Source organism: Schistocerca gregaria, chromosome 4 (assembly GCF_023897955.1).
Source record: "Schistocerca gregaria isolate iqSchGreg1 chromosome 4, iqSchGreg1.2, whole genome shotgun sequence".
In the NCBI taxonomy this organism is placed as follows: domain Eukaryota; kingdom Metazoa; phylum Arthropoda; class Insecta; order Orthoptera; family Acrididae; genus Schistocerca; species Schistocerca gregaria.
In genome coordinates this window covers 586,420,789-586,709,146 of record NC_064923.1, presented here as the reverse complement: position 1 = coordinate 586,709,146, position 288,358 = coordinate 586,420,789, and the positions used below count along the sequence as shown (strand labels likewise).

The 288,358-nt window shown below is 40.3% G+C and overlaps 1 protein-coding gene across 1 annotated transcript; it reads left to right on the top strand.

The window, feature by feature from the left end:
• The first annotated feature begins 67,964 nt into the window (after positions 1–67,964).
• Positions 67,965–259,046, top strand: LOC126267477 (kininogen-1-like). Its single transcript, XM_049972759.1, has 17 exons — positions 67,965–68,265; positions 76,961–77,104; positions 85,459–85,563; positions 97,123–97,227; positions 125,775–125,918; positions 128,850–128,954; positions 148,114–148,218; positions 152,720–152,863; positions 172,077–172,181; positions 184,697–184,801; positions 186,480–186,635; positions 187,740–187,844; positions 223,136–223,240; positions 223,425–223,577; positions 225,698–225,802; positions 237,202–237,312; positions 258,712–259,046. Exons 1-16 carry the CDS (start codon positions 68,176–68,178, stop codon positions 237,286–237,288), a joined length of 1,863 nt encoding a protein of 620 aa, XP_049828716.1. The 5' UTR covers positions 67,965–68,175; the 3' UTR covers positions 237,289–237,312; positions 258,712–259,046.
• The last annotated feature ends 29,312 nt before the right edge of the window (positions 259,047–288,358 follow it).

Below are 288,358 nucleotides of genomic sequence, written 5' to 3'. Positions count from 1 at the left end.
ATTTTTGCTTCTGCGGAATTTAAAAATGTTAAAAAAATATTTACGATTTTGATCCAGTTTAGCAACTACATCCCTCCAAGCTTGAGCCTTCTGCAGAATGTTCTTGTAATCAGGATCGCGTTTATACAGCGTGTTACAAAAACGTACGGCCAAACTTTCAGGAAACATTCCTCACACGCAAAGAAAGAAAATATGTTATGTGAACATGTGCCCAGAAACGCTTACTTTCCATGTTAGAGCTCATTTTATTACTTCTCTTCAAATCACATTAATCATGGAATGGAAACACACAGCAACAGGACGTACCAGCGTGACTTCAAACACTTTGTTACAGGAAATGTTCAAAATGTCCTCCGTTAGCGAGGATACATGCATCCAGCCTCCGTCGCATGGAACCCCTGATGCACTGATGCAGCCCTGGAGAATGGCTTATTGTATCACAGCCATCCACTACGAGCACGAAGAGTCTCTACATTTGGTACAGGGGTTGCGTAGACAAGAGCTTTCAAATGCCCCCATAAATGAAAGTCAAGAGGGTTGAGCTCAGGAGAGCGTGGAGGCCATGGAATTGGTCCGCCTCTACCAATCCTTCGGTCACCGAATCTGTTGTTGAGAAGCTTACGAACAGTTCGACTGAAATGTGCAGGAGCTCCATCGTGCATGAACCACATTTTGTGTCGTAGTTTTAAAGGCACATGTTCTAGCACCATACGTAGAGTATCCCGTATGAAATCATGATAATATGCTCCATTGAGCGTAGCTGGAAGAAAATTGGGGCTCAATCAAGACATCACCAACAATGCCTGGCCAAACGTTCACAGAAAATCTATGTTGATGACGTGATTGCACAATTGCGAGCGGATTCTCGTCAGCCTGCACATGTTGACTGTGAAAATTTACAATTTGATCACGTTGGAATGAAGCCTCACCCGTAAAGAGAACATTTGTACTGAAATGAGGATTGACACATTGTTGGATGAACCATTCGCAAAAGTGTACCCGTGGAGGCCAATCAGCTGCTGATAGTGCCTGCACGCGCTGTACATGGTACGGAAACAACTGGTTCTCCCGTAGCACTCTACATGCAGTGACGTGTTCAACGTTACCTTGTACAGAAACAACTTCTCTGACGCTGACATGAGGGTTAGAGTCTACTGCACGAAGAATTGCCTCGTCCATTGAAGGTGTTCTCGTCGTTCTAGGTCTTCCCCACTCGCTAGTCATAGGCTGGAATGTTCCGTGTTCCCTAAGACGCCGATCAATTGCTTCGAACGTCTTCCTGTCGGGACACTTTCGTTCTGGAAATCTGTCTCGATACAAACGTACCGCGCCACGGCTATTGCCCCGTGCTAATCCATACATGAAATGAGCATCTGCCAACTCCGCATTTGAAAACATTGCACTGACTGCAAAACAACGTTCGTGATGAACACTAACCTGTTGATGCTACGTACTGATGTGCTTGATGCTAGTACTGTAGAGCAATGAGTCGCATGTCAACAGAAGCACCGAAGTCAACATTACCTTCCTTCAATTGGGCCAACTGGCGATGAATCGAGGAAGTACAGTACATACTGACGAAACTAAAATGAGCTCTAACGCGGAAATTAAGCATTTCCGGACACATGTCCGCATAACATCTTTTCTTTATTTGTGTGTGAGGAATGTTTCCTGAAAGTTTGGCCGTACCTTTTTGTAACACCCTGTATACAGAAAGTTGTTTTTTCTCACCTCCTCTATAAGTCTTTCTGTGTCCATGATGCGTGCACTAGGAGCTGCAAGACAAAAACTGCCTCACGTCGCTGCTTCCAGTGTGACAAGAGAACAGTCGAATGCGCCAACAGAGGCAAGCAGCGGCTCCGGCTTGCGGCGATTCTGTAATGTGTGACAACCCGGCGGCGGCCGGTGTGGCAGGCTGGTTGCCGGTGCGTCAGAGCCGCGCTCTGTGTGGCCGCCGCCATACAATAATGTATGATGCACGCGATCCTGATTTGGAGGTAGAATACTTTTGCCCTCGATATACTCTTGATAGAAAGATGAATTCTCAAAAATAGTGTTGTCACTGTGAAGTCCATAACTTCAGTATCAAATACTGTAAACTCAGTAATATGGATCAACGATCGCCAGGAGAACTATCGAAAAGAACTGTTTGTAATAGAAGAACTGGGGTCCTTCGGGCATTTTAACCTGATATGCTTTCCGTCTATGCTTCCAAGGCAGTTCGGAAACCCCCATAGTTCTAGAAATCCTTCTTCATATTTCTTCCACATCTCTGTTGTAGCAGTAGGTAAATACTTGGGCTATAGAACAGTCCATATTGCCTGCCACACTTCTTTCACAATTTCTGAGACTATTGAATGTCCTAACCGAAAACAAAAAGCTATGGTCTGGTGACTGTCACCCGCAGTCAAGTATCCGGAAAAGATTAAAATCAATTATGCCGATGGAACGAATAGATAAGTTAACGACCAAAGATATTTTTGTTTAAAATTCAATGACAATGTTATGAATACAATGAAACAAAATAATCTATTAAGTAGAAAGTTCTCTCTAGAGGGACTTACGGAACTAGATGTTACTATCGTTTGCTGTATTCGTAAACAGTGCAGATAAAATTTATCACTCCACTCGTAACTACGTTGTGGGATAGCACTTTCTTCCGCCGAACCTTTCATATGCTACAGCAAAACTGAAATGGAATAATTTATATGACTTCTATTTGAAGCACAAAGAGGCCACAAATGTTATAACTTACCTCCAACAAAGGGCTAGTCTGTGCCTTGTATCAATTGGCTTTCTCCAGTTCGTTGTGCACTTCTCGGTGCTACCTTTTTATGAGGCGATGTATTTCCTCGAAACACTCTCGCGACATACGAAAACATTTGAAGAACCTATCTTCGTCAGACTCGAAATCAATACACAGACGATGGTGTTCTCCTAAGCTTTCTCTCTTGCTATTAATGTCGTGCACCCAACATCTCTTCTTGGTGCCATTTCGTAATTTCGTATCGCTAGTGCGAGCTACTCATTTCTGCAATTTAAAAAAGAAAAAAAAAAGGATTGAACTGGCACAAAGATAACGTGTTCCTCGTGAAGATTCCTAATCGTCTAACGCCAAGACAATCGCGCTACACATGCAAGCTTAATAATGGGGTTCGGCCCCTTCCACAGAGTAAGAGCTGACGCATCAAGAGTCGCTGCGACCGGCCGGCCGGTCGTTGCCTTTGTGGCGTCCCTGGCCGCTGAGGGGTCCGGCCTCCCGCTGTGCCATCCGTCGCTGCGGTAGGTCGGATTCTGTCTGGCCAGGCCTTTAGCAGTGAGGCCTGCCGGCTGCGGTTCAAGGCCACAGGACGGACGGCCAGGCCTTTAAGGCGCCCATCTCCAAGCAAGTCACGTGTCGGCGGCACTGACAATCGCGGGCGCTCTCTGTTTGCCTCGGGTGGCTGGTCACCGAACTCCAGGCCCCCAGCGTGTCAGCCACTGTTGACGTGCCACGCGCGTGTTGTGTCTGTGTCTGCATGGCCTTCGGAATTGTCCCACGCCCAAGTTCCTTGATTCTTTATCATCTCATTGATCTTCGTCCGAGGCAAATATTTGGCTTTTTGGTAACGTACGTCTTTTACAAAGTGACAGGGAAAGGGCCTGACGGCCCAACTACCAAATTGGAGGCTTACGCGATTTTGGTTCAAGGTTATCTTCCCATACATTTACTGCCTTTCAGGAACAGAGGAAAGTTGTTCGCTGTTGCGAATATGAACCAGCTGTATATTACAATGACAACAGTGAAAATTTCATACATACTTGTCTGAAGGAACATTCCGCCGTACATCTTAATAACACAGGCACTGCAGTTTCGTACTTGTTCTTTACCAGGCCCCCGACGCTCAATAAATACTCCGAGGTGGCAGAAGTCACGGGAGACCTCGTAAAATCGTGTCGAACCTCCTTTTCCCTGGCGTAGTGCGACAACTCGACGTAGCATGGACTCAACAAGTCGTTGGAAGTCCCCTGCAGAAATACTTAGCTATTCTGTTTCTATAGCTGTCCATAACTGCGAACGTGTTGCCAGTGTAGGATGTCATTCACGACTGAGCTCTTGATTATGTCCCATAAATGTTCGATGAGATTCATATCGGGCGATCTGGGTGGCCAAATCATTCTCTCGAAGTGTCCAGAATGGTCTTCAAACGAATCGCGAACAATTGTGCCCAGTGAAACGGCGCGTTGCCATCCATAAAAATTCCATCGTTGGTTGGAAACATGAGGTCCATGAATGGCTGCAAACGATCTCCAAGTAGCACAACATAGCCATTTCGAGTCAATGATGGACTCAGCTGGACCAGAGGACTTAATGACCTACAGTACATTCCATGTAAACACATCTCACACAATTATGGAGCCACCACCAGCTTCCATGGTGCCTTGTTGACAACTTGAGTCAATGGCTTCGTGGAGACTGCACCACACTCGAACCCTACCTTCAGCTCTTATCAAATGAAATCGGAACTCATCTGACCAGGCCATGAATTTCCAGTCGTGTAGCGTCCAACCGATATGGTAACTAGCCCAGAAGATACGTTGCAGGCGATGTTGTACTGTCTGCTGCCAATGCTCATTAACACCAAATTTCGCCGCACTGTTCTAACGGATACGTATTTCGCCTCATTGCTGTAACGGATGCGGTCGTCGTACATCCTACATTGATTTCTGACAAGGGAACCTCCCCATCACACCCCCCTCAGATTTAGTTATAAGTTGGCACAATATATATGCCTTGAAAAACTGAACACAGATAAATCGAGAAAACAGGAAGAAGTTGTATGGAACCATGAAAAAAATAAGCAAGATATAAAAACTGAGTAGTCCATCAGCAACATATGCAACATCAAGGATAATGTGATCTCAGGAGCGCCGTGTTCCCGTGGTCAGCGTTAACAGCCAAGGAATGAGACGTCCTGGGCTCAAACCTTCCCTCGAGTACAAAGTTTAATTTTTTATTTTCAGACAATTTATTATCTGTCCGTCCGTCCGTCCGATGCGAGGTAACTGCGCTGAAGTATGGGGACGCTACACCTAAACAAACATCGAAACAATACATATGTTTTGACAGAGCACAGGGAAAACTGTGCGACTGTGAAACTGTTCCATTCATTTGTTGCAGTTTATGTGACAAACTCTTAAGTTTTCATCACTTTTGGGAGTGATTATCACAGCCATAAGAAAACCTAAATCAGGCAAGGTAGAAGAATCTTTTTACCCATTCGCCAAGTGTACAAGTTAGGTGGGTCGACAACATATTCCTGTCATGTGACGCACCTGCCGTTACCAGTGTCGTATAGAATATATCAGACGTGTTTTCCTGTGGAAGAATCGTTTCACCTATGACCTTGCGATCAAATGTTTTCGGTTCCCATTGGAGAGGCACGTCCTTTCATCAACTAATCGCACGGTTTTGCGGTACGGTAACAAAACACAGACACGAAACTTATTATAGTAAACAGAGATGTCAATAAACGAACATAATGAAAGTAAATTTTTTACTCTAGGGAAAACTTGAACCAAGGATATCTCGTTCCGCAGTTTCTCACGCTAATAATACTTAACTGGTGATCCCTCGATGCCTCAGGACATGTCCTACCAACCGATCCCTTCTTCTAGTCAAGTTGTGCCACAAACTTCTCTTCTACCCAACTCTATTCAATACCTCCTCATTAGTTACATGATCTACCCACCTTATCTTCAACATTCTTCTGTAGCACCACATTTCGAAAGCTTCTATTCTCTTCTTGTCCAAACTATTTATTGTCCATATTTCACTTCCATACATGGCTACAGTCCATACAAATACTTTCAGAAATGACTTCCTGACACTTAAATCTATACTCGATGTTAACAAATTTCTCTTCTTCAGAAACGCTTTCCTTGCCATTGCCAGTCTACATTCTATATCCTTTCTACTTCGACCATCATCAGTTATTTTGCTCCACAAATAGCAAAACTCCTTTACTACTTGAAGTGTCTCATTTCCTAATCTAATTCCCTCAGCATCACCCGACTTAATTCGACTACATTCCATTATCCTTGTTTTGCTTTTGTTGATGTTCATCTTATATCGTCCTTTCAAGACACTGTCCATTCCATTCAACTGCTCTTCCAAGTCCTTTGCTGTCTCTGACAGAATTACAATGTCATCAGCGAACCTCAAAGTTTTTATTTCTTCTCCCTGGGTTTTAATACCTACTCCAAATTTTTCTTTTGTTTCCTTTACTGCTTGCTCAATATACAGATTGAATAACACCGGGGAGAGGCTACAACGCTGTCTCTCTCCCTTCCCAACCACTGCTTCCCTTTCATGCCCCTCGACTCTTATAACTGCCATCTGGTTTCTGTACAAATTGTAAAAAGCCTTTCGCTTCGTGTATTTACCTCTGCCACTTTCAGAATTTGAAAGAGAGTATTCCAGTCAACATTGTCAAAAGCTTTCTCTAAGTCTACAAAAGAAAACATGCTGTCCTTCCTTGAACTTTCTTGATATACTCTGTCAATCTTATCTGGTAAGATACCCCACATTCCGCAGCAATATCGAGGGCGGACAAGCATAGTGTAGGCAGTCTCTTTAGTAGATCTATTACATTTTCTGAGTGTCCTGCTAATGAAACGCAGTCTTTGCTTAGCCTTCCCCAAACATTTTCTACGTGTTCCTTCCAATATAAGTTTTTTGTAATTGTAATTCCTGGGTATTTAGTTGAATTTATGAATTTACAGCCCTCATATTTGACTGATTTATCGTGTGACCTAAGTTTAACGGATTTCTTTTAGCACTCATGTGAATGACGTCATTGCACCATACAGATGTATTTTCTAAATCGGTTTGCAGTTCGTTTTGATCTTCTGGTGACTTTACTAATCGATAAACGACAGCGCATCTACAAACAACCTAAGCCGGCTACTCAGATTGTCTCCTAAATCGTATATATAGATGAAGAACATCAAAGGGCCTATAACACTTGGGGAACACCAGAAGTCACTTTTGTTTTACTCGATGGCTTTCCGTCAATTACTACGAACTGTGACCTCTCTGACAGGAAACCACGAATCCAGTCACTTAACTGAGACGATATTCCATAAGCACGCAATGTCACTACAAACTGCTTCTGGAAATCTAGAAATGCGGAATGAATTTGAAATCCCTTGTCAACAGCACTCAACACTTCTTTGAATAAAGAACTAGTTGTCTTTCACAATAACGGTGTTTTCTAAATCCGAGTTGACTGACGTACTTCAAAATGTTCAAACACGACATATGTTCCAAACTCCTGCTGCAAATCGACGTTAATGTATGGGCCTGTAATTTAATAGGTTACTCCTTACCTTTCTTGAATATTGGTGTGACCTGTGCAACTTCTCAATCTTTGGGAACGGGTCTTTCGTCGAGAGAACTGTTGTGCATGATCGTTAAGTATGGAGTACTGCATCAGCATACTCTGAAAGGAATCTAACTGGTATACAGTCTGGACCGGAAGACTTGCTTTTGTTAAGTGATTTAAATTGCTTCTCTATTGCGAGGATATCTACTTATGCGTTACTCATGTGGGCAGCTGTTCTTGATTCGAATTTTGGAATATTTACTTCGTGTTCTTTGGTGTAGGGATTTCTGAAGACTGTGTTTAGTAACTCTGCTTTGGCAGCACTGTCCTCGATAGTATTTCCATTGCTACCGCGCAGAGGAGGCATCGTTGTGTCTTGTCGCCAGCGTACTTCACTTACGACCAGAATCTCTTTGGAATTTCTGCCGGGTTTCGAGACTGAGTTTCGTTGTAGAAAGTATTGTAAGGATCTCGCATTGAAGCCCGCGCTTAATTTCGAGCTTACAGTAAAATATCACCAGTCTTGGAGATTTTGCGTCCATTTAAAGCAGCATGTTTTTTTCATTGTTTCTGCAGCAGTGTTCTGACCCGTTTTGTTTACCATGGAGGATCTGCTCCGTTGTTTGTTAATTTATTTGGTATACATCTCTCAACTGCTGCCGATACTATTTGTTTGAATTCAAGCCACATCTGGTCTACACTTATATTGTTAATTTGGAAGGAGTGGAGATTGTCTATCAGGAAGGCGCCAAGTGAATTTCTATCTGCTTTTTGAATATGTATATTTTTCGTTTACTTTTGGAGGATTTGGGGGTTACAATATTCTGTCTCGCTACGACAACCCTGTGTTCACTAATCCCTGTAACCGTTTGGTGCTCGTTATTAACTCAGGATTATTTGTTGCTAAGAGGTCAAGCGTGTTTTGATAACCGTTTACTATTCGCTTGGGTTCATGAACTAACTGCTCAAAATAATTTTCAGAGCATGCTTTTAGCTCAATTTCGGATGTTGTTTTATGCGTACCTCTGTAATTAAACAAGTATTTGCACCAACATATCGAGGGCAAATTAAAGTCACCACCAACTGTAGTTGTATGAGTCGGATACGTGTTTGAAATCAAACTAAAGTTTTCTTTGAATCCTTCGGCAGTTGTGTCATCTGAGTTGGGAGGTCGGCAGAAGGTTCCAAATATTATTTTATTCTGGTTGCAAAGAATGAGCTCAGCCCATATTAACTCACAGGAGCTTATTAATTCAATTTTGCGACAAGCTAAACTACTTCTAACAGCAACAAACACTCTACCGCCAACTATGTTTCACCGGTTTTAGCCAGCTTTAGTACCTATAACGATTCGAGCATTTCAGTGCTTTCTTTTAGCTCTTGGAGCTCTGGTACTTTACCAATACACCTACGACAAAATTACAACTGTTATACCGATGGTTCCTGTATCTACGTTCCTAACAGCTTCACTTCTGCTAGTACCTCTATTCTATCTTAAGAACTCGACACACAGTTTTAATCTGCCAGGAAGTTTCAAAACAGAGTGCGTACACTCCACTGTAGAGTGAACGATTCATTCTGGGAAGAATTCCCTAGACCAGCGTTTCTGAACCGCCGTGTCGCGACACACTGGTGTGTCGAAAATACATTTTTGATGTCTTCTAATCTTCCGCAGGTAAAACATCGAGAACATAAAAATTTTGTCGCCAAATCGTTCCTTAGAGTGATAAATTTGTATCTCATAATCGTTCCATAATAAAATAACATAAAATATTTTGTATGTACTTTATTTGTTTGCTGTCTTGCTTCTAGGAAAACAAACTACATGTAGGAGCGTCGGGAAAGTTTGAATCGCTCTTTGATGTGTCCCGAGGAACAAAAGTTAAAAAAACGCGACCCTAGGCTTTGGCCAAGACATTTCTTCACATTATCCTTTCTTCTGGGCATAGTCACTCGCGTTTGCACGTCGTTTCCGGGATTGTGCGGCATGCGCCGGTCCCGGATCAGATCCGCTAGGCGGATTAATGACGAGGTCGGGCCAGGATGTGGTTTCCAGGCGGTTTCCCACATGCAGCCAGGTGAATACTGAACTGATACCCACGTCCTGTCTCAATTACACAATTCGGAAACGTTCGCACACTTTCGCGTTGGATAGCACTAGATGTAGACAGATGGGGTACACAAATCCCGTCGCGGGCTGGAAGGGGAGGCGACAAGAACGGTATCTGCAACATTGTCAAATCCAGATGACATGCTGACCACACGGTATAACGCAGGGAAAAACAGAGAAGGTCCTTTCTTTCGGGTGTACTAGTCACGCAACGTACTGTACACTGAAGAACTTTTGTTAAGGTTCAAATGGCTCTGAGCGCTATGTGACTTAACATCTATGGTCATCAGTCCCCTAGAACTTAGAACTACTTAAACCTAACTAATCTACGGACATCACACAACACCCAGTCATCACGAGGCAGAGAAAATCCCTGACCCCGCCGGAAATCGAACCCGGGAACCCGGGCGCGGACAACTTTTGTTAAGTTTGGAAGGTATGTGAGAGGCATCGGCGGAAGTATTTTCAGTCGGTAAGAGCGTTCCACGAGAACGGCAAAGTTCCAAGTTCGAGCCCCGCTACGGAATTCGTTCGAGGTATGTTTAGTTTTCATCGATATTTACAAATTCTATTACAATGGTAGCAGTGCGAATGCCTTATAAAATGAAAGAAAATTTATAAAAGGTTAATAAATATTTAAAATGTTTAAATGCCATTCCTCTCTTACTCATTGAATATTTGTGTCAGAACGGGATTAATTCAATTCCATATTATATGCTACATATAAGTACCACATGGGGAACATAAACGACTAAGTAAAAACGTGCTTCTCCGAAACCTTAATACTTGTGTGTGTTACATTCCTACCACAAATATTAGTTGACCGGCACCACGCAAAAACCGTACGTGTCTTGTCAGCTCTGAGCAACCTCACCCCTGTGGCAGACGTAGAACAACCTTCCGAATTCCCCTCCCCAATCTCAGGATTCGTTACAAAGTGACCAAGATATAGTGGTACCCTCAAATTTAAAAAAAAATATTTCAGTGTGGTCCTAGTGACAAAATGTCTCTGAACCCCTGCCATAAAGGATTCTGCCATTTACAGTCTCTCCCATCAGTCACCGCACCGAGTGATTGCGCGAACAGTAATTATAAATTTACTTTTTGTGTTCCTTAACTCTGGTGGCGATGTACGATTCATATTTAAGGAATTCATATTTGTTTGTCCACTTCAGCATAACTTAGACAGCAAACCAACTGAATGCTCTACGTACACGTGCTGCCTTTCGAACTGAAGCGAAATGAAACCGTTTCACCGCTCAGATTACGTGACTTGGCACTGCAGCGCTGTCAGCGTAAGATAGAGGAAGCAAGGCTGATAGAGAATCATTTAAAGCCAAGGAAAAAGGTAGATATGGCCTCATCATATGATATATTCTTCGCCCTTGGTGGACAACACCTCTGTCATGCGTCGGCAACAGTCTGCTCCTTCAGCAATATTGTTCGACCACACCGCTCTACGGCCGTACACTGCAGCGACATTGCAGCATTGTTGTCAGGAGCGCTGTTGTAGTCACACATTGCATGGATTTTCTGGAAAACTACTGCAGATACACCAAAATAAGTGGAAATCGTGCTTTACTTTAACTTCGTACAGTAGTGCGATGGCTTCATGTTAGCGAAATTGCTAAATTTCAGGCAAAATCTTTTATTAGCCGTAACTCCGTAACTAAACATTTGCAGACCTATGTTTGTATGAACTGTTTTCTTTAGTTTTACTTGTAGAATAACATATTACAATATTTGCATATCTTCGTGAATCACCCTGCATATTCTGTTCGAATGGCTCCATTTTCAGGGTAGCTGCCAGTACATGCAGCCGTTAGCACAAGTACAGTTTCCGCCTAGTGCAGAAATGATTTGTGAAGCATTCATACATTAGTTCCAGCAGAGTTCTACCACAGTAACAGCAAATGGCGGGGACTTATACCCTGCAGTTTAACTGCCTGTAATCAACGTAAAATTTCTTCTCTGCAATTCTGGAAAGAAACTGATGCAGGGTATCCTGTACAACGTGGCTCGTATTTGTCTGGGGAAAATGACTTCCTCCATTCCTTCCTTAATACTGTTTCATAAGGCAGGGAACACAGCAACAGCTCCATGTTCAAACTTCACAAAGACACAGTCGGTCATCTATTCAGCTCGTATTTCGCAGATCGCTAGTGTGCAACGTAGAACGAAAGACTGTAAGATATTTTGGCTCAACGCCCCCCCCCCCCCCTCCCCCACCTTACCATTTACAAAAACTTCATGACGCGCAATCGATTGAAAATTGACAGGATCGATAGATAACTGAAAACAGCATTTTTTTCCCACCATTATACAGGGTGATTTTTTCCACCGCGCACAAACTCTAGGGATTGATCGATGAGAGGATACGAAAAAAAAAAGCTCTAATGAAATTATGTCAGGAAATGCATGGTTTCCATGTAAAGACTATTTATTCAAAAATATATTGTTACCCCCCCATGAACCATGGACCTTGCCGTTTGTGGGGAGTCTTGCGTGCCTCAGCGATACAGATAGCAACCACAATGGGGAGTATCTGTTGAGAGGCCAGACAAATGCTTGGTTCCTGAAAAGGGACAGCAGCCTTTTCAGTAGGTGCATGGGCAACAGTCTGGATGATTGACTGATCTGGCCTTGTAACACTAACCAAAACGTCCTGGCTGTGCTGGTACTGCAAACGGGTGAAAGCAAGGGAAAACTACAGCCGTAATTTTTCCCGAGGCCATGCAGCTTTCCTGTATGGTTAAATGATGATGGCGTCCTTTTGGGTAAAATATTCCGGAGGTAAAATTGTGCCCCATTCGTATATTCGTGTGAGGACTACTCAAGAGGATGTCGTTATCAGGAGAAAGACAACTGGCGTTCTGCGAATCGGAGCGTGCAATGTCAGATCCCTCCAGCAGGCAGGTGGGTTAGAAAATTTAAAAAGAGAATTGGGTAGGTTAAAGTTAGATATAGTGGGAATTAGTGAAGTTCGGTGGCAGGAGGAACAAGACTTTTGGTCAGGTGAATACAGGCTTATAAATACAAAACCAAATAGGGGTAATGCAGAAGTAGGTCTAATAAAGAATAAAAAAAATAGGAATGCGAGTAAGCTAGTACAAACAGCATAGTGAAAGCATTATTGTGGTCAAGATAGACACGAAGCCCACGTCTAATACAGTAGTACAAGTTTATATGCCAAATAGTATCTGCAGATTATGAAGAAATTGATGAAATGTATGTTGCGATAAAAGATATTATTCTGATAGTGAAGGGAGATGAAAATTAATAGTCATGGGGGACTTGAATTCAACAGTACGAAAAGGGCGAGAAGGTAAAGCAGCAGGTGAATATGGACTGGGGGTAAGAAGTGAAAGAGGAAGCCGCCTGGTAGAATTTTGCACAGAGCATAACTTAATCGTAGCTAACACTTGGTTCAAGAATCATGAAAGAAGGTTGTATACATGGAAGAAGCCTGGAGATACTAGAAGGTGTCAGATAGATTATATAATGGAAGTGCAAAATGGCTAAGCAGGGATGGCTAGAGGACAAATGTAAGCATGTGGAGATTTATCTCACTAGGTTAAGATAGATACTGCCAACAGGAAAATTAAAGAGACCTTTGGAGAAGAGAGAACCACTTGTATGAATTTCAAGAGCTCAGATGGAAACCTAGTTCTAAGCAAAGAAGGGAAAGCGGAAAGGTGGAAGGAGTATATAGAGGGTCCATACAAGGGCGATGTACTTGAGGACAATATTCTGGAAATGGAAGAGGATGTAGATGAAGATGAAATGGGAGATACGATACTGTGTGAACAGTTTAATAAATCACTGAAAGACCTAAGTCGAAACAAGGCCCCGGGAGTAGACAACATTCCATTAGAACTACTGATAGCCTTGAGAGAGCTGGTCCTGACAAAACTCTACTATCTGGTGAGCAAGATGTATGAGACAGGCGAAATACCCTCAGACTTCAAGAAGAATATAATAATTGCAATCCCAAAGAAAGCAGGTGTTGATAGATGTGAAAATTACCGAACTATCAGTTTAATAAGTCACAGCTGCAAAATACTAACGCGAATTCTTTACAGATGAATGGAAAAACTGGTAGAAGCCGACCTCAGGGAAGATCAATTTGAATTCTGTAGAAATATTGGAACACATGAGGCAATACTGACCCTAAGATTTATCTTAGAAGATAGATTAAGGAAACGCAAACCTACATTTCTAGCATTTGTAGACTTAGAGAAAGCTTTTGACAAGGTTGTCTGGAGTACTCTTTTTCAAATTCTGAAGGTGGCAGGGGTAAAATACAGGGAGCGAAAGGCTATTTACAATTTGTACAGAAACCGGATGGCAGTTATAAGAGTCGAGGGAATGAAAGGGAAGCATTGGTTGGGAAGCGAGTGAGACAGGGTTGTTGCCTATCCACGATGTAATTCAATCTGTATATTGAGCAAGCAGTAAAGGAAACAAAAGAAAAATTCGGAGTAGGTATTGAAATCCATGGAGAAGAAATAAAAACTTTGAGGTTCGCCAATGACATTGTAATTCTGTCAGAGACAGCAAAGGACTTGGAAGAGCAGTTGAATGGAATGGACAGTGTCTTGGATGGAGGATATAAGATGAACATCAAAAAAAGCAGAACGAAGCTATTGGAATTTAGTCAAATTAAATCTGGTGATATTGTGGTTGGCAGGAGAGCCAACACCGTATTACTAAAGGAGGCTGAAATGCACGCGCTTTAGCTCATGCAGGCTGAGGTGAGGACTGGAACAGGACAAGGAAATTAGACTTCAGAAAAACGGACATAGCTGGTGGAATACTTAACTTTAATCCATTAATGGAGAACGTCGCTCTTTATGGTACATGATTCACAATATTAATAGTGCGGATACTGGCGCCTTGCTAGATCGTAGCAAATAACGTAGCTGAAGACTATGCTAACTATCGTCTTGGCAAATGAGAGCGTAGAAGTCAGTGAACCATCTCTAGCAAAGTCGGCTGTACCACTGGGGCGTGTGCAAGGAAATCTCTCTAGACCTGCGTGTGGCGGCGCTCGGTCTGTAATCATTGATAGTGGCGACACGTGGGTCCGACGTATACTACCGGACCGCGACCGATTTAAGGGCTACCACCTAGCAAGTGTGGTGTCTGGCGGTGACACCACATTCCTCCCCGCAAATCGGCATACGGTTGTGGCATAAGGCTTCCGCTCGCCGCGGGGAGGACCCCATGTTGACGTATGCGACGAGGTGGGGAGCCTAACAACAGGCGAGGCTGTGCCACGCGCACCCTGCCATTCGGACCGCGGGGAGCTAGGAAACGCCTGAAAACCTGCTCCAGGGTGCACGCCAACATGCGGTGTATGCGCCCGTAGAGAGACAGGGGGGACCGAAGGGTCGACCTCCATCGGGCCGGGGCACCTGACGGGCGAAGACGTCATATGGTCAGGAGCGGGCAAGAGTTCCATCTCGGCGGACAACTGGTCACGGGAAACGATCGGCGGCACGTGACCCAGGGAGGCGCCCGGCGGTTGCAGCGACGCGTCCACTGTGGGCGTCGCCGGCGGGAGAATAGGCGGCGGCGGTGGCGGCGGCGAGTCGCCATGGGGGAAAATGGAAGGCAGCGTCGGTAACACCTGGGGCTGCGGCGAGCCAGTAGATGGGTCCCCGGGGCGCTGACCGGACGGCACCGTCGCTGAAAGCAGACGGCGAGCGGCAGATCCAGTGCGACGACAGACGCGCAGCTGGTTGAGATGCCGGCGCACCTCACCAAAGGCCCCCAAAACCATATACATAGCGCGTCTGAGGCAGTGAAGAATGCGCCCTTCGAGCCAACGCCGTGAATCTCCATAGTGGCGATAGTAGACAAAGTCGCCTGGAGCAAAAGCAGATGTCTGCCGCTGCACAGGAACCTGATGCGGCGGATATAGCAAAGACATCAAGGTTCTATGAGGGCGACCATGGAGCAACTCAGCCGGCGAGCGACCTTCTCGGGGCTGAGAGCGATACGAGTACAAAAAGAGCAATAACGCGTCCTCCTGAGAATGCGACTCTTAACTTCAACATCTGTGACTTGAAAGTCCTGACCAATCGTTCAGCAGCACTGTTTGACAGTGGCGAAAACGGCACTGACGTCAGATGTTGAATACCATTGGCCTTGCAGAATGACTGAAATTCTGCGGACATGAATTGTGGGCCATTGTCGGAAACAATAGTCTGTGGAAGACCCTCAATGCAAAAGATAGCGGGTAACGCTTGGATGGTGGCAGATGACGTCGTGGAAGACATCCGGACAACAAAAGAAAATTACTGAATGAATCTACCACAACCAACCATCGAGCATTCCAGAATGGACCAGCAAAATCGATGTGTAAGCGTTGCCAAGGGGAAGTGGCTTTTGGCCATGCAAAGAATTTCCGCGGTGGTGCTGATTGTTGTTCGGCACACACCATGCAAGAAGATCACATATTCGTAATCGCGGCATCAATTCCGAGCCAAGTAGAGTGCTGACGAGCAAGCTGTTTCGTTCTCACTATACCCCAGTGTCATTGGTGGAGAAGCTGTAAGATAGAGGACTGTAACGAACGTGGTACCACGACCCTGGACTGATCATCAGAACGCAACAGCAAAACACCACATCGTATAAAATGTCTCTTCTTGTGAGCAAAAATTCGGCGAACCAACGGGTCCCCGATCTGTGACTTTGACAAGGGCCATTGCGTAGCAACAAAACGCAGAACGGAAGCAAGGACAGGGTCGGCAGCTCTGGCTGTAGCTACACGACGAAAATCAATCTGATACGATTCGACCACGTCATCGGTTTCCGCATCAATGAACATGCAAGCAAGTTACGAGGAATCGAATGCCAAATCCTCAGCAACAGGCAAGCGGGACAACGCATCGGCGTCTCCGTGCTTAGCAGTGGACCGATACAAGATATCGTAGCGGTACTGCGAGAGGAAAATAGACCAGCGAATGAATTTCTGCGCTGTACGCGGAGGTACAGGATTGGTCGGATGAAATGGCGATGTCAAACGTTTGTGGTCTATGATTATGATAAAGTGACGACCATACAAGAAATCATGAAACTTTGTAACACAAAATACGAGAGCCAATGCTGCTTTTCGATCTGTGAATAATTTCTTTGAGCAGACGAGAGCAATTTGGACGCAAAGGCAATACGGCGATCGTGCGATCCATCTTTGTGCGCAAGCACAGCACCGATCCCGAAATCCAATGCATCCACCATCATCAAGAGGGACTTCTGGGGATCGAATGGCGTCAGGCAAGTATTGGAAAACAACGCCGATTTTAACTGGCGAAAGGCGCGTTCGCATTCCGTGTCCAGACGAACGGAACACCTTTACGGCGTAAGCGATGAAGCGGAGCTGAAATGGAAGAGGCACGCTGCACATATTTATGATAATAGTTGATTTTTCCCAGCACACTCTGTAGCTGCTTCAAATTCTGCGGCGACGGCAAATTCTTGGATGGCACGAAGGTGAGTGGGTCTGGGATGTATGCCTTGGACATTGAGTACATGTCCCAAGTATGGCAAGTCCCGAGCAAAAAACACACATTAGTCGTTCCGGAAGCGAAGACCATTTTGTCGCAAGACCTGAAATAATGTTCTGAGATTGGCCAAATGTTCTTCCGTCTTTCCGGAGATCACAATATCGTCCAGATAATTTGCTGCAGTAGGGACCGACGCACAAACAGTTTGTAGATATTGCTGAAACAATGCAGGGGCGGATGCACACCCGAATGGCAGTCGTTTGAATTGATACAACCCAAGATGCGTGTTAACCACCAAAACCCGCTGGGATTCTTCGGCCACCGGTATTTGAAAGTACGCACCTGCCAGGTCCAACTTCGAAAAATATTTACCCGGACACAGTTTGTCAAAAAGATCTTCCAGGCGGGGTAAAGGAAAAGTTGCAATCATTAGTTGTGGATTCACTGTTGCCTTGAAGTCCACACAAAGTCTCAACTTTCCGGAAGGTTTTGGCAAAATTACTACGGGTGATGCCCAGAGAGAAGCCTGCACACGTTCAATTACACCTTGTGATTCCAAATCGTGTAATGTTTTAGCGACCTCATCACGCAATGCGTGGGGAACATGGCGCGCTCTCAAAAATTTCGGTTGCGCGTTTACTTTCAGTTCCAAATTTGCGTTACAGTTCTTAGCGCAACCGAGGCCCGGTGCAAAATGTCTGCAAATTCGTCACATAGACGAGAAACACTATCTGAAGGCACCGTCTGGTTCACTGATAGGACCTGCTTTACTATAGACAAGTTAAACAACTCAAATAAATCGAAACCAAACAAGTTCACTGCAGAAGAAGAACGAAGGACGTAAAATGACACAAGTTTTGTTTGTTCTTTGTATGTTGCAAGAAGGCTGCACTCTCCTGTGTCTTGATTGATCAGTGAAACTGCAGCTGCTGTATCGAGCTGGAATGGTATCACTTTGCCGTTAATGTCCAAGTCTACAAAAAGTTTATTGTCCTGCTGACGACAAGAGCGACTGTCTCGTGCAACGTGAACTGACACTGGTACATAATCACTTGCGACCTGACGGGAGTTCCGGCGATGTCGACGCACACTATTTTTTGGACGAACACAGTCACTGTTTAGAGTGAGTGGCACTGGGCGGGATGGAATGAACTACATGAATTTCCATGGGCGAAGTTTCGCGAGCCTGAGTATCCTTGGTTCGATTCCGATTCCGGCGCGAAGCAAAGGGCCTAGAACGGTTTTGAGCTTCCGATCTGAGCTTTTTCCTGCAAACTCTCTGAGCATGTCCTTTTTTATTACAATAAAAGCAAATAGTTTGGCGGCACGGGCAATTCTCGCGCGAATGTTTAGTAGCACACCGCGGGCATGATTTGATCACTGCATTCGCTTGCCGGCGCGGCACACGTGGCTGAGAGCCTGGCGGCAGCGGCGCGGCCGGGCGCGAGGGCTGTTTACTGCTCCGTGCAGCTCGCCCGGCGGGCCGGTTAACCTGACACACTGCTGGCCAAGTTTCAAATGATTCTTGAGCGAAGTCACGTGTGTCCTGTCGATCCAATATGTCCATCACTTCTTGAAGGGAGGGATTTACTAGTTTCAAAGTCTGTTCCCTTATACGAACATCAGAAACGTTCTGTGTTATTGCATCACGTACCATAGTATCGGAATAAGGGAGTCCACATTGACACTCAAAAGCACAATCCGCAGTAAGGCCTTGCAAGTTTGCAACCCACTCCCGATTAGTCTGACCTGCCGTACGCTGTGTACGAAAGAAGGTATACCGTTTCGCAACTACATTGACGTATTCTTTGAAATATGCATCTAATGCAGACAAAATTTCTTCGTAGGACAGAGTTGCTACGTCGCGTCGGGGAAATAATTTGACTATCACACGGTACGTGGTCACGCCTAAGGATGACAGGAGAAAAGGCTACCGCTCGTTACCTTGAATTCTGTAGGCGGCGAGATGGAATCCAAATTGGCGTGACCACTCCATCCAGCTTTCCAGTGCAGCATCAAAAGGTCGAAAAGTTGGTGCAACAGCGTGTTGTGGCTGCGTTAGCGGTGGAGCGGCGGCTGCCACATCGTTTTGCATTGCACCTTGACCGTGGGCGAGCTGTCCAAGGGCATCCAGTCTGCTGATTCTGTAAGCGATAAAATTCGGACAGTACATCTGGAGATTTTGGCGAAGCCATTACACAAGTAAATCAGGGCAATTAGGTAAGAACACTTTTACTCTCGTCGCCAGTGTTGTGGTTGGCAGGAGAGCCAACACCGTATTACTAAAGGAGGCTGAAATGCACGCGCTTTAGCTCACGCAGGCTGAGGTGAGGTCTGGAACAGGACAAGGAAATTAGACTTCAGAAAAACGGACATAGCTGGTGGAATACTTAACTTTAATCCATTAATGGAGAACGTCGCTCTTTATGGTACATGATTCACAATATCAATAGTACGGATACTGGCGCCTTGCTAGGTCGTAGCAAATAACGTAGCTGAAGGCTATGCTAACATCGTCTCGGCAAATGAGAGCATAGAAGTCAGTGAACCGTCTCTAGCAAAGTCGGCTGTACCAATGGGGCGAGTGCTAGGAAGTCTCTCTAGACCTGCCGTGTGGCGGCGCTCGGTCTGCAATCACTGATAGTGGCGACACGCGGCTCCGACGTATACTACCGGACCGCGGCCGATTTAAAGGCTACCACCTAGCAAGTGTGGTGTCTGGCGGTGACACCACAGGTGATGCTGAGGGAATTAGATTAGGAAATGAGACACTTAAAGTAGTAAAGGAGTTTTGCTATTTGGGAGCAAAATAACGATGATGGTCGAGGTAGAGAGGATACATAAAATGTAGACTGGCAATGGCAAGGAAAGCGTTTCTGAAGAAGAGAAATTTGTTAACATTGAGTATAGATTTACGTGTAAGGAAGTCGCTTCTGAAAGTATTTGTATGTAGTGTAGCCATGTATGGAAGTGAAACACGGACGATAAATATTTTGGACAAGAAGAGAATATAAGCTTTCGAAATGTGGTGCTGCATAAGAATGCTGAAGATTAGATAGGTAGATCACATAACTAATGATGAGGTATTGAATAGAATTGGGGAGAAGAGGAGTTTGCGGCACTACTTGACTAGAAGAAGGGATCGGTTGGTAGGACATGTCCTGAGGCATCAAGGGATCACCAATTCAGTACTGGAGGGCAGCGTGGAGGGTAAAAATCGTACAGGGAGGCCAAGAGATGAATACACTACACTGATTCAGAAGAATGTAGGTTGCAGTAGGTACTGGGAGATGAAGAAGCTTGCACAGCATAGAGTAGCATGGGGATCTGCATCAAATCAGTCTCAGAACTGAAGACCACAACAACAACATATTGTTAGAGAGACTGCAGTCTAATACTCGCTGTACCTTGAAGCCACAGTTACAGTATGTGCTGAAAATGGTTACCATGTGCCTCAACATATTCGTATACACGCCATAGCATGTTCTGTCTCACATTTTCACATCGCCGAGGCTGCAACCGAACAGTATCCAAGGCAGCATGAATACACTGCTCCAGTGTCTCCACATCTGGATTGGGCTCTGCATACATGATACTTTTGAGATGGCGTCATAACCAGAAATCGTACAGGTTATGATCCAGTGAATGAGTGGGTCATGCAATTGAACCCTTCATCCGATTCATCGATCAGGGAAAACACGATAGAGATGCATTAACGGCGAAGTGGGCTTGAGTGCCATCTCATAGCAGCCACATAACACTTCGAATCATCAATGGCACCTCTTCCAGCAGGGGAAGCAAAGTCACACACAAGAAACGAGTTCTAGCCTTTTAGACGACGTGGAAGAGAGACTGGTACCAAAATACGGTCGCCCATCATCCCTGCCCACACATTCCAGCCGCACCGATGCTGATGATTCGCTGTCTTCATACCATGGGGGTTTAGCATACTATCCCACAGATGACTGTTATGAAAACGTGGCCTTATCTGTGAATCGGATGGATGGCACAAATCCCGGAATCGTGGTTGCCTGGTGAATACACCAGGGACAAAGCTGCTCCCAGTGTGGAAAGTCTATTGGTAGTAAGCACAGCACATGCTGTAAGTGATAGGGTAGGAACAGCTGTCATGGAGAATGTTCCACATGGTTGTCTGGCTTACCCTGTAATACCCGGCCTGGTACTGCACAATGGTCGCCTTCCACAGCGTTAATCGCATTTTTCTATAAGTCTGGTGTCCGAACATGATTTTGAGCTTCGTTAAACACTTTTCAATGAAGACGCCGCTGGCATAGCGATCAAGGTATTTAAGGCCTGGCCAGACAGAATGCGGCCTTGCTGTCCGGCCTGTGACCTTAAACCGCAGCCGGCACACGCTGTTGAATCGCTGGTTATTGTAATGGCGGCGGTCACTCAGAGTGCGGCTCTGACACACCGGCAAATAGCCTGCCGCACCGGCCGCCGCTGGGTTGTCGCAGGAATACAGATTCGCGGCTAGCCGAAGCGGCTGCTTGCCTCTGTTGACGCATTCAACTACTCTATTGTCACACTGGAAGCAGGGGGTGAGGCAGTTTTTTTTCTTGCAGCTCATAGTGCACGCACCATGGACACAGAAAGACTTATTAGAGGAGGTGAGAGAATACAACTTTTTGTATGACACATACAAGATTACAAGACCATTCTGAAGAAAGCTGAAGCTTGGAGGGATATAGCTGCTAAACTGGATCAAAATGGTAAATATTTTTGCAAAATTTTAAATTCCACAGAAGCAAAAATGTAGTAAAGTGTATTATTAAGTACTGGAATTCATCTAGTGTATATTACAACTTAAACCATCTGGAAGTATGTAAGCAACAATGCCTTCAAAATGGATAACTACACATAGAAAATGGAAAGACAAAAGAGCTGGCACCTTCGTTAAAGTCGGTCTTGTATGCTAATTGTGTTCCATTTAAACGAAAACTCATTGTCTCTCCCCAGGTTGTATATTTTGAGGTCATGTGTTACTCCCATGCTTGTTTTTAACGCTAACAACAGAAGATGCTATTCCACGTAACTCTTTCATGATACAAATTAAATTAATATTTTCGATATTATGAGAAATATATTTCACATAAATCTGCCAATGATCCAAAACATTGTTGTTTGTTTAACATTTGCAGTCACTAAAGAATTTAGCGACTGAGTTTTGTATAGATAACACAGAAATCGGGTAATGTATGTAACTCCACGGAGGTGTCACTTTGTTATATTTCGGTTAAAGGTATTCTGTTACTCGAATGTGATATTGTAGAAACAACGAAACTGCCCTTTATTGAAAATGCGACATGTCTTGCTCTGCAGTTAATTGTGTTGTGAGATACTACAGTGTATGGCTATGACAGGCTCAGCTTGTTAAGGGTTCACATGGAACATACAATTGCTTATATAGTCCGATATTTTAATACCTATTTATTTTACTGCCATGAAATGGTAGAATGTTCTTCTTGAGTTGTAAATTCTACCGTTCTGGTTTTGTCAACTTGCCAAGTATGTGAAAAAAGGTCTTTGAGGACAAAGAAGATAATTACTGGCTGGAATAATTGAAAACTGTTACAGGACAAATACCCAATACTAGAGGATCATATGCAGAAAGCGAATTTCATATTTGAAAGGGAGTAGTAGCATATAATACCCACCAGGGTAGCTGAGAGCGCTAACGTGCTGCTTCCTCGACTCGGTTACGCACGCCGGCCCCAGATCGAATCTGCCTGGCGGATTAACGAGGGGGGCCGATGTGCCGGCCAGCGTGGATGTGGTTTTTAGGGGGTTTGCCACATCCAGCTAGGTGAATACCGGGCTGGTCCCCATGTTCCGCCTCAGTTAGACGGCTCGCATACATCTGTACACTTTCGCACTATTCCGTGGACGCAGACAGTTGGGGAACACTAATTCCGTCCTCAGGGGTACAGGTTGGCGGCAGGAAGGGCATGTGGCCATCCCTTAAACATTAACATGCCAAAATCCGATTAACGATGGCTGACCCTGCGTAACTGCGGGAAAAGGCTCAAGTGATAGAATAGAATAGAGTACTAGTCATAAGAGGCATTTTCATATGATATTAACATTAGAGATCTCTTTGAATGTGATTCCTTCCACTTCAAACACCTGCCACAATAATTATTTTCTTTGTACGTTCTACACAAATACATTACCGGTACATTTTTTCATTTGCAGCGAGACCTTGATAACGAACTGGAGGAACTTGACGCCTACGTCAAACGCAAGAAAGGTACCACTGGCCAGATCTTGAAATGGTACAGATTATGGCTACTGAGTCAACACATGAGATTCATGGACTGTGCTCTGGAAGCACGACCAACAACATCAAATATTCCCTGATCAAGAGAGGAAGACACTGACAATCAGCTGAACACTCATCAGGCTCCATAATTTTTTCTCAGCCAGGTTTTGAAACCATCTTCAGCACGAAAGAAACCAACCACAAAAAAAGATGAGAAAGCAGGGACCAAGTGCTGACGTTGAGTGTATAATTAGTTACTTGTAAAAGAAACATCAGTACAAGGATAAGCATGACGAAGTTGATCATTTATTTTTAAGCTATGCAAAAACAAAGAAACATCTTACAATTAGATCACAAGCTAAGCTTAACTGCAACTGGCACCGTTGTTTGCAGAGGCTGAGCTCACGGAGTTATATGAGCAACAGCCAACACATATCTCTCAAAGTCTTTCAGTAGACTCGGCCCACGTTGATTTCCGTGAACCCACTGCATTAGGTGGTGCAAATACTGGCCCATCAACTAACGATGTAGGTCAGGATATGAATCCTGATGAAATCACCCTTACATAACTTTGAGCATTTCAGATTTTTCACATGTAAACGCTCTGTACTTGTGTAATTTATACTTGTATAGAAATAATAATAATATTTTGTAAACCAATTGCTGTAGTTAATGGAATACACAAAACATTTAACTTTTCTAAGGAATCTGCTAGTCTTTCTGTTCTCATATACTGGCCCTTTCACAGTTTATCATAACATCATTGCTTCTGACACAAATGCTGTCAAACTAGTCGAAACACTTGATAGGTATTCAAACGAAATCGCACAATAAGATGTTTATAACATAATATCTAATTAACATTTGAGGTAATCAAATTTATGTCCATGTCGTGTAGCTTCTGCTAAAAGAATCTCTGCACTTAAAAAAAAAAAAAAAAAAATCTCACACAAAGATAACGTGTCGCGCTTGAAGCTTCTAAATCGTCTAACGTCAAGACAATCGCGCTAAGCATGCAAGCTCAATAATGGGGTTCGGCCCCTTCCACAGTGTAACAGCTGACACAGCAACAGCCGCTGCTGCCGGCCGGCTGACAGGCCTTTGCCTGTGTGGCGTCCCTGGCCGCTGACGTGCCCGGCCACCCGCTGCGCCATATTTTGTCTGACCAGACCTTTAGTGGGACGGCAGAGTACCTACGTTCGATTTTCAAATACATTCAGCTCTTTTTTTATTTCCTTTATTTTTCTGTCGAAATTTTTAGAAATATGAGGATTATTAAGGTAATCAATCAGGAGTAATACTAAGGTAGGCAATTATATGTCTCAAACGACTGGGATTAGTAAAGAATTAAAATTTTGAGCTTCATTGTACGAAAACAATTCCGAGTAAGACTGTTGCACATTTGTCATGAGGAACCATGGTCAGCCGACTGCACGACACTTGTTTACAGCGAGGAGCGGTAAAGAACTTCATTTGGAGGTTTGAGAATTGTAATGCGCTTCTGGAAACCAAGAGGAAATTGTACAACCGCATTGATGCAACAACGATTCTTATTATAATTCATGAACAACTTTAACCGCCGATTTTACAGACGACGTTATCTTATGCATGGTTTCAAATAAAATTATTCCCCAAAGAAGGAAAAAAGTCTGTTTTTCACCAAGGTTCGGAAGGAACGGGGTAGTTGCTCAAAGACTGTATTTATTAGCAGATCTCCACGCCACCAGTTTATTTGCTTCGAGTGTTGATATGACAAGTCCCATCCAAGCAACTCTTCAAAGGACATTGAGTACACATAACAGAGTGAAAGAAATATTGTTAAGGCGACGAGGATAAGAATTTTAATTCCTTACTAATCCAGGTCGTTTGAGAAATTTGTTTGCTTACTTTATTATTATTGACTACCTTATTAAGCATTCTGCAGAACACATTTGGGAAAAAAAGCAGAGAATTTCTGCTCTCCAGCACAGAAGTTTGGAGATTTTTAAAATTTTTAAGTTTTTTTATAAAAACTTTTAAAAGTTCAAAACATTTAAACAGAATCTTTTGTAACATTCTCTGATTCAGATTACTCCTTGTTAATGTAAAGAACAAATTACATAATTGCATTGTACAATTTTAGAAATTTGTGGTAAGTTCCAATGCGACCAGACTGCTACGGTCGTCGGCCCCTAGGCTTACACACTACTTAATCTAACTTAAGCTAAGTTAGGCTAAGGACAACACACACACCCATGCCCGAGGGAGGATTCGAACCTACGACAGGGGTAGCCGTGTGAACCGTGGCAAGGCGCATAGACGCACAGCTAGCCCGTGTGGCATTGCACAATGCATGGGGGCTTAATTATAAAAAAAATGCAATAATTTTAGTAGCTGTGTGTCCGGTTACGAAGTCTCGTAACAAGTTGGCCCTGACTAGGTTTAGTACGCAATCTGACTGCATAAAATAAAAATAAAGAATGAAAGGAAATTTCTGTTAACACAATTGATTAATTAAGTCCCCAGCAACTATAAAAGCTACGAAACAACAAAGCACAAGTGTAACTGTTCTGTGTGTGGAAGTGTGATTCAACATACACGTATCTGGCATGGTTCTTCCTCAATATGACGCGATATTTTAAACACCATTTACAATGAACTAATTGAAAAATCAGAAATACTATAATTGCACATAGAAACCAGAATTACACTCTAATACAAGAACACAAGCCAGATGCTTTGTTGACTGAACCAGTGACCAAGAGGCATTATTATTTAGGAAATTTGAAATAAATTTTTTTTTGTTACCTTCATATGTATTGACGAAAAATACACTGTGATCATTGCAACATCTTCCATCTATACATTACACCAACCAAACAGCATCTACTCTCTCCCCCAGCAGAACAATAACTACAGACGACATGCTCTCAACTAGTACTGCTCTCGTCATCCACTCAACAAGCACTGCCCACGGCAACCTCTGAACTACAACAACCCTCGACATTCTCTGAACAACTGCGCCAGTGGAGGCGGCGGAATAATACTCTTTGGCGCAATCTCTGGCGCTGTGACTTAGTGTAGCCACCTTTCATATGCCCCTCCTCCACAGGCTAGAATTTGATGGTATTTTTGCCAGCATTGGTGGTGAAAATCCACCAAATTCGTCCAAAAAAATAGACAAAAATAAAAGATGATATTAATAAGTAAATATCACATCACTAAATAAATTTTGGCTTTGCACTGACCCTTCAATAACCTAATGTATAAAATACAGTGAGGAATACAAATGCTTGCATACATGTGATTTTACATAGGAGTTCACACAAGTATCATTCAATCAATGGCACCAGCAATGACGAATAGGTGCAGGTAAGAGTCTCATAACATTTCATAAGCAGTAAATACACAAAAAAATCAGTTTATACAGATATTCACATAAAATCTTTTCAATAGTTCAATAAATAAGTAGCACTCCTCAGAGTAGTTGACAATTCCAACAGTAGCACCCAGCAATGGTCAACAAGTGCAAATAGCAGTCTCATAACATTTCATCAGCTGTATTTAAACAGCTCCAACAGCGGCACCCAACAATGGCGAGCAGGCACAGACACTAACAAGTGACATTATCTCAGTAGAAGCAGTTCCATCAGTGGCACCCAGTAATGTTGAACAGGTGCAGACAGCAACAAGTGACATTATCTCAGTAGAAGCAGTTCCATCAGTGGCACCCAGTAATGTTGAACAGGTGCAGAGAGCAACAAGTGACATAATTTCAGTAGAAGCAGTTCCAACAGTGGCACCCAGTAATGTTGAAAAGGTGCAGGTAACAGTCCATAATATTCACTATCACTAATTAGACAGTTCATCAGAGTTCATCAGCAGAAATTAAACGTTTCCATGTGGCACCCATCAATGTTGAACAAGTGCGGGTAACAGTCCATAACATTCACTATTACTAATTACACAGTTCATCAGAGTTCATCAGCTGAAATTAAACATTTCCAAGTGGCACCCATCAATTTTGAACAAGTGCAAGTAACAGTCCATAATATTCACTATCACTACTTAAACAGTTCATTAGAGTCCATCAGCAGTAATTAAACATTTCTAAGTGGCACCCATCAATGTAGAACAAGTGCAAATAACAGTCCATAATAGTCACTATCAATAATTAAACAGTTCATCAGAGTTCATTAGCAGAAATTAAAAATTTCCAAGTGGCACCCACCAATGTTAATACGTGAACAACAGTTTGAATGCACACACAATTGCTTTTATAAAATTATTATTCAAGGTCTTCCACTAAACATACAAATTATAATAAACACACAAATGATATCAGATAATTGTCATATTACAAATACACAAATATCAGCAAACCTATAATATTTATGGGAGTCAGTGCAAGCCACAACAAACAAGTAAAATAATATTTAGGAGGTAGGTCGGTACCAGTTATTTGGGATTAGGAAAGGAAAACACACAAAACACACTCACTCATCTTTCATCCACATTTAAGTACTACTGTGTAACTGAATAGTGTTAACTGTGTAAATGCAATTCTGTCAAAATTTGATGTTCAGCGTGTGTATCAAGTAGTAGTGGTAACAGTGTATAACAGTCAATAATAGTTAGTCAACATCATAGTAATCATGTCAAGACCAATGTTTGCCAAGCAAAATGAAAATCTATGGTTGCTGAACAACTGTCAGTGTGCCAAGACACGCAAATACTTCCTCTCTCCAAAAAACGTTTATACTGCATCCACATTTAAGTACTGCTGTGTTACTGAATAGTGTTAATTGTGTAAATGCAATTCTGTCAAAATTTGATGTTCAGTGTGTGTATCAAGTAGTAGTGGTAACAGTGTATAACAGTCAATAATAGTTAGTCAACATCATAGTCATCATGTCAAGACCAATGTTTGCCAAGTCAAATGAAAATCTACGGCTGCTGAACAACTGTCAGTGTGCCAAGATGTGCAAATACTTCCTCTCCAAGAAATGTATATACTGCTTATTGATTTAACAAAGTGTGTGTATAGACAATCTTTCTTCCACTTGAGTGTTCTAGTCTGCCATCTTCATCCTCCTTGTTCCATATAAACCAACAAAAAAATATGCTCCTCACTTACTTTACCTCTTATCCACATAAACTCCAATAGTCATCAGCATCACATAATCTTAATACTTGAATAATACCTCTTACGTCGATACATATAAACCTTATCACCAATATCATTACCTTACCTCTTGTCCACCAATACTCCAATAATCATCAACTTCACACAATCTCAATACCTCAATAATACCTCTTCAATACGTCAATACAAATAAACCTTATCACAAATATCATTTCACTTCCATAACATCTCTTTGCTCTAGTCAGTCTCCTCAAACAAGTACAGATAAAATCGTAGTGCGAACTTCAATTCATCATCCCATACAATCCGAAGACACAATGTCCAGACACAACCTCTGTGTAATCCACCTGACCCAAATCTTCTGCTCATTATGAATTATAAAATACATTTTGGTTACCTGGTCCATCATTAAAAAAAAAGAAATGCATACATGACCTCTAACAGTCTTTAGTTTGAATAACTTTCAGTAAGTAAATACGAGTCCGGAGTGTGAATGATCGTAATATTTCACAATGTGTACACCACTTCCAGAAACATGGCAAAACAGAAGCAAACATCCAGAGTATTTCTTGTGTCAAGTGTTACTTGCTATTTCAATTGCTCACGAAGAATGCAGTGTAATGACTGTCAATGGTCTAAACCTAGTGTTGGTATGTCATGTCGTTAGCTTCCTTTCTATTAGCATAAATTTATACAGCGTCCATAAAACCTCCAGCTCATGTGACTTCAATGAAGTTTCTTGTACCAATGTCGTTCGTAAAATTATAGCAGTTCATTGTCTTATCTTAAAATATAAAGCACTGATCGTAAGCAAAACATGCAATAGCGAGTAAATACATCAGTAGAGAACATAATGTCAACAAATAGATGTAGCACAAGCCCTACAACGAGCCTCTGCCAAGCGAACGATCTATAATTAATACCATAGTGTGACCTAAACTCCATGTTCGTACACCATATATCAGCATTTCTATATACCAAATTAAAGAGTAGTTATGACAACAAAACAAAAATGTGTAAATATGCAATCTGTACACAAAGCAGCAAATATATATCTTACATAATAAACAGGTCATTAGCATCATATCAGCATAAGCAAATAAATGTTCATATGTAATCTTAAGAAGTAAACATGAAGGCGCAAGCAAATAAATCACAAAGTATAACTTACATACATAACCAAATCAGCACAACTAATCAGGTGACAATTATAATTTATATAAATAAGCAGGCACATAATAAAAAAATATGACATCAGTGAAAAAGCGCAGCAGCCAAGCGATGCATAATATACATAAGTAACAACCCTGTTCATTAATCAATCATTGTCAAAATCAGTTAACACAAAGTATAAATCATGTAATGGCGAGCAGCAAATTTGTCTATAGTACATACCTAAGGGGAAATATGTTACCTGAAAAATAAACTCAATTAATAGTTACCATTTTAGTTTATTACTTTCTTCTTCGAAATTACATTCTTCCTGAAATTTTCTCGATTGCAAGTTCTCTTAACGTCGGACAGACACAGAATTTACCTGAAGTTCTTAAATATTTTATACAACTGTATCCTGAAAAAAACTGAACGTTAATAACATAATTCATCAAGTCGCTATAGCTTTATACTGAATTTGTTTGGAGAAATTAGCCTGTGTATTTGTTTACGGCTGTCAGTGCATTCGCACTGAGCGCTCGATCAGCTGTACAAGCCTTTTCCTTTGTGAGACAAAGGATGAGACTTAATTAACACCTTTTGACCAACTGACAAGGTTTTTAAACGACCAGGACGTTTAGCTGATTTCTCTCTTCTAGCAGCCGCAGATGCAATATTTTGTAGAGTCAGGTTGACAACTTCAGAATGCAGCAGTTTCCATGTAGGCGGAAAAGGAACTATTTCAGAAATGCGATTTGTCGCTGATTTATTCTTTAATATCAATATAGGCGGTGAAGAAGTTGAATCATTAGGGAGTTCATTCAGAATGTTTTGAAAAATATGAAGATACTGATCCCACGTTCTGTGATTTTGATGACAATAAAGACGACACAATTTATTGATTTCCTTCGTCCATCTCTCTGAAGCGCTGGATTGAGGGTGAAAAAGTGAAATGAAAATTGGTTTAATCTTACGACGCCGTAGAGTACGAAGCCAAATTTTAGAGCGAAACTGTGATCCATTTTCTGATATAACCTTATCAACATGACCCACTCCTTTAAGAAAATGTTTGCTGAAAGGATTAGATACTGAACGAGCTGTTGCTTTGCGTAAAGGTGTAAAACACACATATTTTGATGTCTATTCCACTGATAGCAAAATGTACGCAAAACCATTAGTAGAACGAACCACTGGACCGAACAAATCGACTGCAGCTATCTCCTTTAATTTCGCTGGAATGATAGGAAACAACGGTGCTCTGTGCGAAGTAGTTGGCGGCTTAGCCTTTTGACATAATTTGCATTTGGCAAGAACAGATCGAATACGTTTTTCCATATTACTGAAGTAGCAATTTTCTCGTAATTTATGAAAGTATTTTCTGGGACCAAAGTGTGCATAACTGGAATGTATATACCAAATCAATTTATTAACCCACTCATCAGGAATGCAAACTAACCAAACAGAGTTGTCGACCGATTTTCGTTTAAAAAGAATATCATTGCGAACTAAATAATACTGTCTAATCGCTACGCTTTCCTTTCTCCTCCACTTCTCCTTAATGTCCTTCCAGATGGGATCCTTATTTTGCTCCTTAGCGATGACCTGGAGCGAAGACGAAATAAAATTTTCAAACGCAACACCTTGAATATACATCAAACAATAATTGTTTTCTTTGCAGTCCTCTTCAGCACTTTGTTTCAAACCCATAGGTGCACGCGATAAAGCATCAGCAATAATATTTGAAGAACCCTGTGTGTAAACAATACCAAAATCAAATTCCTGTAGATACAGCGTCCATCGTGACAATGTGTTAATTTTGTTGACATGAGAAATTCCAGAGCTCGATGATCGGTGTAAACCTTAGTATGTCTGCCATACAAAAATATGCGAAATTTTGTGAAAGCCCACACAACAGCCAAGGCTTCGAGAACACGACTTCCAAATGCAATATTTTTCTGTACCACAACGCCATTTTCTTCTATCTCTTGAAATAAGTGTTCACCTAGGCCTTTGTATGATGAGTCCGTTGCCAAACAAAAGTCTTCAGATAAATCCGGATGTGAAAGAAGTGGAGCAGCAACTAAAGCATCACGAGATTGTTCAAATTCCAATTGAGCTTCCTTATCCCAACACCAATTAGAATTCTTTCCAGATAGTTCACATAAACGAGGTGTGGCCAAATTGTCCAATCTAACAAAGCGTCTAAGAAAATTACAGACACCAAGGAAACTACGAACATCACGTTTTATAGTAGGAACAGCATAATTACGAATAGCGTCTAGTTTCTCTGGATCAGGAAGAATACCTTCTGTAGAAATAATATGACCAAGAAATTTCACCTGAGAACGACCAAATTCAGATTTTTCCAAGTTCACTGTAATGCCAACTCTTGCAAAAATACGTAATAATGAATCCAAAATTTTATTATGCTCACTCCAAGAACGTTTCGCAATAAGAATATCGTCAACATATGAAGTAATATTCTCACGAAGATAAACAGGTAAAATTTCGTTTAAACTACGAATGAATGCTGGTGAAGACACAGTCCAAACAGTAATTTCCGAAATCACTTTTGGGTAAAATAGTCATATTCGGTTACTCTTTACCGACTCTCTAGATAGATTGATAGTTGAAGGGTTGTTTTCATAGATACAAAGAATAGTAAAAGAGTAGGCAGCAGGGCAGAAAACTAAAAGGGAAATAGCACCACTGCAGCTCGGGGCCCTGTGCACGCTACGGCACATATTCACTTAGTGTAGTGAATGCCCTAGGACTTAAATAGCCACACATAAATTCCAGTTTGTAACTTAGTGGCCAATTTGGTGGAAATGCGTACATAAATTGATCTAACCATGAACATGTATGTATGTCATTATTAGAATTGCGAAAGATCTTAAATTTCCGTAGAGTTAAAAAGTGTTTATAGTCAAAGGTTTCGCCTCGTGGCGACAAAGACCTACCGCGTCTATCCCAGTCCGAATGTCGATTATTGTCAAGTTCGCGCGCCTGGCGCTCTCTTGTTGCATCTCGTAAATGAAATATATAATTTTCTTCAAAACCCGCTGCTATCGGTGATTCCAAATTTCTTCTACTGTGTTTTCCTACGATTTCGCTTTCAATTTGTTTGACTTCCTTTCATAACGCCTCAAATTCCCTTTTCATTAAATTTTCCCTGATTTTCACATGTTTATTTATATTCTGGTACTCTTCTGTTTCTGCAAATGGCAATGGAGCTGTATCATCTGAATCTCTGTCCCCATTTGAACTAAGATTTGCCAATTTATCTGAAATCTCCTCAACTGTTTCCGATAAGTCACCTATTTGTTCTTTCTGTTTATTTACGTCTTCATTAAGTGTCGCGACTCGGCTTCAGTATTGACACATTTAGTAGTTAACTGTTCATATTGTTGTGTTAAATTATTTATTCTGTCATTTGGTACTTATTCCTCGATTCTTTCAAATATTTCTTCCTTATCGTGTGCACGTTGAAGATTTAACTCTGAAAATTTTTGTACTATCACGCGATCTCTTTCTTCCTGTTCTCTATCCTGTTCCTTCGGTCTAATTTCTGTTGAAATTAATCTATTATTGTGAGCATTCAAAATCGGTTATACTTCTCTAATTTCTTTTTTTAATTCATCTTTCATGTTTTTGAAACATGTCCCTATTCGTGAATCTAACAGTGTTTCCATTGTTCCCATATCAGCATTACTTGTTCCTATTTGTGAGTCTAACCGTGTAGCCAAAGTTCCCATCTCTGTTTTTAATTCAGATCCTAACTATGATCCCAAATTTGATATTGCACTCATCAACTGCTCCATATTAACTGCTTCGAAATTCTTTTCGCCCCTAATATTTACCGTAAAACTACCTTCCTTCGGCATAGCCATAAAGCTACCTGTGTTCGATACTGTTTCAGAATCTTCTATCCTTAATCTCATATTCTGAAAATTTTTTGATTGTGAAAAATTTTGAACTGGTTACGTACTCTTTTCCTGGCTTATTAAATTATTGTCTACTTCATTATTCATCATACTGTTCTCCTGTGTTGACGAGTTCGCCATGTTAACAATTTCGTCATTCTGACTATCCATAATTTTTGCCTTTTTCATCGATCGCGTAATCATTTACAAAACATAGAAAAGTCGTCACTATACGAAAATTACAAACAATATAACACTTTATCACCAACAGTACTATTCACACGAAATGCTTCCCGACAAACACGATTAACGAACAATTGAAATCTTCATAATTGCACAAAATTGTCAAACCCATATACGAGACATCAAAAATTAAATTCTGCAAAAATACAATTAGAAGAATGACAAGACAACTACGAATGTTCAATTACCAAATCTACACATGCAATATAGACTACAATTACTAAATTAAAACTTACTACAACAATACTACTGTCTGCTATTTTTACTATCAAAAGAGTTCCAAGGGACGATCCGAAGCAGCGGTCGCCACGTGCATGGGGGCTTAATTATAAAAAAAAGCAATAATTTTAGTAGCTGTGGGCCCGGTTACGAAGTCTCGTAACCGGTTGGCCCTGACTAGTATTAGTACGCAATCTGACTGCATAAAATAACAATAAAGAATGAAAGGAAATTACCGTTAACACAATTGATTAATTAAGTCCCCAGCAACTATAAAAGCTACGAAACAACAAAGCACAAGTGTAACTGTACTGTGTGTGGAAGTGTGATTAAACATACACCTATCTAGCATGGTTCTTCCTCAATACGACGATATATTTTAAACACCATTTACAATGAACTAACTGAAAAACCAGAAATACTATAATTGCACATAGAAACCAGAATTACAGTCTAATACATGAACACGATCCAGATGCTTTGTTGACTGAACCTGTGACCAAGAGGCATTATTATTTAGGAAAGTTGAAATAATTTTTTTTTTGTTACTTTCATATATATTGCCGAAAAATACACTGTGATCATTGCAACATTTTCCATCTATACACTACACCAACCGAACAGCATCTACTCTCTCGACCAACAGAACAGTAACTGCACACGACATGGTCTCAACTAGTACTGCTCTCGACATCCTCTCAACAAGTACTGCCCACGGCAACCTATGAACTAAAACAACCCTCGACATTCTCTGAACAACAACTGCACCAGCGGAGGCGGCGGAATAATACTCTTTGGCGCAATCTCTGGCGTTGTGACTCAGTGTTGCCTCCTTCCCACAGTTCTTGGACGTTATTTGCCTTATGCTTTATATGATACAGTGCATGCAGAATAATGTGGTTGGCACATGGTCAATCGGCAGGGTATGTGTGGCGAGAGCGGTAGTGCTGTGGGCTCCAGGCAGGCGCTATAGGAAAAATGTCGAGCGCTAGAGGTAAGTGCCGTTCTAAGCTGAAGCCTAACCTCACTTTTTTGTTGTTGTAAATGTTAAGCGGGGCCCTCCACGCCCACACTTCCACGGTGACCATTCAGAAAGATCTGTCACCTCTGCTTTGGATAGCATCTAAGAAGAATTCCGCCGAAAAATACACTGATATATTTTCGCCTGGTTTGTTGACCATTTCTGCCTTTCAGAGAAGTGTCACGATTGGCAAATTTTGAGTAAAACCTACCAATTTCTCTTGTTGTAGTGTTAAAATTGCTTCTTTTGCACAATACAACGGAGTTTACACAGCCTCACCTCACGAACACGTTCTGCAGATACCAATGTGAGAGGGTTTTTAAACAGTGATTTATTTAGTTTATTAAGTGAGGAACAGAAGAAAACTATGGTCGGTGTCATGAAAAAGACCATCCTCGGTACGAAATAAACGTGTAATGTCTTCACTTACGTTGTTCCAAAACCCACAGCATTTTTCGTTTCCCGAGCTACAAATTACATTCTTTCATCGAAAAAGCCTGTAATTAGTGGAATAACACGGTAGATAATTAACTTTTGCATGATAACCATATAGCAAAATACTCTCCTCTATCATATGCCAGAATCTCATTTTGATATCTCAGACTGCATATGCAAAATGAGGAATGTTGTGGATATTTCATTCTGGGTTTTTCGCTGGCGCGCGCGATCGCAAGTTAGTGTGCTACACTACATCAGTTTCCTCGAGACTGATGGCAGAGCCTTCCACTCAAGTATAAGGAAAATTTCAATGTGTCAGACAAATTTCGTTCGCAGCAACATATTATGTAACATGCACCAGACGTAAAATTATAGCGTTGGATATTTTTCATTGCAAACTTTTTCGAAATTAGCGCAGTGTTACTTAAGTGGACTCGCATTCGGGAGGACGGCGGTTCAATCCCGCGTCCGGCCATCCTGATTTAGGTTTTCCGTGATTTCCCTAAATCACTGCAGGCAAATGCCGGGATGGTTCCTCTGAAAGGACACGGCCGACTTCCTTCCCCATCCTTCCGTACACCGATGAGACCGATGACCACGCTGTCTGGTCTCCTTCCCCAAACAACCAACCAGCCAACTTAAGTGCAAATGTCACAATGACTATGACCGTTAACGAAATAATAGACGTGTCATCATGAAACTGACATAAAAAGCTATAAGTAACCCATTTTTTTTTTTTTTTTTTTTTTTACCGGATGATTTCTGTAAAATCGTTTGAGAAAGATTGCAGGGCGTACTCCTCGATTCTGCCGGCGCAGTGTATCACTGACCAGCCGAAAGCAGGCAAGCGATGTTGGCCTCCCCTTCAGAACAAACGAATGAACTCATCCAGCGTTTTGGACGAAAATCGGTCACTGCCAGTGATCTCTATGCTAACTGGATGGCGAACTACGGCTGTTAGCGGGGCCATATTGCATTTAGGCAAGACACTGTATGTGATATTTTAGTTAGAAAGGCGGCACTCGTTTTCATTCGGAAGTATCTACATTCTTGACGATAATAAAACTAAATAGAAGAACATTAAAGCAACGAACTACCAATTTCATTTTACGCTCATGAACACTAAAGTCTACTGTAATATCGTAAATATAAAGTACCTAAAAGCGAAACGATAATTTTCCCAGGCGTAAGGAACAGTTTAATTCACATATGTAATGCACTTATCAGTGACGACATCATCTTTGGCGTCGGCAAAAAAACATAATGGGGTTTATTGAAACGTGAATTTGATATCTACAACAATATGCTAATTATTGTCAGGCACCATATGAAACAACCAAAATTACGTGTGACACCGACACGAAAATTTTTCTTTTTTTTACTGAACTAATTCACACGTACCAACGTGGAAATTGCGATGAAGTCAGTTAGTTTAAAGTGCATATTTAACTGAGAAAAACGTATATAAACAATTCAGTCAATCTGGGTAACTTCGCACCACTTTTCTCTGTCTTTTTGAAATTACTGCACACACAATCTACATCACAACAGACACCAAAATTGCACCCATATTGATAAGGTGTGCTTGGCAATGAGGAAATATATACTAGAGACGCTCTCGCGGAGTAAAATTTCAATTTTAATACTGGTACATAATTACTCAGTCATTCTGGGTAACTTTAGTCTTAAAAAACATAGTATTTTTCCCATATCTAATGTTCTTAATAAACTTACGTCCCAACAAAAGGAAATCAGGTGTTAATAAGAAGTAAAAACAGTGTTGATTCTGTTTCCAGATTTAATTTTAAATATCAAGATATTTGTATCAGCCTGACTTTGTTCAACTTACATCACTGTCAGAAGCTCACTTCACAATCAAAGCAATTAAAGAAAAATTACAAGCCTTACATTTGGTACAAAATAATACAAACAGGTGGAATACCAGCCATTTGAAACAAGAATAGCAACTGGTACAAAGATACTATGATTAGTTAAAAGTTACCCTGATTGTAATGTTCCAAGGAACACCTTCAAATGTCTATGTACTTTTTTATCATTTGTAAAATGATGAATACTGTAAACATTTAGCATGAACAAGGGTATTGAAATGAGAACACAAAAACACAGTGAAACACGAAATTTATTTTTGTCATTGATATACGTTTATAACCATTGCTGCAATGTTACAGGCACAACACTACACATTACTGAATAAAATAATCTTACTCACTTTTTGTCTTACACTAGTTGTATTGTGACCTATTTTCTCAAGTGAAAACCTTTTCCCATATGTTTTCAGCCGCACCTGAATGTACCTGGATGCAATCTTACGTGCAAGCTGTGTGTCATGCGAATCTTCAATTTCGCATTCATTATGGAGGTCATGGTCAAGTTTAGGGAATGAATAGTTCACAAATTTTTAAAGAACACACATGACAATCTTACTAATTAAATGCTTTTGCCTCATATCACCATTGACAACAAACATTTGAAACAATTTTTCTGAGTGCTCCACCACAGAGTATACAGCATTACTAGTTTCAATAAGCTTGCCTCAGCTTACAAATTTTGAGAATGAGCTCTTTTCTGCAGTACTAAGAAGTGCATATGTTGCGTCATTTCAAACAATGGGTGGCCTAAGAATGTAGAGGCAGACTTTACATGTAACTTGTTTTGAAATTGTGAGAGCAACATACACTGCAATGTAGTGCAAAATGTTCTACTCGTATGTGGAAAACAGAGTACCCTCTTCAATAAATGAGCACCAATTTTCTACTTAGTCTACAAACATACAAGACTCATCTACAAGAGGAAATCATACAGTCCTACAGGTACCATTGAACACATGCCAAAATTTGTACAGTTTCCCCCAACAGTGCTAACATTCGTGCCTAAAAGTAACTTGCACATAGCACACTTTAACTGATATGAATTTAGGTTGTTATTCTAACCCCCTCTAGATCTTACACATGAGAAGAAGAATTCAATATGATCTTGGGAAAACTTATATGTCAATAAATGTTGCAGAGGAGAGTTTTCCCTAGTCATTATTTCCAGTGCAATGGCTTTAATCGAATGCATGTTCAAAATTATGCCAAAAGCAGAAGTATTGCTGCAGGAGAGAAACACCATTTACTTTTAAACTTCTTATATAAGATTCTGTCTCATGAAAATCATCAAGCCAATATGCCTGATTACTGAGTTTCAGGTTGGCTTTATATCCTGAAGCTAGGGGATTTCTGGAGTTAAAGACATTAAAAATTCTGACTATAAATCTCAAGAACTCCACTGTTGCCTCACTACCACAGAATCTGGGATTGCCAGCTCTTCTCAAAAAATCTATAGTATCTGCAAAACTAGAACTGAGTGTTTGAACTGCTGAGCTCACATTCATCTTTATATTAACATAATTAATATGTTGTCTTGACAACTTGTATGAAAAGTCATGCCTTCATCAATTTGCAACTCATTTAGTTCTTTTAAGTACTGCCACTTAATATGGTCATTTGTAGACTCTATAACACCTACTTCTGCTAACGCATTTCGAGCAAGTTTCACTAAATGACACATATCCAAAACAGAGTAAACATTGTGGTTTGAAACTGGGTGAAGGAACGGAGAAGAAAAAACGTTTTGATGAATATTAATATTGCATCCCAATGAACGAAGAATACTTATATTTGTCCTTGTGCCATCACAAGTGACTGTCCAAATTCTGATGCCTGAATTGCTTAGCCTCTCCAAAGCAGAGTTTATTAACTTCGCCTGCACACTACGATCAAAGCCATTCACTAAAACATACGCTACAGGACACTTAAATTTACCTTTTGTGGAGACAGGCATAAAAACTAATGCCTCTGAAGCTTCTTTCACTTCTTTTGATTGTTCAACTTCTCCTTCAAAATCTACAAAACCTGTATACCTCTTAGTTTCCTGGTCCCACACTACTTGCTTTTTAATTGCCATACTGTCTATTATGAGGCTAGAATCTTTAAATTCAGATCTCACTTGATGGTTAAATTCAAAGTACCTGAACACATCACTTAAAAAGCCAGGACCACAATTCACAGTCCCTGCCCAACGAGAAATCAATGATTTGTGAGGCAGAGGCATTAATGTCTTTCATTGCAAACATTTTAATGTCTGTTTTGTTCCTGTTTCCCTTGGATGACACACTATTATTGAACAAATTGCACACTAATTCCACTTGAGTCCCTGTTTGTTGATTCAGGAATTCATGCAGCTTCTCTGTTAGGTGGCCCTTCTTTTTCAGAGCACTTATGATGTCTTTCATTGAATAGTTTTTCTTCTCTCTTCTCCTAATTTTTTCCTGCAGGCTCTTGATTTTTCTTCTCAGTGTCTCCACAACATCTGGTAAAGAACTGCATGTGTCAGTAGCCTTGTCAATCATTTCTATTTGTGTTTGAGATCCACATTCCTTAGATGTTTCACAACTCTGAGAAAACTGAAACAAGAATAGAATACAAGTAGTACAGGCATGAAACAAAGTTTGGCAAGTACTTATGAGAAAACAGGTTTGTTTGAAAACAGAAACAATGTTTGTGTGAAGTGACTAACCTGTTCAATATAGTCATGAGTTTCTGTTCAGTTGTTATTCTAATCTGCCGCCTTGGTTGCTTTTCCTTGGGCATTAAATGCGTCGGAAACGCAAACTGTGATGGCACTGCACCAGGTTTGAGATGCCTTCTCGAAGTACCAGGCCTTACTAAATAATATTCTTCCAGGAAGTGATCTCCACACAAGAAACTAGCCCTTGTAGGCGTGAAACCTTTGCGTTTAGTGGCAATGACCCACTCTTTCAGCAAATCGCCTTTTTGCAGAGGAAACCTGTCCAAAACAGAAGACACATTGTGTCATGCAAGGCAACGACCAAGATATTTACGAGAGTGTTGTCATTTCTTATCATTTAATTGTTACCTGTGGAAAGTTAAATTACTTTCCTTGTTCCACCGGTTCGTACAGTTGTATGCAGAACACGAAATAACCATTTTATACTCACAACATACACTTCGTTAACAGCAAGAGAAACTTTTTGGCTAACTAAAAGATGGCGGACGATATAAACAAACACTCCTGAGACGGCACGGATAAGCGCTATGAGAAGATGTACATCCAGTTAGTCTGATCACTGGTCACTGCGCATCGAGCACCGTAGCCTGCACGGACTCTGCGTAGTATTAATGTGCAATACTAATACAGTGCCACCTGGCGGTTGATTGCAAAATCTGTTGTGTTTATTCCAGAAAATCAGTCTTCATTCAGCTACTGTATGAGCACAAATAGCCTGAGCAATAAGCATGTCATTTTATGTAATGATTGTTTTATACTTGACATGCCGATGTACTGTGGTTTCCATGTTCTTAAAATGAGCTTTTGATGTGACACGGTGTAATGTGCTCATGATCAAGTTCGTTGAAACGTTTTCTTAAACTATGTAGTATACAGTATATCCATACCCCCTCTCCTCCCTCCCTCCCTTCTCCCTTATGTCCATGCACCTGGCAGATGCTGTGTTTTGCTCATCGTCATCAGTGTGCCACGTCAGTGTTGTGTTTGGTGCTGTTCTCCTGTGCGTCGTGAGTTGTGGTTTTAATCGTGTGCTGGACTTACACATAGTGTTGCTGTCAGTGATCGTTATGTGCTACGTCCTCCCTCAACAGTTTTATGCTGCAGCCATACTGCACCTTGTGTTCTTTTAATTGTCCCATTGTGTGGTTTTTTTTGTGTGTTCACTACTTTTTAAAGTAAAATGTATCAGATACAACTATATTTGATCTCATTGTGCTTTCAGTTTCGATCTGATCCTCCATAGATTCGAAGGTGACAACGTAGCTTGCTGAAACTGGTAATCAAAATAAATGCTGTCTTATGGCCATCTTGGCTGTTGAAGTTTCACATTCAATTTCAATTTAGTTTAGATGAACAAAGCAGTTTTCATCCAAAGCAGTCGATCTGAAATAGATCGAGTGGTCACAACCGATCTCGCATTTATGTAAAGAGTGGCGAGTTCAATAGAATTTATATCACAATTTCTTACTACCGTAACTACAATCCAATTTGCCCTCTGCAGCCTACATCCCTTGTCTTGACGCTCCTAATACACATCTCACTTCCTTCTTCAAACCATTTACTTTCCATCTCCATCCACATCAAAAGTGTAACATAGAATCTGTTACCAGGAGCTCACAGCACCGTCATCTCTTCAGACACTGGTAACCTCTTCATGTGATGGACGTGACAGTCACATCAAATTAAGACAATTATTTTTTGTACTCATGTCAGTGTTTTTGGGATTCTTTAATGAAGAGCGCCAATATGATGGCTGCTTAAAAACATGTGTGATGGCATTTCATGCATCTAAGAGAAAGTGTCGTGTTTTACTCGCTTCTTTTGCAATTTCAACAATATTTTATTTTGTTCTGAAAGAGGAGACAGCATCAAACGGTAATTCAAAAACTGAGCAATACGAAAGGAATGAAAGAGAACAGGAAAACAAAAGGAAGAAAATATCAATGCAACCGCTGTTCCAGTAGTGAAACGATATAGGCGTGATTTGCTTAGGAGACGAATGGCTACAGCAGAAAAATAACAACCCATGTGCCGGCAACTGGTCCGTTCAACCCAGACCAACGTGATGTGTTCTGAATGGAAGGCGTTCTTTTGTCCTACTCGAGACAAAAATTATGACAAGAGGTTTTTTAAAAGACCACGCTGGTGCTTCATAAAAAAGTATCTCAAGATGTTTTCTTAAAAGAGCACATTGGGAGCTTTGCAGTGCTGTGATCCTCAAGAAGTCAACACATTAAAGAGGTATGTGTGTGTGCATGTGAAATTAAGAAACCTCATTGTGTGTAGTCCGAGTAGTATTGTATTAACAATATTAATTCTGCGTGACTCATCAGCACAGTAAAATGGGTTGACGCGGAGACCAGACAGAATGTTGGAAAGGAGCTGTCGCATTTGAATGTGCCATCACATTGTGAATGCAGTTTTCCATTTTGTTGATTTATCTACTCTGACTACTCTCCATGTCTGCAAGAAATGCTGCACTGCATCTACTGTGCAAACCACTGTGAAAAGCGTGGCAGAGCGTACCTGTCCCAAGTCATTGTTTCTTCGTGTGCCAATTGCGTATGTAGCACAGGAAGAACGACCGCTCAATGCATCTACGTGTATTCTAACTAATCTAATCTTGTCTCCGCCGTCCCTGTAGAAGAAGTATCTGAATGGGAGGAGTTCTTCTGTCTCAGTTCAGAAAAAATTGTCTCAGACAATTTGTGCTTCATAAACTATTACTATTTTGTGCTGCTTATATTGGTTACTATTATACTTGTAATCCTTAGACTTTAATTTACTAAGATCTTATCTTCTGAATAACAATATTGAGACAACATTAAACAATTTTGTGAGCTTTACAGCAGGGAAAGAAGTTTGTATTATCTTAGTACATTAAATAAAGCAACATTTATTATTACAACTGCGTCATGTTGTTTCATTAGTAACCTGGTGTATCATATAATTATCTTACATTGCCTTTAACAATGTTTAACTGTACAAAATACACTATTCAGCAAAATATCATCTGCAGTGGAGCTAAACCAAACATTAAAAATTGTTTACTTCAATTTACTACATACTTTTGCAATCAGGCTGAGACAGCCTCTTATCATCCCAATTACCAAGACCACGTTTAGAGGTGCTACTAGAAAAGGTATGATCTGTAAGGATTACGAGCTCAAACACAGTAGCCCCTAGCGATGGAGTCAGCAACTGCGATGACACACTCAGTCATCCAGCCGTGTCCAACTGTGGCCCCACATGGAGCTCAAGGCGTGAGGTGCGACACCAGAACAGAGCCACCAAGCCACTGTGGTCCATCATCTGCACCCTCTTATCGACTCTGAGCTGCCTTCTCTCTCACTCTAGTGCGTGACTAGACATGCAATATTTTGTTTTCCAAAACGATCGTACTGTAATCAGCGCCAAAACGCTCCTATTGGAGCATAAAAAATGCAAATAGGTTCCTGTTCGTTTAAAAACTTTGTGTGAAAAGAGAGGTGCCAGCTGCCTGATTCTACCTTCCTCAGCACCTTTAAAATTTTCCAAAAAATGTTGGCATGTGAACATATTCGCGCTTTTTTTAACATGCAGTTCACCTCAAATTTCCACAGGTACTCCTAACTGTAACTCACTCACACCCACAAGTGCAGCACTGTAAGTCGCTCAATACAACTTCTCATAAATTTGTGGATGGACTTCAGATGATGATATACAGTTCAGTAGCAAAGAAATTGGAATAGACATGTGTATTTAAATACAGAGATATGTAAAGAGGGAGAATACGGCACTGCTGTCGCCAACGCCTATATAAGACAGCAAGTGTCTGTTGCAGTTGTTAGATCTGTTACTGCTGCTACAATGATAGATTATCAAGATTTCATTGAGTTTGAACGTGATGTTATAGTCGGCGCACGAGCAATGGAACACAGCATCTCACAGGTAGCGATGAAGTGGGGATTTTCTCTTAGAGCATTTCACGAGTGTACCGTCAATATCAGGAAACTGGTAGAACATCAAATCTCCGACATAGCTGTGACCTGAAAAAGATCCTGCAAGAACCGGACCACCGAAGACTGAAGAGAATCATTCAACGTGACAGAATGGCTAACCTTCCGCTAATTGCTGCACATTTCAATCCTGGGCCATGTCAGCGTACGAACCATTCAACAAAACATCATCGATGGGCTTTCAGAGCCGAAGACCCACTCGTGTACCCTTGATGACCGCACAACACAAAGCTTTATGCCTCGACTGGGCCCATCAACACTAACAGTGGACTGTTGATGACCCCACAGATCCTACATGTCAGCAGAGGACTGTCCAAAGCTGGTGGAGGCTCTGTAGTGGTGTGGGACATGTGCAGTGGGAGTGTTATCGGACTCCTGATAGGTCTAGATACGACTCCGACTGGTGACACGTACATAAGCATCTTGTCTGATCACCTGCATCCATTCATGTCCATTGTGCATTCCAACGGACTTGGACTATTCCAGCAGCACAATCCGACTCCCTACTCGTCCAGAATTGCTACAGAGTAGCTCCAGGAACACTATTCTGAGTTTAAACACTTCCGCTGCCCACCAAACTCCCCAGGCATGAATATTATTGAGCATACCTGGGATGCCTTGCAACGTGCTGTTCAGAAGAGATTTCCAGTTCCTCGTACTCTTACGGATTTATGGACCGCCCTGTAGGATTCATGGTGTCAGTTTCCTCCAGCACTAATTCAGACACATTAGTCGTGTGCATACCACGTCGTGTTGAGGCACTTCTGCATGCTTGTGGGGGCCCTGCACGATATTAGACAGGTGTGCAAATTTATTTGGCTCTTCAGTGTAACGAGAAAAAGTACCCCACAGCTGCCTCTTGATAATGTCTTTATTGTCTCTCACGACTAGTTTCGGAACCACATTATTGCCATCTTCCGGCCCCACCACTGCCAAAAGGGTTTTAGAATTCCTTGGCGTATTTTTTGTAGTGTCCTTGTTAATAGAACACGTGGGCTAACTTTCCTCAGGAGTCTCTTCTCGACACTATATGGTCTCCAATCATTGGAGACAACACGGTGTCGAGTAGAAATACATGACGAAAGCTAGCCCACGTGTTCTAGTATCAAGGACTCCAGAATGAATGCGCCAAATAAATCTAGTACTCTTTTGGTAGTGGTGGGGCCTAATGTGCCTCCAAAACTAGTCGTGTGAGACAATAAAGACAGTCTCAAGCTATAGCTGCGGTAGTACTTTTTCTCATAAAGTCGTCCACTCTTAGTTGCTCTTTCTCACCCACGGATTCAGCTCAACTCATTTGTCATTATTTCTTTGTGTCTCTCTGTCATTGTCTCCTGTGTCACAGCCACAGCCGCCTTTGTTCTGCCCTACTATACAGTTTCCTGTCATTGTCACTGTCTCCCTCTTGCTATCTCTTAATGCTAACATCTCATTCCTTCCTTCCTACTGCTGCTGTCTCTTCTCAGTGTGACTATCTCTCTCTTCCTCGCTATCAGTATCATATACTCTGTTTTTCATTATCATGGCTGTCACCCACTCCCACTTACTCGTTATTCCCCACCCCCAACTATGTTCTACTGCCCCTGTGTCCCTCTCTTCCTTTGCTCCTTGTATAGTGAAACCACTGTCTACTATCTTCCAGTATTTATTACTTTTCTGTCTCTTTGCCACAGTCAGTGTCTTTTTCTCTCTCAGAATAAAAAAGCGTGAATATGCTCGCAAGCCAAAATTGTTGGGTAATTTTTAAAGGTTCGGAGGAAGGTAGAATGAGGCACTGGGGTACCCCACTTTTGTGTCAGAATCTTTTAATAAATAGGAACGTATTCGCATTTTTTGTGCATTTTTCCTCTGGTTCCCTTCTTTTGCGTTGTGCGGCATGGCATGTAACTCAAAAGAAATGTATTGATCAGTGAAATTTAGGTAGTATACTTATGTGATCTTGAAACAACGCAACATTAAATTTACAACTCACATCGGATTTTACGTGCAAAAATTTTTTTCATACGCTTCAGTGCTACAACATGGCATTCCCAGATGGTAACGGAGACATTTTACAGCATATTTGTCCGAGCTACATCACTTTATAAACTACGTTTTCGCCTCACACCAGATTTTACGTGTGTATTCTAGGTGTACAGTTGGGTTAACTTTGAACCTCTGTATCTCAAAAACGAATAAAGACATGAAGAAAATTTTCAAAGTTATTCGAGATTGGGACCTAGGAATATGTCGCAAAAAGTACACCAGTTTGGTGTGCATAGCCGTCTTTTGAGATCGGGATCTTAGGAATATATTGTAAAAGTTTCGGCCTTTTCTGTGAATATCTGTCTTGGAATCCTTGGCTGGGGTTTGGTGCGCTGATGACGGCGAAAATATAGTAAAACATCCCTTTTGTGGGGTTTTCCTAGGAACCGCCCATGAATTAATGGTTCCTCCATAAAGTCTCATCAAGCCCACCGAAGACCGCATCAAATCCAAAAACAACCAATCAATTGGCTCCATTTGCCTTAACATGGAGGATGTGCGTATTATTTATACTTTAACCCATGCTGTATGACAGTGGCACTAAGACGATGCTTTTATTGGGTGTGCTAACCCCTAGCTCAAGGAAAACCCAAAATACTTGATCCTTCCTTTTTATCAACGAAAGAACCTGAGGTATGAGCAGTGAAAAATCCCGTTTTAATGCGCGGCATTTTGGAACTTACAGGATACACATGCAGTCCCATGCATACCGACAAATCGAAAGAGATAGCGCTATGTTGGGACACGGATGACCTCGGTCTAACCACTGGGTGATATGACAGAGAAGCTAAGCAGTATTTTCTCTGCAGGTCATTTGCCTCCCTTTGAGAGGTCTAGAAGAGGCTTCAGGATGCTACACACGCCTTCACGTCGCCATATCTGTCATTTATTCACTCAGCCCACTCTGTCATTTTGGTCAGTGAAGGTCAATCAAACAATATACGAAAGTACAGTCTACATTTGACCCACTAGAATTGTTTTCTTCACTAAGACACCTCTTCCGTGTTACAACAGGTCTCATACTTTAGTAATATAATTAGAACTGAAAGTATTCACAGTCTGATTAAAAATTTGGATGTCAGGTTGCCGAATAAGATATTTGTTGAGTAATAAGTATGTTTGCTCCATGGTGCGAGGTCAGTTCGCCTCTTGAACACATCGTACAACAAGCCCTGACTTTTAGCACTGTTTGTTAGGTGTCTGCTGAACAGGGGAATTACCTGTTTTAATGTGCGTCACTGAGTTTTCCTAGAAGCCACTGCTCTTCGGCGAAGTGGCTGTCGCAGTACGTGCTACGCACTCATCATTCAGCGAAGCTGTCGTCGCTGTATGTGCTAAGCACTCACGGACTCGTGAAAGTTAAACGCCGAGTCACCCAGGCTAACAGTAGCACCTCAACACGTTCCGACTCGCTCCCTATGTTCCTTTTGCAAAGAGCTTGTCACGGGCTCCAAAGGAAGCGGAATTTCCCATTCACATAGACATGCTCAATAACGGTGGTTCACATTTACAATCAAAAAGGTTAAATTTTATTTTGTTTCCTTTCTCTCGCATTTGAAATTAATATTCACGATGTTATTATTGCCGGCCGGGATGGCCTAGCGGTTCTAGGCGCTACACTCTGGAGCCGAGCGACCGCTACGGTCGCAGGTTCGAAACCTGACTCGGGCATGGATGTGTGTGATGTCCTTAGGTTAGTTAGGTTTAAGTACTTGTAAGTTCTAGTGGACTGATGACCTCAGAAGTTGAGTCCCATAGTGCTCAGAGCCATTATTATGATATTATTACTATAATGGAAAAAGTCGTTATGTGTGTGGGTCACAGTAACAAATAAGAAGACCAAATACTCTTTTTTTCCTTACCTCTCATCAAAAATTGTCAGAATTCTGAAGACAGTAATAAACACAAAATGTATGAAACAACAAACTGAGTGCGGCGAGGAGTTTGGATGTTTTTTGGTTTTTAGTCAAAGGACTGTTTTGATCCAGATGCCCATGGAAGTCTACATTTCCTGGCAGGAAAAGTGAAGCACTCAGAAGGGGAAGAGAAATTCCGAATGAAACTTCACGGTTTGAAATGGCACGTGTTGTTAGTTCAGTGAATACAGTGTCGAATCAAATCTACAAAGAACTTCGAAGTACGAGCTGAAGTATCACTGTGACATTGTTCCACCAGGTTCTGTTGGGGAGGTTGCCATACTGCCGTTGGATACATGGACTGATTCGGTTGGGAAAGGTATCATATTGTAGAAACGTTGTACCCTCTCCTGAGGGAAGCTGATCCACAACTGTTGTGTTAATTGGTCCTTGATCTAGCAGTGAGACAGAGTTGACGTCCGAACTGGTCCGACACATGTTCTGTCTGGGACACATCTGTGAATTTTACTGATCATGAGAATATCTCAGTGTAATGTAGACAGTTCATTGAGACATGTGCCATGTGCTTAGGAGCATTGTCCTGTTCCAAAATGGCACCATGGCAGTGTCACACGAGAGATAACACGTAGGAACTTGTGACGTACCATTAGAGTTCCCCTCAATCACTACCAGAAGTCATATCCAATGGCTTCCCACACATGACGCCTGGAGACTCTGCTGTGTCTCTCCAAAACTTCGGAAGTATGGGTCATCTCCTCAGGTCGCCACATTCTCGCCAACGATGGTCATCCGGGGTAGTGCATAACAATGATTCATCGTTGAACTCAATGCAGCACCATTCGACAGCAGTCCATACTTCCTGGTCACGTCATCACTACAAAGCCAGCAGTTCATGTTGTACTGTTAATGGCGTGAGACAGTAATACTACTAGCCTGGCTGATGCCAGTCTCTGACCTAAGGTGCAGGATGACACAGAATGTTACGGAAAGTTCATTACTTGTTCTTGGGCTGCAGGTGCAGACGTGAAGGTCTTACGATGTGCTTGCGGCACAGGTGTGCAGCAAGCACATCTGTGCAGCAGATGTGGTCAACCAGGACCTTGACAACAAGCGTGGCTACCACCCTATTCCCACACAGTCCCATATTGGGTCACTGTCACAACCGAATGCACACAAATCTGAATAATGCGCGATTCGATAAGCCGAAAAAACGGAGGCCCACAGAGAGGCCCCTACCAAACTCTGTCTGCCTTGCACGAGTAGACGCCATCTCCGTGACCGTGCTCTTCACAGCGATCACTCCACATCTGACACTGTCCATGCCCCTTACGTACCCTATCAGGCCTGGTCATAACACTAAACACGAACAACATTAATGCACTCTTGTGGCCGTTCTGTCACAGAGATTTGAACTCTAAATCATTTACATATCCAGCGATGGTGTGTATGTGTATGAAGTTGCATTGGAATTCGCCCTTGTCGTCTGGGTGCTTCACTTTCTTTGCCAGGTAGAGTACCTGAACACAGCTACTAAAGTCTACAGCACGCTGAACGTGCTTAAAGTATTCAAGCCATGGTCTCTACTACTTTTACCGCCTCCCTCCTTCTCCTTTCTCTTAAAGTAGTAAAGGAGTTTTGCTATTTGGGGAGCAAAATAACTGATGATGATCGAAGTAGAGAGGATATAAAATAGACTGGCAATGGCAAGGAAAGCGTTTCTGAAGAAGAGAAATTTGTTAACATCGAGTATAGATTTAAGTGTCAGGAAGTTTTTTCTGAAAGTATTTGTATCGAGTGTAGCCATGTATGGAAGTGAAACATGGACGATAAGTAGTTTGGACAAGAAGAGAATAGAAGCTTTCGAAATGTGGTGCTACAGAAGAACGCTGAAGATTAGATGGGTAGATCACATAACTAATGAGGAAGTATTGAATAGGATTGGGGAGAAGAGAAGTTTGTGGCACAACTTGACCAGAAGAAGGGATCGGTTGGTAGGACATGTTCTGAGGCATCAAGGGATCACCAATTTAGTATTGGAGGGCAGCGTGGAGGGTAAAAATCGTAGAGGGAGACCAAGAGATGAATACACTAAGCAGATTCAGAAGGATGTAGGTTGCAGTAGGTACTGGGAGATGAAGAAGCTTGCACAGGATAGAGTAGCATGGAGAGCTGCATCAAACCAGTCTCAGGACTGAAGACCACAACAACAACAACTAAATTGATGATTCTGTGGTGTCCCATCCCATGACATAGCCAGTCAACTGATCCATTCTTTTAGTGAAGTTGTGCCATAAAACATTGGATTCAGCATTTTTTCATTGGAGAAGGAGCAAAAAATACTGAATGGCGATGACGCGACATTAATAGATGTAGAAGGAAATCTAGAAACTCTTGAGAAAAGTGTTTTCATTTCAGTAAGTAACTCTGTTCTATATAAATCTAGAAAGGTAATGTTCACAGTGTTCACTATTAAATAAAAGGACTCAACCAGGCTGAAAAATGACTTACAAGTTCCTGGCGCCCTCCATCGGTAATGCTGGAATTCAATATGGTGTTGGCCCACTCTTAGCCTTGATAACAACTTCCACAATCAGGAGCTGGAAGATTTCTTGGGGAATGACAGCCCATTCTTCACGGAGTGCTGCACTGAGGAGAGGTATCGATGTCGGTCGATGAGGCCTGGCATCCCAAACGTGTACTGTAGGATTCACGTAAGGACTCTGTACTGGCCAGTCCATTACAGGAATGTTATTGTCGTGTAACCTCTCCGCGACAGGCCGTGCAATATGAACAGGTGCTCGATGGTGTTGAAAGATTCCTGAATTGCTCTTCAACTGTGGGAAGCAAGTAGGTGCTTAAAACATCAGTGTAGGCCTGTGCTGTGATAGTGCCACACAAAACAACAAGGGGTGCTCGCCCCCTCCATGAAAAACATGACCACACCACAACACCACCGCCTCCGAATTTTACTGTTGGCGCTACGCACGCTGGCAGATGACGTTCACTAGGCATTCGCCATGCCCACACCCTGCCATCTGGTTGCCACATTGTGTACCGTGATTCCTCACTCCACACAACGTTTTACCAGCTTTCAATCGTCCAATGTTTACGCTCCTTACACCAAGCGAGTCGTCGTTTGGCATTTATCGGCGTGATGTGTGGCAGCCGCTCGACCGTGAATTCCAAGTTTTCTCACCTCTCGCCTAACTGTCATAATACTTGCAGTGGATCCTGATGGAGTCTGGGATTCCTGTATGATGGTCTGGATAGATGTCTGCCTATTACACATTAGAGCGTCTTCGACAGTCGACGGTTTGCGTCAGTCAACAGACGAGGTCGGCCTATACGTTTTTGTGCTCTATGTGTCCCTTCACGTTTCCACTTCATTATCACATCGGGAACAGTGGCCCTAGGGATGTTTAGGAGTGTGGAAATCTCGCACACCGACGTACGACACAAGTGACACCCAATCATCTGAACACATTCGAAGTCCGCGAGTTACGCGGAGCGCCCCATTCTGCTCTCTCACAATGTCTAATGATTACTGAGGTCGCTCATATGGAGTACCTGGCAGTAGGTGGCAGCACAACGCACCTAATATGAAAACGTATGTTATAGTGGGTGTGCGGATACTTTTGATCACTTAGTGTAGATGAAAAAAGACTGGAAGAAGTGATCACTGTACATTTTATGGGAATTATACAGTATGAAGCAGTAAACTGCAATGAAGTCGACATTAGGTCAGTATCCAATGGACAATAAAAACCGTATTATTTATTGTGAAAAAGCTGTACTATTTACTGCGGAACAGTTTTTTCGTCATTTCAATAAACAATTTCCGTGAGCATTTTATGATTTAATTAGATGTATACTCATGTTCCAAAACGTTTTCACCACCAACTTAGTAGCATGTTAGTGCACCTTTGAAACACAAAACAGCAGCGATTCTAAGTAGCTTTTATTTATTCGACTTGTCCTTAGTAGGTTTCCGAAAGTACGTGGCATCATATGTCTACGCACAAGTCATGTAATTCCCGTGAAAATCGGCCCCCGGTCATTTGTGGGCACGCAACTGGCGCCCTATAACGTCCCAGACGTGTTCCATCGGGTTCAGATCACGCGAATTTGGTGTACAAGACATCAACGTGAGTTCGCTATCGTGATGCTTATTCCAACGTAGCACGATTCTGATCTTGTGACACGGACAGTTATCCTACCGGATGATCCATCGTCGCCTGGGATGACGAAGCATAAAAGTGTGTTGGTGGTCCGCAGCAATGATCATGTTGCTCACAATGGTCGCGGTGCCTTCGATTACTGACACAGGGAACCCCATGTGAATGTCCCCCAAAGCCTAATACTAAACCCACCGCCTGTGTCCGTAGTGCAGTGCGTGTTTCGAGCACCTGGTCGCCGGGATGACGTATCCGGACATTATCATTGACCTAGTGTAACACGAAACTCGAGTCATCGAAGCAGGCGACATGTTTCCATTCATCTATGGTCTAATCTCGACGATCCTGTGGCCGTTGGAATTGTGATTATATTAAATAAATTCTTTACTTCATTTCTAAACCCTCATCCCAGAGTGTCCCGACGAGATCCCAACTAGATACGGCAGCCCTAGGTACGAGGCACGCGCAACCACAGGTTGTTGCGCAAGTGTCAGCATTTTCCCTCTCACATTCCCGCTCCAAGCAAACAAGATAAATTCCCACGCGTAACAGACTAATCGGCCAACTTTTCATAGGAACCTTGCCTAAAATATACGTATGCTATATTTCTTTCTTTACTGCTTGCTCAATATACAGATTGAATAACATCGGTGAGAGGCTATAAAGCAGTAAAGGGAACAAAAGAAAAATTCGGAGTAGGTATTAAAATTAATGGAGAAGAAGCAAAAACTTTGAGGTTCGCCGATGACATTTTAATTCTGTCAAAGACAGCAAAGGACCTGGAAGAGCAGTTGAACGGAGTGGACAGTGTCTTGAAAGGAGGATCTAAGATGATCATCAACAAAAGCAAAACGAGGATAATGGAATGTAGTCAAATTAAATCGGGTGATGCTGAGGGAATTAGATTAGGAAATGAGACACTTAAAGTAGTAAAGGAGTTCTTCTATTTAGGAAGTAAAATAACTGATGATGGTCGAAGTAGAGAGGAAATAAAATGTAGGCTGGCGATGGCAAGGAAAGCGTTTCTGAAGAAGAGAAATTTGTTAACATCGAGTATAGATTTATGTATCAGGAAGTCGTTTCTGAAAGTATTTGTATGGAGTGTAGCCATGTATGGAAGTGAAACATGGACGGTAACTAGTTTGGACAAGAAGAGAATAGAAGCTTTCGAAATGTGGTGTTACAGAAGAATGCTGAAGATAAGGTGGATAGATCACGTAACTAATGAGGAGGTATTGAATAGGATTGGGGAGAAGAGAAGTTTGTGGCACAACTTGACTAGAAGAAGGGATCGGTTGGTAGGACATGTTTTGAGGCATCAAGGGATCACAAATTTAGCATTGGAGGGCAGCGTGGAGGGTAAAAATCGTAGAGGGAGACCAAGAGATGAATACACCAAGCAGATTCAGAAGGATGTAGGTTGCAGTAGGTACTGGGAGATGAAGAAGCTTGCATAAGACAGAGTAGCATGGAGAGCTGCATCAAACCAGTCTCAGGACTGAAGACCACAACAACAACAACACCAAACATATTTCTTTCTCTTTCATTTCCACCTGATAGCGAATGCTATAGTACATAGTCGTCCGTCTCCATAACTGAGTGGTCAGCGCGGCAGAAAGCCATTTGAGGGGTCTGGGTTCGATTCCTGGTCGGGTTGAAGATTTTCTCCAGTCGGTGATTGATGTTGTGTTATCTTCATCATAATTTCATCCTCATCGACACGCAAGTCACTGAAGTGGCGTCAGCAAAGAAGACTTGCACCAGGCGACTGGTCTACCTGACGAGAACCCCAGCCCCCCCCCCCCCCCCCCACACACACACACACATTTGCACATAGTAACACAGAGATGCTGTACTGATAAGCTGACTGATGCTTCCTGTGACATATGAAAGTACGATGTGATTGGTGGAATGTGAAAATTAACGGAGTGCATCACGTATTAATTGTTTTGCGGGACTTTTTTTTGTTAGTTCTCCCAATGTGGAATTACAAGCACCACTGCGGGATTTCCTCGAAGAATCTCTAGTTATGGGAGAATATGGGCTTGGAAAGAGGAATGAGGAGGGGGAAAGACTAATTAAGTTCTGGAATAACTTTCAGATGGTAATAGTGAACATTCTGTTCAAGAATTACAAGAGTAGGAGGTACATTTGGAAAAGACTTGAAAATACAGTAAGATTCGAGTCGGATTACATCAGACAGAGATTCCAGAATCAGATATTTGATTGTAAGGTGTACCCAGGAAGAGATACATGCTCAGATCACAATTTAGTAATGATGCAAAGTAGGCCGACGTTTAAGAGGCTAGCCATGTCACATTGTGGAAAGAAGTGTGATACTGAGGGTATGATGAGACGCGTTTGAAGTTTGCTAAGGATGCGATAATGAACACCAAACTAGGCAGATCAGTGGAAGAAGAATGGGCATCTCTAAAAAGGGCAAACACAGATGTTGAACAGACAGATACAAATACAAGGAAGGTAACCGAAAACATAGTGTAAGCAACAACCAGCCCCGATTCATAGTTTATCAGAAGGGCCCATTGGCATAGTTCTAATTGACGTCAAGCTTGTCGGGATCAACAAATTGTCAGCGTCCAGCTACAGGGGCTTTGGGCGTAGCTTAGAGTGGTCGCTACTGACCTCTAATGTCTAGTACGCTTTACTACTAACTGGGTACATGGAAAAATGTTGACTATGTAGCTGCTCGACTGTGAACCCTTGTTTCTTAAGCAATGTGTATGTTGCTTTCACGTTTAATATTCGACGCCAGAAGTTTTATTTTACACACTTCTGATTGAATTTTAGGACATTACTCACCTGAATGTTTTGGTATGATTTTAAATGTCCTCAGCCAGTGGTTTTATTGCTTGAGGTGAGACCAAGTTGATTACTCAAGTGTCTGTGTAGAGCAAGAGTGCTTGCCTTTGCCTTTTGTAGTGTATCTACATGTAACCTTTTAATTTGTGTGAATCGCCTTTCTGTTCCTCAGGAAATCACAACCCAGGATACAAGCTACTGATAAACCTTTTACTACTAGGAAAGTGCATTTCCCTAAATTTCACGTCAATCTGCACCTGGAACTGGCTGTGCCCCAATTGCTCCAGACACCCGAAAGTTTTGTACTGAATAAGTCGGTATTTTATTTGTCTTACATAATACTTTACACAGCTCCAAACTCAGAACACTGCTAGTCGCGCCAGTATCAATGTAGGCGTCGACTGGAATATCTTCTTTCGGCGTTTTAATCACAGCCTGTATCTGTTATAGATCGCAGCTTTTGCACTTACTAGGTTCGTTTAATAATTCATCCTGCGTTGTGGTATCATCATTGAATTACTGTGCTGGCCAATGCTATTGATTTACGTTTCCTCCGCGATTTTCATTTCTTTGTTGACTGTTCGGTCCCGGTGGGAGACCTGTGTTTTGAATCCACTGCGGCGAGAAATTACTCTGCCATTGGTTTCGGTTGTTACGGCATTCGATTGCCTTCCATTATTGGTTGATTGATCATAACCTTTACCACTGTTATTATTATGGCCTTTTTTGTTATTTCTAATGCCGTTTTTCTGATGAGAAGATGCGTGATTTGTATCACTTTTTTCTGTCTTCGTCTCCTCTAGGGCCAAATCAGTCTTGTCTATACTGATAGCTATTTGTCTAAATCTTCCTCGGACTGCCCGGTTAGCCGATCGGTCTAACGCACGGCTTTCCGGAGTGGGAAGGAGCGCCTGGTCCCCGGCACGAATCTGCCCTGCGGACTTGTGCCGGCCAGTCTGTGGATGGTTTTTAGGCGGTTTTCCATCTGCCTCGGCGGATGCGGGCTGGTTCCCCTTATTCCTCCTAAGCTACACTATGACGCCATTTGCTGAGCAAACAAGTAACTCACGTACGCATACATAACCATTACTCTACCACGCAAACATAGGGGCTACACTCGTCTGGTGTGAGACGTTCCTTGGAGGGGGGGGATCCACCGGGGGCCGTACCGCACAATAACCCTTGGTTATTAGACTGCGGTAGTCGTCGTGAGGTTGTGGACCACTGCGGCTGCGGCGGGGACGGAGCCTCTCCGTCGTTTCTAGGTCCCAGTTAACATACAATACAATACATACAAATCTTCCTCGACAACATTAATTTATCTTTGATATGTCTGGGCAGCCGCAACTTTAGCAGCCGGATTACGTCTTTACTAGCCATTGGCTCATCCCAATAGTTATCAAAATATTTCCTTAGTCTACCGTGTCTGGGATTATACATTTCTGAACAATAGACTTCATTTCTTAATCTCTCCTGAATACTCGGTGACCAATACTTGCCTAAGAAAGCTTTTCAAATTGCTCAGTATTGCGACAACTATCCATTGCCTCATTTGCCCAGAGTCCAGCATCTCCCTGTATGCGAGACACAATAAACTGAACGTTTTGCTTTAATGTTCATTCCTAAAACTTTTAATGAAAATGACTGGGTCACCTGTTTTCTTTTCGTTATGAAAAATTTGGAATTGCCTATTTTTAAGTAGGCTTTCCTCTGCCACCATGTTCGGTGCCTGTACCGCCGCCCCCGGAATGTTAGGCTGTTCCGGCCACTATCATGCGGTTGATCATACTTAGTAACCATACTCTGTGCATTACCATACACTTAACGAGTAGGTATGATACTTTAATGTTCTGACAGCCGAGCGCCTCGCTCTGTAAGTTGGCAATACGCTCTGTCACTTCGCGCTGCCAGTGTGGCAGCTCTGCGCGTAACTTATCGCTCAGCTGTGCGACTTCTGTTTGTACCGTTTCCATTACTCGACTGTTAGCAAGGTCAACGCATCCAGTCACACGCTGTATCGCAATGTTTACTTTTTCGTCTACCTGTTGTACTATTGTTTGTTCTTTCGAATCTATCCATTCCTGGAATTCATGCTCGATTTTGTCAGCCTGATCTGCTAAATTATTTTCAATACACTCTCGCTGTGAAATTTCTAGTTGCTCCATGCGAGTCGTTATTGAATCTACGTCCTCCTTCAAAGTCGTGTGTGCATACTACCCTAGAACTGGGTAGTATGCATGGTAGTCCTTACCTTTATTACTGTATTCGGTATTGGTTTATTTGTCTTTACTTTCAGCTTGGCAGCTCTCTTTTTCCTATATCTCAGGATCGGTTTTCTTCACATCCATATAACATTCCTTAGATGCTCGTAATTTTCATGTAAAAGAAGTTTGGGTTCTGTTTAGTATACAAATTATGGATACGTATATACACATAAAACCACAAAAATACAAATATTACTAATAAATTATACTTGAAATTATGCCTATTTTCTATTATTCTAACCCCACGGGCAAAGGGCGCCAGCGCCAGTTGTCGTACATCTATCTATAACATATTGATGTGTGTGTTTTATTATTTTATTTAATTTAATCTGTAGTTTATTTTTAATTTGATTTTGGGTTCCACCGCAAAGATATGCGAAGGCACGGATCGTTCTTAGATTTTACTGACACGAAAATGTTGCGTGGGATTCTGTATAATTACTGAAATTACTGAGACAAGTATATGCTTAAAAACAGTTAATCATTATAGGCTAGATACACATACAAAAAAGTATTTCACTATTTTCAATACGCAAGGACCTACATGTGATTTAATTACATCTTAGTGCAGGTCAATTCTGTGTCCTTTTGCACGTAGCATAAATCGTCTTAATATATCGTTAAGTACTTCGAAAATGTCAGATCATGGATGAAGGAAATTATATCTCCGATCTGCAGAGACGCCTGTGGAAAGAACGGGATAATAATTACGGTAATTTGAAATTGCCGCTTAATGGCGGCCAATTGTCGCCGTCCAGCGATGTTCTGGTTGCTGCCGGCGCGGCGTCTGAAGTTCTTTTAAAAATGATGGAACAAGCAAACGGGATATGTGGTGCAGGTTACAGTTAAAATTAACAACAGCAATACTTAAGACATGTACTAGAGCTCACTGCTCAAATAATAACACATGTACACACCTTATTACGTAGATGGCGCACAATGGTGTCCTATCCAAACAAGCAAGAGAATGTCTGGCGTTTTTGTTTCACGCCGATACCAAAAAGAACAAAGATAATAATAATAATTATGTTACAGATAATAGTTCTTCATTGTAATAACGTGATACCTTGACTGTCAGTAGACTTTCTTTTACATATGAAAAATAGTACTGGTCATTAAAATTGCTACACCACGAAGATGTGCTACAGACGCGAAATTAAACTGACAGGAAGAAGATGTTGTGATATGCAAATGATTAGCTTTTCACAGCATTTACGCAAGGTTGGCGCCGGTGGCGACACGTACAACGTGGTGACATGAGGAAAGTTTCCAACCGATTTCTCGAATACAAACAGCAGTTGATCGGCGTTGCCTGTTGAAACGTTGTTGTGATGCCTCGTGTAAGGAGGAGAAATGCGTACCACCACGTTTCCGACTTTGATAAAGGTCGGATTGTAGCCTATCGCGATTGCGGTTTATCGTATCGCGACATTGCTGCTCGCGTTGGTCGAGATCCAATGACTGTTAGCAGAATATGGAATCGGTGGGTTCAGGAGGATAATACGGAACGCCGCGCTGGATCCCAACGGCCTCGTGTCACTAGCAGTCGAGATGACAGGCATCTTATCCGCATGGCTGTAACGGATCGTGCAGCCACGTCTCGATCCCTGAGTCAACAGATGGGGACGTTTGCAAGACAAGAACAATCTGCACGAACAGTTCGACGACTTTGCAGCAGCATGGACAATCAGCTCGGAGACCATGGCTGCAGATACCCTTGACGCTGCATCTCAGACAGGAGCGTCTGCGATAGTGTACTCAACGACGAACCTGGGTGCACGAATGGCAAAAAGTCATTTTTTCAGCATGAATCCAGGTTCTGTTTACAGCATCATGATGGTCGCATCCGTGTTTGGCGACATCGCGGTGAACGCACATTGGAAGCGTGTATTCGTCATCGTAGTAATGGCGTATCACCCAGCGTGATGCTATGAGGTGCCATTGGTTATACGTCTCGGTCACATCTTGTTCGCATTAACGGCACTTTGAACAGTGGACGTTACATTTCAGATATGTTACGCCCTGTGGCTCTACCCTTCATTCGGTCCCTGTGAAACCCTACATTTCAGCAGGATAATTCACGACCGCATGTTGCAGGTCCTGTACGGGCCTTTCTGGGTACAGAAAATGTTCGACTGCTGCGCTGGCGAGCACATTCACCAGATCTCTCACCAATTGAAAACGTCTGGTCAATGGTGGGCGAGCAACTGGCTCGTCACAATACGCCAGTCACTACTCTTGATGAACTGTGGTATCGTGTTGAAGCTGCATAGGCAGCTGTACCTGTACACGCCATCCAAGCTCTGTTTGACTCAATGTCCAGGCGTATCATAGCCGTTATTACGGGCAGAGGTGGTTGTTCTGGGTACTGATTTCTCAGGATCTATGCACCCAAATTGCGTGAAAATGGAATCACATGTCAGTTCTAGTATAATATATTTGTCCAATGAATACCCATCTATCATCTGCATTTCTGCTTGGTTTAGCAATTTCAATGGCCAGTAGTGTATAATTGCTAAACATCATGGAAAATTATTTCTGAATTTATAGTTTGCGTAATCTGGGTCATGGGACGTCATACATTGGCCTCACACTCCCAGCAGTTGAGGGGTGCGCGCCGTCAGTGCCTCATACCTGGCACCTGGCTCACTCCAAGGACACGGGCGTTCCCAGCTGGCGTCGCCCATCCGGGGACTTGCTTCTGAAATTTGATAAAAGCAAAAGAAAAAAAAAGAAAAAATTGAAAAAAAGAAGAAATTCATCCCAACCACCATCAGTCGCAAACACCCAGCGTTTCACTCGCCAATCGTCTTCCCTGCCGTTTCGGAAAACCTCCTCTCTAAGTACTTTGTAAACAGTATTGCGTGAAAACCACGTTCAAGAACTCTTTCCTAATTTGGAAACGGCAATACAAATATTTTTGTCAACCGTTGCAACCAGTTGTCCAGCCGATCGCTCTTTCAAACTCCTCAATAGACATAGGAATTATTTTCGGTCATCCATGTGGCAAGATAGAGCCAACAGTCTTGACGTCGTCTCCCTGAGTTCTCGTATAGCACAGCAACTAGACTGACTATGTAATCCAATATTTGCCACAAAGAAAGCACGTGCTAAACTAGCCTTTCCTGGCTTGAGTGTGGCGAGTTCAATACGCTCGTAATTATTATTTATTATTATTATTAACAGCAGTGCTTCTTTTCTAAAAAAAAAAATCAGGATACTCCGTCTTTGGATATAATGCAGCGAAAATTACTTATCACTGAAGCATGGGATGCCACCCATCTGCTTTTAGCCATGACGTCATCGTCGAACTAAAAAAACAGAACAAAAATGGTATCGGACTCTTCAGTTGACATTACTATAGCAGGACAACAAGTAAAATAGTTTGTTAGTTTTCTGCTCATCTCTCACCTCCAACTTAACTTACAAGTTGCAATGAAAGACAGGACTCACTGTAAAACTTCGCACAACTGACAAGAACGGAACAGCAAACACAAACGAATCAAGAACAACAAAACAAAGATGGCAATGACTCGCGTAGGATCATGGTAGGCGGGACCGTACAGACGTCTATCGGTAGCTCGGCGTTTGGGCATACGCATATCCGTTTAGCTCTACCATCGCCCACTATTAGGGCATTACATGCTTGTCGAACTGGCTGACAGCGATCCAGTTGTCGAGAACGGTTACCGCAGCTTCGAAATGCTTGAAACAGTCAATGACATCACTTTTACCACCAAAAACTGCACTGGTATCGTTCGTATTGCAATTACCAACACGAAAAAATGAAATAAAAAATTTTCGTCCATGAAATAAATCTTAGGCACTCTTTCAAGTTCTCAACATCGTAAAAAAACTACTTTGTTGATGGAAAAGTTTAGGGGTACGCATCCACCAGAAGAACAGCACTGATTAATAGTAGTAGTAGCAGTCGTAGTATTCAGTTACGTACAGATGTAAGTTGATTGGTGGTATATCTGTCGAAATGAGGGGCGGAAGTATTTTTCTGTGCATGCGGGTGGCAAATAGCTAAATTCACCCATGTACCAGCTACTATTTCCGAAAACTTACGAGGCCAATTCATATAACCATTTAAGAAGGACGACAGTTGTTATCGACGAGGCAAATTTACTGTCACTGCCTAACGCGCTAACACAGGGTAAGCAAAACCCATGTTGATGCCAGAGGCGTAAACGATCCGTATGTAGACAGTCATTCTTTATGCTCAGTATTACTGGCTGTCCAAAAATATTAAATGTGCAAGTGTTAGGTTGAGAGACTGAGCAGTTGCACAGAATATTTCGAAAATTTTGGAATGTATTGCGCTATGTGAGAAAAATTGTGCCGTTTGTGGGCAGTATTGACAATATCCTTGATACTTACAACATCCTCGCACATGTACTTCGTTTAAGTTCAGGGTTCATTGCATTCGCTGTTCTGTTTATCTCCTGAAATGAGTTCAAAACAAGAAGAAAGGTTATTCATATTAGAATGCATTGAATGTATAAATCACTGCAGGCATTGTGGGATGTTAGAGCAGATGAATATAAAACTGGAAAATGAAGCATTATTTTTCTGCGTTGTTGCTCACGAAATACAGAAAGGCTAGCCTACAGATACAATAAAAAATGTTCTAAAAGAACTCGTTAAGAACAAGTATAGCTACAGCCACCTCACTGTATCAGATGTTAGACCATCAAACAAAACGTTGTGATAGATATTTATCTCTTTCCGTCTCAAGTAGAACAATTGCCACAGCAGCAGCATCCTGGACGTTCACAATTTCAAACCCTATTAAAATATTGCACATTCTTATTGAACATTCTAGGAAGAAGTTCAATATTATTGCACATCATTATTTTATACCGTAGTAATACTGGCCGTGTATGGGCCGTTTGCCAACGCTATTGCCCACTGCTCTCACATACACATATAGATATACTGATGAGCTGTGAGAACAGCAACCATTTATGTATTAATGCCACGTAGATCGGCTGTCACCTCAGTTAAATATCGCGGAGTAAGATTGCGAAACGAAACGACCATACAGATTCAATTTTAGATATGGCGAATGGTTGACTACGACTTTTTTTGGGAGTTCTGAGCCAGTTAAACATCTATAAAGGACACTGGGTTTAAGAAGCTCGTGCGACCCAATTTTGGATACCGCACAGTGTGATCCGCATCAGGTCGGTGTAAACGAAGACGTCGAAGCAGTTCATAGGCGTGCTGCTAGGTTTGCTTCTTCGCAGTTGGGTAATGCAAGAGTGTTACGGAAATACTCGGTGAGCTTAGAATCCCTAGAAGACGATCGTTTCACGAAAAGCTATTGAGTAGTTTGTGAGAACCAGCATTTGATACAGGCTGCTGCACAGTTCTGATGTCGTCAACGCATAAGAACTGTTCTCGCGGCAAGAACAGTTCGAGGGGTTCGAAAAGTTTCTAGCCTAACAAATAAAGAATGACAGAAATTTCTTAATGCCAATTTCTTTTTCAATATACTACCCGTGTACACAGGCAGAATGACAGAAATTTCGTAATGCCAATTTCTTTTTCAATATAATACCCGTGTACACAGGCAAGCTCAGTTATCTTCTCCAAACCATTAAAATAAAAGGTCTTCGATTTCGACTCCAACCAAGCGTTCACAGCATCGATCACTGCATCATCATTGTCAAATAGTCATCCTTCGAAGTCTTTTTTTTTTGGGTTTGGAAAAAGAACAAAGTCTGATGGAGGCAAATCTGGAGAATATGGTGGATGACGTAACAATTCGAACCTGCTGTCACGCACAGTTTCCAGTGTTCATTTCATTTATTTTATTAGTCTGTTTGATTCATTAATACTTAAACAGTACATTGAATATAGGACAAGTCAAAATTGCGAAAGGAGCAGAAACACACACACACACACACACACACACACACACACACACACAGAGAGAGAGAGAGAGAGAGAGAGAGAGAGAGGAGAGAGAGAGCACGACAAAATTAATTGCAGATAACAGAGAGAGCACGACAAAATTAATTGCAGATAACAATCATAAATTACAAGTGGCATATAGCAATTTGAATTTAACCATTATTACATAATCATTGTTTACAAGGCTTATTTTGTAATTTAAAAATTCTGTTACAAGGTAAAAACACTTTTCCACTAGAAATGCCTTAAGATTATGTTTAAAAAAAAAATATGTTGCTGCGATTTTAAATCACTGCGTAGGCTGTTATATAGCTGAACTGTTATCTATAATACACTTTTTTGGTACAGTGCTGTTCTACACTGTGACATGTAGATATTATTTGTGTTTCTTGTGTTGTGACTGTGTATATGCTTATTTTGTTGAAGATGTTGCGAAGGCTTTGTGCATCGGCGCGTTGTCCTGGCGCAAAAAAGCTCTGCGCGCCGTTTTTCCGCGCCTTTTTCTCTTTTATCTCTTATCTCAAAAGGCGCAGGAGGGCGCACTAATATGATGCATTGACGGTTACGCCCTTTCGTAAGTAATCCTTTGTGCATCCCAGAAGACCGATGCCGTCACCTCACATCTTACCGGTTGATTTTTACACCCGGAATTTTTTTGGAGTGTTGTTTCGTGAACCCACGTTTCGTCCATTGCCAAATACCTTACAAGGAAGCCATCTTCATCCACTTCAAATTGGCGGACGATTTCTTCACAACATTGCGCACGCTCCCATCTCCGATCTGCATTCAAGTCTTTCTGGACCCACCAAGATGAAACTTTCCGCATTCCACAAATATTCACAACAATGTCATGAGCACGCCCATGGAAGATCCAAATATGGTTTCAATGTGCTGCAACGCTGTTCGACGATCCTACAAATTCGTATCGTGAATTGCAGTCACTGTTTCATCAATTTCAACTATTACTGGTCTTCCGCTCCTTAGCGCTTCTTCTGCAGTCGTTGTTCCATGTTTGTAATCGTACACCTAGTTTTACACTGTTGCATAAGACGAAGCTCTGTCCTTAAGTGTATTCCGAATGTCCCGCGCAATTTCCTTGGGCGTCATTCCCTTCAAATGAAGATATTCAATCACAGCACAGTTTTTGATTGTCTTTACATTCGCCATTTTGCTTACACTACTGTGTTCAATGCATCCTAGCGGCAAAACTAACGAAGCTGGAGTCGCTAAGTCTGACTTGCATACCCACAAAGGGTCGCCTTATAAGTGAGTGGTGTTGTTAGTGCGAGACATTACGATAACTATCTCGGGCTAGAAACTTTTCGACTGCTCCTCATATACGGTAAATGAGCCACACAGGCACTTTTCACTCCCCACCTTTCCAAGTGCGAGAAAAAAGGGAATGACAAGAGGCGTGGAGCATCGGCACAGAGAGGCGACGTAAATTTCTTATTGACGTGTCTGCTTCGCGCGCAAGTTGGATAACTGGTTAAATATCTTGGTTAGCAGACACTGCTAAAACAAGAGTAATATCTCGGGCGAAATTTAGTATAAAAAAACAAAAAAACCTATATTCAGAATGAAATCTATGAATATTATTCAGGCACCAATGTATCGCTCCTCTAAAAACAGAGAACACGAAATTGTTATTGAAAGAAATGATTCTTCACACGCTGCGTCCATCAGTGTTAAGCAAAAAACATTACAAATACAAATGTTTTATTCCACCGTTGAGCATATTTACATGCAGTTGTTGTCAGTTTTAACACAATAATAATAATAACAATAATAATAATAATAATAATAATATTAACTTCGATATGACAAATGTTATTAACTACAATGTAATAATCCAAGATGGATACAATACATATATGTGCAAATGTCAATAACAACAAGAAGTTTCCTAACAGTTCAATTACAAGATAGATGAACTACATAGTTCAGTGAATGACAAATAAATAATCAAACAGATAATTAACAATAAGTACATGAAACAGTAATAAAATAGTTCCACAGTGTGGCATGTGTATAGTTTGCAGTTTATTTATAGTTCATTCTCATAAGGAAAGTGGGTCATTTGTCACGTACTCAAGGAACTCTTGAGCAGAGTAAATTATTTTACTTTTGATCCACCTTGAAAGACTAGTTTTAAATTTATTTACTGGCACTTTGTTGGGATTTTCAGGTAATTTGTTGAAGTAGACAGGACCAAGATATTTGTAGCTGTTATGTGTCTTTGCAAGCCTAGCATATGGCATATTAATTGTATGTCCACTCCTTATGTTATGATCATGAGCTGTTCTCCTTAAGTCAAATTTACTCGAATTCTCTTTAACGAAGACAAGGCAGTTGTAAATATATACTATCAATATTTAGTTTCTTGAAATAATACTTATACATGATTCATATGGGCTAACCTCTGCTATGCACCTTATGGCTTTCTTTTGCCATTTGAACACTAATTTTGAGCCTACAGAATTGCCCCATAATAGTATTCCATAACTCAGGTGCGAACGAAAGAATGCAAAATATGCATATAACAGAAGTTCTTTACTGACACTGCTCCACAGCTTGTACAGCAGATATATTGCACATGCCAATCTGCCACATATCTTCCCCATATGGGTATCCCAGCAGAGCTAATGATCTCTATGAAAACCCAATAATTTTACTGTTTTGTTATTGTGACTGGGAGCATTCAGATTGAATTCAATAGCTTCAGTCTTACTATGATTCTTCTGCAGTATATTTGCCTTAAACCAAGTAGTGCACTTCTCCATTGCCAATACCATGCTGTGTTGCACATGTGATGAGTGTAGTGTCATCAGCATATAGTACTGCATCACATGATACAACTGCAGGTAAACCAGTTGTATAAATAATGAAAAGGATAGGTCCAAGAAGATATCCTTGAGGTACACCCGTTACAACTGGGAGACATTCTGACATTTGATTATCTACCTTAACTAACTGTTTTCTATTGTCCAAGTATGACTGCATTAGGCATAGAACATTTTCTCTCACTCTGTAGTGGTAGAGGTTTTGTGTGAGAGTATTGCAGGAAACCATATCAAAAGCTTTCCTGAGGTCCAACAGTGTTGCACAGGTAATATCTTTATTTCCAAAACAATTGTATATTTTTGCTACCATACTCTAAACTGCTTTGACTGTAGAAAGGCTGGATCTGAAACTATACTGTGAGGAGTTGAGTACATCATTATGCTCAATATATTGACTCATCTGTTTATGCATTAGGTAGTCTATTATTTTTGATATTATGGGTATAAGTGATATTGGTCAATAGTTATCTGGTGATGCTGTATCTCCTTTCTTATGTACTGATTTAACTACATATATTTTTAAACATTCTGGATAATTACCTTCATTTAAAATTTTATTGATTATCTTAGTCAGTGGCTTTACAATTTGATTTCTGATATATTTAATAACATAATTTGAGAGTCCATAGTAATCCTCTGCTCTAGAATTACTGAGTGTAGCTATTGATTCATTGACCATCTTCTCATTTGCACAAGTCCAGTGAAGGCTGCCTGTTTGCTTTCTGTTCATTTCTGGCTGCAGTGCCTCTGCCTTACACACATTCTCCATTATGCTGTTATCTGACTGAGGACTGGCAAAATGCACATTTAGAATATCAGGTGGAATTGGTGTCTGGTTTACTTTATCACCACAGTTAGTTTCTGTTTTAATAATTTCCCATGGAGCTTTGCATTCACTCACTGATTTCAGTATATATGTATGATTTGCTTTGCACTTAGCTGCCTTGATTTCAGACCTGTAAGTCTTTTTTACTTTCATATACATTTCCTTGTCAGCATTATTGTGCTTGGTTCTTTCATGATAGAGTAGCATTATGATTCTTATTTTACTTACATATGAGGTATACCAGCTTTTTAGATTTGTGGTTTGGTGCAACAATTTTGCTTTGATATTTTCTTGCAGTGTTTAGGACAACATGCTTCAAAATTTTCAGTCAACAGTTCTAGAAATTTGTTGGTAGATTGATTTGCACCTGCAGTGGTTATTATTTTATCCCATTTTATTAAATTCAATTTACTTATCAACTTGTTTAGCTTTGATTACTTGACCTTATAATTTTTCTACAGTCTGTGGAAGTTTCAGTTGCTTTACTGTCAACAGTTTGTCTGAACCATAGTCCCTCATGATCTGAAATGCCTAGCTTGATTGTGTTGTATACTGGTTTGTTTAGATGAAAATTAGAAATTTTGTTATCTAGACATGCTTCCTGTCTTGTGGGTTTGCCATTTACGCAACTGAAGTTAAGGGATCTTAATGTATTTAGCAAGTGATCAACATTTCTATTGTTAAACCTAATGTCTATATTGATATCACCAAATATTAGTATTCTGTAATTTTTGTATTTTTTTTTTTTTTTTTGGGGGGGGGGGGTGTAGTATACTGAAGCTATTATAATTTCCTAGTTTGGCAACATTATGGCTGCAGCTTCAAATTTTTCTTCTATATACAGTCCACTTACACCTATAACTTCATAGATTAGGTTCACACTATTTTTAACATATGCCACCATGTTTAATACTTGTTCTACAGTAGCTGGTCGCCAACTCATATCCAAATGTACACTTAAGTTCCTCACTGCTAAGCCAGTGTTCATTTATTGAAATCACAGAGCAGTTTAAGTTTTAATGAACAATATCCGTTGCCGAATGGTTTTATGCCTTGGTGTAGCTGGTTGGAGAGCGAAAACACTGATGGTTTTAACTTCCGTCTTATGAAAGTTTTCGCCAGCTTGTTTGTTTTCTTTTCTGCTGCTGTACAGTTGTTACGTGGTAGCAGGATAATTTGCTTCGGTATAATCTCGCGCTTCGTTTTACATACACACAATTACGAAGTACGCAATATACATCAGCGCTTCGAGGCATGAGGTAATAAGAAGTGGGTGTACAGCCAATAGCGGCTCAACTACTGTCAAGCCCCCCTCCATCGTAACGTCACCGCCAATGACTCATACTTTAATAGTCTCGGCGCCCTGTTCGTATCGTTAGTTGTCACGAGGGGAGCCGAGAGAGACTGTATAGCTACCCTGCTTCAGCTGTAAATCTTTCTATCATGAAATTGGTTTATATCGTGGTGTTATATTGTTTATGCATATCGTCAAATGCACAGCCTGTGTCCGAATCGGTCTCCAATGTGACAGAGGTAAGTTCAAAAATTTCAGACACCGGTATACAATTTTGTACTGACGTTACTAGTAAATATGTAGGAAACAACGTTGAATATGGATGGAAAAATAAAATAAAATGGGAGTTTAGAGATTGTTAGGTTTATATTTGTTTCACTAATTATTTGGTTTGGGATAATACCAAAACGAAAAAATAAAGTCTACGCGTTCGCTCTAGATTTAGCAAAAAACAAAGTAATTGTTTATACCTAGACATTAATCATTTTAACACACATTCTTCACCAGCTGTCTCAGTATTGTCGAAAAGTAGTTCAGGATTGACTTTAAAAAAAAAATGAGAGTTAGTCGATTGAGAATCCCCGAATCATATACTAGAGAACCTTACATTTCGACCCGTTTATAAATTTGTATGGTTTTATTGTTATTTACCTCTTATGCAGTATTTTACTGTTATCTAACGTGCATTATTTTCATTTTTCAATTTGTGCCAGAATCTGTAGTGTGTACAATGATTTAAGGTGCTTCAACAAATAGAAATTAAAACGTGTATGGATGTGTATTTAAGTTCGCACTGAAAAATTTTATGCAATTTATTTCATTAATTTTTATTAAGCTGCCTCAATTGAATGTGGCGTAATGTTGCTTTTCATTTTGATTTATTCTGCTTCGCTATTCATAGGTGAATGTGCTTACCAATGTGAAATTTGTTTGAGACATGCATTGTAGTAATTTGTAGGATGTAAATGTAAATATACTAGGCTTAGGGCAGTAAATTTGTCAGTAGGCCTACAGTTTTACTGTTAGACATCCTTCCATTTATTCATTGACTCATTCACCTATTGTGTCAATAAACAGCATTATGAAGGAAAGTGTCTAGGGATGTGGAATAGTAGTCACACCCATCAATTAGCAGAATCAGCTTTTGTATATGCTTGGCAGTCCAGAGCCATTACAAGATAGAGTAGTTCTTTTTTTTCTTAAAAAAAAAAGTAGAGAAGATCAAAAGAAAAATGGTGTATTTCATCAAGGATTTATGTAGTAAGTGTGAGAGATTTGCAGAAATGCTTACCAGACTGCAGTGGAAGGCATTACAGGAGATGTGTTGTGGATCATGGCTATGTTTATTGTTAAATTTCTTAGTTTGTTCCAGAGAGAGTCAAACCTTGTATTAATTCCTCCCACAAACCTCTTGTAAAATGACAGTGGCAAGATCAGACAACGCAGAGCTCGTGCAGAGGCTGACTGACACTTATTCTTGCCGTATAGGCTGTCACTTGCAAACACAACAGGAAAGGGGAAATGCAAGTGGTATCAGAAGTAGCGTCCGCCACACACTTTGGCTTGTGGAGTATGGGTATACGTACTGGTAACTATCTATGACAAGTGCTAAAATGCTCAGATTCATCTAAAACAGAGGTGGAATAAATATAGTTACACATGAATTGGCTACTAGCAAAACGAAATGCTTCATCTTGGACCCAGCCACAGAACTTATTTAGTCTGTTCCAAGAAAACATCAGGTCCAGTTCGTTGAATGCAGTGTCCCAATAGGTGTCAGAAATCACCAAGCTTGTATAGTACTTATAGTTTACAGCTCACCAGCAGGGGATATGTTAAGCTTCATAAAATGTGTAGAAAGAGAGGGCACCTGGAGCTGTTGGTGTCCAACTTTTGATTATTTGCCACCGTGAAGCCCCCACTCAGGATTCAGGGACTTACTGCTACAGCAACTGACGTTTTGATAATAGACCCAACCCCTTCAGTGATTTAAATGTAAAAGTGATAGTTACTGGTTTACGTGATGCTGATGGTAAAACATAAACAATAAAATACACTGAGCTGTTAATTTCACATCAAAGAAGAGAAATACTGTATTACAAAGTCATAAACAAGACTTAATAATAGCATTTGGAGAAAAATTATGGGAACATTTTCTTCTAAGTTGACAGTTTAGATGCAAAATTAAGCTTCCTTTTGAACATATTTGTAGAGATTTGCTTACCCCTAGAACAAACAAGGATGAATTTGAGCAGAAGCAAGAACAGGGCATGTATAACTCTTTGGATTAATGTGTCTTGTATTAGAAAGAGAGTGAGTTCTATGTAACTTGATGGACAAATTGTAATCAAAAGTTGAAGTTGCATTATCACCAGTGTTATAACATTCTTCAGTCTATCTTAAAAAAAAAATGAAGCACAGGCACTATAGACAAAAAATAAATCATAAAGCGATTTGAGGGTTGCTAAACAATAATTGAAAAGGTATTAATGTGAATAATACTGAGGTCCCAAAAGTACCTGGCAAAAAAGTTGACACATTGAAATTCATTCTTACATGGGTGGCAAATATAGTACATACAGATATATTAAATCGCTGCAGGCATGACTTACAGATATTAGTTTCAACCATACCATCCCAAATGATGTTACCTAATTCACAAAAAAGTGGTAATTGCAGGCTACGATGGTATTTCCAGTAGAATGTTAAAATTGTATAGTAACCTTCATATTATCTTTGTAGTCAGTCATCAATATAAAATTATAGATTTGCCACATATGAAGGTGGTTCGAAAAGTACTCAAAATGGAATAGAATAAAAGTACTTACATCACTGAAACTTTTTTATTTTTCAATATAGTCTCCTTGTAGAATAATGCACTTGGTCCAACGATGTTCCAGTGCATTGATCCCATCTTGCAAATGTGTTTCCTCCAGGCCTGCAAAATAGTTGTCAACTGTGGCTATCAATTCTTCATTTGAAGTGAATCTTTGTCCACCAAGAAAAATTTTCAGTTTTGGGAAGAGATGGAAGGCTGACGGAGCCATATCAGATGAATAAGGCAGGTGTGGCAACAATTCATACCTTCATTTGTGTAATTTTGCCATGGCGATGGCACATGTGTACGGGCACGCATTGTCTTGTCGTAGCGCAGATAATTTTTAGATTTCTAATTCTTCATTTAAAATGTGATAGACTATATGCTTTCAGGTGACATCTGGCAAGCATGAGGAATTTCACGCACTTGTCAGTGATCCTCCATGACCATTTTGTGCACTTTTGAAATGATTTCTGGAGTAGTGATACATCTTGCTGGCCAGTGCGCGGATCATCTAATCTCTCCTGACAAAATTTAAATTCATTTGTCCACTTGGCAACAGTTGAATATGAAGTCCTCCCCCATATTCTGGAAGTCGGCATGAATGTCCTTTGCTTTCATACCTTTATTTACAAAGTACTTAATCACTTCTCAAATCTCAATTTTTTTTCCCGTCTTTGCAAATCGCTACATGGGAACAACGACAGAGCCATGTCACTGCCACAAGAACACTGACATGGCATGTGTTTACAGGCAACAGTCCAACGAATATCACGTGATCAACCCCTCATGAAAGCAGTGTTGAGTGGCAGACAGGCACATTGAAAGAAGAGTGTTAGATATTATACTTGATATAATCTGTAGAACATGATGAATGCAATTAATGACTCACATTGATAATTATTATGGACATTACTTCTAGATTAATTTATAATTACATGAAACACAGCTACTCCGAGGAGAGAAAATTGTATAGTAACCTTCATGCTATCGTTGTAGTCAGTCATCAATATAAAGTACTTCACACTACTCAGCAACTGTTTTTATTTAATATTTGGTACTAAGAATACTGTCAGCTGCTTTAATACAGTAAAATTAAAACTTGTTTAATGTGACTGTTTGTGGTAACTGGAATGGAAACCCCCAAAATGTTGTAATAAATTGTAGAATTAGTGATTAATAAGGAACCCTGTTTTTGGCATCCAAGAATTTTCAATTCACAAATGTCCTGTAGAATAAATTTTCATTATGATATAAAACTCCATTCTAAACATTAGCTATGTTTATAGTTTATATAGCAATTACTTTTACTTTTTGTTAATTTTACATCTCATCATAAATCCACTCTTGTTAAGTTTTGATATATCAGTATACTTAAATGAAGCAGTACATCAGGTATAAATGACCAATTTTCGCATATCAAGCAAAAAAAAAAAAAATCTCTGTAAATTGTATTGTACTGGAGATATCATTGACTGTTGAAATGTTTTGTTTAAATTGTGTATTTTCTGGCACCGTCACATACAATTTCAAGTAGAAATTACTGGTTTTGTCTGACTATAGTTGTTTTCAGATCACAAGAAGGAAACAGTAGTTCACTCCAAAGCACTTTGAGAAAATCACTTCCTCAATGTGATTCTCATCGAGTGCTCCACATTACTATGGAGACAGTGTTTGTACTCTGTCTCTAACAACCGTTGGATATAAAACTCTAATGACTGAGTGAACAAATACGCTTGGAGCTTTTGCTTAGAAAAAGAAAGTAGATAAATAAAAATTTTAAAAGATCTGGGGAGGAAATTAAGGTCAGCACCTAGCTTCCCCCTTGTGATCTCAAAATGATCAGTGCCAGGAAACATCAGTAATTCCTTACTTAAAATATATCTGATTGTGCTGGAAAATAAACCATCTTCAAAAATCTCTCTAATAGAAATCAGCTAAGATGTTCTCTGAAAGTAGCCTCATATTTTCTCATGTGTGTAAATAATAGTCTTAGAAAGTATTAATTGGAACTAAACTCAATTACCAATTTGTACAGACTTTTGGTAATTATATGTAGGTAAGACTGTAAAGAAACATTGCACTCAAGGTCTGGATGACTAAATTCCAATTTCTGACCAAGTTGTTCATTTTAGTGTTTCTACAATTTCAACAAATCTCTGTGTAAGTAAAAGGACTTGGTGGAAAGTAAAACCTCTGAATTTTTTTATGTGAAAACTTCTAAAGGTTTCTAAATAAAACAGACTTTATTAATGTGCTACATATTAATTTCTCAACATAGTCTTCTGAAAGTGAACACATTTCTTCCAACAAAAGACCGCTTTGTTAATACCATCACTGTTGAATGTTTGACTTGATTGACTCGAGCCACATCGTCACCTTTCATGATATGCCACACTTATCTGACAGCTGCGTCTGTGTTATCCGATGATTTTCTCTGATGGGTTTGTCAACCCTATTCCACTGGGTCTTGTCAGCCCTTAGCTTCATAACAACTCAATGTTGTACATTACTGATGTTGATACAATCATTGGTGTACACAATTATCAGTCTCCTATGGATTTCAGTTGGAGGCATGTTTTCTGTGGTTAAAAACTCAATTACAGCATGCTGTTTTTCATGCAAGGACATACTGACATTGCACACTGCCTTGTTATATCCTACAGTTTGGAGGCCTGTAGCAGGAGGGGGTGGTAGCTTGTGTCAGCGAATCGGGAAAGTTGACTGAGTAATATCCATTACATGTAATGCCTCAGTCGATATTGATAACATTATAAAAATTCAGAGGCATTACTTTTCAGTATGCCCGCAGAGTTTATAGGACAAGCTTTTCATTATTAACACATTACTGTGGAGACTGTGTTTGTATTCTTTCTCTAATGACTGTTGCTAGTATTTAAAACTCTAATGATTGAGTGAAAAAAAAAAACAAAACACATGGAGGTTTTTATTGGGGAAACAGCACACAGAACTGGTCTCTGCATTTTAACTGAAAAAACTAAAATTCATGGCAAACATAAACAAAAAATATACAGAAAACTAACTGTTAAAATCGAAAGGGTTGGCAAGATTTTAATATCTTGGAAAACAATTCAAGAGAGTGGATCCAAAGCCCAGCAAATGATTTAATCTATGTTGCTGGATGGCTATCCCGGTACATGATTCATGAATCCAGTAGCAGGTTGCCTGTCTAACAGCTTCCAGGGCAACCAAACCTTGGTTTTCATATTTTGTGTGATTATTGATAGAACTTAAAAATTTAGAATGATTTCATTATGTACTTATTAAGAGATATGGTGTTATGTTAAAGGTTCAACACACTGAGACAATTGTTATAACTGGGGCAACATAAGTGCACACAAATAAACAGATTATATTCTTCCAGTACTTGAGAATGAGAGCACGTAAGAAGCGCAACACGTCATTTCGAATCTTTACAATACATTTTCACACTGACACCACCATAAAATGATGAAAGCAAAAATGTTTTTGCTTACTTCATTTTCAACAATAATCATATAATTTATGAAGTAAACAGTGTATATCATGATTATGAAGTAAATATGATCTTCACAGAGATGTAAAAAATCTCAGTGTGGCACAGAAAGGACCATGTTATTTAACCATAAAATGTACAATAAACTTCAGATACATGCCAAATCGCCGGCTGGTGTGGCCGTGCGGTTCTAGGTGCTTCAGTTTGGAACCACGTGACTGCTAAGATCGCAGGTTTGAATCCTGCCTCGGGCATGGATGTGTGTGATGCCCTTAGGTTAGTTAGTTTTAAGTAGTTCTAAGTCCTAGGGGACTGATGACCACAGATGTTAAGTCCCATAGTGCTCAGACCCATTTGCACCATTTTTTCATGCCAAATCAGTCACTAGGGGTCTGACTAAATCCAAAGAACAGCTGACTTGTGTCTTTTGGGTAGCTCTTTGTACTGTTTCCAGGAATTTTTTGACAATGTGTAATACGTTGTGAACTGCAATTACTTTTAAGCATTGCCAAGAAAACATACTGTGTAGCTCTGTCATATCACTTATTTACAAAATGCTTTATGTGTGAATTAGAATATAAGCATTATAATTTATATGTGTGACTATTATTACTGTTGTCGTATTGACACTTTCATCTCACTTTTCATGTATCTATTAACCTTTAATTTAGATTGTAAATCTATGACTATTTATAAATGTTTTTAAATATAATCTTACATGTTCTACATCCTAGCAAAGCACTAGGATAAAGGATCAACTGATCTCAAAAATAAATAAAATAAAAATTCTTACTAAGCTGTAAAACTGTCACATCAGTCATGACAGTTTATTATTTCTTTACTACTAACTCTATTCACACAATATTTTGCAGATATTATCCACATATACCACTAACTGTACCTGCAAAATTATGTAATAGTGCGTCACATACTTAATGTCATATGGAGTCATAAATGTCGAGATGCATGACAAACTAGCTTTTGCTTAAAACAGTGCAGATTACCCAGACTATACTCAGCTAGTATTTGATTGCTGGAGCACTTAGACTTTCAATAAACTTTACACATAATATCAAAACTTTTCTAAACTTTCTCTCACTTACACACTTAGTCATACAATTAATACTCTAAGTAGTAAAGTGATCAGAAGCATGAATCTGCTTTTTGCATGGGATTCAATTTTTTAAGGAATTGGGAGTTTACTGGTAGTTAATAAAAACCAAAGAGCTTACAGGCCATCTAAAAACATTCGCAACAAGTATTTCAACTCTAGAAATAACAAAACTAAAACACTATACTACAGTTGTAAGGTCAGGAGCTTTATATGCATTTGAAGGCATAAATCAGAACTGCAAGATTGGTGGACTAAAGGTGCTATAAAGACAAATTGTTTTTAACAAACAGAATAGTTGGAAAATGAGAAACATTGAAGCAACCTGCAGATATATGAATAAACCAACAGAAATATGTGTAAACTATCTGAGTTGAAGACAACCCTTTTTTGAACTTTTCCATCAAACCTCTTAGGTCAAGCTAAGAAAATAAATATTTCTGAATTTCTGGAAAAAGAAGTCGACTACCATTGATCACAAAACTGTGGCAAAGAAACTGAAAAACAAAACATATAATCAGCACAAACAGACAGCAACTCATTTAGAACTAAGTCTATAATTTAGGTCTTGAGGGTAGGAAAAATACCATGAATGAGAGAGACACAGAGGGCAAAGTATTGACAAAAAAAGAAACTATGAGGTAAGTAGAGGAATTGAAGTTGTGTGTTCCCAGCTAGCTAGTATAATTATGATAAAAATCTCAAGGGACCTGGTTGAAGATTTTACTCTGCCCGTTGTGTTTTGTTAAACACTTAAATAACTTGAAATGAGATTTTGTACAGCCATGTACATTAAAGTTCTTTGTGATTCATGACCATGTCATGTTTGTAATACATGGGCATTATCAATATCAGTTGAGGCATTACAAGTCATGCATATTACTCAGCTGAGATTCCCCCTTCACACACAAGCTACGACCCTCTGTTGCTAGAGGGCTCTGAATTGTCATGTTGTTGGCGGTAATGTAACTGTGTTAGTGTGTGAAAAAAAGTGTGCTGTAATCGAGAAAATTGAAAGCGTGAATTCGAAGAGTTCATCCACACATGGAGCACCCCTCCTTCAGCATGACCATGCTAGGTTACATACAAGTGCTGTGATATCTGCAACAATCAGATGCCTTCAGTTCACTGTCATTGATCATACAGCTCGACTTGGTCCCATCCTATTTTCATCTGTTTTCAAAACTTAAAGAACACCTCTGAGGACTTCACTTTGGTAGTGGTGAAGTGATGGAAGCAGATGTGAAGTAAAACATTCTACAGTGACTGTATCAACAACCTGGTCTCTCACTGGGAGGTATATGTTTGTCACCAGTGCTACTATGTTAAGAAATAACAATGTAGACATGAAGAATAAAGTTGTAGAATTATAATATTAATAAAGTTTTTTATTTTTTAAACCTTTTCAAGTTTCCACAAAAAATTCAGAGGCATTACTTTTCAGCATGGCATCATATATATCCTGTCCAAGATTTGATACCTTTATTGAAATCTTATTTTATTTTGCAGACACTTGATGGAGGTCTCTCAGATGCTGATGTCAATGATCCACACATCAAGGATGTAGCGGCCTTTGCATTGAGTGAAATTGATAGGAGACAGAATTCAGCTTTCAAGCAAGCGTTAGTTCAGATTGTCAGTGCAAAAACTCAGGTAAAGCAAAAAGTAAACTCCAGAATGTGATACTAACATTTGGAAGTGCTGCAGTTAATGTGCTGCAATTTTTCTGTCCTTTTTCTTTCTATTAATTATCAAGAACATATTATTAATTACAAGAACATATCTATATAAACTCATAACATGAAATACTCAAGTGTGTTACTGAATAGTACTACTGACCCATCAGGTTATTGTCATTATGACCAACAAAAATAAGAGCTTTCTAACTCTTTAGAGCTAACTGCATAAAAACTGTTACTGCAGAAATTCTGTTAAAGTTCCTTTACTTGATACCCTTGAGTCTGATTATGAAAATTTTGCTGCTACTGTATTAATGAGCTGCTGGAAATTATACTTCTTGCACATGTATGTCAGTGATATTCACTGAAGTGATGAGGTTCATTTGGAGGAGTTCTTTAGTGGTATCATTAGGCTATCTCTTTTTTTAGAACTGGGCATCCTGCAAGAATCTTTCCACTCCCTTAAATTTCTGAGAGACTGTGTATGTCTTCGATTATAGGTGCATAGATGAATTTATATTGATAAAAAGCCCCATTTTTAATCTTGCTCAAAATAGTACAACAGAATTGGTTTTTATATAACACCAGAGTTATTAGTACTCTTCTCCAACGCATGTGTTTCCCTTCGGTTTTGATAGGCTTCTGAAGCTTTCCACTTTCCATTGTTGTCATTCGTAATTTAATGCACACATCAAAAAATAGTTTTGCATCACCTCGGTACCAAGAGTTCTGGAACCTATACAGAAAATTGGAAAAGGGATCAGCATAAACGTAATTTCCATCCTTTTTATTGCTCATGAAAACCACTCATTGCATGTTGTACCACCAGAGATGGTGGTCCAGATTGCTGTACACACTGGTACCTCTCATACCCAGTAGCACATCCTCTTTTACTGACGCATGCTTCTATTCATTACTATCCACAAGTTAATCAAGGCACTGTTGGTCCGGATTGTCCCACTCCCCAATGGCGATTCAGCGTAGATCCCTCAGAGTGGTTGGTGAGTCACGTTGTCCATAAACAGCCCCTTTCAGTCTATCCTAGAGTACACGTCTGGAGAACATGGTGGACACTAGCCAAGTGATATTATCCTGAAGGAAGTCATTCACAAGATGTACATGATGGGAGCATGAATTGAGGTCCGTAAAGACTAATGCCTCGCCTATATGCAGCCGAAATTGTTACCCTATTGGTTGTAGGGTATCATTCATGTATCGTAAAGTTGTTACAGTGCCTTCCATGACCAACAGTGGCATACATTGGCCTCACATAATGCCACCCCCAAACAGCAGGGAACCTCCACCTTGCTGCATTTGCTGGACAGTGTGTCTAAGGTGTTCAGCCTGACTAGGTTGCATCCAAACAAGACTCTGACGATTGTCTGGTTGAAGGCATATGCGACACTCATTGGCCCAATCCATTCGGAATGTTGTTGGGCCCATGTGTACTATGCTGTATGGTATCGTGGTTGCAAAGACAGACCTTGCCATGGACGGCGGAAATGAAGTTGCACATCATGTAGCCCATTGCACACAGTTTGAGTCATAACACAACACCCTGAGGGTGCATGAAAAGCATTATTCAACATGGTGGTGTTGCTGTCAGGGTTCCTCCGAGGCATAATCCAAATGTAATGGTCATCCACTGCAACAGTAGCCCTTGAGCAGCCTGAGCGAGACGTGTCTCGACAGTTCCTGTCTCTCTGTATCTCCTCCATTTTTGAACAGTATTGCTTTGGTTCACTCAGAGATGCCTGGACACTTCCCTTGTTGAGAGCCTTTCCTGGCACAAATTAACTTTCTAGGCATAGTTGAACTACAGACAACTCGAGCCTTGCACCTCCTTCCTTGTAGAATGACTGGAACTAATCGGCTGTTGGACCCCCTCCGTCTAATAGGCACTGCTCGTGTATGGTTGTTTACATCTTCGGGCAGGTTGAGGGACATCTCTGAACAGTCAAAGGGACTGTGTATGTGATACAATATCCACAGTCAATGTCTATCTTCGGAGTTCTGGGAACTGGAGTGATGCAAAACTTTTTTTAATGTGTATATTTTAAATTCACTTAAACAAAAGCACATATGTTAGTATGATATTTTGTTGAAAAGTGCCAAAGTGGTACTAGGATTGTGTAAAATAAAAGTTAATTATTTTAAAAAGTAAAATTAATATTAAATTAATAATTATATTAATTAAAAACGTGTGGTATCACTTTGGTTTCAAGCTGACAGATGCATCCCCAGATGTCTGTTCATGTTTAAAATTAGTTATCTTGTGCTGTGCATGTGATGTTGGCTTCTGTCACAAAAAAGGATCAACTAAAAGCAATAATTTTAAACAGGAACAGTTGTAAAGATGAATGTATTGGTGAAAGATCAATAATGCCACTGTTTGTCATTAATAAATAGTGGTTGGTTAGTATCACGTTCCATGGATCATTTTCATGAAAAATTGTAATGTTGTCTTTGCATTCATGATGCAAATTAATTTTAAATGTGGCTATGTGCTGTACATATCTATGTTGTTGCTTAATGTGTGTGTGTGTGTTAGTAGTTCCTACCACATTTTACACGTTACAATAATAGAAATTCTTCTACAGAATAGGAGCAGTTGTTTGCTTTTGTTACTTATTTTTTTATTTTTTTAAAGAATTAAACTGTATAAGTCAATAGATTTGCCAACCCTTTTCTGAACTATGAGCCAAGACACATATTTTACAAATCTTTTGATTTATTTTTCTGCAACATAATCATAGTTTCTGAGTTACAAAAGCTGTGTAAATTTTCAGTTTTCAGAGTGATCACACTTCTCAAACTAAAGAAATATACAAGGCCCCAGGAGTAGACAACATTCCACTAGAACTACTGATAGCCTTGGGAGAGCCAGCCCTGACAAAACTCTACCATCTGGTGTGCATGATATATGAGACAGGGGAAATACCCTCAGGCTTCAAGAAGTCTTTAATAAATCCAATCTTAAAGAAATCGGGTGTTGACAGGTGTGAAAACTACCAAACTATCAGTTAATAAGTCACGGCTGCAAAACACTAATATGAATTCTTTACAGATGAATGGAAAAACTGGTAGCAGCCAACCTTGGGGAGGATCAGTTTGGATTCAATAAAAATGTTAGAACACATGAAGCAATACTGACCCTACGACTTATCTTAGAAGCTAGATTAAGGAAGGGCAAACCTACATTTCTAGCATTTGCAGACTTAGAGAAGGCTATTGACAATGCTGACTGGAATACTGTCTTTAAAATTATGAAGGGGTAAAATACAAGGAGTGAAAGGCTGTTTATAATTTGTACAGAAAACAGATGGCAGTTATAAAAGTCGAGGGCATGAAAGGGAAGCAGTGGTTGGGAAGGAAATGAGACAGGGTTGTAGCCTATCCCAGATGTTATTCAATCTGTATATTGAGCAAGCACTAAAGGAAACAAGAGAAAAATTTGGGGCAGGAAGATCCAAGGAGAAGAAATAAAAACTTTGCCGTTTGCTGATAATACTGTAATTCTGTCGGACAGCAAAGGATCTGGAAGAGCATTGAATGGAATGGACAGTGTCTTGAAAGGAGGATATGAGATGACCATCAACACAAGCAGATGAGGATAATGGAATGTAGTTGAATTAAATGAGGTGACACTGAGGGAATTAGATTAGGAAATGAGACACATAAAATAGTAGATGAGTTTTGCTGTTTGGGGAGCAGATTAACCAATGGTGGTCAAAGTAGAGAGGATATAAAATGTAGACTGACAATGGCAAGGAAAGCGTTTCTGAAGGAGAAAAATTTGTTAACATAGAGTATAGATTGAAGTGTCAGAAAGTCATTTCTGAAAGTATTTTTATGGAGTGTAGCCATGTATGGAAGTGAAACACAGACAATAACTAGTTTAGACAAGAATAGAATGGAAGCCTTAGAAATGTGGTACTACAGAAGAATGCTGAAGATTAGATGGGTAGTTCATGTAACTAATGAGGAGGTTACTGTATAGAATTGGGGAGAAGAGGAATTTGTGGCACGAGACTAGAAGAAGGGATCGGTTGGTAGGACACGTTCTGAAGCATCAAAAGATCACCAATTTAGTATTGGGGGGCAGCGTGGAGGGTAAAAAACATAGAGGGAGATCAAGAAATGAATTCACTAAGCGGATTCCGAAGGATGTAGGTTGCAGTAGTTACTTGGAGATGAAGAAGCTTGCACAGGATAGAGTAGCACGGAGGAAGTTGTAAGGTTTTCTGTACTATTAAATTGTGTCATTTTCTCTAATTCAATGCTCAAAAGGTCTCTTTACCCTGGTGAGTGTTGCACCAGTAGTGTGGTTGGGCATTAATTGTGCAGATTTATGTTCAATGGATGGCAGATAGGTGGTATGAATCACATTAGGCCCTCGAGGTTCTTGTATTTAGATTGTTTTATCTTTGGTTTTGGAAGCACAACTTGTATATGCCTGCCACATGACAGTGGCCTCACATCTGTTTCTTCAAAATCCAATGTTATGTTAACTGACTGCTTATAAAATGGTTTTATTGACTCTCCTCTCTTGAATAGCATATATTAGATATAGTGTATGCCATTTAGTGTATTCTAAATGTACAGTCTCAGGGTTTCATCTGTTTTAAAGTATGTTCTTGTGTCGGTGTGATAGGAAATGCTTAGGAAACTTTAGCAACCATCTATAGCCAGTGCTCTGGAACATAAATTTCTCTCCAACAGTGACATTTAGTTTTCTCAGTGATCCTGAAATGATGACACAGCTACACAGTGGAGCCTTATCGGTCCATGCATGGCAGTGCACAGTACATTATGTGTCAAATAGGTACACACAAAAATGCAGTTTTTCAGGGAGTCCTATGTCAGGTTCAAGTGACAACAGAGATACAAGGTGTTTCAAAAATGACCGATATATTTGAAACGGCAATAAAAACTAAATGAGTAGCGATAGAAATACACCGTTTGTTGCAATATGCTTGGGACAACAGTACATTTTCAGGCGGGCAAACTTTCGAAATTTCAGTAGTTACAGTTTTCAACAACAGATGGCGCTGCAAGTGATGTGAAAGATATAGAAGACAACACAGTCTGTGGGTGCGCCATTCTGTATGTCGTCTTTCTTCTGTAAGCGTGTGCTGTCCACAACGTGCAAGTGTGCTGTGGACGACATGATTTATTCCTTAGAACAGAGGATTTTTCTGGTGTTGGAATTCCACCGCCTAGAACACAGTGTTGTTGCAACAAGATGAAGTTTTCAACGGAGGTTTAATGTAACCAAAGGACCGAAAAGCGATACAATAAAGGATCTGTTTGAAAAATTTCAACAGACTGGGAACGTGACGGATGAACATGCTGGAAAGGTAGGGCAACCGCATACGGCAACCACAGAGGGCAACACGCAGCTAGTGCAGCAGGTGATCCAACAGCGGCCTCGGGTTTCCGTTCGCCGCGTTGCAGCTGCGGTCCAAATGACGGCAACGTCCACGTATCGTCTCATGCGCCAGAGTTTACATCCCTATCTATACAAAATTCAAACGCGGCAACCCCTCAGCGCCACTACCATTGCTGCACGAGAGACATTCGCTAACGATATAGTGCACAGGATTGATGATGGTGATACGCATGTGGGCAGCATTTGGTTTACTGACGAAGCTTATTTTTACCTGGACGGCTTTGTCAATAAACAGACCTGGCGCATATGGGGAATCGAAAAGCCCCATGTTGCAGTCCCATCGTCCCTGCATCCTCAAAAAGTACTGGTCTGGGCCGCCATTTCTTCCAAAGGAATCATTGGCCCATTTTTCAGATCCAAAACGATTACTGCATATCTGGACATTCTTCGTGAATTTGTGGCGGTACAAACTGCCTTAGACGACACTGCGAACACCTCGTGGTTTATGCAAGATGGTGCCTGGCCACATCTTTAATTTCCTGAATGAATATTTCAATGATCGTGTGATTGCTTTGGGCTATCCAAAACATACAGGAGGCGGTGTGGATTGGCCTCCCTATTCGCCAGACATGAACCCCTGTGACTTCTTTCTGTGGGGACACTTGAAAGACCAGGTGTACCGCCAGAATCCAGAAACAATTGAATAGCTGAAGCAGTACATCTCATCTGCATGTGAAGCCATTCCGCCAGACACGTTGTCAAAGGTTTCGGGTAATTTCATTCAGAGACTATGCCATATTATTGCTACGCATGGCGGAATGTGGAAAATATCGTACTATAGAGTTTCTCAGACCGCACGCCATCTGTTGTTGACAATTGTAACTACTGTAATTTCGAAAGTTTGTCTGCCTGAAAATGTACTGTTGTCCCAAGCATATTGCAACAAACGGTCTATTTCTATCGCTGCTCGTTTAGTTTGTATTGCCGTTTCAAATATACCGGTCATTTTTGAAACACCCTGTAAGAGGTCAATTGTAAAAGCCTTTGGCCTAGCGATCATGGAAGAAGAATGGGCATACTGTAGTTATATGTAGTACAGGGAGAAAATTTAAACATTACGCACTCCCTCAAGCACAGCCAGATTGAGCAAATTGGTTGGTTCTTTTGTATTATAATTATTTATAGTTCTGCACTCAGGCTGACTGGGTTGCAATGGTAAAAGATAAGCATCAGGCATTTCTGGTTGTATGTGAAACAAATATTTGCATGACCTTTTCACATTTATATTCTTTTGCATCAGATATGGTCTAGAATAGGCCTTAATGATTTATAAAATCACAATTTGTTCACACATGGTTGGTGAAAAGACCCCAAAAAAACCATGATCTTTGAGTATCAAAAGTACTAATTGTGGGGATGGCCACTTTCATAATTTCAATTCTTGGTAAACAGAAATTTCAACACACATTCTTATGATGGTGATCTTGGGAACTTTGAAAATTTTTTCGATGTCGTTATCTGTTACAGAGATCAAGAGGTTCAAAGTTACCGTACTTACACACATAAAATATGCATGTAATATCAGGGCTGAGGTGTAAATGTAGTTTTAACCAATGTTAGGAACAAATGGCAAGGGTTCTTGTCTCACTGCAGCGATTCTGAGATCAGAAACCTATGTTACTGGTTGCTGTTTTTTCACAAATAAAGTTTTAACACACTGTTTCTGCATAATGGGCACTTGATGCCTATACAGGCTGTCTTGACCTGGAAATTAGTCAGTGGTGCTGCTTGGCAGACTAAGCACCAAATTATTTTCTCATATAAAATCATTTGTACATGCAAACCAAACACTGCATTTTTTTTGGTAGGTGTAGTCTAAAAATTTGCACATTTTTATGTAAAGTAGTGTAAAGTGAACTTATGTTTGATGGGAAACAATTTTGTGCTAATCATGTATTATACTTCATTATTTGTTGTTTATGTGTGTCAAAGTTTGGTAATGTGTTGAAGTATATAAATAAACTGTCAAAACTTTACTGACCTACAGAATTCATTTTATGTAAGCAGCATTCCCTGCTGAAAAGAGGAAACCAGTTGTAAAATGCTACTGTTGGAACACAAAAAGGTGAATATGGTGCTCTTTAATGGATTCTGACAGAAACCAGCCGTCTCAACCCTGATTCCACCTTCTTCACCAAAAATTTTGGTGTGTGAACATATTCATGCTTTTTTGTGCTGAAAGAAGAGTAGCAGTGAGCACTGACAGTGGGGGGGGGGGGGGGGGGGGGGAGGGAGAGTGGGACAATAGCAGTGGGAGCCAAAGAGAGAGGAGATAGTGGAAATGATAAAGACAATAAAGACAAGTGGAGGCCATATCTAGCCTTGGGAGGGGGGGTGGTGGTGGTGCATACCTATGTGTTAAAGTTGCCCCCCCCCACCCTAATTCCATCCCCAAGGGCTTGTGCAGAGAGGAGACAATTGTTGTTGAAGAAAGAGACAACAGACTGTAAGTGAGAAAGAAAGAGACAATGGCAATGGGAGAGAAAAGAATAGGGTTGATGCGTTATGGGTCACCAGTTCAAACCATACCACAACAGTTATTTATTTATCTTTTCTAGAAGATTCTTGTTTGTGTGTTCTAGGATAGTTGGTATTTTAGTATTTGTCATTTTTGAAAGGTTCTCAAAATATCTTAAGTTTTTATTCTGTACATTCAGGAATATTTTCTGTTCGTGTAAAGATCAGCATTCAGCAATATTTTATGTTTGTATAAATAGCTGCACTATTTGTCTAGGAGGTCAGTTCTGTTCTGGCAGTGTGTTGGTGTCAGAAATAAATGTACTTTCTCTTTTAAGTGTTGTACTTCACTGATGAACCTTCCTTCAGATTTGGACTTGCTTGTGGTTTTGATTTATAAAAAGGCACATTTGTTTTAGGTTGTTGGAGGTACTCTTTATCACCTCCGGCTAGAAATTGGTGCTAGCAACTGCCGCAAGGGAAAAGATGATGCCACTTCTGAATGCACTTTAAAGGCAGGATCGGTAAGAGTTCTATCATTGAAACCTCAAATAAAAACGGTTCATATTTCATGTATGTGGATTTCCCTTTGTAATTCCTGTGCTCATTGACACCTGTATTTGAAAGTGTACCTTATTAATCTTTTTTCCCCACTGTGAGTAGTTCTTATGACATTTAAGTTTAATATATGTAAAGAGTATAACATTTGAGCCTTGCCTCTTATATCCTGTATTCTCCCATTTGTAATGTTCCCTGTATTCCAGTGTATTCAAATCTCATATCAAACCTTGCTTTGCTCGGCATCTTGTTACCATCATTTTACTGTGGGTTCATATATACGGCTGTAATGGGGTTGACTTTAACCTGACTTTTGTGTTTACTTTTCTCCTCTGCTTCCCTAATTTGCTATCCCACTCATCTCCACATTACTGAGCAAAATGACAGTTGGGATGATTGTCTTGATGTCTTCTAAGACAGAGACATTCCTGTAGGGCATCAAACCAGGATTGCACTGAGATTGAAAATTTCATGATAAACAGGACACAGCACATTATCCTGAATTGAGGGTAATCTGCAGAAACTAAAGGTGGTTTGGTTTGTCCTGAAGGACTGTAGTAGGACCATTGATGTTCAAGTTATACAAAATGCTTTGACGGATAGTATTAGCTGCAATCTCGGGCTTTTCACAAATGATGCTGTTATATATGAGCAAATCCAATCCAGTGAGTATTGTGGTAGTATTTGTTTAGATCTGGACAAAATATAAGTCTGCTGCAAAGATGGACAAGTAGTTCTTAATGAGGGATATGTTAAATTTTTCACTTTCTGAAAAATAAGTGTGATATCCTTCGACAGGATTAATTAATTACAATGAGTCCATGTCATTCAAATATTTAGGAGTAACGATGCACAGAGACGTGTAGTGGAATGACCATATAACCTCAGTAACAGGTGAAACAAATGACAGGCTACAGATAGGGTATCAGGTTTAGTTTGTCTACAAAAGACTGCATGCAAAACATATCTGTAGCCCATGATTGCAGACTGCTCAAGACTACGGGACGTGTATCATTGCAGAAACATTGAGTGTATACACAGGAGGATGGTGCAAAAAGCCATAGTCTTGTTGTACTGATGAAAGAGTATAACAGAGATATTGTCAAATCTTTGGTGGCAGAAACTGAAAGAAAGGTGTACTTGGAATAAACTACTGATGAACACACACACAAAAAAAATCCTAAATTTCTGTTTAAAAGATGATGAATGCAACACTAGTATGACAGTAAACTCCAACAAAATTTTGTCTTCTCTGGGAAAAAAATATTGTAGGTATATGGCCTCAAAATAACTTCTTACGGCATACACATATAAACAAAATAAATGGAACACAAAATGAAATATGTTACAATTTACACTTACTCTCTGTTAAAGGAAGTTTTAGCTCTGTCTGAATTGCCTACTTTGCACAATTCTGTAGCATCATGCTATACAGAAGTATATTGTGGGGTAATACACTACCCAGTTCACTCATTTTCCAAACACAGAAAAGTTCTGTAAGAGAAATAAAACATGCTCGACAAACAGTCTTGCAAACCCAAACCCCTCTTCCAAAAGTCATCAGTCCTCCCACTTCCCTGTATGTACATACTAGGAATCTGTTGTTGTGTTGGAAGAACTTAAAAGATATGCACATTTTAAAATCCATGAGAATGATACAAGACAAAAGGAAAAGCTTAATGTCCAGTCAGTAATGACATCAGCCTGCAAAGCTTCCACAATAAACAGTTGTATACAAATTTACAATAGTCTTGCACATAAGGGAATAATCATATCATTCACACTCTTTTGTAAAATCTTAAGGGCATTCTTATTAGATCATTGCTTCTATTAACTAGTAGAATTTTTATAACATTTGAGATACAAGAGACTTGCAACAAGACAGTTCAGCTGCTGCAGGTAGTGCAAGCTCTTTTGTGGATAAAGCTAAAATTTATGTATCTACTGTAATAATATTGTATTTTTACTGTGTTGTGTTACTGTTTTGCTTTGTGTTTGTTCTGTGTCCCACAATCTCGAAAGATTTTTTGGATGAATGAATAAATAAATAAAAAACACCCTCTGCCTCTATGTAATAACCATTCATATTGACAGTTTGTTCACTGTTTTGTGTTTTTGAGCAGAAATCAGGATGTGAATATGCTTAGATGCTGCACATTGTTAGGAATCTGTGCAATGCTCAGTCTGCTACTAAGCGGAAGGTCCTGACTATTGACATTCCCACTGTCACCAGACAATCTGCCTGCCCAACAACTAACTGTACTGTGGTCAACAGTGTCATCCCTATACACCTTTTTTGAGCTCTTATAAATGATTGTCACTGTCTTGTTCTCGTGTCACAGTGTGTTGCTTCAGACAAATATAAAGTACAGCAGCCATCTTGACAGAATGCTACAACAGTACAACTTGTGGAAACAGATTGAGTTAAATTTGAATACAAGTGAGAAGAATGTTTCTGTGACCTCCATGAATACCAAAGATCTACAACAAGAGTTGAGTTTTTGAAAAATGTTGCGCATTTTGTGTTGTAGTATGTATGTGCTTGGAGGCTCTCCCTTATGATAGGATTTATGGTTGAAGTGTGAAAGAATGAATGTGGATGGGTGTACTAGACAGGATACACTGTGCATATGTCTGGTCTTGCATGGGTGTGTTCCACATGGGTATGACCCATGTAACAAGGGGTTTTGGGAGTAGGTGTGGCATAAGTATGGCCTAGATAATTTGTGGATTGTGTGGGCAACTGAATACCAGTTCAGGAGAGAAGGGAAGGATGGTACTAATTCTAGGACATGAGGAAGGATAGTTGAAAACCTGGTAGGGATGTGTCCCAATTGTTTCAATCACTTATGGTATTGGTTAATAATGAGGGTGCTCTTTTGCCACTTATTTGTGGTGGTGGTTGGAGAATTAGGTGTGTCTGTGGCTGCAGGTTGGACTGAAAAAGCAAATAATTTTATTCACAGTAAGATCACATTAGGTATACATAGAATGCTGGATTCGCTCATTATATCCGTAATCTGGTGAGCCACAATGTGACATAATGGATGTATGTGTATAAACCACCATGTCAGAAGATAACAATAATCGATGACAACCTTTAATGTGTGTGTTATTGTGTCTGATCATCGCTGAATAAAATTGTTTGGAAGCCATATTTATCAGATTGCTGTTACCTGTTCCAGACATCATCAGTACATATTGAGAGGATGGTTTCCGGTCATTCCTCTGATAATACCCCAGATCAAAAATCAAAGATGCCCGTAGGGGCAAATATAGGTATTGATAAAATTCTACTTTTGCTGAATCTAACTTCATCAGATTTCCAGCTTCCCTAAAGTTAAATTTACAATAACAGGATTCTATTATCACACTGTTCCAGGTGTCCTCACTGAATGTACACAATTTTAAATGCAGTTCCACAAGGAGTAAGTGATAGTAGACTCTGAAGTGAGGCTATTCATTTTGTAATGTAACCTCTTAAATTTGGAAACTCAACTCAAAATACTCAGCTTTCATTGTTGATGTTTGTAGATGAGGTGAATCTCTTCGCTGCGGTATGCTCCACCTAAAAATTAGATTCTGGACTTCCCAAATGGACAGAAAATTTATTTCATAGTTAATCTTCTTTTGTAAAACGATGTAACTGAAACATATAAGTCTGTTTTAAAACATTATTATTGCATCACAAGATACAAAACTGACTATGACAAAATCTTAAACAACACTGACTGAATTTGGGTGTTGGTGCCGAGATTAAGTGAACATAATGAGAAATAGGTTTTACTGCAAGAATTTTTTAAATGAGTGTTTTGCTGTTTGTTCACATTCATTGAGTACATCTTTGAATAAAAACTATGTTTCTTAACAGTTTCATTATAATTTATCAGAACTGTGCTCAAAGTACCATAATCTCATCAATTTAGTGACTTTATAACATTATAATATGTCTTCATTAAGATTTGGTATATTGCAAAGTGATGACGGATGGTTCAGCTGGTCAGGAGGCATTGCAGTTTTCATTAAGAGTCATCCTGTTCTGTGTCACTTTGCACCCCCCCCCCCCCCCCACTCCTCCCTCCAAAGTATCGCACATAGGAAGTATGGGTGAGACTTTGTCATGGCATGCATGCATCAGAACAGATTGACAGAAACTAAAAATAAACTTCAAGTGCTGCCAAAAATTCACTACCATTGCAAAATTTGAAATAACTAAATGCTGTGGTACATTGAATATGGTAATAAATTAATAGCTAATTATGAAGTATACTTCCTCAATTAACCTGGGAGAATGTTCTAATTTCTTTCTCCTAATTCATGTATATGTCAAATTTTACTTTTAATTAATGTTTGCCATAATCAGTAACAGTAACCCTCCATTTCTCATATTACATCGTTGTACATTCCAATTCCTCCCCATCAGTGTGGGTTTCTACTTCACTTTTGGTGTTATGGTTTTTATATTGCAGTTACAACATTTTCATTTCGATCAATAGTTCAGTCAGTCATCTGTATTCAATATACAGTTAAATTCAGACATTGCATAATTAGCTGCTCACAACATTTACATTTTCTCTTGTTACAGATTATTTCACTAATTACTTGCACAAAATTACTGATACTTTTACCATTAATTCACTCTGTGTTACTGCATGCACATGACCCAAGTTCCATAATATGAAGTCCCTAACCATAGCTTAATCGTCCTATCTACTAAATTATCATCAGACTCATATCATCATCATAAACATCATCACAATAATCTATACACCAATCTTTATCCTTGACAAACCCAAACTCCATCATAAAATGCCCTATACAATCCCTGACAAATAACTATATTCATATCATCTCCCAATAAACATCTTACTTCTTACACAGCCATTCTTCTCTATGGTCTACAAAAGTCATAAAACTTGAATGGAAAGAGCAAAAAGAGCTGCTACAGATGACAAATATTTCCATTTAGCTCTGTTTCTGATGTAGAACTTAATTACTTCTATATTCTTCCATTAGTTATTAATTTTCTTTACAATACCATGACAGTAGAGACCATAAAAATCAACCCCCCTGCCTGTCCATAGTTTTGCAAAATTTTGCAAAATGTTTCATGATAATCACAATGTTCCAGGATACATTGTAATAACTATTGAAGTGCAACTAAAATGTGCGACAGAATGAACTCATAAATCCACATAAAATTAAATTACAGCACAAGATACTCCTCCCTTCCAATGATGAAATGTGAATTAAGAAAGCACAATTAAATGAATAACTTCAAACATTTATTTAACATCCACTAACAGTTAAAATGGCATGTTGTTACAGTTACCACAGTAAATCTGAACCTATGACTATTCTCATTAAGACACCTTCTGTTAAAGTTAGCAAGAAACATTTTAATAAAAGGCAGCTACATGTTAAATTTCTTTAATTACTGCAGTATTAATGTTAATCACTGATCTCCCTTCCCATTACCCGGTCAGTAGTATTCCTCTTCCAACGGAACAAGAAAGCAATCTTACAGCAAGAAATCTTGAAAATGTATGTATTTGTGATAAATGTCATTAAGTTCTGCTTTTTCTTAAAAGTGTAAATCATTCATTTCTTTTCTGTAAGCTATAATTAATAATTATGGTTAATTAGAATTACTTGTTAGTTAATTTTGTTAATTACACTAATTATTCTGGTTGATTGAAAGTATATGGATCCAGAGACCATTTCAAGTCTCAGAAATCTATGATGTATGTATAGCAGTCTGAAGCAACAACGAAAATTTGTATGAAGGCCAGAATTCAAACCTAGTCTCCTGTCTCCTGCTTATTAGGCAGGTGCGGTAACCACTACGTCACACTGGCATGATGGCTGTGCACAACTGCACTGACCACCCTAGCATGCCTAACTCCTCATTCCAAACTCCAATTCCCACCTCTGCCCACTTAGTATTCCCCCTAAACTCAAACAATATTGCATTTTGTTCTATGCTGCTGTGGTGTTCCTAGACAGCTGGAGAGTCTCTGTAAAGCTGTTTGAGTTGAGGGTGAGTGCTAATTGGAATGAGGGGTGAATGGGCGTTTGAATTGAGGAAGAAGATGTGCTAGGGTAGCACGTGCAGTTGTGCAAAGCTAGGTTGGTGTAATGGTTAGTACGTCTGCCCAGTGAGCAGGAGACCTGGGCTCAAATCCTGGCTTTGGTAAAAATTTTCTTTTGTTGCTTCAGCCTGCTTATATACATAAATTATTCTGTTAATGGCAGCTTAATTATCAGTCAACTTAATGGAACGTCATTCTTCAAGTCAGTTGCTACTCGTCACCTATAGCACATCAGTAGGCAGGGCAGATAAGAAATCTCAGTAAAATGGTGCATAATTAGTATAAGTGTTAATTAAATTACTTACACAGAAATTATTCATCATACAGAAACCAAAACATAGGTAGTTATCACAGACCCTAGTATCCTAGAAGTTTTGCATGAATATCATCATCATCATCATCGTAACATTTCAGAAGTCCTGCTTACATTAACACGCTGAACCTTTTCTACTGTGTAACTTTCACAAAATATGTCACAAACTGAACAGAATGCAATTGATTCTTTGATCAGTGAACTATTTAGCTAGTGATTTCAAATTTGCATAGAATGAACAGTAATGACGGCAACAGATTTACTGTCCACATAAAAATAGCTACTTTGGAGTTCATTATTTTTGTGAAATAATTGTGTCTGTAACTGATCAGGAAAAGTTAAATGCATCATCATTGCACCGTATAATCTTCTTACATTCATGTATCCATAAGAGTACTAATAATCTGCAACATTTGTTATTAATCACACATACTGTACTCTGCTCTCCCAAGTCTTCATGAATTTGTCAGGAAAATTTATTTCTTACTAATGACTGTGTGGTCATACAGCACCAACTTACACAAACATCTTATACAACAGTGCCAGTATAATGCAAATTAAATAACACTTGACTTCAAATTTGCATAGAATGAACAGTAATGACGGCAACAGATTTACTGTCCACATAAAAATAGCTACTTTGGAGTTCATTATTTTTGTGAAATAATTGTGTCTGTAACTGATCAGGAAAAGTTAAATGCATCATCATTGCACCGTATAATCTTCTTACATTCATGTATCCATAAGAGTACTAATAATCTGCAACATTTGTTATTAATCACACATACTGTACTCTGCTCTCCCAAGTCTTCATGAATTTGTCAGGAAAATTTATTTCTTACTAATGACTGTGTGGTCATACAGCACCAACTTACACAAACATCTTATACAACAGTGCCAGTATAATGCAAATTAAATAACACTTGACTTCATACCAATGAATAATGAGTAGTAATTTGAAAATTCCCAAAATATAATCTCAGCAAATTACACTAACACTCTGTAATCCTTCCATTACTAGTTGCCTACTTGCCTACAAAGAAAAGTTAAAATGTCTCTAAATATCTTACTAATATGTAAAGTTACATAACATTTAATCAAATGAACTGCAAAGTGAGTAGCCAATGCTTCTAAATCATCTAAAACTAGATAGTACTTAACACTAATAAAATTACACAGTCATACATAACATAATCTTAATGCAGGTGTTCTTACCAGCTAAAGTATGCTTTAACTAGAAGTATAGTGATTAAAAAACATCATGTGGAATCAATTTTAGATGCTAAAGGTTAGTATTTCATTCCTCAAACATAATAAATTATAGACAAAGATCAAATATTTCAGTTTCAAATCTGCCCTTGGTACGATATGCAGCACAATCATTGAATCATCACAATGCATCACCTTCCCTATCATTAATCATTAGCTTAGCATACTGGAACACATTTCACTGACTACTGATTAATATGAACAGGTTTAATTATTACTTCATCTACACATCATAATGCAACCTAATCTTTGATGTTGATCACTACAAAGTAAGGTTAACCATATAGCAGATTTACAAATGTCTGTTTGATAAGTACATGAACAAAATTATCCTCACTAGCAGCATAACACAAGGCATTCTTAGCGTAACACCTTTCTATATCAAAAATCCGTAATTAATTGCAGTAAAATTTCAGCAGAACTTCCTATACCAGATATTATATACAATAATAGTAATCTCCCAACATAGCAGCTGAGTGAACGGACTGCATTGCTGCATTTTATTTCCTAGCATTAGTTACTGTATACTGAAATCCAAAAATTAATATGTACAGCTAATCACATTTCTCAGCACGTGTCATGAAAATAGCAAGAAGCAAAACCATTTTATGGAAAAAGACATAAAGGAAAGTAAAAATATTAACTGTTCCAAACATAGCTTAATCCTATCACTTAATTACTGAAAGTGGAAAATGAGTAAACTCCAATTTAGTCCTCAGTATTCACATTTTAGTGTATCTCCTAACACAAAATAATCAAAAGCATCAAATAGTGATCAAATTATTTGAGTCCTACATAAATTCCAAACATTAACATTATCAGTGTCCAAAGTTAGTCCATACAGAAAACAGGGTAAAAAAAAAGCTAATACTGTTTCCTCTCTGAGACAAACTTCTGTACATCACTAATGATCTTGTATTATATTTATTCTATCAGGTGGTCTCCATGACTTCTCATTTAGTACAATTTGAGAATCTTTTCTGCAGCGATGAACCTGCTTCTGTCTCTATACTTTGCTATAGATTTTTCCTTCACATCTACTTTCATGGTTGAACTACTTGACTTTTTAGACAACCACAGTTCTGCATTTACAGAGTACTGTTACTTTTTCACTTGAAACACATAATGTATCAAAACCATTCAATACAATTCCATGTAGCTTTTGGGCAGCTCAAGAAGTAGGTGTCTCAAAGTTGTATATGTTGTTTCTCTCCAGTTTAAAGTGTCTTGCACAAATCTACATCATTCATCATTCACTATGTTACTACAAACTTGTCTTCCACCTTTTTGAACTGATTGCGAAATTTATTTATGTATTGCTTCTACCAGTCAAGTTGTAAATGTTCATGAAATTTTAATAAACATTCCCACACAGTAGCTTGTTTTTGAGTTTCACATATTTTGTTCCAAGTGTAACCCCCCCCCCCCCCAACACACACACACACACACACACACACACACACACACACAATAGGTTTCAAAAAGCTTTTTGTACAGTCTGCTGGAAAACTGACTAATTCAGACAGCTGAGCAACTCAAACACACTGTCATCTGTTTCACTTGAAATATCCTTTTCTACATAGTCACTACATGGAATAATCAGATTTTCATTAACTATATCTGATGCTTGGCTATTCCCCATGTAAGTCACAGTACTGTGATCAGTTTTCTAAAACTGAATATGCTTGTTCACATGACTGTTTCATCTCAGATTTTACAGTTAGCTTGTAAGTGTCAGGCTTAATTTGCACAAGCTGAACATCACTTGAAGATGTAAACTTGTCCACTTCCAAAATTTCAAATATGATGTCTTCCTGATCTTCAGTTAAATTTTGTCTTTTGATACCAGAAATCATTTAATCTTGTTATCATTGTCATCTATGTCACTTGAAACTATCATCACACAAGTTAATTACACTGTCATTATTAGGTACAATAACATTTTTGGCAGTAACTGCATCACTTAGTTCATTCTGAAAGTCAAGATTTGCCTGATCACTTTCTTGTTCTACTTCAGATTTGTTGATAGCCAACAATTCACGTGTTTCTAATTTAAGTTCAGCAAGTTGAATACTGCTTATATTGGCAGTTGTCAAATTGTTTTCTGGCTGCAAATTTTGATTCTGTGGTTCATTATTTAACTCAACTATTTCATTATTCATTATCACTAATTTATGATACAGTGAGTCACACTTTCAGTCTGTTTTGCTAGTCTGTCCTCATATATGCGCTTTAAGCCATTCTGTAAATTCTTCACATGATCAGCACCCTGATACTGAATAACTTTTAGTTTCTATTTATGTTTGCCCAAAATTGTCCCTTCTTATTGTCCTCTGTTCCAATGTACAGTCCAATTTCAACATTTTTGAGTTAACTAATAGTCCAAAATAACACAAAAAAGTTTCACCATATGCAGTGTTTCTGCATAGCACCTACAAAAGTAGGATAGAAACTTTGTACAGTACTCATCTGTTCTGGCATTCCACATTCGTTGTGCTAGTTGTCACACTTTTTCTGTTCCATATTTCTGTTTCAGTTTTTGATAACAGCAGGCAGCTCATCCATTACTCAATTTTGTGTCTTGTTACAAGACACACACACACAGTGTGTATTAATGCAACCACTCTGATTAATTTCAGTGGACCCAGCTCCTCTGTCATGTTGTAATGCAACATAATCTTTCATTCCTCTATAATAAATGTATTTCAATTCTTAACAGTAAAAAATGATATAAACTTGCTGTAATTTTCAGCTGAACACAATGTGAACTGTTTTTATGGGTAATGTATTTAGGTACTTATCTCGTTTTCTGCTTGTTGTCCTAGAATTCTACCCAGTACTTTTCATTACGTTTTTATTGTTAAAAGTGACACAAGTGGTCTGTCACAAACCTCTTATCAACCGCCCTCTGTAGTGAATCAATTCCCACTCATATATAGGCTTTTGAACAATTGCTCTGTTGTTAATAGTACAGTATTTAGATATTACAGTTAAAAAACATGACATTGTTTTTTGACGTATGTACAAAATTGTTTCAAATACTTGTATCAATTTCAGACAGACAATTCAGCCAGAAAAATGTTGGCACACAAGTTTACATCAAATATTCAGAACAAACAGTGAATTTTATAGTTTCTTTAATTGTGTGAAGACAAAACTAAGCATAACTCTCCTCCCATGTTTTCAATATATATTTGAATAGAGCTTTCTAATATTAACAATAGTGCTGTTTTTTTACAGATGGTATCTTTTGATGAGTTGTTGTTGGATTTTTGGTTGTATAGTACCAAATTGTCTTAATTGTTCTGAAAATTAGTTACCCTCATTATATACATTTGTTATACACATGGATTATAGCAGTTTACAGGTTCTTTCAAACTCTGTTTCAGGTATTTTGGCTAACAGATGAAAACTGAGTAATCATTATATAGTAATTAGAACAGAATATGATAATTTCAGATATTAATTGGAATCTGGGTGATCACTTGCCCTTGAAGAACTAAGAGTTACGGTATCAGTCAGTACAATATGCTTCCTAAACTTGTCTGTTACATATCAGTCTCTGATGAGATGTCTCCATGTTCTCTTCTGAGAAATAGCATTAATCTAAGTTACAGAATATAAAAATGTGCACATCAAAAACTGAAAAAGAAATAAAACCCAACAAAAATCTTCATAGTATTTCAAAATTGTTAATATCTGATGCCTTGCCATCTTTGCCAAGATCTGAAACCTGCGCCTCTTTATTGCCTGAGGAAGGAAGTAAACACTTCATACAACTTAATTATTTGTGTATATGTGTGTTAAATTAAATCCACGAATTTTCATTGTATGTTGTGGTGCTATTCCAGAATATCCAAGTGTGTGATGTAAAGGTGTGGGATAAACCATGGTTGCCTACACGTCAAGTTACAGAATTATCTTGTTCTGCAAAAACTTCAAGGAGGAAAAGAGAGGTGAGTGAAGTGCTCTTAAGAATGAATTAGTGCAATGTCATCTAGTAACACTATGAAACTTCCTGGCATATTGAAAGGTAGAAGGTAGGAGGCAGGGTACTGGTGAAGGTAAAACTGTGAGAATGGGTCATGAGTTGTGCTTCGGTAGCTCAGCCGTTGAGCACTTGCCGTTAAGAGGCAAAGGTCCTGAGTTAGTCTCATTCTGCACAAAGTTTTAATCTGCCAGGAAGTTTCACATCATGTATTCAATTCAGTTGCAATTATATATGTTTGACATTATGTCAACTGCTAGGGTGACACAAATTGTTATACTAGTCTGAAATATAAGGTCACTAAGATCACTTGCAAATCTTTTTATTGATCGCTGGTTTTAATACATCTGTAATGTCATTATCAGATCTTGTAATACATCAATAGAAGTTTGTGAGCTTCACAGTCTTGCATAACTGTGTGACTTGCAGAAGTTCATTACCTTTACACATTTGCATCACTATGTGACTTGCAAGTCTGTAAAGATCATGAACTTCTCTTAATGTGTACAAGATTTGATGATGATATCAAACATCTGTCAAACAGTTTACTAAAACAAGAAATACAAGCAATCTTGGTGTACCTAATATTTCAGAATTAGTTACAATTACTGCCCTTGTAACTCAAAAGGGTATATGCTGGGTGGTGGTACAAAAAAGTAAGTATTTGATAAAATTTAGTATGAAAGATTTTTTCTGTTGATTTGCTGAAGACATAGTTTTCCAGTTGATCTTTGGAAGAGAAAATGTGATTTAAAGAGTTGGGTAGATGTACTTCTAATGTGAATCTAATGGGGCTCACAGCTTTGGCTTACATAACACTGTAAATTTTGAAATATTTGAAAAATAAACTGTCCAGAACCAATACTCACAACCATAAAATCTAGATTATGATTTACCCACAACTATAAAAGAAATTGAGAGAGCTATTAAAACTTTATGAAGCTAGTGGAGAAGATTCTATTACAGCAGAACTTTTGAAATGGTCTCTACCAAAAATAAAAAATGAATTGCAATTTTGTTTTTGAGAAAACCTGGAAAACAAACTCCCAGGAGGGTAGAAGGTGGCCTTTGAGTTATCCATTATTAAAATACATAAGAAAGGCAATAAGCAAGATGTTAACAACTACAGATGAATTGCATGGCAACCAGTTACTTATAATATATTTTCCGAGATAATACTAAACAGACTAGAAACAGCACTGGAGAGTAATTTGTTTGAATATCCAGGTGGTTTTATGAAGGACAAATCAAATTTTGAACAAATATTTAATCTGAAGTCAATCATTTGCCACAGATTGCTGAAGTCAATAGAGGTTTGTTGATCTCCAAAAGGCCCTTGATTCCACTGACAGAAATTACAGATAAAATAAAAATATGTGAGTATGGATATTGATTTGATGCCCCTTTCGGGTTCTTAGAATATTTCGCTTGAGTGGGCCATATGAAATGGTAAAACATTCTCTAAAGGTCTGTGCAAAAAGTATAAGGGATTTTTGAGAAGCTATTGTCATAATGGCAAAGTGGTCACCAGCACGGCTTTTTCAAAGGACTGGCTGCCCTCTATAACTAAAAAGTGGTCAAATAAATAGAGTCTTGATGTGTGGACCTACGTTAAATTCCTGCTGGTACCAATGCTTTTTTTTCCTGCTCAGTGTGGAACAGTTCAGTTTATATAAATAAAATTGATATATTGAATTTAGTCATGATTATTATGAATTTATTCATTGATTTTTGTAACAAAAGACATTATCTGTGTAACCAGTCATTTACCAGTGGAATATTTCCTGAATGGTTGAAATGCCGAAGCTAAACTTTTTTTTAAGGAAGGTGGTAATGAAATACCATAATAATGCTTTACAGTTTCAGTTTTTCCAGCATTCTCCAAAATTTTTATAAAAAGGTAATGTAGAATCAGCTTCTGAATCATCTGACCACAAATAATATATTGTCAAATTCACAGTTTGGCTTTCTAAAAGGTTCTGATTCTGAGAAGGCTATCTGTGTACAGAGCAAGAATGTACTTAATTCATTAGACAATCAATTGCAGGCTATTGGTATATTTTGTGATCTGTCACAGGGATGTCCCACAAGGTTCCATATTAGGGCACTTACGTTTTTATGTGCCTATGATGACATTTCATCACTAACAATACCATATGCCATGTCTGTTTTGTTTGAAGATGATACAGACATTGCAACAAACAGCAAATCAAGTGTACTCTTAGACAGATTGGTTAATGAAATTTTCATGGAGATTAATATAAATGGTTTCTAGCTAATTCTTTGTTACTGGTATTTGGGGGGGGGGGGGGCAAAAAAAGCACACTACATACAGCTTAGAACTTGTAAGAGGTTTCCTGCTAGTATATGCATAAAATATGACAATGACAGATGGAAGAAGTTGACTGTGTTAAATTTGTGGGATTACAGAAAATGTTGAAATGTTGAAACAAATCTATATTTGCAGTGTGTGTGTTGTCAGACATATCTGATATAAAAATAAAGCGAACTTTCCCTGCAATACATTCTACGTTCCTGTAACCCTCCTGGCCTCAACCATCCAGCCTCTTTCCTGTTCCCATTACAGCACTACACAGCCGTCATTCCATCACCACACCCAGTCTTTTTTTCTTCTTTTTTATTTTATTTATTTTTTATTTATTTCTCTCCTTTTCCACTACTCCCCCCCCCCTTCCCCATCTCTACCCTGCTCACCGCCCAACCTGCAGCACTTTACTGTCCGCCATCCCCACCATACTATCCCTCCCCCTCCCTGCCCCAGCCTCCTCCTTTCTCCTAACCAGCTGCTGCTGCTACTGCTCTCATTGTGGTTTCAGCTGCCTGAGACTGCAGTTGTGTGTGTGTGTGTGTGTGTGTGTGTGTGTGTGTGTGTGTGTGTGTGTGTGTGTGTGTGCCATTGGCCGAAAGCTTTAAGCGTGAAAATCTTTTTGTTGTGCCTATCTGTGACCCAGTATCTCCACTATATGCTGAGTAGCAACTTTCCTTCTCATAATATTGTTACATTGCATCCTGAATTTCCATTGTTTGATTTTTGCCTGACAGCTTTTCTTCAATCCTAACCCGATGCTGCTCTCCTTCATTATTATTTTCTTTTCCATCACTATACTCAATGTTCGTCCTCTGTCTGTTCTTTCCTGTGTTTCTCTTTTTGTCATACAAACCGCACTGCACGCTCAACTTACGTGTCACACTGTATCAACCGTCTTGGCCCCGCACAACAGATGGCTACAAGACCAATCTGATTGTTGGTGCAGCACCTTATGTCCCACATTTCTCTCGCTGATATAATTATTCCTATACTTCTAAATTGAATACTCTCTCTGTGTCATTTCACATATTTTTGCATGTTTACTCCCGTACCTTTCCAGTGCCACATAATATTGTACCTCACCCTACGAACCCCTCCCCACCCCAGACACTTTCACTGTTCTGTCCCAGTTCACACCCACTAAATTCACCATCCAGTCACATCTGATATCCCCCTTCCTCACACTTATCCACATACAGGCCTGCTAACCACAGTAATATATATTTTATCAGTTATTCTTTACTTTGATCTTTGTGACTTCTCGCCAATTTTAGCGAGATTTCCCATTTCGCTATCGTCGACTCCCTCAGATTTCATCTTGTTTCCCCCCTTTTGCACCCAATTTCATCCTTACTGTATATTTTCACATGTGTTTGGGTGTAATTTTGCGAAATTTTTTGGGCGTTATTCTACATTATTTACGTATTTTTTTGCATTTTTGCACCACCATGGATCCTTGCTTGTTCCATCTGCTTCAATACAGAAAAGTCTCCTTACCCCTAGCCAATCCCTCATGCTGTTCCTCCATTGTTGCTTGGCTCGTGGGATCTCTGCTAATGGCCTTACCTTCAGATTATTTATCTCTGGCTGCCACCCCTCCTTCCACAATGACCTTCACATGTTCAAATTCCGCCAATACTTAGCCCTCACAAACATAGTTCCGCTAAACCATATCAACCAAGCCCAAACCTCTTTGCAGTACCTTTCCTCCATCTGCAAGATTCCCCTGCTATGCAATCCCAAATTCTGGAACCCATAACACACATTGAAGCTCTTGCCCTGCAGGCACTTGAGCAACATGCACAATGCCACCTCAGAAAACTCTCCATCCTGCGCACTTCCTACTCTCGCCTTGGAGTGCCGCTGTCTACCACATCTACCACAACCTCCAAACCTCCCCTCATGCCCCCTCATAGCAGACAAATCCTGTCTCGCAGACCTGCTGCACTTGCCCCACCCTCCAGAACTCCCTCCCACCACCATACAGAATTCAGAACCTAAACAGACTCACAACACAGTCATGAACCTTTCCTCCAGAAGCCTTAGCCCCACAGAAATATCAGTCTTTTCCAAAGGCCTCACCTTTTGCCCCACTTCCACATTAAATCATGCAGGACTTGTTAAAGACCTTCTCTCCTTCTCCCACTCCCTACAGTGGAAACACTTTCGCCACCAACCCTACCAATCAGACTCAACCATAGACCAATATTGAACCTTGACTAACTCAGTTCACTCCTCCATATAACTGTGATCCACCCCCATTGCCCCCAAACCTCCCCATTTTAACTTTCCAGAGTTTCTTAACCTGAAACCTTGCCTCACCATCATTCCCCAAATCCCTCAATGTGCAGACTAACCTTACATCTGCAGAAAGAACCACTGTCCACCATCTAAAAACTGATCCCAACATTATAATCCTACCTGCGGACAAAGGCTCTGCCACTGTTGTTCTGAACTGCAAGGATTATGTGCGGAAGGACTCTGCCAGCTGTCAGACACTTCCACCTACAAACCTTGCCACGGTGACCCCATTCCAGTAATCCAGCAGGATCTCCAGTCACTACTCAAATCCTTAGGCCCATCCCAGAACCTCTCCCCGGAGTCCAAATCTCTACTCACCCCTACCATCCTGCACTCCTACCTTCTACATGCTTCTTAAGTCCATAAACCTAACCTCCCAGGATGTCCCATTGTGGCCAGTTACTGTGCCCCCACTGTGAGAATCTCTGCTCTCATAGACCAACACCTTCAACCTATTACCTGGAACCTACCGTCACATATAAAAGATACCAACCATTTCCTCCACTGACTCTCCACAGTTCCTGTCCCTTTACCACATGGTGCCCTGATCATCACTATTGATGCCACCTCCCTGTACACTTAACATTCGTAATGCCCATGGCCTTACCGCTATTAAACACTACCTTTTCCAATGCCTGATGGCTACTAGGAAGGAAGTTGTTAGTTTGTAATCCATGACCAACTATACCCCACCCACAATTACTTCTCCTTTGAAGGCATTACCTACAAACAAATCCAGGGTATGGCTATGGGAACCGACAAGGCACCACCCTATGCCAACCTGTTCATGGGTCATCTAGAGAAATCCTTCCTAAACACTCAGAATCCTAAACCCTTCACCTGGTTCAGATTCATTGATGACATCTTTGCTACCTGGATCGGCGGTGAGGACACCATATCCACATTCCTCCAGAACCTCAACAACTTCTCCTCCATTTGCTTCACCTGCTCCTATTCAATCCAACAAGCCATCTACCTAGATGCTGACCTCCACCTTGAAGATGGCTACATCAGTACCTCCATCCATATCAAACCTGCTAGCCACCAGCAATACCTCCTCTTCGACAGCTGCCACCCGTTACATACCAAGAAGTTCCTTCCGTACAGCCTAGCGACCCGTGGTTGTCACATCTGCAGTGACGAGCAGTCCCTCTTGAAATATACCAAGGGTCTCACTGAAGCCCTCATTGACTGTAATTATCCTTCCAAACCTTGTACACAAAAAAAAAAAAAAAAAAAACTCCAAAGCCTTATCTTTCCAGTCTCCCACCACCTCCGAAAGCCACACCATCTGGCTGCAGAGGACCATTCCCCTCGTAACTCAGTACCTCCCAGGACTGGAGCAACTGAATTACATTCTCTGCTTCTCTGCCAGGGTTTAGATTACCTTTCGCCGTGACCTGAAATGAGAAATCTCCTGCCACTATCCTCCCCACCCTCCCACTGTGGTATTCTGCCATCCACCGAACCTACACAATATACTCGTCCATCCATACACAACTCCTCCTCCAAATCCCTTACATCATGGCTCATACCCCTGTAATTGGCCTAGATGAAAGACCTGTCCCATACATCATCCCACCACCACCTACTACAGTCCGGTCACCATCACCACCTATCCCATCAAAGGCAGAGCTACCTGTGAAACCAGTCATGTGATCTACAAGCTAAGCTGCAACCACTGTGCTGCATTCTATGTAGGCATGACAACCAACAAGCTGTCTGTCCGCATGAATGGCCACCGACAAACTGTGACCAAGGAACAAGTGGACCACCCTGTTGCTGAACATGCTGCCAAACATGATATCCTTCATTTCAGTGACTGCTTCACAGCCTGAGCCATATGGATCCTTCCCACCAACATCAGCTTTTCTGAATTGCGCAGGTGGAAACTTTCCCTGCAAGACATCCTACTTTCCCGTAACCCTCGTGGCCTCAACCTTTGTTAGTCACTGTCCTCACCCATCCAGTCCCATCCCTGCTCCCATTTCACCACTACACAGCCGTCATTCCACCACCACACCAAGTCTTTTATTCTTCTTTTCTCTTTTTATTTTTTAAATTTTTTATTTATTTTTTTTTTTATTTATTTCTCTCTATGTCTCTCCTTTTCTGCTACCTCCATCCCCGCCCACCTCTCCCCTTCCCACTGTCTAACCTGCAGCACTTCACTTTCTGCCATCCCCACCATACCATCCCTCCCCTCCCTGCCCCAGCCTCCTCCTTTCCCTCACCCAGTCACCACTCCCATCATGCACTGGTGCTGCTGCTCACAGTGTGGTTTCAGTTGCTTGAGACTGCAGTTGTGTGTGTGTTGCTGTCATTGACAAAGGCCATTGGCTGAAAGCTTTAAGTGTGAAAATCTTTTTGTTATGCCTATCTGTGACTCAGTATCTTCACTATTTGCTGAGTAGCAACTTACCTTCTCTCAATATTGTTACATTCCATCCTGAATTTCCATTGTTTGATTTTTGCCTGACAGCTTATCTTCGATCCTAACCCGGTGCTGTTTTCCTTTATTATTATTTTTTGGCATCACTGTACTCGATGTTCGTCCTCTTTCTGTTCTTTCCTGTGTTTTTATTGTTGCCTTGTAAACCACACTGCATGCTCTACTTAAAAGTCAGACTGTATCAACTGTCTCGGCCCCACACAACAGACGGCTACAAGACCAAGCTGGCTGATGGTGCAGCACCTTATGTCCCACATTTCTCCCGCCAATATAATTATTCCTATACTTTCAAATTGACCACTCTCTCTGTGTCATCTCACATATGTTTGCATGTGCTTGTGCATATTCATGTGCATGTAGTCTAATTCTAACAAAGGCCTATTTGGCCAAAAGCTTTGTTTGACTGTGTTTTTGTTGTGCCTATCTGTGACTCAGCATCTCCACTATATGGTGAGTAGCAAATTCCCTTCTCATAATATTGTTAAAATGGCTTATGCTTGCGTTTATTCCATAACGACATAGGGCTCATCTTTATGAGGGAAGGGGAGATGGTGGTGACTCATAAAGCCAAGCTAAACTTTCGGGGTCCAAAAAAGGTGTCATAAGAATTATTTGTCATGTGAACTCAGGAACATGTTGCAGACCCCTGTTTAGGGAACTAGGGATTCTACCTATTGCATCCGAATTGCATTCCTTTATGAAATTTGCTTTAAGAACTACCTTTCTCAAAGCAACAGTTCAATTCATGAAATAAATCTTCACAAAGATTTATAGTCAGTCATTTTACTCCAGAAAGTGTGTCATATACAGGAAAGCTCATTTTCAGTATCTTACCAACAGCCATAAAAAATTAACTGCTAAAGAGTTGAGTTTAAGAGCTGACCAAAATATATATTGGTCGCTAACTCCTACTTCATTGATGAATTTCTTAGTAGTACCAACAGATGTGTATATGTGACTACTAACATCAAATAATAAGTGAATCACGTACTATCTGACTTGGGTATAAATTCGATGCAGTGTTTTGGTCATTGTTCATAAGTGTTATAAAACTATTTTTCTATTTGAAGATGCATGGCTACAATAGCTAAGAATTGTCATATGTATTGAACATTTGCAAGTTTGTCTCAAGTTTCTTACTATCTAGTTAATGAAAATATTTTCAAAGCTTTTTTGGCTTATTTCACATCCATTTTCATTTGTAACTGTTTATTGTGTATTCTTCTTTTCTGGTGTGCTCTATGTCATTCAGGGTCCCTTCACTATGGATCTATTGGAATGAAAAGTTCATGTAATCTAATAAAGTGCAGTTTTATAATAAAAAAGGTCAGTATTGTAGAAAGAGCTGTTTCATGGAGAACTATTATGAGCTTTTCATCAGTTTAGAAGATGAAGTATAATTAATTGCATTACTGTATTTTTCCAAAGTTTGTTCGCTTCATTCTTGTGGAGCAAACACAGTGCAACCTAATCTCACTCAATCATTGTCAGTTAAACCACGTATGAGAAACATCATCTTTCATTAAAAATATTTAGTAACCTTGCACTTAGCAAATTTATAACATGTATTTTGCATACATGTCTTCCATAAAATAACCGTCATTGACATCTATATGATTACTCTGCAATTCACAATTAAGTGCTTGACAGAGGATTCATTGAACCACCTTTAAGCTACTTGTCTACTATTCCACTCTCGAACAGCATCCAAAATAAATGAATGCTCCAGTATTTCTGTAGGAGCTCTGATTTCTCTTATTTTATTATGATGATAATTTCTCCCTATCTAGGTGGGTGGCAATAAAATATTTTCACACTCTGAGGAGAGAGTTTGTGATTGAAATTTCCTGAGATGATCATGCCACAGTGCAAAACGTCTTTGTTTTAATGACTGCCACCCCAATTCACATATCGTATCTGTGACAGTCTCCCCTATTTCATGATAATCCAAAACAAGCTCTCCTTCTTTGGACTTTTTCGATGTCTTCGATCAATTTTATCTGATGTGAATCTCACACTGGACAGCAGTGCTCCAGAAGAGGGCGCTCAAGCATAGTGTAAACAGTCTCTTTAGTAGACCTATTCACATCTACATCTACATGGATACTCTGTAAATTACACTGAAGTGCATGGCAGAGGGTTCATTAAACCACCTTCACAATAATTCTGTTATTTCACTCTTGAACAGCGGGTGGAAAGAGCAAACACCTATATCTTTCCATGTGACCTCTGATTTCCCTTGCTTTATTATGATGATCATTTCTGCCTATGAGGTCAGTGTCAACAAATTATTTTCGAATTCTAAGGAGAAAGTTGGTGGTTGAAATTTCATGCCTCAGCAAAAAATGACTTTGTTCTAATGGTGTCCATCCCAAATTCTGTATCATGTCCATGACACTCACTCAGCTATTTCACGATAATACAAAACGTGCTGCTCTTCGTTGAACTTTCTCTATGTACACTGTTATCCTATCTGGTAAAGATCCCAGACCATGCAGCAGTCAACCACTTTTTTGCTAAACAAAACAGCCAAAATTTTTATAATCAATTTTTTGTTGAACAGAAGTCATTTTCCTAGATTTAAAAAAATTGTCTCGTGGACAAGTGTTGAAACTGCTGCAGAGTAGACACAAATGGCTGACAGTGCAAAGATTGTCTTCAGTTTTTTCATGTTTGATTCTGCAAAGCCACCACCCTGTGTGGTGACATTAATAGTCTGTGATTCTATTTCCCCTTGATTATGGAGTAAGAGCAGTGGATCTTGCAACTCAAAGCTAGTCTAGCAGTATAACTGGCAGAGTTAGAACAGTTGAGAGCAATAAAGTTAAGAACAGGGTAGATGGCTGGATTGTGCTCAAACTTGTGGAAACAGGCTAAGGGCTCAAGGGAATCTAATAGGTTTTTCTAGATCTCTCCAAAAGCTTCACTGACTATGGAAAAAAATCTGCATATGACCAAAGGAGTAAAAGTTCGCTCTGAGAAGACAAAAAAAAAAAAAAAATTGTATGTCAAGGCTATTAGTAGCCACAGCGGCAAAGAGACGAAGAAAGTTTTTCTGCTATGGAGTTGTAATGGAAGGGGAATGTCTGAAACATACATGACTAGATAACTATCATTTTTAAACCAAGAGCACGGGTCAGTGATGTCACCTGTGATTTAGGCTCTCTGGGGAAATATATTGATAAAGTGGGTCATGTAGTAGTTATTATGGGTGCTGTGAACAGTTTGGACTATAACCTCAACCACACAATGAAGGATGACATTGGGAATACCATTGGGAATGCTCCACTCCCAAATGTAAATGCAGGACTTCAGAAGCTGTTCAACACCAGTGGGGCAATCCTGTTGTGGGTGTGACTCATCCTTTGCCCCACACACTGCATGGTCTAAAATAGCACATTTCCCTGTGAGAGGTTACTTTTGCAACTAATGTACAGAGGCAATCGTTGTAACTGAGCCCTGTCTGCCTAGTCCTGCCCAGTCCTTGTGACTTTCTGAACGGAAGAGCTTGTAACATTACTGACCTTAAACCATGATAATTTCTCTTGATTTGTGGTGAATTGATAAACAAATAGGTGGTTAGAACAATTCTAAATAACTGATGTGGCACAGTAAGTGTTAGATTTCAATCAGTGAACTTACTTTCCTACAAAATACTTTCTTAATAATCATCTGTTGTTTCCAAGATCGATTAATTTTGGAAATTAAGGTCAGAAATGTACAGACTTCAGAGTTTATTTACACGAGAATCACTGTTAACATCTATTGTGAGAAATATAGTTGGTAGAACAATGACCCAAAGAACCTGACTCATTGCATGTTTAATGACATAAGTTTTGATTATGGCTGAACAGTCTCATCTGTACTAAATGCACTTCACAATTTTCTGATGACTGAGTCATGGTACAGTACATACTGATTGCTGAACAAACACTGAGTATGGCATTTAAAATACTCATGTAGGAAGGTTTTGTTTAAAATATCAAATTACAGAGCAATATTAATAATAATATATGAGGAAGGAATTATAGGGAATACTTTTTTAGGGAATACTTTTAAACACTCGGTAATGAGTGTATTTTAATTAACTATTAGCTGTATATTCTTAAAATTGCATTAAGATTGGTTCTGCTTTTAGCAGAAAATTTTGAGGTGCATATTTTTTCACTTGCTTCTAGTGAAGGATACTCTGAAATAGAAAATATTGCATGAGAGATATTTCTCAAACATGTTTTCCCAATTAAAGTATAAGGTTTTGGGCACAGAAAATTTAGAGCTACAAGACATTAATATTATATTGGATATAGATATTTCCTGAAATATTACGGAATGGCTCCTTGTTGTTAGAAACAGTCAGTGCCCTCCAGGCACAAAAATTGCTGCAAACTGCACTGCTCCACACCTTCCCTGTCCGGGTGGAAGCACACCGCATTTTAAATTCCTCACGTGGAGTCGTTTATACATGCTCCCTCGACGGATTGTCCAACAAGGAAATTCAACACTACCTGTCTGACCAGGGCGTAACGGCTGTTCATAGAGTCATGAAAAGGGTTGACACGAACATTGTTCCAACCCGTACTGTCTTCTTGACATTTGACAGGGTTAAACTCCCATCGAACATAAAGGCGGGCTGTGAGATAATTTCTGTTCGCCCCTATGTCCCAAACCCTACGTGTTGCTATCGGTGTCAGCAGTTCAATCATACCAGCCAGTCCTGTTCCAACCCGGCCAAATGTGTTACGTGTGGCAAGGATGCCCATGAGGGTGCTTGTCCACCTCCATCCCCTCATTGCATCAACAGTATGGGTGACCACGCTGCTTCCTCTCGAGATTGCCCCATTTTTAAAGACGAAAAGCTCATTCAGGAAATCAGAGTGAAGGAAAAAGTGTCGACCTTTGCTGGTCGAAAATTATTCACCAGCCGAAAGCCCACTGTGCCTCAGACAGGAAAATACAGCTCTGTCCTTGCCTCCCCTTGGCCAACAAAGGAGGTGGCCACGCAGACTTGTGATCTCACCTTTAGTGCCATGGTCATCAGATCAGCCAGCACAAAGATCACCCGTTCAACCTCCCCACTCTCGCCTGCTCACTGTATGGCTCACCCTTCATCGGGTTCTGCTAAATCTCAATCCCAAAAGTCGGACACCCAGACTTCCAAAAAATACCATACTCGTGAAGATTTTTTACGTACCCCAACTTCACAACCATCAGTTCCTCCTTCATCTAAACATCTTGTTTCCAAGAAGGCTAATAAGAAACCCAGTTCCTCTCCTTCTCCACCATGGCGTGTCTCATCTACAGCACCACCTTGTGGTAACCGCCCTCGGCCGTCTTCTGTGTCGTTGAGGCGCACTGCTGGCGGCTGATCAACTGGCCGATCGCTGGTGGCAGGAGCTGCTCCTGAACAACCTATGGATCAGGATCTTTTGCCTTCGGCTGAGTGCCGTTCCACGCTGTCAGTCACAAGCTCTGAGCAGTCGTTGTGTTGACGGCAACCTTGGTCACATTCTTCCATTTTCTGTCCACCCTATGTCCATTATCCATTGGAATATCCTTAGCATTCGAGCCAATCGGGATGAATTGACGATCCTCTTACGATCCTACTCGCCAGTCATCTTCTGCCATCAGGAAACAAAGCTGCATCCCCATGACCACTTTGTTTTCCCCCATTTTCAGTTTGTCCGATTTGATCTCCCCTCTGTTGAAGGCACTCCAGCACATGGAGGACTCATGATTATTCTCCATAATACTCTCCATTATTACCCAATCCCCTTAAACACTTCCTTCCAAGCAGTCGCTGTCCGTCTTTCCCTTTCTGGATACACCTTCTCTCTTTGTACTGTATACATTCCATCGTCCACACCAATGGCACAAGCTGATCTCCTTCATCCTCTTGGTCAGCTTCCACTCCCCCTATTTGCTGGTGGGGGACTTCAATGTCCACAACCCGCTTTGGGTATCTCCACATCCTTGTCCGCGTGGCTCAATATTGCTAGACGTCTTCCACCAAGCGGATCTTGTTTGCCTCAACACTGGGGACCCTACTTTTTTGTCTACCTCCATGACAAATTTCTCTCATTTGGACCTTTCGGTCGGTACTGTTCCGCTAGCTTGGCACTTCGAATGGTTCGCCCTTGCTGATACACTGATACACACTCAAGTGACCACTTTCCATATGTCCTTCGACTGCAGCCACAACTGCCATATATGTGCCCGAGACGCTAGAAGTTTGCCCATGCTGATGGGTCACTTTTTTCGTCTCTAGTGACATTCGATGACCGTCACTTTTCTAGCGTTGACAATGAGGTCACTCATATTACCAACATTATTCTTACAGCTGTGGAACGTTCAATACCTCGCACCTCTGAATTGCTCTGGTGCCCCCAGTTCCCTGGTGGATCGAGGTATGCCGTGACGCAATACGTGAGCGGCGACATGCTCTTCGTGTGTTCAGACACCATCCTACTTTGGCCAACTGTATCCACTATAAGCAGTTCCATGCGCAATGCTGTCACGTCATCAGCGATAGCGAGAAGGCAAGCTGGGACTTCTTTACCAGCTCATTTAATACCTTCACTCCCTCCTTGGAAGTTTGGAGTCGGATTCGACGGTTATCAGGCGAGCCTAGTTTCTGCCCGGTCTCTGGGCTCACTATCGCGCATGATACATATAGTGCACGCTGTCACAATTTCTAACTCGTTGGGTCATGTATGTAAGGTTTTGGAGCGTATGGTGAATTGCCGTTTAGCTTAGTGGCTGGAGTCCCGCAGTCTTTTAACACCTGCCCAATGTGGTTTCCGAAAGCATCTTGTTGCTCTCTCCACTTGTATCATGAACAGTTTTCTCTGGAAACGCCAAACAGTAACAATATTTTTTGATCTGGAGAGAGCATACGATACCTGTAGGAGGACAGGCATCCTCCGCACACTGTTCTCTTGGGGCTTTTGTAGTCGGTTGCCCCTTTTTCTTTGCAAATTTATGGCAGAGCGGGTGAACACTGCACTCTCCCGTACTTTCTCCCAAGAAAACGGGGTACCCCAGGGCTCCGTATTAAGTATTGTACTGTTTGCCATTGCCATTGCCATAAATCCAATTATGGATTGTCTCCTTCCTGATGTCCCAGGCTCCCTCTTTGTGGTCGATTTTGCGATCTACTGCAGCTCTCAACAGACCAGCCTTCTTGAACGACGTCTTCAAGGCTGTCTCGATCGCCTCCACTCTTGGAGCATCGAAACGGGCTTCCACTTTTCTCCCAGTAAGACCGTTTGTGTTAATTTTTGGTGTCGTACAGAGTTTCTTCCACCTTCCTTACATCTAGGACCTGTCAATTTTCCATTTTCGGACGTTGCTAAATTCTTGGGTCTTATGTTTGACAGAAAACTGTGCTGGTCCTCCCACGTTTCCTATCTTTCGGCTCGCTGTCTGCGATACCTCAACACCCTCCGTGTCCGGAATGGTATCTCCTGAGGAGTGGACTGAGTGGTCCTTCTCCGCCTCTATCGCGCCTTAGGGCGCTCGAAATTGGACTATGAAAGCATAGTTTACTCCTCTGCTCGGCCGTCTATTCTTCGGCGTCTCGACTCTATCCACGACCATGGATTACGTTTAGTGTCTGGAGCTTTTTACACCAGCCCTGTGGAAAGCCTTTATGCCGAGACTGCTGAACCTCCGCTGTCCAATCGGTGAGCTGTCCTTCTAAGTCGTTATGCTAGCCATTTGTCTTACATGCCTGTTAATCTGGCCTGTGACATTTTTTCTTACGCCTCCTTGGATTTAGGGTATGCAGGCCGCTGTTCTTCCCTACTACCATCAGGAGTCCGCTTCCGTCAACTGCTCCATTCTCTTTCCTTCCGCTTTCCTAAAACTTTCTTAACAACTTGGGGTACAGCACCGCCTTGGCTCCATCCCCGGACCTGCCTGCTCCGTGACCTTCGTCAGTTTTCCCAAGGATGGTACCCCTTCACTTGAGTGTGCTCCCTGCCGCCGTTGGATAAGCAGCTGCCAGCAGCAAGTCGTATACCCCTAGCTTACTTATTTGTTAGATAGTCTCATTAATTTCCTTGCGTGTTTTTGGGTACTTGCATTGTTTAATTCATATTTTGGGCATATTATAGTATTTGACAGTTGTAGCATCGCGCTTTAGTGATTACTTGGTAGATTCTTACTTAAATTGCGTGTGAGTTTCGTATAGGAGGTGCAATTTCGAGTTTTAGTTACTGTAATCATAAATTCAGCAGATTGTAGCGCAGTCGTTAGGCATCTGTACAGGTTAGTTGATACATTCTTTGCGTGTTTCGCTTGCGTTATCTAGGCACGGACTCGTGTTTCAGTAACTGTTGTTCAACATCGATTGGAATGGACAGGGACTGCGATTGCTGTGTTCGGATGAGGGCTCACTTGGCATCCCTTCACTCACAGCTGCAATCGGCGCTGACTTCTGTCGCGCATCTTGAGGCTGTTGCCAATGGGCACCACTGTGGGGAGCCGGACTTGGGTATCACGGGGATGTCAACATCGTCCCGTCTGTCCCCAGATCAGTCTGCCGCTGTGGTTGCCCCGGTTGCTGCCCGCAGTGGGGCTGAGCCCTCGCCTGTGGTTGATTGGGAGGTCGTTCCAAGGCGTGGCAGGCAGCGAAAGGCGTCCCCGGAGGCTGATCAGAAAGCCTCCCAGGTGCGTCTGACAAACCAGTTTCAGGCACTGTCTCTGGCTGAGCCAGATGCAGCTGCCTGCCCTGTTTCAGAGGATCATTCTCAGCCTTCAAGGTCTGGGCAATTGCAGAGGGTGGGCTTACTGGTAGTTGGGAGCTCCAATGTTAGGCGCGTAATGGAGCCCCTTAGGGATACGGCGGCTAAGGAGGGGAAGAAAATCAGTGTGTACTCCGTGTGCATTCCGGGAGGAGTCATTCCTGATGTGGAAAGGGTCCTTCCGGATGCCATGAAGAGCACAGGGTGCAGCCAGCTGCAGGTGGTGGCACATGTCGGCACTAATGACGTGTGTCGCTTTGGATCTGAGGAAATTGTCTCTGGATTCCAGCGGCTATCTGATTTGGTGAAGGCTGCCGGTCTTGCTTACGAGATGAAGGCAGAGATCACCATCTGCAGCATTGTCGACAGAACCGACTGCGGACCATTGGTGCAGAGCCGGGTGGAGGGTCTGAATCAGAGGCTCAGACGGTTTTGCGACCATGTTGGCCTCAGATTCCTTGACTTGCGCCATAGGGTGGTGGGGTTTCAGGTTCCGCTGAATAGGTCAGGAGTTCACTACACTCAGCTGGCGGCTACACGGGTAGCGGAGGCTGTGTGGGGTGGACTGGGCGGTTTTTTAGGTAGGAAGGCCTCGGGAAAGTACAGGGTGGGCTGCAATGTCAAAGGGTGCATGGCAAATACAGGACGTGCTTGGATCAAGGAACAGTCGGAATTATAGTTGTAAATTGTTGTAGTTGCGCTGGAAAAGTCCCTGAGCTTCAAGCGCTAATAGAAAGCACAGAAGCTGATATCGTTATAGGTACAGAAAGCTGGCTAAAGCCTGAAATAAGTTCTTCAGAAATTTTTACGAAGTCTCAGACGGTGTTCAGGAAAGACAGATTAGGCAGAATTGGTGGTGGAGTGTTTATGTCTGTCTGTAGTGGTTTATCTTGTAGTGAAGTCGAAGTAGATACTCCGCAAATTGGTATGGGTGGAGGTTATACTTAACAGCCGAATTATGTTACCGAGCGAGGTGGCACAGTGGTTAGCACACTGGACTCGCATTCGGGAGGACGACGGTTCAATCCCGCCTCTGGCCATCCTGATTTAGGTTTTCCGTGATTTCCCTAAATCGCTCCAGGCAAATGCCGGGATGGTTCCTTTGAAAGGGCACGGCCGATTTCCTTACCAATCCTTCCCTAACCCGAGCTTGCGCTCCGTCTCTAATGACCTTGTTGTCGACGGGACGTTAAACACTAACCACCACCACCACCGAATTATGTTAATAATTGGCTCCTTCTACTGACCCCCAGACTCCGATGATACAGTTGCGGAACAGTTCAGAGAAAGTTTGAGTCTCGTAACAAATAAATACCCCACTCATACGGTTATAGTTGGTGGGGACTTCAACCTACCCTCGGTATGTTGGCAAAAATACTTGTTCAAAACCGGTGGTAGGCAGAAAACATCTTCAGAGATTGTCCTAAATGTTTTCTCCGAAAATTATTTCGATCAGTTAGTCCACGAACCTACGCGAATTGTAAATGGTTGCGAAAACACACTTGATCTCTTAGCCACAAACAATCCAGAGCTGATAGAGAGCATCATGACTGATACAGGGATTAGTGGTCACAAGGTCGTTGTAGCTAGGTTCAATACAGTTTCTTCCAAATCCATCAGAAACAAACGCAAAATAATTTTTAAAAAAGCGTATAAAGCGTCACTAGAAGCCTTCCTAAAAGACAATTTATGACTACACAAATGTAGACGAGATGTGGCTCAAATTCAAAGATATAGTAGCAATAGCAATTGAGAGATTCATACCTCATAAATTGGTAAGAGATGGAACGGATCCCCCGTTGTACACAAAAAAGGTCCGAACGCTGTTGCAGAGGCAACGGAAAAAGCATGCGAAGTTCAGAAGAACGCGAAATCCCGAAGATTGGCTAAAATTTACAGATGCGTGAAATTTGGCACGGACTTCGATGTGAGATGCCTTTAATAGGTTCCACAACGAAACATTGTCTCGAAATTTGGTAGAAAATCCGAAGAAATTCTGGTCGTATGTAAAGTACACAAGCGGCAAGACGCAGTCAATACCTTCGCTGCGCAGTGCCGATGGTACTGTTATCGACGACTGTGCCGCTAAAGCGGAGTTATTGAACGCAGTTTTCCGAAATTCCTTCACCAGGGAAGACGAATGGAATATTCCAGAATTTGAAACACGAACATCTGCTAGCATGAGTTTCTTAGAAGTAGATACCTTAGGGGTTGTGAAGAAACTCAAATCGCTTGATACGGGCAAGTCTTCAGGTCCACATTGTATACCGATTAGGTTCCTTTCAGATTACGCTGATACTATAGCTCCCTACTTAGCACTCATATACAACCGCTCGCTCACCGATAGATCTGTACCTACAGATTGGAAAATTGCGCAGGTCGCACCAGTGTTTAAGAAGGGTAGTAGGAGTAATCCATTTAACTACAGACCTATATCATTGACGTCGGTTTGCAGTAGGGTTTTGGAGCATATACTGTATTCAAACATTATGAATCACCTCGAAGGGAACGATCTATTGACACGTAATCAGCATGGCTTCAGAAAACATCGCTCTTGTGCAACGCAGCTAGCTCTTTATTCGCACGAAGTAATGGCCGCTATCGACAGGGGATCTCAAGTTGATTCCGTATTTCTAGATTTCCGGAAAACTTTTGACACCGTTCCTCACAAGCTACTTCTAATCAAGCTGCGGGCCTATGGGGTATCGTCTCAGTTGTGCGACTGGATTCGTGATTTCCTGTCAGGAAGGTCGCAGTTCGTAGTAATAGACGGCAAATCATCGAGTAAAACTGAAGTGATATCAGGTGTTCCCCAGGGAAGTGTCCTGGGACCTCTGCTGTTCCTGATCTATATAAATGACCTGGGTGACAATCTGAGCAGTTCTCTTAGATTGTTCGCAGATGATGCTGTAATTTACCGTCTAGTAAGGTCATCCGAAGACCAGTATCAGTTGCAAAGTGATTTAGAAAAGATTGCTGTATGGGGTGTCAGATGGCAGTTGACGCTAAATAACGAAAAGTGTGAGATGATCCACATGAGTTCCAAAAGAAATCCGTTGGAATTCAATTACTCGATAAATAGTACAATTCTCAAGGCTGTCAATTCAACTAAGTACCTGGGTGTTAAAATTACGAACAACTTTAGTTGGAAGGACCACATAGATAATATTGTGGGGAAGGCGAGCCAAAGGTTGCGTTTCATTGGCAGGACTCTTAGAAGATGCAACAAGTCCACTAAAGAGACAGCTTACACTACACTCGTTCGTCCTCTGTTAGAATATTGCTGCACGGTGTGGGATCCTTACCAGGTGGGATTGACGGAGGACATCGAAAGGGTGCAAAAAAGGGCAGCTCGTTTTGTATTATCACGTAATAGGGGAGAGAGTGTGGCAGATATGATACACGAGTTGGGATGGAAGTCATTACAGCAAAGACGTTTTTCGTCGCGGTGAGACCTTTTTACGAAATTTCAGTCACCAACTTTCTCTTCCGAATGCGAAAATATTTTGTTGAGCCCAACCTACATAGGTAGGAATGATCATCAAAATAAAATAAGAGAAATCAGAGCTCGAACAGAAATGTTTAGGTGTTCGTTTTTTCCGCGTGCTGTTCGGGAGTGGAATAGTAGAGAGATAGTATGATTGTGGTTCGATGAACCCTCTGCCAAGCACTTAAATGTGAATTGCAGAGCACTCATGTAAATGTAGATGTAGATGTTTATCGTCGGGCATTTTTTGCTCTACGTGCACAAATGAAGGAAGCCACATTTATTTACACTGATGGCTCAAAAACATCGTTTGGTGTAGGGAGTGCCTATATTGTTGGCGACTCCCCAAATCGATTTCGTCTTCCTGACCAGTGTTCAGTTTATACTGTGGAGCTTTACGCTGTTCTCCAGACTGTCCAATACATCCGTCGCCATCAGTGGATACAGTATGTTATATGTTCAGATTCTCTCAGTTCTCTCCTCAGTCTCCAAGCTCTCTACCCTGTCCACCCTATGGTCCACCAGAGTCAGGACTGCCTACGCTTGCTCCACTTGGGGGGCATTTCGGTGGCGTTCCTCTGGATCCCAGGACATGTTGGTATGTGTGGAAATGAGGCGGCCCATATAGCAGCCAAGGCTGCAGTCTCTCATCTTCGGCCAGCTATTTGCACGATTCCATTCTCTGATCTACGGAGTGTTTTATGTCATTGTGGTGTTCTTTTATGGCATGCACATTGGTCGACACTTCCCCATAATAAATTGTGGGACGTGAAAGCTCTTTCCTGTGCTTGGACCTCTTCCTCCCGAACGCGTCATCAGGAGTAGGTAATTTTAACTAGACTCCGGATAGGGCACTGTCTTTTTAGCCATCGACATCTTTTAAGTGGCGATCCTCCGCCACCCTGTTCCCACTGCTCTCAGCCGTGGACGGTAAGACACCTTTTACTTGAGTGCCCCTATTTTACTCAGTTACACACCCGTCTACAGCTGTTGCCTGAAATATTGTCCATTTTAGCAGATGACACGTGCTCAGCCGATCGCGCTCTCGAGTTTATTAGTGCCAGTGAGATGATGTCAGTCATTTGAAGCTCTTTTTGGGGACAACCAATCCCTTTCTGTAGTGGTTTTTTATGCTTTCTTTCTGCTCTTAGCTTCTCCACTTTTTTGAGTTTTGTTCCCATTGCTGCTGGTTTCCGTTTTCATTTTTTACCTTTTCCTAAGTTACAGACCGGGTGCTAATGACAAAAAAAAAAAAAAGTTTTCCAGGTCCAAAAAGTCTAAACTCCTAGTGACGCTCCACATACAGAGTTCTTAGGCAGTCAGATGTATAGTAAACTGCTGTGTGATGACATTTGGTTAGTTAATTGAAAGGCTCATTCCTGCCTGCTTTTCAATTGCAAATAACTCTTATTGCCTTGACTTGCAGATGCGATTGCTAGCATACTTTGCATACTCACTCTGTCCTACTGGAACAATCCAGTTAAGGTCAAAAGTATTTATTCTACAGATGCACACAATAAGAATAATATTGACCCAGGAATTGTTCTCTTACATGCTAAAACATATGCTTTCTAATTGTGTTTATGGTTAACAAGGGTGAATTTATGATTGAATTAACTGTACAATTCACACTCACAGTATTAGAAATGAAAATTATTTCTATGTAGGCTATGCATCCTATCCAGGGTTCAGACCATAGTTTTATATTTGGTGAAAAGCTCTTGTAACAGTTGGTAGTAGAAGTTAGGAAACTGAAAATTCTCAGATACGGTAATAAGAAACAAAGCAAAAAAGTGCATTGTTAGCCACTCTTTGTACAGTTCATTAGAATATGAAGGCAAGTCAGTAAATAAAAGCATTTCTTTCTCCTACATAAGTTGACAGCACCGACTCAGCAGTGGCACACCCTAATCTCACTGTTGTTCTTGGGTGAAATCTGTGTTGGTTCACCAAATACTCTATTAATAGCAGTTTCAGAGCAATTTATTATGAGTACCCTGTTAACTTCATGCACCAAGGAAGAAATGAGGGGGTGACTGAGTTTTGTATTCTGAAGAGTCTAAAGCTGCGAAGATTATTCACAGAATGTAGGTGTAGTAGGTGACAGCTTTCTTTGTAAAGAAAGAAAAATTTAGTGATAAATTGTTTTAAGTGACAGATATGGCTATGATGAAAAGTGTCCTAGGAGTTCTTCGTGGTGACATGACTAAATAGAATCTTCTCGGTTTTCAAGCCTTGTCAATTCCAGTACTCCTGGCAAGAATGGCAGAGCTAGCCATCAAAAGGTTGAGAATTATATTGGAATTGACACAGTGTGAAAACTGAGAATATTTTATTCTGTAATGAAACGTGCTAGGGTACACTATCCACTTCAAAAACATAGAGACAGCTGAGCAAATGATTCATCATAATTGATAATCATAATGCCAAAATGATGACTTTGTGTACAGGCTGAACATCAGCCACTGTTCTGTTACTGCAATAATTTGAGAATCTCTTAAACTATTGCTAAGTTTATGCTTGTTTGGTACCATATAAATTGTCAGACACAAAGAAGTATATTTGGAAATGTCAAAATCACATTAAGGCATTCTGAAGAGGAAAGAGAAGACTCCATGGATTCATCACTGTGAAGCACAGAGTAAATGGCAGAGCAGAGCTTGCTGTGGAGAAATCCATCTTCACAAGTAGCAAAAAAGTTTGAGCCGAGATTTGCAGGATGTTTAATGACACTATTTTGGGACATGGGAGTTCCAGTGCTGATTCATTACACTCTTAAAGCTGAATAGCGGCAGCTGCAGTGAGTTACTGTGCCATTTTAAACCCATAAACAAAGCAAAGAGGAGAAGGAACTTTCAAAAAGTATGACGCTGTTTAAAGAAAATTCTCACCACCATACAAGTGAGAAAACAAATGGTACATTAAAAATCTTGCATTTTAGAGTTACTGAAATTCTCACCTTACAATTTTGACCTAGTTAAAAGTAATTTTTACACTTTTTATTCAGTGAAGGAGCATTTCTGTCATTACTCATTTTCACTGATGATGATGATGATGTTGTTGAGACATACGAAATGGCTTCCAGGATGGAACTAGGAAGTTTGTCAAGAGATGGTCCAAGTGCATAAAGTTAAGGAGATTATGTGGAAAAATGATGTTACATGCACTGTAGTTTCCCCAATGAAAAGTTTCTTTTCTTTCTTTTTTTCTTTTTTTTTTTTTTTTAAAAAAAACTCCTTTACTTTTTGATTTGCTTTTATCTTTAGTCTCAGAAATGTAAATTCCGGCTAAGAATATTGTTGGTATTAAATTGATTTTAGCTCTCCAGTACATAGCTACATTGACTTATGAAAGCAGTAAATTTACATTAATGCTTTAATTGAAATTTTAGCTAAAATTGAATCTGAGAGTAGTATTAATTAATTAATTAATTAAATAACCATAAAACTGATAATTTATCAAGTGAAAAGTGAGATTACATTTTAACATTGTTATTATTATTATTATTATTATTATTATTATTATTATTATTATTTAAGACAGTAAAGTATGAAATTAGTGTGTATGTACAGCTATTTTGCCTTCCGTGTTCCTTTTAAGCTCTTTCTCTCTATTATTTTTGCTGTCACTTTTATGTATCATAATTTTGCAAAGCCTTGTATGAAAACTTGACATTCTTTACATAAAATTTGATCTTAATTTTTGATGTAGTCCCATTTTATGTTAATGTACATTAACTAATGTTTCTCTACTGAACTGGTAACATTCCTGAAGTGTTATTCTAGAGATTAGCAAAATAATCTGTCGATATTGGGACGTTTCCTCACCACAGATGTCTTTACAAGATCTGACACAATGTGTGTTCCCACATCAAAAAAGTGTGGTTGTTTTTACTTCAGATTTCTCAGTTCTCGGATTGCCAAAGTGTCTTCTGTCATGACTTGCACTGTCCTGATGAGCTATGATTTCTTTCCTTTGGAATTGCGGCTTCATTTGTGTAGTGTCCACCAGTTTCTTTTTATGCAATTGCAGAAGACAAGCAGCAAGATGGATTCAATTTGCATCTGAGAAATACAGACCAAACAAATTCCAGCAGATGAAATGATTCATAATTTATTGTGCATGTTCAGTGGATTCTGTCCACTGCTTTGATTGCCAATTACCTTTCCAGGAAGCACCAGTATTGTTACATTACCTTTTATCAGTACATTCAGTGGGTAGTAATTATATAGTAATTATCAAATTCTTGACATTTGGTTGCTGGCTCAGTTGCTTTCTAAGTTTCCTGTCAGGTGTCTTGACTGCACTTGCATTGGTGTTGATTGATTCCTTAGCCCATTGAGATGTTTGTTCTTGTTTTGAATCACTAACCATTAACCAAACACAAATCAACAAATTACCAGTCTCCATAATTTGACCTCTTGATTTTTACTATAGGTACTATTATCAAAACAACTGGCGGTGTTTCGTCTAAGTAAAGTGAAAACCGAGATAGAGGGTAGCATCACTTCCACAAATACCAAATATAGGGTGAGGCATCTATTTAGCATAGGTGTTTTGTTTGATGTGCCAAGAATATTGGTAATTGCGTAATAGTTGTAAAACAATGCATAGGACTATATAGACATAGAGATGCAGAATGAAATGCATTTGTCTCACTGTCAAGAGAGCTATGCATAAAACCTTCAGTGACCACTGTAGCAAAATATTGACAAATGGTCTTTCACAAAACTCAAAGAAATTCTGGTCAAACATTGGAAAATCCAGGATGGAGTGTAACAATACGAGAGAAGGAAAGTTGCCACTCACCATATAGCGGAGATGCTGAGCCGCGATACGCAGAATAAAAAGATTCACACAAACATAGTTTTTGGCCATTAAGGCCTTTGTCAGCTGTAGACATGCACACGCATAAGCATACGCATATGCATACGCACACGCACATGCAAGAGCAACTTCCACACATATCTGCAGCAGCACCAGTGCATGATGGGAATGGTGACTGTGTAGGGCGAGGAGGAGACTGGGGCGGGGAGGGATAGTATGGTGGGAGTGGCGGACAGTGAAGTGTTGCAGTTTAGACAGTGGGTAGGAGAGAAGGTGTGGAGGGGGAAGAAGGTAAGTAGCGGAAATGAGAGAAATAAAAATAAAATAAATTAAAAGACTGGGTGTGGCGTTGGAATGATGGCAGTGTAGTGCTGGAATGGGAACAGGGAGGGGGCTGGATGGGTGAGGACAGTGACTAACGAAGGTTGAGGCCAGGAGGGTTACTGGAAAGTAGGATGTCTTGCAAAGAAAGTTTCCACCTGTGCAATTCAGAAAAGCTGGTGTTGGTGGTAAGGATCCATATGGCTCAGGCTGTGAAGCAGTCACTGAAATGAAGGATATCATGTTCGGCAGCATGTTCAGCAACAGGGTGGTCCACTTGTTCCTTGGTCACAGTTTGTCTGTGGCCATTCATGTGGACACACAGCTTGTTGGTTATCATGCCTACATAGAATGCAGCACAGTGGTTGCAGCTTATCTTGTAGATCACATGACTGGTTTCACAGGTAGCTCTGCCTTTGATGTGATAGGTAAGGTTAATGACCGAACTGGGGTAGGTGGTGATAGGAGGATGTATGGGACAGGTCTTGCATCTCAACTGAATTACATTCTCCGCCAGTGTTTCGATTACCTCTCGTAGTGCCCTGAAATGAGAAATGTCCTACCCACTATCCTTCCCACCCCTCCTACTGTGGTATTGCGCCATCCACTGAACCTACACAATATACATGTCCATCCTTACACAAACCCTGCTCTCAATCCCTTACCTCATGGTTCATAGTTTATTGGTAGAATACTGGGGAAGCGAAGTCAGTCTGCAAAGGAGATTGCTTATGAATCACTTGTGTGATTCATTCTAGAAAATTGCTGAAATGTGCTGAACATACACCAAATCGGGCTAACAGGTGATATTGAATGTATACAGTGTAGAGTAGCATGAATTGTCACAGGTTTGTTTGACCTTTGAGAGAGAAGAAACTGAACTGGAAGATTCTTGAAGATAGGTCTAAACTAACCCAAGAAAGTTTCTTAATAAAGTTTCAAGAACTGGCTTTAAATGATGACTCTAGGAATATACTACAACCCCCTTTGTATTGCTCATACAGGGATGTCAAGGACTAAAGTAGAACAATTACAGCATGCACAAGGCATTCAGACAATCAGTCTTCCTGCACTCGATATGTGAATGGGATGGGAAGAGACCCTAATAACTGGTACAATGGGACTTATCCTCTGCCATGCACTTTATGATGGTCTGCAGAGTATAGATGTAGAAATCTATTTTCACTTTGAGAAGTAGACGCAATGGGATCATAAAATAATAACCATATTTCTTTGTAACAGTGTTAACCACTGAGAACCAGGTACCAAATTAGATTTTTCAAATGGAAGTGTACAGTTTTTTTTTTCTTTTTCTTCTCTCTTTTTTTGGGATAATAATTCTGGATGAGTTCTGCAATAGTATACTGGGACACCCAGTGTCAATGTCCTGCTGCTGTCTTTCATCAGATGACCGCGTCACCAATTTGCTTTCCGCCTCCCTTTGTCCTACAGCAGAATCGAATATAACTGGAAGGAGTGAACAAGTTGAAAATTCTGACCTGCTCACTAGTTACTGAGCTCTGTTGACCAGCTTTGCTTTGGATGTATTTTTGTTGGTAGTAAACCATCCAAGACAAAGTATTTTATGATGAACTGTTATCCCACTTAATCCATTTGAAAAACACACATAGTGTGACTGCTGTAAATGAATCTACTTCATATGTCTAGTTGGTAGCTGACTAGTGTGAATATATGAGGTGGACTAGTGTAAAGGAATTAAGTTTTATTGACATATTCATCATCTCTGCAACAGCGCAGGAACTTTTCATTTATGTTGTTTAGAAAGGAACTGTTGAGTCACTGAATATAAAGATAGCTGAAAATGAGACTTAGCAAATTGGCACAACATTTCATTAGTCTACTATTAACCTTTCAGAACCAGAAGAATCATTTTGTTCTCATTTGAATTAGAGGCACTGAAGTGAAATGAATGGATGGTGAGAGATGAATACAATGAAATATCATTATGAAAAGGAAAGTTGCCACTTGCCATACAGCGGAGATGCCGAGTCACAGATAGGCACTACAAAAAGACTGTCACACGTAAAAGCTTTTGGCCAGTAAGGCCTTTGTCAAACACACACACACACACACACACACACACACACACACACACACACACACACACACACACACACGCAAACACAACTCACAAATACACACAAGACTGCAGTCTCAGGCAACTGACACAACACGGCAAGCAGCAGTGCCAGTGCATGATGGGAGTGGCAGGTTGGGGTAAGGAGGCGGCTGGGGTGGGGAGGGATAGTAGGGTAGGGGTGGTGGACAGTGCAATGCTGCCTGGAGAGCACGCAGGGACAAGGTGGAGAGAGGGTGTAGTGTAGCTGTGTGCAGTCGGGAGGTTAGCTGGGGGCTGGGGAGAGATTGCGAGAGGGGGGTGGGGGGTGGCAGGGGGCAGGGATAGTGGAAAAGAAGTAAAAAGACTGGGTGCAATGGTGGAATGAGATCTGTGTAGTGCTGGAATGAGAACAGGGAAGGAGCTGGATGGGTAAGGACAATGGCTAATGAATGTTGAAGCCATGAGGGTTACAGGATCGTATGATATATTCCATGGGAAGTTCCCACCTGCACAGTGCAGAAAAGGTGTTGGTGGGAAGGTTCCATATGGTACAAGCTGTGAAATAGTCATTGAAATGAAGGATGTCATGTTTGGCAGCGTGCTAAGCAACAGGGTGGTCCACTTGTTTCTTGGCCACAGTTTCTCGGTGGCCATTTATGCGGAGAGATAGCTTGTTGGTTGTCATGCCCACATAGAATGCAGCACAGTGGTTGCAGCTTAGCTTGTAGATCACAAGACTGGTTTCACAGGTATCCCTGCATTTGATGGAATAGGTGATGTGTGTGACCGGAATTGAGTAGGTGGTTGTGGGAGGATATATGGGACAGGTCTTGCATCTGGGTCTAAGATATACTTATGACTCTTTTTGTTCACAGTTATGCAAGTAATACTGGTAACATACCATCTACGAAAGTAATAAGTCTTATTTAGACCAAACGTGTTTCAATTTACTTCAAAGCATCTTCAGTGGTTGGATTTATTTAACTTTATACTGGATTCCTAATATTCTTTCACACATAGTAAGAAGCCAAAAGTCTGACCTCTGAAGATGCTTTAAAATGAAGTGTAGTACGTATGGTTTAAACAAGACTTTTTTTACAGTTGCAAAATGTGGTACATACATGCATTACAATGAAGATAAACTGCCATGAAATGACAGTAGCAAAAGATCTTCATAAATTTAAATTTGGAGAATCTAATTTGTTTGAAATACATTCCTTGTGTCAAGGAAAGCCATAGTCTTCAAGACTCAATTCTTCCAGTTGCACTATTCTTACAAAACCCATGGGGTACTTGTGATGGGTTAGGAATTCATAGGTGGAAACACCAGTGTAAATGTAAGTTTGAATGATACCTGTGGGGCCGGCTGGGGTGGCCGAGCAGTTCCAGGCGCTACAGTCTGGAACCGCGCGACCGCTAAGGTCGCAGGTTCGAATCCTGCCTCGGGCATGAATGTGTGTGGTGTCCTTAAGTAGTTCCAAGTTCTAGGGGAGTGATGACCTCAGATGTTAAGTCCCATAGTGCTCAGAGCCATTTGAAACATTTGATACCTGTGGGTATGCTTACACAGCCTAAAGGTTAGGGCGATTGCTCGTGATAACTAGGAAATCTAGGTTCAAGCTCTGGTTTGGCACAAATTTTCATTAGTAAGACATATTCAAAGTATTTTTCCGGTTATCTAGTAATTGTCCTAATGCTGTTAGTAGGCATGCATAAGGACCGATAGTGGTGAAATCAGTATCCAGAAGATTTAATCTTACAATTCTAAGATTTATTTTGTTCTTACTTTGAATTATCAATGAACATCTCAATGTCCCTTCCTAGTGTGCTTACATTTTGGCACACATTTCACTTTTACCCTTTAGATTTTAAGGTGATCCTTTACTTTTTATAACTCAGACTTGTGTGTTTGGTAGCTTTAATTTGGAACAAACAGAAATATATGCTCCTAACTACATGTAAACTCTTCTGTAGACACTTGTAGGGGGCCTTGCGGATGCAGATGTCAGTGAAGAAGGTGTCAAGAATGCTGTAGATTTTGCTCTCACTGAAATTGACAAGACATCAAATTCAGCCTACAAGCAAGCACTAGTTCAGATTCTGAGTGCCCAGAGACAGGTGAGAATATGTAGTTATGTTATTTCTCCATAATAACATGTTTATAAAACATTTGAAAGTTGTTAGTTGTTTTGTGAGTTTGAAGGTAATGAATTCTCAAAGCTGAGTTTCAAATTTTAACTGGTATGTATATGTCACACAGCTAGCTTTTATATCAGAAGAGAACCTATTAGCATTTAGTATAATGTATTTTAATTGTTGCATCATTCAGTATAGTATGAACACTGGCAGTATATATTTTTACACTAAAACATCTCATGTAAGACAAGCCTCCAAAGTCCATCACAGCTGGAAAAACCGTGTAGCATGCTGATTGTTATTATCATCACCACCGCCGCCACCACCACCACCACCACCACCACCACCACCACACCGCCGCCGCCGCCGCCAGTACCACTATCTTTATCTGACTATGATAACTTTGCAGTCTCAGAGTTCACTTTTAATACATCCACGTAAATCAAATTACATCAGAAATATAAAGGATACACGGGATATTAGATATTATGGTTAATAAATCCTTAAATATTTGCTTTAGCTAAAGTTGACAGGAAATTGCTTTATACCACATGATAGGCTGTTACAGTTATCTCTTCCAACAGTAACTGGACTGTGACCCATTGTCCTTTCATTATTCAGTACCAAACAGTAATCATCTCTGGTTCATATATTGTAATGGTGAATGTCTCTACTACTCATAATATTTTCTATATTTTTGTGCATATGACTGTGAGTGTCGTAATAAAATACAAAATACACAGTTAGCATATTATATTTAATGAAATACTCTCTAAAGGACTGACATCAGCTTAGATTGACAGTCATTCTTATTGATTTATTCTCTAGCTTGAATAACCAATTTATATACCTTGAAGTGCCAAAGAAACTGGTTTAGCCATGCGTATTTAAATACAAAGATATGTAAACAAAATAGAAAGAAACTTCCACATGGGAAAAATATATTAAAAACAAAGATTCCAAGACTTACCAAGCGGGAAAGCGCCGGCAGACAGGCACAATGAACAAAACACACAAACACACACACAGAATTACTAGCTTTCGCAACCGATGGTTGCTTCTTCAGGAAGGAGAGGGAAAGACGAAAGGATGTGGGTTTTAAGGGAGAGGGTAAGGAGTCATTCCAATCCCGGGAGCGGAAAGACTTCCCTTAGGGGAAAAAAAAAGGACAGGTGTACACACACACACACACACACACACACACACACACACACACATCCATCCGCACATACACAAGCTTGTGTCTGTGTATGTGCGGATGGATGTGTGTGTGTGTGTGTGTGTGTGTGTGTGTGTGTGTGTGTGTGTGTGTGTGTGTGTGTGCGAGTGTACACCTGTCCTTTTTTTTCCCCTAAGGGAAGTCTTTCCGCTCCCGGGATTGGAATGACTCCTTACCCTCTCCCTTAAAACCCACATCCTTTCGTCTTTCCCTCTCCTTCCTGAAGAAGCAACCATCGGTTTCGAAAGCTAGTAATTCTGTGTGTGTGTTTGTGTGTTTTGTTCATTGTGCCTGTCTGCCGGCGCTTTCCCACTTGGTAAGTCTTGGAATCTTTGTTTTTAATAAGATATGTAAACAGGTAGAATATGGTACTGTGGCCAGCAATGCCTATATAAGACAACAAGTGTCTGGCAAAGTTGTTAGATTCGTTACTACTGCTACAGTGGCAGGTTATCAAGATTTAAGTGAGTTTTAAAGTGGTGTTATAGTTGATGTGTGAGCTACGGAACACAGCAAATCTGAGGTAGTAACGAAGTGGGGATTTTCCTCGTACCGTGAATATCTGGAATCCAGTGAAACATCAAATCTTCGACATCGCTGCATCCAGAAAAATATCCTCTGAGAATGGGTCCAATGACGACTGAAGAGAATCATTCATTGTGACAGAAGTGCAACCCTTCTGCAAATTACTGCAGATTTCAATGCTGGGTCATCAACAAGTGTCAACGTGTAAATCATTCAATGAACCATCATCATTGATATGGGCTTTCGGAGCCAAAGGCCCACTCGTGTACCCTTGATGACTACACAACACAAAGCTTTACAGCTCGCATGGTCCTGTCAACACTGACATTGGACTGTTGACTGGACACATGTTACGTGGTCACATGAGTCTTGTTTCAAGCTATATTGAGCGAATGGACGTGTATGGGTATCAAGACAACCTTATGAATACATGGATCCTATGTGTCACAAGGGGACTATTCAAGCTGGTGGAGACTCTGTAATGGTGTGGAGCATGTGCAGTTGGAGTGATGTGGGACCCCTGATACGTCTAGATATGACTCTGACAGGTGACACATACGTATGCGTCCTGTCTGATCACCTGCATCTGTTCATGTCCATTGTGCATTGAGATGGACTTGGACAATATGAAACTCCACATGTACAGAATTGCTACAGAGTGGCTTCAGGAACACTCTTCTGAGTTTAAACACTTCTGCTGGTCACCAAACTCCCCAGACATGAACATTATTGAGTGTATCTGGGATGGGTTGCAACATCTTGTTCGGAAGAGATCTCCACCACCTCGTACTCATACAGATTTATGGACAGCTGTGCAGGATTCATGGTGTCAGTTCCCTGAATCACTACTTCAGACATTAGTTGAGTCCATGCTGCGTTGTGTTGTGGCACTTCTGCATTCTCCCAGGGGTCCTGCACAATATCTGGCAAGTGTACCAGTTCTTTTGGCTATTCAATATGCATTGCAAATGCTACACCCCAAATCTCAAACCCACATTGCATATGTGAGCAGATGAATCCATGGAATATTTTTTTGTAGTATAGAAGTAGTTACTGCAGTTGTGAGAAGTTGTAATTGATGCTAACTTTTAAATATAAATTGAAAGATCTGGAGCAGTGCTTTGTACGTCACACTTTAATCAGTTTTACTAATAAGTAACTTGCTTCAGGTGGTCGCTGGAACCTTGTACCATCTGCAGTTTGAAGTTGGTGATAGTAACTGTGATAAAAGAAGCAGCGGAACTGATTCAGAATGCAGTGTGAAGGACGGATCGGTGAGTTTTGCAACAATCAAACTGATTGAAAGGAAGTATCTGGGCAATCTTCACAAAGCTGTTCTCTTTTTGTTTGTCATCCAGTATAATACGAGGGAAGACTGGAAAGTAAGGCACAATAAGTTTATTACCAAAATATTCAATAGACAGCAAAAAAAAGAAATCACAAATGAACTTGAGTCTTTTACCTACTTTTTTACATTGTCACCAAGTTCGCAGCACATTTCTCCCAACGTGGTACCAGTTTCAATATGCCCTTTTAGTAGAAGTCCATTTAGTTGGACTATTGCCATCTGTAGACTGCTGATGCCACTTCCACGTCCATCACAAAGCATTGGGTAGCCAGGAATTTCTTCATGGAACCAAACAAATGAAAGACCAACAACGCAAGATTTGGAATGTATGGTGTATGCTGGAACACTTCCCACCCAAATTTGGTGATTTTCTCATGAACAGGTTCAGCAATATGGGGATGAGCATTGTCATGACACTGTCAGCATTAATGTTGTGGCATTTGTCATGAAGGGCATGATGCAACTTAACCAAAGTTTTAATGTAGGCTGTAGCATTGACAGTGGTCCCATGTTGAGCATAGTCCACCAATGACACATAATGCTTATCCCGGAACACTGTCACAAACACTTTCCTAGCAGATTGAGTCACTTTGATGTTTTTCATATTGGGGAGCCAGCATGTTTCCACTCCATAAAGGCCTGCTTGGTTTCAGATGTGTGGTACAGCCACAACTCATAACTAGCAATGATTTGAGAAAGTCATGCCCTTCTGTAGGGTAACGTATAAAGTCGCCCAAGATTGTCATCATTTGCTGCCCCTTGTGGTTGTCTGTCAGGATCTTAGGCACCCAATTTGTTGAACCGCTGTGATTGGATTGACATTTGCAGTTGGCAGTTATTCAAGATTGCTGCCTCAATTGCCCCAACATTGTATGGGGTTACAGCTGTTACAGACAGTCTGAAATGTGGCAAATTACTAAGGTTCACATGACCCCCTTGGAAGAATACAAACCACAAGGAGACATTGCTATGCCACATATAGCGTCCCCATAAGTGCTACATGTGTGTCTGTGAATTTCACTTGGTTTTTGCCCCTTAGCCCACAAATATCAAACTACACTTTGCTGCTCTTCACAATTTGACAACGGTAATATGTGCGCCATGTTTGTTTCATAGCTCAGGTTTCTCTTGCTAGAACTGCAAATGAAAACAAAATACCCTCTGTAGTTTAAACATCAAACTACATTGTCATGAAATTTCAAAATTCTAGCTGCAATACAAGTAGAGAAAAAAAATTATTGTGCATTACTTTCCCATCCTTTCTTGTGCCAATTTAAGTTAGGATGCGAAATTCCGCTGTGGTGTTACTGTAATCAAATAACCTTGCATTAAGAGAAATTAGTATGTTACAGCTTACAATCAGTTTATTGAATGTGCACTGTACACTGAGATGAAATGGAAACAATTTTAAGAAACACAACATTTCATTATTATCTATTTGGGTACATGAAGTTTCATACTCATTAGATAACAACTTATTAACTTACTTGCACACATTTCATGACAGGTGTCCGTACCTTTGCACATTTTTTGAGAATGTATGAACTGGAATATCTGACATAGTAATGTGTAAATATTGTACTTAAATCATATTTTAAAATGCTACTTGCAGTTAACTGTGGAGTAAATTTTTTCTCAAGTTTATCATACACACTTCACAATAAAAATAAATTAAAAGTGGAGAAATTAATAAGAAAAATAACAGAATAAAATGAAACATATAACATAATTTCAGAAAAATAAAGAAAAAAGTCATCTCTCTTCATAGGAAACAAGTCTGAAAGTTGTCATACTGTTTTATAAAATTACTTGTCAATTGTCCAGCATTGCCTGGTTACCAATCTACCCCCAACTTCAAATATAAAGTAAACCTGCTTTCTTGGATGAATTTATGTGGACACCCTTGCAGAGATGAATGACTGTTCAGAAAACACAGGGCTACTACCAGAAGGTTCTAAGAGTTCCATTTGTTCAACTCAACAAAACTTCCACATGAACGTCATTGGAAGTGCCACAAAATAGAATCTGACATAAAATGACAATTTGGATACAATAGCCATGTTCAAAATATTCAACATAATTAAAAGAAAAATCTTTAGTATCTATTACTTTAAGAGATAAAAAAAGAAATAAAAATTATAACATAATCCCAGTACATCTCTCACTCTGCTGCACTGCAGTATGTCATAACCATGTAAAAATAAAACCAGCCAGAGTTGCCATGCATGATTCAACCAGTATGTATATGATGCAAATGGTATTCTAGAGATCATTGATACATGTATAATGTACAGATAATTATACAAAGTAATTAAAAGGATGGTCGTGTGAAAGTATAGTTCTCTAAACATTCTCATTAGTATGTACGTAGGCAAAAAAAAATATCGTTATTTATATTTAACCGTATGAAAAACATGTTTGAATTCTGACAGTTTATAGCTGATCAGAAATCAGCAAAATGTTCAAGAAATAAAACTGATTGTGATGGTGTGCTGATAAGTAATGCCACTAAATTTTTTATTCTGTTCTCAATGTTGATTGAGATATTGGATGTCTCACCTTTCCTACTCCACTGACATGAGTTGCAACTCTCTGTTGCTGAAGGATTTCAGATTGTCATGTAAAATGGCAGTGTGTAATGTAACTATGACAGTGCATGAGAAACAGTATGCTGTAATCGAGAAAACTGAAAGCATGAATTGGAAGACTTCATCCACATGTGGAGCACTCGTTCCTCCTTCGACTTGACAATACCAGGTTATACACAAGCACTGTGACAGCTGCAAAAATTAACCACACTAGACTCATTGTCATCGATCATCCACTGTACAGTCCTGACTTGGTCCCATCTGATTTTCATCTGTTTCAAAAACTTAAAGAACACCTTCGAGGTTTAGAGTTTTCACACATAAATGTGCCCTTGTACAAAAATCATTCTAAAACTGAATTGTTGTGATGGCTCTAGAATTAATACTATATAGGAAGAAAATGGAAAATAAACTTTGAGGAAATGTTTATGAGTTTGCTCCTTATATTCCGATATATTTTGTGATTAGTACAAGTAATGAAAATGAAAATAGAAAGGAAATTGTACATGAAATTACAAAATTAAGTAAATTATGACAACATTTCAATAACATGATTTATACTGGAAAGATAGTGTAGTGGTCATCACTAGATAGTGCAGGCTACTCGTAGCTCCACATTGGTTCATTTTGAGTGTAGTTCTCGTCGTGCTATTCAAGGTATTTTCCTCCAGGAATTGGGACACTGCTCTGTGTACTGTGCATGCACACAGAGCTGTAGATGACAGTGGCACTGTTGACCTTCGCAAGCATTCAGTGGCACGTGATGACACTTCACACTAAGCACTCGAATATCAGGAGATAAGTTCTTCAAAGATTTCAAAATAGTAGCTTTTCCTGAAATCAATTTGCTTAGTATGAACATGATCAGAATGCTTACTGCAGAAAATTACAAGTTCCTCCAAAATGCAGAAGTATGTCTTTTGGGAGCAGGACACAAAATCTTCAAATTATGTGCTACAACTGTTATTCTATGTTCTTGATTTCTTAAGTTATCACCATGTGCTGTTTTACTGCAAGTATGTGTGTGCTTTTTAAATCTTATTGCAAAACTATGTCCTGTCTGACCAATATACAAACAGATTCAATCATTACATATGGTTTTATAAATGCCTGAATTACAAAATTTACCATGATTGTGGCCTGTTTTATGGCAGGGGGCAGGGGTAAAATACAGGGAGCGAAAGGCTATTTACAATTTGTACAGAAACCAGATGGCAGTTATAAGAGTCGAGGGGCACGAAAGGGAAGCAGTGGTTGGGAAGGGAGTGAGACAGGGTTGTAGAATATCCCCGATGTTATTCTATCTGTATATTGAGCAAGCAGTGAAGGAAACAAAAGAAAAATTCGGAGTAGGTATTAAAATCCATGGAGAAGAAGTAAAAACTTTGAGGTTCGCCGATGACACTGTAATTCTGTCAGAGACAGCTTAGGACTTGGAAGAGCAGTTGAACGGAATGGACAGTGTCTTGAAAGGAGGATATAAGATGACCATCAACAAAAGCAAAACAAGGATAGTGGAATGTAGTCGAATTAAGACGGAGGATGCTGAAGGAATTAGATTAGGAAATTGTTATTCTATGTTTTTGATTTCTTAAGTTATCACCATGTGCTGTTTTACTGCAAGTATGTGCGTGCTTTTTAAATCTTATTGCAAAACTATGTCCTGTCTGCCCAATATACAAACAGATTCAATCATTACATATGGTTTTATAAATGCCTGAATTACAAAATTTACCATGATTGTGGCCTGTTTTATGGCAAAGACCCAATTGCAAAGTGTTGTTAGTTTGGTAGAATAATTTTATATTGAATTTTCAAAAATAATTTTCAGTTTTTTGAGACACTCTGTCCTTTGTACAGAAAAATTACATTACCCACGTGTCTTTTAAAATATATAGTACTTTGTTTAAAAATAAGGAACTCATTTTCCAAAAATTAATAAAAATTTCTGCCATGCTGCTTCCCACCATTAAGCCTTTCTTTTGTTAGTATATTTTGTTATTAAAGGTAGAACAATTGAAGGATAAAGCTATTTGAAAGATCTCAATAAATTCAATGATTTTTGCAGTACTTATTTCCTAGTATTTACCTGCCATCAGATACAATCTTCTTGGAAAACTGTGAAAAGATGTCATAATGCAGCAAGATAATGCTCGGCCACATTCTGCCAAATAGACGGCCAAAACAATAAAGGCATTGGGATTCAAATTGCTAAAACACCCGCTGTACAGTCCATACCTGGCTCCAAGTGTATTTCCATATGCTTGGACCATTAAAGATAGTGCTGAAGGGAAGATGATTTGCAACCAATGCAGATGTCACTTATATGGTGCAAAATTGTTTACATGTGCAATGAAAAACTTTGTGAAATGCTGGTCAAAGAGTGTTGAAATGCAGGGAGGTTATGTAGAAAAATAATGTATGTTTCAGTTTTCTATCACTAGAATAAATATTCCATTCCTCAAACGTTTCTTAATTTTTGACTTTCCCTTATCATAAGCAATCTTGCTTTAATAATCAGTATGGCCTTGTCTGGGATGATGATATATAGAGGTTAGGTATTAGCCTTTCTCGACATTGCTAACTTAAAGAAAACCCACCACCAAAGACAGATCGTGCATGATCATGCCATCCTCATAATATAAAAAAAATAATTCTTGAATTTGATTATCCATTACGTGCATGGCTCCCTTTGTCACAAGAAGGAATAGATAAAGAACTCAAAATTCTTAAACAAATAACCTGTGCTAATTAATATAAAAGTAAAGGCATAATGAATGTTTACTACAAGACCAAAAACTGGAACACAGCACACGGAAACAAATGTAAGAATGTTGATGGCAAGAAAACAAAAATGTTATGATTGACTGTCAGGGTTATGTCTCAAACAATTGAAAATTAAGCCATGAAGGATTATAAGACATTAGCTGCCAGTTGGCATAGGTTTAGATCAATGGATAAAGTCGAAAATGTGTGCTGAACTGGGATTCAAACCTCGGTATCCAGCTTACTAGATAGAACTACTAACCATTATGCTATCTGGACACAGTGGTCATTGCAACTGCACGGACTGCCCTTGCACACATCCCATCAGATCCAAATTCTCAACTTATCCACACACTACAGGTGTAGTGGCCTTTGCCAATTATCCCCATTGCTTGTGGCATTTCACCGATTACTGTAAGAGTGCGAGCATGGTGTGCATATGCACTGAAGGGATCATTGGCTGTCCTCACCTTAATTATGTATATGTTGTCTGTTCTTTCGGACATGTTCAAAAGAACGGACACCACTGTGTTGCTGTGGCTACTATAAGCCCCTGTTATCTGATGTCTTTAATTCCTTTGTGTCTTGGTTGACAATGGCTACGGTATATATAACTGAAAATTATTTTCACAAATTCAGTGTAAAATTATGCTTCTGAACTAACAATGCTTTACAGCTGCATTTTTCTCATAAAACTGGCAAGCAGCATGGTCAGTTTTTTAATTCAGGTGTTTATAAAATAACAATGATGATTGCAGCTGCTTCTATACTGGGCAGACAGGACATACTTTTGAAATAAGAGTAGAGGAACACACATGTACCTGCAATAAAACAGCATTTGCTGATCACTTAAAAATCAAAAACATAGACTAATGGATATAACACACAAAATGAGATTTTCACTCTGCAGCGGAGTGTGCGCTGATATGAGACTTCCTGGCAGATTAAAACAGTGTGCCCGACTGAGACTCGAACTCGGGACCTTTGCCTTTCGCGGGCAATTGCTGTACCAACTGAGCTACCGAAGCACGACTCACGTCCGGTACTCACAGCTTTACTTCTGCCAGTATCCGTCTCCTACCTTCCAAACTTTACAGAAGCTCATCTGCGAAACTTGCAGAACTAGCACTCCTGAAAGAAAGGATATTGCGGAGACATGGCTTAGCCACAGCCTGGGGGATGTTTCCAGAATGAGATTTTCACTCTGCAGCGGAGTGTGCGCTGATATGAGACTTCCTGGCAGATTAAAACTGTGTGCCCGACCGAGACTCGAACTCGGGACCTTTGCCTTTCGCGGGCAATTGCTGTACCAACTGAGCTACCGAAGCACGACTCACGTCCGGTACTCACAGCTTTACTTCTGCCAGTATCAGTCTCCTACCTTCCAAACTTTACAGAAGCTCTTCTGCGAAACTTGCAGAACTAGCACTCCTGAAAGAAAGGATATTGCGGAGACATGGCTTAGCCACAGCCTGGGGGATGTTTCCAGAATGAGATTTTCACTCTGCAGCGGAGTGTGCGCTGATATGAAACTTCCTGGCAGATTAAAACTGTGTGCCCGACCGAGACTCGAACTCGGGACCTTTGCCTTTCGCGGGCAATTGCTGTACCAACTGAGCTACCGAAGCACGACTCACGTCCGGTACTCACAGCTTTACTTCTGCCAGTATCCGTCTCCTACCTTCCAAACTTTACAGAAGCTCATCTGCGAAACTTGCAGAACTAGCACTCCTGAAAGAAAGGATATTGCGGAGACATGGCTTAGCCACAGCCTGGGGGATGTTTCCAGAATGAGATTTTCACTCTGCAGCGGAGTGTGCGCTGATATGAGACTTCCTGGCAGATTAAAACTGTGTGCCCGACCGAGACTCGAACTCGGGACCTTTGCCTTTCGCGGGCAATTGCTGTACCAACTGAGCTACCGAAGCACGACTCACGTCCGGTACTCACAGCTTTACTTCTGCCAGTATCAGTCTCCTACCTTCCAAACTTTACAGAAGCTCTTCTGCGAAACTTGCAGAACTAGCACTCCTGAAAGAAAGGATATTGCGGAGACATGGCTTAGCCACAGCCTGGGGGATGTTTCCAGAATGAGATTTTCACTCTGCAGCGGAGTGTGCGCTGATATGAGACTTCCTGGCAGATTAAAACTGTGTGCCCGACCGAGACTCGAACTCGGGACCTTTGCCTTTCGCGGGCAATTGCTGTACCAACTGAGCTACCGAAGCACGACTCGCGTCCGGTACTCACAGCTTTACTTCTGCCAGTATCAGTCTCCTACCTTCCAAACTTTACAGAAGCTCTTCTGCGAAACTTGCAGAACTAGCACTCCTGAAAGAAAGGATATTGCGGAGACATGGCTTAGCCACAGCCTGGGGGATGTTTCCAGAATGAGATTTTCACTCTGCAGCGGAGTGTGCGCTGATATGAAACTTCCTGGCAGATTAAAACTGTGTGCCCGACCGAGACTCGAACTCGGGACCTTTGCCTTTCGCGGGCAATTGCTGTACCAACTGAGCTACCGAAGCACGACTCACGTCCGGTACTCACAGCTTTACTTCTGCCAGTATCCGTCTCCTACCTTCCAAACTTTACAGAAGCTCATCTGCGAAACTTGCAGAACTAGCACTCCTGAAAGAAAGGATATTGCGGAGACATGGCTTAGCCACAGCCTGGGGGATGTTTCCAGAATGAGATTTTCACTCTGCAGCGGAGTGTGCGCTGATATGAGACTTCCTGGCAGATTAAAACTGTGTGCCCGACCGAGACTCGAACTCGGGACCTTTGCCTTTCGCGGGCAATTGCTGTACCAACTGAGCTACCGAAGCACGACTCACGTCCGGTACTCACAGCTTTACTTCTGCCAGTATCAGTCTCCTACCTTCCAAACTTTACAGAAGCTCTTCTGCGAAACTTGCAGAACTAGCACTCCTGAAAGAAAGGATATTGCGGAGACATGGCTTAGCCACAGCCTGGGGGATGTTTCCAGAATGAGATTTTCACTCTGCAGCGGAGTGTGCGCTGATATGAAACTTCCTGGCAGAAAGGCAAAGGTCCCCAGTTAGTGTCTCGGTCGGGCACACAGTTTTAATCTGCCAGGAAGTTTCATATCAGCGCACACTCCGCTGCAGAGTGAAAATCTCATTCTGGAAACATCCCCCAGGCTGTGACTAAGCCATGTCTTCGCAATATCCTTTCTTTCAGGAGTGCTAGTTCTGCAAGTTTCGCAGAAGAGCTTCTGTAAAGTTTGGAAGGCAGGAGACGGATACTGGCAGAAGTAAAGCTGTGAGTATTGGACGTGAGTCGTGCTTCGGTAGCCCAGTTGGTAGAGCACTTGCCCGCGAAAGGCAAAGGTCCCGAGTTCGAGTCTAGGTCGGGCACACAGTTTTAATGTGCCAGGAAGTTTCATATCAGCGCACACTCCGCTGCAGAGTGAAAATCTCATTCTGGAAACATCCCCCAGGCTGTGGCTAAGCCATGTCTCCGCAATATCCTTTCTTTCAGGAGTACTAGTTCTGCAAGTTTCGCAGAAGAGCTTCTGTAAAGTTTGGAAGGTAGGAGACAGACACTGGCAGAAGTAAAGCTGTGAGTACCAGACGTGAGTCGTGCTTCGGTAGCTCAGTTGGTAGAGCACTTGCCCGCGAAAGGCAAAGGTCCAGAGTTCGAGTCTCGATATAACACACAATTTGAAAATTTTGCACACCATTCCCAAAAGGATGTATCCCAGCATATTGGAGGAAATTTAGACTTTTGGCAGTAAGAGAAATCATCCTGATAATGTTCTTAACGAGCAAAGTGATTAAAGCCAAAACTTTTATTTTGAAATCTTTGAAGAACTAATTTTCCGATATTTGAATTCCTAGTGTGAAGCATCATCACATGCTGTCAAAGGCTTCTGGAGGTCAGCAGTGCTTCTGTCATCTACAGCTCTGTGTGGACACACAATATGGGGCAGTGCACCTGTTCCTGCAGCAACTACCTTGAATAACACAACAAGAAATATATCAAAGATAAATTAACATGGAACTGCGAGTAGCCTGCACCTCCTAGTGATGGCCACTCCACTAATTTCCCAGTATAAATGTGCTATCTCTCTTTTTCATTGCTATAGCTCTCTTTTATGTTATTTTAAATGTTTTCCTTTACTTATTTTTGTTACTTAATGTTGTATTTACTTTGCACTTTCAGTTTCATTACTTATTGTTTTTATCAAAATAAATAATTTTTCTTTCAGTTATATATTAAAAAACGTGTATATACTCTGCATACTTACACACAACCAAGAATATAGGTAAATTGTATTTATGTTATTTCTTCCTCTTGGTTTTTTAATCTCGTAATGTAATATATAGTGATGCTTTTTTCCTTTTACTTATATTATAGATTCTGATGATGATGGCTATTAAATAGCTGAATTCCATTCAAAAAACTTTGTGATCAATACAATTAAATAAAAATTTGTCACAAAGTAGTCTAGTAACTCCAAAACTGTAGATTACTCTCTTAATACCAGTGATTTCCAATTATTTTTATATATCACTTCTCTGCACTATACCTCCATCAAAAGGCAATAAATGTCATTGTGGCTGTGATTAATCTGCCTAACAACCTCAAAAATCTTTGAATTGAAACTAATTTTATTCATTTTCAGTTATTTTCTCATGTAATGCCCTTTCATGCATATCACTCCAGTGAAGGTGAGATGTCATCAGGAATGTAGGCCATCAGTCACTCAAGCAGTCACTATTTTAGAATATTATTTCATGACAATTCCCTCCCCCCTCCACTCCCACATCTGCTGCTGTGAGTCAAATGCCACCACAAATGTCACTGCCAACTAGCTGGTCAGCAACAAAAACTACAGAGTTGACAGTAAAATAGTTAATTTTTAATTTCATTGCATTCGCAGATTCATATTACCCCCTAAAGGGGCTGTGGATGTCTTGTCGCAACAGTCTTTTCTTAATAGTACTTCATATACGTAGCACGTCAGTTACAATTGCTGCAGATGTTAGTTATGCTTACATGCCACCACTTTTCCATGTCCCATCCCCCAACATTTAGGGATGCTATTAGTGTCGTACTCTAACAGTAATTGTCTCTTGGTGCTACAATGTAGTAATTTATTTGTCCAGATAATCATGATTAGAGTAAGACTTTCATACATTATTTTATATTTAGCATCAGCTTTGCAGACACAGATGGTTGTGGACCTCTTCCAGAAGTGTACTGGTATTCTCCTGTTGAAAATATGATTAACATATGTTGCAGAGGTAACTATTTTTGACACTTCTTGTAAACTTCTACATCAGAATTTAATATTTGTTACATTGTTTACAGTAAACAAACTACCCTGATGTTCATGTCAACTTACAGATATTATCACATTCTGCATTTATGACACACAAGATATGTTTATGTTGGATAAAAGTCCATTTCCAGATTGACACACATACAGAACTATTTATCCTTTTACCAGGTTGCATTTTGTTACATAGATGGAATTAAAAAATTACATATTATGATTGAAATGGTATCTGATTGCACAACTTGTCTGTAGCTCATGGTCTAATGGCGAGTGTTGCTGCCTCTGGATCACAGGGTCCTGGGTTCGATTCCTGGCTGGGTTGGGGATTTTTCTCTGCTTGGGGACTGGGTAAAAAAATTCATCTGTGTAAAAGATGGGACTTTATACAGTGCTGATGACCGCACAGTTGAGCGCCCTACAAACTTATCATCATCATCATCATCATCATTGCACAATTTGATTCACCCATGAGTGTGTGGTTATCCTGATGTCACTTTTTATCATGTAACTTCTGGCTTCATGTTTAGACACCACCTCATACATAACTCTGGTACATTGTATGGATACCTGAATTTGCATTGTGCAGCCAATGACAGGTGTAAAATTTACTCTGCCGCCATGTTACTCATAGGCTCTCACTGTTATATATACCATCCTCACAGGATTCCCACTCAGATTGCATACAGGCCAGAGTTGGACGAAGTCTGTGGAGGATTGTAGGTAACAGTTTGTTACATATTATTGGTCTGTGCATGCACTGCACAGTTGAAATATGTTCCAAAAAGCTGCAAGTGAAAGAGCAATTTTTCAGGTGGTGGTATCTCAGGTTTTATTGATTACAGGGATAAGTAGGGTCAAATGGATGGCCCTTGGCCTAGTGACCATATGTATACCTATCGGAAGTATGGGCAAAATGTAGCTATCCTTTAGTACAGGGTCAAAATTTAAATGTTACACACTTTCTTTACACGCTTTCTTCAGCCCAGGCAAGTTGACCAAATTGGTTACTTCTTTTGCATTAGTTGTTGTCTAGAGTGGATACAAACACCGTTTGTTGATGGGCAGTTCCTGCGGGGGGAAAAAAACAAGATTTTTGTGTACAAAAAGTGCCAGTTGTGGGGATGGCCAGTTCTGTAACTTCTATTCATGAAGGATCAATGAATTTTTTGCCATATGGTCATAAGATGATATTCTCAAGGCACTTCCAAAATTTTTCTGATATATTTTATGTTACCTAGATCAAGAAGTTCAAAGTTACAGTACTTATGCACATACAATATGCACATGTGCAACTTGTACACATACTTGTGGAGGATTGATAAGGATGGGTATTCCAGATCCAAAGGAGCCACTGTGCAGCCATTATTCTATCTGAATTGGTTGATATGACAGTGCTCAAAGCACCCATGAGAGGCAACCTTTGTAAAAGGTCACCCATGGGTGGCAACCACTGCAACTGGCATCCAAAATCTATTCATCTTGTACCAGCATGCCCCTACAGCTGATCTCAACAGGTATCACCCAGCATGCCCCTTTGGGCTGTGGGGCCAGGAAATAGAGGAGCCTATGTGGCTGGAGGAACTCCACTGGACTAAGGTTGTGTACAGGAGCTGTAATGTAGGTGCTCAGAAACATTGTGAGTGCAGAGGCGGTAGTAATGGTGTGGTGGAATTCCTCACTGCCTTTAATGTTTGCTACTTAAACTATTGGCTTGCTTTGCCACTGGAGGATGGGTGAAATGGAGGACTAAACAGATGCTAGATTTCATTGGATGTGCAGAACTATTTGAAAGCCATTGCCACGTATTGGGGGTCAATGTCTGACACGATGGTGCAGGGAAGCCCTTTCATGGCTAAAATCTGGATGAGGGCACTGAGGGTGGCATCATTGGTGCTGGATGTCATACTGACAACATATGGGTAGTTAGAATAAGCACCCACAATAATGAGCTACATAGAGCCCAGAAAGGAGTCACTAATGTCCAGGAGAATGTGGTCCCAGGGGCGATGATGTCTGGGCCAGGGTGGGTGAAATACTGGAGAGGGCAGCTTTGGTTTGGGCACAAACAGAACAGCTGTGTACCATGGTCTCCATGTCTTTGTTCAGTCCCAGCCAGTAGGCATGTCAGTTTGCAAGGACTTTCATCTAAGGCATACCCCAATGCTCCCACTGTGTGAGTTGCAAAACCTGAAGACACACAGTAGACAAGAGAATGACATGATGAGTATTCACTTCCACATGAAGCAGAGCATCAGACACAACTGACAAGTGTTGGGAGAGGCAAGCCTAGGCCCAGAGCATCAGACTGGTGGACTTAAAAGAATAAGGAGGTGCCTGTTGGGCAGCTACCCCAAGATGCACTGGAAGACAAGGTCATGGCATGTGTCTGCAGCATTGTGAGCAGCTGTAATAGAAAACCCATGCAAGGCATGCTGTTGTTGTACATTGATGTGGAAACATTGGTTTCTCAGTACTGTCATCGTGCCTGTGTGCCATAGGGAGAAGCATCAGTGGCCTACAGCAGTGGACATGATGGAGTAAAGAGCATGAGGCATGGTGCCGAGTGCAGCAGATGTTTCAGCTGTGTGAAAGCATGCTCACACCCCTAGCTGTCCACCTGTACAGAACACCCTGGGGGTGTAGTGCAAAAACTGGTATTTGTGTAACAGTCATTTGAGACCTTCATCATGCAACATAGCAAAGAGGGTGCAAAGGTTGTGCAGATGGTCGTGATGGGCAGTGCCTGTGACAATTAAGTCATAGAGATGGATAGTACAAGCAGGGATGGATGTAGTTAACTGTTTCAGGTATCTCTGGAATATTGTGAAGAGATGCCAAAGGGCAAACACTTTGTATTTATATAAGCCAGAGGGAGTGTTAATGACCATAATGCATGTTGATTCCTCATCCTGTGGGATCTCCAAATATATGTCGGCAAGATGAGCCTTAGAAAAATATTTATCCCCAACAAGCTTTGTGAGGAAGTCCTTTGAATGTGCAATGGGATAGGTTTCCACATGTGCCTAGGCATTGATTGTTGATTTAAAATTTCCACATAGCCGGAGGAAGCCATTGGGTTTCTTGGCCACCGCCAGGGGTGTGGCCTAAACACTGGTTTTAGCAGTTCCATTGACCCCAGCTTCGTGGAGGCTATCAAGTTCTTGCTTAATGGCTGCCTGTAAGGAAACAAAATACGAAACGCTCAACAGAAATGAAGCACTGCATGTGGACATGAGGAAATAAGAGGCTGAAAATCTGTGGTATTCTCCAGACCAGACTCAAATAGAGGTCCAAAGGCAGTACAGTGGTTGTCATCCTCATGAAGGGACTTATGTGAGAAGACCTGAACCTTGTCACTGATGGAGAATCCAAACATCAGAAAATATCCAGACCAAAAACATTGCTAGCTGAATGACTATCAACAACAGACACTTATCAGCTGTTTGATGTTTTGAATTGACCCTGGAGGGGAATTGAACTGTCACCTTATGTGCCCAGTGCATAGGGGCGGGGGGGGGGGGGGGGGGGGTTGGCAGTGCAGGGGAACCAAGGAAGCATATGTCCGTAGATCAATCAAGGAAACAATAGCTCCTTTGGGCATCTGGAAGTGGACATCCTGGTTCACAATTATTAGGGTGGTAAACAACTTAGTGATAGAAGGATTGCCCTGAGGAGAAACAACTGCCTGAAGTTCATGCTCAGTCCCTTGACGCATGTGTAAAGTAGTGTCTAACTATCCAGATTGTTGATGACAGACAGTTCGGACATGCTCATCTTTTCCAGAATGGGTGAAGTGTTCCCAGTGATCCATACAGTCCACATGCAGGTGTGCTGTGAAGCAGTCAGTACTTGTTGGGAGACCTCACTGTTTATGCCGACAGGGTGTGACAACTGTTCAGAGACCACTGGCACATCTGAAACTGATGAATCATGATGCTGCCATTGGGAAAAGGGCTTATGAGTATTCCAGCTCCAAGACAGCAGCTGGACCACCAATTCTTGGGGCGGCTGTGTGATCCTGAAAGAATGCGCAATTTTCAAGATATCATACAAGGAAGGATTGTTTGGTCTGTGGGCTGCAGTGCATAGTTCTGGACTCGGAGCCAATAGGACAGCTGTGTCTTGGCTCAATCTGCATAGAAAGTTTTACAAACTAAGTCCTTGCAAATCCATCACTGATGAGTGGTTTGATTGACCAAGTTGCTTTTGGTATTGGTGGAACTCAAGATTCAGTGTAACCCCATGGAACTGATGCTAATAACAATTTGGCAGCAACAAACTCCTCTCCTTGAACATGAGTGTGACAGCCAACTTCTTGACCAAGAAAGTGGCAAACAGTGAAATGGAACACCAGATTAATAAGGCCAACAAGTAAACAAAAATCAAAACTGAAGACAAAGCAAATTTGGAACCAATAGAAAGTTGTGTAGAAATGTTAGTACAACAGTGCAGATGAATCATGACTGAATGCAGAGCTGCTGCACCACTGGTTTCAAAAGGCCAAAGGCGAGCACTGATAGAAGGGCACAGTGGGCATGTCCTTGCAGCAGTAACAGCAGGACTTGCAGATTGTACCAGTGCTGTCTACAGACTGTCATCAATGTCCATGAGACATTAGAAGAGAGAGGGTGCTGAATATGAAGGCTTAGCTACAAAGAGAAACTGATTAAAAGGAATTAGGATGTTCTGCGTTAAAAGAGTGCAAATATGTTCACAAATCAAAATTTTTGAAGGAAGGCAGAATTAGGACCAGCTAGTTCCCCACTTTTCTGGCAGTCTTTTGAAGAGAAACATATTTGCCTTTATTTTGTGCTCTGACAGGAGCATTTTTCCTCTGGTATTACAAATAGTGTTTCTACCTTACTTGGATAGTTTTCTAACACACATCTTCAACTGTAACCTAATTGACTGTTACTGTCATAGTATACACACAAAGCATAAAGTCCTCAAAAACCCTACATACCGGCAGTATAGGCTGTTTAGTTCTCCAAAAATTATTACACATTTTTACAATGGAGACACTTTCTCTAGTTGATGTCTTCAATATAATGTAATGGTTTTGTTTCTTGTATACTATGTTTCACATATTTAATGTATCTGTGGGCCTGATGACAGTGACCTGTATACTGAAACCTTCATAAATAAAGAAAAACTAGTACACACAGCTGAAGGCAACATTATTATTGCACATAAACATAGTAGCAGCTATTCCAGTATCCTTAAGAAGATGGATGTACATAAAATAGAAGCAGTATGTCTATTGAATTCTGATGATAGGACCCTAAGGGCTTTCCATGCTGATGACCTTATCTTTGTCTTTGTGTATTCATTCCATTTCAATTCACTATGAGTATTCATCCCTGAAAGTTTTTCACAATCACGACTAGATACATGATCCAGACTGAGAATGTTGTCAGACAAAGCTTTCTACAGAGAAAAAAGAACACTTGTACACCTGCATGGCTATATGTCCTGGCTGCTTACATTCTGCCAGCACTGCAGCTCAGTTGAAGTGAGAGGTTATGTCACTGGACATGGGAGTGGGCTGAGAGGAGGGTGGGGAGTAGGAGGGAGAATTGGGGAGAGGTGACTGGTGGCTGGGAGGGAGAGGCAGCAAGCACATGGGTATGAATGTGGCGCTGGTGAACCTAGCTGATGATATGTAGTCCATCATGGAAATGTGAGATATGCTGCTCAAATCTTCTCAGCCCTCCAAAGTGGAAGTCCACTGTCCATACACCACACTCACTACCAATTTCTTGCCACATGGATCAGACTATGTGGAAGAAACAAGTGCAAGATCTATCCGAAACATCCACCCACCACATGCTATTCCAGTCCTCTTACAAGCATGTAGTATCCAATCAGAGACAGAACCACTTGTAATTTCTGTAGAATATTGTATTTGGGCCTGAGCCCTAATCATCCATCCATCTAAAAGAATGACCACCACCAAACTGTGGCCAGGAGCAGAACTAACCACCCAGTAGCAAAACACACTGCTGCGCATAACATACTCAACTCCAGTAGCTGCTTCACAGGCTGTGCTATTTGGATCCTTTCCCCCCAACACCACCCTCTCTGATTTATGTAGATGGGAATTGTTCTTGCGACACAGTCATTGATTCCACAATCTCCACTAGCTTTTGCTCTGTGCCCAACTTCACCTCTGCACCATGAACATTATTTTATTCATCCTGAATACCCAGCCTCTTCTCCACAGTCTCCCTCTTACTTTGTCCTATCACTCCTCCAAACCAACTGCTCCATGTCATCACACATTTTGCACAACTTCCATTGCCTGCAACGAGAACAAGCTCACCAGTGCCACCTTCCTGTGCCCTATATCATGGATTTGCTGCCCTCTCCCTCCCAGCCATCAACCACCCTTCCCACCCTCCCACTTGCTTCCTGGCTTCCTCTCCCCCTTGCCCACTCTACCCAACACATTGTTCGAAATCTAATGATGGTGTCAGTCTTGTTTATGTGCCTTTCAACAACTCAACACCTGAACTATAGGGTGGGTACAAATTTATCATTTATGTATAATGTGACAGTTGTTTTCCCTTTGTAATATGAAGTTAGTGCTGTTTTTCTCCATGTTTCTTATAGATTCGTTGCATACTGCTGAACTGTAAGCACCCAGGAGGATTTCATTTGTCTTCTCTACTAGAAGTCTTGTGTTTCATCAGTGACTCTAATATTGCTGTCATCAGAAATTTTTTCTCCATGTCTCATCTGTCTGGACAGTCATTGATATAGCTGATGAGTAGTAAATGAGGAAGAATAGTTCCAGGACCACATTCTGCTATTCATAACTCAAGAACCATATTTATTCTTCCCAGACTTACTGTTCACAAAATAGACTATGAGCTAACCATTTAACAAGGCATTGAAGAACCTCATGATCAGCACATTATTCTTGTGATGATGTTTCACATTACACACCAAAGTCCTATTTCCATCAGGAAGAACTGGGAAGGTATGGGAAATATCACATCTCATTCTAGAGTATGAGCATTCATATAAGAACTTGTGGATCATGCATTGCGAAGAGTGTCAATCTGTATAGTCTTGTGCCATGTGAAGCTGGATCTATAAATGGAAAGGGTAGTCAACAGCTCAAAGAAAAATGTAGTTTTCAATATGCGTAAGTAGAGCAGTCTTGCTGTTTCCTCCTGGCTTCTGGCTTATGGATTCACATGGGAATGTTCAGAAGTTCCCTTCCTGTTTCTCAGTTTGAAAAATGGAAAAACAATTCTGTGGTTTTTTCCTACCTAGTACCTATATTTTATATAGTGTTATTTTATTGTCAACAGTTCAAAAGCCATGGACATGTCTAAAAAATATGTTTGCGATACAGCTGTCCTTCTCAAGAGTTTCAATTAAGACTTTTGTAATTTTTGTTATGATTGATACTACTACTACTTCAGAAACTACACTGTGCTTCATTAGGCAGGTTGTACTTATTCGGGTAACTCATCAGCTTATCTTTCATGTTTTATTCTATTAATTTTGAGGACGATGGGAATAGAGCAGTGAAACTGTAGTTTTTAATATTTTTCCCTTTACCTTTCTTTTATTAGTGGCACAACTCATGAACTATAGCTGCTCTGCAGAAAATACCTAAAGTATGATTCTTTTATTATGTTAATGGAATTTGTAGGCTGTCTGCACATGTCTTCAGAAAAGTGTTTGTCACTTCCATCTAGGTTCTGCTGATCCATTAATTTTCAATCTTTATATTTTTTTCCTAACTGCATACTTAGTTTTGGGGTGATAGTGTGCTGGATACATAGTTAACCGTGTGTGCTGTATCAGTTTTAGAAAAATCCTCTTACAACTTTTCTGCAGTACCAGAAAAATAGTATTTACAGAATTTGCTTCTTCCTTTGTATTATCTATTTATCTCCTTCAATCTGTATGTTTTTATACTTGTCTGTTTTCTTCCAGTTTAATGTTTTATGTTCTCCCATATGACTACTTTTATTTTCTTTCAACAGACTGCATCCTGCTGTATCTTTTTTACCTGTGTTAATAATTTTGGAACTCTGGATCAGTGTTCTGTCTTTGTAAAAAAACTGAACTATTTAAGTATTTTGGAGGACTTTCTAATACATGAAGTTATCCATTTATTATCTTAACCTGTTGCTGATGTGGACACTTGTGGAGATATTTTCCAAGAGTTAGTTTGAAGAACATAAAGAATTTAATATGAGGCATAATAAATACCACACCAGGACATCTGTTTGATAGCATACAAGATGGAAGTACCCCAACTTTCACATTACACTGCAGGATGCAATCCCAGATATGTACCAGTGTGAGGCCCCTTCTACACTTGCATCATATTTTAGCAGCCATATAAAAGCTATTTAGAGCTTAAGTTTCATTGTTATTTTTTCTTGTTTCTGTCATTTCAGAACCACCAAGTCTGCTCTGTAAAGGTGTGGGACAGGCCATGGCTAAATAAGAAAGAGGTTACACACTTACACTGCTCTGCAAAGTCAGCAAGGAGGAGACGACAAGTGAGTACTGATAAATCTAGACAGGAGGAGTAAGTTAGGGATAAACTTGAATGATGTACTTGACTGACTCTTTGTATGGGTTTTTATGTCTTGCAGTTACATTGATTTAATGCTGAATCTAGGTACTTAGTTAATATGTGGAAACAATATCGCTTTTATGTATTGTATTCTTAAGAAAAAACTCCTGTACAGATCAAACAAATTGTATTACACACACAATACCTGGAGAAAGTTTGATGTGCACCTACACTTGTTTCAGAAAGCTTTCTCATTGTTTATTTGCCAATTAAAATGTAAGCCTGTGGCATCACCCATTTTATGAAGTTTTAACCATCAGTCAATTAATGCGTTTATGAAGACTTCCTTGTTCCCTCCCCCATCCCCCTTCTTCAGCTTCCATCTATGGTTGCAGCTTCAAGTGGATAATCACTAAAACAGCTCTGTAATGTTATGTTCTGCTGCTTATGTTTTTTTCTTCTACTTTCAAGCAATGCTTTTTTTTAAGGGGTGGACCATTCAAATAATAATAAAATTGTTGAATTTATCAGAGTCTCAGTTGGCAATTGCGTCATTTTCCTACGCATTTATAAAAGTGTAGTTGTCATTGAGACAGACCGGTAGTTATGTACTTCTTTGGTCATTGTATCACCATTAAGTCCCCTGTAGCTATCATCAGTCTCAAACACATTATTGAATGTCTTTTATAAAAAATCTCATTTGTGATGGCACTATTTGTTCTCTTATTTTGTTGCTTTAATTCCCATGTTTCACTTCCCTGAAACAGAGATGATTTTATTCTGATTTTTAGAGATTTCTTCCAAGTGTCACTTTATGCATGCATTCAGTTTGTACTCTCTCTCTCTCTCTCTCTCTCTCTCTCTCTCTGTCTCTCTCTCTCTCTCTCTTCTTCTTCTTTTCTTTTCTCTCTCTCTCTCTCTCCCCCTTTTTTGAGTTGTCTTCGGTGTCCATGTTACTCTCATTAACAGGTATATTCCAACCAAAATATTTAAATGAAGTTACCAATTAATTTATTCCATTATTAAACATTATTTTGACTCTTTGTAAGTATTCGCTATGTGTAGCTATTGTTTTTAATCTGCAGCAAGATGTTCAGATGTTGTATGTACCTGGCATTTTATTCATTTCTGTTACTTTTATTTGTTTGTAAGTTGTCTTATTAATCCACTGTTAACAGGCACCTCATCTGTGAATAAGAGTTATAATATCATTGCTTAGGAGTAATGTCAGCCAAAACTTACTGCTGCATTCATATTTTGCTTATATCCACCCCATCTTTCATATGGTATTCTGCTTTGGGGAAATTCTCCCAATTCAATATCAATTTTCAGATGGCAAAAAAAAGCTCTTCGATGTATAGTGGGTTTATCTCCTAGGGATACATGCAGGGAACATTTCAAAAAACTTAACATCATGACAGTTCCTTGTTTGTACATCTATTATTGCTTACTACACGTAAAAGAAAACATAGCTCAATATCCCCTTAGGTCATCTGTCCACACCCACAATACAAGACGAAACCACACAATTGATCTGCCATACTCAAGACTGTCTAAGATACATAATAGTTATAAATATGTAGGCCTCGAACAGTTTAATATGCTCGCTAAAATTGTACAAACAGTATCTAAAAGTAAATTTAAGACAACATTGGGCCAATGGCTCAAAGGTAAAGCATTTTACTCAGTTGATTAATTGAAAGACTGTAATATGGCAGATTTGCTGTTTTGACATAGAGAAAGGTACCTCTGCCTGTAGTAGGACCTAAATTTGTATCAATAGCTTAGGATAATGACATAGTGTTATCAACATGTATATGATAATGACATAGGGTCATCAACGTGAATACTCCTTGCTTAATATAAATCTGTATAATGTTTTTCTTTTTATTGTAAGATTAATAACATATAAAATTCCAAATGTGTGCTATTGTACTACACTAAATTTCATATGACTTATTTATACATTGTTATGAGAATATAACAATCTTTATACTGTAATTGAACTTATTGACGAAGCTCATTGTATAAGAAAATACTGAACGGCTAATAAAGATTCTTATTCTTATTGTTACTCTCTTAGCATCTTCCTTTGGGGTCTGTTGTTTGCCACTCCTGCAGAGTCTGGTTCATGTTGAGGTCAAACGACAAAAACAGTATTCTCATTTCTTAACAACAAGAACACTTGTCATGAACAGAAGTCTAAAACTTGTTATAGATGTATATGGGCTGGGTATGCTGCCTTAGGGAAACATAGGCACAGTTCTAAAGTTTTTTTGTCATGTGAGTAGTATATTACCAGTTTTGAATTACTATTGAATCAGTTGATCTGTTTAAAAAGGAAGTTAAAAGGTGATGCCAAAACACTAGGTATCTAAATTACAAAGCAAACAAACTTCTGTACACAGCATTACTTATTTGAATACATTACATGGTAAGTTGTCAACTGAACAGATCCACAGAGGCATTTACAATGTAATTGTATTTGCTCTAACTGAAGGCTACAGTTAGCTACATAATGATAAGAAGATGAGTAATCTTAAATCAGAGACATAAAAAAATTCACAAAATGAGAGTTAGTAGAGAGAAAGCCTTCTCAAAGCTAACATTACAAATTTTTTTAACTACTGGTGTAGATAAGTGAGGTTTGCACCAGAATCGGGATAGAATATGTCGACCTGCAGACAAAAATGGTGAATAGCAAACTACTAGCTGGGTGTTATGTTTATGTACCAAACTGCCATAATGAAACAACACTCATATCAAACTATTATTAGACATGTACAAACTGCCTTGAAAAGAATCCTAACAAATGAAAAAACAAAAAAGCAGGGAGAAGAGAGGCATGATAACAGATAAGAAAAGACTTTAAAAAAGTCATTGTTATGGAAACCAAAGAACATAGAGATAGGTATCAAAATGTTTACATGTGTGTGCCATTTTGTCTGCATTTTTTAAAGGGACAACCAAAAGCTGTTTTGTTATGGAGTTATCAGTTGATACACCTCTCTAGCCCAGTTGAGTTGACGAGTACTATGTTATGTATTACAGTGCATATAGCTGTACGTAGAATTGTAGATTTGTAATGTAGTTTCCTTGTATTTTAATATCCCCTTCTACCTTTTTTAAAATACTTCATCTGGTGATGACTTGATAATACTTGTAACTTCAAACTTTTATTACTGTTTTTCTTACCTGAGGCTGAAAAATATAAGAATAGTAATAAAAGAAAACTTATTACAAACCTTCACCAACTCTCAATGAAGTTAATTAATGGCTACGTGTACAAAACAAAGACTTTTATGATTGATTGGTTTTCTGGTTCATCTATTTGGATGAAACTCATAATATGGCTTTGTTAAAAAGCTGATAAAAGAAAATACTCCAGCAACCAATCTCACAGTTGACATTTAAGATCAACTGCCCAACCAAAATCAAGAGTTTATTCACATGTATGCCATTTCTGTGTTAGGTTGAGAATTGAACATTGAGCATTGAATATTTCTGTGCAAATAGAAATGAACAATTAAGGAATGTACTTAATGTAATATAAATAATTTAAGGAATAAAGGGGACAGCTAACCAAATAGTGGAGGGGCTGAGTCATTCATTGTTATTTAAACAAGTTCTCACACTTTTTTGTATATTTATTGTTGACTCAGCACCTCCACTATTTGGTGAGTTGTTATTTTTATTACTTAAATTATAAATAAATACCTATTAATCACCGTATGCAAAACTGAAGAGAGAGATCAACAAGTTGTTCCAAGATTTCAGTAATTTATTTTCTACACTGTCATAGCCACAACAGTCTGAACTGCATTGAGCACACATTTTATACTTTTACCATATTTCTAATTATGTTTTAAGGTGATACTTTACTTTTTATAGCTCAGGCCAACTTACCTCATTTTTACAGTTAGTTACTAAATTTAATTTCGTATAAAAATCAACATTTGTAGTGAATAAAACAAAGAAACATTCCACAAGGGAAAAATATATTAAAAAAAAAAACAAAGATGCTGTGACTTACCAAACGAGAAAGCACTGGTAGACACAATAAAAAACACACAAACATACACACACACACACAAATTTCAAGCTATCGCAACCCATGGTTGCTTCATCAGGAAAGAGGGAAGGAGAGGGAAAGACGAAAGGATGTGAGTTTTAAGGTAGAGGGTAAGGAGTCATTCCAATCCTGGGAGTGGAAAGACTTACCTGTCCCTTTTTCCCCCTAAGGTAAGTCTTTCCGCTCCTGGGATTGGAATGACTCCTTACCCTCTCCCTTAAAACTCACATCCTTTCGTCTTTCCCTCTCCTTCCCTCTTTCCTGATGAAGCAACCGTGGGTTGCGAAAGCTTGAAATTTGTGTGTGTTTTTTATTGTGTCTATCTACCAGCGTTTTCTCGTTTGGTAAGTCACAGTATCATCATTTCTAGTGATCTATTTATGTTCCTAACTGAATATTAATTATTCTCTAGACAATTCCAGGAGGCCTTGCAGATGCAGATGTCAATGAAGAAGGTGTCAAAAAAGCTGCAGACTTTGCCCTTACCGAAATTGAGAAGACATCAAATTCAGCATACAAGCAGACACTAGTTCAGATTCTGAGTGCAAAGAAGCAGGTAAGAACAAAAAAATATTTGTCATTACATTCATTGTGCTGTAGGCATCACAGTGTTGTAGCTGAGATTCAAATTTTAATTCACTGGAAGGGAGAGTAAGAGTACAGTAACTGCCTGACTGCTAAATGGTTTTCTAATTGCTTCACAGTGGGGTATAGCATAAACACTGATTGACTATTTTTGCAGTATAACTTCTCCTGTAGGACAAGACTCCACATTCTAACTGAATTGGAACATCGAAAAAATGCTTACTTAGGCATAGTCAAGCAAAGGAAACTTGAAGTTGGAATGTCAACAAGTGAAGCATAGATTTCTACTTAATGTAAAGATGATACATTAAATTACAGACAGGCACACCTTTATGGTAAGCAACAATCTATCCTTTCCTTATGTTGTAAACTTAGGCATAATTTAATGTTTTTATGGACCTCATTCCTCAGTTGCAAAGGAAGGAAGTTCGGAGTGTTATGTCCAGTCAACAATGCAGTCATTAGAGACAGAACACAGACAAGGATTAAGCAAGAAGGGCGAAGAATATTGTTTGTGCTGTCTCAAAGGAATCGTCCTGGTATTTGCTTAGAGTGATTTAGGGAAGTCGTGGGAAACCTTAACCTGGATGGCCGGATTGGGTTTTGAACTGCTGTCCTCCCAAATGCGAGCCCAGTAAGATGACTACTGTGGCAGCTCACTCGGTGCCTCAGGTGCAGTAGCGGCAGAACATTTGAAGGAAATACTGGAAGGTTTTGCATAAAATTCCAAGTCATGTTATAGAATTAGAGGGAGATTGTGGCTTAAAAGCTGTGGGCTGGAAGACTAAACTGATTAGTTTTAATAATTAATGAAAACCAGCTCAGCTGGAGCATTAAACATTTATTGTGGTACAACCTATTATGTTCTTAGAAGATCTTCAGGTTGCCACTTTTTCTCATTCATTGAATTGCTAGGGCTTCTCGTTTTGCCTTGCCAGGTAGACAGAAAACACTATAGACCATGCTGGGCACCGCAGTAGAATTGACAATGATTTTAGTTATTAATGTAAACAACATCACCTTGCCTGATATTAGTTGGGTAGAATACTTTTTCTGCAGTGGTAGGTCCACATATTTCCACTGCTTGCTTTGCTGCTATGTATTGTGATTCATAGTGATTTCTAGAATGGATGTGAGGGTCCAAGAAATGTAGTGGGCATTGACCCTCACACAAGTTCGAAATGCCTAGCAAGATATTAAGGATATTAGATTTTGAAATCTAACCCAGGACTGATTTCTCACTTTTTGCACTGTTGCCTTGATTGTGATAAGCTAATCTTTGAGCACCAGAGCCTCCACTTTCTTCTCTTGGTTCTCCTCAGAGAGATAGTGTGCTACTTCATTATTCATCATTCATATTTGTTTCATCTCACTGGAAGTGTCTGTACCGACTAATTACTGTGTTATGATGGTGCATGGTTGCTATTACACTTGTACCAACTCAGTAAGGATTTTTGCAGTCTTGTTCCCTTCAGACACAGAAAATGAATTAACACAAATTACTCTAGGTCTATTTTAGCAACAGTCTCTTTTTAACATCATAAAAGCTACTCAGTGTACTGTAGGCAGTGTATTCTGACTGGAGTGCTGCTTAACAATTCAGTGTCTCCATGGTACCTGTAGGTTTCTTGTGGAAAAAATGTCACAAGTACAACTTAGTTTAATTCTTTCATGTTGCTTAATGAATGCAGTTATTCTTAACATCTAAAGAATTTTGAGTTTTACAGTGCAGTTTGCTATTAAAAAAATTGAAAATTATTGCATTTTGGTTATAAATTTGGCATTTTCAAGGCTTAGGATTTCAGAAAATTTTGCATTTTTCTTCTATCATCTACTCACCCAACGCAAGTTCACTATCCCTTCACAGCTGGAGGTCAGCATTGAGCCTTTATTGCCAAGCTATTTTATATCATCGTAATCTAGACTTCTTAATTGTATTCCCTTGGTTTCATTTTGTATTCTTTGCCAAATACATATAACTGGAAGATGCCTAAAGCAGTTCCTCCTCATGATACTTGGTGGCTATTTTTTCTCAATTTTCAGTGTATGCAACAAAGCCATTAATGAAAAATAATCATCAAAGTATAATTCATAGCCTGAAAAAGATAGTCTTTTACAGAGAAGTAGAATGACATACCTGACAAGATGTGTTTGATTTATTTCAGTAGTATTGCTTCAATATGATAGGAAATAAGTTATCACAATTTTTCCATTTTCTAAACCCCTGTCAGCAGTTTTGTAAAGGCCACGTAGCTACTACTGTGGAGGCCAAGTTGCTATTGTTGTTATGGTATACGAAGTTTGTGAGTTCATGAAAAGGCTTCTGGTGCATTATATCATCAAGATAATTTCTCCCTGTCACTATTACACAGCTATCCCAGTGTCAGGTAACAGGATAGGAGAACAAAGGTTCTATAACACTCCAACAAATTAGTAACAAAGTCACACAAATGAGATAAAAAGGTTTAGTTATCTCTGTGACTTGTTGAATAATGAAGTCTGCAACGCTGCATGTAACACAAAATAGGCCCTCAATGGCTAAGTGCAAATAATTGTAGGTAAACTTCACAGTACATACCAAATGCAATTTACTGCAACTGCCTATTAACTTCTAATAGTTCACTAAAAAACGTTCCATTGTCTAAGTCAGCCCTGGCCAGTGATCTGTAACCAATTGGGCAAGAGCTGCTCTTCTATCTTCTGAGTTGGCTTCTGTGCATTGTCGTCCAGTCATTGGCAGATTGTACTGGGGTGGCAACTGGCCGAGACAAAGTCAATATCTTCATCCTCAGCATCGCCAGTGGTGCTGATGGGACTCGCACAAGTGGTGAGCCTGCATGGCATTGGCATCATCTTAAATCTTCGCACCTGTGGTGCTTTCGCCCTGGTTGTGTCTTGTTTGGGTGACACAAAACCAGCCTTAATTCCCCAAGGCTGAAGTTTTCTTTTTGCGTATTGCTCACATTTAGTACTCCATGAAATGGAATCATTTGCGACAAAGTAAAATTAGAATGAGATTTTTCACTCTGGAGCAGAGTGTGCGCTGATATGAAACTTCCTGGCAGATTAAAACTGTGTGCCCGATCGAGACTCGAACTCGGGACTTTGCCTTTCGCGGACAAATGCTCTACCATCTGAGCTACCGAAGCACGACTCATGCCCGGTCCTCACAGCTTTACTTCTGCCAGTATCTCGGCTCCTACCTTCCAAACTTTACAGAAGCTCTCGTGCGAACCTTGCAGAACTAGCACTCCTGAAAGAAAGGATACTGTGGAGACATGGCTTAGTGCTAGTTCTGCAAGGTTCGCAGGAGAGCTTCTGTAAAGTTTGGAAAGTAGGAGACGAGATACTGGCAGAAGTAAAGCTGTGAGGACCGGGTGTGAGTCGTGCTTCGGTAGCTCAGATGGTAGAGCACTTGCCCGTGAAACGCAAAGGTTCAGAGTTCAAGCCTGTCGGGCACACAGTTTTAATCTGCCAGGAAGTTTCAATGTAAAATTAGCTTCCCAAGTGGAACAGTAAGCTCATTTTCATAACTGAATTGTATGTTGGTCTGATATTGAAACACTTGTCTTGACAACTGACTGGTCATTCAGAACTGTTTACCAAGTGTAAGTTATTTCTCAGGTGGGGAAAAAAAACTTGTTTGAAACATATGTATGCTTCACGTACAAGGCATTTTCAGAAAGTAAGTGTACGGTGGCCATAGCAGGCTGTGTTTTTTTGTTTTTTGAGGGTTCTCATCACTGAGTGGTAGAGGAGATCGCCTGACCAGGTTGAGTATTTCAGGAACACAGTAGTACATAAACTTGTTTTGTAGTGTCTGGTTGCACAAAAGATTTTGGTAATAAATCCTGCCAGATGCAATCCACGTGCTGAGATCTTCTTTGTTCTCGTAGAAAGAACAATGTATACCAAAATTTTTTCACAAATAAAAACGGTTTATGACAAAGGTCTTATGAACAAAATAAGTGTGCTTAAGTCATGTAGGAAATTTAGTGGAAGCAGAACAGATGTCATGATGAGTAGAGGAGTGGAAGGCCTTCCATTTCGACTGATGAGTTGGTGCAAAAGATAAAGGAAACTGTTCATGAAGACTGCCAATTCACAGTGTATGAAATTTTTGTGATGTTTCCAAAACTTTCTTATATAAGACTCTTGAAAGAATGCTGGAGTACTGGAAACTGTATGCAAGATGGGGCCCCAAAACAGCTGACAGAACAGCACAAGAAAAATCAAGTCAGTACTGCTCATGAGTATCTTGAGCAATATGAGTTGAGAAGTGATTATTTTCTGAGCTCCATGTGATTGGAGATGAAATTTGGGTGGCTCATTACATGCCTGAGACAAAAAGTCATCACAGTGGTATTACACCAATTCCACAACTGTCAAAAAATTCAAAACCCAATTTTGGGCAAAAAAATCATGGCCTCCATGTTTTGGAACTGAAAAGGCATCATTTTGGTCGGATTTCTGTTTCAGGGGAGACTATCAATGCTCAACGATATTGTGAGACTCTTTGAGAAGGGCATAAAGAAGCTTGTGCCACGGTTCACCACATGCATTGAATGGGGTGGTAATTATATAGAAAAATAGTCAGCAAGTGTATCAACAATACCCTGCAATTTTTTTTTTCAAATACACTCTTTCCAACAAAAGTGTATGAAAATCGAGCACACTTACTTTCTGGAAATGCATCATATTATTCCAATATACACTGCCTGACAAAAAAGTAAATCACCCAGAAGGGGAGGTGGAAACAGAATGAAAGTTCACAAGTTGAGAGAGTACATTATGTTATTATAGTGACTACAAAACTGAGTCAAATTTACAAAGAACTTGGCAGTATGAGCCCACTTATAAGTATGCTGTTGCAGCCCTCTGGCCTGGATGCTTGTACTGCTTTGCTTGGTGAAAGTGTCATACAGGGTTTGTATCCTCTCCTGATGCAAGCCAGCCCACAACTGTTTTAACCGGTTCATTAAATCCTGGATACTGGCATTGGGACGGAGTTGAAATTTGAGTTGGTCCCATATGTGTATCAGCGACAGATCTGGGGATTATACTGTCACATGAAAGATAATACATGAGGATGCAGTATATCTGTGATGCACTGTTGTGCTATCAGAGTTGCCTCACTCAGTACTATCCAAGACCTAATGACTCCTCACACCATAACACCAGGAGTAACACAGCTGTGTCCCTCCAAAACATTGGAAGAATGGGACCTCTCCCAAGTTTATCGCCATACTGGCGATGGTCATTCAGGGTAGTAAAGACCTGCGATTCTTAGATAAACACAATGCAACACCACTCATCAGCAGTCTGATATTCACTTTGGCTCCACTTTAAATAAGGACATTTGGGTTCTGGTGTTAATGGCAGCCTACACATGGTATGGTAATTAGCCAGTTCAGCTGCTGATAGTCTCCAACAAATGGTGTGGGATGACGTAATGTTGCAGTGAGTCCATTACTTGATCTTGAATGGCAGGCACAAGTATGAAGGAGATACGGTGTGCTCGGTGCACAGTACGGTGATACACCCTTGCGGTGGTCAGATGCTGCTGACCTTGAAGAGAAGTACACCTGCCCTCACATTTCCATGCAAGCAGATGTTAGGCCACTGTCAAATCTGAATATCAGTTCTGGAAATTGCACAGTTTGACCAGTTGGCAAATGGGGGCTCAAAATGATGCCCCAAGGTGTTTGCTAATAATTGTGTCTCGCACAAGTACTCTGTAATGTTACACTCCCACAAATCACCAGTAAAGTTTTAGTCTCTTCACAAAAACTGATTTGTTTCAAAAGTATCAAGAGACATAAGATGAACAAAGAACTTATTTACCTATAATCATTTTCTCATTGTTGGCTGCAGTTTGTCATGTCAAGGGCTAGATTCTTCAGACTGAAATTTTTTTTAATTTGTGGGTTCCAGGTGACTAGATAAATTTTAAGTAAGCCTTTTGCATGATTTCTGATTGCACCTGTTTTTTATTATGTCACAGTCTTCTAAATCACACTGATGTCACAATCTCCACTTACGTACAGCAGGAATTCACATTGTTATTGCCAAACATAAAAACACTTCAGATTCCATCAGAGGTATGTACACTACTCTTATTCAATCTGCAGTTCTAATAATATTCAAAATAGTTTGCAGACTTTCTCAACAAAAGAAGAATCATCACCAACTTAAAACATTACCTTGTAAATGAATCCAGAAATAAATTTAATAATTAGCATTAGATTGTGCAATTTTTCTTCTTCTTTCGAATAACTCATTTGGAGGCTATGATGAATCAACTTTGGCTACTCGTCAGTGTATTAGATTTCCTTAGTTTCTAAATTTCTTTCATCCTTTTAGTGTGTTGTCCCCTTTCTTCTTGAGTACACTTTCATCTAGTTGTTTTCTTTCCATCTTGAAATTCTGCCTTTTGAACTGCCTTTCTGAAATGTGTTCTGTTTTCTATTGTGTCTATTGTAATTCCAGTGTTTTCCATGATCTTTTCAGTCTCTGTGAACCATGCGGGCTTGGATTTGTAGCTGTTGGGTAATATGAATATCTACTTGGTTAGTTTGTTGTTGACCCATTCTGAATATATGCCCAAAAAACTGTAATCTTCTTTTCCTCATTACATCAGTTAGTTTTTCATTTTTCCAATATAGCTCTCTCTTTGGTCTTAACATGTATTCAGCATTATCATTTCTTTTAGCTCCCAGTATTGTGCAATTAATAATATCAATTTTAAGTATGCCAGATATTTCATAATTTCAAATATTTCTGAGTGAAGAGTAATTTTAACTATACACAGAGAGTTAATATGTATCAATTGTAACAAATTAATTTCTTGTTAAACAATGGATAATCCAGGATGGAATGTAAGAATACTAAAGGAAGGAAAGTTGTCACTCACCATATAGCAGAGATGCTGTCGCAAATAGACACAACAAAAAGATTTTCACAATTAAAGCTTTCAGCCAGTGGCCTTTGTCAACAATACATACACACTCACACAAATGCAACTGAGGCACACGAATTTCTTTTTATAAATTTTAGCCTGAAATATAATACATCATATACAAAATCGTATAAAATTCTTTTAGTGAAACAGCTGAGGTAATGTTCACTTATACAAGATTCGAAAATATTCCTGGTATTGGCTGTTTCTATTAGCAGGGTGTATACGACCTGGGACAACTGGAAGATCTGGGAAAAACCCGGGAATTTTTTCATCTGGGAGAGAACCAGGGAAAAACACGGGAATTTTTTAGAATTACAGGAATTTTTCATTTCTTTCATTTTCAGTTAAATTTTTGTAATTTTGACTGGTAAGAACCGATACTCTAACAAAGGATATTACTGTATCCCACTACTGCGGAATAATACTACAGCAATAAAACATGAGCTCGAGGGGGGGAAAAAAATAAAAAAATAAATAAAAAAAAATGCAAAGGAAATGCGCTGTATACAACAACAAAACACAGTGCTCATACAAGCGTCTGCCAACAGCAAAATGTGTAGAAGGCTTTAGGAAGACTATGCAATGCTTCATAACAACAAATTGCCTCCGATGAGCGTGACATCACAACTGTTTACATCAGATTTGTTTTAGCAGTTACGAGCAGGATCATGCATGTGCACAGTTGAGTAGTGCCTGAACATATTTTTGAAAAGTTGATTTTTTCAAAGTTTTGGCATCCTACCTCAAACGCTCGAGGGAGGAAGGGGGAGGGGGGAACCGCTATGTAGTACTGGCCCATTTCGGAAATATCGTAAAGCAGAGGCTGATGCACAGAGCAGTCTGAGTTATAGTGGGGAAGTGGGTAGTCTCCACATGACTAGTGTCTACATTTAGTGATTTTGCTGTTTCCGTTTACTGCTCTCACATCAAATGAAAACAAAACGGATTTTTGTGGCCGGGAGCTATCAAGCAAATTAAAATACATTCACATAATTACAGAATGCAAAAATTTGTTAATAGTTTCAGATTTTATTTTATTTCCACTTTCCTGATGGTCAAGCATTAATTGCCTTGCAGTACAATGAAGTTATTTTTGTCAGTTTGCTAAAGAAATTTTCTTTTATTAAACTTTTCCGCTGAGGCAGTCAATATATTTGAAGCTAAGTGTTTAATTCCACACCATTGTCTAGTTTCAACTGTTCGCTACATTTAAAGTGCACGTTTTCATCTTCTAGCACATATGGCATTATGTCACAATAAAGAGCCAAACATGAGATAACACAGTACTGGTACTCCCAAGAAAATTTACATCCCGAAAACCACAATTTAAAAGCTTAATATCAGGTCGAGGCCTACTTCGTTGGGAATCTGGACATACGAATGTGCAAATTTTAGTATGGGTCATGATATTCCGATGCTCTTGGAGTATCCTTCGATGTCTTGTTTCGTTAATGACCTAATGTAAGATCTTTTAATGTTTTACGCATACGAACATACGGGCCTCCTACGTAGCTGTGCAAGCACGGTGACACCTGTTATCTGTAGCTTTCTGGCAACTGCTGAAACGAACCTATTTCTAACAGGTTGCGGGAAAATATTGTGAATGGTGGTTTGAAAAGCATTGCTTTCAAAGTAAATTTCCTTTTGCGCAAGTTGAATTATGTGTGAGTATGTACGATGAATTTCTTAAATCACAGAGCGTTTGACTCTCATTTAAAACTCAACTCTTTGATGACAAGTCATTTAGAAGAATTTTGAGCCCAGAAGATCAGACATTTATGTTGTTATTAAAAATTTTACTGGCACAGGTGTGATATATCTTAAAGTGTAATACGTGCATAAAAGACCAACATTATATGTGTAAGCTTAACTTCTCTTGCAGCGTATTAACCTTAGGGACCAATATTATATGTGAAAGCTTTGTTTTTCTTGTTGCAACACTATGTGCGTTAATTTATACCATTAGTTTTTCCTGTTTGTGTGTTCACACTATTTAACAGTGATGTTGCTATTGGCTGACTACATCACATGTCCTAAGCTCTGAATATCCGCTGTCATCGGCTGGCGAGATCATGTGATGTGACCTACGACCTGCCTTACAAGAGCCCATCTCAATCTCAATTTCAGTGCTTCAGAAAGTAACATGCAGTGTTTGGTGGAATGCGAATTTATACTTTCGTAATATGAAAATATGCAATGCACAATTTGCTGCACATCAAAGATCTTTCCAAAACACGTATTTTTTCCCCTGAGTTTAGTTTTCTAAAGGGATGGGAAATTCTATGCATGTGTATAAAACCATAACCATTCAAAGGATTGATAAGTTATACAATTCCTAGAGAAAATGTACTGTCAGTGAACAGGGAAAAACTGTGTTTTCACCTGGGAGAAAGTGTATTTTTAACTGGGAAATCCGGGAGAAATCCAGGATTTTTTTTCCTTGTCCGCGTATACAGCCTGGTTAAAGAAAGGCAATGTTAGAGGAGGGTGTCCCATTACAACATGCATCTCTGGATCCTTTACATTGATCATTCAACACCTGACTCTGTTTACACCTCTAGTATAAGCTATTAGGCCCCATAAGTGCTAAAAATGAACAATGCTAACACACACTGGTAGCTGTTTGTGTCACGAGATTGCAGTCCTACACATTTACATACCCACCAATGGTGTGTATGTGTATGGAGTTACAGTGCTGTCTGGCCATGCCTTCTGGATGTTTCACTTTTTGTGGGACAGTGTGTTCTCAAATGTGGTAGTTTTTGTAGCACCGTTTGCTAAATGAAGGCCAAATAAAATTGTTGCTTCATAATAAGTTGCAGTACTGAGTGACACTGTTTTTCTGAAGGGCATATTTATTTGAAGTTTCAGTAATAAGGTCATGTAATTCATCTGGTATGCACCACGTGACACAGTCTTCAGAGGTAATACCAGTAATTTCTTGCTGAATTGTATGCTGCATCTAATAACGTAATAGGGCAGTGGTGTTTCTCAGTTTTAGTTTCTCTGTAAGCTGATATTGTGTGCTAAGATTTACATTTTTACTTCATTACTATCACCACCACCACAATAACCACCACCACCACCACCATCACCACCACCACGTTCAACTTCTGTCATGTCTGGATAATTCTTCCACATACCTGGCCCTAACCTAATGTGGCTCTTGTGAATAGATGTCTGTGTTCTCTGTTTCACCTGAATCATCTGACAGGTAATTCTAGTAGCTTCAGTATCACATGTGCATTGCAAAGGTCACTTCTGTGAGAGAAAGATCCTGTAATATGGACAAATTACACTAAATTTAGCCTTCTTATGAGAAATTTTATGAAAGATTGCATTGTAACAACAATTAAATTTTAAATAATTTGAATTGTTTTCAAGTATAATGTTTACCCTAAACAATATTACATCATTTGACAACCATTGTACAGTATACTGTACACATGAAAGGTGTTCAACTTTGCTTCCGCCATTTTTCCCCCAATGTTTGAGCCTTTAATGAGACAAATTGGTTACACATGTATCATTCAAAGTATTTTCCATTGGTGGCCACTACTTTCTCCCATCAGTGTATGACTCTCACGTCGAAAAAATTGTTCATCTTTTGAAGCGATCCACAAATTGATCAAATTTGTGACTTCTTCACGAGATTAAAAGTGTTGGTCAGCCAGGCCATGCGCCATTGATCTAAACAGGTAATAGCCAGAGGGAGCAATATCTGGAGAATACGGCAGGTGGGGTAGGACTTCCCATTTTAACGTTTCCAAGTATGTTTTGACCTCTTTTACAATGTGGGATCGGCCATTGTCATGCTGCAAAATCACTTTATCGTGCCTGTCACTGAATTGTGGCCGTTTCTCTTTTAATTCTCTGCTCAAACGCATTAATTGCATTCAATAATGAGCACCTGTGATTATTTCAATTGGTTTGAACACCTCATAGTACACAACGCCAAGCTGGTCCCACCCAAGAGCATGATCATGGAGTCATGATATTCAGTCTGGCTGTCAACGTGGAAGCATGGCCAGGATATCCTCAAGATTTTTTGTGTTTAGGGATATCGTAAGGAACCCATTTTTCATCCCCAGTCACAATGCGATGCAGAAATCCCTTCTGTTTTTGCTTCTGAAGCAACTGTTCACAAACACACAAATGCCGTTCAACATCTCTTGGTTTCAGCTCACACAGGACCCAAGTTCCTTGTTTCTGAATCATGCCCATAGCCTTGAGACATTTTGAAATGGCTTACTGTGTCACTCCCACTAATTGTGCCAATTCTTCTTGAGTTTTACTAGAGTATTCACTCTGCAATGTCTCCAGTTCTGCATCTTCAAAAACATTCTCTCTTCCACCACTGTGTTGGTCTATGACGTTAAAATCAATGTTCTTGAAGCCTTGAAACCACTCACTACACGTTCTTTCACTAATAGCATCCTTACCTTGTGTACTTGAGAGCATTTGATGAGACTCAGCAGCTGTTTTCTTCATATTGAAAGAAAACAGTAACACCTCCCGAAAATGATGAGAATTAGGCTCGTAAACTGACATTTTCAATCAAGAACAACTTTATGATGCAGACACAAATTGACTAATGTTTTAATGAGGTCCTAGCTAACTGTCCGACATCTGTGATCTGTTTCTTTCAACCGCTACATACCGTTGTCGCCACCTATCAGCAAACAGTGGAAACAAAGTTGTAATTCAGATGCATTGTCCATTGAAATACCTTAGACAATTGGTCATGTAAAATATGTTTATCTACTCAATAATTTAATAGATATATGTACAAAATGTAGTTGTAAATTTTTTTCTTACAAGCAAAGTAAAATATAAACCCCCATGTATCAACAACTTTCTTACTTCTTTCTGCCATCTTCTCTTTAGATGTGTTTTCTTACACACAAGACGGCACTTTCAGTGTTGCAAAGAGAATCAGCAAGCTCTGACAGTTGTGTGTCCCTAATAAATCAAGTCAAAATAAATGTGAAATTTCATTTATATATTTATTTGTTTATTTTTATTCAACCAAGGATCATATTGCAATGAAGTAGGAATAGTCAAGACAATACAATGAAAATCATGAGATCAAAACATAGATACACACAAAATATGAAGATAGGGCAGGACACTGTCTTGATAGCTGCACTGATTCATTCGGTTGGTTCATGTTATACAATGTTCTTTCTGTTACAGGCAGTTTTGCTTCAGATGTTTTATAATACAAACCATAGTTGTACTCTTCATCGCTACACACACTGAGCACAATTGCTGAAGACAGGGCACAGAACACTGACACAGTTTTTCAGGTGCAGAAGAGTGCCATAAGAATAATAACTAAAAACAGTCTTCAGAGCCATGAAGATGCTACTATGCCTCTTGCACTAACTCCAATCAGTTTGGAAAACTGGCTCCAGGACCAAAAACATTGAACTATATTCCATATATGGCTTCCTCTCCTTCCCTCTGTCCATTTGGAGTCAGCATCCCCTCCATGATGAGTAAGGGACAAACCCAGGAAAATGGCAAGTCATTACTATCTTGCACTTTATATCTTTACACATGACTGTTTGTAAAACCGGGATCATGTATTGAAATAGAACTGGATATTGTAGCTATTGCCTTTTATTAATAACCTCCAATTAATCTTTAACTGTGTAATATGATTAATTTTTTAACAATGTTTTAGTAGTGTTTTGATCAGATGTATTTTAGTAAATTCTTTAATTTATTTGAGCAATGTATTATACAATTTTACTCTGATAGAATATGCTTTTTGAGGTTTTTTTGTTTGTTTCTCCTTGGTAAATTGAAGCCCAGACTGGCGGTTGTTTAGAACTATTAGTGAAATACTTGCCCTGGAATGTTTTCCCAAATATGCAGTCACCTGATGCAGAAGGCATGCCCATTTTTTAAAAAATAATTCTGTACAATGAGCCTGGCTACTACTTAGAGTTACTATCCTCAGGGAACTTTTCTGCAGCTCAAAAATTGTCTGTGTTTTGTGCCTTCAGTCACTAGAACGAAACTCGCAGCTGAGAACTGAGCATATGAAGGAATAGTATGTTGCCACAAGACATTGGCCATTACACACTGATGATAAAAACTCTAAGAGCATAATAAGCTGATGACGTTATGTCTTCCAGTACATTTGTGTGTTTATCTTATATTAATTGCCCAGTCATAAACACCCTTGAGGGTTTCATTTGCATTCTCTAATGAGAGCATTGGTACAGACTCTATGATGGTGCTGTCATCATTGAAGATAACTTTTCTTCCATGTCTAATATTACGTCGAAAGTTCTTGATACACAGTAATCAGCCAGAACGTTATGACCACCTACCTAATGGCAAGTATGTCCTCCTTTGGTATGGATAACAGCAGCGACTCATTTTGGCATGGAAGCAATGAGGCGTTGGTAGGTCGCTGGAGTAAGTAGATACCACATCTACACACTCAAGTCACATAATTCCTGTAAATTACAGGGAGGGTGGTGATGAGCTCTGACATCAATTTCAGTCATGTCCCATATGTGTTAAGTCAGCTTCAGATCTGGTGAGCTGAGGGGGCTAGCACATCAGTTGGACTCACCACTGTGTTCCCCAAACCACTCCATCACACTCCTGGAATTGTGACACAGTGCACTATCCTGTTGAAAAATGCCACAGCTGACAGGAAATATGACTGCATGAAAGGGTGTACATGGTCTGCAACCAGTGTACAATACACCTTGGCCAACAAGGCGCCTTGGGTGAGCTCCACTGGACCCACGGATATGCAAACGAATGTTCCCCACAGCATAATGGAGCTGCTGCCAGCTTATCCCTGTCCCAAGGAGCAGTGTCAAGGAGCTGTTACCCTGGAAGCTGACAGATTTGTGCCTTCCCATTGGCATGGTGAAGAGCATATTTGGATTAATCAGACCATACAATGATCTTCCACTGCTCCAATGTCCAGTGGTAATGGTCCCATGTCCATTTCAGTTGTAGTTGCTGATGTCACGATGTCGACTTCGGCACGTGCATGGGCTGCTGACTGTGGTGGCCCATCATTTTAGGAGTGGTCAGTACACTGTGTGTTCAGACACATTTGTACTCTGCCCATCATTAAAGTCTAATGCTAGTTCTGCCACCTCCACTGCTTTACCAGTCCACCCAGCCTATGACATCCAATATCGGAAATGAGACGTGCTGTCCAACACCACAATGTTGGGAAATGGTTCACCCTGGTTTTGCCACCTGTTGAAGACATTCACCACTGCAGTTCTTGAAACCATGGCAAGTCATGCATTTTCTGAATCCTCATGCCAAGTCTCTGGGCCATTACAGTCTGCTGTCAGTCTAACTCAGATAGATCGTGTTCTTTCCCCATTCTACATGCGGACAGCACACTCATTGATACTACATGCGCCATGTGTGTGTCCGGCTAGGACTCGTTCCTCGCTAGGTGATGCTGCTATCACCTGGATGGGTTTGTATCGATAGTATGTCATTAGTCATAATGTTCTGGCTGATCACTGTATATTAAGAACAGAACTCCCAAATACAAAAGTCTGAAGGATGCATATGTTTGTATATTTCTTGTCTGACAATTGTTTTACCAAAACTGTGTTATCATCATCATCATATGTGTGTACATCCTCTGTCCTTTGCACCCTATTTTCCAGGTGAGATTGGCATCAGTTGTTCATTATTCCTCTTGCATCTAGCACTCTTGTTTATTTGGTAGTATTTTATGGTCGACAGTGTCAAAAGTCTTGGACAAGACTAAAAATAACACAATCATCCCTGTCAAGAGCTTCACCACCTGGTTGTGTCTCCCATCCTATGCTCCTGTTTCGTCAAAAGCAGGGATTCCTGTGAAAGCAGTCATTTTATCTAAAAGCTAAGCTACAACCACTGTGCTGCATCCTACATGGCAATTTCAACCAACAAGCTGTCTATCTGCATGAATGGCCATTAACAAACTGTGTGGCCAAGAAACAGCTGGACCACCCCCTTGCTGTGCATGCTGCGCAACATGACATTCTTCATTCAGTAACAGTTTCACAGCCTGTGCCATTTGGATCGTGCCCATCAACACCAGCTTTTCTGAATTGGGCAGGTTGGGACCCTCCATAAAATATATCCTACATTCTTGTAACCTTCCTGTCCTCATCCTTCGTTAGTCAGTGTCCTTACCCATTTAGGCCCTTCCCTGTTCCAATTCCAGCACTATACAGCCCTCTATTCCACCAATACACCCACAGTCGTTTTACTTCTCTCCTTTTCTGCTATCTCTCCTTCCCCTCTCTGCCATCTGTCTCTCCACCTCATCCATACACACTCCCACAAGCATCACCATACCGTGCCCCATGGCTATCCTGCTGTCCCTCGCTCTCCCTGCCCCCGCCTCCTCCTTACCCGCACCACTTGATTGTGTCTCCCATCCTGTGCTGCTGCTCATAGTCTGGCTCAGTAGCCACACACTGGATGTGTGTGCGTGTGTGTTTTGTCTATTTTGTCTATTTTGTCTATTTCCATGAAGGCCTTGTTGGCTAAATCTTCAGCTAGACACTGTTTTTGTTGTGCCTGTCTGCAACTCAGCATATCCACTATATGGTGAGTAGCAACTATTCTTTTCATGATTGTTACATTCCACCCTGGATTTTCGATTGTTTTATTTTATATTTATTCATGTTACTGTTCAGTACGTCTACCATGATGTAGTCAATTAGTTTTGAGAATGAAGACACCAGTGAAACTGGCCTGTAATTTTCAGTCCTTTCCACTTTGGCTTCCTTTAGTAAGGACACAAACAATGTATGCTGTAGCTATTCTGGAAAAAAATATTTGAACTGAAAGACTCACTCATTATGTTTATTACTACAGCTTATATGCTGTCTATGCAGTCTTTCAGAATACGGACTGGAACCTCATTTATACCTGCTGATCTTTTATGTTTTTAATTTCTGCCTTGTATTCCTGTCTTCAAGCTCTATTGTGGGAATTTTTGTAAACCCTCATCACCAGTTTTGTAAACCCTTGTTGCTACTGCTGTGGACAGAAATGCCACTGGTGTTATGGTATGCCGAGTTAGTGAGTTCAAAAATGGCTTCTGGGGCAATACGCTGCTGAGACTATTTCTGCTTGCCACTATTACACAGCTATGCCCCAGGGCCAGTTAACAAGATAGGAGAACAAAGGTTCTTCAACACTCCAACAAATTAGTTACTAAGTCACACAAATGAGTTTAAAAGGTTTACATATTTTTGAGACTTGTTGAATAATGAAGTCTGCAACACTGAATGTAATGTAATGAAAAAGTGGTCCTCAATAGCCAAGTGCGAATATTTGTAGGTAAATTTCACAGCACATAGCAAATGTAATGTAGAACAACTGTCAGTTCACTTCTAAGAATCCACTAAACGACTTTCCCTGTATAAATCAGCCCTGGACAGTGATCGGTAACCAAGTGGGTGAGAGCTGCTCTTCTGTCTTACGAGTAGGCTTCTGCCATTGTCGTTCGGCCATTGGAGGACTGTCTTGGGCCGGGAATTGGCCGAGGTGAAGTAGACATCTTCATCCTCAGCACCACGCGTGGCACTGCTGAAACTGCTGGCAAGTGTCTGTCACTGGCACAAGCTCGCATCTTTGCGCCTGTGATGCTTTTCCCTGGCTGTGTCTTGTTCAGACGACACAGCAGGAATTATCATCATCATCATTATAATTGCTGCGTAAGTCATTGTGGGTGCTATATGTGTTTTAGAAAGATTTTGATGCAACTTCTCCCCAATACCAGAGAAATAGCCATTTACAAAAATTGCCAATTTCTGAGGCTTTCCTACCCCCAACTTTGAATTGTTTTGTTGTTATACTTGTCTGCCTTTTCCATTTTCTTATTTCATGATATACCACACTATTTTGCTTTTATTTTCTGTAATCTGCATTATTTTGTTACTGAATAATTTTATTTTGTAGCAAACATTGTCTTCTTGTATATTTTTTGATACCTGTGATAGTATTGTAGGAATTACGGATTAATGTAGTGCTTTTGTAAATAACTGAAAAATTTAAGTGCCTGGGAACACTTTCTAATACCTGCAGTTGTGCACTTATTGTCCTTAGCTACTGCTGTAGAGTGGGTACTTTTAGAAATGTCTGCAAAAACATTAATTTAAACAATGTTCATAATCTAGAGAACTTAGCATCTACATTATTTTCCACATGCACTTCATCTCATGTTTGATTTGTCAATATTGTAGAAAAAGTATATCTTACATTATGAAAAGACCCTTTTGTGGCGTTGCAATCTAGTCAGCTTTACCAAGCCTTTCTTTAGTTTTATTATGTGACAGTAATGATCAGAAAGGCCAGTATCTCTTGTAAATACTGTACTATTTCTCCTGTCAGTATTTGTAAGTACATGGTCTAAGACCGATGCTGAACTTTTTGATAAGCTAATTACCATTTGTATCACATCAAAAGTGCTCCAAATGTTTAGGAAATTATTACTAATTTCACTATCAACACCTTTGTTCATATTCATGTCTCCATATATTATTATGTTGGTTTTGGGGTGGGGAGGGGGGGGGGGTGAGACTCCTTTTAGGACTTCAGTTAATTTGAAGGAGTAACTGTCCACATTACCACTAGGTGAGCAATACACACACTGAACGAGTAATTTCTGATAGCTGTCCAGCTTTGTTAATTTAATTACTGCTAACTAAAAATGTTTATCTGCTCGGCACCACGGTTATTGTGGTTGACATGTGGAATTGATTGGTTTGTTTAACAGGGAAAAGCATGTAGTGGAGGGTTGGACAGGCCTTGCCAAAAAACACCCTGCCAGAAAAGCACAGCACAAGACAAAGGACCTAAATCATTAGTCACCAATTTAGATCAGAACTCAAATTGAAAATGCCAGTGATCTGATACTCCTCCCCTAATTTCTCCTGTAAATGAGGGCTAACATCTCTGCCATGTCTACTACCTAGAAGTAGCACTCTCTTCTTCCTAACATTTGTGCTCTTCCTATCCTTCCTACTCAATGGGCTGAATCTGCTGCACATTTCTTACTACTACACCATCTTGAGACTTCTCTTGCCTTAGCTTTGTTAACTAGAACCAATTGCTGGTAACCTGACAAAACTGTTAGGTTACATCCTTCTCCTGCTAGCCTCCATACCAATGGCCAGTTACCAACCACACTCCTCACTGCTGTTTTTCTTTATCCTCTCTCTAAGCTTGATTCAAATGTACCCTGAGGGACAAATCTTCCCTTCCTACTCCTGTATTAACCTCTTCCTGCTGCATATTTTGTGGTTCCAGGAGAGGTCCTCTGTGACCTCCTCGGTGTTCTTCCCACTACATTCCGTCCCAGTGAAACCACTTGCTACAGCATCCACTCTGCGTCCTGCTAATTGCTTTATTATGACAGTCATCACAGTTTCCACTCATAGTCAAATAAAATACCCATAACAGAGAAAAAAAACTTAAATGCATGAAAATAAAGGAATGTTAAGAGGTATTGCGTTCATTTCACTACAAAAAGAATATAATATCCAATAATGCAATTAGTTTGCTACCAGGGTGAGTTCAGTTACGTCAGACTATGTAAACAAAACTTTTAATCACACCTAACAGAAATTCAAAATGTGAGATATTTCCTAAACATAACACAGAGATACCACATCTTAAATTGTGCAGTAAGAATAGACCCTGGTAAAATTATTCTCAGCAAAAAACATTTAATAATATTGCATATATTGCAATAATACTAAAATATATTGCAAAAGGTATTCATAAGGTAATGCAGACAAAAAAGAACAAAAATACCATAAAAATAGGATGAAAATGTGTGTGTTTGATGAGCAATGTAACAATGCTGCAATTACAATAGAATCTCTTGATTTTCATGTGCAGTAGACTGTACAAAGAGGTCATATAGGTGAAATGAATCTACCGAGTATTAAGAAAATTTCGTAACGTAAGAAGTGATTTTTACAGTGCAGTTCACTGATTTGCTGGTCATAGGTAAAGATGTGGACAGTTTTTTTCCCCATATCTCAAAGTTACAAGTAAGTATGCCACAAAACTTATAGAATATAACAGTTTGTGTCTTTTCCTGAAGGAAATGTTCCAATTGCAGGTAGATGAGTTTCAAGGGGAAAATTAAAATATGTGGACTATAATATTTGTTGTTGTATTTTGTTCTGGTTTGCTTAGAAGTAATTTGTTTCAGGTGGTTGCTGGATTCTTGTACCATTTACAGCTTGAAGTTGGTGAGAGCAGTTGTGACAAAGGAAGCAATAAACCTGCTTCGGAGTGCAGCCTGAGAGAAGGATCGGTGAGTTTACAAATATAGAAGCAAATTGCAAGTTAAAAATAGGACATTTATCATGGGTGTGTTATTTTAATTCCATATTTCTAGACCACTGAATCATAGTATGAAATCACGGAATGAGTAATTGTTATGAATTTTTTTTTAAATGCTTGCACCAAATTATATTAACCTAACAATACTTCACCTTGATGCCGTATTGATGAATATGTCTAAATATTTTTATAAAGAAAAGGAAAACGCTTTAAGGGAAATTAATATGTAAAAAATTACATACAAATCATTGAATGTCAACAAAACCATGTAGTGTAGTGTGTTGAAATGCAATGGGAACGACAGGAACTTACCATTTTAAGGAACTTCACATTTCATTAATATCTATTTGTACACACATTAGTTAAAGTTAATTATTGATTGGAGACATTTGTGACTGGTGTCTATATCTCTGCAACTTTTTTTTAAAATGCAGATATAAAATCTACACAATCAGAAGAGTGTGATCAGTGGAATATCTGACGCAAGAGTGTCTAAATATTTCACATATATGATGTTTTAAACTGTTATTTGCAATTTAGCAATGGAATAAGTATTTTCTATTACACCACAGTCATGTGCACTTCACAATGAACATAAGCAAAACCCAGAGAAATTAGTGGCAGATATACCAGAGTGAAAAGAAACATAAAACATTGTTTCGAAAAAATAAAGGAAGAAGTGCTCTCTCTTCATAGGAAACAAATCTGAAAATCTTAATACCATTTCATAAAAAAATTCTAGCTAAATGCCCAGCATCATGTTGTCATTTGTCTACTCCAAACTTATGGCATCAAGTAAACCTGCTCTTTGTGAATTATTCAGTTACATTGCTGTGACCAGCAATGTATTACAGCTTATTTTACATTATAGCTGGAAGTGGTTAGGTTGCTGTTCCAGTCACTTATACTTTTGACCATCAGCACTATACCAAAGTGCATAGACATCCGCTGGGGGGAGGGGGGGGGGTCAAGATCAGGCACCTCTCTCTCCCACCCCATCACCTTTTTACAGAGTTTTCACTCATTACAGACTTCTCTTACACTTCTAGAAGCGATTTACCATGACTCTGCTAAACCTCTCATTTAGCATATTGAAGCATTATGTTAACTTAGGTCTTGTGGCATGATAACATTAGAAACTAACCAACTGACTAATATCAGAAATGCCAATTGCAGATTTATGTTTCCTCCTGGATAAATTTCTATGGAAGCCCATGCAGAGATCAATGATTATTCAGAACACACAGGGATGGAAAACTACTTTCCTGCAAATTTAGTGCCTACCAGAAAGTTCTAAGGGTATAGTTTATTCAGTTCAATCAAATGTTGACATGAAAATCATTGGACCTGCCACTAATTAGTCCAGCAGCTCTGGAAACTATGGATTACTCTAATGCCAGTTATTTCCAGTTATTTTTACATGTCACTCTCTTGCACTACACTCCCCTCAATATGAGATGAATGTCATAGAGCTGTCACTAGTCTGCCTAGAAACCTCAAAAACCTTTGGGTTTGAAACTAATTGCACTCAGTTTCAGTCATTTTCTCATTTAATGCCCTTAGTGCCCTTCCTTTATTTCTGTAGACTCCTTCACAATGCTAGCCCAGATACTTGGCATTTGCACCACAATACTGGTCTCATCATATTTCCTTTTGTGATTATATCCAAGGCAGTGCTCAGAGAGAGCTGATTTGTTTGTTTGGTTTTTCTAGTTGGATATGTTGACAACGTTTGTCACATCTCCTCTCAAATGTTCTGATAGTATGCCCCACATAGGCCTGCTCAGCTAGCAGTGCGGTTTAACCCACTGCTTCCTGAGTGGGAAGGTATGTGGGCCCCCGGCACAAATCCACCCAGCAGATTAGTGTCGAGGTCTGGTGTGCCGGCCAGCCTGTAGATGGTTTTTAACTTGGTTTTCCACCTGCCTTGGCAAATATGGGCTGGTTCCTCTTATTCTGCCTCAGTTACTCTATGTCGACGATTAATACACAAACGCTCTCTCCACGTACACGTACACCATAACTACATACCACGCAAATAATGGGGTTCCACTCATCTGTAATGAGATATTCCTGGGGGAAAGGGGGTGTCCACTACTGCTGTAGCCTATTGTGGGGTTGTGAATCACTGAGGGTTGCAGCGGGCGAAGCCTCTCCGTCGTTTCTAGGTCCACAGTTCAATACATACATTCATACCCCACATAAGACACTCACATGGAATGTGACACACACCTGGGTGTTGGAGTTCTAGAGCTCCATTAGCATTAGAAAGACTACTTTTTATCTCAGTGAAGGAAGTAAAATACACCAGATGTCATATTTCGATAAGAGTGTACTGATCTTTCTGGGTATGGGGCTTGCATAAGATAGATAAGTAATTTTTTAGCTTCTCTTCCTTGGTCCCAGTCTCAACCTCTTTCTCAGGCAGTTCTTGATTTTGACTGCAATGCCTGTTCAATTTGATGATCTGCATACCCATTCCTACAGAACACTATTCATTTTTTTTATTGTTGAAGTCTTCAGTCGAACTACTTCTATTACTTCTACTAGAGACTGGTTTGATGCAGCTCTCCATGCTACTCTATCCTGTGCAAGCTTCTTCATCTCCCAGTACCTACTGCAACCTACGTCCTTCTGAATCTGCTTAGTGTATTCATCTCTTGGTCTCCCTCTACGATTTTTACCCTCCACGCTGCCCTCCAATACTAAATTGGAGATCACTTGATGGCTACATCTACATCTACATCTACATTTATACTCCACAAGCCACCGAACGGTGTGTGGCGGAGGGCACTTTACTTGCCACTGTCATTACCTCCATTTCCCGTTCAAGTTGCATATGGTTCGCGGGAAGAACGACTGCTGGAAAGCCTCCGTGCATGCTTGAATCTCTCTAATTTTACATTCGTGATCTCTTCAGGAGGTATAAGTAGGGGGAAGCAATATATTTGATTCCTCATCCAGAAATGCACCCCCTCGAAACCTGGACAGCAAGCTACGCTACACCGCGATGCAGAGCGCCTCTCTTGCAGAGTCTGCCACTTGAGTTTGATAAACATCTCTGTAATGCTATCAAGCTTACCAAATAACCCTGTGATGAAACGCGCCGCTCTTCTTTGGATCTTCTCTTTCTCCTCTGTCAACCTGACCTGGTATGGATCCCACACTGATGAGCAATACTCAAGTATAGGTCAAACGAGTGTTTTGTAAGCCGCTTCCTTTGTTGATGGACTACAGTTTTTAAGGACTATCCCAATGAGTCTCAACCTGGCACTCGCCTTACCAACAATTAATTTTATATGATCATTGCACTTCAAAACGTTCCGTACGCATACTCCCAGATATTTTACAGAAGTAACTGCTACCAGTGTTTGTTCCCCTATCATATAATCATGCAATAAAGGATCCTTCTTTCTATGTATTCGCAATACATGACATTTGTCTATGTTAAATGTCAGTTGCCACTCCCTGCACCAAGTGCTTATCTGCTGCAGATCTTCCTGCATCTCGCTGCAATTTTCTAATGCTGCAACTTCTCTGTATACTACAGCATCATCCGTGAAAAGCCGCATGGCATTTATATATATTGTGAAAAGCAATGGCCCCATAACACTCCCCTGTGGCATGCCAGAGGTTACTCTACCGTCTGTAGATGTCTCTCCATTGAGAACAATTTGCTGTGTTCTGTTTGCTAAAAACTCATCAATCCAGCCACACAACTGGTCTGATATTCCGTAGGCTCTTACTTTGTTTATCAGGCGACAGTGCGGAACTGTATCGAATGCCTTCCAGAAGGCAAGGAAAATGGCATCTACCTGGGAGCTTGTATCTAATATTTTCTGGGTCTCATGAACAAATAAAGCAAGTTGGGTCTCACACGATCGCTGTTTCCAGAATCCGTTGATTCCTACAAAGTAGATTCTGGGTTTCCAGAAATGACATGATAAGCGAGCAAAAACATGTTCTAAAATTCTAAAATAGATCGATGTCAGAGTTATAGGTCTATAGTTTTGCGCATTAGCTCGATGACCCTTCTTGAAGACTGGGCCTACCTGTGCTCTTTTCCAGTCATTTGGAACCTTCCGTTCCTCTAGAGACTTGCGATACACGGCTGTTAGAAGGGGGCCGGCCACGGTGGTCTAGCGGTTCTAGGCGCTCAGTCCGGAACCGCGTGACTGCTACGGTCGCAGGTTCGAATCCTGCCTCGGGCATGGATGTGTGTGCTGTCCTTAGATTCGTTAAGTTTAAGTAGTTCTACGTTCTAGGGGACTGATGACCACAGATGTTAAGTCCCATAGTGCTCAGAGCCATTTTTTTTGTTAGAAGGGGGACAAGTTCTTTCGCGTACTCTTTGTAGAATCGAATTGGTACCCTAAGACTAAAATATGCTGAGAAAATTGATGTGAAATGTATTCCAAATTTTCTCTCAGTTGTTCTGCCACTAATACTGCTGAGTCGGGAGGTCGGTAAAAGGAGCCAATTATTAACATAGCTCGGTTGTTGAGTGTAACCTCCACCCATAATAATTCACAGGAACTATCCACTTCTACTTCACTACAGGATAAATTACTACTAATAGTGACAAACACGCCACCATCGGTTGCATGCAATCTATCCTTTCTAAACACTGTCTGTGCCTTTGAAAAAATTTCAGCAGAATTTATCTCCGACTTCAGCCAGCTTTCTGTACCTATAACAATTTCAGCATCGGTGCTTTCTATCAGCGCGTGAAGTTCCGGTACTTTACCAATGCAGCTTCGAAAATTTACAATTACAATACCGATTGCTGCTTGGTCCACGCATTTCCTGACTTTGCCCCGCACCCTTTCAGGCTGTTGCCCTTTCTGTACTTTCCCGAGGCCATATAACCTAAAAAACCGCCCAGTCCATGCCACACAACCTATGTAGCCACCTGCTGCGTGTAGTGGACTCCCGACCTATCCAGCGGAACCCGAAACCCCACCACCCTATGGCCCAAGTTGAGGAATCTGCAGCCCACCCAGTCGCAGAAGTGTCTCAGCCTCTGATTCAGACCCTCCATTTGGTTCCTTGCCAAAGGTCCGCAGTCTGTCCTGTTGACGATGCTGCAGCTGGTGAGCTCTGCTTTCATCCCGCTAGTGAGACTGGCAGTCTTCACCAAATCAGATAGCCGCCGAAAGCCAGAGAGGATTTCCTACGATCCATAGTGACACACACCATTGGTGCCAACATTAGCGACCAACTGCAGATGGGTGCACCCTGTACCCTTCATGGCATCCGGAAGGACCCTTTCCACATCTGGAATGACTCCTCCCTGGTATGCACATGGAGTGCACATTGGTTTTCTTCTCCTCTCTTGCTGCCATATCCCTAATGGGCCCCATTACGCGCCTGACGTTGGAGCTCCCAACTACCAGTAAGCCCTCCCTCTGCGACCGCCCAGATCTTGCAGACTGAGGGGCAACCTCTGGAACAGGACAAGCAGTCATATTCGGCCGAAGATCAGTATCAGTCTGAGACAGAGCCTGAAACCGGTTCGTAAGACAAACTGGAGAGGCCTTCCGTTCAGCCCTCCGGAATGTCTTCTTTCGCATACTGTGTAGAATCGAATTGATATCTGGTCAGGTCCAGTGGACTTTCCTCTGAGTGATTTCAGTTGCTTTTCTATTCCTTGGACACTTATTTTAATGTCAGCCATTTTTTCGTTCGTGCGTGGACTTAGAGAAGGAACTGCAGTGCAGTCTTCCTCTGTGAAAAAGCTTTGGAAAAAAGGTGTTTGGTATTTCAGCTTTATGCATGTCATCCTCTGTTTCAATGCTATTATCATCCCGGAGTGTCTGGATATGCTGTTTTGATCCACTTACTGATTTAACGTAAGACCGGAACTTCCTAGGATTTTCTGTCAAGTCGGTACATAGAATTTTACTTTCGAATTCACTGAACGCTTCACGCATAGACCTCCTTACGCTAACATTGACATTGTTTAGCTTCTGTTTGTCTTAGAGGTTTTGGCTGCATTTAAACTTGCAGTGAAGCTCTCTTTGCTTTCGCAGTAGTCTCCTAACTTTGTTGTTGAACCACAGTGAGTTTTTCCTGTCCCTTACAGTTGTACTCGGCATTTACCTGTCTAAAATACATTTTACGATTGCCTTGAATGTTTTACATAAACATTCAGCATTGTCACTGTTCGAACAGAAATATTTGTTTTAATCTGTTAGGTAGTCTGAAATCTGCCTCCTATTACTCTTGTTAAACAGATAAACCTTCCTCCCTTTTCTTATATTCCTATTTACTTTGATATTCAGGGATGCTGCAACGGCCTTATGATCACTGATTCCCTATTCTGCACTTACAGAGTCGAAAAGTTCGGGTCTGTTTGTTATCAGTAGGCCCAACATGTTATCTCTACGAGTTGGTTCTCTGTTTAATTGCTCAAGGTAATTTTCGGATAGTGCACTCAGTATAATGTCACTCGATGCTCTGTCCCTACCACCCGTCCTAAACATCTGAGTGTCCCAGTCTATATCTGGTAAATTGAAATCTCCACCTAAGGCTATAACATGCTGGGGGAATTTGTGTGAAATGTATTCCAGATTTTCTCAGTTGTTCTGCCACTAATGCTGCTGAGTTGGGAGGTCGGTAAAAGGAGCCAATTATTAACCTAGCTCGGTTGTTGAGTATAACTTCCACCCATAATAAATCACAGGAACTATCTACTTCTATTTCACTACAAGATAAACTACTACTAACAGCGACAAACACGCCACTACCGGTTGCATCCAGTCTACCCTTTCTAAACACCTTCTGTGCCTTTGTAAAAATTTCAGCAGAATTTATCCCCGGCTTCAGCCAGCTTTCTGTACCTATAACGATTTCAGCAACGCTTGAAGTTCCGGTACTTTACCAATGCAGCTTCGACAGTTTACAATTACAATACCAGTTGCTGCTTGGTCCCCGTATGTCCTGACTTTTCCCTGCACCCTTTGAGGCTGTTGCCCTCTCTGCACTTCTTCAAGGCCATCTAACCTAAAAAACTGCCAAGTCCACGCCACACAACCCCTGCTACCCGTGTAGCTGCATGCTGTGTGCAGTGGACTTGCGACCTATCCAGTGGAACCCGAAACCCCCCCACCCTATGGCGCAAGTCGAGGAATCTGCAGCCCACCCGGTCGCAGAAGTGTCTCAGCCTCTGATTCAGACCCTCCACTTGGTTCCTTGCCAAAGGTCTGCAGTCTGTCCTGTTGACGATGCTGCAGCTGGTGAGCTCTGCTTTCATCCCGCTAGTGAGACTGGCAGTCTTCACCAAATCAGATAGCCGCTGGAAGCCAGAGAGGATTTCCTCCGCTCCATAGTGACACACATCATTGGTGCCGATATGAGTGACCACTTGCAGATGGGTGCACCCTGTACCCTTCATGGGATCTGGAAGGGCCCTTTCCACATCTGGAATGAATACTTTCAGAAAAGACTTTCTGTCACTTAGATCTATACTCAATGTTAACAAATTTCTCTTCTTCAGAACTTGTTATTGCAAGCCTACATTTTATATCCTCTCTACTTCAACCATCATCAGTTATTTTGCTCCCCAAATAGCAAAACTCATCTGCTACTTTGTGTCTCATTTCTTAATTTAATTCCCTCAGCATCACCTGATTTAATTTGACTACATTACATTATCCTCATTTTCCTTCTGTTGATGTTCATCTTATATTCTCCTTTCAAGACACTGTCCATTCCGTTCAGCTGCTCTTCCAGGTCCTTTGCTTTCTCTGACAGAATTACAATGTAATCGGCAAACTACCAAGTTTTTATTTCTTCTCCATGGATTTCTAATTCCTACTCCGAATTTTTCTTTTGTTTCCTTTACTGCTAGCGCACTGTACAGATTGAATAACATCGGGGATAGGCTACAACCGTGTCTCACTCTCTTCGCAATCACTGCTTCCCTTTCATGCCCCTCAACTCTTACAGCTGCTATCTGGTTTCTCAAATGGCTCCAGCACTAGGGGACTTAACATCTGAGGTCATTAGTCCCCTAGAACTGAAAACTATTTAAACCTAACCAACCTAAGGACATCACACTCGTCCACGCCCAATGCAGGATTCGAACCTGTGGCCATAGCGGTCGCACAGTTCCAGACTGAAGCACCTATAACCCATCTGCCACAGCGGCTGGCCATCTGGTTTCTGTACAAATTGTAAATAGCCTTTTGGTCCCTGTATTTGACCACTGCCACCTTCAGAATTTGAAAGAGACTATTCCAGACAACCTTGTCAAAAGCTTTCTCTGTGTCTACAAATGCTAGAAATGTAGGTTTGACTTTCGTTAATCTATCTTTTAAGAGAAGTCGTAGGGTCAGTATTGCCTCATGTGTCCCAAAATTTCTACAGAATCCAAACTGATCTTCCCCAAGGTCGGCTTCTACCTGTTTTTCCATTCGTCTGTAAAGAATTTGTGTTAGTATTTTGCAGCCGTGACTTATTAAAGTGATAGTTCAGTAATTTTCACATCTGTCAACACCTGATTTGTTTAGGATTGGAATTACTTTATTCTTCTTGAGGTCTCATGCATCTTGCCCACCAGATGGTAGAGTTTTGTTAGGGCTGGCTCTCCCAAGGCCATCAGTAGTTCTAGTGGAATGTTCTCTACTCCTGGGGCCTTGTTTTGACTTATATCTTTCAGTGCTCTGTTAAACTCTTCACGCAGTATCATATCTCCCATTTCATCTTTATGCTCTTCCATTTCCATTATATTGTCCTCAGGTACGTTTGCCCTCTATATACTCCTTCCCCCTTTCTGCTTTCCCTACTTTTCCTAGAACTGGCTTTCCATCTGAGCTCTTGATATTCATACAAGTGGTTCTCTTTTCTCCAAAGGTCTCTTTAATTTTCCTGTAGGCAGTATCTATCTTACCCCTAGTAAGATATGCCTCTGCATCCTTACATTTGTCCTCTAGCCATCCCTGTTTAGCATTTTGCACTTCCTGTTGCTCTCATTTTTGAGACCTTTGTATTCCTCTTTGCTTGCTTCATTTACTGCATTTTTATATTTTCTCCTTTCATCAATTAAATTCTCTACTGTTACCCAAGGATTTCTACTAGCCCTCATCTTTTTGCCTAATTGATCCTCTGCTGCCTTTACTATTTCATCTCTCAAAGCTACCCATTCTTCATGCATTGTATTTGTTTCCCCCATTGTTGTCAATTGTTCCCTTATGCTCCTCCTGAAACTCTCTACAACCTCTGGTTCTGTCAGTTTATCCAGGTCCCATCTCCATAAATTCCCACCTTTTTGCAATTTTTTCAGTTTTAATCTACAGTTCATAACCAATAGATTGTGGTCAGAGTGCACATCTGACCCTGGAAATGTCTTAAAATTTAAAACCTGGTTCCTAAATCTCTGTCTTATCATCATATAATCTATCTGAAACCTGTCAGTATCTCCAGGCCTCTTCCATGTATACAACCTTCTTCTATTATTCTTGAACCACTATTCATAGGTGGTGTAATTCTTCAGCAAAGCTCTCCTTGTCTGAAATTGATCGAGCTCTATGGACCAAAAGTCTTAAGCACTAAATTTCTTTGCAATGGATGGTGACAGCTTGAGGCATGTAGATAAGTCAGTGTGCCTAGGCTTTCTATACACCCTGTGGGCTAGGTATCTGTCTGTTTTCCACTTAACTAACATATCGAGGAACAGTTGTTGACCCTCTGTTAACAGTTGAGGGGAAAGCCAAGAAACATCAGTGACACATCTGACTGCAACAACCAAGAATATCAGCTGTCACTGAGCACTGCCTTTAATGTAATCATGAAACAAAATACACTGAGGCCAGTATTGTGGTGCAAACACCAAGTTTCTGGGGCTGCTTAATTAAGGACTCCATTGAAGTAAAGTTGTCAGATAAACCTAATAAACAGGGGTAGCAGATCGAATCACCTCCCATCTTCAATTTGTATGTCATTATACTTGTCTGTTTTCCAATACAACTTAAATTTCCTTTCAGCAAACTGTATCCTCCTGTACCTTTTTTCAACACACAATATTTCAGAAAATCTGGATGTATTGTCCCTGTAAAAAACAGAGATATTTAAGTGTCTTGGAGGACTTTGCTACAGTTGTCCATTTATTACCTTACCTATTGCTTAAGTGGCCACTTGTGCCAATATCTCTTCAGAAATTAGGTTGAAAAATGTGCAGAACTTATTATAAAGAGTAACATCTACTACACTAGGATAAGTTCCTTTGTTTGACTGCAAACAAAATCACTATACTATAGGATATGAGCCCAATTTTTACCAGTGTCATTTGCCTAGTACAGGGTGTTTCAAAAATGACCGGTATATTTGAAACGGCAATACAAACTAAACGAGCAGCGATAGAAATACACCGTTTGTTGCAATTTGCTTTGGACAACAGTACATTTTCAGGCAGACAAACTTTCGAAATTACAGTAGTTACAATTGTCAACAACAGATGGCGTGCGGTCTGAGAAACTCTATAGTACGATATTTTCCACATATCCACCATGCGTAGCAATAGTATGGCGTAGTCTCTGAATGAAATTACCCGAAAACTTTGACAACGTGTCTGGCGGAATGGCTTCACATGCAGATGAGATGTACTGCTTCAGCTGTTCAATTGTTTCTGGATTCTGGCGGTACACCTGGTCTTTCAAGTGTCCCCACAGAAAGACGTCACAGGGGTTCATCTCTGGCGAATAGGGAGGCCAATCCACGCCGCCTCCTGTATGTTTCGGATAGCCCAAAGCAATCACACGATCATTGAAATATTCATTCAGGAAATTAAAGACGTCGGCCGTGCGATGTGGCCGGGCACCACCTTGCATAACCCACGAGGTGTTCGCAGTGTCGTCTAAGGCAGTTTGTACCACCACAAATTCACGAAGAAATCGTTTCGGATCTGAAAAATGGGCCAATGATTCCTTTGGAAGAAATGGCGGCCCAGACCAGTACTTTTTGAGGATGCAGGGACGATGGGACTGCAACATGGGGCTTTTCTGTTCCCCATATGCGCCAGTTCTGTTTATTGACGAAGCCGTCCAGGTAATAATAAACTTCGTCAGTAAACAAAATGCTGCCCACATGCATATCGCCGTCATCAATCCTGTGCACTATATTGTTAGCGAATGTCTCTCGTGCAACAATGGTAGCGGCACTGAGGGGTTGCCGCGTTTGAATTTTGTATGGATAGAGGTGTAAACTCTGGCGCATGAGACGATACATGGACGTTGGCGTCATTTGGACCGCAGCTGCAACACAGCGAACGGAAATCCGAGGCTGCTGTTGGATCACCTGCTGCACTAGCTGCGCGTTGCCCTCTGTGGTTGCCGTACGTGGTCGCCCTACCTTTCCAGCATGTTCATCCGTCACGTTCCCAGTCCATTGAAATTTTTCAAACATATCCTTTATTGTATTGCTTTTCGGCCCTTTGGTTACATTAAACCTCCGTTGAAAACTTCGTCTTGTTGCAACAACACTGTGTTCTAGGCGGTGAATTCCAACACCAGAAAAATCCTCTGTTCTAAGGAATAAACCATGTTGTCCACAGCACACTTGCACGTTGTGAACAGCACACGCTTACAGCAGAAAGACGATGTACAGAATGGTGCACCCACAGACTGCGTTGTCTTCTATATCTTTCACATCACTTGCAGCGCCATCTGTTGTTGAAAATTGTAATTACTGTAATTTCGAAAGTTTGTCCGCCTGAAAATGTACTGTTGTCCCAAGCATATTGCAACAAACGGTGTATTTCTATCGCTGCTCGTTTAGTTTTTATTGCCGTTTCAAATATACCGGTCATTTTTGAAACACCCTGCACATATGCATTGTATTACAGCAGCTATATGAAACCTATTTATCGCTGCATTTTCATTGTGTTAACCACCTCTGTAGCCGAGATCAGTAATGCATGCCTGTGCAGTGGTGCTCCAGTTGGAGGTAAGCCTGTTCAAATTCGTTTAGTAAATGAAATTTCCATTGCCAGTATTTGTCCAGGAAGGGGAGGAGAGGTGGTGGTGTAAAGATTCTGATCACCAGTCTCTGATCACCAGTCTGTCTACCAGTGTCCTGGGTTAAATCTCAAACCTTTCTGCAGTTTCTCATGAAGAGGTGGCACATGACACTGTTGATCATCTGTCTATCGGATGGGGATATTAAGCCCCAAGACCCTCTTGGTGCTATTCAAGAGGTGTTGGCTATGTGCTGGCACCACATTTCACACTCTCCCTTACCTTAAACTACAACAATACAAACCTAAGATGTCTCTGTCCCATCAGTCGTAACAGTCTGCTACATGCCACATACACAATTTTATGCTCCATAACTTGTTGCAGGAATGCAACAACAATCACTTCCACTAGAGTCTTGCCATGAGTGGTGGTGCAGGATTCTGACACATGTTCCCCCACACTCATTCGCTAAGTATGGGCCTGTTTGTTGTATACTTCATTCTGTTATTTTTTCTTGTTTATATCATTTCAGAACAACCAAATTTGTACTGTGAAAGTATGGGACAGGCCATGGCTAAAATCGAGAGAGGTTACACAAGTTGATTGCAGTGCAAAATCAGCAAGGAGGAGACGAACAGTGAGTACTGATAAATAATCATCTTGAACTTGAAGCTCTTTTGTCTGTGCTTGCTTTAACAATACATTTGTTTTTGGATGGGGTCCGCCTTGAGCAAAACACAATTTTGTTCTATATCCCAAACATGTTTCACTGTGGTTGCAGCATCATCAGTGGGCTTTTATTTTATGGTTTTTTACCAAATGGTATGGTTTTCCTGAGGTATTATGTTTTTATAGTGCCTGTTTTCTTTCACAGTTTGTCATGTTTCCTTTTTTCGTCATCTTACTACTGTATATTGAGCTGTCACAATCACTGTTTCGCTGTTTACCAGTTGTGAGGACAAGATGTTTTTACAGCTTGTAAACAGCTCAATATACAGAATTTCACTGTGAAGAAGATGAGGAAAAAAGAAAGCATGATAAACTGTGAAAGAAAACATGTACAATAAAAACATAATGCCTCAGGAAAACCATACCATTTGGTAAAAAACCATAAAATAAAAGCCCACTGATGATGCTGCAACCACAGTGAAACATGTTTGGGATATAAAACAAAATTGTGTATTGCTAAAGGCGGACCCCATCCAAAGTCATAAGTACTGATAAATGTAAACAGGATCAGTAAGTTAGAGGTAAACATAAACGATAAATTTGACTGACCGTTTGTATGTATTCTTATGTCTTTGTTTCGTTAATTAACATGAAATATAGGTACCTAATTAATATGAGAGATCAGTATCTCATTTATGTGTTGTACCCTTAAGAATCTATTCCTGTACAGATCAAACCAATTTGTATCTCTCTCTCTCTCTCTCTCTCTCTCTCTCTCAACATTCCACGTGGGAAAAACATGTCTAAAAACAAAGATGATGTGACTTACCAAACAAAAGCGCTGGCAGGTTGATAGACACACAAAATTCAAGCTTTTGCAACCAATGGTTGCTTCTTCAGGAGAGAGGGAAGGAGAGGGAAAGACGAAAGGATGTGGGTTTTAAGGGAGAGGGTAACGAATCATTCCAATCCTGGGTGCAGAAAGACTTACCTTAAGGGGAAAGGCTTTCGCAACCAACGGTTGCTTCCTCAGGAAAGAGGGAAGGAGAGGGAAAGACGAAAGGATGTGGGTTTTAAGGGAGAGGGTAAGGAGTCATTCCAATCCCGGGAGCAGAAAGACTTACCTTAAGGAGAAAAAAAAACAGGTATACACTACCCCCCCCCCCCCCCCCCCCACACACACACACAGAGTGTACACCTGTCCTTTTTTTCTCCCTAAGGTAAGTCTTTCCGCTCCCGGGATTGGAATGACTCCTTACCCTCTCCCTTAAAACCCACATCCTTTCATCTTTCCCTCTCCTTCCCTCTTTCCTGAAGAAGCAACCGTCGGTTGCGAAAGCTAGAAATTCTGTGTGTGTGTTTGTGTGTTTTATTTATTGTGCCTATCAACCGGCGCTTTCCCGCTTGGTAAGTCTTGGAATCTTTGTTTTTAATATATTTTTCCCATGTGGAAGTTTCTTTCTCTCTCTCTCTATATATATATATATATATATATATATATATATATATATCACCCTCTGTGCTCCAATCATATCTATGACCTACCTCTCTCTGTTTATGGTCTCCAAATAGCTTCATCGTAAGGTAAATATATGAACAATTTTTCCAAGTTCTTACAATTTTTTCTAACGAGACTGAACTTACAGGCACCTGACATAACTCCACCAGGAGGTCTTTTTGATGCTGACACTGATAATGTCGACATAAAAAGTGCTGCAGCATTTGCTGTGACTGAAATCAATAATCGCCAAAATTCAGATGACAAACTTATCTTGGTTCAGATTCTCGGAGCACAGTCTCAGGTAAGATTATTTTTAACTTAATAGATCCTTCCCACTGACGTCAGCTTTTCTGAACTGTGCTGGTAGGAACTCTCTCTACAGTATATTCAACATTCCCGTAAGCTTCCTGGCCTCAACCTTTGTTAGTAAATGTCATTTACCCGCATATCGTCTTCTCTATTCCCAGTCCACCACTTCACAGCACTCTTGTTCCACCAACACACCCACAGTCTTTTCACTTCTATCCTTTTCTGGTGCCTCCTCCTCTACCCCGCCCTACAACTAACCTCCTGACTGCACCTAGCTGCCCTGCCCCTCACTACCTTGTACCTTGTCCGTGTATACTCCCACAAGCAGCACTTTACAGTCACTCAACCCTATCCTGCTATATCTCCCTCTCCCTCTCCCTGCTCAGCCTTCTCCTTACCACTACGTCCCCAGTTTGCGATGTGCTGCTGCTCGCAGTCTAACCTTGGCAGCCAGAGACTGTGGGCTCGTATGTGTGTGTGTGTGTGTGTGTGTGTGTGTGTGTGTGTGTGTGTGTGTGCGCATGTTGTCTAATTCTGACAAAGGCCTGTTTGGCCAAAAGCTTTGCTTGACAGTCTTTTTGTTGTGCCTATCTGCGACTCAGCATCTCCATTGTATTGTGAGTAGCAACTATCCTTTCATAATATTGTCATTATTCCATCCTGAATTTTCCATAATTTTACTTAATGTTAAATTGTGTTTCTTGTTATGTTCTTTATGTATTGTATCTGATATTTGTGTTCAACTGTAAATAAGCCAAGAATACTGAATAGTCTACAGTATCGTTCCATGTTTCGTCTATTGTCCTTTAAAAACACAGAATTTTAATTATTAGTCATTTCTCTGTATATTTAGTGCAGTATGGCAATTTTATTTGTATATGATGATGATGATGATGATGATGATGATACTTGTTTGGTTGCATGGTAAAATGATGGTAGGCCTCTGTTTATACAGCTTCTAAGTAACAGTCATCAGTTATTCTTCGATAGTCATTAATGTAACAGATAGGCAGTAATAGTAGTAGACCATGTAATAAAACTACACATGTTTGTGTAAAGCTAAGTTTCTGGACTCTTTGACTACACATGTTTTCAGATTGTTGCTGGGTCATTACATTACTTGAAACTGGAAATTGGAGAAAGCAACTGTAGTAAAGCAAACAGTGGAGCAACTTCAGAATGTACTTTGAGGGAGAATTCGGTGAGTTTAACATCAACAAATTCAGGAGTAATACAAATACGGTCTAATGCCAAAACTGCTGAAATTGGACTTGAATCCCTTTGCCTCTTGGGTATGGCATTTACATCCCTTTACCTCTCAGGACTGGATTTGTTTTCTAAATTCTCTCTCTGGTTTTCCCATTTCTTAGCTTACTCTGTTTTCTATGTGATATTTTCTGCTGCTGTTAAAGCAATTATTACTATGCAATTTCTTTTTCAGACCAACAAAAGAGGTTTATCACTGAATTTGTTTCTTATAATCTGCTACTAATCCCATGAAAAAGGAGGCAATTAAGTTGAAAACAGATGTTAAACTTTCTTTCATGTGCACCTGATCCCTAATGATAAAGGCATAAAGAGACTACAAATATCTGTAACAAGTCAAAAATTATTTGAGGTGAATCAGTTGGGCACATTACCCAGTGTGGGTGTACACAGTTATTCCTGATTTAATGTGCAATTTCACACCTCTTGCCCCTCTGCTGTATCAGATCATTTGTAAATTTGATTTTGTTTTGTTTTTATACATTTTGTGTCATGAGGCCTAACAGTGAATATGACCATCATGTTAGGTCACAATATTATGAAACCTAGAAGTGAGATATGTGTGTAGCTCACGATGTACATCACAAAACATTGGCTGGCCAAAACAGATATGATAGGCTCTCTCTGTGCATTTGTCACTGAGTGGTTATATCTACAGAAGGCTTTGTACATCTTTTCTTATAAGCGGTATTTAATAAAACTGTGTATCTATGGGATATAATTGCAGCTGTGTGATTGTATCCATGTTTCCCTCTTAGGATATTCACATTATGAAGTAACTGATGGGAATTTGTATACTGAAACAATAGTTATAGCTGGCATTTCCCAAGGAACTGTGATGGGTCATTTCTTGTTCTAAATCTATATAAATAATTCAGATAATGTCATTTGCCATCTATTGAAGTCAAAAGAACATCAAAATGAATTGCAAAATCATTTACACAAGATATCTCAGTGGCATAAAAAAAACATCTATCGGCTCTGAGCAATAGAATGCGTGAGGTCCTCCACGTGAGAAGTAAGAGAATACCATTGAAATTCTGTTACATGGTAAATGATGCAAATTCAGAAAAATGTCTAGGAATTACAGTTATTCGTAGCTTGACCCGGAATGAGCAGAAAAAATACTGAACGCAAACCAAAGACTGTGTTTTATTGCCAAAAGAGAAAAAGTCATTAAAGAACTGCTGCAGACTACTATTGTGCAATATTTTTACCAGATAGAGTTGACGGCAAACATAAAAAAAATAACTTGTGGTCATGGTTCTTGAAGTTAACTGCTTGAGTGGTCCTGCTCTGCAGTGCCACTAGACTGTGCCATGTGACTTCACCTTTTGCAGTTGGGACAGATCCTGAAAGACACCTCCAATCTAGTCAACTTACTAAATGACATAAACTGTTTTGCAACAGTTCTTCTGCATTGTAATTGCGGTGTCTTGCCTATACAATTACTTTTACAACTACTGGTAATACAGATTGCTAATGTATCGTAGCTCACAACAGATCATGACGTGCTGCTGTACTGGTTTGGCATTAGTTACTCAAATGACAGTTCTCAAGTATTCTTCATTTGTTCAGGCATTAACATTCTTCCCCACACCCTCTTTCTCTTTTACTTCAAAGGCACTACTACGCCATGTCACCAAAGCATTAATGGACCTCCACAGCAGGTGGAGATGCGAGTTCAACATTGCACCTTGTCAGTATGCTGAAACGACTTCCTTTTGCATCCACTTGCATGTACACCAAACCAGGGTGTGCACAGTGAGATGTTCCACACTTAACTACATAAACTACGTTTTCACTTTCCACAAACACCTTTCATCAGCCTAAGTGCTTACAAGTGGAACATACTGTACCATAGAATCACTATGTTACACCACAGATGCTCCCACTGAAATGAAGGATGTCATGTGACCCAATTTACTGAACTAATTACAGTATCTCATAACATTAAAAAATTATTCTTTAAATAACAATAGGTACCTTCATTTCAATTACAATTATCATTATTACTACTACTAGTATGTAGAGTTCCTTAAGATTTATTTATTTATTGATCGTCCATTTTACCATGTACAATGATATAGGATGTATCATACGTTAACACAAATAAAAAAGAAAATAAAAAAAAAACTTAAATAATAGTTCTGTATACAACTCGTGCAAATAATTAAGTATATAAAAAAAAGCAAATCATACAGATACGTATAAAATCATACAGATAACCCAATACATAAACCAAACCAATTCTAAGTTTACATTATATCCAATGATACATGGCTATGTTTAACTTAAGTTATCAATGTTCTCAAATTTGTAAAATTTACAGTCATCAACACTGTAAAAGCTTTCATTTATAAGTATTTTCATAAGCTCATTTTTAAAAATTTGCAGCTTTGTTATCTTTTTAATTCTTGAGGAAAGGGCACTAAAAAGAATTTTGGGATGATATAGTACACTTTTTTGATACAGTGATTTCTTTCGTACTTCTCTATGGAAGTCAGTTCTGTGTCATGGTAATCACTGTTGAGGAAAAGAGCTAGGGATGGGATTTAAAAAAGCATATACTTTCATAGATATAAATAGATGGAAGAGTCATAAGTTTCAGTTCTTTAAATATTTCTGTACAGGATTCCGTAGGTGCAATTCCTTTTATAATTCTTATTGCTCATTTCTGAATAGTAAAGGAGTGTTTTGCAGAACATGACACCATATCTCAGTAGACCATGCATGATAGGAACTCATCACTGTTTCTCCACTGCAGGAATTTTTGAGCATTCATAATACACAACAGCATTTGCTTAGTTTTTTTATTGAGTCATTCTATATGTTTATCCCATTCAAGATGCTCATCTAACCAAATTCCTAAAAAAATAGTATTTGAAGCTTGTAGTGTTTCATGCTTGCTTAACTTTACTATCATGTTAGGGATTGCATTATTTGAAGTATTAATAAATAGACAATTTAATTACTTCATCATTTGTTATTTCTATTTTTTTGTGTAAGTCAGTCATATTCAGAGCTTTAACAAAGAGACTAGTATCATCAGCAAACAGTGCAGCGTCAGCTTGTGTTAAGTAACTTGGTAAGTCATTTATGAATGTCGAGAACAACAGGGGTCCAACACTGATCTTTGGGGTACTCCATGAGTACCTTTCTCATAACCTGAGAAGGATGATTCACCATCATGCAGTATAGTTTTTCAAGCAAAATTTTTTGATCAATAACATGAAATGCCTTAGATAAGTCTAAAACAATCCACAGTTTATTTCATTATGATAAATGGAATTTAGAACACGTTTTAGGAAATTATATGTAGCAGTTTCACTTGATCTGTGTTTTCCAAAACCAGTTGTTCATTGGCAAATATTCCACATTTGTTCAAAAAAGTAGAGTCTTTCGTACATTACACTTTCAACAATTTTTGAGAAACAAGACAACTTTGGTAAGGGTCTGCAGTTTTTTTACATCATAAGGATCACTGTTTTTACATACTGGTTTTATTGTTGATGGCTTAAGTTCTTTATGGAAAGTACCAGTGCTGAAAGAAACATTAATTATATCAATGAGCTGAGGAACAATATATTTGCTGTGTTGAATGACTTTGTCAGGAATGCCATATGTACCACAGGAAAATTTATTTTTTAGTTTGCTGATTGCAGTGACTGCCTCTTGTACTGTTACATGATGCAAAAACAAAGTTTCAGGATTTACAGAGATGTTATGACTAACTTTTATATGACTTTGATTTATTATAAGATTTTGCACTAAACTTGTATAGTGTTTATTGAATACAGTGGTAATTTGTAAAGGATCATTATAGCTTTGCCTTCACTTTTAAGATAAATGTTGGTGTTTGCTTTGATTCTGCCGGAGTTTGTATTTATCACATTCCAAACTGATTTCATTTTTTGCTATCCATGTTTCTGTTGGTGTATGAATCGTTGCTTTAGTTTTTTGCTGCTGTAATGACTTTCTTGTACACTTTTCTGTAACAGTTTACTTACTGTTTCACCTCTGAAGATTTTCTTATTCCCTGTGTTAAACCAAATGTTAGTTCTGGTTTTTACTTTAATTTTCTTTAGAGACAATACTGTTTCATAGTTATGCTTGTAACAAGCTAAAAAAGACTCAAACTTCATATCTGCATTGTCATATTTATCCAAATTCTAGTCTGAATTTTTTAACAATGTATTAGAAATCCTAATGTTGTCATCATTTATACATCTTCTGTAGAAGTATTTCTCACTTTTCCTGGGATTTGTGTTGAGTACATTATTTACACTAAATTTTATTGCTTCATGATCTGAAAATCCAGTTTCAATCACTTCTACATTATGATCAAATGTTTGCAAGTCAAAAAATGTTTGATCAGTTGTAGTTTTAGTGGGCTTTCCAAGTCTAGTGTATTTATGGGCAGTGGGTGATAAATTATGTGAACATAGCAAATTGTTCAGTTTAGACACATTTTGACAGGTTTTGTTAAAGTTTACGTTGAAATCTCCAACTACAATAATATTTTCTTGAAAATTCCTTAATTCACTACAGAGTTTTTCTACACTGTCCAAGAACACCATAAAGTTGCCGGATGGGATCAGTATGTACACACAAAGATTATTTTGGATTCTTTAAGTTTGCAAACACAATATTCAGACACTTTTCAATGTCATTTATGTCACTGAACTGAATTTCTTAGCATTCAATTCCTTGATTCCAGATATGCATATTCCTCCACCTATAGGAGTCTCTCTACAGAAGCTACTAATAATTTCAAATCCTGTTATTCTAGCAGGACATGCTTGGTGTTCCTTTAACCAATGTTCTGTCACACAAAAAACTGAAATATCCTTTAGCTGATCAAGCGAAAGTACTTCTAATTCAGCAATTTTACTAGTTATACCCCGAACTTCTGGTAAAAAAATTACTAATGATTTATTGTCCTTGGGAACTGTCATACTGCTCACCTCCAGGGTTTGGTTGATGCTTGTCTTCAGTAAATAATCCTTGTAGTAGCCTGGCGGTCACACTTTTCTTTTGCTTGAGAGGCGGGTGATTTTTACTGCTTCAAGTGGTTTAGTTGACACTGTTGTTGTTGATGTCAGTGGCGTAGGATGTCTTGTTGCTTCTGATGATGATTGCTGTGCAGTGAAGCTTGCTGTTGACTGGCAGGAAGGATGTGGGAGAATAATGGGTCGTACGTAATGAATTTATGATGTCTCAGATTTTATGGCATAGTAGTGTCTTACCCTTAATATTTAGATGTAGACCATGTAGTGTAAAGTGCTTTCTCTCAAGGAACTCTATGGATAAGAAATGTAAGTTCTGGAATGCTTTGTAAATCTTTTCAAACTGTCTATTGATTTCATCATTCACAGTAGAAGTGGTTATAAAGTCATGTCTACAAGGAGTCCTATGACAATTACAGATATTCTTTTAGTGGAGTTCAACATTTCTTTCAAATTGTTAGTGGCTTTAAATAGTACATTTTTATATACATCATTAGCACACCCCAATAATATTGTACATTGTAATGAACTGGAGATATTTTCAGCATTTATGTTTCTTGAGATTTCATTCAAAGGTGCTCCAGGTTTTACAATAGAAGCAGCATTTACATGAAAATCATCACGTAAGATTCCAGCAAGGCCACATCTGTGGCTATCAGAGTTATACTTTAAATCTGGAAATCTGGGAATTGAAATTCATGTTTATCTGCAAATGTTTGTTTGTAAATTTTGCTGTACTTGGTAGTTCTGTCTTCAGCACACTCTGTGTATTGCACATTGTGTTTTTAAGCACATGACTGTATGTAGGCCTTCTGTATTCTGTATGTACTTCAGATTTCGCTGCACTCATTTCTGCCTCAGTTCTACAACCATTAACTGCTGAATGACAAATGTTTTCACACTGTTTGCACTTCATTAACCTAACATGTTCATGACTTTTGTCATTAGTTTTACTGTCTGACTTGATATGAAGGCTTTGCATCTTTGAATGACTGTTTTCTGCTTGAAGACACATGTTTTCATTCTGTATGCAATGCACTTGTTTCATTGACGTAACATGTTCATGACTTTCATTGTTAGCAGTGCCATCTAGATTGCTGCAAAGGCTTTGCGTCATTTTTTTTAAGCATTTTAGAATACTGTTGACACTTTTCTACATCAGACTGTAGAAAATTATATACACTTTCCGTTTGACCACTGGCAAACATTTCAGTTGTGGACTGATGACCATTACACGCAAACACTCCACACTCAAATTTGAGTGATTTAAGTTAATACTGCCAAAACACACTGTATGGTACCATTTTTGTAGTGTAGAACAAATTTGGATTCCTTTATGAACAATTTATATACTTAACAGACAACAAGAAATTAATTTTTACTGAACAATTTATACACACGTTAATACTGGTCACCACATTTCTACCCCTTTTTATTTTTAAAGAAAAAGAAATCTTCAAGCAATTCAGCTTGCTTAGACAAAGGATAGAGTTATACGTAACATACTTTGTTCCAAATATAGGTGTATGTGTAATCTATGAACCGTTGTTCACTGCATTTTAGAATCTGGTTAATGACTTTTCCGTTTCATATTTTATAACTCTCTTTATATAATATTTACTATTGCACTATCATCCCACTTGTTTATATATTCATTGTTTCATTGATGACAACAGCATAGGTTTGTCAAATTTATTGAGATAGAAAATGTTTAATTTCATTTTTACCATAAGGAGTTACATGCTGACTGTTTAATTGGCACCACACACTACAATTTCGCAAACAATCACCAATGCCCAGAATCACCAATGCCCAGATTAGTCTACTAGCCTTTAACTGTTTTAGAGCACACTTCAGCAGTGTGACTAGAAGTCACTATATAGCTTCCTATCTCTTTAAGAGCTGCACTTAAGCTTTCTACTATGGACAACTACTGTGTAAATACCTTCTAATCTTTTCCATGCAAGTATCCCTTTTTCAATTCCTCTATAAAAAAAAAAGTAAAAAACGGTTCAGAACATTCCATCCATGGATTCGTCTGACCTAGGTATAGGCCATCTCTTACAAGAGTCACCTAATCTTTAAATTTCAACACATTCATTATACGGTTCAGGTCACTCCTTCTGTGACCTCATCTGATTTAAGCATATGCCATACTTTCCGTGAGCCCACCTGCCCTTTACCACTGCTGTAGGTGAAGTTGAGTACACGCCATCTTAAATCTTTAACATTAAACACAGTTTCTAGCCCTAATCTTTCCACATCTCAAAGACAAACATTTCTCTGTAGCATCATGACTATCTCCAATTATTCCACATGTGTGTTTCCTGACTCTTCCTTTTGTACCTTCTTAATTATGCTTTATGTGTATTGCTTCCCAGGTTCTGTTGAGAATACCTGTAGGCTTGCTCTCAATCTCTGTTCAGTCATTCCAGTTTATGTAACTAACAAACCTGGCAATGTTTCAAAATTGCTAAATATGTATGGGAATTGTATACGCATCCTAATCTGCTTCTCTCTCTTCTCTCTGTCCATGTTCTCCTCCATCTCTCTTTGTCCATCGCCTCCTCTTCCCCTCTCTCATTGTCCGACTCCTCCCCCCCCCCCCCCCCCCCAAAAAAAAAAAGAAGAAAAGAAAAAAAAACCACGAAATCTCATTTCATCTCCTCACCACTCCTTTCTCAGTCCATCTCTGTCCATTTCCTCCCCCTCTCACTCTCTATCCATCTCCTCTCTCTGACATTGAGCCTTGTTTATTGTTACTGCAAATGGAACCTTGATTAGGAAATGTGGTCTCTTAAAATGAATGCATAAATTTGTTGGGATCATTAGTATAAGAGGTACAGGAGAGACCTCTTCATCTGCTAGGACCATGGGGATAGTAGCGTCTATGACAGTATTTCTCATAGTTCTAATCTGTGAATGGGTGGAATAGTTTTGTACAATTCATATTTCACAGTAGTACCCTAATCATAAATTGATAATCCATGAATACAGCGTTCCCATTTTCTCTTAAAACTGACTGTTATGAAAAAAAAACAAAACAGAACACTGTTTTAAAATACAAGTTTTGTTTAAAATTATACACAAGCATTGAGAATTTGCCAAGTGGTTTAAATGTCCAGATATCTAAGTTAAAACTGACTGCAAGAAAGAAAATAAAACCACACTTTTTCACAGCACAGTATTTCCTTTCTTGCTGTTGGTTTTAGCAGAAAATATATACATTGTTTTTTTTTAAAAAAAAAATAAAGACTATATCTGCCTGAATGTTTGTAGTGTATAATGAAACAGTTTGAAGTAAAGCAGACAAGAACTTTTTGAGATTTTTGCTAACAATATTTCCTTTAATATACTGTATATTTGTTCGTTGCGTATATTTAAAAGAGTATACAACAAATGTCCGTCTGAAAGTTTATTTGAGCATCATGTAAAAATAGGAAATAAATTGATCTAGCACTTTTTGAGATTTACTAACAACAATTCCTCTTCATATATTACATACGTATTTATGTACCACATATATTTACAAGTACGGAGCCTATGTCAGTCCAAATATCAGACATATACTTATATAACATACATAATTAAAAAATTAAAAGGACAAATGTAAGGATGTAGAGGCTTATCTCACCAGGGGTAAGATAGATATTGCCTACAGGAAAATTAAAGAGACCTTTGGAGAAAAGAAAACCACTTGTATGAATATCAAGAGCTCAGATGGGAACCCAGTTCTGAGCAAAGAAGGGAAAGCAGAAAGGTGGAAGGAGTATATAGAGGGTCTATACAAGGGCGATGTACTTGAGGACAATATTCTGGAAATGGAAGAGGATGTAGATGAAGATGAAATGGGAGATATGATACTGCGTGAATAGTTTTACAGAGCACTGAAAGACCTGAGTCGAAACAAGGCCCCGGGAGTAGACTGCATTCCATTAGAACTACTGACTCCCTTGGGAGGGCCAGTCCTGACAAAACTCTACCATCTGGTGAGCAAAATACCTGAGACAGGCGAAATACCCTCAGACTTCAACAAGAATGTAATAATCCCAATCCCAAAGAAAGTAGGTGTTGACAGATGTGAAAATTACCGAACTATCAGTTTAATAAGTCACAGCTGCAAAATACTAACACGATTTCTTTACAGACGAATGGAAAAACTAATAGAAGCCGCCCTCGGGGAAGATCAGTTTGGATTCCATAGAAATGTTGGAACACGTGAGGCAATACTGACCCTATGACTTATCTTAGAAGGAAGATTAAGGAAAGGCAAACCTACGCTTCTAGCATTTGTAGACTTAGAGAAAGTGTTTGACAATGTTGACTGGAATACTCTCTTTCAAATTCTAAAGGTGGCAGGGGTAAAATACAGGGAGCGAAAGGCTATTTACAATTTGTACAGAAACCAGATGGCAGTCATAAGAGTCGAGGGGCATGAAAGGGAAGCAGTGGTTGGGAAAGGAGTGAGACAGGGTTGTAGCCTCTCCCCGATGTTATTCAATCTGTATATTGAGCAAGCAGTAAAGGAAACAAAAGAAAAATTTGGAGTAGGTATTAAAATTCATGGAGACGAAGTAAAAACTTTGAGGTTCGCCGATGACATTGTAATTCTGTCAGAGATGGCAAAGGACTTGGAAGAGCAGTTGAACGGAATGGACAGTGTCTTGAAAGGAGGATATAAGATGAACATCAACAAAAGCAAAACGAGGATAATCGAATGTAGTCCAATTAAATCGGGTGATGCTGAGGGAATTAGATTAGGAAATGAGACACTTAAAGTAGTAAAGGAGTTTTGCTATTTAGGAAGTAAAATAACTGATGATGGTCGAAGTAGAGAGGATATAAAATGTAGACTGGCAATGGCAAGGAAAGCGTTTCTGAAGAAGAGAAATTTGTTAACATCGAATATAGATTTAAGTGTCAGGAAGTCATTTCTGAAAATATTTGTTTGGAGTGTAGCCATGTATGGAAGTGAAACATGGACGATAACTAGTTTGGACAAGAAGAGAATAGAAGCTTTTGAAATGTGGTGCTACAGAAGAATACTGAAGATAAGGTGGATAGATCACGTAACTAATGAGGAGGTATTGAATAGGATTGGGGAGAAGAGAATTTTGTGGCTCAACTTGACTAGAAGAATGGATCGGTTGGTAGGACATGTTCTGAGGCATCAAGGGATCACCAATTTAGTATTGGAGGGCAGCGTGGTGGGTAAAAATCGTAGACGGAGACCAAGAGATGAATACAGTAAGCAGATTCAGAAGGATGTAGGTTGTGGTAGCTACTGCGAGATGAAGCAGCTTGCACAGGAGAGAGTAGCATGGAGAACTACATCATACCAGTCTCAGGACTGAAGACCACAACAACAACAACAACAACAACAACAAATTAAAAAATATGTAGCCTTTGTCCATCTGAGCATTTACACACATAAAAAAAGTTTTGCATCACACTGGTTCCTGGAGCTCCTGAAGATAGACATTGACTGTGGATATTGTATCACAGACACAGTCCATTTGACTGTTTGCAGAGATGTTACTAAACCCGCCCAAAGATGTAAGCAACCTTGCATGAGCAGCACCTGTTAGGTAAGAGGTCCGAGAGCCGATCAGTTCCAGTCATTCCACCAGGAAAGATGTACAAGGCTTGTGTTGCCTGTAGTTCAACCAAGCCTAGACAGTCAATATTGCAGTTCGATCGCTTCCACATTGTTACTTTGTGCCAGGAAGGGCTCTCAACAAGGGAAGTGTCCAGGCATCTTGGAGTGAATCAAAGTGATGTTGTTAGGACATGGATGAGAAAGAGAGACAGAAACTGCTGATGATACGCCTCGCTCAGGCCACTGAGGGCTACTACTGCAATGGATGACTGCTACCTATGGACTGTGGCTCAGAGGAACCCTTACAGCAATGCCACAATGTTGAATAATGCTTTTCGTGCTGCCTTAGGACGTCATATTATGACTCAAACTGTGTGCAATAGGCTGTATGATGCGCAACTTCACCCCCTACATCCATGGCAAGGTCCATCTTTGCAACCATGACATCATGCAGCGCGGTACAGATGGGCCCAACAACATGCCAAATGGATCGCTCAGGAGTGGCATCATGTTCTCTTCACCGAAGAGTGTCGCATTTGCCTTCAACCAGACAGTTGTAGGAGATGTGTTTTGGCGGCAACTTGGTCAGGCTGAACACCTTAGACACACTGCCCATTGAGTGCAGCAAGGTGGAGGTTCGTTGCTGTTTTGGGGTGGCATTATGTTGGGCCAACGTCCATCGCTGGTGGTCCCGGAATGCGCCATAACGGCTGTACGATACGTGAATGCCATCCTCTGATAGTGCAACCATATCGACAGCATATTGGCGAGGCATTCGTCTTCATGGATGACAATTTGCACCCCCATCATGCGCATCTTGTGAATGACTTCCTTCAGGATAAAAACAGCTCTCGACTAGAGTGGCCAATTTGTTCTCCGGACATGAACCCTATTGATCATGCCTGGGGTAGATTGAAAAAGCCTATTTATGGACGACGTTGCCCACCAACCACCCTGAGGGATCTATGCTGAATTTTCGTTGAGGAGTGGGACAATATGGACCAACAGCGTCTTGATGGGTTTCTGGATAGTATGCCACAACAAATACAGGCATGAATCAATGCAAGAGGACATGCTACTTGGTATTAGAGATATCAATGTGTACAGCAATCTGGACCACCGTGTTCTGAAGGTCTCACTGTATGATGGTATAACATGACCAATAAAAAGGGTGGAAACGATGTTTATGTTGATCTCTATTCCAATTTTCTGTACAGGTTCTGGAACTCCTGGAACTGAGGTGATGGAAAACTTTTTTTAAATGTATGTACACTTGAGAAAACCGGCCAAGTACTTTTGGAGATTTTTGATAACAACATTATTCAGTGATGACTTTATGCAGTAAGTTTAGATAGAAATATATATTTATTTGTTTTATATATTTCAAGAAATATATAGCTTGTCTCTGTGTGAATGTTTTTTAGAGCATTGTGTGAAAATGTGAAGTAAACTGGTCAAGAAATTTTTGAGATTTTTTCCATGTTTCACTTCCATACATGGCTACACTCCATACAAATACTTTCAGAAATGACTTCCTGACACTTAAATCTATACTCGATGTTAAAAGATTTCTCTTCTTCAGAAACGCTTTCCTTGCCATTGCCAGTCTACATTTTATATCCTCTCTACTTCGACCATCATCAGTTATTTTACTTCCTAAATAGCAAAACTCCTTTACTACTTTAAGTGTCTCATTTCCTAATCTAATTCCCTCAGCATCACCCGATTTAATTGGACTACATTCCATTATCCTCGTTTTGCTTTTGTTTATGTTCATCTTATATCTTCCTTACAAGACACTATCCATTCCGTTCAACTGCTCTTCCAAGTCCTTTGCTGTCTCTTGACAGAATTACGAAGTCATCGGCGAACCTCAACATTTTTATTTCTTCTCCATGGATTTTAATACCTACTCCGAATTTTTCTTTTGTTTCCTTCACTGCTTGCTCAATATACAGATTGAATAACATCGGGGAGAGACTACAACCCTGTCTCACTCCCTTCCAAACCACTGCTTCCCTTTCATGTCCCTCGACTCTTATAACTGCCATCTGGTTTCTGTACAAAGAAGACAGGGTACGACAGAGATTACTGCTAAAACACCGTGTACAAGTTAATAACAGTGAAACGTAAGAGCATTGCATGTAACAGAGGTGGGAGGGGGATGGCAAGAAATAGACAGGTAAAAAAATGAAAGACATAGAAAACTAAAACAGAGTGAAGAAAGGGGTTGTTACTATGAAGAAATGCTGAGATGGAAGAAATAAACATAAATTAAGGCCAGGTGGTGGCAAGAACCAAGGATATGTTGTAGTGCTAGTTCCCACCTGTGGAGTTTTGAGAAACTGGTGCATGGGGATAAGAATTCAGATGGCACATGTGACGAAACAGGCACAGAGGTCACAATTATGACAAGAATATTGCGGAGATTGGGAGGGCAACAAAATGTTATTCTAGGTGTAGTGGGAAAAATCTCAGACAGAATGATCGCATTACAGGGCATGATTTTAGGAAGTCATGGCCTTGTTGAAGTAGCTGATTGATACAGTCCTGACCAGGATAATACTGAGTGACCAGTGGTGTGCTCCGAAGTTGTTATTGGAGGAATCAACAGTACCATGGCTGGATGTGATGCCCCGGGAAATCTGCTTATGAACTAGGCTGGTGGGGTAATTACTTCCAGGAGGTGAGAATGGTGGTGTACTGCTATTCAAGAGTCTGTATCTGAGCAAATATGTCTGCCTCAAACAGCATGGCTGTATGGGAGGGAACATTTGACATGGGGAGGATGGCAACTCTCTAAGTGTAAATATCGTTATTTGTTAGCAGGTTTAGTGTGGACAGAAGTTGTAACTGGCCTTTGGTGGGGACAAGATCAACATCAAGGAAAGTGGCACGGGATTCGGAATAGGACCATGTGAAATTTCATTCGGAGAAGGTATTCAGTGATTTCAGGAATTTTAATACGTCAGCTTCACCATGAGTCTATATGATAAAGATGTCATCAGTGTTTCTAAACCAAACCAGGGACTGCAGACGTATGGATCCCAGGAAAGCCCTCTCCAAGTGACCCATGAAGAGGTTGGCATAGGAAGTAGCCTTCCTGGTTCCTGTGGCCTTACCCCTGATCTGTTTGTGTGTCTGCCCCCAAAAGATGAAGTAGTTGTTGATAAGTATAAAGTTGATTAAGATTTAGAATCGGTTGGTTGCTGGCTGAGGAAATGTTCAGCAGCACACAGACAATGTACATCGGGGATGTTGGTAAAGGAGGAGATGGCATCAATGGTGACAGGTAAGGTGTGTGGTGGCAGTGGGACAGGTACAGATTTCAGACAATCTAGGAAATGGTTGGTATCTTTGATATAGGAGGGAACTCTTTGTACTAGGGGTTGCAGGTGTAACTATGACCTCGTTGTCGACGGGCCATTAAACACGAACCACCACCACCAGGGCAGATATACATTCAGTGGGTGCTTTGAAACCAGCAGCTATAGGATGGCCAGGATGATTGGGTTTGTAGATGTAGGAAGAAGACAAAAGGTTGGCATGCATGGTGAGGGTGGGGTGAGAAATTCTGTGGATTGGGGTGTTAGTCCTTGTGAGATGCCTCCAATTTTAAGGTCAATTTTAATCACAGCAATGGGATATTGATGATAGACACTGTATGTAGAAGTGTCAAGACAGCTGGCTTAGACCTTCACTAACATACTCCTTTCAGTCAAGTACGACAGTGGTAGATTTTTTGTCTGCTGGGAGGATAATGATGGAGTCATCAGTTTTTTGGGAACATAGAGTCTGGATTTCTGCAGAAGATGGGTTAGGGTTAATGTTATAGGGACCTGAGGAAGTGTTGTGAAGCAGTGATGGATGTGGGGAATTCTTTGAAGGTTTGTAAGGGATGAAGTTGGGAGCATGGTCGGAACTGTTCAAGGCACTGTTCAGTGTCAGGTTTAGGGGTAGGGTTGCAAAGTAATATTACCAGGTGACATTACATATGAAGGAAAGTAGGTCCTTCACCAACACAGCATGATCAAATGCAGGTTTAGAGATGAAAGTGAGACCCTCGGATAATACAGATAATTCAGAAGAGGAGAGTGCTTTAGATGAGAGGTCAGGGACACTGTACTGTTGTGACTGGTTCTTGTAATTGTGAGTTGTTATTGGTCTGGGAGGCATTGGTGAATGTTGTGCGATGATAAGGAGATTGGCCAAGCTTAGTTTGTAGGCGATGAGTGGTGGTTGATGGTGTTGCTGTTTAGGGAACTGTAGAGGGACAGGAAGGGAAAACCACTGTTCAAGTAGTTTAAGAGAATGTGGGATAGCTTTTTGAGGTGAAGTCTTGTGTTGTTGCAGTTTGAAGTTGGCTTGGTGGCTGATACCATCGAAGGAAACATGAGGGGCAGATAACTGCAGGATTTTGTAGAAGGAGAGAAGTGTGGTGGAGTGGAAATTGGCTGATGAGTCACATAGGTCACAGATTAGCTGGGTAGGAGCAAGATATTGCTTTATATGAAACTGTGAAAGAGCCTGGAGTAGAATAGGATAACATCCAGAAACAGGAACTTTCAATGTTAGGCCTTTTAGAGTAACTCCAAGGAACAAAGCAGGTTTCAAGAAACAGAATGGGGGACCTTAGCATCTTTGCAAAAAGAATGGATGTAATATGTGATGGGATTCATGAAGGCAAATCAGGACAGTAAGGGCGTCAAAAATCATGAGAGTGGCAAAAAAGATAAGCAGAAGGCAGATAAATGATAGTAAAACAGAAGAAAAGCAAGGAAAACATTCTGAAAAAACCAGACAAATTCATGCAAAAATGGTGAGAATGGACAACGGTTAACAAGAGGTAATGAGTGGGTGACAGTTGCTCACCATAAAAATGATGTATATCATACGATATATATATATATATATATATATATATATATATATATATATATATATTGGAATTAAATTGGTTGGGAAAGCTGTGAAAAGAAACAAAATTTTAAAAACTGTGTGAAGAGAAAAAAAAGCCATGTGATAAAATGTAAGCTACTTAGCTTGGCAATTAAAGTAATGTAGGATACAGCAGTAGGCGGCCGCGGTGGTCTCGCGGTTAAGGCGCTCAGTCCGGAACCGCGTGACTGCTACGGTCGCGGGTTCGAATCCTGCCTTGGGCATGGCTGTGTGTGATGTCCTTAGGTTAGTTAGGTTTAAGTAGTTCTAAGTTCTAGGGGACTGATGACCACAGATGTTAAGTCCCATAGTGCTCAGAGCCATTTTTTTTGATACAGCAGTAAAAGTCAATCATACTTCTGTCCACATTCAACTGACTAACAAAGAATGATACTTAAATTTTGACAGTTGCCATCCTTTCCATGTCAAATGTTCCCTCCCACACAGCCTTGGCATTCAAGGCAAATGTATTTTTCGGATGCAGACTCTTTACAGCAATACACTCGATGTAATTACCCCACCAGCCTAGTTCATAAGCAGATTTCCTGGGCCATCACATCCACTCCTGGAATTGCTGATCCCTCCAAAAAATAACTTCAGAGGACATTACTGGTCACTCAGTATTATCCTTGCCTGGAATTCATTAATCAGCTACTTAGACAAGGCCATTACTTCCTAAAATCATTTTTTGAAATGCGATCATTATGCCCAGCACTCCTAGAATTGCTTTTTGTCACTCTCCCAATCTCCACAATATTCCTGTCAGACCCTATGCTCCTTCTGCACCCATCTCCCTATCCTATGGCTCCTACCAGTGTGACCATCCCCACTGCAAGACTTGCCCTATGCACCCTCCTCCTATCACCAATTCCGGTCTGAAACTGGCAAAACATATACTATCAAGGGGAGAGCCAGCTTTGCAATTAAACGTCATATATCAGCTATTATGTAAACACTGCTCAGCAGTTTGTCAACTTGACTCTCACTAAATTATCAGTTAGGATGAATGAGGATAGGCAGAGGGTGTGTATTGGCAACACACAATATCCTGTTGTGGAGCATGCTGTAAAACATGACAATTGTGACCTCAGTGCCTGTTTCACCACACGCGGCATCTGGATTCCTCCCCTAGACAACAGTTTCTCAAAACTCGACAGGTGGGAAGTAGCACTACAACATATCCTTGGTGCTTGCCACCCACCTGGCTTTAATTTGTTAGTTTCTTCCATCTCAGCATTTCTTCACAGTAACTACTCCTTTCTTCACTCTGTTTTAGTTTTCTATGTCTTTTATTTTCTTACCTCTTTATTTCTTGCCATCCTCCTCCCATTGCAGTTACATGCAGTGCACTTAGCTTTTCACTCTTATTAACTTTTACTCGATGTTTTAGCAGTAATCTCTGTCTTGCTCTGTCTTCCACATTTAACCTCTCTGGATTTCAAATCTCATTCTATGCAGCCCCCAGCAACCAGACTTTCCATCTCATCCCGTCTGGTAAGTCTCTCCTAACCTGCAGTTGTGGTTGACTTTTCTGAAATCTACCGCTTTCCCTAGACCTCTCCTGTCCTTTTACTTCACCCCTCTTCCTTCCCGCCCCCAGGGGCTCAGAATTCATTTGCTGGGTACGGGCTTGGCGACCCCGGGGTTCCTGAGCTGGGGACTGGTAAGCGCCGCCAGCCCCTGTCACCGTAAGCTCTGGGCATGCTTCAGCGACCACCGTGCGGCGCGGCGGTGGAATGTTGTGTGTCTCAGGGAATGGGGATCTTGGCTTTGCCACCCGGATCACGAGTATGGAATAAACCTCTATAAACAACCCCTCAATCTCAAGGTGTGCTGCGCGCCAATGAGATGCATGGCTGTTGAGGTGGAACAGTCATTAGCGGGCAACCTCGGGGGAACCTGCCGCACCTCAGTTGTATCAGGCTTACCTAGGCATGTGGGGCTCTGTCTAGGTGGACCGCTGGAGGGTTCTAACACCCAGTCTCTGAAGAGGGCTCGTACAGTCAGTCCCCCTGACTGCAGCACATTTTTGACAAGTGAAGTCTTTAGTAACAGGATGCTTTCTGGTACTCAGAATGTGTTTCTCATTGTGAAACGGAAGGAGGGTAGTTTCGAGGTTTCGCCCTTCTATATACAAAAGGGATTGGAGGGCATCTGTGGCTCCTTGAAATCGGTGAAGCGCTTACGTAATGGGACCTTGCTAGTGGAAACTTCCACTTCCCAGCAAGCAACTAACCTCCAATCTGCTAAATGTCTTAGAGAGAATGCCATAGACACTGAATTGCACAGCACCTTGCACTACAGCAAAGGTGTTGTGACATGCTGGGATCTAGTTGACATTCCCAAGGACGAACTGCAACGTAAGTGGGCTTCGGAAGGTATCGTTGCTGTCCAACACATCATGAAGAGGGTTGATGGCAATCTTGTCAAATCCGACTCCTTTATTCTGACCTTCAATAGCACAAAACTTCCTGAACATGTTAAAGCTGGCTTCCTTCGCCTTAGTGTGAGGCCTTATTTCCCGACCCCAATGCGCTGTTTTAAATGCCAGCATTTTGGGCATACCACCTTAGGATGTAAAGGCGAAGCGACTTGTGGCAACTGTGGTAAGGCTGCTCATGAAAGAGTTGGTTGCTCATCTCCGGCTAAATGTATTAATTGCTCTGGGAACCACTCTGTTTGGAGTAGGGACTGCCGAATATTTTTAGAGGAACGCAAAGTCCAGGAAATAAAAACAACCGAGCGAATCCCCTATGGTGAGGCCAAGAAGATCTATAAGTCGATGCAACCTCCCACATTTGCTACATCTTTCGCATCCCTGGTTCAGAAGCCTACTCAAAAAGTCGATGCCTCAACGCAGTCCGAGGTGGTGAGTGTTGGCACTAACACCTGCAGCTGTCAGTGCACTTGCAACACAGCCAGTGTTTCAGAGCCGGTAGCCCCTACTCGAACGGCAGACAAGGGTACAGTGGCGAATTTGGGCCAGCCCCTGTCGCCTCCAACAGCTGAGGATGTTCCCAAGCCCAGTGCGCCACTTACCACTTCCACATCAGCTCCCCCAAAGCCCACCAAACCGCAGAAAGCTCCTGTACAGCAGCAACACCGGGTCAAATCCCGTGGTAAACCGTCTGACCATGCGGCTGTTGTTTTACGTGAGGCTTCATCTGACTCTTCCCCAGAGTTGATGGAATACGACGTGTGTGTGTGGCAATCAGCTCACCCCACACCTGCCCCTCCACCTGCTGCGGTCTCCCCGCCCCGTCGGAGAGATAGGATGAAGGTGCTACCCTCAACATAGATGGCTCCAATACTTCAGTGGAACTTGCAAGGGTTCAGGACGCATGTGGAGGAACTTCGTCTACTCTCTCAGGGTAGACCACTGTGTCTCTGTCTCCAGGAGACTTACTTCCATCCCTCATACTCCCCTGAGCTAAGAGGCTATACACTCCACAAAAAGGACGACCTGCGTGGAGAGAGAGCTAGAGGAGGTGTAGGTATTTTCGTCAGGACGAACTACCACTCCTCGCCTCTCTCGCTTATGACGACTTTACAGGCTGTCGCTGTGTCTGTGCAAGTACGTCATCCATTGACTGTCTGTTCACTTTACTTGCCCCCACATGACACACTTGATGAAGTGGCCCTCACTGACCTTCTTACCCAGCTCCCCCAATCATTCATTATTTGTGGTGATTTTAATGCCCACAATGTGCTTTGGGGCTCTGCAATTACCTGCCCCAGGCGTAGAGCAATTGAGAGGCTTCTCCTGTCCTCTAGTGCCTACTTGCTCAATGGAGGACAGGGTACTCATTTCTGCACAGCGACTGGGTCGTTCTCTGCCATTGATCTCTCGCTTTGCTCTCCAGCTCTTGCCGCCAGTGCTGACTGGGAAGTGGTCGCTGACTTGCATGGCAGTGATCATTTCCCCATCTGGATTCACCTGCCAGATGGCGTGGGCCCCGAAAGGAGACCACCATGATGGGTGCTCAGTGGAGCTGACTGGACACTTTATAGCTAGTTGGCCCAATTCAAACACTGTGCAACTGTTGAGGTGTGGGTGGATCATATTACCGAAACGGTCCACCACGCCGCTGCAGCATCCATTCCACAGTCCATGGGCCCCCGGAAGAGGCCACCTGTGCCTTGGTGGAGTGCCGACTGCCGCTCAGCAATCAGGACCTGGCGTGTGGCTCTGCGTCGGTTCAAGTCTTGGCCGACTGCTGAGAATCTTGCAGTATTTCGGGTGGCGAGGGGAAGGTGTCGCTGCATTATTCGTGAGAGCAAGAATAGGTCATGGCAACAGTTCCTGAACACCATTAATCGTTCCACCAAAAGTTCCATTGTGTGAGAGACCATCAGAAGAATTTCTGGCAGAGGAGAGAGGTGTCCCATAGCTGCTGTAATGAATAACGGCACTCTCCACACAGATCCGCGAAACATTGCCCAGACTATGGCAGCATATTTTGCCATAGTTACTGCAACAACCAGTCAGGATCCAGGTTTCCAGCGCCATAGGGCCGTTTCTGAGAGATGTAGTCTGGACTTCCAGTCCACCTCTCATGAAGTTTACAACTGCCCATTTTCTATGTGGGAGCTGGATTCTGCATTGTCTGGAGCTCGTGACACGTCCCCTGGTCACAACAAGGTCCATTACAGTATGCTATGGCACCTCACAATGCGCAACAAAGAGATCCTCCTCGCACTTTTTAATGGAATTTGGGCATCTGGTTACTTTCCTGACGCGTGGCATGAGACAGTTTTAATCCCTTTTTTAAAACCTGGGAAAGACCGCACGAGCCCAAGTAGCGACCGTAATGTTGCCCTCACTAGTTGCATAGGGAAGACCTTGGAGCGGATGGTCAACCGCCGCCTTGTCTGGATGTTAGAATCCCGGCAACTCTTTAGTCGCTTTCAGTGTGGGTTCAGGAGGTTTCGTTCCACGTTCGATAACCTGGCCCTACTGGAGGCGGCTATACAACAAGCTTTCCTACGCCGTCATCACCTTATAGGTGTATTTTTTGACATTGAGAAGGCCTACGATACCACTTGGAGGCGTCTCATCCTGGAGCAACTTCATGAATGGGGTTTTCGGGGTTGTCTTCCTCTTTTTATTCAGTCTTTCCTCTCGCCACTATATTTTAGATACCGAATTGGTGACGTCCTGTCTGATCGCTTTGAGCAGGAGAACGGTGTCCCTCAGGATAGCGTTTTAAGTGTGACTCTCTTTGCCATCGCTATTAATAGCATTACGTCCATAGTGAAAAGTCCTGTCCAGTGTTCTTTGTTTGTGGATGATTTCTCTTTGTTTTGCTCTTCTTCAAGCCTTGCAACGACAACTCGTCAGTTGCAACTTACGATCAGACGTTTGGATGACTGGGCATGGAAGAGTGGTTTTAAGTTTTCCACCGAGAAGTCTGTATGTGTTCTTTTTAACCGTTCTCATTCGCTTTTAACCTTTCCTGAGTTGCGGATGAGGGACACTATTCTTACTTTTAAGGACACGGTGAGGTTTCTGGGGATCATTTTTGACTCGAAGCTCACGTGGTTACCTCATCTTAAAGACCTGAAACGGCGGTCGCTTAAGGCTTTAAGTATTTTAAAATGTCTTAGCCACAGTACATGGGGAGCTGACAGGACTTGTCTGCTCCAGTTTTACAGGGCGTTTGTGCGATCTCGGCTCGATTATGGGTGCACGGTGTATGGGTCTGCGAGGCCTTCTTACTTAAAGATGTTGGATGTTGTGCACCATGAAGGGCTTCGGTTGGCCACTGGGGCATTCCGAACTAGCCCCATACCAATCCTCTGTGTAGAGGCTGGTGAACCGCCACTTCCTATGCGGCGACGGCTACTTACAGTGCGACAGGCGTATAAAACTTTGTCCACACCATACACCCCTGCATACCCTGCCATTGCTCAGCCTCCTCTGGCACAGTTATTTCATAACCGGCAATGTGCGACGCAGCCCTATGGGATTCGCGCACAGGATTGCCTCGCTGCGATGTCTATGGCTGGTCTTCATGTTTTGCGTCGCGGTTGGAGCAGATCCCCACCTTGGCTCCTCCGGAGACCCAAACTTATTTTAGATTTGACTAATTTTAAGAAAGATCGCACACCAGATCTTTACATTCCAATGTCTGTTTTTTAACATTTTAGATGTGCATCATGGTTTCACTGTCGTGCACACTGATGGCTCCAAACAGGAGAATTTCCTTGGCTGTTCTGTAGTGTTCCCTGATCAAGTTACCCGGATTCGCCTCCCTGCTGAATATACCATTTTCGCAGAGGAGCTCCACGCGATCCTGAAGGCACTGGAGCAGATGAATCGTGTTCGGGGCGATTGATTTCTTCTCTGCTCCGATTCTCTTAGTGCCTTACAATCACTGCAGAACCTGTACCCAACTGAGGCGATGGTCCAGCTGATACATGACCAACTGTACTTGCTCCAACAGCGGGGTACAGAAGTATCCTTCTGCTGGGTGCCTGGTCATGTTGGCATCTGGGGCAATGAACAGGCCGATCGGGTTGCCAAGGAGGCCTGCAGAGAGCAGGATGTGGTCCAGTGTCCTATTTCCTTGCAGTCAGTCATCGCTGCACTCCACAGGAAGTGCATGGAGTTGTGGGAGGACGAATGGCTGGTGGTGATGGCCAATAAACTGCGGTTGATAAAGTCAACCACTCGGCCGTGGCGTTCCTCCTGCCGGTTGCTCAGGCGGGAGGAGGTGGCCCTCACACGTCTTCGGATCGGGCACTGTCCTCTCCCACATAGCTTTTTATTACGGCGGGAGGATCCACCGTTTTGTGATGCTTGTGGTGTGCACATCTCTGTCCGGCACATTTTAACAGACTGCATTTTATACCGTGATGCACGGTCAGAAGCACAAGTTGCTGGGGATCTGCCTTCTGTTTTAGCTAATGATAGACGTGTGTGTCTAGGGTTTTTAAGTTTTGTGATGTGTCTGGACTCTGGCCTAAAATTTTAGGCTGGAGGTTTAGTGTATTGCAGAGTGGCTGACTCCTCCCCTTTTTTCCTTGCGGTCAGCCAGCCACTTCCATCTACATCTACATCTACATCCATACTCCACAAGCCACCTGACGGTGTGTGGCAGAGGGTACCCTGAGTACCTCTATCGGTTCTCCCTTCTATTCCAGTCTCATATTGTACGTGGAAAGAAGGATTGTCAGTATGCTTCTGTGTGGGCTCTAATCTCTCTGATTTTATCCTCATGGTTTCTTCGCGAGATATACGTAGGAGGGAGCAATATACTGCTTGACTCTTCGGTGAAGGTATGTTCTCGAAACTTTAACAAAAGCCCGTACCGAGCTACTGAGCCTCTCTCCTGCAGAGTCTTCCACTTGAATTTATCTATCATCTCCGTAACGCTTTCGCGATTACTAAATGATCCTGTAACGAAGCGCGCTGCTCTCCGTTGGATCTTCTCTATCTCTTCTATCAACCCTATCTGGTGCGGATCCCACCCTGCTGAGCAGTATTTAAGCAGTGGGCGAACAAGCGTACTGTAACCTACTTCCTTTGTTGTCGGATTGCATTTCCTTAGGATTCTTCCAATGAATCTCAGTCTGGCATCTGCTTTACCGACGATCAACTTTATATGATCATTCCATTTTAAATCACTCCTAATGCTTACTCCCAGATAATTTATGGAATTAACTTCTTCCAGTTGCTGACCTGCTATTTTGTAGCTAAATGATAAGGGACCTATCTTTCTATGTATTCGCATCACATTACACTTGTCTACATTGTTTTAGCTTCCTCTAACATTTTCTTCCTGTGTTGTCCATGTTTTACTGCTGACGCTCTGCTTCATCCCATGATTTGGTGTGGGTGAGCACATGTTTTTCGACGATTGTTACCCATGTTTTCTGTTCCGTTTTATATTCCTGTTCTGGGATTTTTCTTGACACCTGTCTCACTAAGTTACTGAACGGGTGCTGAAGACCTTGCTGTCGTGCGCCCAAAACCCCTTTACTACTACTACTACTACTACTACTACTACTGCTACTACTCTTCCTTCCCCTTCAATCCTTTTGTCTGAAGAAGGAGCCACTGGCTCCGAAAGCTTGCCTAATTACAACCTTCTGTTATGTGTGTGTTCTGCCATCACTTTGTGAGTAGATTTTTTATCTATCCAATTACATTACAACAGTTTGATGACCTGTTTCATGATTCATACATTAGGGTTCTCTGTAAACATAGTCTTGGCTACTGCATCAAAACAATTAACTCTCCAACGTACTGGTTACTTTTTTGCATATATGTTAGCACATCATACTTAACTTCACTTAGGGAATAGTTTCCTTTCCTGTCCATTTCATGCTGTTTACTTACAGACTATAAGGTGCTGTCTAGGGCTTAGAATGAAGTTTTATGTTCTGGTTCAAATGTCTTTAACAGGTTGATGACAGACATTGGGCAGGAAAGTGAGAAACCAATATATTAAAAAAACAAATTAAAAAGAGTACATTATTAGCCGCTCCTTATATAATGTCGAAAACCAGTTAACACAACACTTCATACCAGACAGTCTTCTTTTTAAGTTACATGAATGCTTGGTATAAGGTACTGGATAAAAACAGCAACTGGGGTGATTGACATAACTGGCTAAAAGTTTCTACAAGTTGTTGGTCTAATACAGTAAATGTTTCAAATAACTTCCATGGTCACAAATGCCCCAAATTGCTCTCAATCAAATTTCATTTTTTAGCCATTGTATAAGAGCAAAGACCCCTAATCCATTTAAACTTATCCATTGACTATGTACATCTACATTCAAAGATTCTGTAATTGCATCTGTGCCTGCTGTAATTAATTTAATCTTGTCCTTACGATCACTATGTGAGTGATACATAGGGGATTGTAGTATATTCCTATATTCATAATTTTAAGCTGTTTTTTGAATTTTTGTTAGTATCCTTTCTCAGAACAGTTTGTGCCTATCTTAAAGTGTCTGCAGGGTCAGGTTTTTCAGCATCTCTGCAACACTCTCCCATGGGTCAAACAAACATGTGATCATTTACACTGCCATTCTCTGTATACATTCAATATTTCCTGCTAGTCTTGTGTGGTACAGTTCCCAAACGCTTGAGCAATATTCTAGGATGGGTCGCATGAGTGATTTGGAAGTAATCTGCTGTGTAGACAGGTTGCATTTCTCCAATATTCTACAAATGACTCAATGTTTGCCACCTGCTTTAGCTATGATTCAGGCTATATGATAGTTCCATGTCATGTCATAGCTCTAAAAAGTATTACACCCAGATATTTACATTAGTTTACAGATTCCAGTTGGGAGTCATTGATACAGTTGTAAGTCATAGGATACTATCTTTTGTGTTTAGTGAATTGTACAGTTTTACATTTCTGAAGTTGTCAGCTTTTGCACCACTGTGAAATCTTATTAATGTATAGCTGAATATTTGTGCAGTGTTTTCCAGACAGTGTTTCACCACAGATAAATGCATCAATTCAACACAACTGTGGGTTCTTTGAGAGCTCTGGGAGAAGTTTCATTTTTAACTAAAACAGATGAAATATTAGTTGACTTTATTACATGAATGAGTAGAAAGACGGGATGAGATGGAAAGATATTTCCAACTGTCATTGACTACGAAAGCATGATTATTGCTGTACAAGAAAACATGGATCTTTTTTACTCCATTTATATTCGTCAGTACCTCCTTCTTAATTTAAGAATAATTGCTCTGTGCTGCTTACTCTGTGCTGTGAAGGGAGACGAAAATTTAATAGTAATGGGTGACTGGAATTCGAGTGTAGGAAAAGGGAGAGAAGGAAACATAGTAGGTGAATATGGATTGGGGCTAAGAAATGAAAGAGGAAGCCGCCTAGTAGAATTTTGTACAGAGCACAACTTAATCATAGGTAACACTTGGTTTAAGAATCATGAAAGAAGGTTGTGTACGTGGAAGAACCCTGGAGATACTAAAAGGTATCAGATAGATTATATAATGGTAAGACACAGATTTAGGAACCAGGTTTTAAGTTGTAAGACATTTTCAGGGGCAGATGTGGACTCTGACCACAATCTATTGGTTATGACCTGTAGATTAAAACTGAAGAAACTGCAAAAATGTGGGAAATTAAGGAGATGGGACCTGGATAAACTGAAAGAACCAGAGGTTGTACAGAGTTTCAGGGAGAGCATAAGGGAACAATTGACAGGAATACGGGAAAGAAATACAGTAGAAGAAGAATGGGTAGCTCTGAGGGATGAAGTAGTGAAGGCAGCAGAGGATAAAGTAGGTAAAAAGACAAGGGCTGCTAGAAATCCTTGGGCAACAGAAGAAATATTGAATTTAATTGATGAAAGGAGAAAATATAAAAATGCAGTAAATGAAGCAGGCAAAAAGGAATACAAACATCTCAAAAATGAGATCGACAGGAAGTGCAAAATGGCTAAACAGGGATGGCTAGAGGACAAATGTAAGGATGTAGAGGCTTATCTCACTAGGCGTAAGATAGATACTGCCTACAGGAAAATTAAAGAGACCTTTGGAGAGAAGAGAACCACGTGTATGAATATCAAGAGCTCAGATGGCAACCCAGTTCTAAGCAAAGAAGGGAAGGCAGAAAGGTGGAAGGAGTTTATAGAACGTTTATACAAGGGTGATGTACTTGAGGACAATATTATGGAAATGGAAGAGGATGTAGATGAAGATGAAATGGGAGATACGATACTGCGTGAAGAGTTTGACAGAGCACTGAAAGACCTGAGTAGAAACAAGGCCCCCGGAGTAGACAACATTCCATTAGAACTACTGATGGCCTTAGGAGAGCCAGTGATGACAAAACTCTACCAGCTGGTGAGCAAGATGTATGAGACAGGCGAAATACCCTCAGACTTCAAGAAGAATATAATAATTCCAATCCCAAAGAAAGCAGGTGCTGACAGATGTGAAAATTACCGAACTATCAGTATAATAAGTCACAGCTGCAAAATACTAACGCGAATTCATTACAGACGAATGGAAAAACTGGTAGATGCGGACCTCGGGGAGGATCAGTTTGGATTCCGTCGAAATGTTGGAACACGTGAGGCAATACTGACCTTACGACTTATCTTAGAAGAAAGATTAAGAAAAGGCAAACCTACGTTTCTAGCATTTGTAGACTTAGAGAAAGCTTTTGACAATGTTGACTGGAATACTCTTTTTCAAATTCTAAAGGTGGCAGGGGTAAAATACAGGGAGCGAAAGGCTATTTACAATTTGTACAGAAACCAGATGGCAGTCATAAGAGTCGAGGGGCATGAAAGGGAAGCAGTGGTTGGGAAAGGAGTGAGACAGGGTTGTAGCCTCTCCCCGATGTTATTCAATCTGTATATTGAGCAAGCAGTAAAGGAAACAAAAGAAAAATTTGGAGTAGGTATTAAAATTCATGGAGACGAAGTAAAAACTTTGAGGTTCGCCGATGACATTGTAATTCTGTCAGAGATGGCAAAGGACTTGGAAGAGCAGTTGAACGGAATGGACAGTGTCTTGAAAGGAGGATATAAGATGAACATCAACAAAAGCAAAACGAGGATAATCGAATGTAGTCCAATTAAATCGGGTGATGCTGAGGGAATTAGATTAGGAAATGAGACACTTAAAGTAGTAAAGGAGTTTTGCTATTTAGGAAGTAAAATAACTGATGATGGTCGAAGTAGAGAGGATATAAAATGTAGACTGGCAATGGCAAGGAAAGCGTTTCTGAAGAAGAGAAATTTGTTAACATCGAATATAGATTTAAGTGTCAGGAAGTCATTTCTGAAAATATTTGTTTGGAGTGTAGCCATGTATGGAAGTGAAACATGGACGATAACTAGTTTGGACAAGAAGAGAATAGAAGCTTTTGAAATGTGGTGCTACAGAAGAATACTGAAGATAAGGTGGATAGATCACGTAACTAATGAGGAGGTATTGAATAGGATTGGGGAGAAGAGAAGTTTGTGGCACAACTTGACTAGAAGAAGGGATCGGTTGGTAGGAGATGTTTTGAGGCATCAAGGGATCACAAATTTAGCCTTGGAGGGCAGTGTGGAGGGTAAAAATCGTAGAGGGAGACCGAGAGATGAGTACACTAAGCAGATTCGGAAGGAGGTGGGTTGCAGTAGGTACTGGGAGATGAAGAAGCTTGCACAGGATAGGGTAGCGTGGAGAGCTGCATCAAACCAGTCTCAGGACTGAAGACAACAACCACAACAACAACAACAACAACTGCTTACTAGGTCTTAGAGGCAAATATGAAACCATTTGGATTTCTGAGAGACAGCATGGCACCAATGCTGGATTGAGATGCGTTGTTCTCCAGAGTCAAAGGCTTACCAAGGATGAATGTGTTCAAACACGGGGTGAAGCAGAGATGACGCTTCAATGTCTGGAATGCCGACTGACACACCTCAAACCACATGAACCTCCCTTCTTTCTTCTGAAGCTGATTCAACAAATGACAAAAGTGAGCAACCTGTAGATTGAATTTTGTGCAGTTATTTACATTCCTTAAAAGTGACTGTAACTTCCCAAAATTCACATGAAAAGGCAAATTTCATGTTACAGCAATATGTTCTGTCATTGGGGTGATACTGCCCTTGCTTAACATGGACCACAAGTATTGTCATCTAGGAAGAAAGCCACATTTCTCAAGCTTGCAATGGAGAACATTGTCCAACAGTCACTGGAAAACCACCTGCAAATTTTGTAAATACGATTGTCTCATGGAGCCAGTAACACAGTAGTCATTCAAATAGATGATGCAGCACATTCCTGGAGCTTAAGTTACCCAGAATGGCAAATGGTTGAACTAATATACCCAGAAAGGAATACCCAGTATTAATATCTGTCAACAATTGGTATCCAATGGCAGCTGCAAGTATGCATCTCTGAGATCAGTTTTGGAGATATACTGACTGCCAGCCAGCTTATCCAGCAATTCTTTGGGATGCACTATGGGATAATCTTCTATTTCACTTTGTGCATTGGTCGTGTGCTTGAAATCGCCACAAAGTCTAACATCGCTATTTGGTTTCTGGGTTGGGGCTAGCCCACTGGCTTGATGACACTGGTGAAACCACCCCCAAGAATCTGCCATCTGCCGAGTTCTACTTTCACTTCGTCTTCCATATCAAACTCAATGGGTTGGATGAGACAGAACTTGGGAATTATTGATGGTTTCCGAGTTATTTCGGATTCAGATTTGATAGCTCTACCCAGATCCTTACAGAAAAGTTGATTGAATGACTGCAGCAATGCTTGATGTTCAAAAATTGAACAACCTGAGAAATGACATCAACTTCATCTACCAATATGAATCCAGAGCATCAAGTCCAAAAATATTTTCCGTCAACAGCGAATTTACAACCAAAAGCATGTTCTGGTGCTCCACTGTTTGGACTGGGCCATGACTGGTATTTGTCTGTGCAAGGGAATCAGCTACCTACTGTAAAATAGTATGTGGTACTGAGAACACTGAAAGGTGATCAAAATAGCTGAGTCCCCTGTGCCTAGTTCAAACTTTGTACAACATCCAGCTATCTTCAAGTCTACCATGATGCAGTGCAACTGTAGGCCCACTGACATACATAGGGGCTCGATTGTGAACATGGGAAAGTTGTCCTTTGGCACTGTTCTCTATCATTTATTACAAACAGCTGCTAAATGTTGTGGAATATGGCAGGCTTGATAAGGGCCAAAGAAAGGGCATTACCTCCTCTCATGTAGTGACCAGCAATTAGGGCAAGACTGTTGTGCTAGTGAGTGAGAGTCCAGCACTATGGAACAACAGAGCTCTGTGCTGCTGTGAACAGCATGATTGACTGACGCAGCAGAAACTGACTGCAATCTGGTGCGACCCCTACCTCTGTGGCAGACTGATGCCAGGACGCCAGACAACCCATACTTTTACTTGGCTCGACCAACCAACTCAACAACTTGGTTGCTAAAGTATGAGCAGTTACCGATGGGGACTACTCCTGCTCTACTGACGTGTCACCTGCCTCCTGCAAATTGCCCAGAAATGCATTTTGACTACAGAAATCAACTCCTCCAATTATGCAATTTGTGCTATATCATCGAATGTTTGATCTGAATGTGTTGTCACTTTAGCCTGTAACGCTCTGTGTGCCGCCACCTGTAACAGTACATTGCAAGTTAGGAAGGAGCCACATAGGACACGCTGCATTGCTTACACTAAAAATTACACTGAGGTGTCAAAAGTCATGGGATAGCAGTATGCACATGTACAGATATCAGTAGTATCTTGTACGTAAGGTACAAAAGGGCTGTGCACTGATGGAACTGTCATTTGTACTCAGGTGATTTGTGTGAAAAGGTTTTCAACATGATCACGTCCACATGACGGGAATTAACATACTTTGAACATGGAATGCTAGCTGGAGCTACACACACGGTTCATTCCATTTTAGAATTCATTAGGGAATTCAATATTCTGTAACCCCCAGTGTAAAGAGTGTGCTGAAAATACCAAACTTCAGGTGTTACGGACAATGCAGTGGCCGACGACCTTCACTTAATGACTGAGAGCATGGCACTTACATAGAGTTGTCAGTGCTAACAGACAAGGAACAATGCATGAAATAACTGGAGAAATCAATGTGTAACATATGACGAATGAATCTGTTGGGACAGTGTGGCCAAATTTGGCATCAATGGGCTGTGGTAGCAGACAGCTGATGCAAACGCCTTTGCTAACAGCACGACATTAACTGCAGCTCCTCTCCTGGGCTTGTGATGATATCAGTTGGACCATAGACAACTGGAAAAGCATGGCCTGCTCCGGAGAGTCCAAGTTTCAGTTGGTAAGAGCTGATGGTAGAGTTCAAGTATGGTGCACACCCCAAGAAGCCATGGACCCAAGTTGTCAACAAGACATTGTGCAAGCTGGTGGTGGCTCCATTATGGTGTGGCCTGTGTTTACATGGAATGTACTGGGTCCTCTGTTACAACTGAATGGAACTGGTTATGTTCAGCTTCTTGGGGATATTTGCAGCCATTCACGAACTTCATGTTCCCAGACAACGATGCCATGTCTCCTCACAACAATTGTTCATGACTGGTCTAAAGAACATTCTGGACAATTCAAGTGAATGGTTTATCCACACAGGTCACCCAACAGGAATCCAATCGAAATATTGTGGGACATAATCGAGAGGTCAGTTCATGCACAAAATCTTGCATATGCAACACCTGAGCAATTATGGACAGCTACAGAGGCAGCATGGCTCAGTATTTCTGCAGTGGACATCCAGTGAATTGTTGAGTCCATGCCATGTTGAGTTGCTGCACTAAACCAGGGAAAAGGAGGTCTGAGACAGTATTAGGAGCTACCCCATGACTTCCGTCACTTCAGTGAAAATCTACATGCTAACCCTTGTAAGTTGACTATCCACTCCTCATACAACTGGCCAGGACACTTAAGATGTTGACTGAAGTGCAAGTGGGCAGCTGCTACATACATTTGCTGACTGTAGTAGTGCATTAGTAATGTACATAACTCTAAAAATCCTGTTTCCTCATGGTCTGTAAGTGCCCTGCTATTTCTGTACCACCTCTTACAAACTGTTGCTAATTGACAGCAACAAAATGCTCTGATCCACTGGCTGTGATTCAGCTTACCTGTCATTATAGCTTAAATAATTTTCCCACATTTCTGGGATCTCATCAAAACCAGCAAATGGGGCCATTGATGGTGGTTCAGGCTGTGCCGCCTGGACGTGTGTCGCTGGCTATGGGACAGCAAAAGGATGGGTTCCTGCATTTGCTAGTGCTGTTGTTGCAACTGTTCTGCTGCTGCTGTTTGTACTGCTCCTCCTGCAGCCACATTTCTTGATTCCCACACTCCAAATATGCTGTCAGTGGTGGCAACAATATATAACACTAATGTGAAAACAAATAAACACACAAGAGCGAGTTCTTGTCACCAGCTATTATATCTCCTATAGTGAGATGATTGGAAAAAAAAAAAAAAAAACACGCTTGAGACGAGCATGAAGCATTATGACATATGGAGCTCATGAGAAAAATAATGTGTGTATCATCTAACTAGCAAGCTGTGTCCAAAGGCACTGTCAGGTCCAAACACAGAAAAATATGAGTGTAACAATGCAAAGAATTCACAAAACTTATCTGAGCACATATAAGCCAAGTAAATAAGAATGCGGGCAGTTGTTAACATGCAGCTGGCTTCAGAGTCCATGTTGTCAAACCAAGAATGTTAAGTCTCCAGAGGCACTGCCTAATTTAGGAAATAGATGTGCTGCTTACGGTGGAGTCACGGATCACTCTTACTTTTGATATTGAACATCTCATCTGATGTTCATCAGTTTGGCACGGATACCAAAGGGGAAGATTTTCAAACAGATTTAGTAGGTTCATGTTATAAAGCGTAAACAGGTGTATTTATATACACAAATATCCCACACGTCCAGGGCCTCGCTGCAATGGAGCACTTCCTTTCACGTCAATCACCTGCCACCCTACCTAAAACCTCTTTCCTCATCACCTTAGCCAGCTTCATCCTGACCCACAACTTCTTCACTTTTGAAGGCCAGACATACCAACAATTAAAGGGAACAGCCATGGGTACCAGGATGGCCCCCTCGTATGCCAACCTATTTAAGGGTTGCTTAGAGGAAGCCTTCTTGGGTACCCAAGCCTGCCAACCCAAAGTTTGGTACAGATTTATTGATGACATCTTCATGATCTGGACTCACAGTGAAGAAGAGCTCCAGAATTTCCTCTCCAAACTCAACTCCTTTGGTTCCATCAGATTCACCTGGTCCTACTCCAAATCCCATGCCACTTGCCTTTATGTTGACCTCCATCTATCCAATGGCCAGCTTCACACATCGGTCCACATCAAACCCACCAACAAGCAACAGTACCTCCATTATGACAGCTGCCACCCATTCCATATCAAATGGTCCCTTCCCTACAGCCTAGGCCTTCATGGCAAACGAATCTGCTCCAGTCCTGAATCCCTGAACCATTACACCAAAAACCTGAAAACAGCTTTCGCATCCTGCAACTAACCTCCCGACCTGGTACAAAAGCAAATAACCAGAGCCATTTCCTCATCCCCTCAAACCCAGAACCTCTCACAGAAGAACCCCAAAAGTGCCCCACTTGTGACACATACTCCTGACGATCAAGTACCACGGTCGTGGAACCCTTGTCAGCCGGAAGAATGATGATGGATCCTGCCCCGAAATGAGACCCATCCTTCATGAAATCCTCCCCACTCCACCAAGAGTGTCTTTCCGCCGTCCACCTAACCTTCGTAACCTCTTGGTTCATCCCTATGAAATCCCCAAACCAGTAAAACCTGTCCTATGCACCCTCCCACCACCACCTACTCCAGTCCTGTAACCCGGAAGGTGTACACGATCAAAGGCAGAGCCACGTGTGAAAGCACCCACATGATTTACCAACTGACCTGCCTACACTGTGACGCTTTCTATGTGGGAATGACCAGCAACAAACTGTCCATTTGCATGAATGGACACAGGCAGGCAGTGTTTGTTGGTAATGAGGATCACCCTATGGCTAAACATGTCTTGGTGCACGGCCAGCACATCTTGGCCCACTGTTACACCGTCCAGGTTATCTGGATACTTCCCACCAACACCAACCTATCCGAACTCCGGAGGTGGGAACTTGCCCTTCAATATATCCTCTCTTCTCGATAACCACCAGGCCTCAATCTCCGCTAATTTCAAGTTGCTGCCACTCATACCTCACCTGTCATTCAACATCATCTTTGCGTCTGCACTTCCGCCTCGACTGACATCTCTGCCCAAACTCTTTGCCTTTAAATTTGTCTGCTTGTATATATATATTAAAAACAAAGATTCCAAGACTTACCAAGTGGGAAAGTGCCGGCAGACAGGCACATGAACAAAACACACAAACACACACACAGAATTACTAGCTTTCGCAACCGATGGTTGCTTCTTCAGGAAGGAGAGGGAAAGACGAAAGGATGTGGGTTTTAAGGGAGAGGGTAAGGAGTCATTCCAATCCCGGGAGCGGAAAGACTTCCCTTAGGGGGAAAAAAGGACAGGTGTACACTCGCGCTCGCACACACACACACACACACACACACACACACACACACACACACACACACACACACACATATCCATCCGCACATACACAGACACAGGCAGACATATTTAAAGGCAAAGAGTAAGGGCAGAGATGTCAGTCGAGGCGGAAGTACAGAGGCAAAGAAGTTGTTGAAAGACAACATGTCTTATGTGTGTGTGTGTGTGTGTGTGTGTGTGTGCGCGCGCGAGTATATACCTATCCCTTTTTTCCCCTAAGGTAAGTCTTTCTGCTCCCAGGATTGGAATGGCTCCTTACCCTCTCCCTTAAAACCCACATCCTTTCATCTTTCTTTCTCCTTCCCTCTTTCCTGACGAAGCAACCGCCGGTTGTGAAAGCTCGTAGTTTTGTGTGTGTGTTTGTGTGTTATTTTATTGTGCCTGTCTACCAGCACTTTCCCGTGTGGTAAGTCTTGGAATCTTTGTTTTTAATGTATTTATATTGATTTACATAAAAATAAATTAATGCTTTAGGCTCTGTTTCTGATGAGCTAAATCCTATATTTGTTAAAACAAATTTATATAGATACTTCATTTCAATCAGGAACTCCCATTTCCCTGGGAAGAAAACTATTAAAATAATATTTTTCACAAAAATTTAAATCAGTATCAAAGAAGGGTTAATGAAGATGAAAATTGTAACACTAACTTGATTGCTGTGTTAATCCTCCGGCATGCTCTTTCCAATGGCTGTTGGAAAAACTACAGATAGTGTGGTGCTAGTTATGTTACCAAATCTGTTACTATCTTATCAAGTCTACTCTAGCTCATCTCAAATTCAAATTTTTTTAGTGTCACTTCATATAAGAATGAATCATTGGATGACTTGGACAATATTGTCATTGTTAATGCAAGACTGTTTCACTTGTTTGTCAAGTAATTTGTGGGTGAAGAACATAATAATTTTTTTATAGAAATAGTTCCTAAAATTTATTTGAATCTGTTTCCCTTAATCCTTGGTTTTTATAGATAATTTAAAAGTGATTTGATTTTGATTGTAGATTTTTAGACTATGTTAGTTTGATTAGTGTTCTTAGCATTTTAGGGTATTATTGGCTCTTTAAGGGATTTATTCTGTGGTTTTCATGTTCAGTGAGTACAAATATCATCTGCAAATAAAACTAAATGGGAAGTTATATTTAGGGGTAAGTCACTTACAAAAAATAATAGATAAGGAATAGAATATCTGGAACATATTGGATAGAAGATTAGAGGATGTTTCAAGACATCAAGGAATATTTTCCATCGGAGTAGAGGGAGCCATAAAGAGCAAATACTGGAGCCAAAGATGGAAATTGGAATATAGCCAACAAATAATTGAGGACAATGGGTGTAAGTGCTGGTCTGAAGTGAAGAGGTCGGCACGGAAGAGGAGGTTGCAGCAGGTAGCATCAAATCAGTTAACAAGAGTACACTTAAAGTGGCATCTGAAACTTTCCAGCCTAACAAATAATGTCCTGTGCCAGGTGTTAAAACTACCCTTGGCTTTCCCTCTGTTGAATATGACTGTGTTGAAAAATTTCATTGGTTTTCTTTGTCATTTCAGAATAACCAAGTTTGTGATGTGAAGATATGGGACAGGCCATGGCTAAACAAGCGTGAGATTACGGAAATACAGTGCTCTTCCAAGTCGGACAGAACGAGACGAGCAGTTAGTAGTAATTATTATAAATAAAAGATTACTCTCTTCTTTACAGTTGAAATTTTTTCTTTTTGCTCGAGTTGCTCTTAATTACTTTGCAAGCTGTCTACTGATTTAATTGATTATGTCATGATAATTTTCTTTCCAGTCTATACACAGTTTACTCTTTTTCATAACAAACCTTAAATTACAGGCACTACCTGATGTCCGTGGAGTAGGTCTCCAAGGTGCCAAGATAGATGATAATGTCAAGAATGCTGCAGCTTTTGCAGTAAGCGAAATTGATAAGCAACAAGATTCAGAGTACAAGCTGGTCTTGGTTAAGATTATATTTGCTCAAACACAGGTAAGAATATTTATTATTAGTAACATTTATTACTATTATGAAGCAATTGCAAGCTGTGTAAGCTCTTTGCAGCTAGTGGAACAGTATTTTGCCCAACTAGTGTGAAAGAATGTTGTAAAAACAAACAAGTAATTTTCAAAAATTGGATGTCTAATTATGATCTCATTATGTGGTGAGGTCAGTTATTCCTTTTGGCCCTTAGTTTTTCCACAATGTGAAGTTCTTGAGCTGTCATATAGTTCCATATTTCTTGGATTTTCAGTTCTCCAGTTATTGAGTTCTTCGCTGCCTCAAGCACATTAAGTATTATTTATCTCTAGAATATAACCGTTTCTTCATTTTTCCTTATAAAATTCTAAATTTCACATGAAAAATGATAATTCAGTGTACAAGTGACTTATAGGCAGATATCTTGATTTTTCAGAGAGATTTCTGCTGTTTAAGACATTTGACTTGAACATGTGACATATATTACATATTTTCTATCTGTTTCTGTCAGTGAGTTTTCAGAGGCCCTTCGGCATGTTTTTTGTGCAGTCCAAGCATCAGATTTTTAAAACTCATATTTGCTGGAAAATTCATGATGTAACATGATTCAGTAAACATAAATTCATTGTTTTTATATGATATGAGAAGAAATAGTGAGGCAAAGTTTTATGTTTGACATTCTTAGTGGCTGTAAGAAATGCTTGTGAGTGAGTGATGTGGGATCCATGTAGGATGACAGATGATACTATTTATGGGGGGGGGGGGGGGGGGGGGGGGTTGACACAATACCTCTTCATATGGAGGTTAAGAGGTTACATTTGAGAGTAGGATCAGGTGTTGTAGCGGTTCCACCTTCTTTTATTTCTTCGATTGTTGTCCTCAGTATCGACATACTGCATTGCTTTTCTGGCTTAAAAATGGGTTGTGGATTCTGACTACTGTTAATGATGTAGCTGATAGATGCATAGTTACGTTTCACAGTCTGTTATTGTCACTTTTCACAACTCCCCGATAGTACACAGTTATTTGGTCAGTGCACTATTGTTATAACTTTCAATAAGCCTCATAATAGTTCTCAGGTGAACCTCCAAATACTGCTACTATAGTTAACTGTTGAGCATGCATGAGCAGTAAAAACATAACCACAAAGTTCACAGTTCTTGAAGAATAAAAAGGTACCGTACGTATGGAAATAGTCACTGTCATTGTTTTTACACATGGCCTATTGTGTAACACTTATTTCATAGATGCATTGTTATTGATCTAACCAACACATGTTCGTCGTCTGAATCTCGGCTGTAGACTGACTGTCTCTTGGCCAAAAAACGGGCCCAATAGGTGCTGAAACTACACATTGTTTGGAGTTCTTTTTAACAGTTTCTTCTACTACAAGGGTTAAGCAGAATTATTTGTGTAAATCATGAAATTAACAAATATAGTTATGTAAACAATACTTTTGACAAAACTGTTAATTACTTTGGAATTAATGAAGGGCTGGTTTTGCTAACATGTTTTCAACTAAAGACAAATAGATACTTTAAGAATACTAGTGTTTTGTCTTCCAAATGTTTATAACTAGTGCAGAATTTATATTTGTTTATACATCAACAATAGAATTTAAGTTATGAAACAATTACTGATTTTACCCTATAACATAAGATGCTAAGTAGGCTTCTACCACATCCTTGACAATCATCTTCCTTAGGATATCTGGATTAACATGTTGGTTCTTTTTTAAATATTTATTATATATTTTTGTATTCCTACATGTTCCACTTAGAGGGTCTCCTCATTGTGGGTCTGCAGAATGAATAGTTGTAGTCTGTTTCCTCCCTCTGTTTCCTGTCTGCCCTGCTTGAATTTCAAGCTCTCAGAATTTTTTTAAGTACTTTCTCTAATCTTCTGTGTGGGTCACCAATTTTGCGTACAATCTCTTATATACCCACAAAATTATTTAATCAGAAGCATCGTCAAGTTAAATTTTGGACGTCAACTGCTTTTACAGGTGGTGCCAGTGTCATTAACAGACTTTTGATCTCTCTCGGCACAATTACAAACTGCTGACTACTGTGTGAAAATTTTGGATATTACTCAGCAATGCTTATGTAATTAAAAATTATTTGTATTTTCAGGTTGTTGCAGGAAGGTTATATAATTTTAAACTAGAAATTGGACAGAGCAACTGTACCAAAGGAAACGATGTTGTCACTGCACAGTGTACAGTGCAGGATAAATCGGTAAGCCAACCCTAAACTGATGCTATTAAAATACATGTAACTATTTTGAAATGTTTTATACTGATGGGGCTCGCCTTTTAGAGTGAGTATTGTAGAAAATATCAACAATGTTAGAAAATACAGATTGCTAATTATCGTAAAGAAAACACGTCAAGCTGCAGACACTTACATAAGGTTTCCTCCCTCCGTTTCCTGTCTGCCCTGCTTGAATTCCTAGCCCTCAGATTTATTAATGGTGTTCTTCCCCCATCTTCTATGTGGGCCACTCATGCTGTGTACAGTCCTTTTCTAGAAAAGAAGTCATGAAACGGCTGCATAGCAGATTGACCTGGGCACTGCACAGCCATATTTAGTCGAGTACAAATACTGATACTGATTTCAGGATATAGTAGCCTGGAATGTGTGTGTCTGCTATCATCACATCATTATCAGATCATTGTACAGGCAAGTGTGGACTGCGGTGGAATGAGGTGTCACCTTGCAATGAGAGACAGAAAGGTAGTACTGTTTGAAGATTATGGTGCAGTTTGAGGAGGGAGTGATAGCAGCTTTTGAGTTAAGGGGGACAATGATCCAATAGTAATAAGGAAAAGTGGGTCATGGCAAGGGCTTAGAATTCGTTAAGTCACACCAATCCCCCCCCCCCCCCCAATCCCACTCTCCCCCCTCCCATCCCACTGCCCCTCCCCCCCCCCCCCCACACACACACACAAACACGCGCGCACACACACACACACACACACACACACACACACACACACACACACACACACATTTACTCTAGTTATGTTGAGACTAAAATTTCCCATGCTGAGACAGCTGATTACAATCTGGCCTGAAAAGTTCTCCCCATTGGCTCCAGGAAGACGTTGTGTAGTACTTCAGTTAGTTTTTCCTCTGGGTTGCTACAGATTACAATTCAGTTCTAGTCATGCGCTGGCAGCAACTGTGGGCAACTATTATGAGCCATCTGTGTAATAATGTGATAACATTATGACATTTTAAAGTCACCATATAGGAACTGTCTGTCATAGATGAACAAGAGCTTCCTGTCCCAAACTAGTGACACATGTGTAACTGAAAGTAGCAATGATCCTTTTAGGCCACTGTTTGCACTACTTGGAGAGTAGTCTGCTTTATGCCAGTTGGATTAACAGATGCACAGGGTGTATACAACCCAGGACAACTGGGAGATCTGGGAAAAACCCAGGAATTTTTTCATCTGGGAGAAAACTGGGAAAAACCAGGGAAATTTTTAGAATTCCGGGAATTTTCCCTTGTTTTAGTTTTCAGTTAAATTTTTGCAATTTTGACCGGTAAGAACCGATACTGTATCCCACTACTGCAGAATAATACTTCAACAATAAAACATAAACGAGAGAAAAAAGTGAAAATAACTTAAATTGCGAAGGAAATGCGCCATATACAACAACGACACACAGTGCTCATGCAAGCATCTGCCAACAGCAAAATGTGTCAAAGGCTTAAGGAAGACTATGCAATGCTTCATAATAACAAATTGCTTCCGATGAGCTTGAAGTCACAACTGTTAACATCAGATTTGTTTTAGCAGTTACGAGCAGGCTCTTGTGCATGCGCAGTTGAGTCGTGTTTGTGTAGTAGATTCTCCCACTTCTGGCTACAGGAGTGTGGCTGTTGGCTGTGCAATCAGCTAGATGCTACCGGGGAAAGGGACGCCAGATTCGTATTCTTGAGCAAAAAAACTTGTTTCACAAAGTGCCTAGCATTCGGTGCACGTTTGTCTATCGATTATTCATATGATTTTGTATCTCTTCCCTGTTTGTTTTTGAACACATTTTAAGTTGATTTCTAAATGAATCATAAGTTAATTTTTGAATGTGTGCATAGTGTACGTGATGTCTCTGTCAGGAGAATCCTCGTTGCATCTAGAAATAAACTTTCCGCAGACAAAAGGGGATGGGGCTATACGAGCCGAGTGGCATAAAGCCAAAAGGATGAATACCAATTGCTGTCTTATTATGTGATTGATTGCGTTGTTATAATTAGTAGCAAAAATGATAGATTGAGACTACCAGAATGGAAATAAATGACTGATTGGAATAACAGGTGAGAAAGGTTACGTATTATCTTCATGGTGTATCCAAGAAAATGAAATTTTGATAGAAAATTTTTGGCCAGATCGCTACACTAGTAAGGACCAGCTGCACAGTCCCCGGCTAGCAGCCACTTAAGTTCTATTCTGGAAGTAACATGGAAAACATGTTTTAGGGACACCTAATAACGCTTAATGAGAAAATAATTGCGGGATAACTAAACCTGTGATTCTGGCAGGGTTAGAAAAGTTAATCGGCGAAAAAATTTTGACAAACACGAATAGCTACAGAATTGATGATGACAAGATTGTTGTTAGAACGAGGAAGGAGAAGAAACGGGAACATCACACAAATTATGGAAGAATAAGACAATTCCAAATTAATATAAAAATTTCATAATACTACTTTTCGATCTCATGCTTGAGAAACTGGTGCGTATGAATGAAATGTCAAACTATTTCCTAACATAAAGCTTTTTGCTTGTAGTAGGCCAAATGGGCATTTGATATTGTACTTGATGAATTATATTCTGTCTTGTTATAAAAATTGCCAATTATTCCAAAACAGTCTCGTTTATATGGTGTGTGTTACAAAATTGCTGCAATATTAGAAAGGCCTATTTTGTTTTATCTGGCAGATAGTGACAAATAGACGTAATCCAATCAAGAAACCACACCAATCTTGGGTATTACTTGTGTTAACAGCTTTCTCACTATTAGATAATGACATTTTGATTTTTCGTGTTGCAAAACGTTTGCCAAACTTTGCTGAGGTAATAGATTCTTTCACAGAAAGGAAAGCACGCCATGTAAAGCTGTAGCAAGATTAGAGAGAAAAATTCTAGGTGCTAAGGATTGAAGTAATGTGTAATTTCTTGCTTATTTCTTGTCTTTATTGGTTTTATGTATCCAGTATTTAATTTGCTGTCACACAAAACAGCAACTTATAAGCTAATAGTCAATATAGATTGCAAATTTTCTGAAGAGTTCTTGTTCTCCCGATTACAAATAATGTCATCCGCTATTAATTGCGAGAAGACGGGCAGGCTGTCAAACTGGCTGACTGGGAGCAGGAGAGGCACCACAGGACATTTCAATTTGCAATGTTCTGAATATAGTTTGGTGGCATCCATTACTAAATATATACGTTTCAATTCCACAGAGCGAAATACAGTGACGTGCGGTAGAAGAACACTTTATAAAGAGGCATGGCACTGCAATTTGGCACACTTAGGACCAAATAATGTCTTTAATTTCCTCGAACACATATGTTTTATGTTTCAGACTTTTCAGAGAGATGTGCGCTACAAGATGAACACATTTTTAAAAATTCTATTTTGTTAGTATTGACCCAGTTCGCAAATATCGTAAATTCGGGGCTGATGCGCAGAGCAGTCTGAGTTATAGTGGGTAGCCTCCACGTGACCCGTGTATACGTTTAGTGATTTTGCTGTTTCCCCTTCGTTTACTCTCACGTCAAACGAAAACAAAAGAGATATCTGTGACTGGGAGCTATCAAGTGAATTATAATACATTCACATAATTAAGGAAGGCTAAAATATGTCATTAGTTACAGATTTTATTTCATTTCCACCTTTCTGACAGTCAAGCATTAATCACCTTGCCGAATAATGAAGTTATTTTTGTCGGTTTGCTAAAGAAATTTGACTTTTAATAACCTTTTCCACAGAGGCAGTCAATGTATTGGAAACAAAATGTTTAATTCCACAGTACTGGCTAGTTTCAACTGTTGGCTGCATTTCAAGTGCACGTTTTCATCTTCTAGCATGTATGGCATTATGACATAATAAAAACCAAACGCGATATGTGCTGGTGCTCCAAGATAATTTCATCCTGAAAACCACTCGGAAAAGCTTAATATCAGGTCGAGGTCTACATTGGGAATCTGGACATACAAATGTGCACTTTAAATGTGCACATTTTAGTGTAGTTCACAAAATTCCGATGCTCTAGGAGTATCCTCTCATGCCGTGTATCTTTTATGACGTAATGTATGATCTTTCCAAACTTTACACATATGTACATTCAGGCTTCCTATGTCATGATAGCTGAGCAAGCGCAGTGTCGCCTGTTATCTGTGCTCTCTGAGAACTGCTGAAACAAACCTATTTCTAACAGTTTGCGGGAAAATATTGTCAATGGTGGTTTAACCAGTTACTTTGAAAGTAAATATCCTTTTACGTAAGTTGGACTATGTGCAAGAATGTACCATGAATTTATCAAATCACAGAGCATTTGACACTCATTTAAAAATCAACTCTTTGATGACGAGCCATTTAGAAGAATTTCAAAGCCCAAAGATCAGACATTTATGTTATTTTTAAAAATGTTACTGGCACATTGATGATATATATCTTGAAGTGTAACATGCACAAAAAAGATCAACATTATATGTGAAAGCTTAGCTTCTCTCGCAGCTTATTAACCTTAGAGATAAATATAATATGTGAATGCTTTACTTTTCTTGTAGCAACACTATGTGTATTAATTTAAACTATTAACTTTCCCTGTTTGTGTGTTCGTGCTACTTAACAGTGATGTTGCTGTTGGCTGACTTCATTATGTGTCCTATGCTCTGAATATCCGCTGTCATCGGCTGGTGAGATCATGTGACACGAGCTATGACTGTCATACAAAAGCGCATCACAATCTCTATTTCAGTGATTCACAAAGTAACATGCAGTGTTTGGTGGAATTCCAATGTATACTTTTGTAATATGAAAATATGCAGTGTACATGTTGGTGCACATCAAAGATATTTCCAAAATGTGTCTTTTTCTCTGAGTTTCATTTTCTAAACTGCCAGGAAATTCCACATTTGTGAATAAAACCATAACCATTCAAAGGATTGATAAGGAAAAATATACTGTCACTTAACACGGTAAAAGTGTGTTTTCACCCAGGAGAAAGTGTGTTTTTAACCAGGAAATCCGGGAATTTTTTTTCCTTGTCTGCGTATACACCCTGAATTGCAGCAGCATGTACAGATACCCTGTGACACACAAAATAGGTCCAGATTGCACATACTTAACATTGTTGAAGAAACAATGCTGCATAACTGAATGTCACTTTGACCCATAAAGGTGAAAGTGAATGCAACCACATCACATTGTTTTTGCTTGTTATATACCTCTCCATGTTAGAAAACAGTTCTTGTCATGGCTTCAGTTGATGGAAATGGACAGCATTTCACAACATAATGTTTTCACTGAGAAAGAAATTGTTGTCACTTTAGAGTATGAAAGTGTAGAAACGTTTTTGAGAGTGGCTGACAACTGCAAGCCACTGCATTAACTGTCAATCTTCTGTAGGCACTTCTGAATTTTACTACAGCAGTCCGGTGTTGCAACCTTACTATAGGCAAAAGCATTGTCTGCCAACAGCCTCACAAAACATCAAGTGCTCCAGTAAAGCAGTATTTCATTCTTTGTAGTAATGTGGAATCCATCCCCTTTTTATTTTTACTGTGCTTTGCCTTATACAACAATCTTTTATCTTTATTTCCCCTGTAAAAAACTGAAATTGGTCTTTCCTGCTATACACAGTGAGTTGAGTGAAGTATGACAGCTAACTAATTCTGGAAAAGTCAGTTGTGTGGTATTGTTTCTTCAACAGTGAAATTTTAAATATGCATGATAGTGGGGTAGTCAAACTAGTTTTATGTTGTATGATTTGAATGCAGTCAATTTTCTCGAAATTATGTGATAAATACAAGACATGGTAACTGAAGTCAACTAATTCATTGTCTTGAGCAATGTAACTGCTGTATGCTGGGCTTGGCATGGTGTGTTCTGCATAAATAGGTGAGGCAGGAGAGTTTGGAACCTTCCAGAAGGAGGCTTAAGCGATGCATTTGTGAGCAGGTGAGTTGTGGAGCATCAGTCAGCTCCAGTCCACTGTGCAATGAAGTGCTCAGATAGCTTGAGGGACCACTTCTGTACGAGTATTGTGCATCCACTTTTTGTTTCACTCATTGTCCAGTATGTAACTCATGCTCTACTAAGTGTGTACCCCTGATCACTGTTAAAATTATTATGATTTAGTGTAAGCATGGCTGTCTCTTTTATAATTGAATATCCAAATGAAGATGTATGGGAAAAACCTCTCATCTTTTCAGATAGTATTTTATGCCCATCTCCTGCACAGTGTTCAGCCTTGGACAACTTCTCCAGCACACTGTGATTCAGGGGGCATGCATGCTCATCTCTACTAAAGATGATATCAGGGACATCTGTCTGAACTTAGTTTATTGTAAACTATTCAGCTCAGATAATGTGAATACTTATGTATTCAAAGAAGTTAATTAGACTGCCTGACAAAAAAAGAGAAGCAGGTGGTAGGAGAGGAGGAAATGAAGTGAAACTTTGTAAGCTGAGAGGCTGTATGATGTTAAGGCAGTCCATTTTACAATGGTCTTTGCAATATGAGGCCACTTTTCAATATGCTGCATACCCTCTGGCCTAGATGTGTGCATTGATTCAGTTGGGAAGGGTGTCATAAAGCCATTGTATCTCCTCCTGAGCAAGGTGGCCCGCAACTGTAGTGACTGGTCCTTGATATTCGGGAAACTGATGTTGAGATGAAAGTGATGCTCACTCTGGTTGCACACGTCATACTGGGGACAGATCTTGAGATCTTTCTGACCATGGGAGCACCCAACATCACACTGACAATGCTTAGAGACATGACTACAAGTCTTTTGCGATGGAGTCCTTGCATAAAAAGTTATCGGTTTATTTACTGCGTCAAATTTGGATAGCATCCCAAGCTTTCAATGACTACCTCCGTCATCTTCATCAGTGGTAAAACTGACTGTCGCGGACCAGTGAGTCTTCCGCTTTTATAAGCAGTGGACGGCTTCTCATTGGCTGGATGACGTCACGGTGAAAATGGCGCGTACCAAGGTGGTGGCCTCTATATCCATAGATTTTCTTTGCGCGCTTTATCCAGCATTGCTTGCAGCGCCATCCATCGCAACAGGCGGAGAACTGTGAGCAATGTGAGAAGTCTCCCTCTGCGCTCTTTCTTTATCAATTGTGCACTTCCATGCATTGCTGAGTGCATAACCGGAGTCTCTGTTGAAATTATTTTCACAGAGTCTAATTTCAACTGCTTCCCTGATGACAGAGTCCCAATAGTTTGAAGTGTGAGCAAGTACTCTTGTTTCATTGAATAAAATCTTATGTTTATTTAACAAACTGTGCTCAGCCACCACTGATTTTTCTAGATACCTATTTTTCAGGTGACGCTGATATTCCACACAGTGATTGGCAACAGTTCTTATAGACTGGCCCACATAATTTTTGCCACACTCGCAAGGAATGCTGTAAATCCCCGGTACACTCAGGCCGAGATTTTCTTCCACGGGTCGCAACATCTCCTTAATCTTCCTGGGTGGCAGGAAGACTGGTCTGATTCCCTGCCGGCTCAGGACTCTGCCGATCTTGCTGGTCGTTGCACCGCAGAATGGTAGCCACGCGATGTGTTGGTCCTCTTCATCTGTTCGAACAGCAACATTCCTAGGTTTCTTCGCCAGAGTAGATCTGATATCACGATTGTAATATCCATTTTTTTTTTTTTTTTTTTTTTTTTTTTTTTTTTTTTTTTTTTTTTTTTCCTGAATGTTGTCGTCAGATGGTTAATCTCAGAGTTGAGACGATTCTTATCCGAAATAGTCCTTGCTCTGGGTACCAAGGTATTCAGCACATCTCTCTTCTGAGCTGTGTGGTGAAAACTACGTGCGTTTAGATACAAATCTGTAAGCGTCTGTGGGGCGGCGGGTGGAATTTATGATTGAATAATGATAAATGTGGAATGTCTTTCCCGGCCGATACACCATATGTGGGACGGCGCGTGGAATTATTGTTATTAAAATGTTCCTATGATTTATTTAATGCTGTTGTTTGCTGTTCTCAACACTGGCTCTCTAACTACAATATTGGCAGCCAGAAAGTGATTAGAAAAACCTGAAGCCTGTAATTAGAATTCCTAGTGCCCACTTCCTCTGAGAAATACACTCACAGCTACAGCTTATAGCTCTGAGGAATTAGGGGATTGTCTGGGATTCATAATCAAAAACGATTCACTCTAAAATGTTCACTATATTCTGAAAGTCACTGACCAAAAAGAATCCACATAATCCAACTACCAGAGCAGTTCAGGGTCTAATGCGCTGATGCAACTATAACTGTTCAAATTAAATGTTTAAGTGAATGCTCACCATAATTTGATGATAATGTTCATCAAACGCCACGCTAAATAATGGTAGAATGTCTGTCCTGCGGCAGCATGTGAAAATACGACATACACAAACTGAAGATAGATCATTAAAGTCATCCCAGAATTAACACTTCACTTGAAAACGATTTCATGGTTACGCGTATCCCGAGTAACTTATTACGGCATCCAAGGCTGTTTATAGTAATGATACCGACGCGACGCGACTCCCGGCACAGATGGTGCGCTACTCAGCGTCTGGAGAGAACTGGGGCCTTTCTTTCTCACGCAGTGTTCTTATATATAAAGCTGCGGTGCGGACGGCTAAGGGAACGCCTGATTAAATCTGCTCTCCCGACTAACCGCTGGGCTAGTAATGCACCACTTTTAAGTTATTGAATGAATCATTGCTTCCTTTGCTGATGGCCGATGAAGCTCTCAATTTAAATCAGCACACAGGTAAGTAATCATAATAAAAGTCTGACGTGGCTAAAGTCAAATATTTTGGGCAAGAGAATTAATTTAATTACACGACATGCAGTAGATGAGCTCAGAACTTGCCCTTTGGAGATATGCTATCACTATAGTTTTATAGTTATTCAGTTGAAACTTCACGTCTTTATGATTATCACGGATCTCCCTTCTACTTAAATTTAAACATTCTAGCTTTAATTATTCGCCTACTTAATCTATCTTGCTCCCTTAATTTTTAAGACAAAAACCAGGAAATCATGAATTTCAACTAAAATTTTAATTGGTGAGATCCAGAATACTGTTTCTACTAAATTATTATGCAAAAGGAATCTAAATATACATTTTTAAGTTTCTAGCTCTTTTCTGTTGGGTGGCCGGCCGCGGTGGTCTCGCGGTTCTAGGCGCGCAGTCCGGAACCGTGCGACTGCTACGGTCGCAGGTTCGAATCCTGCCTCGGGCATGGATGTGTGTGATGTCCTTAGGTTAGTTAGGTTTAAGTAGTTCTAAGTTCTAGGGGACTGATGACCACAGCAGTTGAGTCCCATAGTGCTCAGAGCCATTTTTTTCTGTTGGGCCAATAATTTTTATAGAAGAACGTCCAAATTTCGAAAGTGGTTAAAGATATTGAACTGATATTCAACACACATTGATTTAGTAGTACTCCTGACATACTAGAAATGTTTCAGGTTATTTACTTGATTTTTTAAAGTATTGCACAACATTTATGACGTTAGAACTAGTTACAGCGGTCTAGGCTGGCACACTATGGAAAGACTGATGTGAATTTTATGTGGCATGAGTAGGCTGCTTCCCTACATGTCGGTTTTCTGTGCACAGAATGTCTGAGACGTCCATCTGATTTTCGCTGCACCAACACATCCTTCTCCACCTCCACTGTAAATCGTATGTTCTGATGTATACCATTTAAATGATCAATAAACTGCTGCAGTGCCTCATTGCCATGTGGCCAGATTAAAAATGTATCGTCAACATACCTGAAGAAGCAGGATGGACGTAAGGGAGCACTGTTCAACGTTCGTTCTTCGAAATCCTCCATGAAGAAGTTAGCTATGGCTGGTGACAGTGGCGAACCCATGGCTGTTCTGTCAGCCATTTCATAATATTTTACACCTTTCAAAAAATAGGTGGTCGTCAAAGTGTGTCAAAATAACTTCAGTATTTCAGGAGATAAATGAGCATCCAACAGTTTTAATGTATCTTCCACCGGTACCTTTGTAAACAAAGAGACCACATCTAGGCTGATCATGATGTCATTCGGACCTATCCTCATGTGCTTTATGATGTCAACAAACATTTTTGAGTTATTGATATGATGGCTACAGTTGCCGACTATTGGTGCTAATAATTTGGTTAAGTATTTTGCCAACCGATATGTAGGAGGCCCAATAGCACTAACAATAGGTCTCAATGGGACCCCATCCTTATGGACTTTGGGTAGACCATATAACCTGGTTGGCCTTGGTGCTCTTGGTCGTAGATTCTTGGCTAGTTCTTCTGGGAGGCCAGAGTTCTTCAGTAGCTCCCCTGTCTTCCTGCTAAGTGCTGCTGTAGGATCCCATTTAAGAATCTGGTACGTGGCATCTTCCAATAATAGGGCCACTTTCTTATGATAATTGGTAGCATTGAGGATAACTGTGGCATTCCCTTTGTCAGCTGGTAGTACAACTAACTCTTCATCCTTCCCCAATGATTTTAATGCCAGTTTCTCCACTCTGCTTACATTGGTCTTAGGAGGCTTGGCTGTTTGCTAAAATCTGACTAGTTGCGAGCCTTACCTCATCTGCTGCCTCTTCAGGAAGGTGCCGAACCGCTTGCTCTACTCCTTGGAGACATGTGAACTGTTCCCTTGAAAAATGTCACTGTGATGCTGTCACCTGACAGGTAATGCACAAGGGCATGGAACATCCATGATGTAGTGTTGTGCTGTCGGAGTTCTCTTAATCACTACCAGCTGTGATATGAAGTCATACCTGATGGCGCCCCTCTGCACGATGACATGAGTAACACTGCTGTGTCTCTCCCAATCATTGGAAGAATGGAACTTCTCTCTAGTTCACTGACATATTTGCTGATGGTAGTCATCCAGAGCAGTGTAAAACCACAATTCATCATTAAGCAGAATGCAGCGTCATTTATCAGCAGTCCAGGCTTCCTGGTCATGGCAACATTTCAAATACAACCATTTGTGTTGTGATGTTAATGACAGCCTGTACATAGGACAGTAAATCCCTAGTCAGGCTGACCAATGGTATACGATGATGCAGAATGTAGCAGGAAGTAAATTAATTGTTCTCAGTCGTAAACACAGATGTGAAGAGGCTGTGATCTGTTAGGTGCACAGTATGTCTGTCGTCCTAAGTGGTGGTTGGATGTGGATGACCAGAAGCTAGACAATGACTATTCCGGTCCTCAAGTTCCAGATAATGATGCATAACTTTTTACAGAGCAAACACAGTGAGCACACAAAATTTATATTACTAAGGAATTGTAAAACTTCTGTGACTCAAGCACAGAAGTGTGATTTGTAGTAGCACTTGTAATATGTGCACTGACACTAACAACAGCTTTTGATTACCTTTACTTACTGTTTCAGAGAAACCAGATCTGCATTGTGCTAGTATATGAAGTGCTATGGGAAAATAGAATTGAGGCATCAAACATAAAGTGTATTCCAAAGTAAGAAAGCCAGAAGAAGAAGTCATAGGTGAGTGTTAAACTCCATTATGAAATATTTACTTCCATTCCATCTTTTAAGTAGTTTGAAACAAAGAACATTGTTTCTCTCTCCACCTGTTGCAAAGAAAAGTAAGTGTAACAGTAATCGAATTTGTGTCATGAGTCATCCCTCATAGGTATAAAATTTTATTCATTATTGCACACCTTTTCACGTACAAATATTGTGTGACTTCCTGGCTAGTCATGAAGTTGGCTAACTCAGTAAGGCAACAATATTCAACAGTGAGAGGACAGTAGATGTAGGACACTGGATGACATACTCAAATCATTGGCTATTAAAAAAATCATTGGCTATTAAATTCAGGAATCTTCCCGGTGGCAGATAAAGACAGAGAGGGAGACAAATGGGCCGTTGAAACCAAACTCATTAGGTCATTGTAAATCAGTATCTCTTCTGGTTATGTCTATATTTCAGCTGAAGCACTAATATTGTTACATGCCATATGGCCCATACGATAAAAAGGTGTAACTGATTGAGCTTTGGTTACTAGTACAACATTTATACATTTATTGACAACTTTTATAAAGAGCACCACAAAGATACAGATTTAACTGGATAAGTAATTTAGCATGGTAACTGAAAGGGACCTAGGAGGGGAGTTGATGGGTGGTACTTAACCTTGGAGTTGCCTTGCTTGGCCATCATGATCCCTGAGTGGTAAGCCACTGAGATCTTCTCAAAATTTATTTTAACATAAAAGTAAACAGTACATAAGATGATACTTGAGCAATACAGGAAATATATATAATTAAAACACTTCCTTCCTAAAAGAAAACAAAGCAAGCACTATTAATAAAAGAAAACAATTACCATTAAAGCTCTTGTGTTAAAAAATACATTATCAATTAAATCTGTACTGGCATTAAATTTGTCTCGAGCAAATGCAGAACAATTACTCTTTTCTTGAAAGGGGTTTAAGTCCACCAATTCCAGAGAGCAGTCTCAGTTGTATCACCACATACACTTGCCCCACACCCCCCACCAATGGCAATGGCTGACCAACATTTCCATGAACAAAATAAATTTAAAGTAGTTATTACTAGGTAAGATGGCTATGGTCAACTCAAATTCCTTTGAGCAAATTTAGTTAGTTGCAAAACACAAAAATTTCATTCACCCTTACAAGAGCAACACTCAAAACCATTAATAATACATATCTCTTCATGAAGTGGCTGAGACACAATTTTAAACAGGCCAATAATTTCAGCAGAACACAAGGCATAGTTTTTCTAAAAGATTGTCCGTAACTAATTGGCAGTATCAGTATATAAATATGCAAATTTTTCATTAACAGGGATTGGCGTTACTGATTAGTAAAAGCAGTTAGATTAAATATTTAATAGGAAATATCAGACAGTATTAACCAAGCCACTATTTCCGTCAACAGGTAAGTAATTTAAACATCTCAAGTGGAACAGCTCTGACCAGTTATGATGAATACACAATAATTTAAGAGAGTTAATACGACCCAGCGAGGTGGCGCAGTGGTTAGCACGCTGGACTCACACTCGGGAGGATGACGGATCAATCCAGCGTACGGCCATCCTGATTTAGGTTTTCCATGATTTCCCTAAATCGCTTCAGGCAAATGCCAACATAGTTCCTTTGAAAGGGCACGGCCGACTTCCTTCCCCAATCCGGTGAGACTGATGACCTCGCAGTTTGGTCTCCTCCCCCAAACCAACCCAACTCAACTCAACCCAACCCAGAGTTAATACTGAAATGGCCAGGTATTAATAGCCAGCAAAAACTATCAGTTAGACAAATCAGGAAATGTCAGGTACAATTTATTTTCTAACAAACAGCCATAATAACCCATGAAAGTATAGTTGCTATTAGTATGAAACTTTTACGCTCTGTTCAACAAGAAGGACTGTAATAAATCAAGGGAGCCCAGAAACATACACAGCCACATTGCTTCAAGAACATGGCCACGAGTAAACAAGAGAAAAACAAAAGAGCAACACAGTTAAACGCAAGCCTCTAAATTCTCTTGAAGCAAGGACCAACAAGCATAATAATATAGAGCATCACCAAGAAAGGCATACGAGATTTTTATACAGTTAATCAGTGATACTCATACATGGCACACCAAACTTTCAATCAGCTTTACACACAGTGAATGGCACCATTTTAACATAACCTTTTGCAGTTCCCAATACCTCAGCACACTGTACATGGTAATTTCAGGAGACGTTGAAATCACATGGAACATGTAGTTCCACAGGCAAAGTACAATCAAAGCCAAATACAGCCTCTATCACAACTCGGCACCAAACCCAGTGCTGTGGCCATAAGCCCAGTGGCAATAGACTTAAGCACTCTTCTGCACCATGCTTTGGTTGACAGCAGCCATCCATCTCTTCTCGGACTGTCCTGCAACTATCGACATTTACAGAATATATTATATCAATGTTGGCCCTCCACAGCTTGCACTCTGTTGATCACCAAGCCACTTACATCACTCAATGTTCTGTCGGATAAAAACCCTACCAATGGCTGTGGTGCTTTCCCTCTTAGCTGGCACCAAACATTAATATCTTTGCATTCTAAATCGACCACTGAGCAAAATCGATGGGCTAACATCAGTAACAAATTGTTAACAGAAACTTAAATTCAGTGTAATTTAAATGCATTTAGTACCCTAAAACAATAACAGTAAGCATAAGCAAACAATTTGAAAGCAAGTTCCATACCATATTGAGTTGAAAGATGAAACATTTAAAATAGATATTTTAGCAAAGTTAATACAACAATCAGTTATGTGTTCAGAACTCAATTTAATTACAATTCAAATAAATTTAAAATCATAATTATAAACCACAATAAGAAAACAAGTTGGTGCAAAGCACCTTGGGAAAAATGAGTTTATATAATAATACAGTCGTAAAGACAACAGGAGCTTCCCTTGTGTGCTCCATGGGCCTCTCTCACTGCACCTTCTCATAAACATGTACCTTGTTACTTGAACATTGGTACGTCTTAGCACATACAAAATTCAAGGAAATAGTACACAATAATTGTGAAGTAGTCCAGTATTAGAAACAGGAAACAAGCTTGTCTTATTGTGCTAACAACATTTGTAGCTGCTAGTGCATATGACCAGTCATAATCACTGTTCACCACAATGTACAAAAAACATTTAGCCAACCAACTGTCCAACTGACCACACACAGTCAGTATGAGATCTGTATCATGTACAGTGAACGTAATACACTGTTAGCAGCCATCTTAATGTCATGAGTTATAAATGTAGTATAGTGATGCACTGCTCGGGGATAGTGGTCAGATAATGCCGATTTAACAAAGACAAGATGACAGTAGCTGTTCAGAAAAGAATGATGAATAGCACAGCGAACCACATACACTGCATGTACAAGGCATCCGCATTGTGTCTGACATAGAAGAAACATTGACACACACACAAGAAGTTACAATGGCTATTGTCTGCTCAGCTCTAACAAGCAATAAACACTGATCTATACTTGATGACCTCACACAAACAAGCCCTACTCTCAGCTTCCAGCTGTACTTCTGCCTTTGACCAACCAGTACTGTGAAGCCTGCTCACTCAGATCATGGTTCCTCTCTGCAGTCCACACTGTTGGGTAAACATTTCCTCAACCAGAGAGTTATGCCAGACAAGGCAGTTGCTAAACCCCAAGAAGTACTGCCAAACTAGGAACCTAGCCAAGATAGTGTGACACTTGACATATGCCCCCCCCCCCCCCCCCCTCCCACCCTTTCAGTTCAGCAACCCGACAAGAACAACCAGATTAACCTGGAAAATTTGGTTTAATCAGGGTGTATAAACTATAGGGCAACTGGAAATCTGGGAATTTTTTGGGATTCTTGAAATTTTTCATTGTTTTAGTTTTCTGTTAAATTTATGTAATTTTGAATGGTAAGAACCAATACACTAACATAGAATCTTACTTTTGCCCACAACTGTAGAATAATACTGCAGCTATAAAACATAAATGAATGAATAACAGTAAAATAAAACTTTAATTGCAAAGAAAATGCACTATTTACTACAAGTAAACACAGTGCATACACAAGCATCTACCGACAGCAAAATGTGTCAAAGGCTTTAGGATAAAGACTATGTAATACTTCGTAACAACAAACCATTTTCAGTGAGCATGTCATGACAACAGTTTACATTTCTAACACGTCACTGGAAAATGTTGTGAATGGTGGTTTGAGAAGGATTACTTTAAAAGTAAATCTTCTTTTACACAAGCTGAATTATGTTACATGTGAGAATGTGCGATGAATTTCTTAAAATATGAAACATTTGACTCTCATTCAGAATTTAATATTTTGAGGACCAACTGCCTAGAAGAATTTCAGGCCAAGAAGACCCGCCATTTATGCCATAATTTAAAATTTTACTGACACATTTGTGTCTGATGTATCTTAAAGAGTAACACACATTAAAAAAGACCAATATTGTATATGCATGTTTAACTTTTCTTGTATACATTGTATGTATATTAATTTAAAGTATCAACGTTTTCTATTTGTGTGTTCATGCTATTTAAATAATGTTGCTACTGGCTGATATCACATATGCTGTGCACTAAATATCTACTGTCAGCGACTGGCAAAATCATGTGACGTGAATTGTGATTGACTGACAAAAGCATGTCCCAATGTAAATTTCAGTGCTTCAGAAGTTACCTTGCTGAATTTGGTGAAATTCATATTTATACTTTCATAATACAAAAATATGCAGTGTACTTGTTGTCATGATCAAAGATCTTCCCTAAGCGCATTGTTTTTTTTTTTTCTGGGTTTCATTTCCTAAAGTGCCAGGAAGTTCAACATCAGTGTATAAAACTTTTACCATTCAAGAACTGATAAGTTGCACAGCTCTGAGGGAAAGTATATTGTTACTTAGCACAGAAAAATCTACTTTCACCTGGGGTATAAGATTTTCTTATCTGGGGGAAAAGTGTGTTTTCAACCACGAAATCTAAGAAAAACCTGCATTTTTTTTAAAAATTTATTTATTTCTTGTCCCTGTATACAGCCTCTTAATCTGAGAAAGGTGAGCTCTGATTCTCTTGCCTGTTTGTAGATCTGTTACTGACTGTGACTAAGGTGAGAAATCTTTTATTCTCAAAGGGACACTTAAATTTGGGCAACATTTTCTTAATCATCTTTTCAGAGGCTTATGAACTCCTTGAAAATACATCATAAAGGCCTTGTCATCAACTCAGTCATTATTTGGTTGCTGCCCACATTGCATCGTTTGGCTACCCTGCCATGGCTCACTTTAATATTCTTTCGAGCCAACATCCATTTTGCAACCACCTACTAGCATTTCTCTTTTCAGGCAGTAGGTCGCCAGTGGACCACAAATTATGCAGTGGAGTTGCTGTATGGGAGCCCAGGTACAAATTAGCAGGTGTGGATAGTGCTGTGTTAAACATCACAGTTAACAGGTCCCATTCACTCTGATCACTGCTATGAAGGGCTATCAGGGCAGATCTTAGATCTTGGATTTCTCTCTAGTCACGAAATAGGTGACACACTTGTGTAATAATCAAGGTCATCATTGGATCTAAGCACCATCTTCCATCAGCTGATTATCTCTTTGGTTCCTGTCAGCGCAATCAAACCTATGACTTGACCCATATGCAATCACATCTCCTGAATCCCTTATGTAATGAGCTTCGAACTTCAATATTAAATTTCTCCTTGCTCCCTGCCATTATGACTAGTGTTTCATGGTCTGGTCAACATCCAACTGAGTGCTTTATTGTCAGTCTTCAGAACGAATTTTCAATGCTCCAGATAGTATTGAATCTTTTCCATGCCAGACAGAATGGCTGAGGCTTCCTATTCATAAATTGAGTACCTTTTTTATGATTCATTTAATCCCCTCAACACATTGCCAATCTCCTTCTTATCTCTTCCAGCTCCTATAACAAAATGGCTCCAATCCCTAGAGCCAAAACTTCCATCTGAAGAATGAATTCCACTTTGAAGTCCAGTAGGGCTAAGACCAACACAGAATTCAGTGGTTTCTTAAGTGTAAAAAAGAGGCTTCCTGTGAAAGCCTCCGAAGAAATTTGCATCCCTCTCTCCACAACTCTTAAGTGGAGCAGCCTTTTCTGCTTCCTTAAAGAAATTGATTGATGACATCTACTCTCTCTGGATCAATACAAATCCCTTCACCTGAAATTACGTGCACTAGAAACTTAAGAACTTTCAACATTGCAGCGCGTCAGCAATCGTTTGTTAATATATTAATGGACTGAGATCCGCCTCGATTGCGAAAAAACACCTAGTGTTTACCTAGGTTTCGGTGTAGATAACTACACCTTCTTCAGAACAATAAACTCAAAAGTGTATATGTCAATAATTAAAAGCTCAGCATAGCTATATATTTATAAAAGAAAAAGATGACACATAAAAGTACACGTGAACAAAGTCAAAAGAATAACTTAACTTAATGGTGTACACTCCACCTCACATCAGCATGTGTTCGATGGGCCGTGTCCCGTCGCAAACTGCGGCAACCAAACGGTAGCTCGCTTACCAGCTAGACACGCTATCTATGCACATGCGCAAGAAATAGGAAGTTACTTAATGCGCATGCACATAAAAATACGAGAAAGCCTGTATATTCCCAAACGTGGATCAACGTATACCAAAATTAAAATGGACATAACCCGAGACGAGCTAAATACAAGATAAAACCTAAAGATCAGCACACAGGGTTACTGTATCTCGGAAGAGTAACATACATGATTGTTGATTATGACAACTTTTTTATTTATTTATTTATTTATTTTTTTTTTTTTTTTTTTTAGAAGCTGTATGAAAAGTCAGTAGTTAGTCAAATGAGGGTGGGGGGGGGGTGGGGGGGGTTGAGGGGACGTAGTCTAAAGACGACGTGGAGATAAGGATATAGGGATAAAACGTGAGATGTTCACCGGGCTAAAACCACCTACATCGTAAAAAGAATAAAAAGATAAAAAGTAGATGAACAGCTTGACCAACTGCGCTCGCCATATCCTCAAAACTACGAGTGAAAAGAACGAAGTAACGGCGCAAAACCATCAAAAAATTTTTTATTTCTTAGTAGGAGTTGGTCATTGAGGATATTGTCTCTATCATGTTGCAGATGCTTAAAGATCTGCATTTCTTCTAAGATATCTAATTTTAAGCCCTTGACCTCAGCATGAAGTAGCTCAATGTTAACTGGAGGGCTCGGCGCATGAGCCGCTTGCACAAGATGTTCCGCATAAGTAGAGCCTTTAGTACCGTCACCGCTTCGCGTAGGAATATGCTCTTTATATCTGAGACCCAGAGCTCGCCCTGTTTGCCCGATGTAAAATTTTGGACAATCCCCGCATGTAATTTTATATACTCCTGATTTGGAAAGTTTATCGCTCTTACTCTGCAAGGAGTGAATTAAATTCCTATGTAGACTGTTGTTAGTAGAATAGGCGATTCTGAAATTATGGGCTCTGAGTAAACGCCCCAATTTGTAACTTATATTGCCTATGTAAGGGATAGATATTGTTGCCACCTGTTTGTCATCTACCGCATCCCCTAGGGTGGAAGAAGTAATATTTTTTCCCCTTACTTTCTTATTGTACATCTGTCTTACCAACTGTGATCCATAGCCATTATTTATAGCAATATTCTCAAGTGTGACAAGTTCAGTTTCTACCGCATCTGGTGCAAGAGGGATAGCTGTAACTCTATGAATACTAGAATGAGAAAAGGCCATCTTATGGGCGTACGGATGGGCCGAGTCTGCAGGTATAATATAAAATAAATAAATAAATAAATAAAAAAGTTGTCATAATCAACAATCATGTATGTTACTCTTCCGAGATACAGTAACCCTGTGTGCTGATCTTTAGGTTTTATCTTGTATTTAGCTCGTCTCGGGTTATGTCCATTTTAATTTTGGTATACGTTGATCCACGTTTGGGAATATACGGGCTTTCTCGTATTTTTATGCACATGCGCATTAAGTAACTTCCTATTTCTTGCGCATGTGCATAGATAGCGTGTCTAGCTGGTAAGCGAGCTACCGTTTGGTTGCCGCAGTTTGCGACGGGACACGGCCCATCGAACACATGCTGATGTGAGGTGGAGTGTACACCATTAAGTTAAGTTATTCTTTTGACTTTGTTCACATGTACTTTTATGTGTCATCTTTTTCTTTTATAAATATATAGCTATGCTGAGCTTTTAATTATTGACAAAGGTCTTTATAGACACTTTTGAGTTTATTGTTCTGAAGAAGGTGTAGTTATCTACACCGAAACCTAGGTAAACACTAGGTGTTTTTTCGCAATCGAGGCGGATCTCAGTCCATTAATACACTAGAAACTTGATAGAGAAACAGGCAAATACAGTCTTTTGTGGATTTAATGTCAGGTCTGCCTGTCTTAATCACTCAAAAACCTCTTGCAGGTGCTATATGTTCTCCTGAAGCTAGCTACTATCCGCTATTAAATTATCAAGATAATTTGCTGTTTGTAAATGACCTGGAACCATCCAGCCCTAACTATAAGTACATTAAATATGCCGATGATACAAATATACTTATCAAAGGAAAGACCTAGGAAGAGCTCCAAAATGAAATTAAAAAAAGAGCACTACACATGCATCAAAGTGGTTCTCAGTGAACAACTTAATAATAAACACACATAAAACAAACACTATGCATCTACACACAGTGCAGAATAAACAGCCTTTAACTGCAACCATAGAACTGTTAGACAAAAGACTTGAAATTGTAAATAGCACCAAATTTTTGGAAGTTTGAATCCAAGATGACCTAAGATGGCAGAAACACACACAACACCTATGTAGTAAATTAAATACCATTTGTTATAGTATAAAAATTCTTGCTGGATGCACATCTATGCAAGCCATAAAACGTGTACCGTGCCCAAGCAGGATCATTACTAAGATATGGTTTAATTTGCTGGGGAAATTCACCACCCAGCAAAAGCTGTTTTATTGCACAAAAAAGAATTATAAGAGCCATGGAAGGCTTTAGCACCTCGATCTTCATGCAAACCCTCATTTAAAAAGCTTCATATTCTTCCATTACCATGCCTATATATCCTAGAAACAATAATGTTTATACGGAAAGGACCCTCGCAAGCAGGAAAAAAACTGTGTAACAAACTACCTAAAGAAATTAAGGCAATAACTGGCATGCATAAATTCAAAACTGCAGTGAGCGACTACTTGCTACAGAATTGTTACTATAGTGTTGATGAATTTTTATCTACAATGTAAATATGTGAAAAATTTAAATTGTTTATACAATTAAGGCCAAAATAAGAAATGTGTACATTAGATTTATCTGTGTATTATATGTGGTCTATTACATATATATGTGTGTGTCTGTATAGTCAAGGCCAAAAGAACGAAATGTGTGCGTGTAAAATTTATTTGTGAAATGTTATTCCCGTATGTTAGAGTTATATTGCTATATACTGAAAACCATACAGCAGCTTTTTTTCTGTTAAACTTAATTGCAAATTATTTGACTTGTCCTATATTGTTATGTACTCCTGTACAGTGTATGATTCACAGGGCCAATAAATATACTATACTACACTATACTACTACTATACTATACATACCTAAACTTTGTCAGAAAATACGGTATCCATTACCCATGAGAGAATAGTGGCACCTCTAGCTAATCCGAAGGAGGCACCATTAAACCAAAATATGTTCCATTTTGTTATGAATGATATAACAATCTTCAAACCTTCCTCCAACGGTATCTGGTTATACAGGATGTATATGCTCCAGGACAAAAGGGAAAAACCTAGGGATTTTTTCATCCAGAAGAAAACAGGGAAAAACCTTGGAATTTTTTAGAATTCCAGGAATTTTTATTGCTTTAGTTTGGGGTTAAATTTTTGTAATTTTGACTGGTAAGAACTGATACTCTGACAGAGAATTTCACTTTAGCCTGCTGCTGCAGAATAACACTGCAGCAACAAAACATAAGAGAAAAAACACCAATATAAAATTTATGTTGCACAGGAAAGGCATACTTGCTTTACATTTGATGTTATTTGCAGCAGCACTGTTAATAAAATGCACAATTTTTGCAAACTTTGGAATAATAGCCTTGTCTCTGCAACTCAATAAAAATATCAGAGAGATCAATAGCCTCACTCTTTTTTCACGTAACTTATCGAATCTTCAAATACACTGCATCAGTTCCTCCCTATAGAAATGCTTGATGTGAGATTTAAAACTTTCTCAGCATATATATTGTTCCACAGAATTTAGGGAGAACTGCCAGATGTTTGTAACTTCCTGCCACAATATTTTGATGCTGAGTTTTCAGAGTCGTCTGGCCGTCTTCAGGTGTTAAATATCAAAGTTCAGTGCATTTTCGCTAGTATCACCTGAAGATGGCCAGAAGACTCTGTGCCGAAATATTGTGGCAGGAAGTTACAAACATCTGGCAGATCTCTCAAAATTTTGTGGAACCTATCAAGGATGATAACTACAAGGAACTAATGCAGAATACTGTGTGCTGTTTGGAATCAAAAGACTGCATGCTGCAACACCAGGAACAATGTCCTGGAAAACCTGATTTGAAAGCTTATTTGGCAGATGCGTCCAAAGAATATCATCCAGAAGAAATGGCAGGAAACAAATAGTGGCTTCATACTGACAGGAATACACTAGAGATAGGGTGTGCAACTGTAGGAGAGTATATAGAGGAAAAGGTTCTAAAAACTTGTAGTCTGACAATCCACCATTTCGTTTCAAAACAATAAAGTTCATATCTGAGGCACTTGAAATAATGTTGCAAATGGTGAAGTGATTATTTTGATGGACTGCTGAAAACTATTAACTTACCATTCAAAATGCTGTTCAAGAGTTTCTTTGGGAGAGCAGTGAAGCACATTACACCCTTTGTATTTACTTTGTTGGCAAAGCACTACTGAATATGAGCATTGGTATTATTAGTGCCTTCATCTACATCTACATGGATAGTCTGCAAATCACGTTTAAGTGCCTGGCAGAGGTCTTGGTCATGATGCCATTGCAGTTCATGCATTCATAATGAGGCTGGTCAAATATTTGAGGATAATGATTGGAGAAATCAAGTACATTCACTACTTTAGTGAGAGATCTGCTCCCCAGTACAAGAATTTTATCAATTTATGTCTGCATAAAAAGGACTTTGGTACCTCTGCTGAGTGGAATTTCTTTGGAAACAACCATAGGAAATCTCCTTGTGATGGATCTGGAGGATCCCAGGCAGTATGTTGCTTTTATGTATAACAGTCTTGGTAGGTGGGCATTGTTTGTGAAGTTTCACTAGACCGAGCGAGGTGGTTAGCACACTGGACTCGCATTCGGGAGGACGACGGTTCAATCCCGTCTCCAGCCATCCTGATTTAGGTTTTCTGTGATTTTCCTAAATCGTTTCAGGCAAATGCCGGGATGGTTCCTTTGAAAGGGCACAGCCGATTTCCTTTCCAATCCTTCCCTAACCCAAGCTTGCGCTCCGTCTCTAATGACCTCGTTGTCGACGGGACGTTAAACACTAACCACCACCACCAGTTTCACTAGAACAAAAAGATACCTTGGTCAGCTTTATGCACGCCCATGGTTGTAGTGTTCCAATGTTATTGAGTGATAATGTAAAGTTGTTTGGGATCTATAATTCCCTGTTATTGATTTGTTCAACTGATTATTTCTTCACAGTCACTAATAACTCTTGGTCAGACTCTGTTTCTCAAAGTGCTGCAGGTGTTGCTGAAACTCAAGAATTCTCAAAATAAATATGACTATTCTCATAAATAATGTGACATGTATTGCACTCTCCTTGTACAATGACGGTTAATAACAGATCCTTGTTACTTGGAATGCCAGCCATGCAGATAAGATGCCTGTCATCTTGGCTGCTAGTGATATGAGGCCGTTGGGATCCAGCACAGCATTCTGTATTACCCTCCTGACCCCACCAATTCCATATTCTGCTAACAGTCATTGGATCTCGACCAACGCGATCAGCAATGTTACAATACGATAAACCGCAATCGCAATAGGCTGCAATCCGACCTTTATCAAAGTCAGAAACGTAATGTTACACATTTCTCCTCTTTACAAGAGGCATCACGACAATGTTTCACCAGGCAACGCCGGTCAACTGCTGTTTGTGTATGAGAAATCGGTTAGAAACTTTCCTCATATCAGCATGTTGTAGGTGTCACCACTGGTGCCGACCTTGTGTGAATGCTCTGAAAAGCTGATCATTTGCATATCACAGCATCTTGTTCCTGTTGGTTAAATTTTGTGTTTGTAGCATGTCATCTTCGTGGTGTAGCAATTTTAATGGCCAGTAGTGTACATCAGTATGGACAGAAGAAGAAGAATTGAAATAAATCTAATAGATAAGTCTCTGTCCTATTCCTGTTACATCACTGCAAATGCTATGGCCATTCTTCTTCCAAGACAGGACCCAACAATGCAGAATGCTCTGCCCAGACAGTCAGTACTGTGACCATAGTGAGATTGCTATCATCATCCCAGCTTGCAGGTACACTACGTCCCTCCACTCCAGAATACATGGACATAAAGAAAACAAACTTCTCAACAGTATACTACACTACACTTATTACTTAAAGAAAAGTTTTTACACTACATGGTCCTGCCCCCTTCCTTCAACTGACCATCTGCTAAAGATACTTGCTGGATACCAGAGAAACATATATTTAAAATCATAAAAGTGACATCAGGAAGGTAACATATGTACTTAGAATCTGAAAACAGTATCAGCAATTTATTCAGCCCAAAGTGAAACAGAATTACTCCTGTCGTAAGTGTGTTTGATGTTCTAACTTTGTGGAGTTTCATTTGTTTCATTGCTGATTACGGCTTAGAGTTGGTTGGTACTTAACAACAATTTTATTTTTATGGGCCAAAAAGCAGTTTTCACTGATTTTACTCACTGTGTAGTCATATTCCAGCATGTAGACCACGTATCACTTTGCGTGATGTTTTTCAGCCATAAGCAGGCACGGTCCAAAAGATAAACTGTCTGCCTTCTGATGCTTAAAGATTACTCTCTCTAGATATAGCAAGATAAAACAGATAAATAATATACAGTTTGAGATATGGGGCCCCAAAGCTACACAGAATTTGGCATCTGAAAAATTCCATCAAATTTACAGGTACACATGTTTTGATAGAAAATGACAGAAGCTATTGCACAAAAACAACAGTAAGGCAACACAACTGTGTGTCATATTACCAATTCTAGGCTGAAACCATCCATAAAAGTATGAAATTATGATTTATGTCTTATTAAAGATGGGCTCTCAAAGTATCTCAATGAATTTTCTTCCATTTTTAAAGAATTATAGTTGTCACCAAATGTATTTGAGAATCTAATCAGTAGTATATTTTTATTGTGCACAGAAAGTTGTTTTGAGTATGCAAAAACAGCAGTTTTTATAATAGTTATCAAAACTTGGCACTTTGTGATGTGTGTAGGTGGTGCAAATTTGGCACCCCTGTCTTCAAGAAGCTGGAGAAGTGGAAAGAAAGAAGATACTGAGTTAAAACTTCACACGTGTGCATATAACACATTGCTGAACCTGCTCAAAAAATTTCATTGGATTGGGAATGGTTGGTTGGTGACCACCACTAAAACTGGTCCACTTGACATAGAACAACCCAAAAGCCATTCAGCTAGAATAAATATTCTTTTTTTTTCAGTATTTACGAAATTATAAAGTGCACATGGATAAGATCTTTAAAATAGGTGGACTGTGCCACTAAATTACATCAGCTGAAGATTAGATTAGATTTACTTCCATTCCAAGTGATCCATAGTGAGGAGGTCCTCCAGGATGTAGAATATGTCAGAAAAACAATAATACATGACAAATATTTACAGCTAAAGCAAATAAGCTAATATAGTTTCCACAGATTCCAAGTGAAATTAGATTGCATTAATGCACTGAATTTAAAATTTAAATTTTTATTTTTAAGGTAATAAACATATAATAGAACTACTACAATATTTATTGACAACGAACACAGTACTGCACTAGAATGGTGCAGAAGTTAGTAGACACAGACACACACACACACACACACACACACACACACACACACACAGTGTGCGTGCTTTTAAGTTTAGTGACAAAGAATTGGCTAGGAACCAGTGATTAATGTCCACAAATATTTTATTAGCTGATCTTTCTAAGACTACACTTGATTTGCTATTTATTGCAATGTTTGTATCATCGGCAAACAAAACGAACTTGGCATCTGGTAATGTTACTGATGAAAGGTCATTGGTATACACAAGAGAAAGTAGGGGCACTAAGATGGAACCTTGTGGGACCACACATGTAATCAGTTCCCAGTTGGATGATGCCTGATAACTTAGTACATGTCTCCTGCCTAATAATGCCCTATGTTTCTTGCCAGAGATATAAGATTTGAACCATTTTGCAGCATTTCGTGTTACGCCATAATATTCTAATTTACTTAAAAGGATATTGTGATTTACCAGTCAAATGCCTTTGATAGATCACAAAATATACCAGTTGCCAGCAATTTTTTGTCTAATGAATTAAGTACATTTTCACCGTAAGTGAAGAGGATATTCAGGGTGTGAGGAATCATAGGCAAGGAAATGTCTCTTGCTCACAAGTAGATTTCAGTATCTTAAGAAGCAAATGCAACATAGTCGGGCATCTCAATGTTGATCACATTCCTTCATTAATAAGAGAAGTTTGCCCTGAGCATTGGATTCACTCTTATTGATACTTACTGAAGCCTTGTCCAGTCTGTTGGACATGCTACGAGTGTTTCCAGTGGCCGTATTTTTTTGACACATGCTATGCCGGTCACAGGCAAAAAAATGGGGCAGCTGTGTGCCGTGGCAGGAAAACAGCACTGCATGCTGATGTGCCTTCACTGTGGGCAGCAGAACCTGACCAGTCATTGATGTTCACTCCAACTCCCATCCTGGTAAAACCTGGACAGGCACCTAATAAACTCCTCATTCAGTTGTATATCAGTGCTCTTAATACTCAATTCCACATTGATACTGGGGGCAGTCATTTCTCTGATTAACCAGGAAACCTACCAGCACTTGGACTCACACTGCCTGCAGGTTTTGCAGTGGCAGGTTATTTCTTAAAATTTCCTGTTGGCTTTTGTCTCGGGTTCTTCAGCTGATCTATGTTTGATGATTTTTTGATGTTTCACCAGTACAAGTGGTTTGCATTCTCCAAGGTTCATCCTCGATTGCTGATGGTGGGCTAAAATCAAGCTCACATCCGCAGGTTATACATTCCTGGGACCTACTATCCAAGGGCTTTCCCACAGTCATTATCGTTGTGGTGTTTCCTTTGCTATGTGCAGCGGTCATTCGTTGCAGCACAGGAACCCAGGATCCATTCACCTTGAGGCTTTCTTCTTTCTTGTTGAAGCTATTGTCTTGTGTGTGTATTGCTGCAGCTTCCTTGAACAGGCAGATGTTTATACCTCTCCTGCACAGCACGAACTTCCATGTTGCCAAGTTTTACTATGTAATTGGTCTCTCACAGCACTTGCTCTGCCATTGCCAATTTCTTCACTTCCACCAGCCTGCAATGCCACTTATGTTTGGTGATACTGGTGATGATTGATCATCCTGTCATTCCAACACAGACTTTTCCTCATGTATGTGGTGCACAGTATATTCCCTGACATTGAAAGTGGGTCCCTTTCCTCCTTTGCCAATCTGAGACCCTTGTTGATCTTCCTCAATAAGGGAAATGTGACAGTCATAATGAAAACTGAAGACTACAAGCAGAAGACCCAGGGCCTATTAGATCTAACAACATACCAAAAACTAAGAGCAGATCCATTGCAGCAGATCACACAGAAAGGAATCTGTAATCAAGGCATCTTCTCTCTTGGCAGGCAAAGAGAGGAACCTGTGCAACACAGAAGCCACACCACGTTGGCTCTATGGATTACCAAAGATACATAGGAATAATGTCCCATTAAGACTGATTGTTAATGCTCCTGACTCACAAATGTATAAGCTGGCAAAACACATGACCTCTCTGCTCCAGCTATGTGTGGGAAAGACTGTCACATATGTGAATGACTCGAGATAATTAATTTAGAAGTTGAAGAAACTAAACCTTGGGACAGACAACATCCTGATAATTTTTGGTGCTTGTTTTTCAATGTGTCTCTCAGTGATTCTCTGGAGTGTAACGGTTCCATTTTCCCACAAGATATCACCAAGCTCTTTCATGGATGTCTCACCACACCATCATAACCAGCAGTGACAACTGAACTGGTGCACCCCATGGAGGTTGAGGCATTTCCTCCAATGCTGCAATTGCAGTTTGTCTCAGCAGCAACTGAAGCCCCTAGTAAGCAAGGCAGAGAACAGATACTGTGGCAAAGGGATGGTAGTCTTGGAAACTGAGATATCGTTGAAGCCACTGCAGGGCACGATGTTCCCCCTTGCCTCAGTGGCTGAAATGCATGTCTGCTCACTTCCAACCTTACGCCCCATTAAAGTGAGGAGGACTTTTCGCTGAATGTCACAGCTGCTCTCCAGGTCTCTTGGTGAGGCCGTCTGGCGGCATAGGCAACAAGGAAAGTGTGTGTGCATTCAAAGGCCAGTTGTGTTAACGCATTGTGGTGTTCGCTGTTTTATTCAGTGGTTTGGTATTTAACTAATTTGTAAATGAAAATGATAGTCTTATTTTATTACATTGAGTAATTACTAAATAATTTTTCTCCCGGCTGAAGATTTGATCAGGTTGCTAAAGAACTCCAAGTTAACGTCGTGTTAAAGTGTTGTCTGTAAGTTGTGTAAGTGTCACTAAATCACAGTTCATACAACGGATTCTATACAACTATGGATTATGATGGAAACAGTTATCTTCAGCAAAATGATCATTAAAACCACAGAATATCAGCTGCGCACTACACTGATGTATGTTACCTGAAATAATATTCTTCGCAACTCGTGCGTAATTAATTTCGGTTCCATACATCAGCTAGAAAAGTTTCTTATAAGGATCGTGCTGTGAGCACTGTTTTTTTTAAAAAAAAAAGAGAGAGAGAGAGAGAGAGAGAGAGAGAGAGAGAGAGAGAGAGAGAGAGAGAGAACACAATCTGATTCGAATAGTTTCCATTAAAATGAGTTCGGGACCACCAGTGCACATTTATTTTTACACATTTGTATTACGTTCGGCATTTATGTCTGCAGAGTTTCGTAATTTGAATTTGCCGCTGAGATAATTGTTAAGATGGCAGCAGACAATTGATAGAGACTTTCTATTGTTAGACCAAATAAGTATTTTAACTGCTTATTAAACTTTACCTTCGTATTGTGCACTATTTAGACTTCATCAAGCAAACATTTGATTTGTTTCTAAGGAAAACACAGACAAAAACGCGATACAAATCGCTATTATCAATGGCTGCGCTCCTTGTAGCGAAAAGAAACAATTAACACGGATAATGCTTACTGAGAGAGGAATTACAGTTGCAAATAATTATTCACTCATGTTTATAATAGTAATGAACTCTATTTTCAAGTAATAATCAACAAATAATTACAATTTCTTAACAGACCTCAGTTTCATACGCGTCTTGCGTGCTGAACCTACAAAAGCCATCCAACAAAAGGTAAAAACAAAAAAAAGACAATTGCAGATCAGAAAAGGAATTTACAATTATCATTGTCTTTGTATGATACACTTTGAGATTTCTAATTACATCATAGAATATAATATAACTAATTAATATTTATTTCACTCTTTTTTCACATGTCAGATAGGTAATGTTTATAACTGTTAGAGGCGTAATTTAGTCTCGTTGCACTGTAGCTAAAATTTTATCACGTGGATGTTACAGCATCCAAAGTTTTCTGGTTGCTGACATTACTCCTTACACACAGTAACCTGCTTGTTCTCAGTTATTTCTCTCAGTTTACTGTTCAGGTATTGTTTGTGTGCCATTAATAATTCTTGGCTTCACATTTGAATTCCCCTTGGTTTGTTCTTTTGGGTTTGTGTAAGATTGGCTGCCTTCCACACATTCTCTTTGGCCACTTGCTATTTTCTAGAGAAACCACCTAGTGGTGCTCCCCATACCTTGGTGGTGCATTGCAAACAAAATGTTTCTGTGTCATTGTCTCCCCTTCCCATTCCTTTTGCTAATGGTACTCGGGGAGAGAGATTGTTAGTACCCTTCAGCGTTGTCCAAAATTTCTCTAATAGTGGGGTAGTGACCAAGGTTTTGTGAAACCTCTTACGTCATGAATTAATTCTCCGTAGAATTCTTCCAATAAATCAGATTGGCATCTGCTTTCCCAATGTCTAGATTTGTGTGCTCATTCCACGTTAAATCTTCTCATACAAACTTGTAGACACTTATTGCTAATTGTGAAGTGAAATGTCGTTAGATCCTTTCATCTGTTTATGTGCATCACATTGCTTTATGGCTGTTAGGGTAAGCTAATAATCTTTACATAAGGCAATGATCACCTGAATGTGTCACTGGCTTTTGCATTAAGTTTCTAATGATGCCACCACCCTGTACATGTCTGCCACCAGGCAAACAGGAATACATCCATAATCTATAAGATAATTTATGTATATTGTGACAGGGTGTATACGACCTGGAACAACCGAGAGATCCGGGAAAAACACGGGGAATTTTTCCATGTGGGAGAAAACCGGGAAAAACCCAGGAATTGTTTTGAATTCCAGGAATTTTTCATTGTTTTAGTTTCCACGTACATTTTTGTGATTTTGACTGGTAAGAACCAGTACCCTAACAAAGGATATTACTGTATCTCGCTAGTGCAAAATAATACAGCAGCAACAAAACATGAACGGGAGAAAAAAGTAAACGAAAATAAAACTTAAGTTGCAAAGGAAATGCGCCGTATACAACAACAAAACAGTGCTCATACAAGCGTCTGCCAACAGTAAAGTGTGTCAAAGGCTTTAGGAACTCTATGCAATGCTTTATAACAACAAATTCCCTCCAATGAAGATGTGACAACTGTTTAAATTAGATTCGTTTGAGCAGTTGCGGGCGGGCTCTTGTGCATGCGTAGTTGAGTCGCGTATGAGTAGTACCTTCTCCTACTTCTGGTTGCAGTAGTGTGGCTGGGCGCTCCTGCTTAATATTTCCCCGGTTCCGAAATAATCGTAGATCCGGGGCTGATGCACAGAGCAGTCTGAGTTGTTATGGGGAGGTGGATCGTCTCCACGTGACTTGTGTTTACCGTTCAGCGATTTTGTTGTTTCCTCTTCGTTTATTGCTCTCACGTTAAATGATAACAAAACGAATGTTTGTGGCCGGGAACTATCAAATGAATTAAAATATGTTCGCATAATTATGGCAGGCTAAAATATGTTAATAGTTTCAGATTTTATTTCCACATTTGACAGTCAAGCATTAACCGCCTTACAGAACAATGAAGCTATTTTTGCTGGTTTACTAAAGAGATTTGGCCTTTATTCATCCTTTCTACTGAGGCAGTAAATTTATTTGAAACGAAGTGTTTAATTTCACACTATTGGCTAGTTTCAACTCTTCACTGCATTTCAAGTGCAGGTATGAAAGTATGCTATAATAAAGAACCAAACGTCAGTACTGGTACTCCAAGAAAATTTACATACGGATGTGCATTTTAAGCCGAATCATGCACTTTAGTATGGTTCGCGAAATCCTGATGCTCTTGAAGTATCTTCTTTTGTCTTGTTTCTTTTATGACATAATGTAAGATCTTATAATGTATTACACTTACGGGCTTCCTGCGTCACAGTAGCTGCGCAGGCGCGGTGACGCCTGTTATCTGGCGCTCTCTTGCAACTGCTCAAACGAACCTATTTCTAACAGGTCGCTGGAAAATATTGCGAATGGTGGTTTGAAAAGCGTTACATTCAAAGCAGATTTCCTTTTACGCAAGATGAGTTATATGCAAGAGTGTACGATGAATTTCTTAAATCATAAAGCATTTGACTCTCATTTAAAAATTACTCTTTGCGGACGACCATTTAGAAGTATTCCGAGCCCAGAAGATGAGACATTTGTGACGTTATTAAGAATTTTACTGGCACATTTGTGTGTCTTAAAGTGGAACACGCACAAAATAATCAACATTATATGTGGAAGCTTAGCTTCTCTTCCAACTTATTAATCTTCAAGACCAATATTATATGTGAATGCTATGTATATTAATTTAACCTAATAACTTTTCTTGTCTGTGTATTCACGCTACTTAAGAGTGGTCTTGCCCTTGACTGACTACATCACGTGTCCTATTGCTGTCATCAGCTGGCGAGATCATGTGAATGAGCTATGACGCTTACAAAAGCGCATTTCAGTCTCAATTTCAATGCTACGGAAAGTGATATGCGTTATCTGGTGGAATTCAATTGTATACCTTCGCGATACGAAAATATGCAGCGTACATGTCGCTGCACATCAAAGGTCTTTCAAAACGTGTTTTCCCCATGAGTTTCGTTTTCTAAAGTGCTGGGAAATTCTATGTCGGTGTATAAAACCAAAAACATTCAAAGGATTGATGACTTTACCAGTGCCGAGGAAGAGTATACTGTCACTTAACACGGAAAAAGTGTATTTTCATCTGGGAGAAAGTGTATTTTTAACCGGGAAATCCGGGAAAAATCTGGGAATTTTTTTTCCTTGTCCACGTATACACCCTGTGTGAGCAGTAGTGGCAGTAGTGGACTTATCAGACTACCTTGGTACATAACAGATGTTACTTTTGCTTCTGGTTGTCTTCCTTCTTAAGAACGACGTACTGTGAATACATGGTATTAAACTTTCTCCTGAAAAGATCCTTAATGTCAATCTTAGATTGACTGCAAATCTTTTGATTATTCTGCTGTCCACCACGCTGAGTTACCAAAATACATGTTGTTCCTAAGAACTGATATGCATTGATTTGCCATAGAAGTTAACAATCCATTATTTTGCGCACAATAGTTTTGCCACACAAACCTAAAATTGTTGTAAGTTAAGGTAAAGAATATAGAGCTTAAAATAGTTGTCTCCTGTTTGTGTCCAAATAAAATGAAAATGTATTTGTAATTAGTGGGCAGTTTTTTTACACATTCTTCTTTACTCTTTTTTCCGGCATTAAAAGGTCTGATGCAATTCCATCATTATTACTTCAGCCATAGCTATTATTTTTCAGCAACTCTAGTATAAATTTCTGAATAGAATTCAGTTGTCAGTTGCAAAAAAAATTTTGAACAAATGATTGAATTCTATTCTGAAATTTTTCTTTGTAAAAATGTGAAAAACTTTATTTTTGTTTTCCAGGAATGCTACTGAAGTCACGTCAAGTTTCTTCATAGTCGCTGATTTCTGAGAAAACTGGCTGTGATAACTTCCAGATTGAACATAGTGTATTCATATGTCATCAGAAAAAAATGATTAAATGAGGGCCCATTGCTAAAGCTGATGAAAAACAAGGATTGACAAATAGCATGATGTGGCTAATCTGATCTTAAGTCTAAAGTATAAAAAAACATGTACTGAGAGGAAGCCTGGAAAAATTTACAAAAAATTATGTTGTAACTAGCTTTTTCATATAATGTTTAAACAGATTAATGTAAAAGATACGAAGAAAGAATAAACGAACATTTAAATTAAAATGCATGTATATATTTTTTAATGAAACAAAATTCCTTACAGCTTCCATTCCATAGTTTTCTATATAGTTTCATTTTATAAAACACTGGTAAAAATCGATATCTTGTTTTCAATATATTCAACGTGACTGTCAAATTTTATGTACAATTATAGTAATAGATTTAAAGTTTCCGTCTTATGTCCTAGATGTTATTTGCGAGAACATAACAGGATAGCAGTGCACATTTTACTTACCATATTGCTGGAGCAAGTAATACTATGAAGCTGCCAAAAACTGATTATTGTAGTGCAACATATGAAGTCCTAAGTCAAGCATCAGTTATCAGACTGGAGTACACTACAAATTTTCTTTGGTTATTAATTCCAATTCTTTACGGGTAAGTAACCATGCAGGCAAAGAAAGTTAATGTTTTGCGACTCTATTCTACACATCTCCCAATTTTAGAGAAGAAGAATTATTAATAGGCTTCTTGTAGTGAAGGAGAGTAAAGTCATCCTCACACTCAATGTGAAAACTGACATGGACATGATCTCCATCATGGTTGATGAGTGCTCAGAAATGTAATTTTCAGCCACAACATTCTGCAGCCAGAGTTGCCATCTACACAGATTTTTCTACTGCAAATTGACACACTTGAAATGAACTTCATCAATGATTTTAAAAAGATGTGGAAAGAAAATCCCAAAGTATATTGTTGAGGTGTCATTAGATTCAAAGTTGCTTACACATTGAGAAAGTTTGGAAAAATATTGCATTTTCTTTTGGACAATGTATCACTGACAAGATTCTGAAAAAGCAAAGTTAGTTTTGAAAATCTTATAAGATTTGAAATATTATGCCAATGTTAAAATTTAACATAGTTCCTTGCCCTGACAAACCAATTTGCTGCTGCTGTTGTGCCAGCAGTACACATCAGCCATAAGCTGGTTTCATGCAGCTCTCCACAATAGTCTCTCTCAAGCAACTCACTTCATATCTGCATCACTACTGCACCTTACTTACTGTACTTAAGCATCAGTTTCCGACTACACTAGGGTATTTGTTTTCTGGGAATAGTCTTAAATGTTTAGTTGTGTAATTTTATGCTGCTAACATGCTTTTTTCCACTTGAATTTCAGTGTTCTTCTACAAAAAAGGAAATGAAATTCAAATCATTTAAAAGTCTGCTGAAACTCTCCATTTGAGTCATGTGATGCCTGTGACATCATTGACTACCTCACTGCTTCTACTGTCATAATGCTAATTCACAGCAATGTCTTGTTTTGGAAATTAAATTTTTCGGAAAATAGGTTACAAGTGGTGTGTAGTACCATACTGTACAATTACATGTATAAATATTCCTGAAAAGTTGTTTTTGAGTCTTCCCAAGAAAGGGAAGATGCGTTAAATGTGGTTGCACTGTACCGGCAAATTGCTACCATTTTGATGCACAAGTTCATTAACTTAATTAAATATGTGTTTCACTGTGTACTTAACATTAATTTACCTGTGAGATATATTCTGCCACTGTTACAATAAAGAATAGTGCAATTCAATGCAATTGAACTCCTTGTGAAAATTATCATTTTACCTGACCACAAATAAGTTATTTGGTAGCTCAGTCTCAGTTGGCCTTGAGTAGCCATGCAGTGAGAACATGTTTTTTATGTCCTAGCTCCAGCAGACAGCATAGAAAAAGAGGTAAGTATTGTGATAACTGCATAGCGTTCGGAGTGCACAGACGACATTCACATGGCTAGTTCACATTCAAGAACCAATTTCCCCAACCAAAAGTACTTGAAATTGAATGTTTTTTGATAGAAGTGGTGAAACTCGATCCTCATTAACTGATTGGCATTCATCTTTCAAGACTAGCAAGTGCCGTGTATGTAAAACTTATCAGAGGTGATTACTGTGACCGACTCATTCAGACACCAGGCAGGTCTTATAAGTTCCTTCACTCTGATGGAAATGTAGTGAATGTCCTTGTGGAGCCACAGGCATTGGAATAAGAATAGCACATGTTCTTGAATTACCATTTGAGGTGACTGCACGATATGTAACATTGGCACTGTTGCAATACAGGACAGTTCTCGCCTATATGGAGGAAAAATGGTTGAGCTTTGAGACAAATCCTGTTCTGACTGGTGTACGTGAAATGAGAATCTATCTTCAGAAACACATCCCCTCTTACGTGTACATTTGTGGCTACTGTGTGATTGTTATGTATGAGGGGCAACTATGCACATGCTCCGGTAGTGACAGTATTGACAGGAAAAGATTAGACAAGAGTCTGTGACAACTGCACTATTCACATGACATTACGTGACTATTGTGCACTGATAGCCATCACAGATGCAGGCAGAATTCAAGGTGCCATGCTTGCAGTCGACTTAGAGAAAACCTTTTGTGGAGACAACCATGACTTTCTGTGTGCAAGAATGAATATTCCGCAACGATTCATCACGACATTATGTGGCTACTTCATGGATCGCAGTCAATGGTCATAGTGAAAGGACTTTTAACGGGACCAATACATATAAAATGCCCTGTCAGACAGGAGTGTCTCCTCTCCATAAGCCTGTTAGCAATCACAATTGAGCTGCTGTTGATTCAACTTTACAAAACACTAGGGGGCGTCAATGTGCAAGGAGATAAATTTGTATATCAGGTTCACACGAACGATGTAGTCTCTTTAGTATGTGCAGAACAAAGAGATTGACATGCTACTAGCCCTGACTGAGAAATAAGGAAAAGTGGCTGAGGCACAAGTGTACAAGCGAAAATCGGGAATTATGAACATTAACTGCGGGTTACCTGTGCAGACAACCAGAAGAACTCATTAAAGTGGTTACTGAGATGAAATGTTTGTGGGTGGTGTACACTAAGACAATGTGCTGCACAGTCACTCTCAACTGCAAATGCCTCTTGAACAACATACACACTGTGTCTGCCTACATTCCTTATGGTTCCTTGATGCACTCGAAATGGTTGAATTAGTTGGTGTTGGAGATTATATATTTGGCAAGAATATATTCCATGCCACGAGCAACAGCAGACTGACTCCAGGCAGCCTTTGGACATTATGTGAACCAAGGACATCTCTTCAAAGTAAGTTACACAGAATTCACTTTCCTGGTGATTGGTGGTGGCCTCAAAAAAGCAATCATAACCACCTGATCTTGTTCTTCCTTACAGAGTGTTCCAGCCAACCTGGACCCACTGACAGATATTCACCATACCCCTGCAGCTTTGTCCCACTGCTGCAATTTTCTGCTAGACTACAGTTACTTGAGGAGAATGCTGCATACTGATGATCTGCCCGCAGTTCGCAGGGTGTACGGCACCCTCACGATGAGACAGAACGGTTGACTGGAATACAGTCAACTGGAATATGGTCTGGCATAATACACCCCCCCCCCCCCCCCCCCCCCCCGCAATTTATAAATGGTGGTGTGGACTACATGGTAGTATTGTGTGAATGGAATGGTAAATACCAGACAGACATGTCTGCACAAGATTCGTCTCACACCAAAGCCATTATACAAGACCTGCCATATGCATGATGCAGACATTCACCAGCTAGTTTGCAGAACAGCAAACGAAGTATGGCAACTGCTCTGCCACCTGTAATGTGCAATAAGCTGTTTGGACCATGTATATTTTCAAACTTATATTCTTAACCTTCTTTCAATCTTATTTGAAATGTCTGAAACTCCGACTGTACAGTAGTATATGTCATACAACACAATTAACCCCTGTGTTAAAAAAACAAATTACTGTACTATGAAAAGATATAGTTTTTTATTTATGTGAATACATGCTATCATAATTTGTTCTGTTGTGATGTTGAGTAAATGTCATTTTTTTATAAATTATTTTTGATTTTATGTTCTATGTTTTGATCTTAGTATGATTATATCCTTACTGATGTACTTTGGAATGATGTTAACTGGATGCAGTTTGCTTGCATGTGTGTGTAGTGGGGAGGAAGGAAGGAAGGAAGGAAGGAAGGAGAAATGTAAAGTTTTCTGGAGTTGGTACAAACGGAATGTACTTCACTGAATGAACATTCTAAATTTATGGCAGCAAGGCATCTAGGACTATTAAATATGAAAATTACTTACGAATCAGTTTTGTTGTCTGCATTATTCTACAAACATGTCAACCTATAGGGCTTTTAGACCTACAAGAGAACCTGGTTTCCAGGTAGAAGTAAATTCAAGCAACAGATTGAAGGCATTCCTTAAAAAAACTAAATGAGTATTTTTTCTTTAAAACTACCACTAGACCCAGTCAACAATATTTTAATTCCATGAAAATTTATTACAATTAATGGCCATCCAATGTGCATAACAAATAAGTTTGTTAAACACCTATTGACCTTCATCTAGTGCACCATGCCACAAGTGATTACTACAATGAATGCTCTTACTTTACCCTGATGACATCCCCTACCCAAGGACAAAGAAAAATGCAGCACTGGCTAATGGGAGTTACCGTGTACTGCATATTAAGCAACAAGGAACATGCCATTGGTGATTATAGAACATTCCTGGAGAACCAACATTCGATACTGATGCAAACTCCAACCTAACACAAAAAATATGACAATTTTCTACTGAAGGTGTTTGAAGATTTTCAGGTGATCTGTGGAGAATGGGTATGAGCACGTTCTTGATATATAATAGAAAGAAACTTCCACATGGGAAAAATATATTAAAAACAAAGATTCCAAGACTTACCAAGCGGGAAAGCGCCGGCAGAGAGGCACAATGAACAAAACACACAAACACACACACAGAATTACTAGCTTTCGCAACCGATGGTTGCTTCTTCGGGAAGGAGAGGGAAAGACAAAAGGAAGTGGGTTTTAAGAGAGAGGGTAAGGAGTCATTCCAATCCCGGGAGCGGAAAGACTTCCCTTAGGGGGAAAAAAAGGACAGATGTACACTCGCACACACACACACACACACACACACACACACACACACACACATACACACACATATCCATCCGCACATACACAGACACATGCAGACATACACTCCTGGAAATTGAAATAAGAACACCGTGAATTCATTGTCTCAGGAAGGGGAAACTTTATTGACACTTTCCTGGGGTCAGATACATCACATGATCACAGTGACAGAACCACAGGCACATAGACACAGGCAACAGAGCATGCACAATGTCGGCACTAGTACAGTGTATATCCACCTTTCGCAACAATGCAGGCTGCTGTTCTCCCATGGAGACGATCGTAGAGATGCTGGATGTAGTACTGTGGAACGGCTTGCCATGCCATTTCCACCTGGCGCCTCAGTTGGACCAGCGTTCGTGCTGGACGTGCAGACCACGTGAGACGACGCTTCATCCAGTCCCAAACATGCTCGATGGGGGACAGATCCGGAGATCTTGCTGGCCAGGGTAGTTGACTTACACCTTCTAGAGCACGTTGGGTGGCACGGGATACATGCGGACGTGCATTGTCCTGTTGGAACAGCAAGTTCCCTTGCCGGTCTAGGAATGGTAGAACGATGGGTTCGATGACGGTTTGGATGTACCGTGCACTATTCAGTGTCCCCTCGACAATCACCAGAGGTGTACGGCCAGTGTAGGAGATCGCTCCCCACACCATGATGCCGGGTGTTGGCCCTGTGTGCCTCGGTCGTATGCAGTCCTGATTGTGGCGCTCACCTGCACGGCGCCAAACACGCATACAACCATCATTGTCACCAAGGCAGAAGCGACTCTCATCGCTGAAGACGACACGTCTCCATTCGTCCCTCCATTCACGCCTGTCGCGACACCACTGGAGGCGGGCTGCACGATGTTGGGGCGTGAGCGGAAGACGGCCTAACGGTGTGCGGGACCATAGCCCAGCTTCATAGAGACGGTTGCGAATGGTCCTCGCCGATACCCCAGGAGCAACAGTGTCCCTAATTTGCTGGGAAGTGGCGGTGCGGTCCCCTACGGCACTGCGTAGGATCCTACGGTCTTGGCGTGCATCCGTGCGTCTCTGCGGTCCGGTCCCAGGTCGACGGGCACGTGCACCTTCCACTGACCACTGGCGACAACATCGATGTACTGCGGAGACCTCACGGCCCACATGTTGAGCAATTCGGCGGTACGTCCACCCGGCCTCCCGCATGCCCACTATACGCCCTCGCTCAAAGTCCGTCAACTGCACATACGGTTAACGTCCACGCTGTCGCGGCATGCTACCAGTGTTAAAGACTGCGATGGAGCTCCGTATGCCACGGCAAACTGGCTGACACTGACGGCAACGGTGCACAAATGCTGCGCAGCTAGCGCCATTCGATGGCCAACACCGCGGTTCCTGGTGTGTCCGCTGTGCCGTGCATGTGATCATTGCTTGTACAGCCCTCTCGCAGTGTCCAGAGCAAGTATGGTGGGTCTGACACACCGATGTCAATGTGTTCTTTTTTCCATTTCCAGGAGTGTATTTAAAGGCAAAGAGTAAGGGCAGAGATGTCAGTCGAGGCGGAAGTACAGAGGCAAAGAAGTTGTTGAAAGACAGGTGAGGTATGAGCGGCGGCAACTTGAAATTAGCGGAGGTTGAGGCCTGGCGGATATCGAGAAGAGAGGATATACTGAAGGGCGAGTTCCCATCTCCGGAGTTCGGATAGGTTGGTGTTGGTGGGAAGTATCCAGATAACTCGGACGGTGTAACACTGTGCCAAGATGTGCTGGCCGTGGACCAAGGTGTGTTTAGCCACAGGGTGATCCTCATTACCAACAAACACTGTCTGCCTGTGTCCATTCATGCGAATGGACAGTTTGTTGCTGGTCATTCCCACATAGAAAGCGTCACAGTGCAGGCAGGTCAGTTGGTAAATCACGTGGGTGCTTTCACACGTGGCTCTCCCTTTGATCGTGTACACCTTCCAGGTTACAGGACTGGAGTAGGTGATGGTGGGAGGGTGCATAGGACAGGTTTTACACTGGGGGCGGTTGCAAGGGTAGGAACCAGAGGATAGGGAAGGTGGTTTGGGGATTTCATAGGGATGAACGAAGAGGTTACGAAGGTTAGGTGGACGGCGGAAAGATACTCTTGATGGAGTGGGGAGGATTTCATGAAGGATGGATCTCATTTCGGGGCAGGATTTTAGGACGTCGTATCCCTGCTGGAGAGCCACATTCAAGGTCTGATCCAGTCCCTGGAAGTATTCTGTCACAAGTGGGGCACTTTTGGGGTTCTTCTGTGAGAGGTTCTGGGTTTGAGGGGATGAGGAAGTGGCTCTGGTTATCTGCTTCTGTACCAGGTCGGGAGGGTAGTTGCGGGATGCGAAAGCTGTTTTCAGGTTGTTGGTGTAATGGTCGAGGGATTCAGGACTGGAGCAGATTTGTTTGCCACGAAGGCCTAGGCTGCAGGGAAGGGACCGTTTGATATGGAATGGGTGGCAGCTGTCATAATGGAGGTACTGTTGCTTGTTGGTGGGTTTGATGTGGACGGATGTGTGCAGCTGTCTATTGGACAGATGGAGGTCAACATCTAGGAAAGTGGCATGGGATTTGGAGTAGGACCAGGTGAATCTGATGGAACCAAAGGAGTTGAGGTTGGAGAGGAAATTCTGGAGTTGTTCTTCACTGTGAGTCCAGATCATGAAGATGTCATCAATAAATCTGTACCAAACTTTGGGTTGGCAGGCTTGGGTAACCAAGAAGGCTTCCTCTAAGCGACCCATAAATACGTTGGCATACGATGGGGCCATCCTGGTACCCATGGCTGTTCCCTTTAATTGTTGGTATGTGTGGCCTTCAAAAGTGAAGAAGTTGTGGGTCAGAATGAAGCTGGCTAAGGTGACGAGGAAAGAGGTTTTAGGTAGGGTGGCAGGTGATCGGCGTGAAAGGAAGTGCTCCATTGCAGCGAGGCCCTGGATGTGCGGGATATTCGTGTATAGGGAAGTGGCATCAATGGTTACAAGGATGGTTTCCGGGGGTAACAGACTGGGTACAGATTCCAGGCGTTCGAGAAAGTGGTTGGTGTCTTTGATGAAGGATGGGAGACTGCATGTAATGGGTTGAAGGTGTTGATCTACGTAGGCAGAGATACGTTCTGTGGGGGCTTGGTAACCAGCTACAATGGTGCGGCCAGGATGTTTGGGTTTGTGAATTTTAGGAAGTAGGTAGAAGGTAGGAGTGCGAGGTGTCGGTGGGGTCAGGAGTTTGATGGAGTCAGGTGAAAGGTTTTGTAGGGGGCCTAAGGTTCTGAGGATTCCTTGAAGCTCCACCTGGACATCAGAAATGGTGATTACCTTGGCAATCTTTGTATGTAGAGTCCCTCAGCCACATACTCCCGACGATCAAGTACCACGGTCGTGGAACCCTTGTCAGCCAGAAAAATGATGATGGATCGGTCAGCTTTCAGATCACGGATAGCCTGGGCTTTGGCTGTGGTGATGTTGGGAGTAGGATTAAGGTTTTTCAAGAAAGATTGAGAGGCAAGGCTGGAAGTGAGAAATTCCTGGAAGGTTTGGAGAGGGTGATTTTGAGGAAGAGGAGGTGGGTCCCGCTGTGATGGAGGACGGAACTGTTGCAGGCAGGGTTCAATTTGGATAGTGTCTTGGGGAGTTGGATCATTAGGAGTGGGATTCGGATTATTTTTCTTCGTGGCAAAGTGATATTTCCAGCAGAGACTACGAGTGTAGGACAGTAAATCTTTCCTGAAGAAGCAACCATCGGTTGCGAAAGCTAGTAATTCTGTGTGTGTGTGTTTGTGTGCTTTGTTCATTGTGCCTGTCTGCCGGCACTTTCCCGCTATATATATATATATATAGCGCCGGCAGACAGGCACATGAACAAAACACACAAACACACACACAGAATTACGAGCTTTCGCAACTGGCAGTTGCTTCGTCAGGAAAGAGGGAAGGAGAGGGAAAAATGAGAGGATGTGGGTTTTAAGGGAGAGGGTAAGGAGTCATTCCAATCCCGGGAGCGGAAGGACTTCCCTTAGGGGAAAAAAAGGACAGGTGTACACTCGCACACACACACACACACACATATCCATCCGCACATACACAGACACAAGCAGACATATTTAAAGAGTCTTTATATATATATATATATATATATATATATATATATATATATATATATATATATATATATGTGTGTGTGTGTGTGTGTGTGTGTGTGTGTGTGTGTGTGTACATATCCATATATAAAACTAATTAAAAATAAATTAATTAATTAAAAAACTGTCCAAATTTTCACTCTGTAGTGGAGTGTGTGCTGATATGAAACTTCCTGGCAGATTAAAACTGTGTGCCAGCGAGACTCGAACTTGGGACCTTTGCCTTTCGCGGGCAAGTGCTCTACCATCTGAGCAACCGAAGCACGACTCACAAGTGGTCCTCACAGCTTTTCATATCTGCTCACACTCCGCTGCAGAGTGAAAATCTCATTCTGGAAACATCCCCCAGGCTGTGGCTAAGCCATGTCTTCACAGTATCCTTTCATTCAGGAATGCTAGTTCTGCAAGTTTCATAGGAGAGCTTCTGTAAAGTTTGGAAGGTAGGAGATGAGGTACTGGCAGAAGTAAAGCTGTGAGGACCGGGCGTGAGTCGTGCTTCGGTAGCTCAGATGGTAGAGCACTTGCCCGCTAAAGGCAAAGGTCCCGAGTTCAAGTCTCGGTCGGGCACACAGTTTTAATCTGCCAGGAAGTTCCATATCAGCGCACACTCCGCTGCAGAGTGAAAATCTCATTCTGCTCACTTCCTTAACACCTCCATTTGAAAACCATAAACTCCTCTGTTGGTTTACAACTTAACAGAACACATCCCAGCTAGCTTTACTTCAACACTCACAGCAATAAAATGATAGTGAGGCAACTTTAGGACATGCTTATCACGTGGGGACAAAAACACTAGACTTACTTGTATCCACACACCAATTAAAATTCTCGCATTTATACCCTGTATCTTATCCACTACAGTCATATTTGCCACATCCTACAAATCTGGATAATTAATAAGGTGTACTGTCCTTACTGGGGATGGTGTTGGGGGGGAGCATCTGTTCTCCATCCATTCCCTCTGCAGGGAGCCACCCATGCCATGGTTTGCTCTATGTTATGACTCAGGACAATTTGCATCCACATGCCCCACTTCTGTATGTAGGGCAGAAAGGAGCCTGACACCTGTCATTAAAACATGGCTGCCTACATCATCTGCAATTGGTTTCAGCTATGAAGATATGTCACAACTCATTATTGTATCAAATAGAAATTACTCAGTCTGATTCACCATGAAAAGTGCTAAGGAAACTGCCGCATACAAGGAGATGCGTGAGTCCACCTGGATTTTGCCACCAGTTTGTGGGTTCCAGAATGAAATTTTCACTCTGTAGCGGAGTGTGTGTTGATGTGAAACTTCCTGGCAGAGTAAAACTGTGTGCCAGACCAAGACTCAAACTTGAGACCTTTACCTTTCAGGGACAAATGCTCTACTAACTGAGCTATCCAAGCATGACTCACAACACATCCTTACAGCTTTACTTCCATCAGTGCCTTGTCTCCTACCTTCTAAGCTTTGCAGAAGTTCTCCTGTGAAACTTGTTGGACTAGGACTTCGGCAAGAAAGGATGTTGCAGAGAAATGGCTTAGCCACATCCTGGGGGCTGTTCCCAGAATGAAATTTTCACTCTGCAGTGGACTGTATGTTGATATGAATCTTTCTTGTATAAAACCAACCACCACTCGCATTACAATATTATGGAAAGGATAGACTGCTACTCACTGTAAAGATGATAAGCTGAGTTGCAGACAGGCACAATGAAAAGACTTTTACACATTAGCTTTCAGCCAGAGCTTTCTTCATACAATAAAAGAAAACATTCATACAAGCAAGCACACCTGTTGCACACATGAGCAGTAATTCCATCCCCTGTGGCCAAAATCTTTTATCTTTTACTTGTTATACACAGTCTTTGGCAAATCCATTATCTTGGTATCTGAATTTTGTTCACATCTTAATGTTAACAGAAATCTTGGTGGGCTATTGTAATGGGACTGTTCAATACAATTTCTTATTCATAAAGTATCAATGAACCCATTACACTATAATTAAAACACAGTCCAAAGAGATTGTAGCCACAAATTGTACAATTTTCTAGAATTTTCAGTAAAAGTACACTGATAGAGCATAATACTAATATGAATTAACTGTTTTAATGGAAACATATTTATTTTTGCATTTCTAATATACTTCACAGTTTTCTTCATTTGTGAAGTTGAGAATGTTCAGATTCTCATGAGTGATTTATAAGCAATCTCCTCTGTAGACTAATTGCACTTCCTCAGTATTCTACCAATAAAGCAAAGTCTAACAGCTGCTTTATCCATGACTGAACCTATGTGATCATTCCATTACATATTCCTACAAAGTGTTATGCCCAGGTATTTGTATGAGTTGGCCAATTCCAACAGTGACTCATTGATATTGTAGTCTTGGGATACTACATTTTCCCTATTGGCGAAGTGCAAAATTTCACATTTCCGAACATTTAAAGTTGCCAATTTTTACACCACTTCGAAATCTTATCAAGATCAGAATGTATAGTGGTTTCAGTTGCCTGAGAGTTCAGTCACGTCTGTGAGTTGCAAAGCTTTAATTGTGAGAGCCTTTTTGTTGTGCTTATCTGTGACTCAGCATCTCTGCTATATGATGAGTAGCAACTTTCCTTCTCATAATATTGTTACATTCCATCCTGGATTTTCCATTTCAAGATCTGACTGACTATTTATGCAGCTTCTTTCAGATAGGACTTCATTATAGATAACAGAATCATTTGAAAAAAGCCTGATTTTACTACTGATATTATCCACAAGGTCATTAATATACAACATGAACGATGAGGGTTGCAAAACACATCCCTGCGGTGCAACCAAAGTTACTTCTAAATGTCCTCAATCCAGTCACAGATTTCACTTGAAGGTTGGTTTCACATGATCGATGTTTTTGAAATCCATGCTGGTTGGCATTGAGGACGTCATTCTGTTCAAGATACCTCATTATGTTTGAGCTCAGAATATGTTTTAAGATTCTACTTCTACAACAAATCCGTGTCAAGGATATGGGACGGTAGTTTTGTGGATCACTTCTACTACCCTTCTTGTAGGCGGGTGTGACATGTGCCTTTTTCTAGCAATTGGGCATGGTTTTTTGTTTGAGGTATCTGCAATATATCATAGTTAAAAGAGGGGCTAACTCAACCACAAATTCAGTGTAGAATCTGACAGGGTTTTCATCAGGCCCTGGAGTTTTGTTCAGTTTTAAAGATTTCACCACTGACACTAATAATTATTTCATTCATCTTTTTAGTGGCATGAGGATAAATTGGGGCAATTCTCCTTGGTTTTGCTTTGTAAAGGATTATTTGAAAACAGAGTTAAGCAGTTCAGCTTTTGCTTTGATATCCTCAATTCCTGTTCCTGTCTCATTCACCAGGGACTGGACACTAACTTCGTTGCCTCTAGCAGCCTTTACATATGATCAGAAATTCCTGGGGTTCTGTGAAAGGTCACTAAACAATATTCTGTTAGGGTAGTCTTTGGAGACATCATGCATTGCTCTCTTGGCAGCCGAATGCTTTTTGTTCTGCTTCTACCTATCTATAGCCCTATGCTTTGTTTTACACCCATGATGCAGTAATCTCTGTTTCCTTAGAAGCTTGTTTACAGTGACTGTATGCCATTTATATTCCCTTCTAAATATATTTCCAACACAAGTGGGGTTTCTAATTATCTTTTCTAGGTAGTTTTCAGAAAAGGCATTTAGTAAAGTTTCGCAGACTGTATTATCACGCCCACCACTAACAAAGCTGTAATTTTCCCAATCAGTTGTTGGATGATTAAAGACTCCACTGACAATTACGGCATGATTTGGGAACTTACATACAAGTGAACTGAGGTTTTCTCTAAAGTTTTCAGTTACATCAGAAATAACTTTATGCCTACTCCTGATACTGAGTCTTGCCCGAACAATCTCACATGTAGCTTAAATTTCTACCTTGGTGGATTGGAGTTTCTTGTGTACTGTGACAAATAAACCACCTCTATTTTCCATTTACCTATCCTTTCGATGTTCAAGGGTGGTTTGAAAAGATCTCTGAATCACTATGAGAGGTCAGCATTAGTGTAAAAAGTTGTTCACGTGATATTAATTGCACTGTTGCCTTGAGCAGTGATTAAGGACTTTGTAAGGGAAGGTATGAAAGCAAAGGACATTTGCAGAATACACTGGGGGCCTCTGCTCCTTCATATTCAACTGTTGCCAAGAACAGGGCCTCAAAATATTACCACTTCAGCATAAGAAATGTTATAAATCCATACAGCTACACTTGTTATTGTCTTGAAGCGCCTAGAAGTAGTGATAACATTTTCCCAATAACAATTCAAATAATAGTGAATGACTCCCATCAAATTAGTAACACTATGATACTGAATCACCTGCCTGTCAGAAAATATTAACTGTATGTGCTATATGAAGTCTGTTACAGATTTCTAGAAGTAAATTATGCACACAATTCAAAGCTACAGAGGAATCCAAACACAGACATTCACGTCTAGAGTAATGAGGTAAGTACAATTAATGGGATTTTTGTTCATATAGTTTGTTAAATACAGGGTGCGGCAGAACTGACTAAGCAGTTTTAAGGAGCAATAAAAAGTAAATCTGGATGTATAGAGAAAAAAAATGTTTTTATTTTCTAAATTAGTACAATATACCATTTTACATTCATTTAGTTTTGAAAATAATGTCCTGAAGATGGCAGCCGTTAGCATCAATACATTGTTGTAGACAATCTCTGAAGTTTCAAGCCACTCTTGCACACACATTGTGGGGTATGGCATTCAGTTCATCAATAATCCACTCTTTTAACTCTGGTAGTGTGTGAGGGTGGCTTTTGAAAAACTTTTCCTTCAGATATCCCCAAAGAAAACTGGTGACCGTGCAGGCCACCTGACATCACCCCTCAAAGAGAAGAGATGTCCCAGAAACATTTCTCTCAAAACATCAAGTGAAATTTGAGATGTGTGAGCAGTAGCTCCATCCTGTTGGAACCACAAGTCCCCCAGTCCATGTTCTTCAACAATGTCATCCATTCTGGGCTGCAGGAAATTTTGCAACATTGAAACATAAAGTGTGGAATTCACTGTCATGGTCACTCCTTCCTCCTCAAAAAAGTAAGGGTGTACCATGCCAAATTGTGATATGGCTCGCCACACTGTCAATTTAGCAGAATGTTATGGTCTTTCATGAATAATTCATGGGGCTATTTTCAGCCCAGTAGTGAAAGTTTTGCTTATTCACAAATCCACTAAATGAAAATGTGTATTGTCACTACTGAAGAAAGATGCATTGAGAGGGATCTGAGGAAGCATTTACTCACACAGATTTTGATGGGTGGCATAGTCTGCTGTAATTCTTGAGCAATCATTATTTTGAAAAGATGGAGCTTCAAATCGCATTGTAGAATGCTTCTCAATTTATGGTCTGAAATCCCCAATGCAATAGCATTGCATCAAGCTGAACGTTGTGGCGATTGTTGAACTGCTGTTCTTAATGGAAACCCACATTTTTTTATTGCAGGTTCGGATTCTCCATAAAAAAGTAGTCAAGTTTTGTCTGAAACATTTTCTTAAACCATTGACAGATGGTGCTGAAATCGAGAAAAATTAAAATTGGGGAAGGACTCCAATCTATTTAGAATGATCTGAGAAGGACACAACAAATCGATACAAATTGTGCAACAAGTCTTTCCTTATGCCAAATTAAGATAATTTTTTACAAAATGTTTCCTACCTGCTACAGTTTTTGATGGAGGAAGGCAGAATGGTATTAAAATCTCGTTAGGGAACTCTTCACAATTGCATTACTCACCCGACTGTGGCACTACCGTGGCGAAACTGCGAACTATGGCTCAGTATAAAGGTCAGTGCAATGCAATCAGATGTCACTTCACTTTCAGATTGTAAACCGTCAACATCAACTGATGAAAGTAAATTATTCTTTAGGAAACATGGCTCAGTATCCTTCTACAGAGGTTGTTGATATGATGTTAATTTTAGGTGAATGCCATAACAATTACGCTGCAGCTGTGTAATTGTATGCAGATCATTTCCCAAACAGATGACATCCAAGTGAAAACATTATTCAAAACTCCACTTAACGAGCTTGAAATGGATACATTCACCATCCACCTCGTCATCGCAAATACAATGAAATTAGTAGTTGTGCGATTCAGAGACAAACTGGAATACAGAAATCAACTGTTTTGAGGATTTTGAAGGCAGATAAATATCATGCGTATCATATCACACTGACACAATAATTACGCTGATAGATATGCAAATACGCGTGCATTTCTGCCAATGGGCCTTGTTAATGGTAAGAGGTGACAATGATTTTTTTATAGATATGTTATGTTCCCCGATGAAGCCACAATGAAGAATTAAATTGTCATGATTGTCATTATTTGTCCCCTGTCAATCCACACTGGCACAGATCCATTGACAATCAACACAAATGGTCGTTAATGGTCTGGTGTGGAATTTTAAATGGTTACTTGACTGAAATGTTGCTGGGGAATCTTATTTACAACTTCTCCACGATGATTTGTTGGAGCTAATGGAAGATGTGGATTTAGAAACTAGGCAACAAATGTGGTTCCAACAGGATGGAGCAGCTTCCCATTATGTTAAAAATGTGTGGAATGTTTTAAATTTACGGCATCCTGGTCGGTGGATAGGTTGTGTTGGACCAATTCAGTGGCCTACACATTTACCAGACCTAACATCTCCTGATTTTTTCTTGTGGGGTTATTTAATAAATATTGTTTATGAAAGACAGCCCACAACTCAAAATGATATGGAGCAACACTTTCGTAGAGTGTGTGCAGCCATACCACGGGATGTGGTGCTCAAAACTGTGGACAATTTTCACAGATGATTGAAGCAAATGGGGATAATTTTGAACAATTCCTTTGTGGCTAATTTCATTAATTAAGCACCCAAATTATGAGAGGCAAGGGGCCTCACACTTATGAAGCACCCCAACATGTGAGAGGCAAGGGGACTCGCAGTAATGAAGCACCCAATTGGAACATCATTCTACTATGTGGTTGTTCCTGGGTAACGCTAAAAGTAGGATACAGTACATTTTATACAGAAATAGCTTAATTTGGTATAACGAAAGAATTGGTGCACATTTTTTATCGATTTGATGCATCTTTCTTGGATAACTCTAAATAAATCAGAGTTCGTCCCCAATTTAACTTTTTTCTTGATCTTAATGCCATCTGTCAATGGTTTAAAAAATGTTTCAGACAAAACTTGATTGCTTTTTTATGGAGGATATGAGTCTGCAATAAAAAATGGGTGTTTACATTTAAGATTTAAAAGTTTCCCCCTGCCCCACCCAAGAGGGCGGGGAATGGAGGTCACGTGTTGTATCATTTGATGTCCTCCTTTGAGCTTAAGAACTTGTCTTACCCACTATTTTTACCCAATCTATAGTTTTCGAGATAATCTCATCTGAAACTTCAGATGGACCACCCTGTATATTAGCAGAGGGATCACAAGACTGCAAATATTCAAAATGTGATCCAGGGCTCATTGTCTGAGTCTACTTGCTTCTCAGAAGCTGTCCTGAGCTGGATTAAGCTGGGCTGGATTAGCTGGTACCTCATCAAGGTACTCAGCCACACTCCCAGTTTTTTCAGCTAACTGACCTTTCCACACGAGAAAATCTGGGCCTAACTTGTCCTTCAGTTCATGTAAGTCTATTTTAGTTGTGGACTGGCCAAAGAAATTGCTCTAGGCAAATTTTGTACTGCAACTTGAATGGTTTGATTGACATTCTGTTCAACTTGTTCCTCTTTAGACTGGAAGTGGGCATTCAAGTCTGCTTCAAACTTCCTTCTACTTTCTGCAAATAATTGTACAACAAAATCCCCTTCATCTGAAGGAATATTAACTACTTTGTGTGATAGCTGTTTGACTTGAAGATTTCTTTCTTCCTGTTGCTGTTTAATTTAGGATATCTTTGTTGACAGCTTCTACTTATTGAGAGCAAATTGATCCTTAGCTCTTTTTAATTTGACACTGTCATTCACAACTCATGCCACTTGATTAGTCAGCCAAGTCTGCTGGCTTGCTAACTGCATAACATGGCAAGTCACTACAGCCAGATCCTTCTTAATAGGCATGCTCGTGACCTTTTTAGACAGTATGGACAAGCTGGTAGAAAATTTCCCAGAGTCATAGCAGTTCATTCTCCTGATTAAAGATTTCATCTTGTTTGGTTAGCAGTGTGGCTACACTGGCAGCCATTTCATTTTGCTGAGTAAAGATTTGTTCTGTGTTTAGTTGTGAATGTGGCTACATTGGTAATTGGTGTACTTAGCTGTTGCAAAATTTACATTTAAGGATCAGCACTAATTTTCTGAGATATCTTTGATTGACTTCCTCCATGAACTGAATATTTTCAACATTTTTCTTATGTTCCATTCTGTATTTTGTGAGAGTTTTAACTATACAAAAAAACTACATCTATATGAATACCTGTTAGGGAACAACACAGATTAAAGTCTTATACGAAGCTTATGACTAAACTACAACATAAAAATAAAAACGTATACAAATTCCAAATGTGTCTATCTACTGTTCCTAATCTTACTCAGAAATTAGGAAAAGAAAATTGCTCTAACAGTACAGGATCATTAGCTCAGAAAACAATTAAAGCTGATGACATACTACTACCAAGACTGGCACTGGAGAGAGAAATGGAGAAAATAAGCCTACCTCGTTAAGATTGTGTGGACTGCATTTTGTGTGGGAGGAACCTGTGATAATTCAAAGCTCAGCACAATTACACCAGCACCAGATGGAACAGATTACAGTACATGGATCAGCCACTTCACACAAAAAACTACTATATATATCCTTTATGTAACCTCTACAATACATATGACAACATTCCAAAAAAACATTTGTAAAACAAAATATATGGCTATAGATACAGAGATACTGAATGAAACATATTTTGCTGGCCAGACTGTCTGAGCAGTTCTAGGTGTGCTACAGTCTGGAACTGGGAGACCTCTACAGTCGCAGGTTCGAATCCTGCCTCGGGCATGGACGTGTGTGACGTCTTTAGGTTAGTTAGGTTTAAGTAGTTCTAAGTTATAGGGGGCTGATGACCTTAGCAATTAAATCCCATCGTGCTCAGAGCCATTTGAACCATTTGAAACATATTTTGCTATCAAGAGAACAATGTATGATGCTTTCAGTGACTACTGCGGCAGGATATTGGCAAGTGATCATTCACCCGACCCCAAAAAAAAAAAATTCTGGGCGTACATAAAGGCTATTAGTGCATTAGAGTTAGTGTCCAGTCCCTGGTAAATGAGAAAGGAACTGACATTGAGCGTGGCAAAGCAAAAGCTGAAATGGTTAACTCTGTTTTCAAATGAATAAAATGTTCTCGGTTTTCAAGCCACATCAGTTCGAATAAAATCCTCAAGCTTTCGATGACCATCTCTGCCATCATCAGGAGCTCTCTGACTGCATAGGCTGCTATGGTTTCGCACTTATATAGGCATGGTGACATCATCAGCAGCCAATCAGATAGATCCAATGTGGCGCGCACGTACATCGACCCGGGCAACTAGCGTAGCTATTGCACGTGGCAGCATTGGTGACGTCAGGTAGTGCCAGGGGCAGGCACCACGTTTGAAACTGCCCCTCCCGCGTCATGCATCTGTCTCTGCTTTTTTTTGATGTCCAATGCCCGCCCCCAGGCACTGCTGAGTGTGTACTCCTGGTCTCTGTTCAAAATGTTGTTGATTAAACGAATCTCGCCCACTTCCTTTATAACAGAGTCCCAATATGGATGCATGAGCCAACACTTTTGTATTTTTGAATTGTATTTTATGCCCATTCTCTAGACAATACCCTGCTATGGCCAACTTGTCAAGCCCCCTTTGTTTCATACAGCACTTGTGCTTAGTACAATGCTTCACAACCATCCGAATTGTTTATCCAATATACATGCTGCCACATTCAAAGAGTACACCATACATGCCGGACACTCAATGAGCAATGTCGCCTTTAACAGGGAGCAACATATCTTGTATCTTGAGGGCAGGCTGGAACACTGGTCTTAGCCCATGTTTCTGCAGCAGACGTTCTAACTTGCTGCTGGTTGCCCCACAATATGGCAGGAATGCAGTCTGTTTGGCCTCTTCTACTAATTAACCAGATGTCTTCACTTTTGCTGTATCCATTTTCTCCAAAAAAAACGTTTTAACTTCTGCAATTCACACTGTAGGTGGTTGTCATCAGAGATAATCTCGGCTCTATGAACCAATGTCTTCAGGACCGCTTTCTTGTGTACAGGGTGGTGGAAACTATTGGTGTTCAAGTACCGATCAGTGTGTGTTGGTTTCCAGAACACTGAATGACCAAGCTGGCCTCCTGCATTCCGCTCAACCAAAGATCCAAGAATGGTAGCTTGCCATGCTTCTACATCTCAACAGTAAATTTAATGTTGGAATGGACACCATTCATGAGATCGATGACTGCTGTAGCATATCTTCACCAGGAGGCCATATCAGGAAGGTGTCATCAACATATCATAGAAAGCAAGATGGCTGTTATGTCGCAGTTTGTAGAGTCTGCTCCTCAAAGTGCTCCATGAAGAAATTTGCGACTGCTGGAGACAGTGATGATCTCATGGCTGTGCCGTCCGTCATCTCATAATATTCATCACTGTACAAAAAGTATGTTGTCATTAGGATGTGATGGAACAACTTAATGATTCCAGATGGAAAATGTTGCTCTTTGAGTGTCCGGCATGTATGGTGTACCCTATGAATGTGACAGCATATATATGAGACAAACAATTTGCACGGTTGTGGAGCGTTGTACTGAGCACAAGCGCCACATAAAACAAAGGGAGCTTGACAAGTCGACCATAGCGGAGCATTGCTTAGAGAACAGACTTAAAATACAGTTCGAAAATACAAAAGTGTTGGCTCCTGCATCTACATATTGGGACTCTGTTATAAAGGAAGCGCCTGAGATTCATTTAAACAACAATAATTTCAGCAGAGACCAGTGGTACGCACTCGGCAGGGCATGGGGATGGGTGTCGAACACCAAAAGAAAGCAAAGACAGATGCACGATGCAGGAGCGGCAGTTTCAAACGTGGTGCCTGCCCCTGGCACCACCTGACATCACTGGTGCTGCCACGGGCAATAGCTCCGCTAGTTGCCCGGGTCGACTTACACACGCGCCACTCATTGGGTCTATCTGATTGGCTGCGAATGATGTCCTCATGCCTATATAAGCGAGAAACTGTAGCAGCCCTGGCACTCAGTGAACTTCTGATGATGATTGCAGAGATGGTCATTGAAAGCTTGAGGATTTTATTCAGACCAATGTGGCTTGAAAACTGAGAATGTTTTATTCTTGTATGCTGTTGCAAAAGACTCTGAAGACACTCTGTTTTCAAATGTTTCTTTACAAAGAAAGACCCAGGAGAATTGTCCCAATTTAATCCTCATTCCACTAAAAAGATGAGTGTCAGAGGTGTTGAGAAACAGCTGAAGTCATTAAAACTGAACAAATCTCCCTGGCCCAATTGAATCCCTGTCAGATTCTATAATGAATTTGTGGCTGAGTTAACCCCTCTTCCAACTATAATCCATTGTAGATCACTCAGATAAAAAAACTCATGCCGAATTCTTGGAAAAAGACACAGGTCACACACCCATTTACAAGAAGGGCATTAGAAGTGACCCACAAAACACAGTCCTATATCCTTGACATCGATTTGTTGCAGAACCTTAGAACATATTCTGAGCTCACACATAATGAGGTATCTTGAACAGAATGACCTCCTCAGTGCCAACCAGCATGGATTCTGGAAACATCAACCATGTGAAACCCAAGGCAATCAGGTAGATGCAGTACTTCTTGATTTCTGAAAAGCATGTAACTCAGTACCACACTACACTTATTGTAAAAAGTACGATCATATGGGGTATCAAGTGAAATTTGTGACTGGCCTGAGGAGGGTGTGCCCCATTAAAGGGAGCTGGGATCCTTGCTGTTCATGTTGTATACTGATGACCTTGCAGACAATATTATTATAATACATAGTAAATCAGACTTTTTGGAGATGTGCAGTTATCTGTAATGAAGTACTATCTGATAGAAGTTGCATAAATAATCATTCTGATCTTGATAAGATTTCATAGTGGAGCAGAGACTGGCAACTTGCTATAAATGTTCAGAAACGTAGAATTTTGTACTTCACGAAACAGGAAAACATTGTATTCTTTGACTATAATATCAGTGAGTCACTGTTGGAATTAGGCAACTCATACAAATACCTGGGTGCAACACTGTAGTTATGTGAAATGGACTGATCACATAGGTTCAGTCATGGGTAAAGCAGGTGGTAGACTTTGGCTTATCAGTAAAATACTGGGTAAGTGCAATCAGTCTACAAAAGAGATTGCTTACAAATCACTTGTGCAACTGCTTCTAGAATATTGCTCAATTGTGTGGGACTTGTACTCAACAGGACTAACAGGGGATATTGAACACACACAGAGAAGGTCAGCACGAATGTTCACAGGTCTGTTTAAGCCAGGGGATGGTGCCATAAAGGTATAGAGGGAACTGAACTGGAAGATTCTTGAAGACAGATGCAAACTGTCCCAAGAAAGTATATTAACAAAGTATCAAGAACTGTCTTTAAATGATTACTCTGGGAATATACTGCAACTTCCTATACATTGCTCACATAGGAATTACAAGGATAAGATTAGAATAATTACTGCATGCAGAGATGCATTCAATCATTCTTCCTGCATTCCATATGTGAATGGAACAGGAAGAAATCATAATAACTGGTACAATGGGATGTACGCTCTGCCATTCTCCTCACAGTGGTTTGCAGAGTATAATTGTTGGTGTAGATGTAGATATTTACAACACCTAAAGTCTTGATACAGGAAGCCACATTTAATGTAGTGTGATACACTAACGTTAAAGGGTACATATTCTGCACATTTAAGGAAAGTTGGTTTTTGATATTCAGATACCTATAGTAATTTTGTGGAGTGTATGTGTGTGGCAAGTGATCTGCGATTAAAACCAAAAAAATCATAATGATTTCTGCAATTATTATCAGAATAATTTACTTTGGGAAAAATTCTACTGCTCACTAGTTATTGATATTTAAATAGCTATTCAGCACTGTAAGTTTATTAGTAATTATATAGTGGTTTAACATCATTGAAGTTAATAGGAATGCAACCTTTGTGGAGATAACTTACCTGGGCCTTCTGTGCACATCTCCATGGTCCTGAAAGTTCTCAGATATAAATTTAATTATGATTTTTAGCTGTGAACTAGACTAACAACTTTTAGTATATGGAAAGATGGCAGGAAATTGTAATGCCATTTTACACAGTCCATTGAGTTGTGGATGATAGCTTTGCCTTACTTACGAGATATAGGAATTGTCATAATACCATACAGCACACACACAGAACAATTCCACAAATTAATATAATAAGTATAAATTAACTTTTTGCATTGTATTAAGAAAACTGATAAAATGAACTAAGGCATTGGTCTTATACATGCTCTCTGAACAAGTAAATAATGATTTGACATATATGCAGTAAAAACTTTGAAAAACACATTTATCACATCTCTTATAGTTAGAACAGTGTACAAACAAAAATATAAAATCTAATATCAAGACAAAATCAAACAATGAGACATCCAAGATGGAGTAATGACAGTATTATGAAAAGGACAGATTGATACTCATATAGTGTAGATGCTGAGTCACAGACAGGCACAACAAAAAGACAGTCAAACAACTAAGCTTCTTGCCAGAAAGACATTCAACCTGAATTAGACAACATACACACACATGCTCACACAAATGCAACTGACACATGTATGACCACAGTCTCTGGCTGCCGAGGTCAGACTGCGAGCAACAACACACACAATGGGAGAAGCAAGCTGGGTGGTGGAGGTAAGGAGGAGCCTGAGGGGAGGGGGCAGTAGCAGGGTATGGGAAGAGGCAATCAAGTGCTGCTTGTGGAGCATACAGAGGTGAGATGGAGAGAGGATAGGGAAAATGGGTGCAGCTGGGAGGTTAACAAAGGGCAGTGGGCAGCAGGGGGTGGCAGCAGAAAAGGAGAAGTGAAAAGGCAGTGGGTGTGTTTGTGGAATAGAGGGCTGTGTAGTGCTGGAGTGGGAAGGGGAAAGGTTGGTATACGACAATGACTAACTAAGTCTGAGATGAATAGGGTTACAGGAATGTAAGATATATTGCAGGGAGAGTTCCCAACTATGCAGTTCAGAAAAGCTGCTGTTGGCAGGAAGAATCCCGATGTCACAGGCTGTGGAGCAGTCATTAAAAATGAAGAATGTTGTGTAGGGCAGTGTGCTCACCAGCTAGGTGGTCCAGCTGTTTCTTGACACAGTTTGTCTGTGGTCATTGATGTGGACAGGCTGCTTGTTCATTGTGATGCCCATGTGGAGTGCAGCACAATGGATGCAGCTTAGTTTGTAGATCACATGACTTTTTTCACAGGTAGCCCTGCCTCTGATGCTTGTGACCAGGCTGCATTAGTTGGTGGTGATAGGATGTATGGGCCAACTAGTAGTAGTAGTAGTAGTAGTAGTAGTAGTAGCTTTATTCATCCGTAGATCTCTTTTTACAAGGATACAGGACATGCCAACGTATTTACAAATTTAGATCAATTTAAAATAAGCTAATTCATATACACATGTATTTACAGACTTCTAGTTAGAGTAGTGGTATACAATACTTTTTTTACAAATAACTTATTAAATAATGTAATGCCACATTGTTCACTCATATTTCACTATCAATCACTGCACACACTATACACACATTGTTTCATAACACTTCACTCACTAGACACACACACACACACACACACACACACACACACACACACACACACACACACACACACTAGTGATCTCTGGGCCATTTTCTGTACTGCAGCTTCCCATTTGCTATCCTGTAAAACTGAGTCAGCATCTCTCCATAATGTGTGAGATGTTGAGCTCAGAAAGAGAAAGAGGTGTTAGTATTGTGCCATGCATAGCTGTGTCAAACCTCCTGACTGCACCTAGCTGCCATACTCTCTCTCCATCTCATCATTGTATGCGCCCACAAGTAGCACTTTACCATCCTCCATCCCTACCCTGTTATCCGTCCCCATCCTGCTCCAGCCTCCTCCTTACCTCCACCACCCAGATTGCTTCTCCCATCATGCACTGCTGCTTACAGTCCAGCTTCAGCAGACAGAGACTACGGTTATGTGTGTGTGAGCTGCATTTGCATGAGTGTGAGTGTATGTATGTTGTCTAATTTGCGTGGAGGCTTTTCTGGCTTAAAGTTTACTTGTTTGACTGTCTATATAAATTATGAATAATCCGCCTCGATTGCGAAAATTCCCGGTGTTTACCCAGGTTTCAACGTGGATAACCACGCCTTCTTCAGAACAAAATAAAAAACACCTTGCCTAAATGGGCATAGTCAATTTCTAAAATGAACACCCACAACGGCAGGTCCCTATAAAATTTATTAACATTACACGGTACATCCGTACCAAGTCAATAACACTACTTAACTGTGTGTGCTGCCTCACCCCAGCCAACGTGCGATGGGTCACAGGCTCTCCACTGCACTAAGGCCTCGCCGGCTGTTCCCCTGAGCGACTGTCGACAATCTCTGCGCATGCGCGCGGCTAAGAAATGCTCTTCTTATGCATAGAAACGGGATACAACAGTTAACATGAATCGGGGCCTAAGTAACTACAAAAAGTTGTCGCTCAAATAGTAAGTGATACAAGCGTTGATGCGGAAATTACGACATATTAATTCTCGACCAACATTGCGCACAGGTCGTGCATCAGCCACTAACTAATATGGAGGCGCTAAAATTAGGTAAAAATTACAACTAACATACAGAAATGGCTATGCATGAGGACATAGTAAAGTGCAAACCATACTACATGCGGGAACCATTAAGTTGTAACTCACAGAGCAAATGGTCTGCAAAACTTGACACCTTAATGGATAATGGTGTGGGGGCGGGGAGGGGGGGGGGGGCGATGGAAAGAAAATCTCAAAAGTTATTAACGGATAAAACCACACAATTTCTGCTAACAGAAACCATCACTGTCGCTACATCGCCAAAATGCTAAGTGGCTGAGCAGGCCGTAATCAAAAAACATAAAAGATTTAGGACATATCTTGGCTCCACGATCTTATAAATATAGAAGCCAACGAAGATACACTACGTCTTAAAAGCGCGCAGCGATATGAACTTACGATGACCGAAAGGTGTTCATGTTGGCTAACCAAACCTTCAACTCACAGAAAGGGAAAGGTGCCAAAAAAGAGAGGGGGAGGGGCATCGTTATCATCCGTTAACAATCAACAACCTGTGCATGCATCAGCCAACTTCCACGTCATGTGGTTTAATGAAAAGAGTTAAGTAAGGGACCGAAACCTTCAAAGAAATTTCTGTTTTTTAATTGTAGCTGATCGTTGAGGACATCGTCTTTGGCATACTGCAGGTGTTTAAAAATCTGCATTTCCTCTAAGATGTCCAATTTTAAGCCCTTAACTTCAGCATGAAGCAACTCTGTATTAGACGGAGGACTTGGCGCATGAGCCATTTGTATAAGGTGTTCTGCGTAAGTGGAACCCCTCGTGCCATCACCGCTTCTGGTGGGGATGTGCTCTTTATATCTAGTCATGAGAGCTCGGCCTGTTTGACCGATATAAAATTTCAGACAGTCACCGCAAGTAACTTTATACACACCAGACTAAGAAAGTTTGTCACTTGTGATCTGCAACGAGTGTATTAAATTCTTGTGCAGATTGTTGTTGGTAGAAAAGGCTACCCTAAAGTTATAGGCTCTAAGCAAACGCCCTAATTTGTAACTTACATTACCTACAAAAGGGATAGATACTATTGTCATCGGTTTGTCATTTACTAAATCCCCTAATGTGGAAGCTGTACCATTATTTTTATTTATTTTCTTGTTGTACAAACGTCTTACCAATTGTGAACTATAACCGTTATTTCTAGCGATAGCTTCCAGTGTGACCAATTCAGTCTCTAACGCCTCCGGTGACAGAGGGATAGCTGTAGCTCGATATATATTCGAATGGAAGAAGGCCATCTTATGGGCATGCGGATGCGCCGAATCTGCAGAAATGATGTTATCAGAGTACGTGTCTTTCCGGTATATATTAAACTCAATATGGCTATCCACCACTGTCAACGTGAGATCCAAATAGTTCAAGGACCTCGTCAAGGATTCCCTCTCAACATTACATTTATTAACATTACACGGTACATCCGTACCAAGTCAATAACACAGTGTTATTGACTTGGTACGGATGTACCGTGTAATGTTAATAAATTTTATAGGGACCTGCCGTTGTGGGTGTTCATTTTAGAAATTGACTATGCCCATTTAGGCAAGCTGTTTTTTATTTTGTTCTGAAGAAGGCGTGGTTACCCACGTTGAAACCTGGGTAAACACCGGGAATTTTCGCAATCGAGGCGGATTATTCATAATTTATTTAGATAATTACGATTGCTGACACGCTGCAATGCTGAATGTTTGACTGTCTATTTATTATGCCTGTCTGCAACTCAGCATCTCTGCTATATAGTGACTAGCAGTGTATCCTTTTCATAATATTATAATGAAGGAAGCATGATTCAAATGACAACGAAGAAAATAAAAGTATCGCTTAGTGATTTAGGAATTCTGAATATTCCTCTATGTTCTAAAAACATGTATTTAACAGGTAACTTTTTAAATCTAACTTAAATTTTCTCTCATCTTCCATCCCCTTGATGCAAACTGGCAAAGCATTATACAGCTTTATTCCAGAATGATTTATATGTTCTTGTGATTGTGTTTTATTTGCTCTTTCTACATGCAAACTCTTACTGATTCATGTACTGTAGTTAAGGAAACCTGAATATGTATGTGAATCACTCAAATGTTTTCTTGTATGCAGTACACTTTGGAATACACACAAAGATGGTAATGTAATTATTTTTAAATGCACGAATAAAGAGATGCAGTATTTTTGTGGAGAGCTGTGTGCAATTATTCTAATGGATATTTTCTGAAATTTAAACCTCTCTGTCAAGTGAGATTTTGTTGCAACCCATAACATTATTCCATGAAGAACAATAGAACTGAAATAAGAAAAACCCACTAATCTTACACATGCTGTACTACAAACTCTACAAATTATTCTAGGTGCAAAAGATGCAAATTGAGTTTTTGAGATGTGTATATGACACAGTCTTTCCAGCACAAGTCATGATCAATGCACACACTCAAAACTTTTGTAGACCATGTTTTCTCCTGGTCACTGAATAATAAGTGGACATCATCCTTCTCATTTACTTTATCATATGTATGTAATTTATTTTATAGAAATTAAGTGTTAACTTGTTAGCATGAAACCATTGTAGCACATATCTCAGAACTTTTTTCAGCTGTAATGGATAAGGATTTTCTGTCATCATTTATAATTATCCTTGTACCCCCTGCAAGTGAAATAATTTGGAATGAACTGTTAGGGCTTATAATGTTATCTATGTAGATCAAGAATAATAGGGGGACAAGAACGCTGCCCTATGGGACACCTGCTCCCAGTTTATTAGCATCTTACGCCCGCTTTATTTTTTTGTCTGTTTTGAGATGAGTTTGCAATCTTGGAGATAGGACTCAAATAGTTTCCTCCCAGTCCTCTGATGCCTGTTGCCTCCAGTCTGTCAAAGACAAACAGACAACAACACTTCATACATGTGCTAATTACATTGACCACTTCATTCATCATTCAAGAAATAGAAAATCAATGTTCATTAATATTAAATATCATGTACAAAATCAAGGAGTAACTATTAAGAACAACACAGAACTTTAGATGCTCAGTCACTTTCTGGCACAATGGATATAGTCTCTGGAACATCTTTTGCCTGTCTTTTAACAATTAAAAAACTACCCCGTCTATAACTGAACACACATGCAGGGAAAGGGCAGTATATCACCAATTTCACTGCTACTTAATATAACAGAACATTTGTCAATACCATGAAAAGGATAGATTGCTGCTCACCATATAGAGGAGATGTTGAGCTGCAAACAGGTGCAACAAAAAGACTGCTAAACATATGAGCTTTCAGTCTAAAGGCCACCTTCTAAAATAGACAACACACACAAACATCCATGCATGCATGACACACACATACGACCACTCTCTGGCCACTGAGGCCAGACTGCAAGCAACTGCACATAATGGGAGAAGTAATCTGGGTGGTAGGTGTAAGGCGGAGGCTGGGGCAGGAAGAGAGAGGGCTAGCAGGATAGATGTGGAGTACAGTAAAGTTCTGCTTGTGGGAATGTGCAGGAATGTGGTGAGGGTGGGGTAGGGCAGTCAGGAGGTTATAAGGAGTAGAGGAGTGTAAAAGGAGAGAAGTAGAGGAGATGTTGTGCTGCAGTGGGTGCGTTGGTGAAATACAAGGCTGTGTAGTGCTGGAATAGGAGCAAGGAAGAGGGTAGGTGGGTGATGGACAGAGACTAACAAAAGTTCAGGCCAGGGGGGGTTACAGGACTGTAGAATATATTGTGCAGTTAAACAAATCTAGTGTTGGCAGGGAGGATATAGGTGGTGTATGCTTTGAAGCACCCACTTGACTGAAGAACATTGTGTTGGGCAGCGTGCTCATTAACTGGGTGGTCAAGCTTTCTTTTGGTCAAAATTTTATGGTGGCTATTCATGTAGACAGACAGCTTGTGTTGGTAGTCATTTCCATGTAGAATGCAGCACAGCGACTGCAGCTTAGTTTGTAGATCACATGGCTGGTTTCACAGGTAGCCCTGACTTTGATGGGATAGGTGATGCTAGTGTCCAGACTATAATAGATGGTGGTGGGAGGATTTAAGAGACAGGTCTTGCATCTAGGTCTGTTTCAGCGATAGGAGCCATGAGAGAAGTTGTTCATGGCAGGGGTGGAGTAAGAATGGACAAGGCTATTGGACAGGTTCTACAGGCAGTGGAATGCCACTGTGGGAAGGATGGAAAGGATAGTGGGAAGGACATTCCTCATTTCACGGTACAATGAGAGGCACTCAAAACCCTAACAGAAAGTGTGATTCAGTGTCTGCAGTCCTGAATGGTACGGGTTACA

Coding starts and splice junctions, on each gene's coding strand:
- LOC126267477 (XM_049972759.1), top strand. CDS start 68,176: ATGAAATTGGTTTATATCGTGGTGTTATATTGTTTATGCATATCGTCA. Junction 128,955..148,113: donor GCAGTGTGAAGGACGGATCG/GTGAGTTTTGCA, acceptor CTGTCATTTCAG/AACCACCAAGTCTGCTCTGT. Junction 187,845..223,135: donor GTACTTTGAGGGAGAATTCG/GTGAGTTTAACA, acceptor TTGTCATTTCAG/AATAACCAAGTTTGTGATGT.